Genomic DNA, 286,318 nt, shown 5'->3' with positions numbered 1-286,318 from the left:
TGATAACAGTGCTAGATAGCCTGACAAAAGACAGACTGAAGTTCTGAAGGGATTTTTCTGTGGTTTTCTCCTCAAAGATATCTTCTGGCGTGTGTGTGTGTGTGTGTGTGTTTGTCAGATTGACTGCTTGACTGCTTTTTGTTAAGATCATTTAACAATAGTCTTTCCATCGTTTGCTCCTTTCTGTAGACAGTGGAGTAAAACATTGTTGGGAGAAAGACAAAAAAAAACTATCACATGGAATTGAAGCCGAAGCAAAGGACATTCCTTATCCTTCACCATCAACCTGGTCTCAGAGCATTTCGTATTATTTTGTATGTAAATCCCGGATTTACTTTTACAATGTTACGTGAGATCAGGCTGTCAACATAGGCGGTTTGGTGTCACTTTCTATGAGGACCTCTGTTCATAGCAGTGGAGGCTGGTGACTTGAATAATTGAGGAGGATGGGAGACCCATGGTACAGGCACGGAATGCACAGAGACGACAAAATGTGTTTAAAAATGAGTGAAAAGACTAATTATTGTAACTTAAAGCCTTTAATAAAGACATTTCTAGTACAATATTATGGGGAATGGGAATGAGAGGGCTACTTACACAGTGTTGGAAAGGGATCACGGCAGTGATTGAATGAGGGTATGAGGCATGAGTTGAAGCTTGACTTCAGTGCAGGACAGGATTTGACTGGGAAGACAAAAAACAATAACACAACACACTACACAGTTAGACAAAAGAGCTAAGAATGAGTTTGTCCAAGCAAGGAGTAAAATCAGTGATGTGTAATAATGTGATTGTGTTAGTGTATGGGATTGAGTCTACATACAGTAGTGGGAGAAAATTGATATGGGTACTCACAGTGCTTGGAGGGGAAGTATTCAATGTGCCATTGTATGAGCGGGCACATGAGAAGGGCCTTCAGTTAATGTCAGGAGAAAGTTGACAATGGTAGTGGAGTGGAGTAGTCACCACCTCTTAATCAGGGAACAGGAGGGGAATTAGCTGTAAATAGAAATAGCAGATACATTCCATTACAGCTGTGCCATCGTAGGCTTGGACAACGAGTTGCTCTATGAAGTCTCAAAATTCATACACGGGCTACGCATTTCGCCCACTTGACACATCAAAGCAGCACAAGAAATGTTCCTGAACAAAGCCCTGATCATCCACATACCAAATGATAACTGACAACTGCAAGCAGACTGGTGGCACCATCGGTCCCAGAGCGGTGGGGCAATTCTTACCCACTGGGGCCTGGAGTTTTCCCTTATATAATTAGGACAACTCTATGACAGTGTGTGACAGTGATTAATCAGTTGTAAAAAGGTTTTATATGGGCTATGATGTGACCAGTCACATGGTTTTAAAAAACTGCTGACACCGTGGGGGATGAAAACCCTGTCAAACTGTAGCTACCTTATATTTGTTCATATTCATTATCAGTAGACTAGATTAGGAGGGGGATTTCCTCTACCCAGACACATAGACAACAATTGATAGACAATAGAACTCACAGGGCTGAGCTGGCTTTATGCATGCTTGCATCATGCAGGCCTATGCAACTGTAGGCCTAATAAAACAAATTCTCACATCTGTCATCACTTTTATGTTGATTAATTAATTCCAGTTAATCATTTTTGATTAAAAACATATAGGCAGCCTAGCCAACCCAATTTTGAATATAAACTAAATTTGATCACATTCACATTTTCTCCTGACACACAAATGGACTATAAATACATAACGTTACCAATTAGTTTACCCTGACCAGATGGACAGGGAGCATAGGCTGTATGCGGCTGCTCTTATTAGGGGCCTACAGTTGATCAGACTGAAACATAGTCTCGTTTTCATCCCATATAGCTGGTAATCCCAAACTGAGGTACGCCAAATAAAAATACGATTCACATTATGCATTTTTTTTCCTTTTAATTAACAGTACATTTATATTTTCCAATGGGGCTGTACATTTGGGTGAGTTTTTTTCTCGCCTGAGTATAGTTAAACCATCTAGTGTTCAGCGAAATAACAACACAATGTCAAATACAGGTAGCCTAGTAAAATAATTAACATCCAATCACATTAACCGTTACTCTTTCGCGGGAAACCTTAACTCTTGCGCAGACATTTAGAAATGGAACATGACAGTTTGAAAAATAAGCCACAGGAGTTTTTTGAGCGAGAATAGAGACGACTTTCGAGTAGTAAGACATGTATTAAAGCAACAGATACCATTAATAAGAAGGGGCTAGGTGAGCTACCGAGTGGCTAGACAGGCAAGCCCCATACTATTGTGGAGGACTTAATATGGCTGGGACAATGCTGGGGGAAATGGCCCAAAAAACTATACAGACAATGTCTTCATCAAACAACACTGCTTCACAACGCATCAGTGACATGGCAGGAGATGTTTTGAAACAATTACTGCTTCGCATACAAGCCAGTGAATTATATGTGTTACAGCTGGATGAGTCAACAGATGTGGCAGGCCTGGCACAGCTCCTAGTATATGTCTGTTACGTTTATGGGGGGTCAATTAAGGAAGACATCCTCTTCTGCAAACCACTGGAAACCAAGACAAAATGAGAGGATATTTTTAAAGTACTGGACAGCTTTGTGACATCAAATGGATTTTGGTGGTCAAGATGTGTTGGTATTTGTACTGATGGTGCAAAAGTCATGACAAGGAGACATAGTGGAGTGGTAACGCGCGTGCAAGCAGTTGCTCACGACGCCACTTGGGTACACTGCAGTATCCACCGAGAGGCTCTTGCTGCCAAGGGAATGCCTGACAGCTTGAAAGACGTTTTGGACACTACAGTGAAAATGGTTAACTTTGTTAAAGCAAGGCACCTGAACTCTCGTGTATTTTCTGCATTATGCAATGATATGTGCAGCGACCATGTAACCCTTTTACAACCTACAGAAGTGCGCTGGTTATCAAGGGGCAAAGTATTGACACATTTTTTTAAATTGAGAGACAAGCTTAAAGTTCTCTTTACTGATTTACACTTGTCTGACCGCATGCATGATGATAAGTTTCTCACATTACTGGCCTATCTGGTTGATGTTTTTTCTTGCCTGAATGATCTGAATCTAGGATTACAGGGACTCTCCACAACTATATTCAATGTGCGGGACAAAATTTAGGCTATGATTAAGAAGTTGGAGCTCTTTTCTGTCTGCATTAACAAGGACAACACACAGGTCTTTCCATCATTGTATGATTTCTTGTGTGCAAATGAACTCAAGCTTACGGACAATGTCAAATGTGATATAGCGAAGCACCTGAGTGAGCTGGGTGCGCAAATACGCAGGTACTTTCCCAAAACGGACGACACAAACAAATGGATTCATTATCCCTTTCATGCCCTGCCTCCAGTCCACTTACCGATATCTGAACAAGAGAGCCTCATTGAAATTGCAACAAGCGGTTCTGTGAAAATTGAATTTAATCAGAAGCCACTGCCAGATTTCTGGATAGGGCTGCGCTCAGAGTTTCTTGCCTTGGCAAATCGCGCTGCTAAGACACTGATGCCCTTTGCAACCACGTACCTATGAGAGAGTGGATTCTCTGCCCTCACTAGCATGAAAACTAAATGCAGACACAGACTGAGTATGGAAAATGATTTAAGACTGAGACTTTCTCCAATACAGCCCAACATTGCAGAGCTATGTGCATCCTTTCAAGCATACCCTTCTCATTAACCTGTGGTGAGTTATTCACAATTTCTGATGAACAAATTTTATATTTAAGATGGTTAAATAAAGAGCAAGATTATTATTATATTATTATTTGTGCCCTGGTCCTATAAGAGCTCTTTGTCACTTCCCACAAGCCAGGTTGTGACAAAAAAATCACACTCATTCTTACAGTATGTTCAATAAATGTATTGTATAGTGTGTGTGTGGCAGGCTTACGACGACGTCAAAAAACAACATTTGAGAGTTTGCTGACCCTGGTGCTATAGGGGGTACCCAGCTGGAGGTTGAATGTTTGAACAAGTACGGGACTATAAAAGGTTTGGGAACTACTGCCATATAGCATGTCAGATTTCCAATGTTTAGGTGTAGCCAAGGCTGCTGCAACATTTATGTCATGAGTTTTTCCTTGTGTCTGTCTGGAGTGATTATGTGTTATCATCTTTGCTAAATAAATACCGGAAGAAAGTGGAAAGTCTACTTGAGCGCGCAAGAAGAAATGCGCTGCGTCAACCACTCTCTTTAATCTAACTGTTTCTTCTGACTTTCTCATTGTGTTCCGCAGTTTAAATACGCAGACCTTCGTCCTAATCGATGCAGCTTTTTCCCAGAAGCTTGAATCTGATGTGGGCATTTATATGCTCCTTGCTTTTGTTTTGCCATTTAGCTGAATGATCAATGTTCTCTGACTTTCCAAAAAGCAGGCAAGGCCAGCAATACAGGCAGCTTGATCAAAGGCTCCCTGTTAACCAGCTATACTTTTGATACCAGTTGCTTTTGAACACCCTCACCTTTTCATCCTTCTCCATGAAACTGATCTCAGGCAGAGGTCAACCCCTGCTTTTAATTCTTCAACAAAAAGTCCACAACATTTTTAACAGCGTTGGCCATTCTACCATTCTGGCAGAGAAAACTGCACACTCGCGCCGGTAGCTAGCTAGATACTGAAGTTAGTAAGGCAGATTTAAATAAATTGCACTATCTGGACACAAAAATAAAGTTCTAAAACCAAGAAAGCGATTTATAATATACCTCCTCCATCTCCTGTAGTTTGAAAAACAAATTTGAATTGAATGATATCCCCCAAATGCTAAACTATCCCTCTTCACTCTTAATCTCTATCCAACAATGTCACCAAGCTTCTCAATACATAGAATCCCCATAATGTTCTGTGGCACAATCCCAATACAATACACCAGGTTCCTTCTCTGATCCTAATTCTATGATTGGATGGACAACATTTCAGTTTATACTGCAAAATCTTTGATTGGTTGGAGGACGTAATTACAATGTACATGTATGTCTACGGAAGGGTGTGAGGCCTACGAGCCTCCTAGGTTTTGTATTGAAGTCAATGTAGCCAGAGGAGGACGGACGCTATCTGTCCTTCAGCTACACCATGGTGCTACCCTAGACAGTGCTGTTGAAGTTGCTGTAGACCATTGCAAAACAACGTATTTTAATCAATTATTTGGTGACATATGAATATATTTAGTACAGTGGCTTGCGAAAGTATTCACCCCCTTTGGCATTTTTCTTATTATGTTACCTTACAACCTGGAATTAAAATAGATTTTTGGGGGGTTTGTTTCATTTGATTTACACAACATGCCTATCACTTTGAAAATGCAAAATATTTTTGATTGCGAAACAAACAATAAATAAGACCAAAATACTGAAAACCTAAGCGTGCATAACTATTCACCCCCCAAAAGTCAATACTTTGTAGAGCCACCTTTTGCAGCAATTACAGCTGCAAGTCTCTTGAGGTATGTCTCTATAAGCTTGGCAAATCTAGCCACTGGGATTTTTGCCCATTCTTCAAGGCAAAACTGCTCCAGCTCCTTCAAGTTGGATGGGTTCTGCTGGTGTACAGCAATCTTTAAGTCATACCACAGATTCTCAATTGGATTGAGGTCTGGGATTTGATTAGGCCATTCCAAGACATTTAAATGTTTCCCCTTAAACCACTCGAGTGTTGCTTTAGCAGTATGCTTAGGGTCATTGTCCTGCTGGAAGGTGAACCTCCGTCCCAGTTTCAAATCTCTGGAAGACGGAAACAGGTTTCCCTCAAGAATATCCCTATATTTAGCACCATCCATCATTCCTTCAATTCTGACCAGTTTCCCAGTCCCTGCTGATGAAAAAACATTCCCACAGCATGATGCTGCCACCACCATGCTTCACTGTGGGGATGGTGTTCTCGGGGTGATGAGAGGAGTTGGGTTTGCGCAAGACATAGCGGTTTCCTTGATGGCCAAAAAGCAAAATTTTAGTCTCATCTCCCACATGCCTTTTGGCGAACACCAAACGAGTTTGCTTATTTTTTTCTTTAAGCAATGGCTTTTTTTGGGTCACTCTTCCATAAAGCCCAGCTCTGTGGAGTGTACGGCTTAAAGTGGTCCTATGGACAGATACTCCAATCTCCGCTGTGGAACTTTGCAGCTCCTTCAGGGTTATCTTTGGTCTCTTTGTTGTCTCTCTGTATAATGCCCTCCTTGCCTGGTCCGTGAGTTTTGGTGGGCGGCCCTCCCTTGGCAGGTTTGTTGGGGTGCCATGTTCTTCCCATTTTTTAATAATGTATTTAATGGTGCTGCTTGGGATGTTCATAGTTTCTGATATTTTTTTATAACCCAACCCTGATCTGTACTTCTCCACAACTTTGTCCCTGACCTGTTTGGAGAGCTCCTTGGTCTTCATGGTGCCACTTGCTTGGTGGTGCCCCTTGCTTAGTGGTGTTGCAGACTCTGGGGCCTTTCAGAACAGGTATATATACATACTGAGATCATGTGACAGATCATGTGACACTTAGATTGCACACAGATGGATTTATTTAACTAATTATATGACTTCTAAAAGTAATTGGTAGCACCAGATCTTATTTAGGGGCTTCATAGCAAAGGGATGCACACATCACTTTTCCGTTTTTTTTTTTTTATAATTGTTTGCAACAAGTTATTTTTTTCATTTCACTTCACTAATTTGGACTATTTTGTGTATGTCCATTACATGAAATCCAAAATAAAAATCTATTTAAATTAAAGGTTGTAATGCAACAAAGTAGAAAAACACCCAGGGGGATGAATACTTTTGCAAGGCACTGTATGTTTTAAACAAAAATGTTTTTAATGTTTCTCAATTTTTATTTTTATGAAATTTCACTGAGGAGGATGGTCCTCCCCTTCCTCCTCTGAGGAGCCTCCACTGGTTCATAAAGGTTAGACAGTGTGACTACTCTCTCGGCTACAAAATCACACCATGTATGACGACCAATGGTTACATCCAATTAGTAGCTGGTCTGGTTGTTTTATGTGAGTTAAGAAAACTTAGAGTCCACACCACCACCACCCACTTATCTTACATTTTCCACATGAGTTCACCCGTGTTAGTCCAGTGGGTAGTGGGGATGGGTGGATGGAGGACCGCAATGGACAAAGAAGGGAGAGAGGGAATGGCAATGTCACCCAATCAGGTGTGGACAGAATGACTTCATTACGACCAGTAGGATTCCAGAGCAGACCCTGGAATTGCGAGTGGCTGGGAATGGGGGGTCAGTAGGGAGTGAGGGAGGGATGGAGGGATAGGCAGAAGAGGAATGAGATGTGAATCCCTGTTTTATCCTCTGTGTGATGGAGAGTTCCAAATCGACGTCTGCCTGCCTGTCTGTCTGCCTCTGTAGTTTAATAGCCTTCCATTTCCATTTACCAAGACCCAGCCCAAAATGTACAAACCGGGTATAGAAGATGGAAACAGACTGAGTAGTGCTGTTTCAATAGGACAAAAGTAGAAATACAATAGTGGTCTGTGTTCAAAGACAACCTCACACAGGCGTCTTTGTCAACGCCCTCCGAGGACAGTGACGAACAGCAGAGGAGAGGCATACAGAGGCCGGCGAGCGTCAACAGACCAAGGTAATTTCAGATTGAGAATTTTGTCAAAATGTGATGACATCAGCGGCAGTCCGTAAAGCGTTATTGCACCTTGCTGCAGGTGCCGCTGTGAAACAGTCTGAAATTACAAAAATGCACAAGCTGCCAGAGCACTGCCAAGAATGATTGCCCCTGGAGTTTTTCCTCTCCTCTCTCTCATCCTCGCTCTCTCTCGTCCTCCTACCTTCTTCCTGTCTCACCACCCCACCCATCTCCTCTCTCTCTCTCTCTAACAAACGTGGATGACTGCCAGATGTGAAATGGAGGGAAGGAAGGAGAAATAGGAGGGGGGATACAGATCTAGATTTAATGATATTAAACATGTTTCTTGATGCTCAATAAGAAGCCTATTAGGATTGATACAAGGCCGCTGACACTTTATCTACGCAGTAACAGAATCGTCTGTCACCCAACTGTATTGAATCATCAATATCCGCTCTCTCGCTGTTTTTTCCCCCTACCGTTTACAGTGACTAATCATCTGTCTAGTTGCCAATGTCTCCGGGTGCTTGATCGGATAGTGTTTGTGAAAACCGACGCAGTCAATCCAACACCACTCCTGGGAAGATTGAGCGGGGCCCCATTATGTTCGCTAGCTGCCTGTAGCGATATCGCCGGCTCTTCTTCTCTCTACGTAATACAATGGCAGTAAATAAGTCACGGCGTCTCCAGCTCCGTTTATCGATCGACACCGCGCCGCTTCCACTCTTTTATTTTGAGGGCTTCTGGTGAGTTGTTCTCCACAGGATGAAATGCTGTTTTATATTTTGGGTGCTTGTCAAGACACTCCAGTGGCAGATCAAGAGATGCAGACTAAGAGAGGCTGGTGTACAGTAGACTCTTCTAGGCTGAGCTGCATGCTCTGTAAGGATACAGTGTGGGCTAGAGTAGCATAGTACTTTACATGATTTGTTTGAACATTGAATTGGCAAAAATATGTGTAGCGGCCCGAGAGAAAAACCTTCACATCGTCAGATTTGGAACTAGTTGCCAACATCTCCATGGCCAGGACGGACAATCTCATTTGCTGAGAGATGAGATTAAATTAGTTTGTCACACAGGCAAAGTAAAAAAAAAATACAATACTCACAACACTACAAGACAATCATCCACAATATAAATAAATATAACTGTCGAGAAGTAAGTAAAACACTACAGTACTAGTGTGCAAAAGCCAATAAAGTGACAGTGTAGTGTCGTGTGTTGACTGCGACCTGGTATTGTTGAAGGCCAGATGGCAGTGGGCAAGAAGTATTTAATTCATATTGATAATAATCATTCATATTGAGAGTCATGATTATTATCTCTATCTCTGACAAACATACACAAAGAGATCCCTAAGACACACAAACACAAACTACTACAGTGAGGGAAAAAAGTATTTGATCCCCTGCTGATTTTGTACGTTTGCCCACTGACAAAAAATGACCAGTCTATAATTTTAATGGTAGGTTTATTTGAACAGTGAGAGACAGAATAACAACAAACAATCCTGAAAAACGCATGTTAAAAATGTTATAAAATGATTTGCATTTTAATGAGGGAAATAAGTATTTGACCCCTCTGCAAAACATGACTTAGTACTTGGTGGCAAAACCCTTGTTGGCAATCACAGAGGTCAGACGTTTCTTGTAGTTGGCCACCAGGTTTGCACACATCTCAGGAGGGATTTTGTCCCACTCCTCTTTGCAGATCTTCTCCAAGTCATTAAGGTTTCGAGGCTGACGTTTGGCAACTCAAACCTTAAGTTCCCTCCACAGATTTTCTATGGGATTAAGGTCTGGAGACTGGCTAGGCCACTCCAGGACCTTAATGTGCTTCTTCTTGAGCCACTCCTTTGTTGCCTTGGCCGTGTGTTTTGGGTCATTGTCATGCTGGAATACCCATCCACGACCCATTTTCAATGCCCTGGCTGAGGGAAGGAGGTTCTCACCCAAGATTTGACGGTACATGGCCCCGTCCATCGTCCCTTTGATGCGGTGAAGTTGTCCTGTCCCCTTAGCAGAAAAACACCCCCAAAGCATAATGTTTCCACCTCCATGTTTGACGGTGGGGATGGTGTTCTTGGGGTCATAGGCAGCATTCCTCCTCCTCCAAACACGGTGAGTTGAGTTGATGCCAAAGTGCTCCATTTTGGTCTCATCTGACCACAACACTTTCACCCAGTTGTACTCTGAATCATTCAGATGTTCATTGGCAAACTCAGACCGGCATGTATATGTGCTTTCTTGAGCAGGGGGACCTTGCCGGCGCTGCAGGATTTCAGTCCTTCACGGCGTAGTGTGTTACCAATTGTTTTCTTGGTGACTATGGTCCCAGCTGCCTTGAGATCATTGACAAGATCCTCCCGTGTAGTTCTGGGCTGATTCCTCACCGTTCTCATGATCATTGCAACTCCACGAGGAGAGATTTTGCATGGAGCCCCAGCCCGAGGGAGACTGACAGTTCTTTTGTGTTTCTTCCATTTGTGAATAATCGCATCAACTGTTGTCACCTTCTGACCAAGCTGCTTGGCGATGGTCTTGTAGCCCATTCCAGCCTTGTGTAGGTCTACAATTTTGTCCCTGACATCCTTGGAGAGCTCTTTGGTCTTGGCCATTGTGGAGAGTTTGGAATCTGATTGATTGATTGCTTCTGTGGACAGGTGTCTTTTATACAGGTAACAAACTGAGATTAGGAGCACTGCCTTTAAGAGTGTGCTCCTAATCTCAGCTCGTTACCTGTATAAAAGACACCTGGGATTAATTAACACGAACGTATTAGCTACCTAACTTGTTATGTGGGATACAGGGATGAGGAATATCATGGCTGGTGAAATAGTCTGTGAACATTTAGGCTAACGTTAGCTATAGCAGCTTGTCTTCAAACCTGTCTTCGATAGTACTGTCACTCCAACAACACTGGCTATAGCCTACCTTGAACAATACAAAGAAGATGCGGGTAGTGAAATCCTAGTATGTTAACTGTGTCATGACGTTGCCCTCTCTCTGGGAACAGGGAGCACAGTTGACCCCCTCCCCCTTGCACCATCCCCCTACCTACCTCTCCCTACCCAGGCCCTGTGAAGGCGGTCGTAAAATTCTAAAGGATAATGTCCTGCCGCATGGCCCAGTTGAGACAGAGAGGGGTTTCATAGAGAGACAAAGGAAATTCTTCCAACTCACAGAATTGGGGAACCGAACGACATTTATGTTCTGGGGAAGGTATAAAAGATCGGTGAAGAATCCAGCTACGAACTGGTCCGCTTGGTACAATTTTGTGATACCCATTGGAGACAATAGTACCATATTACCATACTAAGGTTTATATAATAGCATCAGCTATGGGACTTGCATCTAAATGGTTGTATACAATGATTTAATAAGATTAAAGCTATTTGGAATATGTTGAGAGGCTATGTTCTGATGTTAATGTGATAGAATTGTATTTCTATTCAAAGCTTAACTCAGTCATCGGCACGCCCCCAGGGACACAGACAAGACCTGGCGTCATAAGACAGCCTTTTTCTGTCATTCCGAATAAAACCCCCACCCAGGGTTACTTTCTTGAGACCAGGCCTCCACTCCATTACGAGTTGGCCAATAGGTTTGACCATGTATTCCTCTACTGAACTTTAACCATACCATGTGGTTAAACTATCGATACAGAATAAGAACAAGTCTTTGATATTAAGTACTAGTCTGCAGCTAGAATTCGGTATCATTGAATGCGAAGACCGACGAAACATCCATTCTATTGTTCCCGAATGAGTGAGCGTTATTGTGCAAAGGATTAGCATATCAATTGTTAATATTAATGAACTATGTGTGCCTCCTCAGCTGCCCTTTATGACCCTTTGTTTAAAAAGCTGCCATGCCGGTTTAGCCCACTAGGGCACATTCCTCTACCATTTCTCTGTAACGATAACTGCTGTTTGTATACTTTCTGTGAATTACTTTGTTTAGTAAATAAATGATTTTAAGACAGTTGATGTATGGATGACTTAGTAAAGGCTGGGTTCGTGCAGATACAACAATTTACGACGTTTGGAATGAGACTGGACGCGAGGTAAAATAAACCATTTAAACCAGAAGATAATCAGCCGCTACTATAATATAATATATAATGTTATAATATAGGAAAGTTATATTAGGAAAATTATAACTTTGTAATCTGAATATTTTCCTTGGTGCCCCAATCTCCTAGTTAATTACAGTTAAACGATTAATCAGTTTAATCGCGTGATAATAATTACAGGGAGTTATTTTGATAAACATGTCTTCAGTTAATGGTGCCCAAAGACACGACAACTGGTAAAAGTTGACTGTGACATTATTAAGAGAAGGGGTTGGAACCGGTTCAGAGAACAGTTTCCGAAAAACAGAAAATTATGTTATTTTTTAAGGAACAGAAACAGAACATGGATCAAAAGTGATCCATACTATTCCGGAACAGATTCGTTGTTTTAAAAGCATGGGAACCGGTTAATAACATTATTTTATTTTATTCCAGGCACAACAAGATGCAACACAGCGCATATGCAAAGCCCTCATTCTGCCACTCAGAAACATATTCCAGTGTCTGCCTGTAAGCTGAAAATCTTTGCATATCGCCTGTCTGTGTTTAGGCTACCTGCCCCTCCCCAGTAGTGTAAAGTACATAAGTATAAATACTTTAAAGTACTACTTTGGTATCTGTACTTTACTTTACTATTTATATTTTTGACTACTTTATCTGTTACTTCACTACATTCCTTAAGAAAATATTGTACTTTTTACTCCACACATTTTCCTTGACACCCAAAAGTACTCATTGCATTTTGAATGCTTAGCAGGACAGGAAAATAGTCACATTCACACACTTATCAACCGAACATCCCTGGTCATCCCTACAGCCTCTGATCTGGCGGACTCACTAAACACACATGCGTCATTTATAAATTATGTCTGAATGTTGGAGTGTGCCCGTGGTGAAAATGGTGCCATCGGATTTGCTTAATATTAGGAATTTGAAATTATTTATACTTTTACTTTTGATACTTAAGCATATTTTAAACCAGACACTTTTATACTTTTACTCAAGTAGAATTTTACTGGGTGACTTTTACTTTTACTTGAGTCATTTTCTATTATTAAGGTATCTTTACTTTTACTCAAGTATGAAGGTTGGGCACTTTTTCCACCACTGCCCCTCCCCCCTCCAAAGCATAGGTTACTCTACTGACGTTACAATCGTGATTCTGAAGATAGGGAGAGAGATTTTTAATTAGCTAGAGAAAAAAATGTATCAACTTTGTCAATGCTAGTTAAGGATACTATAGGACTAGTTATCATGTCTCATGTTGGATTTATTAACTACAAAAGCGTAAGACGTGTTTTTAATTCTGGTGCCGCTCTGCACACACAAGCTTGCTAGCTAGCTAGCTCAAGATTGTTGGCTAGCTAGCTCAAAGGACATTAAAAGTTCCCCCATAGAAGCTTCTCCTCCTAGGTATAATTCTGAGGACCTAATTCATATAATGCATGTCATAACAAGATCCCCAGCGCTTCAAGTTTCCACCGCATCTTGCGCCATAGGTTACACTTTTCTGTCCATCACGCATGTAAACAACTAGCTTGCCTGCTCTATCCACACTGATTGGTGAAGTAATTAAATGAATAAATGTAAAAAACTGTTGAATTCACAGGTTAAAAAAGGGACAGAAAGGAACGATATAAACCTATACTTTTTGTTGGGTTCTAACCAGTTCAGAACTTTATTTTGCTGGTCGGAACAGTGGAACAAAATAAAAAACAGAACAAAAGGATTGGAATATAATTTAGATTCCAACCCCTGCTATTAGAGTGTGGTGCTTGGCCTTAAATACTTTGCTTGCTCCCATTGAAGATGCTCTCTCATCTCTCCATCCATGATCTGAGGTGACAGACAGACAGTCACTTATTTTACGAGGCAAGTTGTACCTTGGCAGCTCTGGGATTCGATCTTGCAACCTTACGGTTACTAGTCCAACACTCTAACCACTAGGCTACGCTGCCCGCAAATAATCCTTGATTACCGGTAATTCAGAGCACAGTGGCAGCTTTGCTCAAAGTAAAGACGACTAACTAGCTAAATCATACAACAAGCAACATGGCTATTTATCTGAGAAGTCAGCTGTCAGCTTCAACAATGATTGATGACTAACTAGAAAACGGGAAGACAGCATAAGTGTGCATGCACCCTTTCTCGCCTGTGCACTCATTCACTGCCTCTCGAAGATTAAAAGCAGTGGACTGGTGTAACTGTATTGGTAGACAAGTCATCTACACTTAGCCAATGCTTGTACATCTTTGAGGGGAGTGAAGGCGAGTGGCCAGGGCTAGGCGGCTTACAAGAAATGGGATGAGGCTCAAAATGACATAGCTAACCAATGACAGCAAGATGTCTCTCGCTTCCAACAAGTTTGGGATAGGATATCAATTGCTTTACTTTCTAAAATCAAAATTCTGAACTGCTGAAATGACTGCGATACTTTTCATGTATTTTGATCACTTTTCATGTCATTTTGGCCGGATAATAGGCCTACCCACTGATCAAGCAACAAGTGAACCTCTTTTATGAACATTACTCGTTAGCTCTAGCGTACGGCTACTTGTAGACAAAATCTAAATCTGACCCACTTGTATTCATAACTACATTGTTGATTGCAAATGCTAACTTTCTACTACTGCATTACTAACTAGCTAGCTAATTATTCTGTGTCTAAACCAGCATGATTTCATTTATCTGTAGCATGTTATCTTAAATGGGCCAAGTCAGATGCGACTCTCTCAGGTCAAGGAGGTTTGAGCTAACGTTTTCAAATTGGGCATGATAGCTAAATAAAACAACAACATGGACATTAACAATTTTCCTTGAGTAATCATGGAATATTTTTATTTTATAGTATCGAAAACAACCACAAGAACAGATTTCAGTTGCATTTTGGCTTTTTCCCAACGATGAGTCGGCGTGACATCCGGTGGATTCTAGTATCCTGTCTTACATGCTGTATGATTAAGGGATTATTATATGGAAACACCTGATGAGATTGTATGTTATGATATTCCACAGGATATGTTGTTCTTCTCTTCTTTCGAGCGTTATTACTAAGGTCCGAGTCGATATTCGCGTAATAATAAGGAATTCCCCTCGTCCACGCCCACAAATTGGGGAAAACAAGCATTCATTCCCAGTGTAGAGGCAACATCGTAGTCAATTTTTTATTATACATAAAATAACAACACATGCCAAAAAGCTGCTGTATTGTTCAATGTACATGTAACTAGGTCAGAAATCCCGACCTACGATTCGCAATGGACCCCGCATACGGAAATAGAGCTTGCGAGAAGAGCCCTGTGGCTTCAGGCCTACGCTAGGCTACACATAGCAATGTGTGTGTAAAACATTTAATCACCGGTAAGATATTTAACTTGTTTAGCATAGTTTGTTTGTACTGGAACTCCACTCACTACTTGAAGCTGTATAGTCCAAATGTTTGTGTTGGTTTTGGATAGCATAATATTCTGTTCGATAGCTAGCTAACGCTCACTCACGTGGCTGCTAGCACCGCCATGAAAAGGAGCATGAGGGAAGCCCTACAATATAACATTTTTCTAAGTAGGGAGAATGCCCGGGAGCAGGCAATGTTGAAAAGTAATTTTTAGACATGTTGTACCTTCCTTAAATGTAGTTTTGTAATTGACTAAAACACAGACAAGCAAATTGTGTTTGAAAAATGTAACGTTTTTGTTGTGAGCCAATGGGGTAACCTTGGTAACCACAGGTTGTTTTCCCCACAGACGTTTTCCCCTATTCTATCTAATAGTGACTGGGACTATTGATGTAGAATTGATTCCCTATACATTCAATGACATACAGTAACGTTCTATCTTACCTATTAGAACTAACACTTATGCACCACACAAACATATCTAGGTACAAATTCTATCACTATGTAAGCATTTCTATCACTTAATCAAACCATGGCTAAACCCTTCATTCTCAACGTGTCAGTGAAAGGGTGAACCCAGGTAAACCCTCGGCGGAGGATACGGCATGACTAGCAATCAGCACTAATAAGATACGTCTTCCCTTGAAAGACTCCCAGAAAAGCCCTCAATCCATTCCGAGCACATTCAAAGGCATGGGGACCCTACGCCTCTCTCTCTCTCTCTCTCTCTTTCTCTCTGTCTTCTATCTTTCACCTCTCCCCCTCTCTGAGGCCTCTTCATTATCATTCTCAGGTTATTCCCAGCTCAGTGAATCTGGAACGCTCGTGAATTAAGGGAGAATTAAGAAGCCTTTGCGGTGCGAAGCCTCTCCAAATCTCAACCCAGATGAAAGGTGTACAGAGACAAGGCTGTATGTGTGTGTCAAGTGTGTGTGTCTCTGTGTGTGTGTGTGTCTGTGTTGAGTCCATGTGCATGTGTCCATGTCTTCTCCGGGCCCCAAGTCAAGCCGGGCTCCCTGCAGGCCGCGACTGCTGCAACCGTGGAAACGGGGCCACTCGATGTAGCCCGTTGCTTTCCGACCGCAGGTGTGGCCACGTGGGAAACAGTTTTCCATGGGACCATGAGGCACGAAACCCTCCTCCCAAATCCTGCCTCTCCTCCGCCCTCTCCCCCTCCCCCTCCCCCTTCCCCTCCCCTTCCCCTTCCCTACATCCCTCACTGACGATTAATTACAGTGTTGCCACAGTAACACCAAGCCACCAGTGATCCGGGGCTAAGCAGCTCTCTCAACTCTCCCCCACTACTCTCTCATCTCTCCCCCACTCCTCTGTCATATCTCCCCCAATCAAAGAGCATAGAGAGAGAAAGAGAGAGAGAGAGAGAGAGAGAGAGAGAGAGAGAGAGAGAAAGAGAGAGCGAGAGAGAGAAAGAGAGAGAGAGAGAGAGAGAGGGAGAATGATAGAATGGGAACAGAGTAGAAGAGCCTCTGCTGTGGCATTTAAGCTGTGGTATTTGATTTGGAATCCTCAGGTAGGGTGAATCTTCTCTCTCTCTCTCAACCTCCCTCTCACTCCCATCACTGTCTTTGTCAGTGACTTTCACCACCACTCGAATCAGAATGAGTTTCAGAGTGACTTGTTTGGGAGAAGTGGATGCCAAAAGTATGGGGTGGAGTCAGGATTGAGGGACGTTCTCATTGGAAGTGAACAGGTACTGGTCTTGCACTGTGGCCAGTTGGACTTTACAGCAGGTTGAAAAATACATGCTGTGAAATCTCTCTCTCTCTTTCTCTCTCTATCTCTCTCTCACTCTCCACCCACCCACCCCAGTGGCCAGTGTCAACATACAGAGTGAGAGGTAGGTGAGGGAGGTCATTGTCAGTTCTGCATCTGTCCATCAGTGGGGGAGAAGAGGAGGCAGGGGAGAGGGGGGAATGGGGGGGGGGGGGTTGACGTCCAGAGCTGTACCCGTCTGTCCCCTGCCCACGCTGGGCTGTCACATCCCGCTCACTCCCCTCTCCCCCACCTTCACTCCACTCACACCAGACCAGCCTTCACTCTGTTTCTTTTGTTTTTAACCCTACTGTCTTTCTTCCATCCTTCCATCCAGATAACCCCTGTGATCCGTTTCCCATTTCTCCTAGAATTATTCTCTGGTCGTGTAATTATAAAATCACACCGCCAATGTCAAACAAAGCTGTTGTATCGATTGACCGAGCGGAGGGATTGATTGAGGTGCATTTGCATGGAGATCAGCTTAGAAATCCTAATCGATCAGCCGGGATAAAGTAAAGTCGTCTCTGGACTCCTTGGCTTTCAGAGGTTGAGGTGAAGATGTATTTGTTTGTTTGATACACTTTACACAAGAATTGCTCTAATGAATGAGGCCTGTGTGGCTCAGTTGGTAGAGCATGGTGTTTGCAACGCCAGGGTTGTGGGTTCGATTCCCACGGGGGACCAGTACGGGGGAAAAAATTTATGAAATGTATTCACTACTGTAAGTCGCTCTGGATAAGAGCGTCTGCTAAATGACTAAAATGTAAAATGAATGATACAAATTCACAAGGTACAAAGCAATGTGATATGACTTGTTAGTTTGTTTCGACTTCATTATCTGATAGAAGAACATTGCAGAATTAATGCTAATGTGAATCAATGGGGATACACAGCATTACCATAACTCAGTAGAGCAGGCCTACCATAGTCCATCTACCATAGTCCATCTACTTTTTCCCCTCACTGGCTTACGGTATCAGCAATGGTATCTGTCGTTTCTAGTATTGAAATGGCTACACTCAAAGACTTGCCAGAACATGATGTTTGTGTTGTTGAGTGTTTGCTGGGAGCTTCTTACTTTCTCTTGGGTTCCACCCTAAACATTAAAGTACATCTCTTGGAAACAATGCATTTCCATACGCCGACTGAATTTCACTACTGATAGGACCGTGATCGAATTCACTCATAAATCAATGTTGTTTAAAACCCAAGCAGTTTCTGTTTATTCCAAGAAAGCTCAGGCATAACATTTAAGAAGTCATATTGCCCCATACTCATAAATTTATATAACACATTTTCTCCTTGGCCAACGTAGCAAATAAAATCTGTAGCCGGGCCAGGAATGTTCAGAGTCCCCCTTCTTTCAGATGCAAGGGTGAGAGAGAGAGCAAACGAGAGAGAGATAGAGAGAGAGAGAGAGAGAGAGAGAGAGAGAAAGAGAGAGAACGGGAAATAGAGAGGGAGGAGAGGGTGAGGTTTTTGGTGTACACTGTAGTATTGACTGCTGGACCACAGCCACACGTACACAAGCGCGGCATCCAGATATGGAAGCCTGAACGCTGCCTGTGTCTCGCTGCCTTCTGGCCAGGGCCGAGGGTGAAGGAGACGCTACCACACTCTCCTTGTCAGAGACAAGGGTAATTACTGCTGGCTGGAATTACTCAACATTTGTTTAGAAGCTCCCCTGAGCACCCCTTAAATAGATTGTCTCTTAGAACGCCGACGCCGTTGAACCCCCCCCCCCCCCCCCCCCCCTCCCATCTCTTGGTCTCTCCATCACACCGCAGCCCCAACAAACACACACACAATGCATCCCCCCAGCCTTGTCCCTTGTTAAAATAAACACAGTAGAAGACAGACCCTATAGTAGCTGTGGTCCCCTTTGCTCTATGTATTGAATGGCAGGGCGGTGTTAGATAGGCTTTCATTAGCTTCATTAGCTCATTGGTTCATTTAGGAGGTGTATTGATTGGACTTTGCAGTGTTACATGCTCTGGTTGGTGTTTAAAAACGTGTTGTTTTTGTGTATGTTCTTTAGTCGTAATTACAGTGAACCATTGCAGAAACACCAATCCCTCCCTCCCTCCCTCCCTCCCTCCCTCCCTCCCTCCCTCCCTCCCTCCCTCCCTCCCTCCCTCCCTCCTCCCTCCCTCCCTCCCTCCCTCCCTCCCTCCCTCCCTCCCTCCCTCCACACATAGCTTTACATGTGGTTTGGTTGTTTTAATTCAATATTGATTTCTCTACACCTCTCGCTCTTTCCCCCTCTCTCTCTTCTCCTTCTTTTTCTCCCACTCTTTCTCTGAAGGCTGGTTGTATTCTAACAATGGCAGCGGATCCCCTCAGTATGCATATAAAAGGGAAAAACAGTCAAGGTCTGTCCCTGTATTTATTGTATGAGATGGTTCCTGTCAAAGATGACATTCTGAAACACTTGACCCACAAAAATAAATTCTTGGCCTGGGCCTAGTGACAGCAGATAGTATTTCATTCTTTTGAAATGTGCTGAGAGAGAAGTGAGCATGTGTGTGTGTGTGTGTGTGTGTGTGTGTGTGTGTGTGTGTGTGTGTGTGTGTGTGTGTGTGTGTGTGTGTGTGTGTGTGTGTGTGTGTGTGTGAGAGAGCGGGAGGAAGAGAGAGAGGGGGGAGTGGGAGAGAGAGAGAGATATGGCAGAGAGAGAGAGACTGGAGGGAGGGAGGGAGGGAGGGAGGGAGGGAGGGAGGGAGGGAGGGAGGGAGGGAGGGAGGGAGGGAGGGAGGGAGGGAGGGAGGGAGGGAGGGAGGGGGAAGGAAGTGGGAGGGTGATAGATTGTGAGAACTGGAGAAATAGAAAATACTAAAGTGACACATTTTCTAATCACATTTTTTAAAATGACTTTGATACATCATAAGCTACTGTATGATGGTAATGTCTCTATCCTACAGTAGAAATATTTGCAGACATATATGTTGCTGTAAACATAATACCGCATTCGAGGCCAATTTGTCTTAATTACTGCAGTATACATAATCACACCACAGAGAGAGACGTTAGACAGAGGAGGGAATGAGAGCACAGTCTCTGTCTGTTAGAAAGAGTAGCTACACACACACACACGCTGCCCCCCCACTCACCCTACCATCCCTCCGCACACATTCTCCCCTACACAAACTGCTGTCAGTTTGTCTAATAAAATCCCATCTCTGTGGTGCTGTCCAGAGCCGCCCCATCCCTTACCTCCTATGTCGGGGCCTAATGGTTGTCCACCACAGAGGTGACTGTGTGCAAATAAGGCCCGAGCGCCGGTGAACATCCATCACAGACCCCTGGAGGCACATTACACCCCTCTAATGGCCACTCTCGCCTTCATTATGATATTAATACGCCACGTTTCCACTGTGATTTCATTTGTTAAGTGGCAGAGGCTCGCCGTTGGGGGAGACAAACTGTTTTTTCAGCAGCCTACACTAACCCCCCCCCTTACCCCCCTACCTCCACCCCCACCTCTCTCCCTCCCCTAGGCTCCTACCCTCCAACCCCATCTGATGTCTTTTAGTTTCTGTCCATTACACCATCCACCATCATGTTGGTCTTTCTGTTGTTCTCTCTGTTTTGTTTCAAAACGAAACAGAACAAATTCATTTTCAAGTTTTATCTTACCCCTGTTAAATTAAACAGTATGCTTCCAGATACTTCACCATATTGCCTGAAATGCAGGACAGAGAAAGGAACTTGTTTTGCATATATTCTGGCACTGCAATAAACGAATGGATTTCTGGTGTTCTATTCATACAGCCACTCAGATCAGTTGAGATGTAGAATTGGTACAATCCCCAAGCCTTTACCCTCCCTAAACACATGCCAAATACTGCGCTTGACTCAGGCAAGACAAGGTTGCTGATCATTATTTCATACTTTGCAAAGAAATGTATTCGTGTGTGTTGGAAAAATTAAAACCCATCCACTTTTCAATTGTTGTTAAAACAAGCAGATTTTTTTGGCCATTAGAAAAGTGAACAATGGACCCACATTCCTGAAAGTATGGTCCACCTTACTGTCCTTTATTGAAAAAAGCTCTTCAAAAGTGTAATATTTCATGTACATTGTCGGTACTACTTGAAAAGCTCTGAAAACATATCCGCTTTATGAAATGAAATCTGCTGCTATGTATTAATACGCTATAATGCTAACTGTACTTTAAAATTATACCTGCTGCTATGTATTAATACGTTATAATGCTAAATGTACTTTAAAATTATACCTGCTGCTATGTATTAATACGTTATAATGCTAAATGTACTTTAAAATTATACCTGCTGCTATGTATTAATACGTTATAATGCTAACTGTACTTTAAAATTATACCTGCTGCTATGTATTAATACATTATAATACTAACTGTACTTTAAAATTATACCTGCTGCTATGTGTTAATACATTATAATGCTAACTGTACTTTAAAATTATACCTGCTGCTATGTGTTAATACATTATAATGCTAACTGTACTTTAAAATTATACCTGCTGCTATGTATTAATATGTTATAATGCTAAATGTACTTTCAAATTATACACAATGTTTCTGAAAGTTTCTAGAATGACGCAGTCTTCAATTTCATGTAATTCTGCGCCCAATCTGAATATGCCAAATATCTCCACAGACTTTAGAGCTGAGCTCATCTGCTAGTATGAGCGGAGCATGTGACCTGCTGGACCAGATGGCTAACTGTGTACAGGGTCCGTTGGGCGAGCACAGTCACGTTGTCACTTTGCATTCCTAAATACACATGCAGCGCCTTCACCTATATAGAGAATGTCAAAAGCAGAGGCTGGCAACCTGTAGATACATAGAGGGACACAACTCCAAGCACTTTCCTCTCAAAAATGCCATTGTGCAACGATAGCATTTAAAGGACAAATCTGCTTTTGAAACAATAACGAAGCGGTGACCCTGCCACTGTTTTGATAAAACACTGAGGGATGGGGCAGGAGAAATGTAACCACTCTCAAATTCATAAACAGAGCTCTGGATGCAATGACTGACCATCCATGATACCAGGTTTTGATACTATACAGTGTGTTTACATTAACTGCTATTTAATTTACAAACATTGGCGTAAAACCATCTTATATTTTTGGTTCTCATGAGGTATGACAGTTGAACTAAGCGCATGAAGCGCTTAAGTTATATTTTTCAAGAATCAATGGGTATATACTATTAATTTAGAAGTCCAACAAAAATGGATGTAGCAATTGCAGATTGCCCAATTAAAGATTCAACCTTGACTGAATATATTGTCAACATGCATGGGTTTAAAGTGCTGTTGAATAATGGTGGTCGGAAAAGCAATCCTTCTCTACACTCTAATAAACCAGGTCCCTAATGAACAAGTAACTTACACACCCAGGAACGTAGGTAATGCACACACACTGCCCTGGCTGTCCACTCTCACTGCGAACTACAGAGATTTCAATCCTAAAGAAACACGTACACGGGATACCAGAAGGCCCTTTTTAATGAACCCTAAATACAAATGTATAATGACACAAGGTGCTGCTGCTGCCATAATCATACTCCTGTTTCTCCCTAAGGATAGCTTCCTCTCCTTGAAAAATAAAGGAGAAGACTGTCATTTGTAAAATAAAATACAAATTGCTGGCTGCAGGTGAGCAGAGTGGTCGCAGACACGTGGGCAGAGGAGTGGAAATGAGAGAAGGAGAGCAGAGGGGAGAAGCGGCACTGTCCATTGTTAGATGTGGCGGGCATGAGGTCTCCACGAACCAGACACAATAACTTAGCCTGTGCAGCTTGTATATTGTTCCCCCCTCTAAAAAACAATGGAACCAAAACAAACCTGGCTGGCCAGGGTAAGAAAAACAAACGGAGAAAATATTTAAAGGAACGTTCCACTGAAAATACAACCAAAATTATTTTTCTACCTACCCTGACCGTCTTAAGAAATCAACAACAGCCAGGGAAGTGGAAAAAATTATGTTTTATTTTGAGTGGACCACCCCTTTAAGCATTTGCTAGCCCTGATGGGTATATAAATGAAGACCTGTGAAACTACATGTACTGGGTTCATGGCTATGGATATTGTGCAAATTTGTCCAGAATTGTTGTTTTTTTTATCCCATTTTTGTGGTTAAAGTAAAGGCTTATGCTGTTCCGTGTAAATGGCGATGGTACTTTGAAACCAGAAGAGCACATCAGATATGATTATCTTAAAAGCTTGTCTTTAAGTGTTAGTCTGTATATCCTTTTTTTCCCAGTCCTTGAACTTAAAATGACTGCAACTGATGAGGTAAAAAGACGGGAAAAGGGATGTGGGAAGACCAAAGCAAAACGAAATGAAAGTGAAACAATTAAAATAGAAAATTCACTCTCTGTTTCCAGAGAAGAAATAAACGGTGAGTGTGGCCCTCTACCCTGGTGAAGGACTGAATTCATCCCCTGAGAAAAAGAGAGAGAGAAAGAAAGACACACCGAGAGAAAGAGAGGAGTAGATGAAAGACAAAGGGAGCAGTAACTAAAGAGCCATTAGGATGTAGACAGAGGAGAGAGAGAGAGAGAGAGAGAGAGAGAGAGAGAGAGAGAGAAGGATGAGAGAGAGAGAGAGAGCGAGAATGAGAATGAGAATGAGAATAGAGAGGGGAAGAGAACCTGAATGAAAAAGTTTGGGGGTTTCTATTGAAGTGAAAGAAGAAATAGTCGCAGAAGAGGCCAAGTAGGCCAGAATAAATAATCCTTGATTTAACGTCTAATTCTGAATCCCATATTAGCTGGCGAGGTTTTAATGTAAATATGCCATTATGCTGTCATTAGACTGATCAGACTAGCATGCCTGCAGGTCATTCCAGTCACTGTTAATTTTGCAGGCAAAAGCTTTTTTCCCCTCTTGAAATGTTAATAACGTTATATTAGTTAATGTAGCGTGACTAAAATTCCGATTTGATATAATTCATTTTAATATCTGTGACTGGCTGGCCTGATCATTTTTGCAACGCCGCTTCCCAGCCCAAACACAAGATTCTAAATTGGACTCATTTGCATGGGCTGGTTAGACCATGTCTTCTCTCGCAATGTAACCATCATCAAATCAATTTGATAATTTTCTTTGCTCTTTGAGGTACAACTGTTTCTGAATTTGAATAATGCAAACCGTCACATTTAATTAGGTGTTATAGCGTTTGTCAGTGCAGGAGCGTGTGCTGCGATGCTTCAAATTCAATGAGACAACGTTGACAGCCACATCTTCATCAAGGCAGATTATTACATGTTAGACAATTACTATTCTCTTTATTCTTAATTATCTTGTATCTACGTTAAGCTCTCTAGTTATATCTATATCATCCTACAATGTCACCAGCGATTTCTTATTTCCAATTAATAAGAATTGATTCAATACCAATATATCTGTCATCGGAATCCATAGCATCATGATATGAATGCAACTAACAGCAAATAATTCCACCTACCAAGGTCTAAATGCCTTGAGGTTGTCACACCTTCAGCCCAAAAGCATCATGGTTAATGTAGTGTTTGTGTTCACCATGCACCCACATTGCACTAGGGCTGCTAGTTCAGTGCACTCCACAGCTCACAGTAAATGACTACAGCCACAGGGGGGGATTTCTCTGGGGCACAGGGAGGCAGAGGGACAGAGCGACTCTTGATCACTGTCCAGACCCCCTGGCTGCCTGGGAGTCCTATTGGCACAGCAGAGGAGCTCCCTGGGGCTATACTCCTCCATGGTGGCTGAATCATAGAGCCAGACTGGACTGGGACAGAGGGACCAGAGGCTGGGCGCAGAGGGCCCCATACTGGGGGGATGAGGGACTGGGATAGGGGGAGGAGTAGAGGAAGGGAGGCTCCTCTGGGAGGTTTGCTGTCTTGGGGGAGACAGGGAGTCAGTGGTGATTATGGGACAGAGAGACTCAGGAGGGAGGTTGGGGGAGGAGAGGGAGGAGAAGGAGGAGCGGGAGGAGAAGGAGGAGAGGGAGGAGAAGGAGGGCATTCCACCATGGGGAATAGAAGAAAGCCAGTAGAATTCTCCAGTGATGTCAGAACAACGGCGACACTTAAAGCTTAATTCAACCGTTTACATTTTATGCAAATAGCGTATTTTAAGGCAAAAAAAGAGAATAGCATTACACTCAACAACATTTTCCTCATGGAAGCTGATACATACATTTTTCAGCAAAACAGTCTGCGATTATTACTATTGATCCAGCATCGATCATTTACTCAGTTCTCCATCAGAACATCAAAAACCCTTGAAGCTGGTTAACCCGACACGTAATAGAATAACATCGCTGTAGCCTCTAATGCCTTAGCTCCTACCTCCTCCCCCCCTTCCCCGGTAGGCAGAGCATATTCAGTGCGGTTGATGTTTTAATCATGACTGCTGGGCTCATTGTGATGTGCAGCCACCTCTGGGCTCTCTAATTGTCTCAGGCCAGGCTGGCTCTGCTGATCGCCCCGCTACGTCTGGAATGGCTAATGACTCACAGTCAGGCAGAGCCAGGCACAGAGACCTCCACAGACCCCACCATGCCCATGTTGGGAAGCGACAAGATGTTGGGGAGGGATGGATGAGGTGTGTGTGTGCATGCGTGTTTGTGTGTGTGTGTGTGTGTGTGTGTGTGTGTGTGTGTGTGTGTGTGAACGTCATAGATCAGAATATCATCAACTGCAGACAGACGCCATAGAGCCTGAATGCGTTTGAATCATCCTTGCTCTGAAAACAACGGTCATCCCATAGATAAACCCCGAGTGATTCCCATTCCTTTTGACCTCCTTCTAAGGAGACACGTTACATAGGCTTCCAGACCATTCCATGTCTCTATACAAACACCTAACAAACATCCCATTCAATCAGAAAGCATCAGACACCCCCGATGAACTCATGAAATGCGCCCTATGAAGAATAGCTCTCTTCCATCGCAGAGAGAAAACTCAGCAGATACACTGCCAGTAATCTCTCCTTAACCCCGGAGTGGAGCTCCATGTCTCCATGCCAATCTGTAGGATGACGTTGACTTAGGGATAAAGGGCCTATTGCTTATGTTGCTGATTGTACACCCGTGGATACGGCTTCCAGGTGTAGCAGCAGAAACCTAAGCCGCCGACGGCCTGCGCTCACAGAATACACACACACACGATCTACACCTTCGACGTGAGATGTGAGGGCGTGACTACACAGAGATCGACTCAGGCGTTCTTTAGGTATCGTCAGACAACGCGACTACAGCAAATCACAGACGGTGTTGGATGTGTAGCGCTGAGGGCTCGTATCTTCGTACTGACGTCTCATGAAAAAAAAAAGCGATTTACTGACCCACGACGCACCGATAATGCGCTTGGTTTATGCCGATGAAGCGGAAACGTCAAGCTTCATGAAAAAGAGGTTAACGTCATTCCCAAGATACCTTCCACAGTATTTGACCTTGGTTGGAGAGGGCGATTCGCGTCTCGGCGAAACCAATTGTGTTGTTATTGTAATGTTTTGAAATGTGGGGCCTCGTGAAAAGACTAATAAGGCAGCCTTAGTAACACAAGTGCTACATATGCTTAAAATCCTAGACTATTCTCCTGCTGCATATTAGTATCCCATTTGAGTTCCGAGAGGCTTCACAATACAGGGGGTCAATAGCATGGATGGGGTCAATGCTGAAGATGGGGCCTCTCCATGAACTGTACGTCTTTGCATACAGTAGGAAATCTATTGCATTGGAAGTCAAGTGGCCCTGAATGCCAATGGTAGACCTTTCAGGTTGCCTGCTTTAAAATACAAAGCAGGTGGGCCAATAGTGTTCTGCTTCATTTTTTTTTACCTTTTCAAGAGGCAATTCCAGAGTTTAACCTCCGAATATTATCTCTTTCCCCTTCTCTTATGCGATGGATGTGAGCAGTCGTCACGGGGAGAAAAATACAATTTGGCCCCGTCCATCTAGTCAGGGGAGTGATAATCCAAATCCACATTTGGAGCTCTGATAAGACAACCTATTAAATGTAATTATAAAATGGGTGGTACAAATTGTTAGTGTTGTAGCTATCTTCAAATGCCTAATGTCTTGAAATAGCCCCGGTGATTTGAATCACTTGAGCATTTCCTTGCAATTAGCTTGCCCATAATAACGCTGTAGCTAATTTCTGTTCAACGTTTGACATTATAAATGTAATTGGCTTTCATTCAAAGCTCCGATGTGACACATCTATCAAAACTCACAGGCCTGCGTGTGCGTGCGCGCGCGCCTGTGCGTGTGTGGGAACGTGTATGGTGCATGTGTCTAAACCCCGTGTATGAGCCTATGTACACGGGCCTGCATGAACGTGCATTACAAATCTCACCGAAACACCCCCACCTTTTTTCTCAAATACACATTGTTGACCAACATCCTCACCTTCACCCTCTCGGACGGTTATATTTACAGTTGCTTTATTTAATTGCCTCAATAAAAAATAAGAATCTATAGCGCGTTTTTAATTATAGTTCTCAGGTGACCTGTGTAAAGACAATTTCACAATGGAGACCCATTAATTAGCCTATCAGTTGGAGGCTATTGTCTCCTGGTCCTTTCCATAGCCGCCCCACCATGGCCAAGTGGTCCCCTTTTATTCCCTATATAACCCCATGGGCCCTGGTCAAACGTAGTGCACTAGATAGGGAATAGGGTTCCATTTGGGACACAGCCCCCCATTCCCCACAGCTCGCATATGTGAGCTCTCATAACAGTTAAAGTGCCAGTAGAGCACATTGGGCCTGGCTAATTTGAGACGGCTATTTGGGAGGGTCACGTGGAGTCGTCTTAGGGGGAAATGGTTCGTACTGCCACACACACCCACACTACAGTAACTCTACTGGTCCCTGGGGTATAGAGGATCATGGACAGTGGTGATCTCTCCCAACCCCCAGTTAACATGGTATAACCTATACCAATTCATTTCATCAAGGGTTCAACTATTTAATACGGGAGAGAACTTGGGAATGAAAGACAGATATTTAAATGACAGGGTTCTATACTTAATGGTAAAGACAGAAAGTCTGTGTACAGTCATTGAGGTACTTTGTGATCAACATTAGATGTTTCAAGGACAAATATTTTCTTTGGACACGTAGAATTTCTATGTATATTTGTTTTCTTGAGGAAACATGAATATATTAGTATAAACTAGTTATTTCTGTGCCTTTGCACTCGTAAAGAAATACAAGGTCCATAAAGTTGACAATGTAAACTTGAACAAATGGTAGTGAAGGTAAATGTATAGTTTGAATACTAAGGTGAGAATAAGGTCATTGCAGGAAACAGCCTTGGGCCAAACACAAAAGACCACGGCGAATGCAAGACTATAACATCAGAATTTGAATTACTGTTAAATGTGAATATAAAAAGCTATTTCCCTTTATATCACAGCTACTTCAACTTGAATCACTTACCAATTATTACACTTATAAAGATTCTTATAACTCCCAGTTTATTTTGTATATTTGAATAGCTCTCCTGATGCGTGGACCTTGACCAAGCGTAACCATAGAAAGATGTGAATACATGAGTGTGTGTACAAGTAATGACAATTTTAGATTTGGAATAAAAAGTTACTGAAGTGATGATTAATGATATTGAACATAAAAATTCACCTTGAGACTCTCTGGCGAGGCTTTTGCTAAGACAAATACATGAATCTATTACTAATGACCGTTAATGTGTATATGCTCTGTGTAATTTCCCAGTTTCATATTTTAATAACAGGGATTTAATGAATTGGTATTTAGAAAGAGAACTATCTCCATATACTTATTTAATACCATTACTGACCAAATTAACCTTGTACTGGGCTTAATTACGTTTAGTTCCATTTGGTTGATCATGCAATTTAGATAGAGGAGGATGGTACAAATGGACAAGCTTAAAACGCAATGCTTTTATGGAGTTTGTGTAGCTCTTGCAGCTTGCTAGGGAAGTGCTCCATTATTTCACACTTAAAGGGATACGTTACGTTTTTACTAAAGCGCAATGGACATGAATGTGGGTTATTAATAATAAATGAATGATAAGCTGAGAACATATTTTACAAGTACGACATTAGCCAAAAGGAAACGTGCACATCCATAACAAGATGGCTGTTAACCAAATGTTGTAGAATAACCACGACAAAACAGACGCAGTGAGGGAGCTAAAGACCATAACATCAATATCCCTGTGACATTTTCCTCTCGTTTGATTCAAAATCATACTCCGACAAGCTGTCAACTGTCCGTCTTTCATCCGTCTACGTTGAGCTGTACGACATTATTCAAACGAGAGTCTGAATTCTAATGAGAATTCAATTGACAACTTATTGTTGGGTCTCAATTTAAACTAGTCCTTGTACTGCAGACCTAGGTTCAAATAGTATTTGAAATCTTTCAAATACTTTTAGTGTTGGCCTGCCCCGAGTGGCAGACGGGTGGGGTTTGCAGTTTTGTGACTATTCTATTGGTTCAATTGCGCCAGGCATGCTCAATCAATCCCAGCTACGCTATTTCAAATGATTCTAAATAGTATTTGAACTCAGATCTGCTGTACTGTATGCGTGTGGAGCTTTGGATCTCTACATCTAAGTCTAAGCTATGGGAGGAGAGAAGAGAGGGAGAGAGAGAGAGCAGTGGGTCCGAGGAGAATGGCCATCAATACACTGATACACCTCGTCATAAATCCTTACGGTGCAGGAACAATGAGTTGATAAGATCAATGGGCCTTTCACCCGTAACATTTACAGATTTGATCTAGATCATACCACTTGCTATCATTATTCTTCCCCTTTACCTCCCCCTCCCCTTCACTATCCAATCTTTATTACATTTGTTTTTCAGACGGTGATGTGTTCACTTTGAAAAATAGGGGATTCAAATGTCAAGAGGAAGGGGTTTTTCTCCAAGGACAGGACTGTCTCATGAAATCTGATCAACCATCAACCCCCTAGTTCTTCCTTTTGATAAATAAAGTGTAGTCAAAATAAAACATGTTCCTGTGTTTTATATCATATTGTACAACAGCTGATGAACACAATTATTATTATTTTTTTTTAAATGTGATCAGTGTTATTTCCTGATAGTTGCTGGGAGAAAATACAATCTACACAGGATCTTCTTATCAGAACGGGTGCTTAGGGTGCTTTTCAGTCTTTCAGTTTTTGCCATTCTTTAGTCATTTTTCTTATGTTTGTTTAGTAGTAAATATTTTACCGTATGTTCATTGTTTTTTCATTGTTTTTTTCCTGTGAAAAACATTGCGTTGTCTTCCATGTCTGAAATGTGTTGTAGAAATAAAGTTAGATTTTATTTTATTTGTGCATTCAGATCACTTGAACGTTTGCTACGTTGCGGAACGGTTTGTACTGAAAGACAACATTTTCCCAAAATGTTCTTTTATGTTCTTGAACTGACTTTGAGGTATGTTTGCTGCGTTCTGTGGGTGTCTTGGGAAGTGGTTTGAAGCAGTATTTATTTAAGTGACGTATTTAAAAGGCAGCTGTACATTCTGAACCCAGTACTCAACCCCTCCCTGTTTTTTCAACTGGTCATTCAGTACAGTACCGTTTCTGTTCAATTGAACATTCGATTATGTTTTTATGTACTGACCGTACTTATTACCCATAAATTATTTGATATAAAAACGGCTGCATTGGACCTTTTAACATGCTTTCTTAAAAAATATTTATAGTGTGTGTTTGTACGCGTGTGTGTGTGTGCCTGTGTGTGCATAGGCTACATGTGGTTGTATGTGTTCTTGTACACGTGTGAGTCCGTGTACGTACCAAGGCTTGCTGGTAATAAGGAAGACAGCACTTTCAATAACCTTGATGGACAGATTAAAAAGAGGATTCAACAGCACTTCTTCCCATGAGCACTCCATCACTACGGCCTCCCCTTTATCGACAGCTCCTGTCACAAACACACGCACGCATGCACGCACGCACGCACACACACACACACACACACACACACACACACACACACACACACACACACACACACACACACACACACACACACACACACACACACACACACACACGGCTCTGCCATGTGGTGTCTCTGCAGAGGAGTCTCCCTGAACTGTCACTTAATTTCAGGATCCAGGTTAGTAAAGACAGGGTACAGCATAGAAATATAATTACTAAAATGGACACTCCTAGTCAAGTGTAACAATGAAATTGTCGTGTCTGTTCTTGGGCTTCTATTTCTAAGGGGTACAGAACCATTTATCCCCTGATGGGAATGGGAGAGACACACTATCCAGTCTATGCTATTTGTATCTTGTACATGGTTACCATAGACCATAGTGATAGTGTTGGCTAATAAATGGTGTGTGTCCCAGCTCCTGCTCCTCACTGTCATCTTCATCAACCCGTTCACCCCCCTCCCACCTGTTTGGGGTCTCTCTTGCCCTCCTCTCCCTCTCTCCCTCCTCATCTGGGTAGCGTCTCTCTTCCCCTCCTCTCCCTCTCTCCCTCCTCGTCCAAGTGGCCTTGTCAATCCCCATCAGCTTCCTGAATCCTCCAGTTCCTCGGAACGCTCCGGAGCACTCGACGGCCGGGGGCTTAGATCCCGATCCCGCTCTGAGTCTCACAGAGGCTTTACGAAGTGAGCCAGCCCTTTGAAGGTTCACAATGTAGCTCCGAGGCACACAGTAGAAAAATCTAACTGCTCAACGCAGCCGGGTTCACAGGTGAAACTTGGAAAGAAAAGTTCCTGATGTGAATCCAACAGACAGAGAGAGACCACAGAGGAGGAGAGAAGGAGTGGTGGTGGATGAGTGGTTGAGTGGAGGAGAGGAGGAGTGGTGGAGTGGAGGAGAGGAGGAGTGGTGGAGAGGAGGAGTGGTGGAGTGGAGCAGTGGAGGAGAGGAGGAGTGGTGGTGGATGAGTGGTTGAGTGGAGGAGTGGTCGAGTGGATGAGAGGAGGAGTGGTGGAGTGGTGGAGTGGAGGAGAGGAGGAGTGGTGGAGTGGAGGAGTGGTGGAGTGGTGGAGAGGAGGAGTGGTGGAGGGGAGGAGTGGAGGAGAGGAGGAGTGGTGGAGTGGTGGAGAGGAGGAGAGGTGGAGTGGAGGAGTAGTGGAGTGGATGAGTGGAGGAGTGGAGGAGAGGAGGAGTGGTGGAGTGGAGGAGAGGAGGAGAGGAGGAGTGGTGGAGTGGAGTGGTGGAGAGGAGGAGTGGTGGAGGGGAGGAGTGGAGGAGAGGAGGAGTGGTGGAGTGGTGGAGAGGAGGAGTGGTGGAGTGGAGGAGTGGTGGAGTGGATGAGTGGTCGAGTGGATGAGTGGATGAGAGGAGGAGTGGTGGAGTGGTGGAGTGGAGGAGAGGAGGAGTGGTGGAGTGGTGGAGAGGAGGAGTGGTGGAGTGGTGGAGGGGAGGAGTGGAGGAGAGGAGGAGGAGTGGTGGACTGGTGGAGAGGAGGAGTGGTGGAGTGGAGGAGTGGAGGAGTGGTGGAGTGGATGAGTGGTCGAGTAGATGAGAGGAGGAGTGGTGGAGTGGAGGAGTGGAGGAGTGGTGGAGTGGAGGAGAGGAGGAGTGGTGGAGTGGAGGAGTGGAGGAGAGGAGGAGTGGTAGAGAGGAGAGGAGGAGTGGAGGAGTGGTGGAGAGGAGAGGAGGAGTGGTGGAGTGGTGGAGTGGAGGAGAGGAGGAGTGGTGGAGTGGAGGAGAGGAGGAGTGGTGGAGTGGAGGAGTAGAGGAGAGGAGGAGTGGTGGAGAGGAGAGGAGGAGTGGAGGAGTGGTGGAGAGGAGAGGAGGAGAGGAGGAGTGGAGGAGTGGTGGAGTGGAGGAGTGGTAGAGTGGTGGAGTGGTGGAGAGGAGGAGTGGTGGAGTGGTGGAGAGGAGGAGTGGTGGAGGGGAGGAGTGGTGGAGTGGAGGAGTGGAGGAGTGGTGGAGTGGAGCAGTGGAGGAGAGGAGGAGTGGTGGTGGATGAGTGGTTGAGTGGAGGAGTGGTCGAGTGGATGAGAGGAGGAGTGGTGGAGTGGTGGAGTGGAGGAGAGGAGGAGTGGTGGAGTGGAGGAGTGGTGGAGTGGTGGAGAGGAGGAGTGGTGGAGGGGAGGAGTGGAGGAGAGGAGGAGTGGTGGAGTGGTGGAGAGGAGGAGTGGTGGAGTGGTGGAGAGGAGGAGTGGTGGAGTGGAGGAGTAGTGGAGTGGATGAGTGGAGGAGTGGAGGAGAGGAGGAGTGGTGGAGTGGAGGAGAGGAGGAGAGGAGGAGTGGTGGAGTGGAGTGGTGGAGAGGAGGAGTGGTGGAGGGGAGGAGTGGAGGAGAGGAGGAGTGGTGGAGTGGTGGAGAGGAGGAGTGGTGGAGTGGAGGAGTGGTGGAGTGGATGAGTGGTCGAGTGGATGAGTGGATGAGAGGAGGAGTGGTGGAGTGGTGGAGTGGAGGAGAGGAGGAGTGGTGGAGTGGTTGAGTGGTGGAGAGGAGGAGTAGTGGAGTGGTGGAGGGGAGGAGTGGAGGAGAGGAGGAGTGGTGGACTGGTGGAGAGGAGGAGTGGTGGACTGGTGGAGAGGAGGAGTGGTGGACTGGTGGAGAGGAGGAGTGGATGAGTGGTCGAGTAGATGAGAGGAGGAGTGGTGGAGTGGAGGAGTGGAGGAGTGGTGGAGTGGAGGAGAGGAGGAGTGGTGGAGTGGAGGAGTGGAGGAGAGGAGGAGTGGTAGAGAGGAGAGGAGGAGTGGAGGAGTGGTGGAGAGGAGAGGAGGAGTGGTGGAGTGGTGGAGTGGAGGAGAGGAGGAGTGGTGGAGTGGAGGAGAGGAGGAGTGGTGGAGTGGAGGAGAGGAGGAGTGGTGGAGAGGAGAGGAGGAGTGGAGGAGTGGTGGAGAGGAGAGGAGGAGAGGAGGAGTGGAGGAGTGGTGGAGTGGAGGAGTGGTAGAGTGGTGGAGTGGTGGAGAGGAGGAGTGGTGGAGTGGTGGAGAGGAGGAGTGGTGGAGGGGAGGAGTGGTGGAGTGGAGGAGTGGTGGAGTGGAGGAGTGGAGGAGTGGTGGAGTGGATGAGTGGTCGAGTAGATGAGAGGAGGGGTGGTGGGGTGGAGGAGTGGAGGAGTGGAGGAGAGGAGGAGTGGTGGAGTGGAGGAGTGGTGGAGTGGAGGAGTGGTGGAGTGGAGGAGAGGAGGAGTGGTGGAGTGGAGGAGTGGAGGAGAGGAGGAGTGGTAGAGAGGAGTGGAGGAGAGAAGGAGTGGTGGAGTGGAGGAGTGGTAGAGTGGTGGAGTGGTGGAGAGGAGGAGTGGTGGAGTGGAGGAGTAGAGGAGAGGAGGAGTGGTGGAGAGGAGAGGAGGAGTGGAGGAGTGGTGGAGAGGAGAGGAGGAGTGGTGGAGTGGAGGAGTGGTAGAGTGGTGGAGTGGTGGAGAGGAGGAGTGGTGGAGTGGTGGAGAGGAGGAGTGGTGGAGGGGAGGAGTGGAGGAGAGGAGGAGTGGTGGAGAGGTGGAGTGGTGGAGAGGTGGAGTGATGGAGTGGAGGAGTGGTGGAGTGGAGGAGTGGAGGAGTGGTGGAGTAGATGAGTGGTCGAGTGGATGAGAGGAGGAGTGGTGGAGTGGAGGAGTGGTGGAGTGCTGGAGTGGAGGAGAGGAGGAGTGGTGGAGTGGTGGAGTGGAGGAGAGGAGGAGTGGTGGAGTGGAGGAGTAGAGGAGAGGAGGAGTGGTAGAGAGGAGAGGAGGAGTGGAGGAGTGGTGGAGAGGAGAGGAGGAGTGGAGGAGAGGAGGAGTGGTGGAGTGGAGGAGAGGAGGAGTGGTGGAGTGGAGGAGTAGAGGAGAGGAGGAGTGGTGGAGAGGAGAGGAGGAGTGGAGGAGTGGTGGAGAGGAGAGGAGGAGTAGTGGAGGAGAGGAGGAGTGGTAGAGTGGTTGTAAGTGTTGTTACGTAGATGCTGTGTTCACTATGCATGATTAATACATAATTCAAGGTTTATTTGATGTAGTAAATAAATAAATGATTTATTGATGTATAGATAAGAATTTAAATGTGATGTAACAGGTAAATTAACGTTAGGCCATTGATTGTGTTTTTATGTTCCATCCCGGAACTAACGTTCTCTGTGTTACTGCTACGGAATTTGTTAATTGACTGTGTGCAATCTAACTTAAGCAGATCTTAGTCTGAGTCATAATTGTTGATGGCAGAGGCTAAGAAAGACAGTAAAGGGACTTTCAAGGGACTTTAAGAATTCAAGAACCTCTTTTCAGGACAAGCAGCCAACGAGGTATTTTGTTCAACCTATAGAACTTTGTTTATAGTCGCGCCAAGTTCCATTTGTATTGTCGCGCCAAGCGCCATTTGTATTGTTGCGCCGAGCGCCATTTGTATTTCTTTGTTTCAGTACTGTATAATTTATCAACGTTACTGTGTTCATTCAAACATATAGTTCTCACGGCGTGACGTGGATGCATCGGAGAAAAATACGTGCAATGCAATAAACGCCCGTTTCAAAGAACCAACCTGTGTCTGTTGTCGTGAAGAGAGCTACAGTGGTGGAGTGGTGGAGAGGAGAGGAGGAATGGTGGAGTGGAGGAGAGGAGGAGTGGTAGAGTGGTGGAGTGGAGGAGTGGTGGAGTGCCAAATGTCTCGCATAGCACCGTTTGTCTCTGATGATTAGTGTTTCTGAGGTTGTTTCAGTCGTTCTTCAAGATAAAGAAGGTATCATTTCAAAACAAAGGGGCAAGAGACTAATCATTATTTTTGTGTTGGCCCTTGATAGGCAAATGTTGCAGACTTGTACCTTTAGAGAAAAAACACATGATTTCACATGTGAAATCACATGAAAACATGTTTAGGAACACTTTACATGTGATCACATGTTTTCACATGTGTAGTTTGATGTTATCACATATTGCTTTACGGTCTACAATATTTTAATTGGAAATATTGTAATGGCTAATTAGTTGATTTAACTGCATTTAGCTGCCTGGTAATCGCTATACGCATTGCCCTCATACTACCCAATAGCGGTGGATATTTACCCCTAAAACCATGAAACAAAGCACACATACTCCCTGCAATCTCCCTGAATTTGTCTGAATGTCAGACAAGGGCATTAGTGCAAATAGGCGGGCCAGGACTCCATTCAACCTGGTGTAACTGCGCAACGGGCTAGCAACGGGCATCCCATAATAAGGGTGAAAGGTCAAAGCGGATTCCAGACACAACATCAAAAAACGATGCCGGAAATCTGTAAACCCTTTTTAGAGAGAGAGAAGCATTCATTTACAGTTCATTTGTTTATAAACACTAAAGCTGTGTCTGATTATGCTCAGAAATAGAATCAAAACAAAGGTCAAATCCGCAATGAAGGATAACTTTGAAATTGTGGTATTGTGGTATTGTGGTTTTGTGGTAAGGATTTCAATTAAGCCCAAATGGTGTTACTTCATGCTTTTTCCTACGCCAAATTTGTTCAGGGATATGATTTACAAATGAAATTATACTGATAATGAGTTGATAGACAGATACTGTTCAATATTTGATTCACAACAGCTGTCTCTCGCAATTCATCCGGAGTCCTTATAGGGTTGTTAAAGGGACCTTTTAAAGAGGGAAGGGGGGTATACAGAACCTGTGGTCTTTAGCACAAATGCACTATTAAAAAAACTTCTTAAGGATCGTTGTAAATCATGCAGCGTGTTATGTCAAGATTGCAGATTTTAGAGAAACAACAAATGTCGGTACATAAAAGTGTCTTATATCGGCTGAAAGATTAAATTCTTGTTAATATAACTGCACTGTCCAATTTACAGTAGCTATTACTGCGAAAAAAGGGCCATGCTATTGTTTGAGGAGAGCTCCTAACAACAAAACACTTTTTTCATCGCGATAGGTTTGAAAAATTCACCTCTGAATTCTAAAATGTTGCTCTGATTTATCATCCAAAGGGTCCTAGAGATAACATGAAGTGTAGTTTTGTTAGATAAAATCCTTTTTCATATTCTAAAAAGGTCCATATAGCACGCACGATCGATTTTTGTTATTTCCACTCGTTCAATTTGCAAAGAAAGGAATCTGTAAAAATCTCATCGTAAACGTTGTTTCAACGAGTCAAATCAAAATTGTATGTCTTCCTCAGAGATCCTAGAAGGTAACAAGACTATATCATTAGGGCTGTAGTATATCCTATAGGACACCGTATTTGGTCAGAGAGCGACACCTTTACGGCACGCCGATGATGCGGGCGGCCATCACTTGAACGACTATCTCTTTGTCAAATAAGCACCAATCGGGGTCAAACAAAGCTAGCTAGATAGCCAGTGACCTGGGCTTTTCGGGAGTATCTGGAAACCATGTCGTAAAATGTAGCTAATAACCTTGTACGACAGCATGCCTTTTCATTTTGGACAAAAATTATAAGGATATTCCTCATTATGATGTTATGAAAACTGGTTGTTTTGCAAATGTTGAACTTATAATATGGCTACTAATACTTGAAAAGCTAAATCAAAGTCGAAGTATACAGATTTGACGATATCCTTGCAGAAAAACGTAATATGAATGCAAATGGCTCCTTCACGATTTGCCAAATGTACCTGGGGACGTCACACTAAAAGTCTTGTAGTTGACTCATACTTACAGTTATTCATCTGAAACTTTGCACACGCACTGCTGCTATCCCGTGGACACTATCAGAATTACAACCAGGGTTATGGCTAGAACGGTGACCTTTCTCTTGCATTTCAAAGATGGTGGTAGAAAAAGACCGGTTGGTTTTTTTATTTGTATTTTCTTCTACCAGATCTATTGTGTTATATTCTCCTACATTCAATTCACATTTCCACAAACTTCAAAGTGTTTCCTTTCAAATGGTACCAAGAATATGCATATCCTTGCTTCAGGGCCTGAGCTACAGGCAGTTAGATTTGGGTATGTCATTTAGGTTGAAAATTGAAAAAAGGGGGCTATCCTTAAGTAAAAGGAAACAGTAAAGAGTTAATGTTCACTTGAATAAAGCTGCATCAGGAAGTGGAAGTTTGCCTTGGGATTTTTGCTAACCCTGCTAACCCTGTTTACCCTGCTAACCCTGCTAACTCTGCTAACTCTGCCAACCCTGCTAACTTTCCTAACTCTGCTAACCCTGCTAACGCTGCTAACTCTGCTAACCCCGCTAACCCTGCTAACTCTGCTAACCCTGTTAACTCTGCTAACCCTGCTAACCCTGCTAACTCTGCTAACCCTGCTAACGCTGCTAACTCTGCTAACCCCGCTAACACTGCTAACTCTATGAAAACAAAGAGAGTAGCACACTCTATGTATAAACTCCCAGTAATTAATTGGGTAAACCACCAATGTTTCGGCATCATTGTGCCTCCTTCAGGGTAATGTCATGAATGCTTGAACCAGGTTATGTAGACATAACAGTGCAATTAGTGCAACCATTTAAAATAGTGAGGTGTGTGTCATAATTATTAGGTTGAATAGAATTAGTTGAGTGAAACTGTTAAAAGACAATAGTTTACAGCAAATTATTATATTAGGCTTTTGTTATCATTAGCATTAGCATAAGATTAGCATCAACATACATTATTGTTTAATTTAATTTCACATATACTGTACAGTACCAGTCAAAAGTTTGGACACGCCTACTCATTCCAGGGGTTTTCTTAATTTTTACTATTTTCAACATTGTAGAATAATAGTGAAGATATGGAATTATGTAGTAACTACAAAAGTGTTAAACAAATCAAAATATATTTTATATTTGAGATTCTTCAAAGTAGCCACCCTTTGCCTTGATGGCAGCTTTGCACACTCTTGGCATTCTCTCAACCAGCTTCATGAGGTAGTCACCTGGAATGCATTTCAATTAACAGGTGTGCCTTGTTAAAAGTTAATTTATGGAACTTCTTAATGTGTTTGAGCCAATCAGTTTTGTTGTGACAAGGCAAGGGTGGTCTACAGAAGCCCTATTTGGTGAAAGACCAAGTCCATATTATGGCAAGACCAGCTCAAATAAGCAAAGAGAAACGAAAGTTCATCATTACTTTTAAGACATGAAGGTCAGTCAATACAGAAAATGTAAAGCGCATGCGCAAAAACCATCAAGCCCTATGATGAAACTGGCTCTCATGAGGACCGCTACAGGAAAGTACGACCCAGAGTTACCTCTGCTGCAGAGGATAAGTTCATTAGAGTAACCATCCTCAGAAATGCAGCCCAAATAAATGCTTCACAGAGTTCAAGTAACAGACACATCTCAACATCAACTGTTCAGAGGAGACTGCATGAATCAGGCCTTCATGGTCAAAAAGAAACCACTACTAAAGAACACCAACAAGAAGAAGAGACTTGCTTGTGCCAAGAAACACGAGCAAGGGACATTAGACCTGTGGAAATGGAGTTGAAGTCGGAAGTTTACATGCACTTAGGTTGGAGTCATTAAAACTCGTTTTTCAACCACTCCACAAATTTCTTGTTAACAAACTATACTTTTGGCAAGTCGGTTAGGGCACAAGTAATTTTTCCAACAATTGTTTACAGACAGATTATTTCACTTATAATTTGCTGTATCACAATTCCAGTGGGTCAGAAGTTTACATACACTAAGTTGACTGTGCCTTTAAACAGCTTGGAAAATTCCATCGAACTTGAGATTTTTGGTTCCATCTTCTATGTCTTTGTGAGACTCAGAGTAGGTGAACGGATGATCTCCGCATGTGTGGTTCCCACTGTGAAGCATGGAGGAGGAGGTGTGATAGTGCGTCGGTGCTTTGCTGCTGACACTGTCTGTGATTGATTTAAAATTCAAGGCACACTTAACCAGCATGGCTACCAAAGCATGCTGCAGCGATACGCCTTCCCATCTGGTTTGCGCTTAGTGGGATTTTAATTTGTTTTTCAACAGGACAATGACCTAACACAGCTCCAGGCTGTGTAAGGGCTATATGACCAAGAAGGAGAGTGAGATGCATCAGATGAACTGGCTTCCACAATCACCCAACCTCAACCCAATTGAGATGGTTTGGGATGAGTTGGATTGCAGAGTGAAGGAAAAACAGCCAACAAGTGCTCAGCCTATGTTGAAACTCCTTCAAGACTGTTGGAAAAGCATTCCAGGTGAAGCTGGTTGAGAGAATGCCAAGAGTGTGCAAAGCTGTCATCAAGGCAAAGGGTGGCTACTTTGAAAAATCTAATATATATATTGATTTGTTAACACTTTGTTTGGTTACTACATGATTCCATATGTATTATTTCATAGTTTTGATGTCTCCACTATTATTCTTCAATGTAGAAAATGGTAAAAAATTAAGAAAAACCCTTGAATGAGCAGGTGTGTCCAAACTTTTGCCTGGCTCAGTATATTTAATTGCTTACAATTTCATTAAATATTTGTTACACATAATCTTTTGGTTCAACCATAATGCATAATAAGCATCATCAACAGGGGGAACATATTGTGTGTACGCTGATAAGCTGTAGAGATAAATATTCATTTATAAGACTTGTTCAAATATAATTGTTCATAAAAGAAAACTCTGCTAACGCTAACATACAAGGATCATAACGTGAATAGTGTGAGGAAGAGCACAAATGAGTCAGACAACTTCCCAACTGCCTCAACATCGTTATCAACTTGATGATGTGCCAAAGACTGATGGCAATATAAGCTAGTCTAGACCGTTTAAAGTTATTTCCAAACCGATTCGACGTGCAAGTACTGAGCCTATTCTAGTGTTTATCCGACCACTCAAGGGATTTCATCACATCGAACGCCCCCTTTAAAACATCATCTATTGCTTAATTAAACTTGACAAATGTGAAATGTGAATGCGTGTATCCAGCGAGGAGTTAGCACTTCATTGTCCCTTCATTTAGGACCAACGACACTGTCCTAATGAAGATGCCGTTGAGATTTATTGCCATTATGCGCCGCAATTAAAGCATTTTGCTTGAGCACTTTGGGCTTTGACTCGGCTGTCGCACATCACATGTCGACATTTTCTGCTTCTGCGAGTCTCTGAGGAATTACAAAATCCCCAAGTCATTGGTCGACGGCGGGCTGTGGTGACGTCTCGGAGCCGCTCCGTATAGCAACACAGTGAGCGCTCCATTGAAACGTGTGAAATTGTAATCAGAGATGATGTGAGGAGAGAGCTGTAATTAATGTCGTCTGTCACCGAGATTATGGCGGTAAATTTGGAGGATGTGCAAAGCGGCAAGAGAGACATTAGCTAAATGATGTGCTGTGTGGGTGATGTTCGACTCAGTAATGCAGGCATGGGCATATTTAAATGTTATCATCAGAACATCAATAAATTAGCTCAAGTGAAACGAAATGTGAGTAAAAAAGTCAGGCGACAATCAGGAGATCTGCAGCATTAATTGAAACAAGGGAGACACACACCGGCTCAGACGTACAAGTTGACACAAAATCTTTCATGAAAACTCTCACACCAGCCTTACAGACACATTGGCCAACACACCTACTGTACTCCACATACTTTCTCTCAAACCGATGTGGACTGATACTTCCCTTTCTCTCAAACCGATGTGGACTGATCCTTCCCTTTCTCTCAAACCGATGTGGACTGATCCTTCCCTTTCTCTCAAACCGATGCGGACTGATACTTCCCTTTCTCTCAAACCGATGTGGACTGTTACTTCCCTTTCTCTCAAACCGATGTGGACTGATACTTCCCTTTCTCTCAAACCGATGTGGACTGTTACTTCCCTTTCTCTTAAACCGATGTGGACTGATACTTCCCTTTCTCTCAAACCGATGTGGACTGATACTTCCCTTTCTCTCAAACCGATGTGGACTGATACTTCCCTTTCTCTCAAACCGATGTGGACTGATACTTCCCTTTCTCTCAAACCGATGTGGACTGATACTTCCCTTTCTCTCAAACCGATGTGGACTGATACTTCCCTTTCTCTCAAACCGATGTGGACTGATACTTCCCTTTCTCTCAAACCGATGTGGACTGATACTTCCCTTTCTCTCAAACCGATGTGGACTGATACTTCCCTTTCTCTCAAACCGACGTGGACTGATACTTCCCTTTCTCTCAAACCGATGTGGACTGATACTTCCCTTTCTCTCAAACCGATGTGGACTGATACTTCCCTTTCTCTCAAACCGATGTGGACTGATACTTCCCTTTCTCTCAAACCGATGTGGACTGATACTTCCCTTTCTCTCAAACCGATGTGGACTGATACTTCCCTTTCTCTCAAACCGATGTGGACTGATACTTTCCTTTCTCTCAAACCGATGTGGACTGATACTTCCCTTTCTCTCAAACCGATGTGGACTGATACTTCCCTTTCTCTCAAACCGACGTGGACTGATACTTCCCTTTCTCTCAAACCGATGTGGACTGATACTTCCTTTTCTCTCAAACCATGCAGATTGATAGCGCAACAACACACACTTTCATTAGGCGTCTCTCTACCCCGGCTCAGGGATGTGCATTACTGATTGCTTCGCCAACGGCGGACGCCTCGACAAGCTAGAATAGATGAGAGACAACACAACAAGGCGGGTAGCCGGAAGACTGATAGGTCGAGGCGGAGTACGACAGGCTATCCCATCAGTCTCAGTGTGTCAGCCTCTTCTCCCAGCAGACAAATGAAGGCCTGAGGAGGAGTCTGGACGAGTAAACGGATCTCTCTCCCCCAGCTGAAGGATTCATCAATGGGCTGGGTTAAACAGGACTAACATGTATCAGTGTCACGTTATTCCTGTTACGAGAGAGGGGAGAAGCTGGTGGTAGTGGGTAGGAAGTGGTACAAGTCAACCCTGTTGGATTGATTTGTGAGACAGAGATGCTATTTTCTGTCTGAATGGGAGGAGGTGCGTGGGGGAGGGGACTCCCTGGGGTTGTGTGTTGAGCGGAATGGCGCTCAGCCGCACATATTATGTCAACACCAACCGGCATCCTCTGTTACGGGTGCATTGTGGGAATTGTAGTGAAAAACTCATCCCAAATCAGTTGATAAGATAAGCAATACGAGGTCTTAAGAAACCTTACAGAGAAGTGAGACCTCCACTGTCATGTAGACCTTTATGATGCCTCTGGACAGCAGGATGAGAAGCTAGAGAAAGAGTTGGAGAAAGGGGGATATGTGGTAAAGATGGATGAGAACAGAGGACAGAAACCCCTCAGCTAATGACAGGCTACTCTGCATCACTGCACTGACTAATGAGCTCTCTGACAATGGTGAGCTGTAGGACCGGTCAGTGTGTGTGTGCGTGCGTGCGTGCGTGTGTGTGTGTGTGCTTGCACGTGTGTGCGTGTGTTAGAGAGAAAGAGTAAGAGAGTGCATGAGGTGTGTGTTCACTCAAAAATGTGGTGTGCTGAGATGAAGTGTGATTTACTGAGAGAGAGAGAGAGAGAGAGGTAGAGAGAGAGAGGTAGAGAGAGAGAGACAGAGAGAGAGAGCCAGAAGGAGAGAGAGAGAGAGAAACAGAGACAGAGAGAGAGAGAGCCAGAAGGAGAGAGAGAGAGAGAGAGAGAGAAACAGAGACAGAGACAGAGAGAGAGGAGAGGCCAGAAGGAGAGAGAGAGAGAGAGAGAGAGAGAGAGAGAAACAGAGACAGAGAGAGAGAGAGCCAGAAGGAGAGAGAGAGAGAGAGAGAGAGAGAGAGAGCCAGAAGGAGAGAGAGAGAGAGAGAGAGAGAGAGAGAGAAACAGAGACAGAGACAGAGAGAGAGAGAGCCAGAAGGAGAGAGAGAGAGAGAGAGAGAGAGAGAGAGGCAGCTGAGTACAGTATCTACAGTACCTTGCTATAGCCTCCAGACTCTGAGAACCAATCCTTGGTGCATGACAGTAGTTCACTCTCTTAATAATTCACATCATATTGATTTAGCTACCTTAGAGCGCACTCCTCCAACGCCCTGAGAGAGAGCCAGAAGGAGAGAGAGAGAGAGAGAGAGAGAGAATATCCACCTGTATGGCTTCACATGAACACTGATGGAGGACAGCAGCATGTCAGAGAGATGAGCTGGTTCTCACATCACCTGTACACTGCAATCGGGTAATATGTAATCATTGCCTCGGCCTGATAACATGTTTGAACACTGGTATTAGTAATGAGTAAAAACTGACAAAAATCTAAAAAGGACCGTATAGGTACTGACTAGTTTCAAAACTTGATGATGATAATGACAATGACGATTTGTCAAAATGTACATTTTTGCTTCCATTTAATCACGTCACTTTGGAGGTAAAGCCAAACGGCTCACAGAGTGAGGAAGATTAAATGGTAATGAGTGTCTGGCCTAACGTTGCTGTTCTTCTGCTCAACCTCTTATCAGAGAGCCAAGAGGAGAATTAGTATTCCTCTATTGTCAAAACGCTGGTCCGTAAACTCTGCTCTTTAAATATTCATTAGCTTCTTCTAAAAAAAATTGTCTGGTACTCTCCTCAGATGTATAATTCAAATGATGGGACGGTTGGATTTGGTGACATTTCCCTCCTAAAGACGCCTCTATCACTCACGCCAGTGAGGGTGGTTTAAGGACATTTTAAAAAGGTATAATTTACTGGAAGCATTAAGAGAGCTTTAATTCATCCTCCGGTTAATTGCAATAGAGGGAGAAAGATGTTCCTCAGGAGAGGAACTGGGCCTCACAGAGGTTGAGTGTGTTGGTTTTTCCCTCTAAGTGTATCGCCATCTAGTGGAAACTATTGGAGATTTGTGACGTTTCAGAACCTGTGATAAGCGAGTGAGTGAGTTTAAAAACGACTGGTCCAGGATCAGACCTTTCTTCATCCTCCTAATGGTTAAGGTTAGGGTTGAGGGTGGTTCTAGATCTGCTACTTCTACCTCAAGTCTGTGAAGAAAGACTTCTCAGCTGGATCATACAGTGAGGACTATTTTAGAGTTCTGTGACATACTGTATACATAGTGCTACATGCATTCCAAAATCCATGTCTATGGCCTGGTAGATATCATAACCCAATCTTAACTGCAGTAAACCTGTGAAATATTTATAATATATTATATTAGTCCAAATAAAAAAATATTTAAAGTTGCTCATGCATTGTTCTTCCATAATTATGTACAACTCCATACACGAATAACAAATTCATACCAGCTGAATGAGAGTATGATGACATAATATATAATAATTATAATGATGATAATAATATATATATATATATATATATATATATATATATATATATATATATATATATATATATATATATATATATATATATATATATATATATATGCCATTTAGCAGACACTTATATCCAAAGTGACTTACAGTCATGCGTGCATACATTTTACTTATGAAATGTGACATATTTTACATATATGACATGACATCAAAACATCAGTATTATCATGGGTAGTGTTCTGGTGTGGGTGGTCAGGTTGGTGGACTACACTCTTAGAAAAAAAGGTGCTATCTAGAACGCAAAAGGGTTCTTTGGCTGTCCCCATAGGAGAATCATTTCAAAATACCTTTCTGGTTCCAGGCAGAACCCTTTTCGGTTCCATGTAGACCCCTTTCCACGGAGGGTTCTACATGGAACCCAAAAGGGTTCTACAGGGAACCAAAATGGGTTGTCCTTTTGGGACAGTCAAAGAACCCTTTTACAACCATTTTTTTCTAACAGTGTACTATACTAGACTGTCCTGGTGGTATTATGCTAAACGACTGCCCTCTGCTGGATCTATAGTGGACTGTCCTATCACTGGTAGGATAAGTAATACAGTATGATTAGCATTATGTATGATTAGTCAAATCATACGTAATCATAGAGTTAACGGGGATCCTAAATCCTAATAATTAGGACCACTGTAACGCCAAACCTGAAGTTCATAATCACATCCACAGAATATCATAGTGTACAGTGCACAAAGAGCAACATGAATGATGACTGTATGCCTGCCCCCATTGTCACTCCTGTTACATAATGCCTTGAGGTTTTTCCTCAGTATGCAATCTGACCAGGAAATACTATGAGCTTAGTGTGAGTTGTGATGATGCATGAATGAAAAAAATGATTTCAAATCAAATCAAATGCTATATTTGTCACATGTGGCAAATACTTGATCCACCTTTCCAAGGTAGACAGCGGTGACATGCAATATAGGCTAAATGAATTGATGTTACCGAGACACTCCAACCTTGGTTTGATTAAACGTATAATTGCTTACATTGTACACTCTGTTTAAGTAATGTTGTCATTTGATCAATAGAGTGTTTAATTGATAATGGGTGACTGATAGAAAGTTACTATTGCATTTTCTCCCTGTATAATGTCTCTAAAGATCTGTGGACTGCATCAATATTTAAAAAGCAATGGAATGGAACCAAGTAAGAGGAAAAACATTCAAATATGCTTTCTAGGTATAGCCCACAGTAAAACATGGGGTTGTATATTAATGTTTACTTTACCTAATAAAAACAATGGCCGGGAGGATTTGTCATTAAAGTATTGGTAATGTACATTGGGCTTTTCTCTAATTCTATTATTTATTTCTCACACTGTACGGTGTCCACATCTTCAGTCTCAGCGGAAACGGAAAGCGGAAAGTCCTAATATGGACGACATGTCTTTTACTCAATCTGGAAGCTGAGATGACACCAACAGTCTGTGTCTGTTTGAGAGGCCAAACAACCAAGGCACAAATAGGCATCTTGAGTTGCCTTTCATCTCTGTCTTATCCCAATTATTCCAGCACCCAGCTCCATTCCACCAGCATCACTGTGTTTAATTGACAGGGGAACATGGCTATTCTCGCACTGAACACTGTCCAGTCTACAGACTACAGAGTCCTTTTCCATGCATATTGCACCTCAACCCTGTGAGATCTTTTACCCTTGGCCACATTGGGGCGACCTTGTGGTATCAGTGTCCCTACTATATAGGCCTAGAGCCCTGTCTAAAGCTGAGCTCTCCTCACACATGATACGGGGATCTAAAGCACCTTCCAACTGGAGCAAGAGGGACGCCACTTTTCCAAGTGAAAGCTGTTCATTGACCTGCTAAAAAGATTTGACCTTTGAATTGCAGGACTGCATTTAATGACTTACAGTGAGTTACAAGTGTACAACAGTATGTTAGGATAATGGGTTCACTCAGTCTATGGTGAACTTATTTCCATGATGGTTTGGAGAAATGACAGACAGGTATTCTTGCTTAAAAGCTGTGGTACAGCTTCTTACTCTAGCTCCTTCCATGGACCTTTTACTGTACATAGTGGTGGATGGACTATATGTCGTTGTAACAGCGTTGATACGGTATTATACGTAAAGCTTAGCCGCATGACAAATGTGTTTCTCTTAGCTCAGCTGCTTTTGAGGAAGGGATCCTCTGTAAGAGGCTCATAGGAACCATGCTTGAAGGGGTTTGAGATAGGATGAACTAACAGGCCACTTACCTGCTATCTCCACCCAAACAGAGGAATCTGGGCTCTTATATGCTCAGCAAAATGCTGTGGCTGGGTGTCTGAGGAGTTCAGCCTCGTGTTCATCCTCTAAGCGGTTTAGTTGCCAATCCAACGGTCGAGAATCTGACACGACCTAGGGCTTCTAACAGAGAGTGGAGTTTTTTAGTATATTATCTATAGAATTGATTCTCAACAGTGATTCGCATGAGCAATCCATAAGGTGCATGTTTTTGTTATAGCCCAGCACTTGCATAGCTGATTTATGTTGCATGTCATTTTGTGGTTTTGTGGTGGACATCTATGCTTACCAAGAGTCTGCTCAGGTACAACGGAATGTCAACAAAACAGTATCCCAAGTTTAATTTGATATGATACATGATTGATAGATGGTTGTAATGTCCATTTGAATATCAACTCTCAAGTGGCTACAGCGAGGGAAAGGCCATGGTCAACTTCAGCTTTCCTTATCTCTGTCTTTTAGCAATTAGCATACCATATCTTTATTCAACCAGTCAACAAGGACATTTAAAGGACAAGCTGGAGCTTTACTTTTAAATGACTTGTAGAATTGCTTATTGTGTTTCCTCTTGAACACAAAACCAGGTAAATGATCGCAATTAACTTTAAATGAGAGCCTTTAGCTTAATTAACGTCCAAGCCATGGCTTTATTTCACTGTTTTAAACCCCCCTTTCTGGTGATATCAGGTGTCTTTTTGGAATGGCTCTCTGGGTAATAATACAGACTGACGACTAACACATTATTGGCCCGTCTTTCTTTAGGATTACTTCCGGGTCAAATCATTCTGTGAGATGTCCGAATTAATTAAAAATGAATGGCCGCTCCAGATGCCATGATTATGACATGAATGAGTTGTGGTGTCACAAAGCTTTTGACAAAGTAACCATGCCAACATTGATCAAGTGACACCCAGATTAAAGATTTAGGAAGGGAAGGGGGGACAAAGAGACAGTGGCATTGGTCCCAAATGACACCCTATTCCATATATATTTTGACCAGAGTCTATAGGGCTACTATATAACGAACTTGTTTGGGATGCAACAAGTGACATGCAAATTGGGTATTGGGCCAACGCCATTTGTTTATTGTGGATCCAGAGGGAGAGTCGATGTGATTGGTAGAGGAAGAGAGTTGACTGCTATAAGATGACAACATGTTCCTCTAATGATCCTCGTATGTCCTTATGCCAGTCTGTTTACTGGATCACGCTGAGAGCAATATGAGTCCAAAGGGAGAAAGGAGAAAGTTCTCTCTATATATACAGTAGCATGGTTGAAGTGTGTTTATACACAATCCCCACTAGAGGGTGATACTAACTTTCATATGTTTATGTCAGATAGCATTAGGACATCACTCAATCTATTGGAACTGAATTATTCCAAAATAGTAATTGAAACCAAGTCAAGGCCACAACGAGAATTCATCGATGATCATTCACAAATTTCTGCAGCTCATATATGAAGACTGCTGAGTTGTCCAGATACTTATCGTGCCATATGTTCCCACAGCGCTTCTCCCTCCCTTTCCTTGTACAGCAACGAGTGAATAAATAATTTAGTTATGGTGAGGACAATGTACGCCATACAATAAGTTGCTCCACAAGTCAAACAAGTTAAAAATCTCAGTATAGTACAGGTCTTTTCAATGCTTTTCATGTTGCCACCTGGGCAAGATATCACATTACCCTACGGTCTTAGAATGGGGCCATGCTTTGGCTGAGTGCCCTATAAGGGAAACTGAATCCCTCTCACCAGTACCAGTCATTGTGTAAGATTATCGGGCACTTCTATTTCCTCTGCCCTCAATACCCAACAGGCCTGGGCTCCGGTTTCACTAGCATGGCTCTCTCGTCTTGACTAACTAAGGAGTACCCTGTTCGAATGTTCCAATTGATTCTGTTTAATGACATCCCCATAGAGAGTTTGCCTGTAGCATTGCTGTACCATAGAAGCACAGAAGAACCCCCTACAAAGGGTAAAGGAGCAGTTTGCAATATATTTGTCCCTTGAGGGTAGGGGACAAAATGTATAACCAAATGAGTCTCAATTAAAAGACACATAGAAAGGCATAGATAGATCTATTTGAGTCAATAAATGTGCACTCACAATGTCCCTACCAATCAGTCCTGCTCAGTCAATACGATGCAGAGGAAGCTAGTGGGAAAAGCTACAGGAAAACAGGCTCATCGTAATGGCTGGAAGGGAATAAATCGGACAGAGTCAAACATGTGGTCTCCATATGTTTAATGTATTTGATACCGTTCTATTTATTTAATTCCTTCCATTACTATGCGCCAGTTCCCCTATAGCTACTCCCACCAGCAACACTTTAGTTTTTCTTCTGTATTCCTTGTTTTGTAGGCTAAGAATGAGCCTCAAATGTGCATCGTCAAGAGAAGGTATGGTGCGATATACCTCAGGGCAGTTGCCTTGGGCTGTTAATCATCTCTATTTAAAAAAAGATTTCCAACGTTTCTTACAAGAAGCTAAAATGACTAAGTATAGTATGCTGATGATTGCACACTACACATCAGCACCTACAGCGAGTGAGCTCACTGAGACTCTTAGCAAGGAGTAACAGTCAGAATCAGAATGGGTAATTAACAATAAACTGGTCTTGAATATAGTTGAAGACGGAAGTTTACATACACTTAGGTTGGAGTCATTACAATTTTTTCCAACTGCTTACACACGTTTTCAAAACTGTCACTCCTTTTTTCAAAACTCTACACACAATTTCCTAAACTGCACAAACAAAATGCAAAATGCCTCACATCTCCTTCAAAATGTAACACTGCATTCAAAATGCCATAAACACATGTCAGAATGAAGCATTTGCATCAAATGGCAAACACTGCTTTCATAATAGTACATTTTTGGATATACCATGTAAACACTGTTGTTCTAAATCTAAAGCTCTTTGGTCTTTCATAGGCTTATATCTACATTTCAATACAATGTTCTACAGTGAAAGTAATCTGCTGAGAGGGGTAACAAGTACACTGTGAACACCAATGCAATTTAGAAACAGAAAATATTTATTAGGCCAAACATTACTGTTGTATACAGTAGCATACAACAAAACCATAAACATATGTAAACCAAAAGTATATTCTTTAGAATACAGTAAAGAACACAATTGTGTGTGTGTGGGGTCCCGGGGGGGCAGTCCAGGAATTGGTGGGGGGGGGGGCAGTCACTAGTGCTAAGCTACGCTTCATCTCTTCTCCGGGCTGGGTCTGGCCACAATACTTCGTCCACATCACGAGATACGTTTTCTCTTGCCAAACATCGAGGGAAGTATCTCCTAGCATGGCGTATCCAACCTTGGACAGAGGCAACCTCTATGTCCCCACATGCGTCCTCCATTGAATGGAGAAGCGGCATGCGGGCATAGGGTTGGCGATCATACACTTTCCAGTGCCAGGCTGAGAAGAATTCCTCTATGGGATTTAGAAAAGGTGAATATGGGGGTAGGTACAAAACTACAAATTGTGGATGGGTGGCAAACCAGTTTTGGACCAGAACAGCCCGGTGAAAACTAACACTGTCCCATAAAACCACAAATCTAGCAGGCTCCTGATCTGGATCAGGGACAAGCATTGTGTAAATTGCATCCAGAAAAGTGAGCATATGGCCGGTGTTGTACGGACCCAGTGTGGCATTGTGATGGAGGACCCCGTTTTGAGTGATGGCAGCACACATAGTTATATTACCCCCACGCTGTCCAGGGACATTGGTAATTGCCCTCTGTCCTAGTGTGTGTGTGACCTGGTGAATAAGTGTAGCATTTTGATTGGTTGTGTTTGGAAAAGGAAAGCAAGTCACTTCCTGTTAGATTTTTGTGTTTTAGGTAGAGAATTGGGTGTAGTGTTTTGAAAAAAGTGTTTTATGCAATTGACAACTGAGTCAAAGGCTAAGAAATAGCTTATGGTTTTGGATATTTGGTGTGTAGTTTTGCACTTTGAGTGAGAGGTTTCAAAAATCGTGTGACATGAAAAGATTTTGTGTGTAAGCAGTTGGAAAAAACTGTAAAACTCGTTTTTCAACCACTCCACAAATTTCTTGTTAACAAACTATAGTTTTGGCAAGTTGGTTAGGACATCTACTTTGTGCATGACACAAGTCATTTTTCCAACAATTGTTTACAGACAGATTATTTCACTTATAATTCACTGTATCACAATTCCAGTGGGTCAGAAGTTTACATACACTAAGTTGACTGTGCCATTAAACAACTTGGAAAATTCCAGAAAGTGATTTCATGGCTTTAGAAGCTTCTGATAGGCTAATTGACATAATTTGAGTCAATTGGAGGTGTACCTGTGGATGTATTTTAAGGCCAACCTTCAAACTCAGTGCCTCTTTGCTTGACATCATGGGAAAGTCAATAGAAATCAGCTAAGACCTCCACAAGTCTGGTTCATCCTTGGGAGCAATTTATAAACGCCTGAAGGTACCAAGTTCATCTGTACAAACAATAGTACTCAAGTATAAACACCATGGGACCATGCAGCCGTCATACCGCTCAGGAAGGAGACGCGTTCTGTCTCCTAGGGATGAACGTACTTTGGTGCGAAAAGTGCAAATCAATCCCAGAACAACAGCAAACGACCTTGTGAACCGCCATAAAAAAAAGCCAGACTACGGTTTGCAACTGCACATGGGGACAAATATCATACTTTTTGGAGAAATGTTCACTGGTCTGATGAAACAGAAATAGAACTGTTTGGCCATAATGACCATCGTTATGTTTGGAGGAAAAAGTTGGAGGCTTGCAAGCCGAAGAACACCATCCCAAACTTGAAGCACGGGGGTGGCATCATCATGTTGTGGGGGTGCTTGGCTGCAGGAGGGACTGGTGCACTTCACAAAATAGATGGCATCATGAGGGAGGAAAATTATGTGGATATATTGAAGCAACATCTCAAGACATTAGTCAGGAAGTTAAAGCTTGGTCGCAAAATGGTCTTTCAAATGGACAATGACCCCAAGCATACTTCCAAAGTTGTGGCAAAATGGCTTGAGAACAACAAAGTCAAGGTATTGGAGTGGCCATCACAAAGCCCTGACCTCATTCCTATAGAAAATTTGTGGGCAGAACTGAAAAAGTGTGTGCAAGCAAGGAGGCCTACAATCCTGACTCAGTTACACCAGCTCTGTCGGGAGGAATGGGCCAAAATTCACCCAACTTATTGTGGAAATCTTGTGGAAGGCTACCCAAAATGTTTGACCTAGTTAAACAATTTAAAGGCAATGCTACCAAATACTAATTGACTGTATGTAAACTTCTGTCCCACTGGGAATGTGATGAAAGAAATAAAAGCTGAAATAAATCATTCTCGCTACTATTATTCTGACATTTCACAATCTTAAAATAAAGTGGTGATCCTAATTGCCCTAAAACAGGGATTTTTTACAAAGAGTAAATGTCAGGAATTGTGAAAAACTGAGTTTAAATGTATTTGGCTAAGGTGTATGTAATCTTCCAACTTCAACTGTACATCTAAAGCCAAAAGCATTGCATCTGGTTCAATGCATTCTCTTAGACCTTAACCTCAACTGGAGTGTGACCATTGAAGAAGTTGAAGAAGTTGAGCTCCTAGAAGTAACATTGGATGATCAGTTATCATGGTCAAGTCATATTGACAAAGTTGTTGTTGTGAAGATGGGGAGATGTATGTCTGTTATAAAAAGATATTCCGCGTTTTTGACACAAAATGACAGTACTAGATGCTCAGGCTCTGATCTTGTCCCATCTTGATTACTGTCTGGTAATATGTTCAAGTGCAGCAAAGAACACCAATCAAAGTTGAAGCTGGCTTAAAACAAAGCAGCAAAACTTGACCTTAACTGCACATACAGAACTAACATCAACAACATGCATGATAGTATTTCTTGGTTGTGGGTTGAGGAGAAATGTACTATTGCTCTTCTAGTCTTTTTAAGAAACACTTATGTGTTGAAAATGCCTTACCACTTGTATAACCTATTTGCATACACTTCAAACAGACATACATACCCCACTAGGCACGCCACTGTGGGTTTCTTCAAGGTACCCAAAACAAAAACAGATTTAATGAGTCACTCAGTTATGTATAGAGCCATGTCATCGTGGAATGCTCTGTCACCAGAGGTTACTCAGGCAAAAAGCATGTTTAGCTTCATAACTTGTATCACAGCGCCTCTGCTCTTTCAAAATGCCTAATTTAACCATAATGTACAGTACCAGTAAAAAGTTTGGACACGCCTACTAATTTCAGGGTTTTTCTTTATCTTGACTATTTTCTAGATTGTAGAATAACAGTGAAGACATCAAAACTATGAAATAACACATATGGAATCATGTAGTAACCAAAAAAGTGTTAAACAAATCAAAATATATTTTATATTTCAGATTCTTCAAAGTAGTGACCCTTTGCCTTGATGACAGCTTGGCACACTCTTGGCATTCTCTCAACCAGCTTCATGAGGTAGTCATCTGGAATGCATTTCAATTAACAGGTGTGCCTTGTTAAAAGTTAATTTGTGGAATTTCTTTCTTTTTTGAGCCAATCAGTTGTGTTGTGACAAGGTAGGGGTGGTATACAGAAGATAGTCCTATTTGGTGAAAGACCAAGTCCATATTATGGCAAGACCAGCTCAAATAAGCAAAGAGAAATGACAGTCCATCAATACTTTAAGACATGAAGGTCAGTCAATGCTGAAAACGTCAAGAACTTTTAAAGTTTCTTCAAGTGCAATCACAAAAACTATGAAGCGCTATGATGAAACTGGCTCTCATGAAGACCGCCACAGGAAAGGAAGACCCAGAGTAACCTCCGCTGCAGAGGACAAGTTCATTAGAGTTAACAGCCTCAGAAATTGCAGCCCAAATAAATGCTTCACAGAGTTCAAGTAAGAGACACATCTCAACATCAACTGTTCAGAGGAGACTGCGTGAATCAGGCCTTCATGGCCTTCATGGTCTGCAAAAAAACACTACTAAAGGACACCAATAATAAGAAGAGACTTGCTTGGGCCAAGAAACACGAGCAATGGACAATAGACCGGTGAAAATCTGTCCTTTAGTCTGATGAGTCCAAATCTGAGATGTTTGGTTCCACGGAGTAGAGACGCAGAGTAGGTGAACAGATGATCTCTGCATGTGTGGTTCCCACTGTGAAGCTGTCACACCCTGATCTGTTTCTACTGTCTTGTGATTGTCTCCACCCCCTCCAGGTGTCGCTTATTATCCCAGGTGGATATATCCCTGTGTTTCCTGTCTCTCTGTGCCAGTTCGTCTGGTAAGTTTTTCAAGTCAACCAGCATTTTTTCCCGTACTCCTGCTTCTATTCTCTTTTGCTAGTCCTTACGGTTTTTGACCCTTGTCTGTTTTCTGGACTCCGTACCTGCCTGCCTGACCATTTTGCCTGACCTGACCTCGAGCCTGCCTTCCACTCTGTACCTCCTGGACTCTGAACTGGTTTTGACCTTTTGCCTGTCCATGACCATTCTCTTGCCTACCCCTTTTGGATTGTTTAATAAATATCAAGACTCAAACCATCTGCCTCCCATGTCTGCATCTGGGTCTCGCCTTGTGCCCTTATAGAAGCATGGAGGAGGATGTGTGATAGTGTGGGGGGGCTTTGTTGGTGACACTGTCAGGGATTTACTTAGAATTCAAGGCACACTTAACCAGCATGACTACCACAGCATCCCATCTGGTTTGCACTTAGTGGGACTATAATTTGTTTTTCAACAGGACAATGACCCAAAACACCTCCGGGCTGTGTAAGGGCTATTTGACCAAGAAGGAGAGTGATGGAGTGCTGCATCAGGTGACCTTGCCTCCACAATCACCCGACCTCAACCCAATTGAGATGGTCTGGGATGAGTTGGACCACAGAGTGAAGGAAAAGCATCCAAAAAATACTCAGCATATGTGGGAACCCCCTCAAGACTGTTGGAAAAGCATTCCAGGTGAAGCTGGTTGAGAGAATGCCAAGAGTGTGCAAAGCTGTCATCGAGACAAAGGGTGTCAACTTTAATGAATCACAAATATATGTATCTGTTTAACACTTTTTATATTTGTTTAACACTTTTTTGGTTACTACATGATTCCATATGTGTTATTACAATGTAGAAAATAGAAAAAATAAACAAAAACCCTTGAATGAGTAGGTGTGTCCAAACTTTTGACTGGTGCTGTATATAGGAATATGAATGTGTAAATAGTATTTTTGTTGTCTATTGGTGTCTTTCCAATATATAACTGTTATTTAATTTAAATTTTAATTTAATGTCTCATGTTGTTATTGTGTGTCACTGTTCTCTACATTGTCATGTATTTGTACATTTCATGTGGACTCCAGGAAGAGTAGCTGCTGCATTTTCAATAGCTAATGGGGATCCTAACAAACTAAACTATACAGCCAGCAGGCAAGCTTACTCTCTCCAGTACAGTGATTGTGTAATCATGATTCACCCTCAGACAGAATATCGGGTAACATTTTACATCCAGATTCCATCTATATAGTTAATATAAATAATCAATTAAAAAATGAATATAATCCTCAATTTTACTTCCGTATCAATTCTAATATGTTAATAAAAGAGATGAGTGAGAGAGATGTCCAATTTCCCCCTCCATTTATCATTTGATAGCGCTAACTATATAGTAGCCATTTGTGTTCATCCCTCTGTGTCCACAGATATAAATCAAGTTGGGCCTAGGTCAATAGCCTCCTCTGTCTCCAAATGAATGAAACCTTGTCAAGCTCTGAATTGATCGTTTTTAGAAATCATTCCAACCGCACTGTCATTCTGAAGTCCTTTGTTTAACGATGGTTGATGACGGTTGTCTTTTGTGTGCGTGGGCTTGTGTGTGCGTGTGCGTGTGTGCATGAAAGCTTGAAATACTGAAGAGAGAGCTATGACTACCAGGCAAACCAGGAGAGAGGAGATTTTCTATCAGTCTTCATCGTTTAGAACCGGCAATCCCTCTTCAACCATCCATCCGACCTAGTGCCAGGGAATGGATTCAAACTAATGTCTGTACAAAGGACATATGATGGGAAATCCCATGCTGCATTATGGCTGATTCTAAAGCTCCAGTCTTAACTGCCATTGATAAAGGCTTGGGTTCCCTCCCTGTCTGCTACAGACAGACCAAACAAACCACCTAGAGGCCAGCAGCAGCTGTCTTAACACTGATCCCAGATCTGGCCTGGCTCCTACTCTGACTGACGGGGTGAAAGAGAGAGTGGAGGGGCGAGACAGAGAGCGTGAGAGAGAGTGAGAGAGAGAAAGGGAGAGAAAGGGAAAGAAAGAGAGAGAAAACATACAAGATAGGAGGAGGGAGAGGGAGAGAGATCAGAAAGCATTAGTCTCTTAGAGGAACATTCTTATTATAATAGAGGGAGGGAGGGAGGGAGGGAGGTAGGGCGGGATGAGAGTAAGGAGGAGGGGATCTAGGGATGATCCAGACAGGGACAGGAAGAGTTGCCACGGCAACCTCTGATCACCCAGACTGGCTGGAGCAGGCAGAGGGAGACAAGATAGTGGGTTGACTCGGTGGGTTGGAGCGCTGCCAGAGGTTTGACAAGAAAACAGGGTCTAATGAACACTAGTGGGGTTGAGGGGGAGAGTAAGGGGAGTTTTGGGGTATGGGTGGGGGTGATGAGTCTGTCTCCATAGAGACCCTCCAAAAGACAAGGCAACCGAAACTGTATGTGATGACAAGGATGATTGTACACACACACACACACACACACACACACACATACATACACATACACACACCACACACACACACACACACACACACACACACACACACACACACACACTATACACCCCTGTGTATTGGGACTACCCATGTCCTTGAACGCAGCTCTCAAGCTGCTCCCAGCTCCCCTGTCATCAGCAATCATTGTCAACAGAAAAACTAATTCCACACAGATTTAGGCTTATTTGCATATCACTGAAATGAGCAAAAATCTTCTGGAATGACCACTAGACAATTGTTTTTACCTTTGGCACTCTTAAGGATGCAGAAGAGATAGAAGTAACAGTGTATTTTTAGATAAATGTGAAGGAGCCGCAAATGTTTCAGATGTTTAGCTTTTGCACAGCAGCAGTAATATATTCTGTGTCCCAAATGGCACCCTATTCCCTTTCTGGTGCACTACTTTTATGGGCCCTGGTCAAAAGAAGTGCACTATGAAGGGAATAGGGTTCCATTTGGGACAGGTGCATCGTCTCCATACTTGATGACTAACATAGCCACAGTCGACTCACTGGACCGTAGTTAGCATGTATGATGACGTAAATACATATGAGCATTCTAAACACCGTATCTACTGTAGCATTGAACAAAACAATCAATTATTAAATGATTAAGAAGGATCTTATAAATCTTCTACAAAGTCAGTATAAACGGTACCTTTGTCTAATTGTCTGGGTACTCTCTCTAGCTACCGACAAAAGACAGGGGATTACAAGGAATGGAATCATTTGCCATGTAAACAACATCTAAAAAATACCTTGCCCATGTGAGTGTGCTTTATGACTACACTAATCCGGTAGTATTGTCAAATCTAGCCTGTGGTTCATCCATTTATTGATGTGGTCGGAATGGGACATATCTGTATCCTCTTTCATTATTTGAGTGTCCGAGACATCCATTATAGATACAGCATAAAGGCCCATAGGCTAGGGATGATGTTGTCCACAGTATGTAATACATTTGGTATTACTGTTTCATTTCTTTGAATTCCTTCATCCACTCTGTTATGAGTTTTCTGTGTGATCTGAAAAGAAGTTCCAAAGATGCACTTTTGCAGTATGCTATACCTGCAGAATAGCAGCAAATGTACGAGGTCAGAGTGAGATGATAGAATGTCTTTGAGAGACAATCGTGAATATTGTTCACGTTTGTATTAAACATAGACCTAAACGATTTAGGCGAAGGCCATGGAATTAAGCAGCAAGCTCAAAAGAACTGAGATCAGGATTATGTTTCAGTGGATTACAAGACAATCTTCAAATCATTATTATGTCGTTTTAGAACATTCTCCAGCTATTTCATTTGACAGATTAAGTCATCACCAGCTGTGTGTGTCGCATAATAAACCCATTCATTAGATAGTTCTTTGTGAGTCCACATCTAGTAGATAAGGTAAGGCGTATCAGTCGTTTAGTATTCTACCAGCAGCAGGCTTCCCAAGTGCTTACATATGTTTTCACCTCTAGAGGACATGTTCATGATTAGGGTTCTAAGCCATGCCTCCTCTCAACACTTTGTACAGCTTTTTACTGAGAAATTAGGCAGGCCCAAACTGCCTGATACTTATAATAGGAAACTAATAAACCCACTTAACACATTGTCCTAAACGTGTCCTGTTCATTCAATTCTACAGTGTACTTTTCATGTACCTTTCAACATCTTATGAGGCGACACATTTTTACACAAGGAGAACATCCTATGTCTCCACATTCCCCTCACTCTCACCCTGCCAGACACCCACAGCGTTTGGCCCAGAGTGTTGGGTGTGTGGTGATTGAAACAAGGTACAAGGTGCAGTGTTCCGGGTGATACATCTGAGGAATGGGGGGGGTGACACTTCTTGCTCTGGTGATGACCCGTGGAAGGCCTGTTAGCCTGGATGGTGATAGTGACAGAAGACAAGGATTCAGATACACACACACACACACACACACACACACACACACACACACACACACACACACACACACACACACACCACACACACACACACACACACACACACACACACACACACACACACACACACACACACACACACATTGGTATCTCTGGAGGTGACAGGACAGGCTATCACTGCCATTCCAACACCTTGGCCCCTGGGCTGCAGCAATCCTTTCCCATCAACCCTGTACCCAAAGTGGAGAAAGCGGTAGAAAATGTGTGGGGCACAAAGAGGTTACAACAGCTTGTTCCAGACACTTGTAGAATCCATGCCAATGCTCATTAAAGCTGTTCTGGCTTGTGTTGGGCCAACGACCTATTAAGACACTTTATGTTGGTTCTTCCTTTATTTTAGCAGTTACCTGTAGATTTGACCTTTAAAAGATCTTTACTAGGCTAAATATGAGCATTAATATTTATGTTATTTATTTGACCTTTAATTAACTAGGCAAGTCAGTTAAGAACAAATTCTTATTTGCAATGACGGCCTACCCCGGCCAAACCCGGACGATGCTGGGCCAATTGTGCGCCGCCCTATGTGACTCCTAATCACGGCCGGTTGTGATACAGCCTGGAATCTAACCAGGGTCTGTAGTGACGCCTCTAGCACTGAGATGCAGTGCCTTAGACCCCTTTGCCACTCGGGAGCCCAATATAAAGATGTGCCAAAACCTAAACATGTGCACATGTGTTTAATATCCACAGAGAGATAGAGAGAGGGAAGGAGAGAGAGAGATAGAGCAATAGATTGAGTGAGAAAAAGAGGAGGAATGGGTAATTCCTGGGAGCAGCGAGGCATTTGCCCTGGTGTGATCTGTGGATTAAAGGCCTTGGCTGCTGTTTCTAAATTGCTCCACATACTGACAACAGATTCACTAAAAATGAATGGACTGACAGAGAGACAGATGCAAGCTTATGATTGGATATTCTCCTTTCAGAAAACAAACCGTCCGACACCTGGAAGTTAAATGCATGGGCCTTTAGAGTGCAGTATGTCTAAATGCATATTATAAATCAAGAAAAAAAGTTTACATTTCCATGATGCTCTACAGATTTAGGATCTTAATTTGATCACACTTCTGTTGCTGAGAATTTTCCTACGACTGCAGGAAATGCAGATGAGCTTTCATGATTTAAATAAATTCACTGAAAAACCACACTTACACACAGTTAAATTAACAGTATTGCACTTTTAATATAGCCTATATCCAACTAACAGTGGTGGGAAAAGTACCCAATTGTCATACTTGAGAAAAAGTAAAGATACAGTACTGGAAAATGACTCAAGTGAAAGTCACACAGTAAAAGATTTATTGAGTTAAAGTCTGAAAGTGTTTGGTTTTAAATATACTTAAGTATCAAAGTAAATGTAATTGGTAAATATACTTAAGTATAAGTAGTAAAAGTATAAATCATTTAAAATTTCTTATATTAAGCAAACCAGGTGGAACAATTTTCTTGTTTTTTTATTTATTTACGGATAGCCAGGGGCACACTCCAACACTCAGACATAATTTACAAATTAAGCATTTGTGTTTAGTGAGTCTGCCAGATCAGATGCAGTAGGGATGAATAGGGATTTTCTCGTTAAACCTTGTGTGGCGTTCATGTTTTTGTTATCCACCCAATGTCTGCTGGTCTGATGGACCAACAACATTATAGGGTTTTTAAAGCAATACAGCCATATCAATTTACATAAAAAAACGTAATACTTACAGTTTTTTCCAACTGCTTACACACAAAATCTTTTCATGTCACACGATTTTTGAAACCTCTCACTCAAAGTGCAAAACTACACACCAAATATCCAAAACCGTAAGCTATTTCTCAGCCTTTGACTCAGTTGTCAATTGCATAAAACACTTTTTTCAAAACACTACACCCAATTCTCTACCTAAAACACGAAAATCTAACAGGAAGTGACTTGCTTTCCTTTTCCAAACACAACCAATCAAAATGCTACACTTATTCACCAGGTCACACACACACTAGGACAGAGGGCAATTACCAATGTCCCTGGACAGCGTGGGGGTAATATAACTATGTGTGCTGCCATCACTCGAAACGGGGTCCTCCATCACAATGCCACACTGGGTCCGTACAACACCGGCCATATGCTCACTTTTCTGGATGCAATTTACACAATGCTTGTCCCTGATCCAGATCAGGAGCCTGCTAGATTTGTGGTTTTATGGGACAGTGTTAGTTTTCACCAGGCTGTTCTGGTCCAAAACTGGTTTGCCACCCATCCACAATTTGTAGTTTTGTACCTACCCCCATATTCACCTTTTCTAAATCCCATAGAGGAATTCTTCTCAGCCTAGCGCTGGAAAGTGTATGATCGCCAACCCTATGCCTGCATGCCGCTTCTCCAGGCAATGGAGGACGCATGTGGGGACATAGAGGTTGCCTCTGTCCAAGGTTGGGTACACCATGCTAGGAGATACTTCCCTCTATGTTTGGCAAGAGAAAACGTATCTCGTGATGTGGACGAAGTATTGTGGCCAGACCCAGCCCGGAGAAGAGATGAAGCGTAGCATAGCACTGGTGACTGCCCACCCCCCTACCAATTCCTGGACTGCCGTTTTGAAAACGTGTGTAAGCAGTTGGAAAAAACTGTAATACTTAGATGTTGACTTATATCAATTACAAGCAAAATAAACAGCATACATGGTTAATATTTGCCCTTTACCTCTGCTAGATCACATTTATCAATAAAACCGCTATTTGTTGTTTGGGATAAAATTATAATCAAGACATGGGTGGAATAAATCATGTTTATCTTGAACAAATATAAATGAAACAAGGTTTTCATCACTATTGATGTTAATTGCTTTTAACTGAACAAGCTGGAAGGACAAACTATACATACAGTATTTTAAGGAAATGATAAATAAGCCCCATTGAACACAAGTTAAGGCTGGTCTACACATCACATAAGGGACAGAGTTTTACTGTGTGTGTGTTGCAAATGTATTTATTGCACTTGATGCATGTGCACTGTGTCTTCCTGTCCTTCTTGGGTCAAACACATCGCAGCTCTTCTTCTTGTTGCTACTGGCTGCAATCTAGAATGATGAAAACACTTATTTCAGGAATTTTACTAACATCTCACTCACTCACTCACTCACTCACTCAATCACTCACTCACTCACTCACTCACTCACTCACTCACTCACTCACTCACTCACTCACTCACTCACTCACTCACTCACTCACTCACTCACTCACTCACTCACTCACTCATATAGTTACAGCAGGCCAAGGTAGGAGAGTCAGTCAAACACACATGCAACAGCATGCACTCACACTTACTCCCGGTATTGGAGTTGTTGGTTCTGTGGGTCGGACAGATGGGTGGATGGGGCACCGCACCAGCATCCTCCTCCTGAATCCTCCTCATGATGGCTGCAGAAGCTGGGGTCCTTGGGATATGTTGCCTACTCTGGATTTTAGGTTTTACCAATGCCTTGCCCAGCTCCTCGAGAAAGAGCAATCTCCTCTGGAGCTTCCCTCTGTTCCAATCTGGGTTCAACGCCATCCAGATGACAAACGCGTTGAATGCCAAGATGTCCAAGATGTTGAAGAATATCACAAGTGGTCAGCGTAGGGTTCTTCTTTTGCAGCTGTAGCCAGTCACCAGCTTGCCTAAATTGTCCACCCCTCCATTTGTGGCATTGTAATCCATTATGATTTCTGTTTTTTGATATTCCTGGCCACAGATTCTCCCATCCCTATGCAGTGTACTCATGTGTACCAAATGTTTGCCTTTCTTTAGCATGTAGGACACTAGGGACGTGTCGGCCTTGAACACAAACTTAGAGGAATTGATAGGCCTGTTCTGTGCATTCAACAGCTGAGGTGGGAGCTCTGGCTTATTTTTTCGTACTGTTCCTACCATCATCAGCTTCCTCTTGAAGAGCTCCTGTCACCGCTTGTGCAAAGTAAAAAAGTTATTGCATATGATGTTGTGGCCACGGAGTCCCTGTGTCACTTCCAGGACAACCCGCATCCCTTGGTTCTTCTCAAGGGCTTCTTCATCTGGCTTCCCTGTATACACTTGCAAGTTCCACGCATATTTATTTTTATTTTTTATTTCACCTTTATTTAACCAGGTAGGCTAGTTCAGAACAAGTTCTCATTTGCAACTGCGACATGGCCAAGATAAAGCGTAGTAATTCGACACATACAACAACACAGAGTTACACATGGAGTAAACAAAACATACAGTCAATTAAACACTGGAATGGTAGATGTGCAGAATATGAATGTGCAAGTAGAGATACTGGGGTGCAAAGGAGCAAGATAAATAAATAAATACAGTATGGGGATGAGGTAGGTAGATAGATGGGCTGTTTACAGATACGCTACGTACAGGAGCTCGTGCAGTGATCTGTGAGCTGCTCTGACAGCTGGTGCTTAAAGCTAGTGAGGGAGATATGAGTCTTCAGCTTCAGAGATTTTTGCAGTTCGTTCCAGTCATTGGCAGCAGAGAACTAGAAGGAAAGGCGGCCAAAGGAGGAATTGGCATTGGGGGTGACCAGTGAGATATACCTGCTGGAGCGCATGCTATGAGTGGGTGCTGCTATGGTGACCAGTGAGCTGAGATAAGGCAGGGCTTTACCTAGCAGAGACTTGTAGATAACCTGTAGCCAGTGGGTTTGGCGACGAGTATGAAGCGAGGGCCAACCAACGAGAGCGTACAGGTCGCAATGGTGGGTAGCGTATGGGGCTATAGGGACAAAACGGATGGCACTGTGATAGACTGCATCCAGTTTGTTGAGTAAAGTGTTGGAGGCTATTTTATAGATGACATCACCGAAGTCGAGGATCGGTAGGACGATCACTTTTACGAGGGTGTGTTTGGCAGCATGAGTGAAGGATGTTTTGTTGCGATATAGGAAGCCGATTCTACATTTAATTTTGGATTGGAGATGCTTAATGAGAGTCTGGAAGGAGAGTTTACAGTCTAACCAGACACCCAGGTATTTGTAGTTGTCCACGTATTCTAAGTCAGAGCCGTCCAGAGTAGTGATGCTGGACGGGCGAGCAGGTGCGGGCAGTGATCGATTGAATAGCATGCATTTAGTTTTACCTGCGTTTAAGAGCAGTTGGAGGCCACGGAAGGAGAGTTGTATGGCATTGAAGCTCGTCTGGAGGTTAGTTAACACAGTGTCCAAAGAGGGGCCAGAAGTATACAGAATGGTGTCATCTGCGTAGAGGTGGATTAGAGAATCACCAGCAGCAAGAGCAACATCATTGATGTATACAGAGAAGAGAGTTGGCCCGAGAATTGAACCCTGTGGCACACCCATAGAGACTGCCAGAGGTCCGGACAACAGGCCCTCCGATTTGACACACTGAACTCTATCAGAGAAGTAATCATTTGAGAAACCAAGGCTGTCGAGTCTACCAATAAGAATGTGGTGATTGACAAAGTCGAAAGCCTTGGCCAGGTTGATGAATACGGCTGCACAGTAATGTCTCTTATCGATGGTGGTTATGATGTTGTTTAGGACCTTGAGGGTGGCTGAGGTGCACCCATGACCAGCTCTGAAACCAGATTGCATAGCGGAGAAAGTACGGTGGGATTCAAAATGGTCGGTAATCTGTTTGTTAACTTGGCTTTCGAAGACCTTAGAAAGACAGGGTAGGATAGATATAGGTCTGTAGCAGTTTGGGTCTAGAGTGTTACCCCCTTTGAAGAGAGGGATGACCGCGGCAGCTTTCCAATCTTTGGGATCTCAGACGATACGAAAGAGAGGTTGAACAGGCTAGTAATAGGGGTTGCAACAATTTCGGCAGATAATTTTAGAAAGAGCGTGTCCAGATTGTCTAGCCCGGCTGATTTGTATGGGTCCAGATTTTGCAGCTCTTTCAGGACATCAGCTATCTGGATTTGGGTGAAGGAGAAATGGTGGGGGCTTTGGCGGGTTGCTGTGGAGGGTGCCGGGCAGTTGACCGGGGTAGGGGTAGCCAGGTGGAAAGCTTGGCCAGCCGTAGAGAAATGCTTATTGAAATTCTCAATTATAGTGGATTTATCGGTGGTAACAGTGTTTCCTAGCCTCAGAGCAGTGGGCAGCTCTGAGGAGGTGCTCTTATTCTCCATGGACTTTACAGTGTCAAATAACTTTTTTGAGTTAGTACTACAGGATGCAAATTTCTGTTTGAAAAAGCTAGCCTTAGCTTTTCTAACTGTCTGTGTATATTTGTTCCTAACTTCCCTGAAAAGTTGCATATCACGGGGGCTATTCGATGCTAATGCAGAACGCCACAGGATGCTTTTGTGCTGGTCAAGCGCAGACAGGTCTGGAGTGAACCAAGGACTATATCTATTCCTAGTTCTACATTTTTGGAATGGGGCATGCTTATTTAAGATGGTGACGAAGGCACTTTTAAAGAATAGCCAGGCATCATCTACTGACGGGATGAGGTCAATGTCATTCCAGGATACCCCGGCCAGGTCGATTAGAAAGGCCTGCTCGCATAAGTGTTTTAGGGAGCGTTTGACAGTGATGAGGGGTGGTCGTTTGGTCGCAGACCCATTACGGATGCAGGCAATGAGGCAGTGATCGCTGAGATCTTGATTGAGAACAGCAGAGGTGGAGTTTGGATGACATCAATGAGGGTGCCTGTGTTTACGGATTTGGGGTTGTACCTGATAGGTTCATTGATAATTTGTGTGAGATTGAGGGCATCAAGCTTAGATTGTAGGATGGCCGGAGTGTTAAGCATGTCCCAGTTTAGGTCACCTAGTAGCACGAGCTCAGAAGATAGATGGGGGCAATCAATTCACATATGGTATTGAGGGCACAGCTGGGGCAGAGGGAGGTCTATAGCAAGCGGCAACGGTGAGAGACTTGTTTCTGGAAAGTTGAATTTTTAGATGTAGAAGCTCGAATTGTTTGGGTACAGACTTGGATAGTAATAGCCTGCAGAGTTCTCTATCTTTGCAGTAGATTGCAACACCGCCCCCTTTGGCAGTTCTATCTTGCCGGAAAATGTTATATTTAGCGATGGAGATTTCAGGGTTTTTGGTGGTTTTCCTAAGCCAGGATTCAGACACGGCTAAGACATCCGGGTTGGCAGAGTGTGCTAAAGCAGTGAGTAAAACAAACTTAGGGAGTAGGCTTCTAATGTTAACATGCATGAAACCAAGGCTTTTACGGTTACAGAAGTCAACAAATGAGAGCACCTGGGGAGTGGGAGTGGAGCTAGGCACTGCAGGACCTGGATTAACCTCCTCATCACCAGAGGAACAGAGGAGAAGTAGGATAAGGGTACGGCTAAAGGCTATACGAACTGGCCGTCTAGCACTTTTGGAACAGAGAGTAAAAGGAGCAGGTTTCTGGGCACGATAGCATAGATTCAAGGCATAGTGTACAGACAAATGTAAGGTAGGATGTGAGTACATTGGAGGTAAACCTAGGCATTGAGTAATGATGAGAGAGATATAGTCTCTAGAGACGTTTAAACCAGGTGATGTCATTGTATATGTAGGATGTGGAACAACATGGTTGGTTAAGGCATATTGAGCAGGGCTAGAGGCTCTACAGTGAAATAAGACAGTAATCACTAACCAGGACAGTAATGGTCGAGGCATATTGATATTAGAGAGAGGCATGCGTAGCCAAGTGAACATATGGGTCCAGTGATTGGTTGGGCTGACTGGGGACATGGCGATTCAGACAGTTAGCAGGCCGATGCTAACAAGCTAACAGTTAGTAGGCCGGGGCTAAACAAGCTAGCAATTAGCAGACCGGGGCTGGCAAGCTAGCAGTCAGGGTTAGCAAGCAAGCAGTTGGCAGACCCGGGCTAGGGTTCCAAGTAGCTCTAGATAGCTAGGAGGCCGGTTAGCAGAATGGGCTTTCAGCGGACGTCGAGCCTGAGGGGCCTGTTGGAATCCTCGGGCAGATTATGTCGGTATTCCAGTCGTAGAGGATCGGTGGGGTTCCGTGCCCCGTACCGGCAGTAGAAGGGGTCCGGATATTGTAGCCCATGAGTGGGCTTCGGTGGTAACACAGGAGCCCTGGCCGAGCTAGCTTCAGGCTAATTGGTACTTGCTCCGTGATGGAAACGCTAGCCAGGAGTAGTCACCCGGGATTGCGGTTAGCTAGTTGCGAAGATCCAGATGAAAATGTTCAGAGTTTGCGATAGGAATCCGGGGATATAGGGGAAAAAAATATATAAAATAATAATAGGTCCGTTATGCTCTGGTTTGAGTCACGTTGTTCGAACTGGCGAGAGCTTTCTGAGCTAAAGGTTAGCTGATGACCGCTAGCAATGGTTTGCTGACTGATAGCTGGTAGGTAGTTAGCTGGCTAGCTTCAGTTGAGGGATTCCAGATCCGAAGTAAATAGAAATACTTTAGGAAAAAAAACTGATCCACGCAACATTGGGTGAGGCGGGTTGCAGGAGAGTATTTAGATGTTGAGGTTTAGGAAAATATTTTTTAAAGATATGCGAAGAAAAAGATGTAAAACGATATATACAAGGGACACGACAGGACAAAGACGTCTGACTGCTACGCCATCTTGGAAGAAAAAAATATATGATGAAGCAGACCAGATCTTGATTCTATATTTTGTGGGTTTAGATGGTATGTACTGCCTGAAGGGGCAGCGGCTCCTAAAAGGCATAAGCTGGTCATCAGCAATAACTTTGGGCCCAGGTTTGTAAAACAGGGGAAAGCGGTCCACCCACTTTTCCCACACTGACCTGATTACAGCTAGCTTGTCTCTGTCGCTGAGCTGGTCTGGTGTCTCTGTTATCAAAGCGGATAATCCTGGAAATAATGTGGAAGTTTATCAGAGACATTGTTGCACGGGAAAAGTTCTCTGCCAGTTTCTGCATCCCACAGTGATTCTGTGGATTCCCCATTGGATCTGAAAACACCAGTAAGGATAAGAACCCCAAAGTATGCATGTTTGGTCCATCTCCTTCCATCTCTTCTCCAAAAACACGCCTTCCCTCCAAATTAGAGCAGTCCATAATTATTTTCTGGATGGTGTCTGTGATGAACAGTTCAAAATAAGACTTTATGTCCTGCACATGAGTAACCGCCGTCTGCGTCGACCCTGGTTGCATCCTCATCACATTGGCAGTCATGCGGGGTGGCTCATTCCTTGGGCAAGAAGACCATTCAATTTAAGCATTTTTTGACATCCATATTTTTCCTACTGCAGGCTGCTGATGAGCTGGTTGCTGACGGGCTGGTCCTGGGGCTGGCTGAATGAACCAAGTCTCAGGTTGAAAAAATAATTCATTGTATAATTTTTATTTTAGTAAACATTGAAAATGGGTCCCACAGACACAAACACCACACAACGGTTAAGAGCGTGAATTGGACAATATTTCTGTCCTGCTAAGCATTCAAAATGTAGGAAGTACTTTTGGGTGTCAGGGAAAATGTATGGTGTAGAAAATTCATTATTTTCTTTAGGAATGTAGTGAAGTAAAAGTACAAGTTTTCTAAAATATAAAAAGTAAAGTACAGACACCCCAAAAAACGACTTAAGTAGTACTTTCAAGTATTTTTACTTAAGTACTTTACACCACTGCCAACTAATAACCTAACCACCGATCAAGCAACATTATGAACTAAACGTTCAAATCGTGTTGCTGCAGGATTATTTGCTGGTCATATTAAGATCCTACATCTGTATATGCAGCGTAAGCATTTTCTTCTCATGATTAGTATGTCGTAAATATTGAACAAATATTTTGTAACATTGTGTAAAACAAGCCAGACTGCATCATGAAAAACTTAGAATTACAAAAGATTATCTCTCCTCATCTCTTTTTAACCGCTCTCTCCCTTTTTTCCTTTCCATCGCCCTTTCTCTTTCTCCACCTAAATAATGCACTGTGGGTATTTGGGTGAATGGAACACAGCCTCTATCTCTCCTTTTAATCCCCCTCCCTCCCTCCCTCCCTCCCTCCCTACCTCCCTCCCTCCCTCCCTATCTCATTCGAACATTTTCAGCCACTGCCCTCTCTCTCTGCATTTCACTCATGAATGAGTCGAACGTGACTCCTGAGAGAAGGATTACACCAAGCTGTGTTTATTTTTAATAAATACTGTAACAGCTGTCATGGACAAGAGTCAGGGGGAAATGTCTCTCAGAACTGTAGCTAGCTACACGTCTTTAACTTTTGCCCAGAGAAATCATTTTGTGGGTAATTTCAGTAAGCACTATCTGCCGTCACAGCTTGCAGCCTACGGGTCTCTTGCATCCAGATAAGATGGAGAGAAACTGTTCCCAGGCTTATTGTCTTGCTGGTGATATAGGGTAGGTGACAGTACAACACATTCCTGTTGGTCCACTTCATGTATAGTCGTAGGGATCACTGCAGCTTTCAATACATGGAAATAACCTCTCGATGTGAACTATATTTGCCACATCCACGTGTCTGAACAGATAGCAAAAATACTCAACAACATACAGTATGCAAACTGCCATTTCATTGAAATAGAACGCTGGAATTCAGACACCTTTTGTCTGTTTTTGCTGTTTCTTACAATGTTTTTGGCATGCGTCTGATAGCAGGAAGCTCAGATGTTATGGGGTTTCATTCAGATTGTTGTTGGAAAGGACAATTTGTTCTTATCCACACTCAAATCTTGTTCTTTGTCTCCTGTTTCATCCAGTGAATGCTGTGACAGATTGCGCGGCGGTGCCAAAACAGTGCCAGTCTAATCAGTGAGTTGGGTGTGTGAAATAAGCACAGTTCATAAAAGGCTGTCACACCGGCCCTTAATGTGATGCAGACTGTAGGGCAGTCATGCCCTTTTCAGCAATTTGTGTGTGTGTGTGTGTGTGTGTGTGTGTGTGTGTGTGTGTGTGTGTGTGTGTGTGTGTGTGTGTGTGTGTGTGTGTGTGTGTGTGCGTGCGTGCGTGTCGTGCGTGCGTGCGTGCGTGCGTGCGTGCGTGCGTGCGTGCGTGTGTGTGTGATAGAGTAACCTATGACTAAGTAGTTTGGATGTAGTGAACTACTTTTTCATATTAACTTCAGTTAAGTAAACGTAGGTTTGCAAATCTACCCGTAATTTACCAACATTACAGGAATTGTACTTCTTTTTGGTAATTAACAGGTAATCTATTGTAACTTTAGTAATTTATACTTTTACAAATAAATATTAAATGTACAGCAGGGATGCTGTAATATGTTTTACAGTTGGGAAAATTGTTCTGACAAATATATTACAGCATCGTTTCTATAAAGCAAAATTACCGTATTTAAGCTGGCAACTCTGGTGCCAGTATAATGCTGTAGATTTACAGTGAAATTCTCTCTGAAATCTAAATGTAAAAAAACCAATACATTTGCACATAAAATATATTTATTCAAATTAGTAACAACATTAAAACCAATGAACAATATTATTGACAATAGAAGTAACAAATCAAATCAAATCAACGTTTATTTGTCACGTGCGCCGAATACAACAGTGAAATGCTTACTCACAGGCTCTAACCGACAGTGCCAAAGTTAACACATATGGTTAGCTAAGAAAACATGCAGTTTTCAAAGTTGGCTATCAATAAAGATACTTATAAACAAGTCAAGGTGCAGTACCAAACCAGGATGTGATACAAATATTCTTCCACTTCACTGCTAAGAAGATATTTACTAAAATAGTCTGAGCTTCACTTGTCTCACCCTACAGTATGAGGTTTGCATCTGAAACTGAAACTTTGAATCTACAGTAGCTATAAGCTTTTACTGTGAAGAAATACAGTATGTTAGGGTAATTTTTACAGGAGTCTTCAAATAACAGTAAATAACAGTATTTTTCTGCATTTTATCCGTAATCCAGTGCAATCTACAGCATTAACGCTGTAAAACACACGTGCAGCATTTCACTGTGCATTCTACAGTGTTTTACTGTTGAAATGACAGACAAGTCTTACAGTGTAGAGAGACACATCGGAATGACTGCTCTGTATGGTAATCATTGGGGGACGCAAAGGTTCTAAATCCTGACTTTGCCTGCTTGTGCGCCTTAGTATCTTCCCCTGCAGCCTGGCTATTGTATTGTTTTCTCAGTAGACCAGATGGATGGTGAGGTTGTGCAGAGATTCTGAGACAGATGTTTTAAGAGGGAGCTTGTGCGTGTGTCCTTCTAAAGGGAGTTTTGTTACAACTTCAGCACCATGGACAGGGAACCACATCTACAACGTTTTCCCCCTTAATGATAGAATCATTAGTGCAGTAGACTGTGTTTCAAAGAATGATTAGTGCTGTAGCCTGTTTCCATTGATTCATTTGTGGAACTGTATCTTTCTCTGTATCTGATAAACAACTATAGTATGTCTAAAATTCATTATGTACATTGGCAGATACAGGCATGCCGTAGTCAACGTGAGACATAAACCCACGTGTTTTCCATGGGTCAATGTAAAAATAGACGATACAGCTTTATTGCCCTGGCCTGGCGTCACCCATAGCTCCTTCTCAACGCATGGATATATGATTTCCTCCACAGCCTTGATCGAGCTGAGCGCGAGGTGCACGAGCTGAGCGCTGCCTGAGCGGGGTAACGTCACTGTCGGTGGCACCGCGGGCATCAGTCCATTCTCCACAACAGCAGCTGTAGCAGCGAGCGCAACGCTATTGAGCGGCGGCAGGGTCCCTCACATGATCAATTTGAAATGTTGGAGAAACTACGCTGTACAACAAGCTTTTACTCCATAGTCAATGCTGGCGAAGTGCTCTTTGAAGGCTTCAAAATGAGCCCTAGCCGGACCATATTTATGTTGAAATAAGGAAAAGGTTGGAAGAGCTAAGAGGCGGAGATTTCCTAAGGATGAGTGTAGACAACGGGGAGACATTCAGGCTTTAGCGGTTGGAACCACTACAACTTGAGTGTCAGGAGAAAGGTGCGTTCCTACTTGGACAGCGGAATCTTTCTTATTTTTTGGAATAATCATGCCTGTTCGGAGAGGTCATGTTGCGCCACAAAACACCTTTTTGGGGATAATTATAAAGAAATTTGAGGGACAAAGTGAGTATTATCTTTGTGTTTTCACAATAATGTATCTTTAAATTCATAATATTCATAATGGTGGGAAAATGTATTTGCCTTGCTTGCACACGTACAAAATAAATGAAGTTAATATTTTTTACCTGAATATTGGTATTTCGACAATACGTTTTTTAACAATCAGTAAGACTAGAGCTAATATTGTTGCGCTTGTGATACTTTAGAAGTGGGAGAGTTGAGGTTAACATAATTTAAATATGGTATATCATTGAGCATTATTTAAGGTACTTCGAAGAAGCAACAACTTGTGTTTCTCCACAAGATTGCATGGCAATAAATAGTATCCAAACAACATACATATAACCTTTTTCAAACGCTCCCACATTTGAAATGGTTATGGTCAGGTGGTTATGTGCCAGTTATTAAATGTGGATCTCTGTGTTTTATAGTATGGCTATGGCATGAACATGAATCAAGCAGAATGGAGCACACACCTTCATTAACAAATACTGAAGCAATGCACCCTTAGCCATGATAGGACTGAAAGACAAATGTTTAATTGATCATCTGTATATTTTTTAGTGATTTATAATACAGTGTATATTTTATTCTGTATATTAAGCATCATGCAGAGTGGTATTATATCACATACCTCTGATGCTACCATGAATGTGTTAACCTACCCATTCTTCCCCACTATGATCATACACTCTTCTATACCTTCACAGATAAGAAATTCATTATAGCCAATGCCCGGGTTCAGAACTGCGCCATCATCTACTGCAACGATGGCTTCTGTGAGATGACCGGCTTCTCGCGGCCGGACGTGATGCAGAGGCCGTGCACCTGTGACTTCCTCCATGGGGAGTTCACCAACAGGCATGCCATCGCCCAGGTAGCCCAGGCTCTGATGGGGTCTGAGGAGCGCAAGGTGGAGATCACCTACCACCGCAAGGATGGTGAGTACAGACTACGGAGTCCTCCCCACTGGGCTTGTTGCTCATGCTTTTGCATTTATATGAGAAAATTTAAGCAAAATAAGGGTCAGTGAATAGTGACAGAATAATGCAGGAGAGACAGGAAATGGAATGGGCTTGGCATGACAAGGAACTTTCCTCAAGTAAACACTTCAGTAGGTCATTTGTGTTGAACAAAAACACTGACAGAGGTGTATGTATGACATCTCATTTAGTCGCGCTCAGATCGGGGGGGTTCTGTCTAAAGCTTTTGAAGTCGAAAAACACAGTATCTATTTGTGAAGACAATTGCATCTCCATTTACTGAATAGGAAATTGAATATTGCACAAACCTAGAAACCAAAATAAATTGGTCAATTCCATTGCCTCTTGGCTAAATACATAAAAAGGTGACATATAATTGAATGAGTCATGTAGTTTAAGCCACTTCTGAATTTTCCATGGAGATTATGAGTTGGCATGACAGCTGCTATTGTTTTGATGGGTCACATGCTTAGCGAGTGGCAGAGTGAAAGTTTAAACCGCCTCTCCCATATCCAATAACCAGGGTCACCCAGGGTGCATGCTGTGCCCTCTAACGATGATGTTCCTTCCTATCCAGATGACTAAGCTTGTAGCGGTTGCGTAATGGTCAAGGTGTATGTAATCGCTGGCCTAGCTGACATTTCCACCTACAAGGGCTGAACAGTTTTATAAGAGCTGGTTGAAGCGGGGGTTAAAGTTGGTGACTGGTCATGAAACATGGGTTGCTGTGTGCTGACACGACATTTACACCTTGTTAAAGAAATCCCGGGGAGAACCCTGCATGTGGATAGGGGGATGTAGACAGGTAGGGTGGAGGACAGTACTGGAGAGATGGATGACGGAGGTATAAAGGTGAAGAAAGAGAGGACGACGTGGGAGAATGTTTGAGGGAACTAGGGGCTTGTACGGTTACTAAGCCAGGACGTAGTTGGCTTGTCGAAGTCTTGGGGTCTGATAAAGTGATTTAGCTAGGTATAGAGGTGTGGATGAATACATGGGTTGTGAAGTGGCCATGGCGATAAACACCTCATTACCACAAACTCATATCAGTGCTCCAAAGCCTCCGAATGGACCTTCTCTGCAGTGTGTTTTTCCAACAGAGGAGAGGCCTCACAGGCATCGATCGCTTAATGAGGACACAAATACCTTCATGTTGCATTGATCTTCAAACCTGCCGTGTTGGGAGAATGAATCAATAGTGTCTGTCCTGCTATCTTTCGCTGGCCAGGCCGGCCCCTAGAGATGGGATGAAGGGATGAAAAGAAAGATTGGAGGGGTAGAGAGAGAGGTCCTCATTATCGTTGCTGGAGCTGTAAGGCTTTAATTACCTCAGTGTCTAAACTTCCTGACTCCATAAGTTGCGTTACAAATGGCACCATTTTCCCTATATAGTGCACTCCTTTTGACCAGGTCAAAAGTAGTACACAAGTATATGGTGCTATTTGAGACTCAGACCATGTGCCGTCTAGGGAGGGTCACAAACCTCTCATAACACAGACAGGATTTTCACCTCCTTATAACAATTGATTTGATCATAGGCGTTACATTATAAAATACTCATCTTGTGGGTATAAGTATGGTAAAACGACATGACATTGGTATGCACATCAGGGGCATAGGCATGGTTGGGCCTGGGTGGAAATCCGATTTCTCTCTGATATTGTGTTGCAGAGGGAGATGTGATTGTGGCGTGGGTGATTGGTCATTTGGTTGGATTCTCCGATGGACCACTTGGAGCCTGCAGGCCAATCTCCTCCAATTTACAGTAATCCCCTGACCCGTGGTCCTGACAACCAGTCTCTGTCCTTTACAAACTGTGAAGGATTTTCTTGCCTCAGCAGAATTTTGTCAAGCAGATGAATCTATTATGAGTTGACATCTTGTCCTTTTGGTGAACCTTTGGTGTTCTTTTTCTAGCTTGGTTCTATTATAAAGTTACAGCACAAAGTCCTCCTCGAACCATTTCCTGTGCTTACAACAGACAGTAGGTATTGCATAGTCCTTTAATAAGTGAATTATGCCTCTCGCTCGGAACTGCTGTGCATTCAAGGAACAAAAATGGCTGCTTACCTCGCGTCATACAATATAGAGGTGCCGAGTGTGATGCAATGTTGTAATGATCTTAACACCATCTGTATTGTACTATCAACCTTGACTTCTTTGTGGCTATTTCAGTTGTATCTTTCTGTTCCCTGCTGTCTCTCTGCGTGTCCTGAATATTACAACAACAGGAACGCTGAAGGCCATGCAGGTGGCTTGTTCTTTTGGAGATGGAACAAGACAATCTTATTGTAATCACTATACATCATGTAGTGCGTTGCGTGCGTGTCTGTGGTGACGTCATTCGTTCCGATTCGGTCCCTTTCTTTTTTAATTGAATCAAGAGGAAACCAGAGCTTGATGCCTCTGTGCTGCGATGGGATCCATTTACAGTCTTCACATTCATCCGTGTTTCAGACTGGTCTGATGAACGCTCACTGCAGAGTTCCTTTCTGTTTTCCTTCTCTGTCTCGCACTCTGCTGAAGTAGTGCAATGACAGTCGTGAAATTCTGTCACACAACAACATCATGTTTTACAAATGCCTCGTCTAAACCTATCCTATTACACGCAGACTGTTCTATTGAATCAAATGCCAGTTCAATTGAATGTAGTCGGTATTCTGTGTGTGTGTGTGCGTGTGTGTGTGTGTGTGTGTGTGTGTGTGTGTGTGTGTGTGTGTGTGTGTGTGTGTGTGTGTGTGTGTGTGTGTGTGTGTGTGTGTGTGTGTGTGTGTGTGTGTGTGTGTGTGTGTGTGTGTGGTCTGTGTGAAGGCACCACTATAACACATAATTTCTAAATTTGAATTTCTCAACGTATTCATATATTCAAATGGAATAATCAAACAGCCTTAACCTCTATTACACAGAGCAGACTGTGGGGATTGGGTGAGTAGAGAAACCCATACATTCTGTGTGGCCAATCACCATCTCTCATGCATAAACATCATGGCATGGTCTGCATCCCAAATTACTCTTTATTCCTCATTTAGTGCACTGCTTTTGACGAGGGCCCATAGAGTTTATTGGGCCCATATTTTTATTGTGTGCTGGGCAGGTCACGAGGGTGACACACACGAGGGTAAGTCAAAATTCCATCTAGACCAGAGGGTCAGACATGCCCAAACACAAACACATTAGGTAACAGAGAGGGAGAGGACCAACGAGTTGGTGACTGTAGAATTTCAGGGTTTTGCATACCTGATTCAACACACACTCTCACTTTTACTCTCTCTCTCTCTCACACCATGCTCTCTCTCTCTCTGTCTCTCTCTCTCTCCATGCTCTCTCTTTCTGCTCTCTTTCTCTCTTTCTCTCTGCTTGCTCTCTCCCCCTCTATCTCGCTCACTTTCTCTCTCAATTCAATTCAATGGGCATGGGAAACATATTGTCACGGTCGTCGTAAGAAGTGGACCAAAATGCAGCGGGTATATTGATCATCTTCTTTACTTTATTAAAGAGAAGACACTTAAACAAAACAAACGACTAAAACAGTCCAGTAAGGTGCACAGACTATACTAGGAACAACCACCCACAAACACAAGTGAAAAACGAACACACTTAAATATGGCCTCCAATTAGATACAACGACAACCAGCTGCCTCTAATTGGAGGTCATTGAAAAAACACAACATAGAACTAGAAAACTAGAATAAACATAGAAATAGAAAATATAGAACATAAATCAAAAACCCCGAAACACACAAAACAAAACACCCCCTGCCACGCCCTGACCAAACTACAATAATAAATAACCCCTTTTACTGGTCAGGACGTGACACATATGTTAACATTGCCAAAGCAAGTGAAGCAGATAATATACAAAAGTGAAATAAACCATAAAAATGAACAGTAAACATTACACTCACAGAAGTTCCAAAATAATAAAGACATTACAAATGTTATATTATTTATATATACAGTGTTGTAACAATGTACGAATGGTTAAAGTACAAAAGGGAAAATAAATAAGCATAAATATGGGTTGTATTTACAATGGTGTTTGTTCTTCACTGGTTGACCTTTTCTTGTGGCAACAGGTCACAAATCTTGCTGCAGTGATGGCACACTGTGGTATTTCACCCAGTAGATATGGGAGTTAATCAAAATCGGGTTGGTTTTCGCTCTCTATCTCTCTCTGTTGCGTTGTCTGTCTAGACATGTCGGTGCCACAATAATGACTCGTTCCAATCAGTGGCATTTTAAAAACAAAACATTACATTGACTACCATATGAAACATAGTATTTTTGTATTTCTGAGTACATCTGCCATTAGTCTCATCCTTCACACTTGAGAAATATAGCTCTGTCCCTCTATCCCTGTGTGTGTGTGTGTGTGCGTGCGTGCGTGCTTGCTTGCGTGCGTGCATGCATGTGTGCGTGTGTGTGTGTGCGTTTTAACGTCCAATCTGTTTAGTTATTGTCTTTCTTCAGTTTTGTTTGGTACTTATAATATCAGTGAGACAATCATTTGCATTCATTGGCTACATTAAAGTCCCTATGATTCACTCTAGGTTTCCGCCATAGGCACTGAACACATTTAACTAGCATGATGCGACGCTCTCTGTCACCATTGGAATGACAAAGTACCAACCTGCAGTAGTATGCAAAGTGATGATATGTGCATAAAGCCATCTATTGAACTGAATGACTTTCGAGAGCAGAGAGTGGAATGTCATTTTTATGTGGATTTGCTGTGCAAACAAGATAATCTCTCTGCAGTATGGCCTGTAGTCAAATCTGCTATATCAGGTTCCACAGTCTCATGGAATCAGGAGAGAAGACTGAGGTAATGTCACCAACAGTGCATATGCTACTGAAGCAACAGAGATTGAAAGAGGAAGAAAGAGGGGGAAGAAAGAGGAGGCAGAAAGAGGGACAGAGAAGGAGAAAGGGAGGGAGAAGGAGATGGAGAGATGGAGAAAGGAAAGAGGGAGGGAGGGAGGGATCAAAATAGAGAGGGAGAGAGGGAGAGAGGGAGAGAGAGATACAGTCAGTGGGAGGGAGGAGAATTCAGGTGCTGGATATTTCCTTCACGGGGACACCCTCCTGAATTTAATTCAAGCTCATCTGAGCAGACTGTCTCAATTATAGATGAGCCTGGCACCAGCTCTCTCTCTCTCTCTCTCTCTTTCTCTCGCTCTCTTTTCCCCCATCTTTCTCTCCATCTCTTTTCCCCATCTCTCCCTCTCTCTCTAGCTTTCTCTCCCACTCTCTATCTCCCCCCCCCCTCCCACGAGTCCAGCCAAGTCCTGCAGGTATCCTCTTCTACTTCAGTGTGTTCACAGTGGGACTCAGTCTCACATTAGTACAGTATATGTGTATCGATGACGACAGGGCCCCGCTGCAACTCTAAAGGTAATAGATACAATACATGATCAATAGTATGTGGACACCTGCTTGTCGAACATCTCATTCCAAAATCATGGGCATTAATATGGAGTTGGTCACCCCTTTGCTGCTATAACAGCCTCCACTCTTCTGGGAAGGCTTTGCAGTAGATGTTGGAACATTGCTGTGGGGACTTGATTCCATTCAGCCACCAGAGCATTAGTGAGGTCGGGCACTGATGTTGGGCGATTAGGCCTTGCTTGCAGTCGGCATTCCAATTCATCCCAAAGGTGTTCGATGGGGTTGTGGTCAGGGCTCTGTACAGACCAGTCAAGTTCTTCTGCACCAATCTTGACAAATCATTTCTGTATGGAGCTCACTTTGTGAACAGGGGTATTGTCATGCTGAAACAGAAAAGGGCCTTCGCCAAACTGTTTCCACAAAGTTGGAAGCACAGAATCGTCTAGAATGTCATTGTATGCTGTAGCGTTAAGATTGCCCTTCACTGGAACTAAGGGGCCTAACCTGAACCATAAAAAAGAGCCCCATACCATTATTCATCCTCCACCAAACTTTACAGTTGACATATATGCATTTGGTCAGGGAGCGTTCTCCTGGCATCCACCAAACCAAGATTTGTCTGTCAGACTACCAGATGGTGAAGCGTGATTCATCACTCCAGAGAACGCGTTTCCACTGCTCCAGAGTCCAATGCTGATGAGCTTTACACCACTCCAGCCGACGCTTGGCATTGCACATGGTGAAGCTCCCCACGAACAGTTATTGTGCTGACGTTGCTTCCAGAGGCAGTTAGAACTCGGTAGTGAGTGTTGCAACCGAGGACAGATGATTTTTACGCGCTGTGCGCTTCAGCATTCGGCGGTCCTGTTCTGTGAGCTTGTGTGGCCTACCACTTTGCGGCTGAGCCGTTGTTGCTCCTCGACGTTTCCACTTCACAATAACAGCACTTACAGTTGACTGGGGCAGCTCTAGCAGGGCAGAAATTTGATGAACTGACTTTTTGGAAAGGTGACATCCCATGATGGTGCCACGTTGAAAGTCACTGAGCTCTTCAGTAAGGCCATTCTACTGCCAATGTTTGTCTATGGAGATTGCATGGCAGTGTGCTCAATTTTATACACCTGTGAGCAACGGGTGTGGCTATAATAGCCAACTCCACTAATTTGAAGGGGTGTCCACGTACTTTTGTATATATTGTGTACAATATGACAGGGAGGAATAGCTGTGTTGTTGTGGATAGGTTTTCATTGTGCACCCATTCGATTTGCACTACTGTCAAAGTTCATGACGTCCTAGCCTGTTGGTAGGTGTGTCAGAGAGACGGCAGCTTGCATGTTGAAGCAATAAGCAAACTCTTGCATTGGTTGGTTATGTATGACAATACATTGTGTGAAGCAGGGCAAATATAAGCACTCCCTACATTGAAACAGTAAAATAATTTATTTCAGGCTACTTCCTTTGGTACAGATTTTACGTGGCGTCTTAGCATGACCATTTGGAAATCAGTTTCAGTTCACAATTTATTCCTCTCTTGCCTATTGTGCCCCTCCCCCTACTCATGTACCCCTAAAACAGAGATTGTTTTAGTCACAGAGTTACCGCATAGTGTTGTCATAGCAACAGATGGAGGATGGAACCAGCCAACATGTATTATCTTGTTCTCTTCTCTAATCTATCATGGCATGTCTCCACCAGCACCTGAAGCACTGGAGCTCACTGTAGCCATGACGATTGTCAATTCCATTCTCATGAGATGGGCAGATTGCTGAGTCTTGCTGTTCGTGCAGTTCAAGGGATTATGGGATGTTCAATGAGATGTTTTGTCAAAAGAAGTTCATTCTGTTGATTGTCATTAGCGCCCTAGTTGTGATACTGGATATGCCTAAGACTTAGCCATAGGGTAGCCTACATACTGTAGGGCCATGCCCATATAAGACACTATATACAGATGTAGGATCTTAATTTGGGCCTGTTTGCTAGAGCAGGAAAATAATCCAGCTGCAACGTGAAATGTGAATTATTATGTGGATTCTAATTAATGGACATTTTTGTAGGGGTTGATAAAAAATGTTGTTTTCGAAGTGGAAATGACAAACTTTAGAAGCCTTTTTTAACCAAAAATACACCAGAAGAAAGTTATCCTGCAACAGGGTGATCAAATTAAGATCTTACATCTGTAGACACTCCTATATTTTATCTCCACAAATGTCACCCGTGGGGAACCATGGGTATCCGACCTGATGCCAGAAATCTACCCTAGGGGATGCCATGCCTGGTTGAGTATGGATGAATGTAGAGCAGGGTGTTCAGTCTTTGAAACACCTGAATCAACGAATGAGATCCTTGTTGATTTGTTGTATTTTTGAAACAGGTATGTACTTCTGAACAGGAACAAAATCTATGTATTGCTTTGACTGACTGACTGACTGACTGACTGACAGATTAACTGACTGATTGACTGACTTGATGGCATTACAGCGGCCTCCAAACAGCAAACAAAGTAGCCAGCCAGGCAGGCGGTATTCTTCATCCTTCCCTCTCCTCCTCTCTCATCCCACCCTCCCCAATCTTTTCTCTCCTCCTATTTTCCCTCCATCCTCTCCCCATATGGCTACAGTCCTAGAGGCTAGCATATCCAGTTCCTAGCAGTGCACCAGATCCCTGCAAAACAACATCCAGCCCAGCTAGCTACCGTCAAAGAAGATCAGCCAAACGACAAATTGGCAGGGATAAGAAACATATTTTATAGGTTATACACTCTCCATTTGGATATATATTCTACATATGGAAGTCAATATTTCCAAATGAGCTTAGAAATCTCCTCTTTGGGTTGTCAATGCAATGCATATAGGCGTATGTGTACACTTTATTGATACAATTGGGATTCTGTGGCCATTATTATCTGGCATAATGGAATTTCACCCCGGATCCCTTCACTTGTATCATTCATGGATTTACATGTGTGAACAGTCTATCTGTGAATGAACAGTCATTCACGATTTCTTTCGCTACTGCTGTTGACTGTTGACTGTGTTGGTCCAATCATGGTTGTTTGTGTATTGTGTATTCAATGAGGCTGATACTTCTACAGTTTCCTGATATATTGATGGGATCCTTTGATGGGTTTCAAGTTTTCGGGACATTTATTGAATTAAAGTGAGAAAAAAAAAACATTTCATCACAAAATGTTTCCTGAGATTGTTTGATATGAAAGTTATTTTCAATGCATTTAAAGATTGAAGATAGTGGATGAGTCAGAGCTAGTTTTGGTTACTCCCTCTCTCTACCGGTAATTTACCAAAGTTACTGGAATCTTCAGTAATTTTGGTAATTAACAGAAAATCTATGGCAATCTATTGTAACTTTGGTAATTTATACTTGAAAGTGTATTCATATAGCATTCATTTGTTATATCTGTGTCTATATTGTCCATGAGTTTCCAGTAGATAGACCATATGGTTCAAGAGATAATAGACTTATTAATGAAAAACACATTTTACTGTATTTTATGTAACCTTTATTAAACTAGGCAAGTCAGTTAAGAACAAATTCTTATTTACAATGACAGCCTACCAAAAGGAAAAAGGCCTCCTGCGGGGACGGGGGCTGGGATTACAAATAAAAATGGCCTTCGGGGCAGTCAGGCAGAGTTGCAAAGAAAAAGCCATATCTCAGACTGGCCAATAAAAAGAAAAGATTAAGATGGGCAAAAGAACACAGACACTGGACAGAGGAACTCTGCCTAGAAGGCCAGTATACCGGAGTTGCCTCTTCACTGTTGACGTTGAGACTGGTGTTTTTTGCGGGTACTATTTAATGAAGTTGCCAGTTGAGGACTTGTGAGGTGTCTGTTTCTCAAACTAGACACTCTAATGTACTTGTCCTCTTGCTCAGTTGCGAACGGGGGCCTCCCACTCCTCTTTCTATTCTGGTTAGAGCCAGTTTGCGCTGTTCTGTGAAGGGAGTATTGTTGTATAGGATCTTCAGTTTCTTGGCAATTTCTGACATGGAATAGTCTTCATTTCTCAGAACAAGAATAGACTGATGAGTCTCAGAAGAAAGTCTTTGTTTCTGGTCATTTTGAGCCTGTAATCAAACCCACAAATGCTGATTTATTTATTTATTTATTTATTTATTTCACCTTTATTTAACCAGGTAGGCAAGTTGAGAACAAGTTCTCATTTACAATTGCGACCTGGCCAAGATAAAGCAAAGCAGTTCGACAACATACAAAAACACAGAGTTACATATGGAGTAAAACAACATACAATCAATGATGCAGTAGAAAAAAATATATAAAAAAAAAATAATAAAAATACAAAATAAAAATAATAAAAAATAAATAAGATTATATACAATGTGAGCAAATTATGTGAGATAAGGGAGGTAAAGGCAAAAAAATGCCATGGTGGCAAAGTAAATAAAGTATAGCAAGAAAAACACTGGAATGGTAGATTTGTAGTTTGAAGAAAGTTCAGAGATAAAATATAAATAATATGGTGCAAAGGAGCAAAATAAATAAAATAAATAAATACAGTAGGGGAAGAGGTAGTAGTTTGGGCTAAATTATAGATGGGCTATGTACAGATGCAGTGATCTGTGAGCTGCTCTGACAGCTGGTGCTTAAAGCTAGTGAGGGAGATAAGTGTTTCCAGTTTCAGAGATTTTTGTAGTTCGTTCCAGTCATTGGCAGCAGAGAACTGGAAGGAGAGACGACCAAAGGAGGAGTTGGCTTTAGGGGTGACCCGAGAGATATACCTGCTGGAGCGCGTGCTACAGGTGGGTGCTGCTATGGTGACCAGTGAGCGGAGATAAGGGGGGACTTTACCTAGCAGGGTCTTGTAGATGACCTGGAGCCAATGTGTTTGGCGACGATTATGAAGCGAAGGCCAGCCAACGAGAGCGTACAGGTCGCAGTGGTGGGTAGTATATGGGGCTTTGGTGACAAAATGGATGGCACTGTGATAGACTGCATCCAGCTTGTTGAGTAGGGTATTGGAAGCTATTTTGTAAATGACATCGCCGAAGTCGAGGATTGGTAGGATGGTCAGTTTTACGAGGGTATGTTTGGCAGCATGAGTGAAGGATGCTTTGTTGCGAAATAGGAAGCCGATTCGAGATTTCACTTTGGATTGGAGATGATTGATGTGAGTCTGGAAGGAGAGTTTACAGTCTAACCAGACACCTAGGTATTTGTAGTTGTCCACAAATTCTAAGTTAGAACCGTCCAGAGAAGTGATGCTGGACAGGCGGGCAGGTGCAGGCAGCGATCGGTTGAAGAGCATGCATTTAGTTTTACTTGTATTTAGGAGCAGTTGGAGACCACGGAAGGAGAGTTGAATGGCATTGAAGCTCGTCTGGAGGGTTGTTAACACAGTGTCCAAAGAAGGGCCAGAAGTGTACAGAATGGTGTCGTCTGCGTAGAGGTGGATCAGAGATTCACCAGCAGCAAGAGCGACGTCATTTATGTATACAGAGAAAAGAGTTGGCCCAAGAATTGAACCCTGTGGTACCCCCATAGAGACTGCCAGAGGTCCAGACAGTAGGCCCTCCGATTTGACACACTGAACTCTGTCAGAGAAGTAGTTGGTGAACCAGGCGACGCAATCGTTTGAAAAACCAAGGCTACTGAGTCTGCCGATGAGGATGTGGTGATTAACAGAGTCAAAAGCTTTGGCCAGGTCAATGAATACGGCAGCACAGTATTGTTTCTTATCGATGGCGGTTACGATGTCGTTTAGGACCTTGAGCGTGGCTGAGGTGCACCCATGACCAGCTCTGAAACCAGATTGCATAGCGGAGAGGGTGCGGTGGGATTCGAAATGGTCGGTAATCTGTTTGTTAACTTGGCTTTCGAAGACCTTAGAAAGGCAGGGTAGGATGGATATAGGTCTGTAGCAATTTGGGTCAAGAGTGTCACCTCCTTTGAAGAGGGGGATGACAGCTGCTGCTTTCCAATCTATGGGAATCTCAGACGACACGAAAGAGAGGTTGAACAGGCTAGTAATAGGGGTTGCAATAATTTCGGCAGATAATTTTAGAAAGAAAGGGTCCAGATTGTCAAGCCCAGCTGATTTGTAGGGGTCCAGATTTTGCAGCTCTTTCAGAACATCAGCTGAATGGATTTGGGAGAAGGAGAAATGGGGGAGGCTTGGGCGAGTAGCTGTGGGGGGTGCAGTGCTGTTGAATGCAGTAGGGGTAGTTAGGTGGAAAGCATGGCCAGCCGTAGAAAAATGCTTGTTGAAATTCTCAATTATAGTGGGCTTATCGGTGGTGACAGAGTTTCCTATCCTCAGTGCAGTGGGCAGTTGGGAGGAGGTGTTCTTATTCTCCATGGACTTTACAATGTCCCAGAACTTTTTAGAGTTGGAGTTGCACGAAGCGAATTTCTGTTTGAAAAAGCTAGCCTTGGCGTTTCTAACTGCCTGTGTGTATTGCTTTCTAACTTCCCTAAAAAGTTGCATATCGCGGGGGCAGTTCGATGCTAATGCCTGAACACCACAGGATATTTTTGTGTTGGTTAAGGGCAGTCAGGTCTGGGGAGAACCAAGGGCTATATCTGTTCCTGGTTCTACATTTCTTGAAAGGGGCATGCTTATTTAAGATGGAGAGGAAGGCATTTAAAAAAAATAACCAGGCATCCTCTACTGACGGGATGAGGTCAATATCCTTCCAGGATACCAGGGCCAGGTCGATTAGAAAGGCTTGCTCGTTGAAATGTTTCAGGGAGCGTTTGACAGTGATGAGTGGAGGTCGTTTGACCGCTGACCCATTACGGGTGCAGGCAATGAGGCAGTGATCGCTGAGATCTTGGTTGAAAACAGCAGAGGTGTATTTAGAGGGCACGTTGGTTAGGATGATATCTATGAGGGTGCCAGTGTTTGCGGCTTTGGGGTTGTACCTGGTGGGTTCATTAATAATTTGTGTGAGATTGAGGGCATCAAGCTTGGATTGTAGGATGGCTGGGGTGTTAAGCATGTCCCAGTTTAGGTCACCTAGTAGCACGAGCTCTGAAGATAGATGGGGGGGCAATCAGTTCACATATGGTGTCCAGAGCACAACTAGGGGCCGAGGGGGGTCTATAGCAGGCGGCAACGGTGAGAGACTTGTTTTTGGAGAGGTGGATTTTTAAAAGTAGAAGTTCAAATTGTTTGGGTACAGACCTGGATAGCAGGACAGAACTCTGCAGGCTATCTCTGCAGTAGATTGCAACACCGCCCCCTTTGGTCGTTCTATCTTGTCTGAAAACGTTGTAGTTAGGGATGAAGATTTCAGAGTTTTTGGTGGACTTCCTAAGCCAAGATTCAGACACAGCTAGGACATCCGGGTTGGCAGAGTGTGCTAAAGCAGTGAATAAAACAAACTTAGGGAGGAGGCTTCTAATGTTAACATGCATGAAACCAAGGTTATTACGGTTACAGAAGTCATCAAAAGAGAGCGCCTGGGGAGTAGGAGTGGAGCCAGGCACTGCAGGGCCTGGATTCACCTCTACATCCCCAGAGGAGCAGAGAAGAATAAGTATGAGGGTACGGCTAAAAGCTATAAGAATTGGTCGTCTGTGACGTCCAGAATAGAGAGAAAAAGGAGCAGGTTTCTGGGGGCGATAAAATAGCTTCAAGGTATAATGTACAGACAAAGTTATGGTGGGATGTGAGTACAGAGGAGGTAAACCTAGGCATTTAGTGATTATGAGAGAGATATTGTCTCTAGAAACATCATTGAAACCAGAAGATGTCATAGCATGTGTGGGTGGAGGAACTGAGAGGTTGGATAAGGTATAATGAGCAGGGCTAGAGGCTCTACAGTGAAATAAGCCAATAAACACTAACCAGAACAGCAATGGAGAAGGCATATTGACATTAAGGAGAGGCATGCTTAGCCGAGTGATCAAAGGGTCCAGTGAGATTCAGACAGCTAGCCGGGCCATAGGTAGCAAGCCGGTGGAAGATGGGAGGGAGGTCTGTTTTTAGCCACCTCGTGCGTTTCCGTCTGTGGGTTAGTGGGGTTCCGTGTGGAAGGGGGGACCAGTCCAAGTTGGCAAAATAGTTAGTTATAGTGGCCCAAGAAAAGTGTCCGATAGACCTATTCAGATCGCAGCCGAAAAGACAGCTAACGATTAGCGGGCCGCAGATGGGCGATCAGGTTACGTCGCAACGGAGGGGCCAGTTGGATAACTCCCTCGGGCAGATAACGTCGGTGGTCCAGTCGTGAAGACCCGATGGGGCTCCGCATCGGCAGTAAAACGGGTCAGGATAGGTGAGTTGTAGCCCAGGAGACACTTCAGCTGGCTAGCTCAGGAATAGCCCAGGAGTGGCTGACGGAACTCTTCAGCTGGCTAGCTGGCTAGCTCCGTAATAATGTGTGTTAATTCCGTGACCGACGTTGCCAATAGTCACTCAGGTAGCAGCTAGTTAGCTGCAAGATCCAGGTGTAAATGTCCAGAGCCCGTTGGTTGAAATCGGGGAAAGGAGAGAGAATAGGTCCGGTATGCTCTGGTCTGAGTCGCGCTGTACAAAAACTGGCGATAGCTTTTCGAGCTAATGGATAGCTGAGGACAGCTAACCGTGGCTAGCTGAACTTCAACGTTAGCCAGTGAAAATGGCTAACCTCTTGCTAGCTTCTGTTGTGGAATTCAGATGAGGTAAATAATACTTTATTTTTTAAATTGGTGAGGCGGGTTGCAGGAGAGTGCTTTGAGGTTGAGTTTAGAATAAAAAAAAAAATATATATATTAAAAGATAAGTGAAGAAAAAAATATGTAAATATATATATACACGGGACACGACAAGAGGAGGGTAGAGGACGTCTGAACTGTTACGCCATCTTGGATGAAAGTGATGCTCCAGATACTCAACTAGTCTAATGAAGGCCAGTTTAATTGCTTCTTTAATCAGAACAACAGTTTTCAGCTGTGCTAACATAATTGCAAAAGGGTTTTATAATGATCAATTAGCCTTTTAAAATGATAAACTAAACTAAAAATGATTAGCTAACACAACGTGCCATTGGAACACAGGAGTGACGGTTACTGATAATGAGCCTCTGTACGCCTATGTAGATATTCCATAAAAAATCAGCCGTTTCCAGCTACAAGAGTCATTTACAGCATTAACAATGTATTTCTGGTCAATTTTATGTTATTTTAATTGACAAAAAATGTGCTTTTCTTTCAAAAACAAGGAAATGTCTAAGTGATTCAAAACTTTTGAATGTAGTGTATATATCTATATATATATATATATATATATATACATATATACAGCTGAAGTCGCAGGTTTACATACACCTTAGCCAAATACATTTAAACTCAGTTTTTCACAATTCCTGACATTTAATCCTAGTAACATTTCCCAGTCTTAGGTCAGTTAGGATCACCACTTAATTTTAAGAATGTGAAATGTCAGAATAATAGTAGAGAGAATTATTTATTTCAGCTTTTATTTCTTTCATCACATTCCCAGTGGGTCAGAAGTTTACATACACTCAATTAGTATTTGGTAGCATTGACTTTAAATTGTTTAACTTGAGTCAAACGTTTCAGGTAGACTTCCACAAGCTTCCCACAATAAGTTGGGTGAATTTTGGCCCATTCCTCCTGATAGAGCTGGTGTAACTGAGTCAAGTTTGTAGGCCTCCTTGCTCGCACACACTTTTTCAGTACTGCCCACAAATTTCCTATGGGATTGAGGTCAGGGCCTTGTGATGGCCACTCCAATACCTTGACTTCTGTTGTCCTTAAGCCATTTGCCACAACTTTGGAAGTATGCTTGAGGTCATTGTCCATTTGGAAGACCAATTCGTGACCAAGCTTTAACTTCCTGACTGATGTCTTGAGATGTTGCTTCAATATATCCACATAATTGTCCTGCCTCATGATGCCATCTACTTTGTGAAGTACACCAGTCCCTCCTGCAGCAAAGCACCCCCACATGCTGCCACCCCCGTGCTTCAAGTTTGGGATGGTGTTCTTCGGCTTGCAAGCCTCCCCCTTTTTCCTCCAAACATAACGATGGTCATTATGGCCAAACAGTTCTGTTTTTGTTTCATCAGACCAGAGGACATTTCTCCAAGAAGTACGATCTTTGTCCCCATGTGCAGTTGCAAACCGTAGTCTGGCTTTTTTATGTCGGTTTTGGAGCAGTGGCTTCTTCCTTGTTTCAGGTTATGTCGATATAGGACTCGTTTTACAGTGGATATAGACAGTTTTGTACCTGTTTCCTCCAGTATCTTCACAAGGTCCTTTGCTGGTGTTCTGGGATTGATTTGCACTTTTCGCACGAAAGTACGTTCATCTCTGGGAGACAGAACGAGTCTCCTTCCTGAGCGGTATGACGGCTGCGTGGTCCCATGGTGTTTATACTTGCGTACTATTGTTTGTACAGATGAACGTGGTACCTTCAGGCGTTTGGAAATTGCTCTCAAGGATGAACCAGACTTGTGGAGGTCTACAATTCTTTTTCTGAGGTCTTGGCTGATTTTTTTTGATTTTCCCATAATTTCGAGCAAAGAGGCGCTGAGTTTGAAGGTAGGCCTTGAAATACATTCACAGGTACACCTCCAATTGACTCACATGATGTCAATTATCCTATCAGAAGCTTCTAAAGCCATGACATCATTTTCTGGAATTTTCCAAGCTGTTTAAAGACACAGTCAACCTAGTGTATGTAAACTTCTGACCCACTGGAATTGTGATACAGTGAATTATAAGTGAAATAATCTGTCTGTAAACAATTGTGTCACGCACAAAGAAGATGTCCTAACCGAATTGCCAAAACTATAGTATTTTAGCAAGAAATTTGTGGAGTGGTTGAAAAACGAGTTTTAATGACTCCAACCTAAGTGTATGTAAACTTACAACTTCAACTGTATATATATATATATCCATGGATTCTTGAAGAATATAACTTAGAAATGCCTCATGAGCTTAGTTCAACTGTCACACTCCCATGAGAAACCAAAATATAAGCTTGTTTTTCTACGTTTGTAAACATTGTAAATGTTAACAAACACTGTATAGCCTCATAACATGGTTAAAACAATACTTTTGATATCATGGATGGTCAGTCCTTGCACCCATAGTTCGGTCTATTAACCTGAGAGTGGTTACATTTCTCCAGGCCCATCCCTGCGTTTTTTTTTACCAAAACAGAGGTGGGGAGCCATTTGGTTATTGTTTCATCTGTGGATTTGCCCTTTAAATAGCTGCATGTTATCAAGATATCAAGGTGTCACCAACAAAAAGGTAAGCAACAGGCCTAAAGCAAACGCAGCATATGGCATTCATTTTTCACATGTAAATAGCCCTTCTCAGTAGTGCTCAAAGCATTCCATTCCATGGGCGCAGCATTTATTCTTCAACTCGAATCAATGAGCACAATTAGTCCTCCATGAAAACAAAATCATAAACCAAGTAAGGCTTTGCTAATTAGTCCTTAGTTTTGGAGTTATGCTCAGGAAAAACATTTGGCTAATCTATACTGGCATATTTCCAAGTCCTATTCTTGAAGATCAAGGGGTATAGCATTTATTGGAATGACTGGAAAAGAAGCCTTCATAAACAACCCATAATGTAAAATGTAACATCCATATATGGCCAGCTGTGTAAACTTTAATATTAATTTATCCTGCAATAGATGTGGTTCAATTGGTAACATACATTTGTGTCTTCTTCTGATGCCTCTTAAGGGGAAAGTAATCTAAAAGTAACTGAATGTAATCAGACTACGTTACTGAGTTTGGGTAATCCAAAAGTTACATTGCTGATTAAAATTTTGGACAGGTAACTGGAACGGATTACATTTAGAAGGTAACCTACCCAACCCTGGGCTCGCCTCCCAGGAACTCACCAGCCTATTACTAATGCTAAATGCCAAGCTGGCATCCACACTTTAGCCCAGCCCAAGGACTGCCTTTGATGGAGACTGAATCAGCCAACCCTCCAATGCCATAAGAGAACGCTCCGGGCACACCGACCTATTTCATCACTTCATCATTTCTGCCATTCTTCTCAATTAGAGTTGACGCCCAGATTATCAAAGCACATTTGCATTGGCAAAACGCTGACATTTACTGCTTGCTATTTCTCCTAATTTCTGTCCATTTGAATCGGCATCAAGTGTTTATTCTCCAAAGGAAGACTATGGGCTGTATGATAACCGTGTTTCAGTGCTCTAGCTCGAGACTCAAAACGTGGACTAAAGACATGGACAAGTATGGATATTTGGACACTGCCATAGACTTTTCCTACTTGAAAGTTTGGACTTGGACAAACGGTGAAGAAGTGACATTGAATGAAAAAGATACTGTATGTGTTACGCACAAACAGCTAGCTGCCAACACATTTCAGCAGGTGTCCTCTGCATTTCAACATCGGTAAATACTGAAATGAGCATGTAGTATGTTGAAGCCTACTCAAGTGTAAATCAGTCTCTTTGGAAAGACGATGGTAGCTTATGCAACGCCTATGTAGCGCTAGCATATGTCTAGTCTGATTTTGTCTGGAGTGTCATGATATGTATACACTGAGCATACCCAGACATTGGGAACACCTTCCTAATATTGAGTTGCTGGCCCATTTTGACTCCAATGCTTCCCACAATTGTGTCAAGTTGGCTGGATGTCCTTTGGGTGGTGGACCATTCTTGATACACACAGGAAACTGTTGAGTGTGAAAAACACAGCAGCGTTGCAGTTCTTGACAAAAAACGGTGTGCCTAGCTACCTACTACCATACCCCATTCAAAGGAACTTCAATCTTTTGTCTTACCTATTCACCTACTGAATGGCACACACACACAGTCCACGTCTTAATTGTCTCAAGGCTTAAAACTCCTTCTTTAACCTGTCTTCTCTTCATCTACACTGATTGAAGTGGATTTAACAAGTGACATCAATGAGGGATCATAGCTTTCACCTGTGTTCACCTGGTCAGTCTATGTCATGTTCTTAATGTTTTGTACACTCTGTGTATTTCTAGCTCCACTCAGAGCTTGGCTCTTTCTAGAACCCACTGAGCCTTCAATCACTCTCCATTGTTTTCTTAACGAGTCGGCCATTTGCAATCGCAGGGACACTGTATGGTGCTGAATGCATCCAACAGACGAACAAAAACAAAAGTAGCATCACCTCATCAATCCATTCAGGACATGGACAGGGTCGTATTCACCAGGCACCAAACGAAAGAAAAATGGACTGAAACAGGGAGCAACTACTTGAACTGGTCCAATAACAAATGCTTGTTTTTCGTTGAGAAGCGTTTTGCTACGTTGTGCATTAACAAACCAGAGCAAGGACACAGAGCTGCATGGAAGGGGCCCGCCTAATGGAGTTAGGACATGGGAAACCATGGGGTAGAGTAGCTCTTTCCCTTCCCTCCAGGATCAGTTGCTCTCCTCTCTTTGTGTTTTTAAATGTCCCCTGGAGGGAGGATTACATTTCTGGAGCCTCCATGCTGCCTGTTAGAAAAAGACTGGGCTGCTTGAGTGTCTCTCTCTCTGAAGGTGGGCGGAAAGCGTCTAATGGACCATTAAGGAAGCTTTGACAATTTGAAAGAGAGAAAGGAAGAACATGCAGATCCAACACGCGGGTGCTGGAGTAGGAAATTATAACACAAATTAAAAAGGACCAAGAAGCATGTGGATTCTCCTTCCTCCTTTCCTTGTCAATTGAATTAAAAACGTCTAAACCCGACGACCACTTGGAATTGAAGTGCGGTACTGTAACTAGAAGTGGGACTGCAATTTTCACTCCGGAGGTGAAATAATCTCGTCCCGAGTAGCTCCTGAAACAGCTCTCTCCCTCTCCGCTGCACTGACAGCTGTCAGGAATTAGCTTCTACTGTGGTTTATGCCCTCAGGCCAATACGGTACCAACCATCAGCTAGCTCCCCCATCGCTGCATGCCTCAGCTCTCATCAGTGTCACTTCCCAACGTCCCTCTACTCTAACTTCCCACCACCGTCCACTGTCCTCTGAGAGCACAGTCTAAAATGACTCCCACTGCAGAGACGTTCACAGTATATACCAATCTATGGAACCATCTGTCAAGAACTATCCATACGCAATTATCTCCTAGGTGGGTTGTTGTACTGTAGTGTAGATGGTAGAAGCTGTGGAACTGGCAGAGATGGAGGGGGAGAGGGAGTGAGGAGGGGGGGGCAGAGAGAGAGACAAAGAGCCAGAGAGACTGAGAGAGAGCGAGAGAAACAGACAGACAGAGAGAGAGAGCGAGAGAGAGAGAGAGAGAGAGAGACAGAGAGAGAAGATGACTTGAAAGGGTTGATGATTCTCTCTTAAAGGGAACAGGGACTGACTGCCTGTGTGCTTCAGCTGCTGAGATGGAGCCTCTTGATGAACACCATTCTTTTAATTATTGATAGTGGAAATAGAATCTAATGACATTTTCCAGCATCTTGAAACGGAAATTTCCCCAAATGCTATATTTATTTATGAGCAGTAAGCACACATAGGACACTTTGTTGTGTTTTCACACACACACACACACACACACACACACACACACACACACACACACACACACACACACACACACACACCTTTCAACTCAGAATGATGGAACACACTCCCAAACCCCCTGTTGTTCATCAAATGGATTTCAAGGCATCAGTCACTACAGTAGCAGTTGAAAATGTTTCTGACTCATTTCAACTAGACGTGGAAAACTTGACTGGGACAGGAGAAATAACGTAAAGTATTAGGAGTCGTCCTTTTCCTTAACTTTTCTCGATGTGACGAATGCTGGTATCTACAGTTGGACAAACATCTAAATGTATCTTGAATTTGTGAGATCATTGTTGCTTTTCAATTAACTACCGTCAATTCAATTTGAATAAAAACACACACACATTGTCTTTTCTCTCTTCCTGTCATTTACACCTGCTGTGGCATGTATAGCCATAACATATGCCATGCCACCAGCCAGCAGGCAGCTGAATCCTTCCCTGCTTTCTGTGAGATTACATATTTTCAGGATTTCCAGGTAGTCTTGATAATCTAGGTAGCTAGTCTGGCAAGGAAATGAAGCCGAGTGGAACATGTTTAAATCGTTCAGACCCACCATATCCTCCTGGGGCTTAGGGTCAGACTTTCTCTCTCTCTCTCTCTCGCTCTCTCTCTCTCTCTCTCTCACTCACACACACACACACACAAACAGGTTGCAATGTGGGTGACGTATTGGCCTGTTTGTGTTCTGCTCTGACTAAAGTGTGAGAATGTATTTGCTGTTTACGTGTGGGTTTTATACAGTATGATTTGTGTGTGTGTATGTTTGGATGAGCCTGTATTGACCCAAATCAAATCAAATGTATTTATATAGCCCTTCTTACATCAGCTGATATCTATAAGTGCTGTACAGAAACACAGCCTAAAACCCCAAACAGCAAGTAATGCAGGTGTAGAAGCATGGTGGCTAGGAAAAACTCCCTAGAAAGGCCAAAACCTAGGAAGAAACCTAGAGAGGAACCAGGCTATGAGGGGTGGCCAGTCCTCTTCTGGCTGTGCCGGGTGGAGATTATAACAGAACATGGCCAAGATGTTCAAATGTTCATAAATGACCAGCATGGTCAAATAATAATAATCACAGTAGTTGTCGAGGGTGCAACAAGTCAGCACCTCAAGAGTAAATGTCAGTTCGCTTTTCATAGCCGATCATTGAGAGTATCTCTACCGCTTCTGCTGTCTCTAGAGAGTTGAAAACAGCAGGTCTGGGACAGGTAGCACGTCCGGTGAACAGGTCAGGGTTCCATAGCCGCAGGCAGAACAGTTGAAACTGGAGCAGCAGCACGGCCAGGTGGACTGGGGACAGCAAGGAGTCATCATGTGAGGCATGGTCCTAGGGCTCAGGTCCTCCGAGAGAGAGAAAGAAAGAAAGAGAGAAAGAGAGAATTAGAGAGAGCATACTTAAATTCACACAGGACACCGGATAAGACAGGAGAAATACTCCAGATATAACAGACTGACCCTAGCCCCCTGACACATAAACTACTGCAGCATAAATACTGGAGGCTGAGACAGGAGGGGTCAGGAAACACTGTGGCCCCATCCGATGATAGCCCCGGACAGGGCCAAACAGGCAGGATATAACCCCACCCACTTTGCCAAAGCACAGCCTCCACACCACTAGAGGGAAATCTTCAACCACCAACTTACCATCCTGAGACAAGGCCGAGTATAGCCCACAAAGATCTCCGCCATGGCACAACCCAAGGGGGGGCGCCAACCCAGACAGGAAGACCACGTCAGTGACTCAACCCACTCAAGTGACGCACCCCTCCTAGGGACGGCATGGAAGAACACCAGTAAGCCAGTGACTCAGCCCCTGTAATAGGGTTAGAGGCAGAGAATCCCAGTGGAGAGGGGGGAACCAGCCAGGCAGAGACAGCAAGGGCGGTTCGTTGCTCCAGAGCCTTTCCGTTCACCTTCACACTCCTGGGCCAGACTACACTCAATCATAGGACCTACTGAAGAGATGAGTCTTCAGCAAATCTTAAAGGTTGAGACCGAATCTACTTCTCTCACATGGGTAGGCAGACCATTCCATAAAAATGGAGCTCTATAGGAGAAAGTCCTGCCTCCAGCTGTTTGCTTAGAAATTCTAGGGACAATTAGGAGGCCTGCGTCTTGTGACCGTAGCGTACGTGTAGGTATGTATGGCAGGACCAAATCGGAAAGATAGGTAGGAGCAAGCCCATGTAATGCTTTGTAGGTTAGCAGTAAAACCTTGAAATCAGCCCTTGCCTTAACAGGAAGTCAGTGTAGGGAGGCTAGCACTGGAGTAATATGATCAAATGTTTTGGTTCTAGTCAGGATTCTAGCAGCCATATTTAGCAGTAACTGAAGTTTATTTAGTGCTTTTTCCGGGTAGCCGGAAAGTAGAGCATTGCAGTAGTTCAACCTAGAAGTAACAAAAGCATGGATTAATTTTTCTGCATCATTTTTGGACAGAAAGGTTCTGATCTTTGCAATGTTACGTAGATGGAAAAAAGCTGTCCTTGAAACAGTCTTGATATGTTCTTCAAAAGAGAGATCAGGGTCCAGAGTAACGCCAAGGTCCTTCACAGTTTTATTTGAAACGACTGTACAACCATCAAGATAGGGTCCAGTATGCAGGGTCCAGTATGCAGCTTGAGGGTTTAGAGGCCATGATTATTTTCATCATTGTGTCAAGAGATATAGTACTAAAACACTTTAGTATCTCCCTTGATCCTAAGTCCTGGCAGAGTTGTGCAGACTCAGGACAACGGAGCTTTGGAGGAATTCGCAGATTTAAAGAGGAGTCTGTAATTTGCTTTCTAATGATCATGATCTTTTCCTCAAAGAAGTTCATGAATTTATTACTGCTGAAGTGAAAGCCATCCTCTCTTGGGGAATGCTGCTTTTTAGTTAGCTTTGCGACAGTATCAAAAATACATTTCGGATTGTTCTTATTTTCCTCAATTAAGTTGGAAAAATAGGATGATCGAGCAGCAGTGAGGGCTCTTCGATACTGCACGGTACTGTCTTTCCAAGCTAGTCGGAAGACTTCCAGTTTGGTGTGGCGCCATTTCCGTTCCAATTTTCTGGAAGCTTGCTTCAGAGCTCGTGTATTTTCTCTATACCAGGGATCTAGTTTCTTATGACAAATGTTTTTAGTTTTTAGGGGTGCAACTGCATCTACAAATGAATAGTTTCTCTTTTTGTTTCTTATAAACTTGTATATTCTAATGCATTTTTCTTTAAACCGACTTAGTTGTTTCCAACATAGAGAGTTGTTGGCATGTGGCTGTTAAGGCTTCGTTCTGAAGGTAGGTAAGGAGTCAAGCGCAGGAGAGCAGAGATGTCAATGTAGCATTTCTTTTACAGTTTTTCTCCATTGGTTTGGCTCATTTCTTGAAACAGAAATTACATTCTCAAAACTACATGGACAAACCTCCAAACCACTTGGCAATTGTTCACAACAGAATTTAATTTCTCATTCATTTCATCAAATTGCAAATGTCTAAGTACATGTCTCAATGTCTCAGTACATCTTTGCAAATGATTAAGTACATGTAGCCTACATTTAGCACAATTTCCAAGTGAATAGATCTTATCGATCTAAACTGATGGTTGATTCTCAGTCTAATGGTTGTTCGCTCCAAAACGTGTCAGCGTCATTTCATTGTATAAGTCATCACATGCACAATAGTCTGTTCAATTGTCAAAATTAGTCAAGAACATAATACCATGAATACCATATATGAATCCCTTGGAACATTTGATACATTTATTACAGCAATTGACAGTCAGGTGAAACTAGACTAACGAAGGAGGAGTTTCACACATCTCAGATGACCAATCAAACAGTATGTTTAGTTACCTGACAGGTGCTGTCCATGACTGTGAATGCTGCCAAACATGTATGTAAAGAGCTTGACCATGCAGGACCAGTACAATTCCTGAACATGGAGGCACCTGGCCAAGTAAATGAACAAGGGCAACTGCCTGCTCGAGGAAGAGGAAGAGGAAGAAGAAGAGGAGGAGGAGGAGGAGTAAGGGTGCGTGGTGGTGGAATAGGGGGAAGAGGCCGAGGAGCACGAAGACACCATGCTGTCCCGGATGAAATTCGGGCCACAATTATAGACCATGTCATCAACCATGGCCTCACAATGGCGGAGGCAGGTCGCCGAGTGCAGCCTAATGTGCCTCGCTCAACAGTCTCCTCCATCATCCAAACCTTTCGCAGGGAAAACAGGTATGTAGTCAGTCAATGATGGAATTATATGTTGTATAGGACAGGACACTGTGCATAGAGCAAGAAATATATTTATTTACACATTTACCTATTCATTTAGTGTGTGTGTGTGTGTGTGTGTGTGTGTGTGTGTGTGTGTGTGTGTGTGTGTGTGTGTGTGTGTGTGTGTGTGTGTGTGTGTGTGTGTGTGTGTGTGTGTGTGTGTGTGTGTGTGTGTGTGTGTGTGTGTGTGATAGGCCTACAGTAATATCTTACCTCAATGGGATGTTATGATACTAAAAATGACAAGAAAAACATTGGAGAAAATAAACTATGGAATAGTTTATTTTCTACAGTATTGATGATACAGTTTACAGTAGTATTCCAGTCACTGTGCAGTGATGCATTAGAATTGTGGTAAAGTTACTGTAAGTAAAACAACAATACAATTACATAGGTAACTCATTCTGTAAGGAATACATAAGGTATACATTACGAATGGAGTGTTGTCCTTTGACTTCTATATCTAGGATTGGACGACAACCTTGCACGGGTGGCAGAGGAAAACTTCTCAATGAACAACAAGAACAAGAGATCTGTAACATGGTGATGGCAAATTATGCCATCACATTGAGACAGATCCGCGCTGCAATCCTACAAGACAATGCCATATTCCAAAATGTCAACTCTATAAGCAACTCCACAATAGACCGGATATTGAAGAAGCATCAGATGACAATGAAGCAAATTTACAGGGTACCATTTGAGAGGAACTCTGATAGAGTGAAAGAGCTGCGGTACCAGTATGTACATGTAAGTCAGTTACTGGTTGTCCATCATTATAACCTTTTTACAATTAAGCAGTGGTTCCCAAACTTTTTTGGCTTCAGTACCCACTTTACCTGATTTGTGTATCCAGGTAATCCAGGTATGGAAGTATTTGATTTATCTGACTTCAACATTTCGCCTAAAAACTGCAGCTTACTGTATGATGCAATTATCATTATAATCCTTATTTTGAAGAATATAACATACAATAAGAAAAGGGGTCAAAGAGCTGCAATTAGTGCCTCCCATGTAAATCTATCTAATACTGTGGGTTTTACTGTAACATTTCAGTAAGTCTAGTCATTGATGATTTCCCCCCTCCCCTTTCTGTCAAATACCCCCTGTAGTACCTCTGCATAGGGGTACATGTACCCCAGGTTTGGAACCACTGCAGTAGTGGCCAGTAGTATATTGAACTTATGGAGAACATTGAACATTCCTATGTAATTGTCTGTAACTGTAGTGTATGACTCTTCTTTATGACTGATTTGATGTTTTCTTTTTTTACGCTATTGTAGAGAATAATGGCATTGGAAGGAAACGAGACCCATCACATCCTCGTGTTTGTGGATGAAGCTGGCTTCAACCTGGCCAAGGGCCGAAGACGTGGCCGTAATATTATTGGCCACCAGGCCACGGCGGATGTCCCAGGCCAGCGAGGGGGCAATATAACTGTGTGCTGCCATATCTGAGAATGGTGTGGCCACTCACATCCCCAGTCTTGGCCCATACAATACACAGAAGCTCCTCATCTTCTTGGACCGCCTTCATTTTGATTTGATCCCTGAAAATGAGAGAGGTCTCGTAGGGCCTCACCTACCACAATATGTCATTGTATGGGACAATGTGAATTTCCACCGTGGCCCGCTCATCAGGGCCTGGTTCACTACTCATCCAAGGATGGTCATGGTGTTCCTACCACCTTTCTCTCCTTTCCTCAATCCTATTGAGGAGTATTTCTCCGCTTGGAGGTGGAGAGTGTATGAGCATCGGGCTCAAGATCAGAGGTCCCTGCTCCATGCAATGGATGCTGCGTGTGAGGATATTACAAGAGATCAGTGTAGGGGATGGTTGCGACATGCACGCCGTTTCTTCCCTCGTTGCATCGCAAGGGAGAATATACGCTGTTATGTGGACGAGAATCTGTGGCCAGACAGACAGCAGCGTGTGGATGGCCAGGAGGGTGAGGATGGTGGCCAGGAGAGGGAGGGTGAGGACAGCGACCAGTGAAGAACTGTTAGTTGTGAAACTCCAGCTTTATTTACAGCACTGTAGGCTGCATATCATTTTCATTGTTTTTTGTTTGTGTGTTTATATTACAGTATATTATGCTGTATACATTTTCTTTTTACTCTGATGTATGGAAGTTACTTTATGTGTGTGAATGATAATGGTTACAATTTCCTTGGCAGTATGAGTGCAATGTGTGATGTCAAACCTTGGAGGCTACTCTTACCCTAAAATCCAATTTCTTTTTTTCAGTTTTATACACAATTGTATTCTGTTAGCTGGACAAAAAACAGTACAGTAACCATTGTCAATGAAGGACTGGGCTAAGACTGAAAGGTGGACATGAGGGATATTTCAATGGTCCTCTGCCATAGTGACAAAACATCTAAACATTTTGACTTGCAGTGCTTACACAATGCCAAAGGGACGAAGCATTTTGGGGGCACTGACTGTTTAAATGAGAAGGAAATGTAGTTTTGGTTAAAGCACCAAGATTGTTGAGAACATCCGGTTTGTTTCAAGAAATGAGCCAAAGCAATTGAGAAGGATCTTTGCCATTTTCGTGGCACTGACTCTTTATATGGGAAAGGAATTTAGTTTTGATGCATGAGTGAACAGTTTTAGGAGAGATATGAGCTTTTGCAAGTGAGCTATAGTGTTGTGCTGAACTGTAAGACTGTTTTGCCAAATGATCTTAGAGTTTTGAGAATGTAATTTCTGTTTCAAGAAATGAGCCAAACCAATGGAGAAAAACTGTAATAGGCAAGTCCAAAAAAAACGGTACAGGCACAATCACCAAAAAAAAGGCCAAGACATTGAGAACTCACAGTTACTCACGGAAGGAGAATAAACCAACGCTCCTTACTATTATAAACACACGTGAATAAACTGAGGAAAGCCTCCACAAGCAACATGAAGATAATCCCGCACAAACCTAAGCGGGGAAACAGGGGTAAATACACACACAGGAATTAAAGCAAATGAAAACCAGGTGTGCATGAACCAAAGACAAAACAAATGGAAAAAGAAAAATGGATCGGTGATGGCTAGTAGGCCAGCGACGCCGACCGCCGAGCACCGCCCGAACAAGGAGAGGAACCACCTTCGGTGGAAGTCGTGACTGTGGCAACACATAAACAGTTCAGCTTAATGGGAATTCCCTCTCTAAATAAGCTATGGCTAGTCCTAATAAGCTATGGCCAGTAATAAGTCATATGGAACTATTCACAGGTCAGATTTAATAATGCAGTAGTAATTCGAGATGGTACTGTACATTTGATTAGATCAGTTATGCTCATTTGTTAGTATGCCAGAGTGCTATGCTTTTATCACCAGTGTCAGGTAGCCAATGTGGGTCTTGAATGTGCATCACTAACTGTAAGTCAGCGTGTTCCGGTGTGTTTGGCCATCACTAACTGTAAGTCAGCTTGTTCCGGTGTGTTTGGCCATCACTAACTGTAAGTCAGCTTGTTCCGGTGCGTTTGGCCATCACTAACTGTAAGTCAGCGTGTTCCGGTGCGTTTGTCCATCACTAACTGTAAGTCGGCGTGTTCCGGTGCGTTTGGCCATCACTAACTGTAAGTCAGCTTGTTCCGGTGCGTTTGGCCATCACTAACTGTAAGTCAGCTTGTTCCGGTGCGTTTGTCCATCACTAACTGTAAGTCGGCGTGTTCCGGTGCGTTTGGCCATCACTAACTGTAAGTCGGCGTGTTCCGGTGCGTTTGGCCATCACTAACTGTAAGTCAGCTTGTTCCGGTGCGTTTGGCCATCACTAACTGTAAGTCAGCGTGTTCCGGTGCGTTTGGCCATCACTAACTGTAAGTCAGCTTGTTCCGGTGCGTTTGTCCATCACTAACTGTAAGTCGGCGTGTTCCGGTGCGTTTGGCCATCACTAACTGTAAGTCAGCTTGTTCCGGTGCGTTTGGCCATCACTAACTGTAAGTCGGCGTGTTCCGGTGCGTTTGGCCATCACTAACTGTAAGTCAGCTTATTCCGGTGCGTTTGTCCATCACTAACTGTAAGTCGGCGTGTTCCGGTGCGTTTGGCCATCACTAACTGTAAGTCGGCGTGTTCCGGTGCGTTTGGCCATCACTAACTGTAAGTCAGCTTGTTCCGGTGCGTTTGGCCATCACTAACTGTAAGTCAGCGTGTTCCGGTGCGTTTGGCCATCACTAACTGTAAGTCAGCTTGTTCCGGTGCGTTTGTCCATCACTAACTGTAAGTCAGCTTATTCCGGTGCGTTTGTCCATCACTAACTGTAAGTCAGCGTGTTCCGGTGCGTTTGGCCATCACTAACTGTAAGTCAGCGTGTTCCGGTGCGTTTGGCCATCACTAACTGTAAGTCAGCTTGTTCCGGTGCGTTTGGCCATCACTAACTGTAAGTCGGCGTGTTCCGGTGCGTTTGGCCATCACTAACTGTAAGTCAGCTTGTTCCGGTGCGTTTGGCCATCACTAACTGTAAGTCAGCTTGTTCCGGTGCGTTTGGCCATCACTAACCTTGGAGAGGAAATAACAAAGGACGTCTATTAGGCTTTCAGCCCCCTTCTCTGACTCAGTAGAGGAGAGAGATTGTAGGGGGAGGAAGAACGTGAAGTCATTCAAATGCTAAATTATTGCTTGAATCCCCAAAAATATGTTGATGTTCTTTTTTAAGTAAACAAGATCGACTAAATTCTACTATAGTAAGTTTCCAATACCGCGGTTTTATGTTGCTGTACAGAGAAATACCCACTAGATACAACACTGTAAAGACCAGCACCCATTTTCACAACAAGATTGGACAGACAGAGAGGACCTGATCGTAGATCAGCACTCCTACTCTGAGACGCTTCATGAATACAGGCCCAGGTCTTCCTCAGTGATGTATTGTATTTACAGGTGTGTTCTCCCATTACATAGCACCATGTAAATCAGCTTCATCATGGCCTATTACGTTTAGCTGGACAGGGAACATCCGCCTAATTAATGCCACTGGTAGGCTGTGTGTGTGTGTGTGTGTGTGTGTGTGTGTGTGTGTGTGTGTGTGTGTGTGTGTGTGTGTGTGTGTGTGTGTGTGTGTGTGTGTGTGTGTGTGTCAGATCTGCTGTTGAGACTGAATATGCAGGCGGACAGGCAGAAATTAGCATCAGCACCTGCGGGGATCTTTTGATCAGTCTGTTTATAATACATCAGGTGTCCTGCTGAAGAGAGGCTGGGTAGGTAGTCATCTCATTTCTCACATCACAGAGAGAGTGAGAGGGAGAGAGGGAGGTAGATGAAGATAGGGCTGGGAAAGGAAGAGAGACAGAGAGAGAGAGAGAGAGAGAGAGAGAGAGAGAGAGAGAGAGAGCAGACAGACAGACAGACAGACAGACAGACAGACAGACAGACAGACAGACAGACAGACAGACAGACAGACAGACAGACAGACAGACAGACAGACAGACAGACAGACAGACAGACAGACAGACAGACAGACAGACAGACAGACAGACAGACAGACAGACAGACAGACAGACAGACAGACAGACAGACAGACAGACAGACAGACAGATAGATAGATAGATAGATAGATAGATAGATAGATAGATAGATAGATAGATAGATAGATAGATAGATAGATAGATAGATAGATAGATAGATAGATAGATAGATAGATAGATAGATTTGTACCCCGTGATTGATATGGGATTTCTGCAGTGCTACATGTGGGATTGCTCCATTCATGACTCCTTCGTGATAATAACTCTCATTTGAATAATTTGAATTTGAGAGAGATTGATTCAACCCACACATGCCACAACACAGAACCACACTCAGACACACACAGAAGCACTCCCACCTGCAAAGGCAGACATGCAAATCTAGTGTCACCAAGGTCAGTCCAGATTACACGATGTAATGTTTATAAAGCACCATCATTATCATCACACACAACTCCACCATCCCTCCACCCTCACAACACACACACCCCAGCCTCCACATACATCCCAGCCTCCACACACACCCCAGCCTCCACATACATCCCAGCCTCCATAACACCCCAGCCTCCACACACACCCCAGCCTCCACACACACCCCATCTTCCATATACACCCCAGCCTCCACACACACCCCAGCCTCCACACACACCCCATCCTCCATACACTCCCCAGCCTCCACACACACCCCATATTCCATACACACCCCAGCCTCCACACCCACCCCAGTCTCCACACACATCCCAGCCTCCACACACATCCCAGCCTCCACACACATCCCAGCCTCCACACACACCCCATACTCCATACACACCCCAGCCTCCACACCCACCCCAGGCTCCACACACATCCCAGCCTCCACACACATCCCAGCCTCCACACACACCCCAGCCTCCATAACACCCCATCCTCCATAACACCCCAGCCTCCACACCCACCCCAGTCTCCACACACATCCCAGCCTCCACACACACCCCAGCCTCCACACACACCCCATCCTCCATACACACCCCAGCCTCCACACACACCCCATACTCCATACACACCCCAGCCTCCACACCCACCCCAGTCTCCACACACATCCCAGCCTCCACACACATCCCAGCCTCCACACACACCCCAGGCTCCACACACACCCCAGCCTCCATAACACCCCATCCTCCATAACACCCAAGCCTCCACACCCACCCCAGTCTCCACACACATCCCAGCCTCCACACACCCCCCAGTCTCCACACATACCCCAGGCTCCACACACACCCCAGCCTCCATAACACCCCATCCTCCACACACACCCCAGCCTCCATAACACCCCGGCCTCCACACACACCCCAGCCTCCACACACACCCTAGTCTCTATCCCCTACCAGCCTCCATACACACCCCAGTCTCCATACACACCCCACACCCCAGGATTTGGCCATCTGGATTAATTTATACTGTACAAACGCTACCCGCCGATATAACACAAAGGCTGTATAGTAAATCCTTCCCTTAAGCTTAAATTGCAAAATGCTTCTCTTGCTTTCTGTCTCCCTGCTCCAGTGATTTATTCTAATGTGGATATAGTGCAGCCCTGCATGTGTTTCCCCTTTAATTTATGGCTCTGTCCAATATTGCTGGCACTGATATATTATTAGGGCCTGGAGAATTCTGGGGCCCCAAATAGAATCATGAAGCCCCAGTGAGGGGAGAACAAATGGATGGTTGGTTGGTCGCTGGTGTTGTTGGTGTTGTTTGGTGATACAGACAGGAGGGCACAGGGACTGGTGGCGATGTGTGTGTGTGTGTGGGTGTTTCATGGTAGTGTGTACGTGTATGTGTGCGCTTGCTTGTTTGTGTGTGTGTGTTGTAAGTGTGTGTTTGTTGGTGTTGTGTGTGTGTTTGTGTTTGTTTTGTAGCTCAGTTGGTAGAGCATGGCGCTTGCAGCACCAGGGTTGTGGGTTCGATTCCCATGGGGGACCAGTACTTAAAAAGTATTAAAACGTATGCACTCACTACTGTAAGTCGCTCTGAGTGTCTGCTGAAATGTAAATGTGTGTGTTTCCTGGTGGTAATGTGTGTTTTTCATGGTGTAAAACTGGCAGGGCTGGTTGTCTCGTGGGACCATGCTGAGCTATTAATAGGCTGGCGGTGACAGCAGGACTTTGATCTGCATGTGCTTGAGAGAGAAGCGCTTTAAGAGAAGAGATGCCATGTGATCTATATATAAAACATAAGCCTGTGACAGAGGCCATCACAGTAATGACAGCGATTCACCTCCATTGTAGGCAGAGGGTACGTTAAACATCATCTATTTGTCTTCGCTCTCATCTCTCAGTGTCCCTCATTCATTTTGACACAGTGACCAATGCAAGCGTACAAGTCCTACATGGCTTATCATTTGTAATGCACATTCAGGGTTTTCAGTGTGCTTGAAATACACCTGTGGGACTATTTTAGTGTTGTTGTCTGTTATTTCAATCTCGATATAACCCCGAGTGTTTGAAGTGCATCGTTTTCCTTTTTCATACGGGATGCGCCGGCCATATACTGCCCACCGGCCTTGTGATGAATGTGGAACATTAACACATGTTAATTACACTTTAAGGGGTGACGTCGTCTCGTTTATTTGAGTCCCGTCGATGACTTGAATGTCATTAATGAGACAGGGATTAGGCTGATTGCAGTGAACCATAATTGGTATTAACGCAATCCATTTTGGGGGTTTTAGTTATCGCTTAGCCACAGGAAGGGACTAAGAATTAGGGCGGAAGACTGAATGCATTTGACAATGAGAATCTCTTAGGATAGTACAATGTTAACAGTAAGAATGTTTTACCAGCCTCAGCATACTGCTGATAATAATGGATTGAATTCATATAGGGCCTCTTACTAAATACCTTTAGTTTGGAAAAACACAATGTTTCCCAAATGAGGACATTTTTTAAAAGATGTAAAGAAATATTTGAGAAGATCATACAGCAGAAGCATTTCTCTCTTGACTTTTCCCATCTGTTCTCTTTTTTCCCCCACCTTCCTTTATCCAAACCATCCTATTTGGACAAAGATACCTAAATGTCAATGAGCATCAACTCTAGTTTGAAACCTGTGTCTCTTTTTCCTGTTTCCTGTCCCACAGGCTCTGACTTCCTGTGTAACACCCACATCATCCCAGTGAAGAACGAGGAGGGCATGGTCATGATGTTCATCCTCAACTTTGACTACATCCTAGAGGAGGACAGCAGTGACTCTCTGGAGGGACTCAACCACACGTCTCCTGCCAAAGCTGAACCAAGTGAGTAACCTATCAACGCCTAGGCTTAAGCTCAGTCGGCTAAAACCCTACATTCAAATTAAACTTTACAGAAAAGGGACTGAATGTCTCTGTCACTCTACACACAGTAGTAGCACAATAGTATATCCTCAGGAAAACTAAACAATGGAATGGAACCTTAGTCTTTCAAGTCTTTCAAGTTCTCTTAATGAGTATAGCTTCATACAGTTTCCCCTTGGCCATTTTAAAGCCAAGGTGCTGAAGCCGGTACGCGAGCATGCTAAAAGTCATTATGAAAACTAACCCTGATTCAGATGACCATCCTACCCATGCTAGATTACGGAGACGTAAGGGTGCTCTCGAGCGGCTTGATGTTCTTCACCATTTGGCCATGAGATTACCACCAATGCTCCTTACAGGACACATCACTGCACTCTATTCTCCTCTGTAAACTGGTCATCTCTGTTAACCCGTCGCAAGACCCACTGGTTGATGCTTATTTATAAAACCCTCTTAGGCCTCACTCCCCCCTATCTGAGATATCTACTGCAGCCCTCATTCTCCACATACAACACCTGTTCTGCCAGTCACATTCTGTTAAAGGTCCCCAAAGCACACACATCCCTGGGTCGCTTGTTTTTTTCAGTTCGCTGCAGCTAGCAACTGGAACGAGCTGCAACAAACTCTCAAACTGGACAGTTGTATCTACATTTCTTCATTCAAACACTCAATCATGGATACTCTTACTGACAGTTGTGGCTGCTTTGCGTGATGTATTGTTATCTCTACCTTCTTGCCCTTTGAGTTGTTGTCTGTGCCCAATAATGTTTGTACCATGTTGTGTGCTGCTACCATGATGTTCTGCTGCCATGTTGTGTTTCTACCATGTTGTTGTCATGTTGTGTTGCTACCATGCTGTGTTGTTGTCTTAGGTCTCTATGTAGTGTTGTGTTGTCTCTCTTGTCGTGATGTGTGTTTTGTCCTATATATACAGTTGAAGTTGGGGTGATTTTTGGTGATTTTGGCCCATTCCTCCTGACAGAGCTGGTGTAACTGAGTCAGCTTTGTAGGCCTCCTTGCTCGCACATGCCTTTTCAGTTCTGCCCACAAATTTTCTATGGGATTGAAGTCAGGGCTTTGTGATGGCCACTCCAATACCTTGACTTTGTTGTCCTGAAGCCATTTTGCCACAACTTTGGAAGTATGCTTGGGGTCATTATCCATTTGGAAGACCCATTTGCGACCAAGCTTTAACTTCCTGACTGATGTCTTGAGATGTTGCTTCAATATATCCACATAATTGTCCTTCCTCATGATGCCATTTATTTTGTGAAGTGCACCAGTCCCTCCTGCAGCAAAGCACCCCCACAACATGATGCTGCCACCCCTGTGCTTCACGGTTGGGATGGTGTTCTTCGGCTTGCAAGCGTCCCCCTTTTTCTTCTAAAAATAACGATGGCCATTATGGCCAAACAGTTCAATTTTTGTTTAATCAGACCAGAGAACATTTCTCCAAAAAGTATGATCTTTGTCCCCATGTGCAGTTGCAAACCGTAGTCTGTCTTTTTTTATGGCGGTTTTGGAGCAGTGGCTTCTTCCTTGCTGAGCGGCATTTCAGGTTATGTCGATATAGGACTCGTTTTACTGTGGATATAGATACTTTTGTACCTGTTTCCTCCAGCATCTTCACAAGGTCCTTTGCTGTTGTTCTGGGATTGATTTGCACTTTTCGCACCAATGTGCGTTCATCTCTAGGAGACAGAACGCGTCTCCTTCCTGAGCGGTATGATGGCTGCGTGGTCCCGTGATGTTTATACTTGCGTACTATTGTTTGTACAGATGAACGTGGTACCTTCAGGCGTTTGGAAATTGCTCCCAAGGATGAACCAGACTTGTGGAGGTCTACCATTTTTTTTCTTAGGTCTTGGCTGATTTCTTTTGATTTCCCCATGATGTCAAGCAAAGAGGCACTGAGTTTGAAGGTAGGCCTTGAATCCACAGGTACACCTCCAATTGACTCACATGATGTCAATTAGCCTATCAGAAGCTTCTAAAGCCATAACATAATTTTCTGGAATTTTCCAAGCTGTTTAAAGGCACTTAGTGTATGTAAACTTCTGACCCACTGGAATTGTGATATAGTGAATTATAACTGAAATAATCTGTCTGTTAACAATTTTGGGAAAAATTACTTGTTTCATGCACAAAGTAGATGTCCTAACTGACTTGCCATAACTATAGTTTGTTAACAAGAAATTTGTGGAGTGGTTGAAAAACGAGTTTTAATGACTCCAACCTAAGTGTATGTAAACTTCCGACTTCAACAATATATATATATATATATATATATATATATATTTATATTTGAGATGCTCTGCGTGCTGCAAGTCCGTTCCTCATTGGATATTAGGTAGATACAAACCCACGTGGGTGCTTGAATAGATAACTAACTAACTAACTACCTTTCCCTTTTTATCTATGGATTAATCGTTGGAGTAGAGAAACACAAGATTCTTTATGTCTCCGGGTCAAAATTCTTCAAAGAACCAGCTAATTAGAAGACCATATACTTGTCAGGTAAAATAACAACCCAATGTTCATCTCCCATGACAAATTAGCTAGCAATAGCAATTAGCTAGCAATAGCTAAAGGTTTTGACATGGCCCCAATTGAATATAGTTGGTTCACAGTTGGTTTTGATATTTTACCTTGCATGTCGTGATCGCGTCTGGTGTATATTGACAAAATCAAATGTCCGATGAGGTTTGTTATCTATAATCGTATTTGTGTAGTGGCATTCAGTTGAGCAGACACTTTTTTAGGATTTCCACACATAAGGAATTTGTTTTATCAGCCTTTTATAAACACATTTTATGTAATTTACATGATAGACGATATTAGCAGAATACTTTTTTTCTCACACACCTCACTATGCAGGTAGGATGCAATTTTGGAACTTTACTTATTTTTTCATATTTATAGTTATTTGTTTATCATTATTATTATTCTACATCATTGTCATTATTGTAGGCCTATCTATTCATCTGTACCAGTTCTTTAAATATGCAAAACGTGTTTTGTTTTATTTTATTGAGACATTTTCATTGGCTAAATGAAGTTCGATCTGTCTTTTTAAATGTGTGCTCCATATTTAGTTTATGATAGGCTATAAATAAGCCTTTTTTTAAATACATTTCATTGGTCTATTGCTTTCATTTGTTGGTTACGGTAGGCACTAGGTTTTCTTTGTAAATGCTGCAATATAGCCTGTTCAACAACTTTTGTGGTTTAAACCAGTTCATAAGGTTTTTGGTTAATTCCGTTGAGCCATTTTCGTTGGCCAAATGAAGTTTGAACTGTATGATGTGCTTGCCGCGATATAATATCCTGCTCGTATTATCCCTATAAACGATGGCCCGACTTACTGTACTTTTGATATTACCCTAATAAAGTTAAAACTTTTGTGAAGGTTTGGTGTGGTGTGGCTATTAGCTTAATATACTGCAGGCCTAAGATATGAAGGCAGTGCCCTCCGGCTCTCCAACTGACTCCGACAGTTGAACATGAGGTTATGAAGAATATTTTAGGCCTACCAAAATTACTCTTATAATCAAACAATATAATGCTGATCTTTATAATAAAACAGAACGAATTAGCCTTCTTCTATATGCCTGTATCTGTATAGCAGATGCAGTAGCCTATCTGACAAATATAAAGAATTGCATCTCTCTCTCTCGCTCTCTCTCTCTCTCTCTCTCTCTCTCTCTCTCTCTTTCTCTCTCTCTCTCTCTCTCTCTCTCTCTCTCTCTCTCTCTCTCTTTCTCTCTCTCTCTCTCTCTCTCTCTCTCTCTCTCTTTCTCTCTGGCCAAAGATTCTCTTCCTTTATATTTGTTTGTGTAATATTAATATCAAACCTTGGACACCTAAGCCAATAGGCCTATGCATTCAATGCCCTGATGCATTAGTCCTCAAATCTGTGGACAATTATTGTATTTAGGAAAGTAAAAACCAATAAAACAATAGGCTATAAAGTTTTGCATATGCTACACATCGAAACACAAGGAATAGTGTTTTTGTAATATGTTATAGGCTGTTTTTAGGGACATGTAAATGTAGCTCATTTGACCAATATCCCTTGTTTATTGATGGTGCTGGCTGAGTGGGTGGACGCCTTAATCAGTTATGCACCCAATGCAAGTGATTGACCAATAAATATATCAAATGTCCAATAAGTTCAAATCTTCCCAGTCACTTGTCCAGCGCCAGATTTTCCTAATGGAGACCCTGATATACAGGGCCTTCGGAAAGTATTCAGACACCTTGACTTTTTCCACATTTTGTAAGGTTACAGCCTTATTCTAAAAACAAATTAATGCTAATTTATTAAAAATAAAAAACAGAAATATCACATTTACATAAGTATTCAGACCCTTTACTCAGTACTTTGTTGAAGCACCTTTGGCAGTGATAACAGCCTCAAGTCTTCTTGGGTATGATGCTACAAGCTTGGCACACCTGTATTTGGGGAGTTTCTCCCATTCTTCTCTGCAGATCCTCTCGAGCTCTGTCAGGTTGGATGGGGAGCGTTGCTACCCAGCTATTTCCAGGTCTCTCCAGAGATGTTAGATTGGGTTCAATTCTGGGCTCTGGCTGGGCCACTCAAGGACATTCAGAGACTTGTCCCGAAGCCACTCCTGCGTTGTCTTGGTTGTGGGCTTATGGTCATTGTCCTGTTGGAAGGTGAAACTTTGTCCCAGTCTGAGGTCCTGAGCACTCTGGAGCATTAAGGCTCTCTCTGTACTTTGCTCTGTTCATCTTTGCCTCGATCCTGACTAGTCTCCCAGTCCCTGCTGCTGAAAAACATCCCCACCACCATGCTTCAACGTAGGGATGTTGCCAGGTTTCCCCCATATGGAAAGCTTGTCATTCAGGCCAAAGAGTTCAATCTTGGTTTCATCAGACCAGAGAATCGTGTTTCTCATGGTATGAGAGTCTTTAGGTGCCTTTTGGCAAACTCCAAGCGAGCTGTCATGAGCCTTTTACTGAGGAGTGGCTTCCATCTGGCCACTCTACCGTAAAGGCCTAATTGGTGGAGTGCTGCAGAGATGGTTGTCCATATGGAAGGTTATATCATCTCCACAGAGGAACTCTAAAGCTCTGTCAGAGTGACCATCGGGTTCTTGGTCAACCTGACCAAGGCCCTTCTCCCCCGATTGCTCAGTTTGGAGGCCAGCTCTAGGAAGAGTCTTGGTGGTTCCAAACTTCTTCCATTTAAGAATGATGGAGGCCACTGTGTTCTTGGGGACCATCAATGCTGACATTTTTTTGGTACCCTTCCCCAGATCTGTTCCTGGACACAATGCTGTCTTGGAGCTCTACGAACAATTTCATAGACCTCATGGCTTGGTTTTTGCTCTGACATGCACTGTCAACTGTTGGACCTTATATAGACAGGTGTGTGCCTTTCCAAACAATGTCCAATCAATTGTTTTTACCACAGATGCACTCCAATCAAGTTGTAGCAACATCTCAAGGATGATCAATGGAAAGAGGATTCACCTGAGCTCAATTTTGAGTCTCATAGAAAAGGATTTGAATGCTTATGTAAAGGTATCTCTTTTTTATATTTAATACATTTGCTAAAATTTCTAAAACCCTTTTTTTGCTTTGTCATTATAGGGTATTGTGTGTAGATTTCTGAGGATTTTTTTTGTTTAATCCATTTTAGAATAAGGGGTCTGAATACTTTCCAAAGGTACTGTATAGTGTATATTTTACATTTTAGTCATTTAGCAGACGCTCTTATCCAGAGCGACTTACAGTAGTGAATGCATACATTTCATACATTTCTTTTTTTTGTACTGGCCCCCCGTGGGAATCAAACCCACAACCCTGGCGTTGCAAACACCATGCTCTACCAACTGGGCCACAGGGAAGGCACACACACACACACACACACACACACACACACACACACACACACACACACACACACACACACACACACACACACACACACACACACACACACACACACACACACACACACACACACACACACACACACACACACACACACACACACACACACACACACACACACACACACACACACACACACACACACACACACACACACACACACACACACACACACACACACACACACATATATATATACACTGCTCAAAAAAATACAGGGAACACTTAAACAACACAATGTAACTCCAAGTCAATCACACTTCTGTGAAATCAAACTGTCCACTTAGAAAGCAACACTGATTGACAATACATTTCACATGCTGTTGTGCAAATGGAATAGACAACAGGTGGAAATTATAGGCAATTAGCAAGACACCCCCAATAAAGGAGTGATTCTGCAGGTGGGGACCACAGACCACTTCTCAGTTCCTATGCTTCCTGGCTGATGTTTTGGTCACTTTTGAATGCTGGCGGTGCTTTCACTCTAGTGGTAGCATGAGACGGAGTCTACAACCCACACAAGTGGCTCAGGTAGTGCAGCTCATCCAGGATGGCACATCAATGCGAGTTGTGGCAAGAAGGTTTGCTGTGTCTGTCAGCGTAGTGTCCAGAGCATGGAGGCGCTACCAGGAGACAGGCCAGTACATCAGGAGATGTGGAGGAGGCCGTAGGAGGGCAACAACCCAGCAGCAGGACCGCTACCTCCGCCTTTGTGCAAGGAGGAGCAGGAGAAGCACTGCCAGAGCCCTGCAAAATGACCTCCAGCAGGCCACAAATGTGCATGTGTCTGCTCAAACGGTCAGAAACAGACTCCATGAGGGCCCGACGTCCACAGGTGGGGGTTGTGCTTACAGCCCAACACCGTGCAGGACGTTTGGCATTTGCCAGGGAACACCAAGATTGGCAAATTCGCCACAGGCACCCTGTGCTCTTCACGGATGAAAGCAGGTTCACACTGAGCACATGACAGACGTGACAGAGTCTGGAGACGCCGTGGAGAACGTTCTGCTGCCTGCAACATCCTCCAGCATGACCGGTTTGGCGGTGGGTCAGTCATGGTGTGGGGTGGCATTTCTTTGGGGGGCCGCACAGCCCTCCATGTGCTCGCCAGAGGTAGCCTGACTGCCATTAGGTACCGAGATGAGATCCTCAGACCCCTTGTGAGACCATATGCTGGTGCGGTTGGCCCTGGGTTCCTCCTAATGCAAGACAATGCTAGACATCATGTGGCTGGAGTGTGTCAGCAGTTCCTGCAAGAGGAAGGCATTGATGCTATGGACTGGCCCGCACGTTCCCCAGACCTGAATCCAATTGAGCACATCTGGGACATCATGTCTCGCTCCATCCACCAACGCCACGTTGCACCACAGACTGTCCAGGAGTTGGCGGATGCTTTATTCCAGGTCTGGGAGGAGATCCCTCAGGAGACCATCCGTCACCTCATCAGGAGCATGCCCAGGCGTTGTAGGGAGGTCATACAGGCACGTGGAGGCCACACACACACTACTGAGCCTCATTTTGACTTGTTTTAAGGACATTACATCAAAGTTGGATCAGCCTGTAGTGTGGTTTTCCACTTTCATTTTGAGTGTGACTCCAAATCCAGACCTCCATAGGTTGATAAATTGGATTTCCATTGATTATTTTTGTGTGATTTTGTTGTCAGCACATTCAATTTGTAAAGAAAAAAGAATTTAATAAGATTATTTTTTTCTTTCAGATCTAGGATGTGTTGTTTAAGTGTTCCCTTTATTTTTTTGAGCAGTATATATATATATATATATATAGTATAGGCTACAGTAGGCTACAAAATCAACTTTCCAGTGACACTGACTCGTCCAATGATGAAGATTAAGCATTGGCTACTCATCTGTGATGGCCAATGTGCTCGTACCAATATATCAGTTAAGCTACATACAGGGCTGTTTGCTCAGAATCGCTTAAAAGTTGTTGAAAATTTTGTTAGCTTTAGATTAGTCTTCTCTTTTCAGCAGTAGGCATTTGATTTGGAAATGGTAGGCTTGCATTTTTCTCGTGTTTGTATTTTGAAATTTGCAAAAGGCAAACTGACAGCCGCAACCAATCATAAAAATCAAATCCATAGATGGCAGTTCCCATTCAAGTCAGGTCTGGCAGCCATAGCTTGTGTACTCATGAGTTTAACAGTCAAGTGCCAGGATTAGAGGTTCCAAAATCCTTCAAAGGATTATATTTATGGCCACAACGCAACAAGCTGTTCTTTATTTGGCGTGCGTGCAGCCCAAATTTCAGCCTTCCCAGCTGTAAGTGCTTGTGATAAAATGTAATCCCCAGCTATTTTTTAGATGCTGTTGATCCTCTGTAGCTATGTTATGCTCTCTAGTATTTTGATTTATTTTATGTACAGTTGAAGTCGGAAGTTTACATTCACTTAGGTTGCAGTCATTTAAAACTCATTTTTCAATCACTCCACAAATTTCTTGATAACAAACTATAGTTTGGGCAAGTCGGTTAGGACATCTACTTTGTGCATGACACCAGTAATTTTTCCAACAATTGTTTACAGACAGATTATTTCACTTATAATTCACTGTATCATAATTCCAGTGGGTCAGAAGTTTACATACACTAAGTTGACTGTGCCATTAAACAGCTTGGAAATTTCCAGAAAATGATGTCATGGCTTTAGAAGCTTCTGATAGACTAATTGACATCATTTGAGTCAATTGTAGGTGTACCTGTTGATGTATTCCAAGGCCTACCTTCAAACTCAGTGCCTCTTTGCTTGACATCATGGGAAAATCAAAAGAAATCAGCCAAGACCTCAGAAAGAAAATTGTAGACCTCCAGAAGTCTGATTCATCCTTGGGAGCAATTTCCAAATGCCTGAAGGTACCACGTTCATCTGTACAAACAATAGTATGCAAGTATAAACACCATGGGACTACGCAGCCATCATACCACTCAGGAAGGAGACGTGTTCTGTCTCCTAGAGATGAATGTACTTTCGTGCGAAAAGTGCAAATCAATCCCAGAACAACAACAAAGGACCTTGTGAAGATGCTGGAGGAAACAGGTACAAAAGTATCAATATCCACAGTAAAACGAGTCCTATATCGACAGCAAGGAAGAAGCCACTGCTCCAAAACCGCCATAAAAAAGACAGACTATGGTTTGCAACTGCACATGGGGACAAAGATCGTACTTTTTGGAGAAATGTCCTCTAGTCTGATGAAACAAAAATTGAACTGTTTGGCCATAATGACCATCGTTGTGTTTGGAGGAAAAAGGCTGAAGCTTGCAAGCCGAAGAACACCATCCCAACCGTGAAGCACGCACGGGGGTGGCAGCATCATGTTGTGGGGGTGCTTTGCTGCAGGAGGGACTGGTGCACTTCACAAAATAGATGGCATTATGATGGAGGGAAATTATGTGGATTTATTGAAGCAACATCTCAAGACATCAGTCAGGAAGTTAAAGCTTGGTCGCAAATGGGTCTTCCAAATGGACAATGACCCCAAGCATACTTCCAAAGTTGTGGCAAAATGGCTTAAGGACAACAAAGTCAAGGTATTGGAGTGGCCATCCCAAAGCCCTGACCTCAATCCTATAGAAAATGTGTGGGCAGAACTGAAAAAAACGTGTGCGAGCAAGGAGGCCTACAAACCTGACTCAGTTACACCAGCTCTGTCAGGAGGAATGGGCCAACATTCACCCAACTTATTGTGGGAAGCTTGTGGAAGGCTACCCGAAACGTTTGACCCAAGTTAAACAATTTAAAGGCAATGCTACTAAATACTAATTGAGTGTATGTTAACTTCTGACCCACTGGGAATGTGATGAAAGAAATAAAAGCTGAAATAAATCATTCTCTCAATTATTATTCTGACATTTCAGATTCTTAAAATAAAGTGTTGATCCTAACTGACCTAAGGCAGGGAATTTTTACTTGGATTAAATGTCAAGAATTGTAAAAACTGTAAAACTGAGTTTAAATGTATTTGGCTGAGGTGTATGTTAACTTCCGACTTCAACTGTATGTCGGTTCAGACAGGAGAAATATAATTTTGTCTAAACAATATATTTATAGCGGCTATGCTTATAAGGGTCTCACTCCCAGTTCCTCAAAAGCACCTCTGCCGAAAGTGTGGGGCGGGCGGTCCCATAATTGAATGGCGCATGAATAAAAAACGATTCAGGCCTATCTGAATTTCTAAACAGCCTGGCAGTGTGAATTCTGCTGTCAGACTGATTAATTTACAAGGTGGAGTCTTGCTCTGCTCACCTACCTTGGCTCTCTCCTTCTCTCAAAGCCTCTTTTAAACTGGTACAGGGAAATTATCGTTTCGCACTTTGGCGATTTACGTTGGAACATTTAGCCCTTGTACATTTCAGGACATCATTTTTCCCTCATTCTTCCAGAGGAATTGTTCCTGTTCCTCTGTTAGCAGATAGATGATGGTCATGACTCATAGCGGTCTCTGCATAATTAAAGACCACAATTAGACCTGGTCCAATACAGAATTCTGAATTGCATCACCCTCTGTGGGGTCGTATAAAAACGACCCCAATGGAAAGGGAGCCTGTGACACGTCTTCCGCTTTTGGACGTTAAAAAGGCAACGCTCCACAATGACGGCCTACCCCAGCCAAACCCGGACGACGCTGGGCCAATTGTCCGCCGCCCTATGCCACTCCTAATCACAGCCGGATGTGATTCAGCCTGGATTCAAACCAGGGACTGTAGTGACACCTATTGGACTGAAATGCAGTGCCTTAGACCGCTGCGCCACTCGGGAGCAGTTCTACTAACAGTTCTACTAACAGTTCTAATAACCGTTTTCATCTGAAGAACTCTTCTTGGAAGATGAGGGTTCTTTGTAAGACAAAGGGTTCTACCAAGAACCTTTTTCATACTAAGAACCATTTTTGGAAGAAAGGGGTATTTGATGATTATTTGAAGTGCAAGAAGGATTCTTTGGAAGGCAAGACGGATTCTACATAAAAACCCTTCTGAATCTGAATCAGCTTTTTCATTGTAATATATGTTTCTTTATTTCTGCGCATGAGTGTTTACCTCAGTGTTTACACTTTAACATCAGGAGTTTGAGTAATCTTATAGGTTTAAAAAGATAGGTCTGAGAATGTTTTAAACTGTACCTATAATGGGAATATTTGTGCATGTATCTGGTATTCCCTTAATCATTTTACATATACAGTACTGACATAGTTGATATCTTTTCCATGACTTTTGTCTTTCAAATTAGTATTTTCTGTGATTTTACTGAGCAGAGAGTAGGAGAATAGAAGGGAGTATGAGTGAACCAGCAGTATATTGTATGGTACAGCAAATTGGCCAGTTTTACCAAGTGCAGATTTTTCAGTGTAACATTTATAGTGTTGATTGAGGAGTTAAATGAACTTAACACTCAGTGGTGTAAAATAATGAATGTTAATAACTAGAGTTGAGTGTGATTAGTTATGTGAATTTTACTCCGTGTAGAGCAAAGAACTCAAAACAACACCCATCATTAGCATATTTCCCAGCATGCTCTATTACAGGTTAATTTTCAGAATTGTTTGTTTAAATATCTGTGGTTTTGCATGTACAATGAATGGTTGATTAATCTTATGCTACACAAAGATCAATAACATACAGTATATTTTTCTAAACTAATCCAATCTGTTTGTAGTTGGATTTATTGCACCTGTTACTGAGATGGTTGTTCCGGTTTTGATGATTTCGAAGTCTCATCAATCAATCTAGCCTACCCTTGCAGTCATTCTGAATGCATGTTGTTGGTGATTTGTTGGATATCCTCACTCTGACTGGATTCAAATTAGAATTACATACCACCTTTCAAGCCAGCATAATGTGACTTGCAGGCCTGATGTGACCTGTAAACCAGGAGTTTCCTAACACCACTGTTTTTGATATATCCTCCTGAGACCAGCAAAACAAAGTTTTTGGGTTGTTTATTTATTTTGGGTGGGTGTTACAAAAAAAAAGATTTTTTTATTGTATGTGCTATGTATTGGCCATTAGGATTCGGCTAATAATAAACATGAAAACAGTTAACATTACAGTAAACAGGGACAGAAGGTAAGAAAACATAGTTAGCGTGTCCTGATGTCCACCACAGAGGACATTTCTTAACAAGCTCTTATTTAGTTTTTATTTCATGTGCAAAACATTTTCCCTAAGATATTTACCTATTAGAAATAATTTGAATATCAAACTCACAAAAATGATAATTACACAATTACATACACTTACCATCAATCTGATGGTAGCCATTTTGAAGAACCAGAAAGAAATATTATCACGGTGACACCCCCACACATGTGAAAACCCAGAATGTCCTCTCAATGGTACAACAGGACCTAACAAAGTGGCATGTATGGCCTTAGTAATACAGACCAAAAACAAATGCCCACTAGAGAAGACAAAAATGAATTGCTTGGTCTCAGGCGGATATGTATCATAAATAGTTTAATTTTAAAGGCTAATAAGTCTTCAAATATACAATTATTATTGGTAGAACTGTTCATAGAGGGTTCTAGGAAGAAACCTTCACAGATAAAAGAGTTCTCGGAAGAACATTCAGATGATGAAAGTGTTCTTGGTTGAGCAATTCATAGAGGGTTCTAGGTAGAACCATATACAGAGGGTTCTATGAAGACACCACACCAAAAGGGGTTCCCCTGTGGAAGCAAGCTGAAAAACCCTATACGGTTCTACGTACAACCTTTTTTCTAAGAGTGTACCAGCCATAATTGATAAATAACAGTAGACTGGTGTCGATAGTAACAACGTTATTATTGCACTGTGAACCTGCTGAACAGGTGTGATTGGTGATTAGTGGGAGAAAAGGGACCTGGCTATTAGCAAAAGTATTCAGACACCTTGGATTTCTTCAAATTGTATTGTGTTACAAAGTGGGATTAAAATTGATTTCATTTCAATTTTTCTTCAACAATACACACAAAATACTCTGTAATGTCAAAGCCGAAGAAATTGTATATATATTTCAAATGTTATTTGTCACATGCGCCGAATACAACACCTTACAGTGAAATTCTTACTTACAAGCTCTTAACCAACAATGCAGTTTTAAGAAAAATAAGTATTAAGAAAGTATTTACTAAATAAATGGAGGCAAAAAGACAAAAACAAATTATTAAAAAAAAATATATAAAAGAGCAACAATAAAATAACAGTAACGAGGCTATATACAGAGGTAATTGAGGTAATATGTACATGTAGGTAGAGGTAAAGTGACTATACATAAATAATAAACAGAGAGTAGCAGCAGCGTAAAAATAGGGGGGTGGGGGGGTCAATGCAAATAGTCTGTGTAGCCATTTGATTAGCTGTTCAGGAGTCTTATGGCTTGGTTGTAGAAGCTGTTAAGAAGCTTTGGTGACCTAGACTTGGCGATCTGGTACCACTTGCCATGCGGTAGCAGAGAGAACAGTCTATGACTAGGGTGGCTGGAGCCTTTGGCAATTTTTAGGGCCTTCCTCTGACACCGCCTGTTATAGAGGTCCTGGATGGCAGGAAGCTTGGCCCCAGTGATGTACTGGGCCGTACGCATTACCCTCTGTAGCGTCTTGCGGTCGGATGCTGAGCAGTTACCATACCAGGCAGTGATGCAACCAGTCAGGATGCTCTCGATGGTGCATCTGAGGACCCATGCCAAATCTTTACAGTCTCCTGAGGGGGAATAGGCGTTGTCTTGCCCTCTACACGACTGTCTTGGTGTGTTTGGACCGTGATAGTTTGTTGGTGATGTGGACACCAAGGAACTTGAAGCTCTCAACTTGCTCCACTACAGCCCCGTCGATGAGAATAGGAATGTGGGCGTGCTCGGCCCTCTTTTTCTTGTAGTCCACGATCATCTTCTTTGTCTTGGTCACGTTGAGGGAGAGGTTGTTGTCCTGGCACCACACTGCCAGGTCTCTCACCTCTCTATAGGCTGTCTCATCGTTGTCAGTGATCAGGCCTACCACTGTTATGTCGTTGGCAAACTTAATGATGGTGTTCAATCAAATGTATTTATAAAGTTCTTTATACATCAGCAGATGTCACAAAGTGCTATACAGAAATCCAGCCGGTTGGAATCGTGCTTGGCCATGTGGTCATGGGTGAACAGGGAGTACAGGAGGGGACTGAGCATGCACCCCTGGGAAGCACCTGTGTTGAGGATCAGCGTGGCAGATGTGTTGTTACCTACCCTCACCACCTGGGGGCGGCCCATCAGGAAGTCCAGGATCCAGTTGCAGAGGGAGGTGTTCAGTCCCAGGGTCCTTAGCTTAGTGATGAGCTTATAGGGCTCTATGGTGTTGAACACTGAGCTGTAGTCAATGAATAGCATTCTCACGTAGGTGTTCCTTTTTTCCAGGTGGGAAAGGACAGTGTGGAGTGCAATAGAGATTGCGTCATCCAATGATCTGTTGGGGAGGTATGCAAATTGGAATGGGTCTAGGGTTTCTGGGATAATGGTGTTGATGTGAGCCATTACCAGCCTTTCAAAGCACATGGCTACAGACGTGAGTGCTACGGGTCGGTAGTCATTTAGGCAGGTTACCTTGGTGTTCTTGGTCACAGGGACTATGGTGGTCTGCTTGAAACAGACTCGGTCATGGACAGGTTGAAAATGTCAGTGAAGACACTTGCCAGTTGGTCAGCACATGCTCAGAGTACACGTCCTGGTAATCCATCTGGCCCTGTGGCCTTGTGAATGTTGACCTGTTTAAAGGTTTTACTCACATCGGCTGCAGAGAACGTGATCACACAGTCGCCGGGAACAGCTGGTGCTCTCATGCATGCTTCTGTGTTTCTTGCCTCGAAGCGCACATAGAAGTCATTTAGCTCGTCTAGTAGGCTTGTGTCACTGGGCAGCTTGCGGCTGTGCTTCCCTTTGTAGTCTGACAAGCGTCGGAGCCGGTGTAGTAGGATTCAATCTTAGTCCTGTATGGACGCTTTACCTGTTTGATGATTTGTCTGGGGGCATCGTGGGATTCCTTATAAGAGTCCCGCTCCTTGAAAGCAGCAGCTCTACCCTGGAAACAAAATATAAAATATTATTGACACATAAGTATTCAGCCCCTTTGTTTAGGCAAGCCTAAATTAGTTCAGGAGTAAAATTTGGCCTTATAAATCACATAAAAAGTTACATGGACTCACTCTGTGTGAAATAATAATGGTTGACATGATTTTGAAATGACTAACCCTTCCTCTGTCCCACATACTGTACATACATTATCTGTAAGATCCCTCAGTCAAGTATTGCATTTCAATCACAGATTCAACTACAAAGACTGAGCTGCATGACAGGAATGAAACTGCTCAGGGATGTTACCATGAGGCCATTGGTGATTTTAAAACAGATACAGAGTTCAATGGCTGTGATGGGAGAAAACTGAAGATGGATCAACATTGTAGTGACTCCACAATAATGACTTAAATGACAGAGTGAAAAGAAGAACACAAATATCCAAAATTAAAATATTCCAAAACATGCATCTTGTATGCAACAGGCCACTAAAGTAATAAAACATGGCAAAGGAATACACTTTTAGGCTAAAATACAACGCTTATGTTTGTGGCAAATCCAACACAACACATCACTGCGTAACTCCCTCCTAATTTTCAAGCATGGTGGTGGAAGCATCATGGTATGGGTATGCTTGACATCGGCAAATACTGGGGAGTTTTTCAGGATAAAAATAAATGGATAGGGCTAAGCATCTTTCAGCAGGACAATAACCTACAACACAAGGCCAAATCTACACTGGAGTTGCTTACCAAGAAGACAATGAATGTTCCCAAGTGGCCAAGTTACAGTTTTGCCTTAAATCTGCTTGAAATAGTATGGCAAGACTTAAAGAGATAGCTGCCTAGCCATGATCCTCAACATGTTGACAGAGCTTGAAGAATTTTGAAAAGAATAATAGGCAAATATTGTACAATCCAGGTGTGTAAAGCTCTTAGAGACTTACCAAATAAGACTCACAGCTGTAATCGCTGCCAAAGGTCTTTCTAACATGTATGGACTCTGATTACTTATGCAATGACTATATTTTATTTATTTTATTTTTATTACTCTATAAAAAAAATATGAATTTGGATTCCACTTTGACATTACAGAGTATTTTGTGTAGATTGTTGGCCAGGTATATAATACATTTTAATCCCACTTTGTAACACAATATAATGTGAAGAAATCTAGGGGTCTGAAATCCAAGGGGCAGTGTACATCCTCCAAAAGGAGAGACTGTATGAAAATCAGAATGAGTGTTCTAAGCACCTAAACTGCACGACTGCATATTCACTTTAAACCATCCATCTTCAGCAGAATCACAGCTTGAGGGAGAAGATTTTTTTTAATGCTTTCTATTCTGCCTTAGTGAGGATTGGAACCATATCTCTAGAAATCCGTCTCTCTTTTTACTTCATCCAAATTATTATTTCATTATAAAGTCACCATTTCACTTCAGGACTGGAGGATCCGAGTTCCATTTAATATGCAATGCAAATATTACTACTGTCTGGTATCATAGCAACGGGGGATGGTGTTTGTGCATGCACTGGCTGCTGTGCAGTGTTATCTGTGTGTGTTTGCAGAGAGAGTGTCATGCTCCCTGCGTGTACTTTTACTGCAGTGGGCTAAATCAGGGTCACACAGAGTGTTTCTTGGTAGTCTTAAACAAATCTACTTTGAAACAAAAGTATACACCTCACACACATGGTTATGGGCTTCAAATCAAATCAAATTTTCTTGGTCACATACACGTGTTTAGCAGATGATATTGCGGGTGTAGCGAAATGCTTGTGTTTCCAGCTCCATCAGTGCAGTATTATCTAACAAGTAATATCTAACAATTTCACAACAATACACACAATTCACACAAATCTAAGTAAAGGAATGGAATTAAGAATATATAAATATTTGGACGACCAATGTCAGAGCGGCATAAACTAAGATACAGTAGAATAGAACAACATACAGTATATACATATGAGATGAGTAAAGCAAAATATGTAAATACTATAGAGTAGAAGTCTATGTATGTAGGGCAGCAACCTCTAATGTGCTAGTCAAATCAAATCAAATCAAATGTATTTATATAGCCCTTCGTACATCAGCTGATATCTCAAAGTGCTGTACAGAAACCCAGCCTAAAACCCCAAACAGCAAGCAATGCATGTGAAAGAAGCACGGTGGCTAGGAAAAACTCCCTAGGAAAAACTCCCTAGAAAGGCCAAAAACCTAGGAAGAAACCTAGAGAGGAACCAGGCTATGAGGGGTGGCCAGTCCTCTTCTGGCTGTGCAGGGTGGATATTATAACAGAACATGGTCAAGATGTTAAAATGTTCATAAATGACCAGCATGGTCAAATAATAATAATCATAGTAGTTGTCGAGGGTGCAACAAGCACGTCCGGTGAACAGGTCAGGGTTCCATAGCCGCAGGCAGAACAGTTGAAACTGGAGCAGCAGCACGGCCAGGTGGACTGGGGACAGCAAGGAGTCATCATACCAGGTAGTCCTGAGGCATGGTCCTAGGGCTCAGGTCCTCCGAGAGAAAGACAGAAAGAGAGAAAGAGAGAATTAGAGAGAGCATATTTAAATTCACACAGGACACCGGATAAGACAAGAGAAATACTCCAGATGTAACAGACTGACCCTAGCCCCCCGACACATAAACTACTGCAGCATAAATACTGGAGGCTGAGACAGGAGGGATCAGAAGACACTGTGGCCCCATCCGATGATACCCCCGGACAGGGCCAAACAGGCAGGATATAACCCCACCCACTTTGCCAAAGCACAGCCCCCACACCACTAGAGGGATGTCTCCAACCACCAACTTACCGTCCTAAGACAAGGCCGAGTATAGCCCACAACGATCTCCGCCATGGCACAACCCAAGGGGGGGCGCCAACCCAGACAGGAAGACCACGTCAGTGACTCAACCCACTCAAGTGACGCACCCCTCCCATGGACGGCATGGAAGAACACCAGTAAGCCAGTGACTCAGCCCCTGTAAAAGGGTTAGAGGCAGAGAATCCCAGTGGAAAGAGGGGAACCGGCAAGGCAGAGACAGCAAGGGTGGTTCGTTGCTCCAGCCTTTCCGTTCACCTTCACACTCCTGGGCCAAACTATACTTAATCATAGGACCTACTGAAGAGATAAGTCTTCAGTAAAGACTTAAAGGTTGAGACTGAGTCTGCGTCTCTCACATGGGTAGGCAGACCATTCCATAAAAATTGAGCTCTATAGGAGAAAGCCCTACCTCCAGCCGTTTGTTTAGAAATTCTAGGGACAATTAGGAGGCCTGCGTCTTGTGACCGTAGCGTACGTGTAGGTATGTACGGCAGGACCAAATCGGAAAGATAGGTAGGAGCAAGCCCATGTAATGCTTTGTAGGTTAGCAGTAAAACCTTGAAATCAGCCCTTGCCTTAACAGGAAGCCAGTGTAGGGAGGCTAGCACTGGAGTAATATGATCAAATGTTTTGGTTCTAGTCAGGATTCTAGCAGCCGTATTTAGCACTAACTGAAGTTTGTTTAGTGTTTGATCCGGGTAGCCGGAAAGTAGAGCATTGCAGTAGTCCAGCCTAGAAGTAACAAAAGCATGGATTAATTTTTCTGCGTCATTTTTGGACAGAAAGTTTCTGATTTTTGCAATGTTACGTAGATGGAAAAAAGCTGTCCTTGAAACAGTCTTGATATGTTCTTCAAAAGAGAGATCAGGGTCCAGAGTAACACCGAGGTCCTTCACAGTTTTATTTGAGACGACTGTACAACCATCCAGATTAATTGTCAGATTCAACAGAAGATCTCTTTGTTTCTTGGGACCTAGAACAAGCATCTCTGTTTTGTCCGAGTTTAAAAGTAGAAAGTTTGCAGCCATCCACTTCTTTATGTCTGAAACACAGGCTTCTAGCGAGGGCAATTTTGGGGCTTCACCATGTTTCATTGAAATGTACCGCTGTGTGTCGTCCGCATAGCAGTGAAATTTAACATTATGTTTTCGAATGACATCCCCAAGAGGTAAAATATATAGTGAAAACAATAGTGGTCCTAAAACGGAACCTTGAGGAACACCAAAATTTACAATTGATTTGTCAGAGGACAAACCATTCACAGAGACAAACTGATATCTCTCCGACAGATAAGATCTAAACCAGGCCAGAACTTGTCCATGTAGACCAATTTGGGTTTCCAATCTCTCCAAAAGAATGTGGTGATCGATGGTATCAAAAGCGGCACTAAGATCTAGGAGCACGAGGACAGATGCAGAGCCTCGGTCTGACGTCATTAAAAGGTCATTTACCACCTTCACAAGTGCAGTCTCAGTGCTATGATGGGGTCTAAAACCAGACTGAAGCGTTTCGTATACATTGTTTGTCTTCAGGAAGGCAGTGAGTTGCTGTGCAACAGCTTTTTCAAAATTTTTTGAGAGGAATGGAAGATTCGATATAGGCCGATAGTTTTTTATAATTTCTGGATCAAGATTCGGCTTTTTCAAGAGAGGCTTTATTACTGCCACTTTTAGTGAGCTTGGTACACATCCGGTAGATAGAGAGCCGTTTATTATGTTCAACATAGGAGGGCCAAGCACAGGAAGCAGCTCTTTCAGTAGTTTAGTTGGAATAGGGCCCAGTATGCAGCTTGAGGGTTTGGAGGCCATGATTATTTTCATCATTGTGTCAAGAGATATAGTACTAAAACACTTTAGTATCTCCCTTGATCCTAGGTCCTGGCAGAGTTGTGTAGACTCAGGACAATGGAGCTTTGGAGGAATACCCAGATTTAAAGAGGAGTCTGTAATTTGCTTTCTAATGATCATGATCTTTTCCTCAAAGAAGTTCATATATTTATTACTGCTGAAGTGAAAGCCATCCTCCATTTGCGAAGGCTGCTTTTTAGTTGGCTTTGCGACAGTATCAAAAAGAAATTTCGGATTGTTCTTATTTTCCTCAATTAAGTTGGAAAATAGGATGATCGAGCAGCAGTGAGGGCTCTTCGATACTGCACGGGACTGTCTTTCCAAGCTAGTCGGACGACTTCCAGTTTGGTGTGGCGCCATTTCCGTTCCAATTTTCTGGAAGCTTGCTTCAGAGCTCGTGTATTTTCTGTATACCAGGGAGCTAGTTTCTTATGACAGATGTTTTTAGTTTTTAGGGGTGCAACTGCATCTAGGGTATTGCGCAAGGTTAAATTGAGTTCCTCGGTTAGGTGGTTAACTGATTTTTCTCCTCTGACGTCCTTGGGTAGGCAGAGGGAGTCTGGAAGGGCATCAAGGAATCTTTGGGTTGTCTGAGAATTTATAGCACGACTTTTAATGCTCCTTGGTTGGGGTCTGAGCAGATTATTTGTTGCGATTGCAAACGTAATAAAATGGTGGTCCGATAGTCCAGGATTATGAGGAAAAACATTAAGATCCACAACATTTATTCCATGGGACAAAACTAGGTCCAGAGTATGACTGTGGCAGTGAGTAGGTCCAGAGACATGTTGGACAAAACCCACTGAGTCGATGATGGCTCCAAAAGCCTTTTGGAGTGGGTCTGTGGACTTTTCCATGTGAATGTTAAAGTCACCAAAAATTTGAATATTATCTGCTATGACTACAAGATCCGATAGGAATTCAGGAAACTCAGTGAGGAACACTGCATATGGCCCAGGAGGCCTGTAAACAGTAGCTATAAAAAGTGAGTGAGTAGGCTGCATAGATTTCATGACTAGAAGCTCAAAAGACGAAAACGTCATTGTTTTTTTGATGTAAATTGAAATTTCCTATCGTAAATGTTAGCAACACTTCCGCCTTTTCCGGATGCACGGGGGGTATGGTCACTAGTGTAACCAGGGGGTGAGGCCTCATTTAACACAGTAAATTCATCAGGCTTAAGCCATGTTTCAGTCAGGCCAATCACATCAAGATTATGATCAGTGATTAGTTCATTGACTATAACTGCCTTGGAAGTGAGGGATCTAGCATTAAGTAACCCAATTTTGAGATGTGAGGTATCACAATCTCTTTCAATAATAGCAGGAATGGAGGAGGTCTTTATACTAGTGAGATTGCTAAAGCGAACACCGCCATTTTTAATTTTGCCCAACCTAGATCGAGGCACAGACACGGTCTCAATGGGGAAAGCTGAGCTGACTACGCTGACTGTGCTAGTGGCAGACTCCACTAAGCTGGCAGGCTGGCTAACAGCCTGCTGCCTGGCCTGCACCCTATTTCATTTTTGGAGCTAGAGGAGTTAGAGCCCTGTCTATGTTCGTAGATAAGATGAGAGCATAGTGATGGCTATTTAACAGTCTGATGGCCTTAAGATAGAAGCTGTTTGTCAGTCTCTCGGTCCCAGCTTCGATGCACCTGTACTGACCTCGCCATCTGGATAATAGCGAGGTGAACAGGCAGTGGCTCGAGTGGTTGTTGTTCTTGATGATCTTTTTGGCCTTCCTGTGACATTGGGTGCTGTAGGTGTCTTGGAGGGCAGGTAGTTTGCCCCCGGTGATGCGTTGGGCAGACTGCACCACCCTCTGGAGAGCCCTGCGGTTGCGGGCGGTGCAGTTGCCATACCAGGCGGTGATACAGCCCGACAGGATGTTCTCAATTGTGCATCTGCAAAAGTTTGTGAGGGTTTTAGGTGCCAAGCTAAATTTCTTCAGCTGTTGTGCCTTCTTCACCACACTGTCTGTCAGTGATGTGTATGCCGAGGAACTTGAAGCTTACCACCTTCTCCACTGCAGTCCTGTCGATGTGGATAGGGGGGTGCTCCCTCAGCTGTTTCCTGAAGTCCACGATCAGCTCCTTTGTTTTGTTGATGTTGAGTGAGAGGTTATTTTCCTGGCACCACACTCCCAGGGCCCTCACCTCCTCCCTGTAGGCTGTCTCGTCATTATTGGTAATCAGGCCTACTACTGTTGTGTAATCTGCAAACTTGACGATTGGTTTGGAGGTGTGCATGGCCAAACAGTCATGGGTGAACAGGGAGTACAGAAGGGGGCTGAGCATGCACCCTTGTGGGGCCACAGTGTTGAGGATCAGCGAAGTGGAGGTGTTGTTTCCTACCTTCACCACCTGGGGGTGGCCCATCAGGAAGTCCATGACCCAGTTACACAGGGCGTGGTTCAGACCCAGGCCCTCAAGCTTAATGATGACCTTGGAGGGTATATGGTGTTGAATGCTGAGCTATAGTCAATTAACAGCATTCTTACATAGGTATTCCTCTTGTCCAAATGTGATAGTGCAGTGTGCAGTGCGATGGCGATTGCATCGTCTGTGGATCTATTGGGGCGGTAAGCAAATTGAAGTGGGTCTAGGGTGTCAGGTAAGGTAGAGGGGATATGATCCTTGACTAGTCTCTCAAAGCACTTCATGATGACAGAAATGAGTACTACGGGGCGATAGTCATTTAGTTCAGTTACCTTTGCTTTCTTGCACCTGTACCATGTCACATATAGAGTTGAAATGTATTACATTTTGAGCTTGCATCCCAATATTACACATCACAGAAGACTGAAATATAACAAAACTGTTTGACATAGAAACACCAGATTTTTGGCAAGTTTAAAAAAAATAAAGTTTACAATTTATGAAATTATGAAGAATATGAATAACATTTCACCCATGAAGCCACTAAAGGGCCATTTGGTCATTTGACTGCAGGAAAGGCCTACATTGGAACTCAGAGTTGCATGAGTTCCACTCAGCGCTAATGTCACCTTTAAAAATAGTAACAGGCCAATGTACATTTTTTTTTACCGCAAATACTATAGGATATTGTCAGACGGCATGCTTAATTTGCTATACAATTAAGAAATTGATTGCTTAAAAGCAATTTATGTTTTCTGTGTGTGGGGAGGGGGGCATAAGGGGATATGCTTATGGCGAGGTAGACGTGTTGCCTTTCCTATATTTCCATTAATATATTGATTATGCACTTCTTCATTCATTTATATGATAGGGATGGATACAATTAAATCATTGACTAATTAAAATACCAAGAACCAGATGCATTCCCACTGAAATATGTGTTATTTTTTTATTGGAATCTAGCTTGTGTGTAAAAGTAACACCTTCAAAGTAAGTGTACACGTGACAGCGTCTAAAATTGGTCTCCTATTCCTCGTCGTGAGTTTCAACGAAAGAAAAAAGAGCTATGAGCACAGCAAAAGAACATTGCTGAACATTGTCAATCATCTCTCTGCTATTCCCCACACTGCCTTTAACAATTCAACCTGGAACAAGACAAAGGCGTGTGTAATGTGATGTAGCAGGCACGTTAGCTCCCTAAAGCACAAACATCCAGAGGGATATGGAGTGGAGAGTGTTTTTTTTAAACAAGTTTATGCTTGTTTTTTTTATTAGCTTTTAGATTTATAGAATAAAGTAATACTGCATCAGGAAAATGACTTTTGGAAATTGTGTTATTTTATTGAATTCTTCACTTATGTTTTCCGTTTTTACTTCAAATGTACTGTTTTAATTACAGAAATAAAGACGTCAATGTCTCCAGCAGTATATAGGTTGTCCTTTTTCCCCTTTTCCGTTACTCAGTGTTAGGTAAGCTTCTGTAAGGGTGCCTGGATGAGGCTGAGAAGACGTAGCCCACTGGGAATAACACGTGATTTCTGTTCCAGGAAAGAATGCTTCAGTAGAGTCAATGGCCCTTAGCTGGCGCTATCTGGCATCATCAATGTATGTACTGTATGTTCTGTTGCCATGGTGCGGTGTTGTGTTCACATACGACACATGTACTGTAACATGTTGACTGTGTGCACAGACTAATGATGGCATGTTTCTACAGACTAGGAGGAGAAAACACGCATGCCTCATAGTTCTGACTGGGATTGCAGTTTCAAACACGTGTGTTATGCCACTGTATATCTGTGTGTTTGTTAGGTCACCCGGAACATGTTATACATTTGAAATGAGATCCTCTGACAAGGCACCCAAAGTCCTTGAATACAAGATGCCTCCACTTCAGACTTCCTAGAAACGGAACGGTAACCACAAGGTTTAAAGTCGCCCTCATAATGCATTGACAGATTCATTAGTAACATCATTTGGACAAAGATGATCTCTTTCTTCTCTCTCCAAGGGTATTAATCAATCATAGGAAACCTGTTGTAATTTGATATTTTATGGGACTCTAATATATTAATGGTGGTTGCTTTATTTCATCAAGCGTCTGAATAATTGAAGGAAGCTGAAGATGGAAGCTAGGCCGTTGGGATGAGAGGCATTTGTTTTGATCTTGCTGCTCTTTTTGAAATAACTGTTGGCTAGCTCCTTTTGAACAATATTGGCACCCACTGCTTGATATCTGGGGAGTGAGCTGGAAACTGAGGGTAAGGTTTTCACTCCAAGGATTAGCATGAGCTACAGAGCATCTATCCAGTGCGCCATCTTCTCCTACTGGTTTCTACCTAGTCATGATCAAATTAAGAATTCCTCCACAATGAATGAAGTCATGATGAACCACTCTGAAAAGGGCAGAGTTTTGCAAAAACTATTTCTCTTATTGTTGAAAATATTCCAAGCATTGCTGTTGAACAATTGTACTCTCTCTATCTCTCCCTCTCTTTTTACTCTCTCCAGGGAAAGGTAGATTCTTTTGTTTCCGGCTCCCAGCCTTACACCTCCTGGGCATCAGTAAGCAGTCCCTCCCTCAGGAGGACCCTGACGCCGTCATGATCGACTCGCCCCGCCGCAGTGAAGAGTCGGTGGCCACTCGCGACTTCCGGTCACTGCCCACCCGGGAGAGCTGCAGCCCCTCCTACACCAACGACACGCGGACCCTCATCGGCCCCAGCCACTGCTCCACCCCTGTGTCGGGACCCCTGGACCACTCGTCCCCCAAGGGGCCCGTCTGGGACAGGCTGGTTCCCCAAGCGGTTCCCCAGGCCCAGCCTCAGACTGTGGGCACTCTGGCCCCCTCCATCTCAGGCCTGACCCCCACCGCGTCCAGGGAGAGTGTGTGTAGTATCCGGAGGGCCTCCTCCGCACAGGACATGGAGGGTTTTGGCTCCAACTCCAAGATGGCCTTCAGGGACCGACACGCAAGTGAAGGTGTGTAAGTCAACACCATCTCCATGGTCGGAAATGCTTGTCTCCATCCGCCTCACCCTGAGATGTTATGCTATATTAAATCAATTTGGCCTTGCTGTTCTTACGCAGTGGATTTGGTCCCAATCCCAACCATTGTCATCATGTGGTACAAATCAAATCTGACCCTGGATCAGTGAATGGGGGTAACTCCCCCACCTCAACTGTACCTACTCTTAGTCATCAGGCAGCGCCACATCTATCCTGACTCCTGAATTACCACATCTATCCTGACTCCTGAATCACAGATCACCTTTCCACCCACAGTCAACATGGGGGGTACAGTACAGCCCCAGACTCTCCCTGTCTCTGTACCAAGCTAATATTTCTATCCTTCCCTACACCATTGAATATGCATTTCTCATTCAAAGGGCCCCTGCGGTTGACACTGTAATATGTCTACTTGATAATGATAATGATAATGAATGGTGCGACGGCGATAGGGCTTTTATGTGGGTCGTCTTCCATCACTAGCTAGCTACGTACAGATCTGGAATCTCCTCTCACTCCTCCACCTTCCTCCCATCCCCCTCTCTCTCGCTCCACACTATGCAATCGCAGACAATGGTCGTAATATCAAAGGTAACAACCACTCGTTCCTTGATCATAGCACGGATATAGAATATATGGCCTGAACTGCTTGCTGCATGGATTTTTCAACTCAACAACATAAGTCTGTGATGAATGCTAGTGCCTGATTGATACATTTGTGAATTCCTCTGAGAATTCGCGGCATAGTAGTAGCATTATTCATGCTGTAGTAAGAAGTGACCTGTGAGTGCCCTGCAAGCTTGCAGATCCCTTCTGATAGTTCGGAAAAATCAGGCTGACTTTTGACCTGCCACACGCCTGCATGAAAACAAATCTTGCCTCTCATTTCCATAGAACAGGAAATCTATAATAATCAATGAATCATAATAATAGTTGCCTTCGCCTGCTGCCAATAGTTCCTTTTACCAAAGACAACTGGTAGGCTATTTCCTTTGACCTGTGTCAGACAGTCGAAGGGAATAGAGTGATGGTTTGTCTGTTTGCTTGAATAACGTCCTCCATTTTGTCTCCGCTTTACCAAAAAAGTATTCCAATCCATGACTACTTCACTAGTTATGGAATACTACTATTATAGATCAAAAACGTAATGATACAGTAATTAATTCTACCACAGGAGATTGATGGCACCTTAATTGAGGAGGACGGGCTCGTTTTAATGGCTCGAGTGGAATTAGTGAAACCATGTGTTTGATACCATTCCATTTCCGCCGTTCCAGCCATTATTATGAGCCATCCTCCCTTCAGCAGCCTCCACTGAATTCTACGTCACTGGAATGTTATCAAAAGTCTGAGAGCCTTTTAACCTCCAGAAATGAATTAAATGACTGTACTTTCCTCTGAAATCAATCTCTTTACTAGCCTAAAAGTGCATTCTGGATCAATACCTACCAGAGGAGGCTGTTGGGAGGAGTTGTAGAAGGACGGGCTCATTGTAATGGCTGGAATGTTATTAATGAAATGGAGTCAGGCATGTGGTTTCCATATCTTTGATGTGTTTGATACTGTTCCAACATTCCATTTACAATGAGCCCGTCCTCCTATAGCTCCTCACACCAGCCTCCACTGATACTCCATTGAATATGGAAAGATTTGGAGGAGCATCTGTTAAATGTTATCAACTATTGTTTGTATTTTTAACTTTAGACCTTATGTCTCCAGTTTCCGGGATATTTTTAATTACCGTAACATAGTGGCCAGATTTTTTTTACCTCTACTAAAAAAAAAATCACTCTGATGTTGCTCAAATAAATGTCACATGACACTCAGGAAGTGCCTGCAGAATTATCCTGACCTTTGACCCCTCCCCTCTCTCTGAGGTCACTTCCTCTTTACGCTGCTCTCTACCTCCCTCCCTCTCTCTCTCCTGATTCGCTAGTGTCTCGGTCCTGGATGGCTGGGGGTATGGCTTGAGCTTTTCCTATATGTCTGTAATGCACACATACTGTACCGTACAATGCTGCTGTAGCATGTATTCAAGCTGCGCATGTCTTTTGTATGTGTAAGTATCACTATGTATTCAAGCCGCGCATGTCTTTTGTATGTGTAAGTATCACTATGTCTTCAAGCTGCGCATGTCTTTTGTGTGTGTTAGGTGTAAGTATCACTCACTGTATTCTCAACACTCGTTTGTGAAAAAGGCAGAATGAGTCATCCCTCCATCTTCTCCTTTTGGATCAACAGTTGACACGTTCCCTCTCTTTTCCATATTGCCCACAGTAGTTATACGTGTGACAGTGTGAGTGTTGTTCAACGTGGTGAGGTTTTATGGCAGTGTTGTACTGTATTTTCGCGTAGTACCATAGAGTATTTGTGGATGTATGAATCATGAAAGCCATATCCATATGGTATCATTGAGTCAAAACCTGATGACTGAGATGTAAGTATACATTTCCTTTGTTTGTGGACATCATTATTTCACTAAAAGTGTTCATTACACCAAGTCGGTCATTTCTACAGCTGTTGAATGGAAGGTAACAGGATCAAGCAGAGGGTTAGGGTGGATCTGTTTGACTCTTGTATTTCTACTGTTGTCCTGTGGTTGTTCACTTGTCTTGTGACAGCAATTGAGTTCACTCAAGAGCAAAAAACAGTTCCATACTCACGCTCCCACACGTAACAAATAGACACGGCAGCCTATTGACACACCTACCACATAAACCACACTTGAGGTCTCCTTTTATCCATTAGCATACCGTCAAACCGTCAAGCTGTATCAGGCCACACGTGCTAACATAGCCTAGTATAGCATCACCGCGCTAGCCTAGTATAGCATCGCCGCTCTAGCCTAGCTTAGCATCACAGCGCTAGCCATTTCCAAACCTCTCTCTCCATTAAATTCTCCTCCAGGATCCTTCAACCAGATCAAATCCAGTCTTCTGGGCTCCACGTCTGACTCCCACCTCAACAGATACAGCACCATCAACAAGATCCCTCTCATCACGCTCAACTTCTCAGAGGCCAACAACGACAAAAAGTGCCCCTCCCCTCCATCCTCCGAGAAAACCATCATAGCCCCAATGGTCAAGGACCGAACACACAACGTCACCGATAAGGTCACACAGGTAAGAGGTCATGAAAGGCCCTGTGCCTTGTGCTCAGTAGATTTGGGGCTCACTGACATAAGCCAAGATGTTGGAGCTTCACTCAATCAAGTATAATGTTGGAGTTAGAATCCATTCTATAGAATCTGTTCCATACAGAGGACATGTCTTTTCTGTGTGTTTGTTCTGTACAGACAGTTACAGATGTATAGTGTGCTGTAGCTGGATGTACTATTACCTCATTAAATAATCACATGAATAGTCATCTGCCCCAATGTTATACAGTAGAGAGCGGTAATTATCCCCGATGAGGACAGATTCTCTTACCAGGGCTCAGGGATACACTCTAGTTACACACAGGTTAGAGGTCATCCTCACCATCCTGTCTGTCTGCCTGTCTGTCTGTCCTCATCCTGTCTGCCGCAGTACAGCAACGCCTCCTTGTGTCGGTCCCTATAGGGGAGGAGGGAAACCAGGATGCCTGTGTGTACTCCTGCCTGCGTGCTTGCCTGTCTGTGTGCGCGTGCGTCTGTGTCGCTATGGCAGAGCTGGTTGACCTTTAAGATCTGTCAGGGCCACTTTGTCCAGAACAGACGAGGATGTTGCTGTTCTACTGATAATGTGTATACCAGTGACGGTTGGTACCGTTTAAGATGGGGGAGGATGATTATTTTTTTTAATGAGCATGGCCTTATTTCTATAACAGCATATTGGATGACTGTCATTCATAGTCCATTCACCCAGTTCAATGTAACATCGATAAGTTTAGGCTACTACATGATACTGTACCCATCATGAGGTTGCTACAACCTAGACGATGAATTCAAGTTCACAACGTAGGTGCATAGGCCGAGAGAATTTTGAGTAATCAAGGTGACAGACAGTGACACATTCAATACCGCCTTGTACACTCTTGCCTACAGCTAGCTAATCATTAGTCCAGCAAATGAAAATGAGAGTTTCTGTTGGACAAATTCAGGTATGTTTATCCCCATTTTGTTCTGTTTATAAGACGTTTTTTAACAGAATCGGTGGAATGAATACACACCTGATCACACGCAAACAGTTCACTTTCGTAGCAGCCACATAAAAACATCATGATCACTTTGCTCGTTGTATATAAACTCAGCAAAAAAAGAAATGTCCTCTCACTGTCAACTGTATTTATTTTGAGACAACTTAACATGTGTCAATATTTGTATGAAAATAACAAGATTCAACAACTTAGATATAAACTGAACAAGTTCCACAGACATGTGACTAACAGAAATGGAATAATGTGTCCCTGAACAAAGGGGGGTCAAAATCAAAAATAACAGTCAGTATCTGGTGTGGCCACCAGCTGCATTAAGTACTGCAGTGCATCTCCTCCTCATTGACTGCACCAGATTTGCCAGTTCTTGCTGTGAGATGTTACCCCACTCTTCCACCAAGGCTCCTGCAAGTTCGCAGACATTTCTTGGGGGAATGGCCCTAGCCCTCACCCTCCGATCCAACAGGTCCCAGACGTGCTCAATGGGATTGAGATCCGGGCTCTTCACTGGCCATGGCAGAACACTGACATTCCTGTCTTGCAGGAAATCACACACCGAACGAGTAGTATGGCTGGTGGCATTGTCATGCTGGAGGGTCATGTCAGGATGAGCCTGCAGGAAGGGTACCACATGAGGGAGGAGGATGTCTTCCCTGTGACGCACAGCGTTGAGATTGCCTGCAATGACAACAAGCTCAGTCTGATGATGCTGTGACACACCGCCCCAGACCATGACGGACCCTCCACCTCCAAATCAATCCCGCTCCAGAGTACAGGCCTCGGTGTAACGTTCATTCCTTCGACAATAAACGCGAATCCGACCTTCAGCCCTGGTGAGACAAAATTGCGACTCGTCAGTGAAGTGCACTTTTTGCCAGTCCTGTCTGATCCAGCGACGGTGGGTTTGTGCCCATAGGCGACGTTGTTGCCGGTGATGTCTGGTGAGGACCTGCCTTACAACAGGCCTACAAGCCCTCAGTCCAGCCTCTCTCAGCCTATTGCGGACAGTCTGAGCACTGATGGAGGGATTGTGCATTCCTGGTGAAACTCGGGCAGTTGTTGTTGCCATCCTGTACCTGTCCCGCAGGTGTGATGTTCGGATGTACCGATCCTGTGCAGGTGTTGTTACACGTGGTCTGCCACTGCGAGGACGATCCGCTGTCCGTCCTGTCTCCCTGTAGCGCTGTCTTAGGCATCTCACAGTACGGACATTGCAATTTATTGCCCTGGCCACATCTGCAGTCCTCATGCCTCCTTGCAGCATGTCTAAGGCACATTCACGCAGATGAGCAGGGACCCTGGTCATCTTTCTTTTGGTGTTTTTCAGAATCAGTAGAAAGGCCTCTTTAGTGTCCTAAGTTTTCATAACTGTGATCTTAATTGCCTACCGTCTGTAAGCTGTTAGTGTCTTAACGACCGTTCCACAGGTGCATGTTCATTAGTTGTTGATGGTTCATTGAACAAGCATGGGAAACAGTGTTTCAATCCTTTAAAATGAAGATCTGTTAAGTTATTTTGATTTTTACGAATTCTCTTTTAAAGATAGGGTCCTGAAAAAAGGATGTTTCTTTTTTTGCTGAGTTTATAATTCCTTCTCGCAACAATCTACGCTCTCTCCCTCTCTTACCTTTTCCCGTCACTTGTGGACTTTCGTGCACAACACATCAGCTGTCTGTGACCAGGCAAAAAACCTTTCCAAGCCAAACCTTCATATGATGACCGCTTACCTCTACACACAGCCTACATTGTTGTCACATCATAGTCAACTTGAACGAACGAGTTAGTAAACTCGCTACAATCATGCAGTGCAATGTACAGTCAGAAAGCAGTTTAGCAGTTACACTGGCGGGCCCCGGTGGCAATACATTAATAAAACCAAAGCTTACCTTGACTTGGAAGAGTTCCAGTGTTGGATAGCTATAGCCAGCTAGCTAACATAGCATCCCTCTCTGTTTGAGCCGGGTGTTTGAGTAGGCTAAACTAGCTAGCTGCATTTGCTAGCTAAGTGAAAGTGAACGTTTAAAAAAAATACAACCAAATATAGCTATCTCTCTCGCTCCTCTCTCTTGCTTCTCCTTAATTTTGGAATAAATTTGTTCAAAACTGTTCAACTATTGTCTTTCTTTTTAAGACAACTACTCGCCACATTTTATACATTGCAGTGCTAGCTAGCTGTAGCTTATGCTTTCAGTACTAGATTTATTCTCTGATCCTTTGATTGGGTGGACAGCATGTCAGTTCATGCTGCAAGAGCTCTGATAGGTTGGAGGACATCCTCGGGAAGTTGTCATAATTACTGTGCAAGTCTATGGAAGGGGGTGAGAACCAAGAGCCTCCTAGGTTTTGTATTGAAGTCAGTGTACCCAGAGGAGGACAGAAGCTAGCTGTCCTCTGGCTACACCATGGTGCTACCCTACAGAGTGCTGCTGAGGCTACTGTAGACCTTCATTGCAAAACAGTGTGTTTTAATCAATTATTTGGTGACGTGAATATATTTAGTATAGTTATATCTAAAAAGGATACATTTTTAAATTTCGCTATATAGATTTTTATGAAATTCACTGAGGAGGATGGTCCTCCCCTTCCTCCTCCGAGGAGCCTTCACTGGTGTATACAGTATATACTATACAGTATCTGGGACTGGGTTTTCCTTAAAAGCAGATCTTAGTTTGTCATTGGCAGTAAGGGCATCTTCTAGTTTAGAGGACATATGCTGGTGTGTGTGTGAGTCATACATCTCAATAGTGGGTTGCAGCTTGTATTTTCCAACCTGATCTTAGTATTTGTTGTGATTATTTATGTAGTTCAGGGGTGGGCAACTCCAGTCCTCGGGGGGTCGGAGTGGTGTCACACTTTTTCCCCATCCCTAGCAAACACAGCTGATTAAACTAATTGCGTTCTAAACTGAAGATCATGATTAGTTGATTATTGGAGTCAGGTGTGTTAGCTGAGGCTGGGGCAAAAGTGTTACACCAATTAGGCCCCCAAGGAATGGAGTTGCCTATCCCTGATATAGTTCATATTGGATATACCTACTGCAGTGGAACATTGTTGTTATACAGCAGGCCTATGTCAGATAGAGTTATAGTTGATTATCTAGACTCATAACAGCCTCTTGTTTTTCTTTCCTGGTTGTACGTTTGGTTAGCAACCATCTGCTGCTTACTACTGAACAGATTACATTGAACATGTTTTTTCCTTTCACCAGCTCATTCTCAGTCGTTTGATCAAACTAGACAGTTGGATTGTATTTGCTTGTTTCTTTGGTATTTGATATATTTCTCTGACTGTGGCGCCCTGAGCTCCTGTTCCCTGTTCGTCCCCTGTTGTCTGAATGTGACGCCCTGAGCTCCTGCTCCCTGTTCGTCCCCTGTTGTCTGAATGTGATACCCTGAGCTCCTGTTCCCTGTTCCTCCATTGTTATCTGGCTGTGAGGCTCACACTGTTCCAGCCGATGTCTGGAGACCAGGTCTCTCCAGAGTTTGTTTAGAGAGACGTGCTCTAGGCTGCAGAATAAACACGTACTGTAGTCTGCTGGTTCGACACAGAACTCAACCACTCTAAACAGATGGATGATTGACAGGAGATCTGAGTCTGTGCCGTAGATTGATAAGCGGCGTCAGTGCATGTTGATGCTCCATATAAAACAACTTGTTTGATGCTTAATGTTCGATCCATGAGGTATTATTTTTCCGGCTTTGGATGGGTTTGCTTCAGTTTTACCAGTCGTTATGTCATGGCTTTGCTTCAGTTTTGCCAATTTTTTCTTTATTGTCAACAATACATGTTGTGGGTCACGTGACAAAGCAGCACTGGCCAAGACAGGAAATTACACTCTGGTATTCTAAATCCTCCAACAATACCAACAAATAACGTGAGAGGGTGAAATGAACAGTCCACTCATTTGCATACAGTTATTCCAGATGAGAGAGTTAATTGGCACAATAGCAAATGAATCCACACTAGGTACATTAAATTATTATGTCTGAATAATTTATTTAGTAACAGATCAGGGGGAGCAACGTGCTCAACTGAGCTCTCATTCTGCAAATTGACTCCTCCCTGGGCTTGCCAGCAGGCTCAGAGACAGTTTACCAATGTAACCATATGGCTCAAATTAGATGTTGCCACTAACCACAGATATAGGGTCAGATTTACCGACCCAAAATTGATTAACCGGATCATATAAGCCTAGAAACATCTGACCCTGGATCATAGATTAGGTACTCCTTTTACCAACTCCTTACAAGTGCAGCAGCCCACTAGGCCACATCGACTAATCTATCCACATGGTATGTGATTCTGCCTGATTTAGGTGGTATGTCATCAAGAGACAAAACAACACGTTCATTCAAAAAGAGGTTTCTCACGACAATCACTGCCTTGTGCTTCTTTTCCACTTTGAGCAAAGGGCAGTTTGATGAAAGAAATAAAACTGCCTGTAGCCTAATTACCAAAACTTTCAATGAAGATAACTAATGTAGCTGGACATGAATAATGAAAAAGCTTTTTCTCTCTCTGTCCTTTATTTGGTGATTTGCTTTAAAGGGTGTGATATAGTGGAGGGTTGTTCTATTGACCTGTAATCACACAGGGGAGGGGACAGAAGATGTCTAATAACCAATTTCATTATAATCACTTAAGCCCGCCGCCCTTCATCCCACTCAATCACAGGGTCGCCGAGGCGATCCCTGCCAGGGTGCGACTAGGAGTAGGCCTAGATGGTGGAGGAAATAATTGGAAATAGTGGAAATAATGACTTGAATGGACCATCATGGAACATTGACTTGAATGGGGATCGCCATTCTAGTAATTCTATTTCTATGGCGAAGGCGACCGAAATGGAGCCCTAATTCCATTTCCAAGGCTCTATTTCAGCTTGCTCTTCTCTCCATCTACAATAATTACTTCTCTGCCCTTGGGTGAAGCACTTTACCTTTCTCTCTCTCCTCCTCTCCCTCCCTCTCGCCACAGTGATAATCAGCCATGAGAAACAGAGCAGAAATGTCTTCCCTGGCATTGAAGTGTCAAGCTGCAGAATGAATGACTATATCCCACCACCTCCTACCTCGATAATCACCTTAGTGTCATTGAGACTATTATCTGCTCTGTGATATTGATTTTAAAAGTTATCCAGGGACAGGCCATACTCTAACAGGAATAGTTGGGATATTGGTGCAATTAAACATTCCTTAAATAGGGGTTTTCCTATGTAGAAGCCCCTACAAGGACATTCCCGTCATATGACTTGTTTGCAATTTACTGGCAACTTTTTTCCTATGTAGAAGCATCTACAAGGACATTCCCGTCATATTACTTGTTTGCAATTTGCTGGCTAATACAGTAAGATACTAAACTAACATGTACTTCTTTAAGTATGTATATGTGGCTAATGGGTATTGTAGTTCTGGAAGGATGGTTAAGACACTGTTCTTCCATCAATATTTCCACGTGACTGATTTCCTCTTGGAGTTCAGCTGTGTTTAGTGTCCAGTGATCAACTCATAAAGAATGTATAGTATGCCTGCTTAGGTTAAGCGACCTGTATATGAATGTATAAATGTATATTTATCCTCCCTACAGCCAAGCACAAGGGGCAAGCTGATGATGTTAACCTTTGTGTATTTTCCTCCATAGAATTTACTTAAGGTTATATACAGTATACAGTGTGGACCATATACATGTACAGGATGCATCCATAATAGCCTACATATAGGCTGTTATATACGTTAGTTTTAAATAGTGTTATATAATATTTGTATGCAACATTAGCATCGTGGCTTTTGCAGTAGGCCCCTATACAATATTTACATCCCACTGACTTCAGCTTGAATTTCAAAGTATTTCCTTAGGATTCTATAGGATTCATTCGTTCTTATAATACATTGATCCAAGCCACCATTTTCTTCATGTCTTCACTTTACTTCCTCTTAACTCCTCCCTCCTTCCTCCTCAGGTGCTATCCCTGGGCGCAGATGTGCTTCCCGAGTACAAGCTCCAGGTGCCGCGCATGGACAAGTTAACCATCCTCCACTACAGCCCCTTCAAAGCGGTGTGGGACTGGCTCATCCTGCTGCTGGTCATCTACACGGCCATCTTCACGCCCTACTCCGCCGCCTTCCTCCTCAACGACCTAGAGGAGCAGAAGAGGAGGGAGTGCGGCTACTCGTGCTCGCCGCTCAACGTGGTCGACCTCATGGTGGACATCATGTTCATCGTGGACATATTGATCAACTTCAGGACAACCTATGTGAATCTCAACGAGGAGGTGGTCAGCCACCCGGCGAAGATAGCCATCCACTATTTCAAGGGCTGGTTCCTCATTGACATGGTGGCAGCCATCCCCTTTGATCTGCTCATCTTCGGCTCGGGATCGGATGAAGTAAGGGAAAAGGCTTAGACCCTTTTTACACTGCTAAGCCGAGCTGAATCTGAGTCAAACCGAGCTGTACTGTGCTGTGTTGGCCCATCAGGTGGAACAGTAGCTTTCCATGTTCTCAACTCTAGAAAAGGAGGGAGGGAAAGACAGAGCAAGAAAGATGCAGGTAAAAAAAAACGATTATTGGATTGCAGTGAGAGGGAGAGATGTGTTCCTGCGTATGAGAGGGACAGAGGAAGAGAGAGGGAAGATTTATCTACTCTGATTACACCCACAGGATGTCAATATCTCAGCCGAGCAGCGACTGCTAAGTGTGTCCCTTGCTGGCACATCACAGAGTGGGACAGGACAGGGTACATGATGTTCCAGAAAAAAAAAGATGTCTCCTGCAAAATTATGACAAGTGAGCATGTGTTGGGAGCAGTGGTGTGTCAGAGCAGTGATTTGTCGAGTCATTATTTACCATCAGGTGTCTTGTACTGGAGAGTTGCCCTCAGTCTGGGGTTGTCAGTGAATGGCAGGAAGAGGAAGCGGAACAGACAGACGAGTGGTGCCATGCCACAGCGTGTGTCCATGTAATATAGCGTCTCTCACTTTTCAGGAAATAAGCAGCAGAGGCTACATTTTATGATAACATGTACAGGTTTTTGTGTAAGTCCTGCAGCAACAACCAATTAAGCCAATTGAGGTCCGAATTGAAGGAACCTCCCGCACCTCAGGAGTCTGAGGTGCGGGAGGTTCCTCCGCCCCTTCTGGACATCGATGGGGCCCCGGTGTATGCAGTTCGATCGTCGGGCGAGGGACCTTCAGTACCTCGTGGAGTGGGAGGGGTACTGTCCGGAGGAGAGATGCTGGGTGCCGGTGGAGGACGTGTTAGACCCGTCGATGCTGCGGGAGTTCCACCGTCTCCATCCGGATCGCCCTGCGCCTCGTCGTCCCCGAAGCCGGTGTTGGCGTGCTGCTGGAGCCGCGTGTCAAGGGGGGTACTGTCACAACTTCCGCCGAAGTCGGTCCCTCTCCTTGTTCGGGCGGCATTCGGCAGTCAAATCAAATCAAATCAAATTGATTTATATAGCCCTTCGTACATCAGCTGATATCTCAAAGTGCTGTACAGAAACCCAGCCTAAAACCCCAAACAGCAAGCAATGCATGAAAGAAGCACGGTGGCTAGGAAAAACTCCCTAGGAAGGCCAAAACCTAGGAAGAAACCTAGAGAGGAACCAGGCTATGAGGGGTGGCCAGTCCTCTTCTGGCTGTGCCGGGTAGATATTATAACAGAACATGGTCAAGATGTTAAAATGTTCATAAATGACCAGCATGGTCAAATAATAATAATCATAGTAGTTGTCGAGGGTGCAACAAGCACGTCCGGTGAACAGGTCAGGGTTCCATAGCCGCAGGCAGAACAGTTGAAACTGGAGCAGCAGCACGGCCAGGTAGACTGGGGACAGCAAGGAGTCATCATGCCAGGTAGTCCTGAGGCATGGTCCTAGGGCTCAGGTCCTCCGAGAGAAAGACAGAAAGAGAGAAAGAGAGAATTAGAGAGAGCATATTTAAATTCACACAGGACACCGGATAAGACAAGAGAAATACTCCAGATGTAACAGACTGACCCTAGCCCCCCGACACATAAACTACTGCAGCATAAATACTGGAGGCTGAGACAGGAGGGATCAGAAGACACTGTGGCCCCATCCGATGATACCCCCGGACAGGGCCAAACAGGCAGGATATAACCCTGCCCACTTTGCCAAAGCACAGCCCCCACACCACTAGAGGGATGTCTCCAACCACCAACTTACCGTCCTAAGACAAGGCCGAGTATAGCCCACAAAGATCTCCGCCACGGCACAACCCAAGGGGGGGCGCCAACCCAGACAGGAAGACCACGTCAGTGACTCAACCCACTCAAGTGACGCACCCCTCCCATGGACGGCATGGAAGAACACCAGTAAGCCAGTGACTCAGCCCCTGTAATAGGGTTAGAGGCAGAGAATCCCAGTGGAGAGAGGGGAACCGGCAAGGCAGAGACAGCAAGGGCGGTTCGTTGCTCCAGCCTTTCCGTTCACCTTCACACTCCTGGGCCAGACTATACTTAATCATAGGACCTACTGAAGAGATAAGTCTTCAGTAAAGACTTAAAGGTTGAGACTGAGTCTGCGTCTCTCACATGGGTAGGCAGACCATTCCATAAAAATTGAGCTCTATAGGAGAAAGCCCTACCTCCAGTCGTTTGCTTAGAAATTCTAGGGACAATTGGGAGGCCTGCGTCTTGTGACCGTAGCGTACGTGTAGGTACGTACGGCAGGACCAAATCGGAAAGATAGGTAGGAGCAAGCCCATGTAATGCTTTGTTGGTTAGCAGTAAAACCTTGAAATCAGCCCTTGCCTTAACAGGAAGCCAGTGTAGGGAGGCCAGCACTGGAGTAATATGATCAAATTGTTTGGTTCTAGTCAGGATTCTAGCAGCCGTATTTAGCACTAACTGAAGTTTGTTTAGTGCTTTATCCGGGTAGCCGGAAAGTAGAGCATTGCAGTAGTCCAGCCTAGAAGTAACAAAAGCATGGATTAATTTTTCTGCATCATTTTTGGACAGAAAGTTTCTGATTTTTGCAATGTTACGTAGATGGAAAAAAGCTGTCCTTGAAACAGTCTTGATATGTTCTTCAAAAGAGAGATCAGGGTCCAGAGTAACGCCGAGGTCCTTCACAGTTTTATTTGAGACGACTGTACAACCATCCAGATTAATTGTCAGATTCAACAGAAGTTCTCTTTGTTTCTTGGGACCTAGAACAAGCATCTCTGTTTTGTCCGAGTTTAAAAGTAGAAAGTTTGCAGCCATCCACTTCTTTATATCTGAAACACAGGCTTCTATCGAGGGCAATTTTTGGGCTTCACCATGTTTCATTGAAATGTACAGCTGTGTGTCGTCCGCATAGCAGTGAAATTTAACATTATGTTTTCGAATGACATCCCCAAGAGGTAAAATATATAGTGAAAACAATAGTGGTCCTAAAACGGAACCTTGAGGAACACCGAAATTTACAATTGATTTGTCAGAGGACAAACCATTCACAGAGATAAACTGATATCTTTCCGACAGATAAGATCTAAACCAGGCCAGAACTTGTCCATGTAGACCAATTTGGGTTTCCAATCTCTCCAAAATAATGTGGTGATCGATGGTATCAAAAGCAGCACTAAGATCTAGGAGCACGAGGTCAGATGCAGAGCCTCGGTCTGACGTCATTAAAAGGTCATTTACCACCTTCACAAGTGCAGTCTCAGTGCTATGATGGGGTCTAAAACCAGACTGAAGCGTTTCGTATACATTGTGTGTCTTCAGGAAGGCAGTGAGTTGCTGCGCAACAGCTTTTTCTAAAATGTTTGAGAGGAATGGAAGATTGGATATAGGCCGATAGTTTTTTATAATTTCTGGGTCAAGATTCGGCTTTTTCAAGAGAGGCTTTATTACTGCCACTTTTAGTGAGCTTGGTACACATCCGGTGGATAGAGAGCCGTTTATTATGTTCAACATAGGAGGGCCAAGCACAGGAAGCAGCTCTTTCAGTAGTTTAGTTGGAATAGGGTCCAGTATGCAGCTTGAGGCTTTAGAGGCCATGATTATTTTCATCATTGTGTCAAGAGATATAGTACTAAAACACTTTAGTATCTCCCTTGATCCTAGGTCCTGGCAGAGTTGTGCAGACTCAGGACAATGGAGCTTTGGAGGAATACGCAGATTTAAAGAGGAGTCCGTAATTTGCTTTCTAATGATCATGATCTTTTCCTCAAAGAAGTTCATAGATGTATTACTGCTGAAGTGAAAGCCATCCTCCATTTGCGAATGCTGCTTTTTAGTTAGCTTTGCGACAGTATCAAAAATAAATTTTGGATTGTTCTTATTTTCCTCAATTAAGTTGGAAAAATAGGTGCTCGAGCAGCAGTGAGGGCTCTTCGATACTGCACGGTACTGTCTTTCCAAGCTAGTCGGAAGACTTCCAGTTTGGTGTGGCTCCATTTCCGTTCCAATTTTCTGGAAGCTTGCTTCAGAGCTCGTGTATTTTCTGTATACCAGGGAGCTAGTTTCTTATGACAGATGTTTTTAGTTTTTAGGGGTGCAACTGCATCTAGGGTATTGCGCAAGGTTAAATTGAGTTCCTCGGTTAGGTGGTTAACTGATTTTTGTCCTCTGACGTCCTTGGGTAGGCAGAGGGAGTCTGGAAGGGCATCAAGGAATCTTTGGGTTGTCTGAGAATTTATAGCACGACTTTTAATGCTCCTTGGTTGGGGTCTGAGCAGATTATTTGTTGCAATTGCAAACGCAATAAAATGGTGGTCCGATAATCCAGGATTATGAGGAAAAACATTAAGATCCACAACATTTATTCCATGGGACAAAACTAGGTCCAGAGTATGACTGTGGCAGTGAGTAGGTCCAGAGACATGTTGGACAAAACCCACTGAGTCGATGATGGCTCCGAAAGCCTTTTGGAGTGGGTCTGTGGACTTTTCCATGTGAATGTTAAAATCACCAAATATTTGAATATTATCTGCTATGACTACAAGATCCGATAGGAATTCAGGGAACTCAGTGAGGAACACTGCATATGGCCCAGGAGGCCTGTAAACAGTAGCTATAAAAAGTGAGTGAGTAGGCTGCATAGATTTCATGACTAGAAGCTCAAAAGACGAAAACGTCATTGTTTTTTGGGGGGGGAAATTGAAATTTGCTATGGTAAATGTTAGCAACACCTCCGCCTTTGTCGGATGCATGGTGGGTATGGCCACTAGTGTAACCAGGGGGTGAGGCCTCATTTAACACAGTAAATTCATCAGGCTTAAGCCATGTTTCAGTCAGGCCAATCACATCAAGATTATGATCAGTGATTAGTTCATTGACTATAACTGCCTTGGAAGTGAGGGATCTAACATTAAGTAACCCAATTTTGAGATGTGAGGTATCACAATCTCTTTCAATAATGGCAGGAATGGAGGAGGTCTTTATACTAGTGAGATTGCTAAAGCGAACACCGCCATCTTTAATTTTGCCCAACCTAAATCGAGGCACAGACACGGTCTCAATGGGGAAAGCTGAGCTGACTACGCTGACTGTGCTAGTGGCAGACTCCACTAAACTAGCAGACTGGCTAACAGCCTGCTGCCTGGCCTGCACCCTATTTCATTGTGAAGCTAGGGGAGTTAGAGCCCTGTCTATGTTCGTAGATAAGATGAGAGCACCCCTCCAGCTAGGATGGAGTCCGTCACTCCTCAACAGGCCAGGCTTGGTCCTGTTTGTGGGTGAGTCCCAGAAAGAGGGCCAATTTTCTACAAATTCTATCTTTTGGGAGTGGCAGAACACAGTTTTCAACCAGCGATTGAGTTGTGAGACTCTGCTGTAGAGCTCATCACTCCCCCTAACTGGGAGGGGGCCAGAGACAATTAATCGATGCCGACACATCTTTCTAGCTGATTTACACGCTGAAGCTATGTTGCGCTTGGTGACCTCTGACTGTTTCATCCAAACATCGTTGGTGCCGATGTGGATAACAATATCTCTATACTCTCTACACTCGCCAGTTTTAGCTTTAGCCAGCACCGTCTTTAGATTAGCCTTAACGTCGGTAGCCCTGCCCCCTGGTAAACAGTGTATGATCGCTGGATGATTCGTTTTTAGTCTAATACTGCGGGTAATGGAGTCGCCAATGACTAGGGTTTTCAATTTGTCAGAGCTAATGGTGGGTGACTTCGGCGTCTCAGACCCCACAACGGGAGGAGTAGAGACCAGAGAAGTTTCGGCCTCCGATTCCGACTCGCTTAACCTCTTGGGGCTAGGTGGGACGCTAGCGTGCCACCCGTGGTGCACTCCATCAACAGCAGGTGCATTTCAAGAGCGGCAAATTTGAATCCAAATAAATGTCAAAATTCAAATTTTTCAAAAATACAACTATGTTACACCATTTGAAAGATAAACATCTCCTTAATCTAACCACGTTTTACGATTTCAAAAAGGTTTTACGGCGAAAGCATAAATTTAGAGTATGTTAGGACAGTACATTTACAAGAGTTGTGTGTAATGTTTTGTCAAGTCAAAGACAGGGTCACCAAAACCATAAAACCAGCTAAAATGATGCACTAACCTTTTACAATCTCCATCAGATGACACTCCTAGGACATTATGTTAGACAATGCATGCATTTTTAGTTCTATCAAGTTGATATTTATATACAAAAACAGCGTTTTACTATGGCATTGATGTTGAGGAAATCGTTTCCCTCCAATAACCGGCAGTCAAGTCAGCGTCACAAATTAAATAATTAAAATTAGAAAACATTGGTAAAATATTATATTGTCATTTAAAGAATTATAGATTTACATCTTTTGAACGCAATCAACTTGCCAGATTTAAAAATAACCTTACTGGGAAATCACACTTTGCAATAATCTGAGCACTGTGCCCAGAAAAATACGCGTTGCGATACAGACTAGACGTCATGTTGGGGAGATCTAAAATCGAAAATACTATGTAAATAATCCATTACCTTTGATTCTCTTCATCAGATGTCACTTCCAGGTATCACAGGTCCATAACGAATGTAGTTTTGTTCAAAAAAGCTCATCATTTATGTCCAAAAATCTCCGTCTCGTTAGCACATGATGTAAGCCAGCCGGACTTCTCGTCATGAACGAGGGGAAAAAATATATTTCCGTTCGTTCAAACATGTCAAACGTTGTATAGCATAAATCATTAGGGCCTTTTTTAACCAGAACATGAATAATATTCAAGGTGGACGAATGCATAGTCTTTTATAACGTATTGGAACGAGGGTACCCAACATGAAGTAGCGCGCCAGGTGTCTAATGGGACATCACCGTTCCATGGCTCTTGTTCGGTCAGATCTCCCTCCAGAAGACTCAAAACACTTTGTAAAGGCTGGTGACATCTAGTGGAAGCAATAGGAAGTGCCAAAATATTCCTAAACCCCTGTGTTTTTCAATGGGATAGGTTTAAAGTCAATACAACACATCAGGTATCCACTTCCTGTCAGAAAATGTCTCAGGGTTTTGCCTGCCAAATGAGTTCTGTTATACTCACAGACACCATTCAAACAGTTTTGGAAACTTTAGAGTGTTTTCTATCCATATATAATAAGTATATGCATATTCTAGTTACTGGGTAGGATTAGTAACCAGATTAAATCGGGTACATTTTTTTTATCCAGACGTGCAAATGCTGCCCCCTAGACCCAACAGGTTAATGGGGAGAACCGGTTGAAAGCTTCTGTCGGCTGAATAAGCGACACCGGTTGAGCATTCCTACAGCATTTCCCTCCAAAAGCCATGAGAAAGTTGTCCGGCCGCGGGGACCGTGCGAGGGGGTTTATACTAGCGTTACTATCTGTACTTACTGGTGGCACAGATGCTGTTTCATCCTTTCCTACACTGAAATTACCCTTGCCTAACGATTGCGTCTGAAGCTGGGCTTGCAGCACAGCTATCCTTGCCGTAAGGCGATCGTTCTCCTGTATATTATAAGTACAACGACTGCAATTAGAAGGCATCATGTTAATGTTACATAGCTTCGGCTGTTTGAAGTCCTGACGAACCATGTCCAGATAAAACCTCCGGGGTGAAAAAGTTGAATGAAAAAAGTTGAGTGAGGGAAAAACAAAAAATATACGGTAATGAAAAAGTAAAAACCGTGAGGTAGTCAGGTAGCAAAGTAAGATCGGCAACAAAACGCACAGCAGCACGTAAACAAGTCTGCAAGTTGTGACCGGAAACAGTCGACGTCACCGGTCTTCTAGCCATCGCCGATCCACCTTTCATTTTCCATTTGTTTTGTCTTTGTTTTCTACACACCTGGTTTCATTCCCCAATTACATGTTCATGTATTTAACCCTCTGTTTCCCCCATGTTTTTGTGCATGATTGTTTCTATGTTCATTCGGTACGTTATGGCCTGTTTTCGACGGGTGCTGTTTTCACCCGTGCGTAATTGATTACCGTTTATTGTTGGTCAAGTGTATGTTTACCTTGTGCCATTATTTTGAGTAAAGTACATTGCTCAAGCATTCTGCTCTCCTGCGTCTGACTTCATGCACCAGCTACACCCACCTTGTGACATCTACTTTGTTTTTTCTGATAGAAATAATGCAATTTCCGTGCACTGTAATTTACAACTTCATAGGATCTATCGATAAGAGCTAGGTAGGTAAATGAGTAATCCATTTGGAGAAGGAGATTGTAAATACACAGCAATTGTTTTAGATGATTTTTCCTTATGGTCCCTGGAGGCGAATGTGAAACCAGCCATATGGAAGCAAACTGAATCATATCAACATGGAATGTATTTTATTGTTCACAGTGAAATAGGATATAAATAGCTGTGGCGTTATTCAGATTTTTTTATTGTGTGCCTTCATAATTTGCATGGATGAAGTGTGGAGACCCAAGCCATAGGCTTCTGTAGGGCTGGACCTGCCGAGTTGATGCATGCGCTTTATAATGTTTTGATTATATGCCCAGGCTTTTCTCTGATTTATTTTACAATTGGTATCATGTTAAATATTAGCCACTATCAGGAGCCACAGTCAGTAAATACCCACATGCATTTATTTTTGCATCATTCATTTTCTTGAGGGTTGCTAGCATTAGTGGATCATATCTGGCTAACGTTGTGCAATAATTTGGGACATGTTACCTATTTGAATCATTATGTAACTCAGAACACACGTAGCAGGTTAAACCTGGAGCCTGGCGCATGGTTCACGGCGACTGGACCGTTGTCATACACTTCCATGATTAGTGAGAATTAGGTTATATTTATACAGGTTATACTTCTAGGTGATATTTCTTCCAATATCTCATGGATTGAACTTGAGTATGACAGCTTTCAGGATGAATCAAACCACTGTATTTCCATTCATCAATATACAGTATTTAGAGCGTGAAGACTCTCCAAACATTTTTTTGTGATTCATACATACTTTCCTAACCCTAAAATTTGCCTAAATAATCTACAATAGTATTTTTAAATCTAGTTGGTACTGAAACGGAGAACCATATGCATAGATGGCTTTCTTTCATTGATCCCCATATTCTGAACTCGTTCTCTTAATGTTTTCTGTTGAGTCTGTCGACAAAATTGTAATTAAAAACTTATGTAAAGATAATATGTACTGAAAACCCCATAGAATGAAAACTCCATGAGAAAACCTGTTTGCCAGCAAGTGGGAGGGTTTTCAGCGGTTGAATTACATGTATAAGGAGTGTGCAAGGTAGCCACACCTGCAGGGTGTGTTAGGCAACTAAATAAGGTAAGTCTGTATACCAAATACTGATGTGTGCATAGGAAAGGCGTGCGTAGGAAAGGCATTAATTCCTAAATCGGGATCGGGGACCATGAGCGTAGTTAGAAAACCCTGTTGTAGCCAGTAGCCTATGGGACTATGTCTTCTATTTCAGACAGTGGTTGAACATAAACCATCATGTGCTGTCTGCCTATCAAGGGTTGTGTAGAGTGGACAGGCCAACACAGATGACTAGCCAACCCCATCCCGGACACATTTCATTTACCACCAGGGTTGTTAGGGAGAAGCTTTAGCTCTCGACTCTTCAACTGACAAGCACTGCAGACTTGAGCAAGTAGTTTAATCAACCATCAACTGATATACCCTACTAAAGCACCCCTTTTTGCACACAAACCCCTCAGTCACTCTGCACATCCGACATTCCAGTCAAGATCAACAGTTACGATAAATTCTAAAAACATAGAAAGAATTTCTGATTGATTTAGGATATGCCCTGTCTGTCTGAGACTGATTTCTCTTCCCGGTTGAGAAGTACACTCTTAGAAAAAAAGGGTTCTTTGGCTGTCCCCATAAGAGAAACCTTTTTGGTTCCAGGGTTCTACATGGAACCCAAAAGGGTTCTACCTGGAACCAAAAGGGTTCTTCAAAGCGTTCTCCTTAGGGGACAACCAAAAAACCCTTTTATGTTCTAGGTAACACCTTTTTTTCTAAGAGTATAGGAGACAAAAGCTGCTGTAAATGATTGCAGCGATTTAGGGGGAAGATTTGGGTGGATGGACCGGGCAGTTTGTAATGGAGCTTTCAGAGCCTCAACATCTGTGTCCCTCAGCAGAGGACCTTCACCTGTGACAGAGTCAAGTCAGTGTTGCGCCATAAATCAGACCCCTTTCTATGAAACAAGGAACCATAGTCACTGTCAAATTGAGTCTCGTGTGTAAACGGGAGAAGCCCCCTGTAAATAAATGTATACAGGCGCAGAGAGCTGGGTGACTGTGGAGGACGAGAAACAGTAGTAGTAATGACTTCCCTCAGGATATTACTATAATCGTCGGTCCTGATGAGACGGGGAACAAACTATTAGCGTTTCCCTAAGACTCACTTATGCTGTTTGCAGACTGTGCGACGCTAATAAATCAGCTCTTATCTCATGGCAGGCTGTGGTCGGTTATTTTTTGGGGGTCACCGTGTTAATTTAGCTGGGCAGGAACAGAGATGGAGAGATGCCAGGATTAAGGCTGTTTAAATGAAACTGAACAGGAGGGCAGGAGAGGCGTGGTGTTTGCTTCATGCTGCCTGGCTGGAAGACTTGGACGTTCTCTGTCATTTTCTTTATTGTTCTTTAAAAAAAAATGTTTTTTTTCTGCAGTCATCTTAGTGTCAGTATGTAGCCTTGATAAATCCTCCTCACTCCTTATAACAACATTTTAGAATGACGGAAATATGTTATATTATCATTTATATCATTGCCACTGCTCTCTGCTGGTGTAGACAGCAGTCTATTTTTTGCAGAGGTCACTTCCATTGACACTGTCATGTTCAGTGATTTAGAAACTGGAATAAGAAACTGGATTGTGGTTATTCAGCCAAGCTTGATTGTAACAGTACTATCTTAACCCTAACTCCTAACCTTTGATCTGGTACCCCTAATAACAACAAATTGCTTCCTGTTGTGGTGCATCCAATTAACAAATAACGTGTCTGCACTATACTGCAACACTCAAACCCCCAGACAATCACAGCTCTGTTTACTTCTATGTCCCCTCAGACCACCACTCTGATTGGCCTGCTGAAGACCGCCCGGTTGCTCCGACTAGTTCGCGTGGCCCGTAAGCTGGACCGATATTCAGAGTACGGCGCCGCCGTCCTTATGCTCCTCATGTGCATCTTCGCCCTCATTGCCCATTGGCTGGCCTGCATCTGGTACGCCATCGGCAATGTGGAGAAGCCCTATCTGGAGCACAAGATTGGCTGGCTGGATAACCTGGGCGTGTCCATTGGAAAGAGGTACTAGGCAAGATAAAATATACTGAATTACTGAATATCGTAACAATATATACCAGGGACTTGTGCCTCAATGTACCCCAATACTATTTACTGTATCACGTGACTCTTTAATAACGATGCAGTTGAACGATAGGAAAGAACGTCATGATTTGTTAATTCAACTAAGAAATATTGGTAAAACCAAATGGCGCAGCAGTCTAAGGCACTGCATCTCAGTGCTTGAGGAGTCACTACAGACACCTTGGTTCAATTCCAGGCTGTATCACAACCGGCCATGATAGGGAGTCCCATAGGGCGGCGCACAATTGGCCCAGTGTCGTCTGGGTTTGGCCGTTGTAGGCCATCCTTGTAAATAAGAATTTGTTCTTAATCTGACTTGCCTAGTTAAATAAAGGTTAAATGAAAAAATGATACTTTCCCCAAAATTATGTTGAGATAATACTGTAGGAAAAATACCATGAAATGTATGGAACCAGGAACTGAGTGTACCGTCTCACCACCTAGGTACAACTACAGTGACCCCAGCTCTGGCCCGTCCATCAAGGACAAATACGTCACGGCCCTCTATTTTACCTTCAGTAGTCTGACCAGCGTGGGCTTTGGCAACGTCTCCCCCAACACCAACTCCGAGAAGATCTTCTCCATCTGTGTCATGCTGATTGGCTGTGAGTGTGTAGACTGTGCTAGGACTGAAAACAGATGGAATGAATGAACGAACAAACAAATGAATACATTATTCATATTTCTACAATGAATCACTATTACTGTAAAGCCAAGTAGTACTACTCTATAAGTTATTGTACTACTATATTCCTAGCTACTGATTAATTAAGGGAAATTAGAATATTGCTAACAGTGATGACGACATGATGATCTCCTGTCTGGTGTGATTCTCCCTCTCGCAGCCCTGATGTACGCCAGTATCTTTGGTAATGTGTCGGCCATCATCCAACGGTTGTACTCCGGTACGGCGCGGTACCACCTGCAGATGCTCCGGGTCAAAGAATTCATCCGCTTCCACCAGATCCCCAACCCACTGAGGCAACGCCTGGAGGAGTACTTCCAACACGCCTGGAACTACACCAACGGCATCGACATGAATATGGTGCGAATAGGGGGAGTGTGTGGGGGTTGTGTGGGTAGGAGGGTGCGGGTGGGTGTGGGTGTAATTGGTTGGGAAGCTGTGAGTGTGCGCGTTTGTGTCTGTGAGTGTGTGTGTTTGGGGCTAATAACTCTTCCAAGTGAGACTTTAACAAACAAAAAATGCTTATATTGGGACATAGCGTTATTCTTATGGTGGGATAAGGGTATGCATAATGGTTAAGTCTCAGATTGATGATTCAGATTGCTGTTGTCCTTCAATAGGTTTTTAAATGTTCAGCCCCACAGTTTGACGACGTGGTTATGTTACGGCGTTGCTTAGTTTCTCCTACAGTACTTAGCTTCTCTGTGAAGCTGTTCAATGTTTTTTTCTGACCTTAAACAACTTTGTCTCCAAGACGGTTCTTACCATTAACATAAAGCCTAGTGTGTTCCCTTAGCGACATGGTTATATGACATTATTATGATCTTGATTAGGATTCTGAACTCTAGAATGAAAGCCATGGATACTGTATGTAAACCGGCGTTTCCCCTGGTGATGTTAACTGTACTTATAGAAATGTGTCTTTTCCATTTCTGCATCATGTCAAATGGAATGACTTCACCACTCTGGTAAGAGCAGGAGGTACTATGTTCATAGATAATAGTGTTCACTTATTTCCCTCTGAAACGTGTTGTTTTCAAAAATGGCAGAGTGTAGTAAATCGTAGACCAAGATGTAAATCAAAGAATACATTTATTAAAATCCATAACTTCGTCTTTATAGTCTAGGGAAAAAAGCATGTTCATTTGAAGGCATGCTCCCCAGTTACTTTTAAATACTGTAGCCCTCTCTAGATCATGTCATGTACACTGAGTATAGAAAACATTAAGAACACCTTCCTAATATTGAGTTGCAACCCCCCTTTGGCCCTCAGAACAGCCTCAATTCATTGGGACATGGACTATAAGGTGTCGAAAGCTTTCCACAGGGATGCTGGCCCATGTTGATTCCAATGCTTCCCATAGTTGTGTCAAGTTGGCTGGATGTCCTTTGCGTGGTGGACTTTTCTTGGTTCACATGAGAAACTGTTGAGCGTGAAAAACCCAGCAGTGTTGCAGTTCTTGTCACACTCAAACCGGTGTGCCTGGCACCTACTACCATACCCTGTTCAAAGGCACTTAAATGTTTTGTCTTGCCCATTCACCCTCTGAATGGCACACATACACAATCCATGTCTCAATTGTCTCAAGGCTTAAAAATCCTTCTTTAATCTGTCTCCTCCCCTTCATCTACACTGACTGAAGTGGATTTAACAAGTGACATCAATAAGGGATCATAGCTTTCACCTGGAAAGAGTAGGTGTCATGGAAAGAACCGATGTTCTTAATGTTTTGTACACTCAGTGTATATACTGACTTCCCCATTGCATGCCAGCCAGTAGTATAATCCTTAGTGCTTCTAGCAGCCCATATTGTCCATCACAGACTGACTTGCATGTGGCTTGCCACAAGGTCGCCGTTTGCATGAAATCTGTGTATTCGAACACAATCACACAATTTTATATGGTAGTTACCAAGCTGTGAATACTGCCAATGGGAGAGGCATAGACAGCTTGGCACTGCCAGGTTTCCCTCATTGTGGGAGGCTTGACACACATGTCCAACGATATTGCACCTGCACTTGCCAAATGTTGTTCAAACTCTCCTTTCCAAAATCTTCTGCTATGATTTTTTCCCCAACTAATGAAAAATAGCCTCTCTTTTTCAAGAAATGTAGATTTTGTATGTGATATAGAGTAAGAATGTTTCATTGTTTCATTTTCCCCTTTTGTGTGTTTGAAGCCTTCCCTTGCCCTTTTGGTCCCCTGTGATGTCACAGTTCAAGATTTTCTCCTCGATTTGCAGTCATCTCATGACCTTTGACCTGTAACCAAGTGTGGTGCTCAGTCCCAGGCAAATTACTTGTTTTCCAATTGTGGGCATTAATGTCATGATACTGAATAATTTAGGTGACATTTTTTTCCATTGAAACTATTTGCATTTAAGCATGTGGTAGTTTAAGTAGTTGAAATACTTCTGTTACTCTGATCCTTAAACTCTAAATGACATGACAGGTTAATTCAGTTGAGGTAAGTCTTTTATTTATTCATTTTTATAATAAATCTGAATCACAGACACTAATGATACCCCACTAAGATAGAAAGCTCCCTCATGAGCACACTTGTGCTAATTATTTTTTAATCAAAGGGAAGATGTGTTTCCATGTTTGTTTCCATGTTTTCCTAGTTTGTTGTGTCTTGTATAGTAGTGTTGGATATCCATCTGTTTACCCCCACCTGCTAGTACTCTGATTAAAGGCTATGGAAAGATGCCATAAAAATACCCCCCTCAAACAGTCACATATGACAATGCAGTATTTCGATTTTGAGAAGAAGACCAAAACACAATTGGCAATTGTATCAACCCACTCTGGATTCCAAACCATATCTGACTCGCAAACTCAAACCAGACCCACACCCAAAGACGTCTCGACTTAGTTTGACAGCACATCTCTGATAACACCACAGACAAATCCATCCCGGTCCTATCTGACCATTCTCCTATTGCTGTGGCCTGTCTTTTCACGCCCCCAGGTCCTAAAGGGTTTCCCAGAGTGTCTCCAGGCTGATATCTGCCTCCACCTCAACGCGAGTCTGCTCCAGGGCTGCAAGGCATTCCAAGGGGCTACTAAGGGCTGCCTGAGGGCCCTGGCCATGAGGTTCAAGACCACGCACTCCCCACCGGGCGACACACTGGTCCACTGTGGAGACGTGCTTACTGCCCTCTACTTCTTGTCACGAGGGTCCATCGAAATCCTCAAGGATGACATCGTGGTGGCCATTTTGGGTATGCGCTACTCAAATGTTGATGTGGTTTATTGTTTCACATTGTCTATTAATATTATCCTTATTTAACCTAGTAGGTTATTTAATACACTATTTTACAATAACAACCTGGTGAAAGGTTGCAATTAAAACCGAGTTTCATTGTAAACTTCATTTGACACTTCAGAGGTATTTTGTGCTTTGCGAAAAAAGTCCCGAACAAAAATATACGCTAGACAGTAGTCATTGCAACAATGACTCGTCTTTTTATTCATGTCGGGCTATGGAAGGTGTGCTGTTCTCCAGTAAATTGGCATCCTGAAGAATTGGTTACCTACGGCTGTGTGAATACTTCATTACAGGATGTTCACACTACTCAAACACCTTTAATGATTTCCCTCTGCCTGAAGGTCAGCTTAATCAGGCTGTTTGGAAGAGAAACATCATCTTAGAACAGCAGCACTGCAGGCACACGTTCAAAGACTGTTTTTGTCTCTAAACAGTTCAAGCGGTACTGGAAATGAATAGTAACACAGTACAGTTCAGGTGTCCCAGTGCTGCATTTCTCATCAAAGTGTGTGTGTGTGTGTGTGTGTGTGTGTGTGTGTGTGTGTGTGTCTCTTGCCTCTCTGTGTGTGTCTGTATATCCTCTGTGTACTGTTTATAAGAGGCTGGTCTTGCTATTCTGCAATGCCTGGGTGGGAAGCTGACATCTCTAATGAGCACAGATTTTCATGGCTCCCTCCAAGAACACACTGTGATAGACAGTAGCGCAGTGGAAGGTTTTATGGCTGGGAGAAGAGAGAGAGAGAGAGGTAGAGGATGAAGGAGAGAGTGATAGAGGGGAAGATAAAGAGTGGGGGGAGAGATGAGGAGAGAGAGAGAGTAGAGAGTGGGTGGAGGGAGAGATGGAGAGAGGGGAACGGAGGGTGGTTTATTGGATCATTTATTATGGTATCTAATTGCCAGCTGAGGGTGATGGAGTGTTTGTGGTGTTAGCAGTCGCTGCTCGCAGGAGATATTGACGTCCCTGGGATGTAATCAGAGTAAAACTCTCTCTCTCTCTCTCTCTCTCTCTCTCTCTCTCTCTCTCTCTCTCTCTCTCTCTCTCTCTCTCTCTCTCTCGGCGTCAGCCCAGCGCCAAGCAATTGTTACAGGCTAAGCATTGTATAAACTGCTCATTTTTCACTCAGCCAATGAGCTTCAGCAAAACGCAGCGACACAATAGGGTCATGGGAAGACGGCGGTCGTGTTCCCCTGCTCAGACATTGCTGATGCATGCCAGATCTTACAACGCCTGGATAAGTATTTTGCGCATCAGCTAGCCACATCATACAGTATGTTATAGCAATCTGATGCCGGACGTTACAGTTGATGACATGGCAGGCAACCATTGGTTGATGCATGCAACGCCTGAGCAAGGGAAAAGCACAGGTGTGTTGAAAGAGATGGGTTAATAAAGACTCAGCACGTTCACCAACGGTAAAGTTACACAAACACTTATTCCTCTACTTATCGCAGTGACGTATTTCTATGCAAATTCTATTGTGAATTAGTAATTGCAATTAGTGTGCAATCAACAGAGAGCAATGAACAAGGAATATCTGCATATCTGTAATATCTGTAAAATAAAATGTTGCATCAAGAAAAGGAAAGAGGAAAGACAAAGCGCTTGTCCTGCCCAGGTTTGGACAAAGCCGTATTTACATCATGTGACCATAGAGATCTAGGCCAAGAGACAGGGCATGCTGTGGGGCACGTGTGTACACACACACACACACACACACACACACACACACACACACACACACACACACACACACACACACACACACACACACACACACACACACACACACACGTTGGTATCTCTGGAAGTGACAGGACAGGCTATCACTGCCATACCAACATCGTAAACTGACAGGTCTGCGCATAGGGAAGTCAGGCGTAAAATAATGATATGACTGAGCCTCTTGGTCGTTCCAGGTCAGCCCTATAAACATTCACACTACCTCCCTGTTGTCCTATAGTCAGCCCTATAGACATTCACACTACCTCCTGTTGTCCTATAGTCAGCCCTATAGACATTCACACTACCTCCCTGTTGTCATATAGTTAGCCCTATAGACATTCACACTACCTCCCTGTTGTCATATAGTCAGCCCTATAGACATTCACACTACCTCCCTGTTGTCCTATAGTCAGCCCTATAAACATTCACACTGCCTCCCTTTTGTCCTATAGTCAGCCCTATAGACATTCACACTACCTCCCTGTTGTCATATAGTCAGCCCTATAGACATTCACACTACCTCCCTGTTGTCCTATAGTCAGCCCTGTAGACATTCACACTACCTCCCTGTTGTCCTAGTCAGCCATATAGACATTCACACTACCTCCTGTTGTCATATAGTCAGCCCTATAGACATTCACACTTCCTCCCTGTTGTCCTATAGTCAGCCCTATAAACATTCACACTACCTCCCTGTTGTCCTATAGTCAGCCATATAGACATTCACACTACCTCCCTGTTGTCCTAGTCAGCCCTATAAACATTCACACTACCTCCCTGTTGTCCTATAGTCAGCCCTATAAACATTCACACTACCTCCCTGTTGTCATATAGTCAGCCCTATAGACATTCACACTACCTACCTGTTGTCCTATAGTCAGCCCTATAGACATTCACACTACCTCCATGTTGTCCTATAGTCAGCCCTATAAACATTCACACTACCTCCCTGTTGTCATATAGTCAGCCCTATAGACATTCACACTACCTCCCTGTTGTCCTATAGTCAGCCCTATAGACATTCACACTACCTCCCTGTTGTCCTATAGTCAGCCCTATAGACATTCACACTACCTCCCTGTTGTCCTATAGTCAGCCCTATAGACATTCACACTACCTCCATGTTGTCATATAGTCAGCCCTATAAACATTCACACTACCTCCCTGTTGTCATATAGTCAGCCCTGTAGACATTCACACTACCTCCCTGTTGTCCTATAGTCAGCCCTATAAACATTCACACTACCTCCCTGTTGTCCTATAGTCAGCCCTATAAACATTCACACTACCTCCCTGTTGTCATATAGTCAGCCCTATAGACATTCACACTACCTCAATGTTGTCCTATAGTCAGCCATATAGACATTCACACTGCCTCCCTGTTGTCCTATAGTCAGCCCTATAGACATTCAGACTACCTCCATGTTGTCCTATAGTCAGCCCTATAAACATTCACACTACCTCCATGTTGTCCTATAGTCAGCCCTATAAACATTCACACTACCTCCCTGTTGTCCTAGTCAGCCCTATAAACATTCACACTACCTCCCTGTTGTCCTATAGTCAGCCCTATAGACATTCACACTACCTCCCTGTTGTCCTATAGTCAGCCCTATAAACATTCACACTACCTCCCTGTTGTCCTAGTCAGCCATATATACATTCACACTACCTCCCTGTTGTCATATAGTCAGCCCTATAAACATTCACACTACCTCCCTGTTGTCATATAGTCAGCCCTATAGACATTCACACTACCTCCTGTTGTCCTATAGTCAGCCCTATAGACATTCACACTACCTCCTGTTGTCCTATAGTCAGCCCTATAGACATTCACACTACCTCCCTGTTGTCCTATAGTCAGCCCTATAGACATTCACACTACCTCCCTGTTGTCATATAGTCAGCCCTATAGACATTCACACTACCTCCCTGTTGTCATATAGTCAGCCCTATAGACATTCACACTACCTCCCTGTTGTCCTATAGTCAGCCCTATAAACATTCACACTACCTCCCTGTTGTCCTATAGTCAGCCCTATAAACATTCACACTACCTCCCTGTTGTCCTATAGTCAGCCCTATAGACATTCACACTACCTCCCTGTTGTCCTATAGTCAGCCCTAGAGACATTCACACTACCTCCATGTTGTCCTATAGTCAGCCATATAGACATTCACACTGCCTCCCTGTCTTCCTATAGTCAGCCCTATAAACATTCACACTACCTCCCTGTTGTCCTAGTCAGCCCTATAAACATTCACACTACCTCCCTGTTGTCCTATAGTCAGCCCTATAGACATTCACACTACCTCCCTGTTGTCCTATAGTCAGCCCTATAGACATTCACACTACCTCCCTGTTGTCCTATAGTCAGCCCTATAGACATTCACACTACCTCCCTGTTGTCCTATAGTCAGCCCTATAAACATTCACACTACCTCCCTGTTGTCCTATAGTCAGCCATATAGACATTCACACTGCCTCCCTGTTGTCCTATAGTCAGCCCTATAAACATTCACACTACCTCCATGTTGTCCTATAGTCAGCCCTATAAACATTCACACTACCTCCCTGTTGTCCTAGTCAGCCCTATAAACATTCACACTACCTCCCTGTTGTCCTATAGTCAGCCCTATAGACATTCACACTACCTCCCTGTTGTCATATAGTCAGCCCTATAGACATTCACACTACCTCCATGTTGTCATATAGTCAGCCCTATAAACATTCACACTACCTCCCTGTTGTCCTATAGTCAGCCCTGTAGACATTCACACTACCTCCCTGTTGTCATATAGTCAGCCCTATAGACATTCACACTACCTCCCTGTTGTCATATAGTCAGCCCTATAGACATTCACACTACCTCCCTGTTGTCATATAGTCAGCCCTATAGACATTCACACTACCTCCTGTTGTCCTATAGTCAGCCCTATAAACATTCACACTACCTCCCTGTTGTCCTATAGTCAGCCCTATAAACATTCACACTACCTCCCTGTTGTCCTATAGTCAGCCCTATAAACATTCACACTACCTCCATGTTGTCCTATAGTCTGCCCTATAAACATTCACACTACCTCCCTGTTGTCCTAGTCAGCCCTATAAACATTCACACTACCTCCCTGTTGTCCTATAGTCAGCCCTATAGACATTCACACTACCTCACTGTTGTCATATAGTCAGCCCTATAGACATTCACACTACCTCCATGTTGTCATATAGTCAGCCCTATAAACATTCACACTACCTCCCTGTTGTCCTATAGTCAGCCCTGTAGACATTCACACTACCTCCCTGTTGTCATATAGTCAGCCATATAGACATTCACACTACCTCCCTGTTGTCATATAGTCAGCCCAACAGACATTCACACTACCTCCCTGTTGTCCTATAGTCAGCCCTGTAGACATTCACACTACCTCCCTGTTGTCCTATAGTCAGCCCTATAGACATTCACACTACCTCCTGTTGTCATATAGTCAGCCCTATAGACATTCACACTACCTCCCTGTTGTCCTATAGTCAGCCCTATAAACATTCACACTACCTCCCTGTTGTCCTATAGTCAGCCCTATAGACATTCACACTACCTCCCTGTTGTCCTATAGTCAGCCATATAGACATTCACACTACCTCCCTGTTGTCCTAGTCAGCCATATAGACATTCACACTACCTCCCTGTTGTCATATAGTCAGCCCTATAGACATTCACACTACCTCCTGTTGTCCTATAGTCAGCCCTATATACATTCACACTACCTCCCTGTTGTCATATAGTCAGCCCTATAAACATTCACACTACCTCCCTGTTGTCCTATAGTCAGCCCTGTAGACATTCACACTACCTCCCTGTTGTCATATAGTCAGCCCTATAGACATTCACACTACCTCCCTGTTGTCATATAGTCAGCCCTATAAACATTCACACTACCTCCCTGTTGTCATATAGTCATCCCTGTAGACATTCACACTACCTCCCTGTTGTCATATAGTCAGCCCTATAAACATTCACACTACGTCCCTGTTGTCCTAGTCAGCCATATACACATTCACACTACCTCCCTGTTGTCATATAGTCAGCCCTATAAACATTCACACTACCTCCCTGTTGTCATATAGTCAGCCCTATAGACATTCACACTACCTCCTGTTGTCCTATAGTCAGCCCTATAGACATTCACACTACCTCCTGTTGTCCTATAGTCAGCCCTATAAACATTCACACTACCTCCCTGTTGTCCTATAGTCAGCCCTATAGACATTCACACTACCTCCCTGTTGTCCTATAGTCAGCCCTAGAAACATTCACACTACCTCCCTGTTGTCCTATAGTCAGCCCTATAAACATTCACACTACCTCCCTGTTGTCATATCATCAGCCCTATAGACATTCACACTACCTCCCTGTTGTCATATAGTCAGCCCTATAGACATTCACACTACCTCCCTGTTGTCCTATAGTCAGCCCTATAAACATTCACACTACCTCCCTGTTGTCCTATAGTCAGCCCTATAGACATTCACACTACCTCCCTGTTGTCATATAGTCAGCCCTATAGACATTCACACTACCTCCCTGTTGTCCTATAGTCAGCCCTGTAGACATTCACACTACCTCCCTGTTGTCCTATAGTCAGCCCTATAGACATTCACACTACCTCCTGTTGTCATATAGTCAGCCCTATAGACATTCACACTACCTCCCTGTTGTCCTATAGTCAGCCCTTTAAACATTCACACTACCTCCCTGTTGTCCTATAGTCAGCCCTATAAACATTCACACTACCTCCCTGTTGTCCTATAGTCAGCCCTATAAACATTCACACTACCTCCCTGTTTTCCTATAGTCAGCCCTATAGACATTCACACTACCTCCCTGTTGTCCTAGTCAGCCCTATAGACATTCACACTACCTCCCTGTTGTCCTATAGTCAGCCCTATAAACATTCACACTACCTCCCTGTTGTCATATCATCAGCCCTATAGACATTCACACTACCTCCCTGTTGTCCTATAGTCAGCCCTATAAACATTCACACTACCTCCCTGTTGTCCTATAGTCAGCCCTATAGACATTCACACTACCTCCCTGTTGTCATATAGTCAGCCCTATAGACATTCACACTACCTCCCTGTTGTCCTATAGTCAGCCCTGTAGACATTCACACTACCTCCCTGTTGTCCTATAGTCAGCCCTATAGACATTCACACTACCTCCTGTTGTCATATAGTCAGCCCTATAGACATTCACACTACCTCCCTGTTGTCCTATAGTCAGCCCTTTAAACATTCACACTACCTCCCTGTTGTCCTATAGTCAGCCCTATAAACATTCACACTACCTCCCTGTTGTCCTATAGTCAGCCCTATAAACATTCACACTACCTCCCTGTTTTCCTATAGTCAGCCCTATAGACATTCACACTACCTCCCTGTTGTCCTAGTCAGCCCTATAGACATTCACACTACCTCCCTGTTGTCCTATAGTCAGCCCTATAAACATTCACACTACCTCCCTGTTGTCCTATAGTCAGCCCTATAAACATTCACACTACCTCCCTGTTGTCATATAGTCAGCCCTATAAACATTCACACTACCTCCCTGTTGTCCTATAGTCAGCCCTATAAAGATTCACACTACCTCCCTGTTGTCCTATAGTCAGCCCTATAGACATTCACACTACCTCCCTGTTGTCATATAGTCAGCCCTATAAACATTCACACTACCTCCCTGTTGTCATATAGTCAGCCCTATAAACATTCACACTACCTCCCTGTTGTCATATAGTCAGCCCTATAAACATTCACACTACCTCCCTGTTGTCCTAGTCAGCCCTATAAACATTCACACTACCTCCCTGTTGTCATATAGTCAGCCCTATAGACATTCACACTACCTCCTGTTGTCCTATAGTCAGCCCTATAGACATTCACACTCCCTCCCTGTTGTCATATAGTCAGCCCTATAAACATTCACACTACCTCCCTGTTGTCCTATAGTCAGCCCTGTAGACATTCACACTACCTCCCTGTTGTCATATAGTCAGCCCTATAGACATTCACACTACCTCCCTGTTGTCATATAGTCAGCCCTATAAACATTCACACTACCTCCCTGTTGTCATATAGTCATCCCTGTAGACATTCACACTACCTCCCTGTTGTCATATAGTCAGCCCTATAAACATTCACACTACGTCCCTGTTGTCCTAGTCAGCCATATACACATTCACACTACCTCCCTGTTGTCATATAGTCAGCCCTATAAACATTCACACTACCTCCCTGTTGTCATATAGTCAGCCCTATAGACATTCACACTACCTCCTGTTGTCCTATAGTCAGCCCTATAGACATTCACACTACCTCCTGTTGTCCTATAGTCAGCCCTATAAACATTCACACTACCTCCCTGTTGTCCTATAGTCAGCCCTATAGACATTCACACTACCTCCCTGTTGTCCTATAGTCAGCCCTAGAAACATTCACACTACCTCCCTGTTGTCCTATAGTCAGCCCTATAAACATTCACACTACCTCCCTGTTGTCATATCGTCAGCCCTATAGACATTCACACTACCTCCCTGTTGTCATATAGTCAGCCCTATAGACATTCACACTACCTCCCTGTTGTCCTATAGTCAGCCCTATAAACATTCACACTACCTCCCTGTTGTCCTATAGTCAGCCCTATAGACATTCACACTACCTCCCTGTTGTCATATAGTCAGCCCTATAGACATTCACACTACCTCCCTGTTGTCCTATAGTCAGCCCTGTAGACATTCACACTACCTCCCTGTTGTCCTATAGTCAGCCCTATAGACATTCACACTACCTCCTGTTGTCATATAGTCAGCCCTATAGACATTCACACTACCTCCCTGTTGTCCTATAGTCAGCCCTTTAAACATTCACACTACCTCCCTGTTGTCCTATAGTCAGCCCTATAAACATTCACACTACCTCCCTGTTTTCCTATAGTCAGCCCTATAGACATTCACACTACCTCCCTGTTGTCCTAGTCAGCCCTATAGACATTCACACTACCTCCCTGTTGTCCTATAGTCAGCCCTATAAACATTCACACTACCTCCCTGTTGTCCTATAGTCTGCCCTATAAACATTCACACTACCTCCCTGTTGTCATATAGTCAGCCCTATAGACATTCACACTACCTCCCTGTTGTCATATAGTCAGCCCTATAAACATTCACACTACCTCCATGTTGTCATATAGTCAGCCCTGTAGACATTCACACTACCTCCCTGTTGTCCTATAGTCAGCCCTATAAACATTCACACTACCACCCTGTTGTCCTATAGTCAGCCCTATAAACATTCACACTACCTCCCTGTTGTCCTATAGTCAGCCCTATAAACATTCACACTACCTCCCTGTTGTCCTATAGTCAGCCCTATAGACATTCACACTACCTCCCTGTTGTCCTAGTCAGCCCTATAGACATTCACACTACCTCCCTGTTGTCCTAGTCAGCCCTATAGACATTCACACTACCTCCCTGTTGTCCTATAGTCAGCCCTATAAACATTCACACTACCTCCCTGTTGTCCTATAGTCAGCCCTATAAACATTCACACCACCTCCCTGTTGTCATATAGTCAGCCCTATAGACATTCACACTACCTCCCTGTTGTCATATAGTCAGCCCTATAAACATTCACACTACCTCCCTGTTGTCATATAGTCAGCCCTGTAGACATTCACACTACCTCCCTGTTGTCATATAGTCAGCCCTATAAACATTCACACTACCTCCCTGTTGTCCTATAGTCAGCCATATAGACATTCACACTACCTCCCTGTTGTCCTATAGTCAGCCCTATAAACATTCACACTACCTCCCTGTTGTCCTATAGTCAGCCCTATAGACATTCACACTACCTCCATGTTGTCCTATAGTCAGCCATATAGACATTCACACTGCCTCCCTGTTGTCCTATAGTCAGCCCTATAAACATTCACACTACCTCCATGTTGTCCTATAGTCAGCCCTATAAACATTCACACTTACCTCCCTGTTGTCCTAGTCAGCCCTATAAACATTCACACTACCTCCCTGTTGTCCTATAGTCAGCCCTATAGACATTCACACTACCTCCCTGTTGTCCTATAGTCAGCCATATAGACATTCACACTACCTCCCTGTTGTCCTAGTCAGCCATATAGACATTCACACTACCTCCCTGTTGTCATATAGTCAGCCCTATAAACATTCACACTACCTCCCTGTTGTCCTATAGTCAGCCCTATAGACATTCACACTACCTCCCTGTTGTCATATAGTCAGCCCTATAAACATTCACACTACCTCCCTGTTGTCATATAGTCAGCCCTATAAACATTCACACTACCTCCCTGTTGTCATATAGTCAGCCCTATAAACATTCACACTACCTCCCTGTTGTCCTAGTCAGCCCTATAAACATTCACACTACCTCCCTGTTGTCATATAGTCAGCCCTATAAACATTCACACTACCTCCCTGTTGTCATATAGTCAGCCCTATAGACATTCACACTACCTCCATGTTGTCCTATAGTCAGCCATATAGACATTCACACTGCCTCCCTGTTGTCCTATAGTCAGCCCTATAAACATTCACACTACCTCCATGTTGTCCTATAGTCAGCCCTATAAACATTCACACTACCTCCCTGTTGTCCTAGTCAGCCCTATAAACATTCACACTACCTCCCTGTTGTCCTATAGTCAGCCCTATAGACATTCACACTACCTCCCTGTAGTCCTATAGTCAACCATATAGACATTCACACTACCTCCCTGTTGTCCTATAGTCAGCCCTATAAACATTCACACTACCTCCCTGTTGTCCTATAGTCAGCCCTATAGACATTCACACTACCTCCCTGTTGTCATATAGTCAGCCCTATAAACATTCACACTACCTCCCTGTTGTCCTATAGTCAGCCCTATAAACATTCACACTACCTCCCTGTTGTCATATAGTCAGCCCTATAAACATTCACACTACCTCCCTGTTGTCCTATAGTCAGCCCTATAGAAATTCACACTACCTCCCTGTTGTCCTAGTCAGCCCTATAGACATTCACACTACCTCCCTGTTGTCCTATAGTCAGCCCTATAAACATTCACACTACCTCCCTGTTGTCCTATAGTCAGCCCTATAAACATTCACACTACCTCCCTGTTGTCATATAGTCAGCCCTATAAACATTCACACTACCTCCCTGTTGTCCTATAGTCAGCCCTATAAACATTCACACTACCTCCCTGTTGTCATATAGTCAGCCCTATAAACATTCACACTACCTCCCTGTTGTCCTATAGTCAGCCCTATAGAAATTCACACTACCTCCCTGTTGTCCTAGTCAGCTCTATAGACATTCACACTACCTCCCTGTTGTCCTATAGTCAGCCCTATAAACATTCACACTACCTCCCTGTTGTCCTATAGTCAGCCCTATAGACATTCACACTACCTCACTTTTGTCCTATAGTCAGCCCTAGAAACATTCACACTACCTCCCTGTTGTCCTATAGTCAGCCCTATAAACATTCACACTACCTCCCTGTTGTCATATCGTCAGCCCTATAGACATTCACACTACCTCCCTGTTGTCCTATAGTCAGCCCTATAGACATTCAAACTACCTCCCTGTTGTCATATAGTCAGCCCTATAGACATTCACACTACCTCCCTGTTGTCCTATAGTCAGCCCTGTAGACATTCACACTACCTCCCTGTTGTCCTATAGTCAGCCCTATAGACATTCACAATACCTCCTGTTGTCATATAGTCAGCCCTATAGACATTCACACTACCTCCCTGTTGTCCTATAGTCAGCCCTATAAACATTCACACTACCTCCCTGTTGTCCTATAGTCAGCCCTATAAACATTCACACTACCTCCCTGTTGTCATATAGTCAGCCCTATAAACATTCACACTACCTCCCTGTTGTCCTATAGTCAGCCCTATAGACATTCACACTACCTCCCTGTTGTCCTAGTCAGCCCTATAGACATTCACACTACCTCCCTGTTGTCCTAAAGTCAGCCCTATAAACATTCACACTACCTCCCTGTTGTCCTATAGTCAGCCCTATAAACATTCACACTACCTCCCTGTTGTCATATAGTCAGCCCTATAGACATTCACACCACCTCCCTGTTGTCATATAGTCAGCCCTATAAACATTCACACTACCTCCCTGTTGTCATATAGTCAGCCCTATAAACATTCACACTACCTCCCTGTTGTCATATAGTCAGCCATGTAGACATTCACACTACCTCCCTGTTGTCATATAGTCAGCCCTATAAACATTCACACTACCTCCCTGTTGTCCTAGTCAGCCATATAGACATTCACACTACCTCCCTGTTGTCCTATAGTCAGCCCTATAGACATTCACACTACCTCCCTGTTGTCCTATAGTCAGCCATATAGACATTCACACTACCTCCCTGTTGTCCTAGTCAGCCATATAGACATTCACACTACCTCCCTGTTGTCATATAGTCAGCCCTATAAACATTCACACTACCTCCCTGTTGTCCTATAGTCAGCCCTATAAACATTCACACTACCTCCCTGTTGTCCTATAGTCAGCCCTATAGACATTCACACTACCTCCCTGTTGTCATATAGTCAGCCCTATAAACATTCACACTACCTCCCTGTTGTCATATAGTCAGCCCTATAAACATTCACACTACCTCCCTGTTGTCCTATAGTCAGCCCTATAAACATTCACACTACCTCCCTGTTGTCCTATAGTCAGCCCTATAGACATTCACACTACCTCCCTGTTGTCCTAGTCAGCCCTATAGACATTCACACTACCTACCTTTTGTCCTAAAGTCAGCCCTATAAACATTCACACTACCTCCCTGTTGTCCTATAGTCAGCCCTATAAACATTCACACTACCTCCCTGTTGTCATATAGTCAGCCCTATAGACATTCACACCACCTCCCTGTTGTCATATAGTCAGCCCTATAAACATTCACACTACCTCCCTGTTGTCATATAGTCAGCCCTATAAACATTCACACTACCTCCCTGTTGTCATATAGTCAGCCATGTAGACATTCACACTACCTCCCTGTTGTCATATAGTCAGCCCTATAAACATTCACACTACCTCCCTGTTGTCCTAGTCAGCCATATAGACATTCACACTACCTCCCTGTTGTCCTATAGTCAGCCCTATAGACATTCACACTACCTCCCTGTTGTCCTATAGTCAGCCATATAGACATTCACACTACCTCCCTGTTGTCATATAGTCAGCCATATAGACATTCACACTACCTCCCTGTTGTCCTAGTCAGCCATATAGACATTCACACTACCTCCCTGTTGTCATATAGTCAACCCTATAAACATTCACACTACCTCCCTGTTGTCCTATAGTCAGCCCTATAAACATTCACACTACCTCCCTGTTGTCCTATAGTCAGCCCTATAGACATTCACACTACCTCCCTGTTGTCATATAGTCAGCCCTATAAACATTCACACTACCTCCCTGTTGTCATATAGTCAGCCCTATAGACATTCACACTACCTCCCTGTTGTCCTATAGTCAGCCCTATAGACATTCACACTACCTCCCTGTTGTCGTATAGTCAGCCCTATAAACATTCACACTACCTCCCTGTTGTCATATAGTCAGCCCTATAGACATTCACACTACCTCCCTGTTGTCCTATAGTCAGCCCTATAGACATTCACACTACCTCCCTGTTGTCATATAGTCAGCCCTGTAGACATTCACACTACCTCCCTGTTGTCCTATAGTCAGCCCTATAGACATTCACAATACCTCCTGTTGTCATATAGTCAGCCCTATAGACATTCACACTACCTCCCTGTTGTCCTATAGTCAGCCCTATAAACATTCACACTACCTCCCTGTTGTCCTATAGTCAGCCCTATAAACATTCACACTACCTCCCTGTTGTCCTATAGTCAGCCCTATAAACATTCACACTACCTCCCTGTTGTCCTATAGTCAGCCCTATAGACATTCACACTACCTCCCTGTTGTCCTAGTCAGCCCTATAGACATTCACACTACCTCCCTGTTGTCCTATAGTCAGCCCTATAAACATTCACACTACCTCCCTGTTGTCCTATAGTCAGCCCTATAAACATTCACAATACCTCCCTGTTGTCATATAGTCAGCCCTATAGACATTCACACTACCTCCCTGTTGTCATATAGTCAGCCCTATAAACATTCACACTACCTCCCTGTTGTCCTATAGTCAGCCCTATAGACATTCACACTACCTCCCTGTTGTCATATAGTCAGCCCTATAAACATTCACACTACCTCCCTGTTGTCCTATAGTCAGCCATATAGACATTCACACTACCTCCCTGTTGTCCTAGTCAGCCATATAGACATTCACACTACCTCCCTGTTGTCATATAGTCAGCCCTATAAACATTCACACTACCTCCCTGTTGTCCTATAGTCAGCCCTATAAACATTCACACTACCTCCCTGTTGTCCTATAGTCAGCCCTATAGACATTCACACTACCTCCCTGTTGTCATATAGTCAGCCCTATAAACATTCACACTACCTCCCTGTTGTCATATAGTCAGCCCTATAGACATTCACACTACCTCCCTGTTGTCCTATAGTCAGCCCTATAAACATTCACAATACCTCCCTGTTGTCCTATAGTCAGCCCTATAGACATTCACACTACCTCCCTGTTGTCATATAGTCAGCCCTATAGACATTCACACTACCTCCCTGTTGTCCTATAGTCAGCCCTATAGACATTCACACTACCTCCCTGTTGTCATATAGTCAGCCCTATAAACATTCACACTCCCTCCCTGTTGTCATATAGTCAGCCCTATAGACATTCACACTACCTCCCTGTTGTCCTATAGTCAGCCCTATAGACATTCACACTACCTCCCTGTTGTCATATAGTCAGCCCTGTAGACATTTACACTACCTCCCTGTTGTCCTATAGTCAGCCCTATAGACATTCACAATACCTCCTGTTGTCATATAGTCAGCCCTATAGACATTCACACTACCTCCCTGTTGTCCTATAGTCAGCCCTATAAACATTCACACTACCTCCCTGTTGTCCTATAGTCAGCCCTATAAACATTCACACTACCTCCCTGTTGTCCTATAGTCAGCCCTATAAACATTCACACTACCTCCCTGTTGTCCTATAGTCAGCCCTATAGACATTCACACTACCTCCCTGTTGTCCTAGTCAGCCCTATAGACATTCACACTACCTCCCTGTTGTCCTATAGTCAGCCCTATAAACATTCACACTACCTCCCTGTTGTCCTATAGTCAGCCCTATAAACATTCACACTACCTCCCTGTTGTCATATAGTCAGCCCTATAGACATTCACACTACCTCCCTGTTGTCCTATAGTCAGCCCTATAGACATTCACACTACCTCCCTGTTGTCGTATAGTCAGCCCTATAAACATTCACACTACCTCCCTGTTGTCATATAGTCAGCCCTATAGACATTCACACTACCTCCCTGTTGTCCTATAGTCAGCCCTATAGACATTCACACTACCTCCCTGTTGTCATATAGTCAGCCCTGTAGACATTCACACTACCTCCCTGTTGTCCTATAGTCAGCCCTATAGACATTCACAATACCTCCTGTTGTCATATAGTCAGCCCTATAGACATTCACACTACCTCCCTGTTGTCCTATAGTCAGCCCTATAAACATTCACACTACCTCCCTGTTGTCCTATAGTCAGCCCTATAAACATTCACACTACCTCCCTGTTGTCCTATAGTCAGCCCTATAAACATTCACACTACCTCCCTGTTGTCCTATAGTCAGCCCTATAGACATTCACACTACCTCCCTGTTGTCCTAGTCAGCCCTATAGACATTCACACTACCTCCCTGTTGTCCTATAGTCAGCCCTATAAACATTCACACTACCTCCCTGTTGTCCTATAGTCAGCCCTATAAACATTCACAATACCTCCCTGTTGTCATATAGTCAGCCCTATAGACATTCACACTACCTCCCTGTTGTCATATAGTCAGCCCTATAAACATTCACACTACCTCCCTGTTGTCCTATAGTCAGCCCTATAAACATTCACACTACCTCCCTGTTGTCATATAGTCAGCCCTATAAACATTCACACTACCTCCCTGTTGTCCTATAGTCAGCCCTATAGAAATTCACACTACCTCCCTGTTGTCCTAGTCAGCCCTATAGACATTCACACTACCTCCCTGTTGTCATATAGTCAGCCCTATAAACATTCACACTACCTCCCTGTTGTCCTATAGTCAGCCATATAGACATTCACACTACCTCCCTGTTGTCCTAGTCAGCCATATAGACATTCACACTACCTCCCTGTTGTCATATAGTCAGCCCTATAAACATTCACACTACCTCCCTGTTGTCCTATAGTCAGCCCTATAAACATTCACACTACCTCCCTGTTGTCCTATAGTCAGCCCTATAGACATTCACACTACCTCCCTGTTGTCATATAGTCAGCCCTATAAACATTCACACTACCTCCCTGTTGTCATATAGTCAGCCCTATAGACATTCACACTACCTCCCTGTTGTCCTATAGTCAGCCCTATAAACATTCACAATACCTCCCTGTTGTCCTATAGTCAGCCCTATAGACATTCACACTACCTCCCTGTTGTCATATAGTCAGCCCTATAGACATTCACACTACCTCCCTGTTGTCCTATAGTCAGCCCTATAGACATTCACACTACCTCCCTGTTGTCATATAGTCAGCCCTATAAACATTCACACTCCCTCCCTGTTGTCATATAGTCAGCCCTATAGACATTCACACTACCTCCCTGTTGTCCTATAGTCAGCCCTATAGACATTCACACTACCTCCCTGTTGTCATATAGTCAGCCCTGTAGACATTTACACTACCTCCCTGTTGTCCTATAGTCAGCCCTATAGACATTCACAATACCTCCTGTTGTCATATAGTCAGCCCTATAGACATTCACACTACCTCCCTGTTGTCCTATAGTCAGCCCTATAAACATTCACACTACCTCCCTGTTGTCCTATAGTCAGCCCTATAAACATTCACACTACCTCCCTGTTGTCCTATAGTCAGCCCTATAAACATTCACACTACCTCCCTGTTGTCCTATAGTCAGCCCTATAGACATTCACACTACCTCCCTGTTGTCCTAGTCAGCCCTATAGACATTCACACTACCTCCCTGTTGTCCTATAGTCAGCCCTATAAACATTCACACTACCTCCCTGTTGTCCTATAGTCAGCCCTATAAACATTCACACTACCTCCCTGTTGTCATATAGTCAGCCCTATAGACATTCACACTACCTCCCTGTTGTCATATAGTCAGCCCTATAGACATTCACACTACCTCCCTGTTGTCCTAGTCAGCCCTATAGACATTCACACTACCTCCCTGTTGTCCTATAGTCAGCCCTATAAACATTCACACTACCTCCCTGTTGTCCTATAGTCAGCCCTATAAACATTCACACTACCTCCCTGTTGTCATATAGTCAGCCCTATAAACATTCACACTACCTCCCTGTTGTCATATAGTCAGCCCTATAAACATTCACACTACCTCCCTGTTGTCCTATAGTCAGCCCTATAGAAATTCACACTACCTCCCTGTTGTCCTAGTCAGCCCTATAGACATTCACACTACCTCCCTGTTGTCATATAGTCAGCCCTATAAACATTCACACTACCTCCCTGTTGTCATATAGTCAGCCCTATAAACATTCACACTACCTCCCTGTTGTCCTATAGTCAGCCCTATAAACATTCACACTACCTCCCTGTTGTCATATAGTCAGCCCTATAAACATTCACACTACCTCCCTGTTGTCCTATAGTCAGCCCTATAGAAATTCACACTACCTCCCTGTTGTCCTAGTCAGCCCTATAGACATTCACACTACCTCCCTGTTGTCCTATAGTCAGCCCTATAAACATTCACACTACCTCCCTGTTGTCCTATAGTCAGCCCTATAAACATTCACACTACCTCCCTGTTGTCCTATAGTCAGCCCTATAAACATTCACACTACCTCCCTGTTGTCCTATAGTCAGCCCTATAAACATTCACACTACCTCCCTGTTGTCATATAGTCAGCCCTATAGACATTCACACTACCTCCCTGTTGTCATATAGTCAGCCCTATAAACATTCACACTACCTCCCTGTTGTCATATAGTCAGCCCTATAAACATTCACACTACCTCCCTGTTGTCCTATAGTCAGCCCTATAGAAATTCACACTACCTCCCTGTTGTCATATAGTCAGCCCTATAAACATTCACACTACCTCCCTGTTGTCCTATAGTCAGCCCTATAAACATTCACACTACCTCCCTGTTGTCATATAGTCAGCCCTATAAACATTCACACTACCTCCCTGTTGTCCTATAGTCAGCCCTATAAACATTCACACTACCTCCCTGTTGTCCTAGTCAGCCCTATAGACATTCACACTACCTCCCTGTTGTCATATAGTCAGCCCTATAAACATTCACACTACCTCCCTGTTGTCATATAGTCAGCCCTATAAACATTCACACTACCTCCCTGTTGTCATATAGTCAGCCCTATAAACATTCACACTACCTCCCTGTTGTCCTATAGTCAGCCCTATAAACATTCACACTACCTCCCTGTTGTCCTAGTCAGCCCTATAGACATTCACACTACCTCCCTGTTGTCATATAGTCAGCCCTATAAACATTCACACTACCTCCCTGTTGTCATATAGTCAGCCCTATAAACATTCACACTACCTCCCTGTTGTCATATAGTCAGCCCTATAAACATTCACACTACCTCCCTGTTGTCCTATAGTCAGCCCTATAAACATTCACACTACCTCCCTGTTGTCCTATAGTCAGCCCTATAAACATTCACACTACCTCCCTGTTGTCATATAGTCAGCCCTATAAACATTCACACTACCTCCCTGTTGTCCTATAGTCAGCCCTATAAACATTCACACTACCTCCCCGTTGTCATATAGTCAGCCCTATAAACATTCACACTACCTCCCTGTTGTCCTATAGTCAGCCTTATAGAAATTCACACTACCTCCCTGTTGTCCTAGTCAGCCCTATAGACATTCACACTACCTCCCTGTTGTCATATAGTCAGCCCTATAAACATTCACACTACCTCCCTGTTGTCCTATAGTCAGCCCTATAAACATTCACACTACCTCCCTGTTGTCATATAGTCAGCCCTATAGACATTCACACTACCTCCCTGTTGTCATATAGTCAGCCCTATAAACATTCACACTACCTCCCTGTTGTCATATAGTCAGCCCTATAAACATTCACACTACCTCCCTGTTGTCCTATAGTCAGCCCTATAAACATTCACACTACCTCCCTGTTGTCATATAGTCAGCCCTATAAACATTCACACTACCTCCCTGTTGTCCTATAGTCAGCCCTATAAACATTCACACTACCTCCCTGTTGTCATATAGTCAGCCCTATAAACATTCACACTACCTCCCTGTTGTCCTATAGTCAGCCCTATAGAAATTCACACTACCTCCCTGTTGTCCTAGTCAGCCCTATAGACATTCACACTACCTCCCTGTTGTCATATAGTCAGCCCTATAAACATTCACACTACCTCCCTGTTGTCCTATAGTCAGCCCTATAGACATTCACACTACCTCCCTGTTGTCCTATAGTCAGCCCTATAGACATTCACACTACCTCCCTGTTGTCATATAGTCAGCCCTGTAGACATTCACACTACCTCCCTGTTGTCCTATAGTCAGCCCTATAGACATTCACAATACCTCCTGTTGTCATATAGTCAGCCCTATAGACATTCACACTACCTCCCTGTTGTCCTATAGTCAGCCCTATAAACATTCACACTACCTCCCTGTTGTCCTATAGTCAGCCCTATAAACATTCACACTACCTCCCTGTTGTCCTATAGTCAGCCCTATAAACATTCACACTACCTCCCTGTTGTCCTATAGTCAGCCCTATAGACATTCACACTACCTCCTTGTTGTCCTAGTCAGCCCTATAGACATTCACACTACCTCCCTGTTGTCCTATAGTCAGCCCTATAAACATTCACACTACCTCCCTGTTGTCCTATAGTCAGCCCTATAAACATTCACACTACCTCCCTGTTGTCATATAGTCAGCCCTATAGACATTCACACTACCTCCCTGTTGTCATATAGTCAGCCCTATAAACATTCACACTACCTCCCTGTTGTCATATAGTCAGCCCTATAAACATTCACACTACCTCCCTGTTGTCCTATAGTCAGCCCTATAGAAATTCACACTACCTCCCTGTTGTCCTAGTCAGCCCTATAGACATTCACACTACCTCCCTGTTGTCCTATAGTCAGCCCTATAAACATTCACACTACCTCCCTGTTGTCCTATAGTCAGCCCTATAAACATTCACACTACCTCCCTGTTGTCATATAGTCAGCCCTATAAACATTCACACTACCTCCCTGTTGTCTTATAGTCAGCCCTATAAACATTCACACTACCTCCCTGTTGTCATATAGTCAGCCCTATAAACATTCACACTACCTCCCTGTTGTCCTATAGTCAGCCCTATAGAAATTCACACTACCTCCCTGTTGTCCTAGTCAGCCCTATAGACATTCACACTACCTCCCTGTTGTCATATAGTCAGCCCTATAAACATTCACACTACCTCCCTGTTGTCATATAGTCAGCCCTATAAACATTCACACTACCTCCCTGTTGTCCTATAGTCAGCCCTATAAACATTCACACTACCTCCCTGTTGTCATATAGTCAGCCCTATAGACATTCACACGACCTCCCTGTTGTCATATAGTCAGCCCTATAAACATTCACACTACCTCCCTGTTGTCCTATAGTCAGCCCTATAGAAATTCACACTACCTCCCTGTTGTCCTAGTCAGCCCTATAGACATTCACACTACCTCCCTGTTGTCCTATAGTCAGCCCTATAAACATTCACACTACCTCCCTGTTGTCCTATAGTCAGCCCTATAAACATTCACACTACCTCCCTGTTGTCCTATAGTCAGCCCTATAAACATTCACACTACCTCCCTGTTGTCCTATAGTCAGCCCTATAGACATTCACACTACCTCCCTGTTGTCCTAGTCAGCCCTATAGACATTCACACTACCTCCCTGTTGTCCTATAGTCAGCCCTATAAACATTCACACTACCTCCCTGTTGTCCTATAGTCAGCCCTATAAACATTCACACTACCTCCCTGTTGTCATATAGTCAGCCCTATAGACATTCACACTACCTCCCTGTTGTCATATAGTCAGCCCTATAAACATTCACACTACCTCCCTGTTGTCATATAGTCATCCCTATAAACATTCACACTACCTCCCTGTTGTCCTATAGTCAGCCCTATAGAAATTCACACTACCTCCCTGTTGTCCTATTCAGCCCTATAGACATTCACACTACCTCCATGTTGTCCTATAGTCAGCCCTATAAACGTTCACACTACCTCCCTGTTGTCCTATAGTCAGCCCTATAAACATTCACACTACCTCCCTGTTGTCATATAGTCAGCCCTATAAACATTCACACTACCTCCCTGTTGTCCTATAGTCAGCCCTATAAACATTCACACTACCTCCCTGTTCTCCTATAGTCAGCCCTATAAACATTCACACTACCTCCCTGTTGTCCTATAGTCAGCCTTATAGAAATTCACACTACCTCCCTGTTGTCCTAGTCAGCCCTATAGACATTCACACTACCTCCCTGTTGTCATATAGTCAGCCCTATAAACATTCACACTACCTCCCTGTTGTCCTATAGTCAGCCCTATAAACATTCACACTACCTCCCTGTTGTCATATAGTCAGCCCTATAGACATTCACACTACCTCCCTGTTGTCATATAGTCAGCCCTATAAACATTCACACTACCTCCCTGTTGTCATATAGTCAGCCCTATAAACATTCACACTACCTCCCTGTTGTCCTATAGTCAGCCCTATAGAAATTCACACTACCTCCCTGTTGTCCTAGTCAGCCCTATAGACATTCACACTACCTCCCTGTTGTCCTATAGTCAGCCCTATAAACATTCACACTACCTCCCTGTTGTCCTATAGTCAGCCCTATAAACATTCACACTACCTCCCTGTTGTCATATAGTCAGCCCTATAAACATTCACACTACCTCCCTGTTGTCCTATAGTCAGCCCTATAAACATTCACACTACCTCCCTGTTGTCATATAGTCAGCCCTATAAACATTCACACTACCTCCCTGTTGTCCTATAGTCAGCCCTATAGAAATTCACACTACCTCCCTGTTGTCCTAGTCAGCCCTATAGACATTCACACTACCTCCCTGTTGTCATATAGTCAGCCCTATAAACATTCACACTACCTCCCTGTTGTCCTATAGTCAGCCATATAGACATTCACACTACCTCCCTGTTGTCCTAGTCAGCCATATAGACATTCACACTACCTCCCTGTTGTCATATAGTCAGCCCTATAAACATTCACACTACCTCCCTGTTGTCCTATAGTCAGCCCTATAAACATTCACACTACCTCCCTGTTGTCCTATAGTCAGCCCTATAGACATTCACACTACCTCCCTGTTGTCATATAGTCAGCCCTATAAACATTCACACAACCTCCCTGTTGTCATATTGTCAGCCCTATAGACATTCACACTACCTCCCTGTTGTCCTATAGTCAGCCCTATAAACATTCACACTACCTCCCTGTTGTCCTATAGTCAGCCCTATAGACATTCACACTACCTCCCTGTTGTCATATAGTCAGCCCTATAGACATTCACACTACATCCCTGTTGTCCTATAGTCAGCCCTATAGACATTCACACTACCTCCCTGTTGTCATATAGTCAGCCCTATAAACATTCACACTACCTCCCTGTTGTCATATAGTCAGCCCTATAGACATTCACACTACCTCCCTGTTGTCCTATAGTCAGCCCTATAGACATTCACACTACCTCCCTGTTGTCATATAGTCAGCCCTGTAGACATTCACACTACCTCCCTGTTGTCCTATAGTCAGCCCTATAGACATTCACAATACCTCCTGTTGTCATATAGTCAGCCCTATAGACATTCACACTACCTCCCTGTTGTCCTATAGTCAGCCCTATAAACATTCACACTACCTCCCTGTTGTCCTATAGTCAGCCCTATAAACATTCACACTACCTCCCTGTTGTCCTATAGTCAGCCCTATAGACATTCACACTACCTCCCTGTTGTCCTAGTCAGCCCTATAGACATTCACACTACCTCCCTGTTGTCCTATAGTCAGCCCTATAAACATTCACACTACCTCCCTGTTGTCCTATAGTCAGCCCTATAAACATTCACACTACCTCCCTGTTGTCATATAGTCAGCCCTATAGACATTCACACTACCTCCCTGTTGTCATATAGTCAGCCCTATAAACATTCACACTACCTCCCTGTTGTCATATAGTCAGCCCTATAAACATTCACACTACCTCCCTGTTGTCCTATAGTCAGCCCTATAGACATTCACAATACCTCCTGTTGTCATATAGTCAGCCCTATAGACATTCACACTACCTCCCTGTTGTCCTATAGTCAGCCCTATAAACATTCACACTACCTCCCTGTTGTCCTATAGTCAGCCCTATAAACATTCACACTACCTCCCTGTTGTCCTATAGTCAGCCCTATAGACATTCACACTACCTCCCTGTTGTCCTATAGTCAGCCCTAGAAACATTCACACTACCTCCCTGTTGTCCTATAGTCAGCCCTATAAACATTCACACTACCTCCCTGTTGTCCTATAGTCAGCCCTATAAACATTCACACTACCTCCCTGTTGTCATATAGTCAGCCCTATAGACATTCACACTACCTCCCTGTTGTCATATAGTCAGCCCTATAAACATTCACACTACCTCCCTGTTGTCATATAGTCAGCCCTATAAACATTCACACTACCTCCCTGTTGTCCTATAGTCAGCCCTATAGAAATTCACACTACCTCCCTGTTGTCCTAGTCAGCCCTATAGACATTCACACTACCTCCCTGTTGTCCTATAGTCAGCCCTATAAACATTCACACTACCTCCCTGTTGTCCTATAGTCAGCCCTATAAACATTCACACTACCTCCCTGTTGTCATATAGTCAGCCCTATAAACATTCACACTACCTCCCTGTTGTCCTATAGTCAGCGCTATAAACATTCACACTACCTCCCTGTTGTCATATAGTCAGCCCTATAAACATTCACACTACCTCCCTGTTGTCCTATAGTCAGCCCTATAGAAATTCACACTACCTCCCTGTTGTCCTAGTCAGCCCTATAGACATTCACACTACCTCCCTGTTGTCATATAGTCAGCCCTATAAACATTCACACTACCTCCCTGTTGTCATATAGTCAGCCCTATAAACATTCACACTACCTCCCTGTTGTCCTATAGTCAGCCCTATAAACATTCACACTACCTCCCTGTTGTCATATAGTCAGCCCTATAAACATTCACACTACCTCCCTGTTGTCCTATAGTCAGCCCTATAAACATTCACACTACCTCCCTGTTGTCATATAGTCAGCCCTATAGACATTCACACTACCTCCCTGTTGTCATATAGTCAGCCCTATAAACATTCACACTACCTCCCTGTTGTCATATAGTCAGCCCTATAAACATTCACACTACCTCCCTGTTGTCCTATAGTCAGCCCTATAGAAATTCACACTACCTCCCTGTTGTCCTAGTCAGCCCTATAGACATTCACACTACCTCCCTGTTGTCCTATAGTCAGCCCTATAAACATTCACACTACCTCCCTGTTGTCCTATAGTCAGCCCTATAAACATTCACACTACCTCCCTGTTGTCATATAGTCAGCCCTATAAACATTCACACTACCTCCCTGTTGTCCTATAGTCAGCCCTATAAACATTCACACTACCTCCCTGTTGTCATATAGTCAGCCCTATAAACATTCACACTACCTCCCTGTTGTCCTATAGTCAGCCCTATAGAAATTCACACTACCTCCCTGTTGTCCTAGTCAGCCCTATAGACATTCACACTACCTCCCTGTTGTCATATAGTCAGCCCTATAAACATTCACACTACCTCCCTGTTGTCCTATAGTCAGCCATATAGACATTCACACTACCTCCCTGTTGTCCTAGTCAGCCATATAGACATTCACACTACCTCCCTGTTGTCATATTGTCAGCCCTATAAACATTCACACTACCTCCCTGTTGTCCTATAGTCAGCCCTATAAACATTCACACTACCTCCCTGTTGTCCTATAGTCAGCCCTATAGACATTCACACTACCTCCCTGTTGTCATATAGTCAGCCCTATAAACATTCACACAACCTCCCTGTTGTCATATTGTCAGCCCTATAGACATTCACACTACCTCCCTGTTGTCCTATAGTCAGCCCTATAAACATTCACACTACCTCCCTGTTGTCCTATAGTCAGCCCTATAGACATTCACACTACCTCCCTGTTGTCATATAGTCAGCCCTATAGACATTCACACTACATCCCTGTTGTCCTATAGTCAGCCCTATAGACATTCACACTACCTCCCTGTTGTCATATAGTCAGCCCTATAAACATTCACACTACCTCCCTGTTGTCATATAGTCAGCCCTATAGACATTCACACTACCTCCCTGTTGTCCTATAGTCAGCCCTATAGACATTCACACTACCTCCCTGTTGTCATATAGTCAGCCCTGTAGACATTCACACTACCTCCCTGTTGTCCTATAGTCAGCCCTATAGACATTCACAATACCTCCTGTTGTCATATAGTCAGCCCTATAGACATTCACACTACCTCCCTGTTGTCCTATAGTCAGCCCTATAAACATTCACACTACCTCACTGTTGTCCTATAGTCAGCCCTATAAACATTCACACTACCTCCCTGTTGTCCTATAGTCAGCCCTATAAACATTCACACTACCTCCCTGTTGTCCTATAGTCAGCCCTATAAACATTCACACTACCTCCCTGTTGTCCTATAGTCAGCCCTATAGACATTCACACTACCTCCCTGTTGTCCTAGTCAGCCCTATAGACATTCACACTACCTCCCTGTTGTCCTATAGTCAGCCCTATAAACATTCACACTACCTCCCTGTTGTCCTATAGTCAGCCCTATAAACATTCACACTACCTCCCTGTTGTCATATAGTCAGCCCTATAGACATTCACACTACCTCCCTGTTGTCATATAGTCAGCCCTATAAACATTCACACTACCTCCCTGTTGTCATATAGTCAGCCCTATAAACATTCACACTACCTCCCTGTTGTCCTATAGTCAGCCCTATAGAAATTCACACTACCTCCCTGTTGTCCTAGTCAGCCCTATAGACATTCACACTACCTCCCTGTTGTCCTATAGTCAGCCCTATAAACATTCACACTACCTCCCTGTTGTCCTATAGTCAGCCCTATAAACATTCACACTACCTCCCTGTTGTCATATAGTCAGCCCTATAAACATTCACACTACCTCCCTGTTGTCCTATAGTCAGCCCTATAAACATTCACACTACCTCCCTGTTGTCATATAGTCAGCCCTATAAACATTCACACTACCTCCCTGTTGTCCTATAGTCAGCCCTATAGAAATTCACACTACCTCCCTGTTGTCCTAGTCAGCCCTATAGACATTCACACTACCTCCCTGTTGTCATATAGTCAGCCCTATAAACATTCACACTACCTCCCTGTTGTCATATAGTCAGCCCTATAAACATTCACACTACCTCCCTGTTGTCCTATAGTCAGCCCTATAAACATTCACACTACCTCCCTGTTGTCATATAGTCAGCCCTATAAACATTCACACTACCTCCCTGTTGTCCTATAGTCAGCCCTATAGAAATTCACACTACCTCCCTGTTGTCCTAGTCAGCCCTATAGACATTCACACTACCTCCCTGTTGTCCTATAGTCAGCCCTATAAACATTCACACTACCTCCCTGTTGTCCTATAGTCAGCCCTATAAACATTCACACTACCTCCCTGTTGTCCTATAGTCAGCCCTATAAACATTCACACTACCTCCCTGTTGTCCTATAGTCAGCCCTATAGACATTCACACTACCTCCCTGTTGTCCTAGTCAGCCCTATAAACATTCACACTACCTCCCTGTTGTCCTATAGTCAGCCCTATAAACATTCACACTACCTCCCTGTTGTCCTATAGTCAGCCCTATAAACATTCACACTACCTCCCTGTTGTCCTATAGTCAGCCCTATAGACATTCACACTACCTCCCTGTTGTCCTAGTCAGCCCTATAGACATTCACACTACCTCCCTGTTGTCCTATAGTCAGCCCTATAAACATTCACACTACCTCCCTGTTGTCCTATAGTCAGCCCTATAAACATTCACACTACCTCCCTGTTGTCATATAGTCAGCCCTATAGACATTCACACTACCTCCCTGTTGTCATATAGTCAGCCCTATAAACATTCACACTACCTCCCTGTTGTCATATAGTCAGCCCTATAAACATTCACACTACCTCCCTGTTGTCCTATAGTCAGCCCTATAGACATTCACACTACCTCCCTGTTGTCATATAGTCAGCCCTATAGACATTCACACTACCTCCCTGTTGTCCTATAGTCAGCCCTATAAACATTCACACTACCTCCCTGTTGTCATATAGTCAGCCCTATAGACATTCACACTACCTCCCTGTTGTCATATAGTCAGCCCTATAAACATTCACACTACCTCCCTGTTGTCATATAGTCAGCCCTATAAACATTCACACTACCTCCCTGTTGTCCTATAGTCAGCCCTATAGACATTCACACTACCTCCTGTTGTCATATAGTCAGCCCTATAGACATTCACACTACCTCCCTGTTGTCCTATAGTCAGCCCTATAAACATTCACACTACCTCCCTGTTGTCCTATAGTCAGCCCTATAAACATTCACACTACCTCCCTGTTGTCCTATAGTCAGCCCTATAGACATTCACACTACCTCCCTGTTGTCCTATAGTCAGCCCTAGAAACATTCACACTACCTCCCTGTTGTCCTATAGTCAGCCCTATAAACATTCACACTACCTCCCTGTTGTCCTATAGTCAGCCCTATAAACATTCACACTACCTCCCTGTTGTCATATAGTCAGCCCTATAGACATTCACACTACCTCCCTGTTGTCATATAGTCAGCCCTATAAACATTCACACTACCTCCCTGTTGTCATATAGTCAGCCCTATAAACATTCACACTACCTCCCTGTTGTCCTATAGTCAGCCCTATAGAAATTCACACTACCTCCCTGTTGTCCTAGTCAGCCCTATAGACATTCACACTACCTCCCTGTTGTCCTATAGTCAGCCCTATAAACATTCACACTACCTCCCTGTTGTCCTATAGTCAGCCCTATAAACATTCACACTACCTCCCTGTTGTCATATAGTCAGCCCTATAAACATTCACACTACCTCCCTGTTGTCCTATAGTCAGCCCTATAAACATTCACACTACCTCCCTGTTGTCATATAGTCAGCCCTATAAACATTCACACTACCTCCCTGTTGTCCTATAGTCAGCCCTATAGAAATTCACACTACCTCCCTGTTGTCCTAGTCAGCCCTATAGACATTCACACTACCTCCCTGTTGTCATATAGTCAGCCCTATAAACATTCACACTACCTCCCTGTTGTCCTATAGTCAGCCCTATAAACATTCACACTACCTCCCTGTTGTCCTATAGTCAGCCCTATAAACATTCACACTACCTCCCTGTTGTCATATAGTCAGCCCTATAAACATTCACACTACCTCCCTGTTGTCCTATAGTCAGCCCTATAGAAATTCACACTACCTCCCTGTTGTCCTAGTCAGCCCTATAGACATTCACACTACCTCCCTGTTGTCCTATAGTCAGCCCTATAAACATTCACACTACCTCCCTGTTGTCCTATAGTCAGCCCTATAAACATTCACACTACCTCCCTGTTGTCCTATAGTCAGCCCTATAAACATTCACACTACCTCCCTGTTGTCCTATAGTCAGCCCTATAGACATTCACACTACCTCCCTGTTGTCCTAGTCAGCCCTATAGACATTCACACTACCTCCCTGTTGTCCTATAGTCAGCCCTATAAACATTCACACTACCTCCCTGTTGTCCTATAGTCAGCCCTATAAACATTCACACTACCTCCCTGTTGTCATATAGTCAGCCCTATAGACATTCACACTACCTCCCTGTTGTCATATAGTCAGCCCTATAAACATTCACACTACCTCCCTGTTGTCATATAGTCAGCCCTATAAACATTCACACTACCTCCCTGTTGTCCTATAGTCAGCCCTATAGACATTCACACTACCTCCCTGTTGTCATATAGTCAGCCCTATAGACATTCACACTACCTCCCTGTTGTCCTATAGTCAGCCCTATAAACATTCACACTACCTCCCTGTTGTCCTATAGTCAGCCCTATAAACATTCACACTACCTCCCTGTTGTCCTATAGTCAGCCCTATAGACATTCACACTACCTCCCTGTTGTCCTATAGTCAGCCCTAGAAACATTCACACTACCTCCCTGTTGTCCTATAGTCAGCCCTATAAACATTCACACTACCTCCCTGTTGTCCTATAGTCAGCCCTATAAACATTCACACTACCTCCCTGTTGTCATATAGTCAGCCCTATAGACATTCACACTACCTCCCTGTTGTCATATAGTCAGCCCTATAAACATTCACACTACCTCCCTGTTGTCATATAGTCAGCCCTATAAACATTCACACTACCTCCCTGTTGTCCTATAGTCAGCCCTATAGAAATTCACACTACCTCCCTGTTGTCCTAGTCAGCCCTATAGACATTCACACTACCTCCCTGTTGTCCTATAGTCAGCCCTATAAACATTCACACTACCTCCCTGTTGTCCTATAGTCAGCCCTATAAACATTCACACTACCTCCCTGTTGTCATATAGTCAGCCCTATAAACATTCACACTACCTCCCTGTTGTCCTATAGTCAGCCCTATAAACATTCACACTACCTCCCTGTTGTCATATAGTCAGCCCTATAAACATTCACACTACCTCCCTGTTGTCCTATAGTCAGCCCTATAGAAATTCACACTACCTCCCTGTTGTCCTAGTCAGCCCTATAGACATTCACACTACCTCCCTGTTGTCATATAGTCAGCCCTATAAACATTCACACTACCTCCCTGTTGTCATATAGTCAGCCCTATAAACATTCACACTACCTCCCTGTTGTCCTATAGTCAGCCCTATAAACATTCACACTACCTCCCTGTTGTCATATAGTCAGCCCTATAAACATTCACACTACCTCCCTGTTGTCCTATAGTCAGCCCTATAGAACATTCACACTACCTCCCTGTTGTCCTAGTCAGCCCTATAGACATTCACACTACCTCCCTGTTGTCCTATAGTCAGCCCTATAAACATTCACACTACCTCCCTGTTGTCCTATAGTCAGCCCTATAAACATTCACACTACCTCCCTGTTGTCCTATAGTCAGCCCTATAAACATTCACACTACCTCCCTGTTGTCCTATAGTCAGCCCTATAGACATTCACAGTACCTCCCTGTTGTCCTAGTCAGCCCTATAGACATTCACACTACCTCCCTGTTGTCCTATAGTCAGCCCTATAAACATTCACACTACCTCCCTGTTGTCCTATAGTCAGCCCTATAAACATTCACACTACCTCCCTGTTGTCATATAGTCAGCCCTATAGACATTCACACTACCTCCCTGTTGTCATATAGTCAGCCCTATAAACATTCACACTACCTCCCTGTTGTCATATAGTCAGCCCTATAAACATTCACACTACCTCCCTGTTGTCCTATAGTCAGCCCTATAGAAATTCACACTACCTCCCTGTTGTCCTAGTCAGCCCTATAGACATTCACACTACCTCCCTGTTGTCCTATAGTCAGCCCTATAAACATTCACACTACCTCCCTGTTGTCCTATAGTCAGCCCTATAAACATTCACACTACCTCCCTGTTGTCATATAGTCAGCCCTATAAACATTCACACTACCTCCCTGTTGTCCTATAGTCAGCCCTATAAACATTCACACTACCTCCCTGTTGTCATATAGTCAGCCCTATAAACATTCACACTACCTCCCTGTTGTCCTATAGTCAGCCCTATAGAAATTCACACTACCTCCCTGTTGTCCTAGTCAGCCCTATAGACATTCACACTACCTCCCTGTTGTCATATAGTCAGCCCTATAAACATTCACACTACCTCCCTGTTGTCATATAGTCAGCCCTATAAACATTCACACTACCTCCCTGTTGTCCTATAGTCAGCCCTATAAACATTCACACTACCTCCCTGTTGTCATATAGTCAGCCCTATAAACATTCACACTACCTCCGTGTTGTCCTATAGTCAGCCCTATAGAAATTCACACTACCTCCCTGTTGTCCTAGTCAGCCCTATAGACATTCACACTACCTCCCTGTTGTCCTATAGTCAGCCCTATAAACATTCACACTACCTCCCTGTTGTCCTATAGTCAGCCCTATAAACATTCACACTACCTCCCTGTTGTCCTATAGTCAGCCCTATAAACATTCACACTACCTCCCTGTTGTCCTATAGTCAGCCCTATAGACATTCACACTACCTCCCTGTTGTCCTAGTCAGCCCTATAGACATTCACACTACCTCCCTGTTGTCCTATAGTCAGCCCTATAAACATTCACACTACCTCCCTGTTGTCCTATAGTCAGCCCTATAAACATTCACACTACCTCCCTGTTGTCATATAGTCAGCCCTATAGACATTCACACTACCTCCCTGTTGTCCTATAGTCAGCCCTATAAACATTCACACTACCTCCCTGTTGTCATATAGTCAGCCCTATAAACATTCACACTACCTCCCTGTTGTCCTATAGTCAGCCCTATAGAAATTCACACTACCTCCCTGTTGTCCTAGTCAGCCCTATAGACATTCACACTACCTCCCTGTTGTCCTATAGTCAGCCCTATAAACATTCACACTACCTCCCTGTTGTCCTATAGTCAGCCCTATAAACATTCACACTACCTCCCTGTTGTCATATAGTCAGCCCTATAAACATTCACACTACCTCCCTGTTGTCCTATAGTCAGCCCTATAAACATTCACACTACCTCCCTGTTGTCATATAGTCAGCCCTATAAACATTCACACTACCTCCCTGTTGTCCTATAGTCAGCCCTATAAACATTCACACTACCTCCCTGTTGTCCTATAGTCAGCCCTATAAACATTCACACTACCTCCCTGTTGTCATATAGTCAGCCCTATAGACATTCACACTACCTCCCTGTTGTCCTATAGTCAGCCCTATAAACATTCACACTACCTCCCTGTTGTCATATAGTCAGCCCTATAAACATTCACACTACCTCCCTGTTGTCCTATAGTCAGCCCTATAGAAATTCACACTACCTCCCTGTTGTCCTAGTCAGCCCTATAGACATTCACACTACCTCCCTGTTGTCCTATAGTCAGCCCTATAAACATTCACACTACCTCCCTGTTGTCCTATAGTCAGCCCTATAAACATTCACACTACCTCCCTGTTGTCATATAGTCAGCCCTATAAACATTCACACTACCTCCCTGTTGTCCTATAGTCAGCCCTATAAACATTCACACTACCTCCCTGTTGTCATATAGTCAGCCCTATAAACATTCACACTACCTCCCTGTTGTCCTATAGTCAGCCCTATAGAAATTCACACTACCTCCCTGTTGTCCTAGTCAGCCCTATAGACATTCACACTACCTCCCTGTTGTCATATAGTCAGCCCTATAAACATTCACACTACCTCCCTGTTGTCATATAGTCAGCCCTATAAACATTCACACTACCTCCCTGTTGTCCTATAGTCAGCCCTATAAACATTCACACTACCTCCCTGTTGTCATATAGTCAGCCCTATAAACATTCACACTACCTCCCTGTTGTCCTATAGTCAGCCCTATAGAAATTCACACTACCTCCCTGTTGTCCTAGTCAGCCCTATAGACATTCACACTACCTCCCTGTTGTCCTATAGTCAGCCCTATAAACATTCACACTACCTCCCTGTTGTCCTATAGTCAGCCCTATAAACATTCACACTACCTCCCTGTTGTCCTATAGTCAGCCCTATAAACATTCACACTACCTCCCTGTTGTCCTATAGTCAGCCCTATAGACATTCACACTACCTCCCTGTTGTCCTATAGTCAGCCCTATAGACATTCACACTACCTCCCTGTTGTCCTATAGTCAGCCCTATAAACATTCACACTACCTCCCTGTTGTCCTATAGTCAGCCCTATAAACATTCACACTACCTCCCTGTTGTCATATAGTCAGCCCTATAGACATTCACACTACCTCCCTGTTGTCCTATAGTCAGCCCTATAAACATTCACACTACCTCCCTGTTGTCATATAGTCAGCCCTATAAACATTCACACTACCTCCCTGTTGTCCTATAGTCAGCCCTATAGAAATTCACACTACCTCCCTGTTGTCCTAGTCAGCCCTATAGACATTCACACTACCTCCCTGTTGTCCTATAGTCAGCCCTATAAACATTCACACTACCTCCCTGTTGTCCTATAGTCAGCCCTATAAACATTCACACTACCTCCCTGTTGTCATATAGTCAGCCCTATAAACATTCACACTACCTCCCTGTTGTCCTATAGTCAGCCCTATAAACATTCACACTACCTCCCTGTTGTCATATAGTCAGCCCTATAAACATTCACACTACCTCCCTGTTGTCCTATAGTCAGCCCTATAGAAATTCACACTACCTCCCTGTTGTCCTAGTCAGCCCTATAGACATTCACACTACCTCCCTGTTGTCCTATAGTCAGCCCTATAAACATTCACACTACCTCCCTGTTGTCCTATAGTCAGCCCTATAAACATTCACACTACCTCCCTGTTGTCCTATAGTCAGCCCTATAAACATTCACACTACCTCCCTGTTGTCATATAGTCAGCCCTATAAACATTCACACTACCTCCCTGTTGTCCTATAGTCAGCCCTATAGAAATTCACACTACCTCCCTGTTGTCCTAGTCAGCCCTATAGACATTCACACTACCTCCCTGTTGTCCTATAGTCAGCCCTATAAACATTCACACTACCTCCCTGTTGTCCTATAGTCAGCCCTATAAACATTCACACTACCTCCCTGTTGTCCTATAGTCAGCCCTATAAACATTCACACTACCTCCCTGTTGTCCTATAGTCAGCCCTATAGACATTCACACTACCTCCCTGTTGTCCTAGTCAGCCCTATAGACATTCACACTACCTCCCTGTTGTCCTATAGTCAGCCCTATAAACATTCACACTACCTCCCTGTTGTCCTATAGTCAGCCCTATAAACATTCACACTACCTCCCTGTTGTCATATAGTCAGCCCTATAGACATTCACACTACCTCCCTGTTGTCATATAGTCAGCCCTATAAACATTCACACTACCTCCCTGTTGTCATATAGTCAGCCCTATAAACATTCACACTACCTCCCTGTTGTCCTATAGTCAGCCCTATAGAAATTCACACTACCTCCCTGTTGTCCTATGTCAGCCCTATAGACATTCACACTACCTCCCTGTTGTCCTATAGTCAGCCCTATAAACATTCACACTACCTCCCTGTTGTCCTATAGTCAGCCCTATAAACATTCACACTACCTCCCTGTTGTCATATAGTCAGCCCTATAAACATTCACACTACCTCCCTGTTGTCCTATAGTCAGCCCTATAAACATTCACACTACCTCCCTGTTGTCATATAGTCAGCCCTATAAACATTCACACTACCTCCCTGTTGTCCTATAGTCAGCCCTATAAACATTCACACTACCTCCCTGTTGTCCTATAGTCAGCCCTATAAACATTCACACTACCTCCCTGTTGTCATATAGTCAGCCCTATAGAAATTCACACTACCTCCCTGTTGTCCTAGTCAGCCCTATAGACATTCACACTACCTCCCTGTTGTCATATAGTCAGCCCTATAAACATTCACACTACCTCCCTGTTGTCCTATAGTCAGCCCTATAGAAATTCACACTACCTCCCTGTTGTCCTAGTCAGCCCTATAGACATTCACACTACCTCCCTGTTGTCCTATAGTCAGCCCTATAAACATTCACACTACCTCCCTGTTGTCCTATAGTCAGCCCTATAAACATTCACACTACCTCCCTGTTGTCATATAGTCAGCCCTATAAACATTCACACTACCTCCCTGTTGTCCTATAGTCAGCCCTATAAACATTCACACTACCTCCCTGTTGTCCTATAGTCAGCCCTATAAACATTCACACTACCTCCCTGTTGTCCTATAGTCAGCCCTATAAACATTCACACTACCTCCCTGTTGTCATATAGTCAGCCCTATAAACATTCACACTACCTCCCTGTTGTCCTATAGTCAGCCCTATAAACATTCACACTACCTCCCTGTTGTCATATAGTCAGCCCTATAAACATTCACACTACCTCCCTGTTGTCCTATAGTCAGCCCTATAGAAATTCACACTACCTCCCTGTTGTCCTAGTCAGCCCTATAGACATTCACACTACCTCCCTGTTGTCATATAGTCAGCCCTATAAACATTCACACTACCTCCCTGTTGTCATATAGTCAGCCCTATAAACATTCACACTACCTCCCTGTTGTCCTATAGTCAGCCCTATAAACATTCACACTACCTCCCTGTTGTCATATAGTCAGCCCTATAAACATTCACACTACCTCCCTGTTGTCCTATAGTCAGCCCTATAGAAATTCACACTACCTCCCTGTTGTCCTAGTCAGCCCTATAGACATTCACACTACCTCCCTGTTGTCCTATAGTCAGCCCTATAAACATTCACACTACCTCCCTGTTGTCCTATAGTCAGCCCTATAAACATTCACACTACCTCCCTGTTGTCCTATAGTCAGCCCTATAAACATTCACACTACCTCCCTGTTGTTCTATAGTCAGCCCTATAGACATTCACAGTACCTCCCTGTTGTCCTAGTCAGCCCTATAGACATTCACACTACCTCCCTGTTGTCCTATAGTCAGCCCTATAAACATTCACACTACCTCCCTGTTGTCCTATAGTCAGCCCTATAAACATTCACACTACCTCCCTGTTGTCATATAGTCAGCCCTATAGACATTCACACTACCTCCCTGTTGTCATATAGTCAGCCCTATAAACATTCACACTACCTCCCTGTTGTCATATAGTCAGCCCTATAAACATTCACACTACCTCCCTGTTGTCCTATAGTCAGCCCTATAGAAATTCACACTACCTCCCTGTTGTCCTACTCAGCCCTATAGACATTCACACTACCTCCCTGTTGTCCTATAGTCAGCCCTATAAACATTCACACTACCTCCCTGTTGTCCTATAGTCAGCCCTATAAACATTCACACTACCTCCCTGTTGTCATATAGTCAGCCCTATAAACATTCACACTACCTCCCTGTTGTCCTATAGTCAGCCCTATAAACATTCACACTACCTCCCTGTTGTCATATAGTCAGCCCTATAAACATTCACACTACCTCCCTGTTGTCCTATAGTCAGCCCTATAGAAATTCACACTACCTCCCTGTTGTCCTAGTCAGCCCTATAGACATTCACACTACCTCCCTGTTGTCATATAGTCAGCCCTATAAACATTCACACTACCTCCCTGTTGTCATATAGTCAGCCCTATAAACATTCACACTACCTCCCTGTTGTCCTATAGTCAGCCCTATAAACATTCACACTACCTCCCTGTTGTCATATAGTCAGCCCTATAAACATTCACACTACCTCCGTGTTGTCCTATAGTCAGCCCTATAGAAATTCACACTACCTCCCTGTTGTCCTAGTCAGCCCTATAGACATTCACACTACCTCCCTGTTGTCCTATAGTCAGCCCTATAAAGATTCACACTACCTCCCTGTTGTCCTATAGTCAGCCCTATAAACATTCACACTACCTCCCTGTTGTCCTATAGTCAGCCCTATAAACATTCACACTACCTCCCTGTTGTCCTATAGTCAGCCCTATAGACATTCACACTACCTCCCTGTTGTCCTAGTCAGCCCTATAGACATTCACACTACCTCCCTGTTGTCCTATAGTCAGCCCTATAAACATTCACACTACCTCCCTGTTGTCCTATAGTCAGCCCTATAAACATTCACACTACCTCCCTGTTGTCATATAGTCAGCCCTATAGACATTCACACTACCTCCCTGTTGTCATATAGTCAGCCCTATAAACATTCACACTACCTCCCTGTTGTCATATAGTCAGCCCTATAAACATTCACACTACCTCCCTGTTGTCCTATAGTCAGCCCTATAGAAATTCACACTACCTCCCTGTTGTCCTATTCAGCCCTATAGACATTCACACTACCTCCCTGTTGTCCTATAGTCAGCCCTATAAACATTCACACTACCTCCCTGTTGTCCTATAGTCAGCCCTATAAACATTCACACTACCTCCCTGTTGTCATATAGTCAGCCCTATAAACATTCACACTACCTCCCTGTTGTCCTATAGTCAGCCCTATAAACATTCACACTACCTCCCTGTTGTCATATAGTCAGCCCTATAAACATTCACACTACCTCCCTGTTGTCCTATAGTCAGCCCTATAAACATTCACACTACCTCCCTGTTGTCCTATAGTCAGCCCTATAAACATTCACACTACCTCCCTGTTGTCATATAGTCAGCCTTATAGAAATTCACACTACCTCCCTGTTGTCCTAGTCAGCCCTATAGACATTCACACTACCTCCCTGTTGTCATATAGTCAGCCCTATAAACATTCACACTACCTCCCTGTTGTCCTATAGTCAGCCCTATAGAAATTCACACTACCTCCCTGTTGTCCTAGTCAGCCCTATAGACATTCACACTACCTCCCTGTTGTCCTATAGTCAGCCCTATAAACATTCACACTACCTCCCTGTTGTCCTATAGTCAGCCCTATAAACATTCACACTACCTCCCTGTTGTCATATAGTCAGCCCTATAAACATTCACACTACCTCCCTGTTGTCCTATAGTCAGCCCTATAAACATTCACACTACCTCCCTGTTGTCATATAGTCAGCCCTATAAACATTCACACTACCTCCCTGTTGTCCTATAGTCAGCCCTATAGAAATTCACACTACCTCCCTGTTGTCCTAGTCAGCCCTATAGACTTTCACACTACCTCCCTGTTGTCATATAGTCAGCCCTATAAACATTCACACTACCTCCCTGTTGTCATATAGTCAGCCCTATAAACATTCACACTACCTCCCTGTTGTCCTATAGTCAGCCCTATAAACATTCACACTACCTCCCTGTTGTCATATAGTCAGCCCTATAAACATTCACACTACCTCCCTGTTGTCCTATAGTCAGCCCTATAGAAATTCACACTACCTCCCTGTTGTCCTAGTCAGCCCTATAGACATTCACACTACCTCCCTGTTGTCCTATAGTCAGCCCTATAAACATTCACACTACCTCCCTGTTGTCCTATAGTCAGCCCTATAAACATTCACACTACCTCCCTGTTGTCCTATAGTCAGCCCTATAAACATTCACACTACCTCCCTGTTGTTCTATAGTCAGCCCTATAGACATTCACACTACCTCCCTGTTGTCCTAGTCAGCCCTATAGACATTCACACTACCTCCCTGTTGTCCTATAGTCAGCCCTATAAACATTCACACTACCTCCCTGTTGTCCTATAGTCAGCCCTATAAACATTCACACTACCTCCCTGTTGTCATATAGTCAGCCCTATAGACATTCACACTACCTCCCTGTTGTCTTATAGTCAGCCCTATAAACATTCACACTACCTCCCTGTTGTCATATAGTCAGCCCTATAAACATTCACACTACCTCCCTGTTGTCCTATAGTCAGCCCTATAGAAATTCACACTACCTCCCTGTTGTCCTAGTCAGCCCTATAGACATTCACACTACCTCCCTGTTGTCCTATAGTCAGCCCTATAAACATTCACACTACCTCCCTGTTGTCCTATAGTCAGCCCTATAAACATTCACACTACCTCCCTGTTGTCATATAGTCAGCCCTATAAACATTCACACTACCTCCCTGTTGTCCTATAGTCAGCCCTATAAACATTCACACTACCTCCCTGTTGTCATATAGTCAGCCCTATAAACATTCACACTACCTCCCTGTTGTCCTATAGTCAGCCCTATAGAAATTCACACTACCTCCCTGTTGTCCTAGTCAGCCCTATAGACATTCACACTACCTCCCTGTTGTCCTATAGTCAGCCCTATAAAGATTCACACTACCTCCCTGTTGTCCTATAGTCAGCCCTATAAACATTCACACTACCTCCCTGTTGTCCTATAGTCAGCCCTATAAACATTCACACTACCTCCCTGTTGTCATATAGTCAGCCCTATAAACATTCACACTACCTCCGTCTTGTCCTATAGTCAGCCCTATAGAAATTCACACTACCTCCCTGTTGTCCTAGTCAGCCCTATAGACATTCACACTACCTCCCTGTTGTCCTATAGTCAGCCCTATAAAGATTCACACTACCTCCCTGTTGTCCTATAGTCAGCCCTATAAACATTCACACTACCTCCCTGTTGTCCTATAGTCAGCCCTATAAACATTCACACTACCTCCCTGTTGTCCTATAGTCAGCCCTATAGACATTCACACTACCTCCCTGTTGTCCTAGTCAGCCCTATAGACATTCACACTACCTCCCTGTTGTCCTATAGTCAGCCCTATAAACATTCACACTACCTCCCTGTTGTCCTATAGTCAGCCCTATAAACATTCACACTACCTCCCTGTTGTCATATAGTCAGCCCTATAGACATTCACACTACCTCCCTGTTGTCATATAGTCAGCCCTATAAACATTCACACTACCTCCCTGTTGTCATATAGTCAGCCCTATAAACATTCACACTACCTCCCTGTTGTCCTATAGTCAGCCCTATAGAAATTCACACTACCTCCCTGTTGTCCTATTCAGCCCTATAGACATTCACACTACCTCCCTGTTGTCCTATAGTCAGCCCTATAAACATTCACACTACCTCCCTGTTGTCCTATAGTCAGCCCTATAAACATTCACACTACCTCCCTGTTGTCATATAGTCAGCCCTATAAACATTCACACTACCTCCCTGTTGTCCTATAGTCAGCCCTATAAACATTCACACTACCTCCCTGTTGTCATATAGTCAGCCCTATAAACATTCACACTACCTCCCTGTTGTCCTATAGTCAGCCCTATAAACATTCACACTACCTCCCTGTTGTCCTATAGTCAGCCCTATAAACATTCACACTACCTCCCTGTTGTCATATAGTCAGCCTTATAGAAATTCACACTACCTCCCTGTTGTCCTAGTCAGCCCTATAGACATTCACACTACCTCCCTGTTGTCATATAGTCAGCCCTATAAACATTCACACTACCTCCCTGTTGTCCTATAGTCAGCCCTATAGAAATTCACACTACCTCCCTGTTGTCCTAGTCAGCCCTATAGACATTCACACTACCTCCCTGTTGTCCTATAGTCAGCCCTATAAACATTCACACTACCTCCCTGTTGTCCTATAGTCAGCCCTATAAACATTCACACTACCTCCCTGTTGTCATATAGTCAGCCCTATAAACATTCACACTACCTCCCTGTTGTCCTATAGTCAGCCCTATAAACATTCACACTACCTCCCTGTTGTCATATAGTCAGCCCTATAAACATTCACACTACCTCCCTGTTGTCCTATAGTCAGCCCTATAGAAATTCACACTACCTCCCTGTTGTCCTAGTCAGCCCTATAGACTTTCACACTACCTCCCTGTTGTCATATAGTCAGCCCTATAAACATTCACACTACCTCCCTGTTGTCATATAGTCAGCCCTATAAACATTCACACTACCTCCCTGTTGTCCTATAGTCAGCCCTATAAACATTCACACTACCTCCCTGTTGTCATATAGTCAGCCCTATAAACATTCACACTACCTCCCTGTTGTCCTATAGTCAGCCCTATAGAAATTCACACTACCTCCCTGTTGTCCTAGTCAGCCCTATAGACATTCACACTACCTCCCTGTTGTCCTATAGTCAGCCCTATAAACATTCACACTACCTCCCTGTTGTCCTATAGTCAGCCCTATAAACATTCACACTACCTCCCTGTTGTCCTATAGTCAGCCCTATAAACATTCACACTACCTCCCTGTTGTTCTATAGTCAGCCCTATAGACATTCACACTACCTCCCTGTTGTCCTAGTCAGCCCTATAGACATTCACACTACCTCCCTGTTGTCCTATAGTCAGCCCTATAAACATTCACACTACCTCCCTGTTGTCCTATAGTCAGCCCTATAAACATTCACACTACCTCCCTGTTGTCGTATAGTCAGCCCTATAAACATTCACACTACCTCCCTGTTGTCCTATAGTCAGCCCTATAGAAATTCACACTACCTCCCTGTTGTCCTAGTCAGCCCTATAGACATTCACACTACCTCCCTGTTGTCCTATAGTCAGCCCTATAAACATTCACACTACCTCCCTGTTGTCCTATAGTCAGCCCTATAAACATTCACACTACCTCCCTGTTGTCATATAGTCAGCCCTATAAACATTCACACTACCTCCCTGTTGTCCTATAGTCAGCCCTATAAACATTCACACTACCTCCCTGTTGTCATATAGTCAGCCCTATAAACATTCACACTACCTCCCTGTTGTCCTATAGTCAGCCCTATAGAAATTCACACTACCTCCCTGTTGTCCTAGTCAGCCCTATAGACATTCACACTACCTCCCTGTTGTCATATAGTCAGCCCTATAGACATTCACACTACCTCCCTGTTGTCCTATAGTCAGCCCTATAAAGATTCACACTACCTCCCTGTTGTCCTATAGTCAGCCCTATAAACATTCACACTACCTCCCTGTTGTCCTATAGTCAGCCCTATAAACATTCACACTACCTCCCTGTTGTCCTATAGTCAGCCCTATAGACATTCACACTACCTCCCTGTTGTCCTAGTCAGCCCTATAGACATTCACACTACCTCCCTGTTGTCCTATAGTCAGCCCTATAAACATTCACACTACCTCCCTGTTGTCCTATAGTCAGCCCTATAGACATTCACACTACCTCCCTGTTGTCCTAGTCAGCCCTATAGACATTCACACTACCTCCCTGTTGTCATATAGTCAGCCCTATAGACATTCACACTACCTCCCTGTTGTCATATAGTCAGCCCTATAAACATTCACACTACCTCCCTGTTGTCATATAGTCAGCCCTATAAACATTCACACTACCTCCCTGTTGTCCTATAGTCAGCCCTATAGAAATTCACACTACCTCCCTGTTGTCCTAGTCAGCCCTATAGACATTCACACTACCTCCCTGTTGTCCTATAGTCAGCCCTATAAACATTCACACTACCTCCCTGTTGTCCTATAGTCAGCCCTATAAACATTCACACTACCTCCCTGTTGTCATATAGTCAGCCCTATAAACATTCACACTACCTCCCTGTTGTCCTATAGTCAGCCCTATAAACATTCACACTACCTCCCTGTTGTCATATAGTCAGCCCTATAAACATTCACACTACCTCCCTGTTGTCCTATAGTCAGCCTTATAGAAATTCACACTACCTCCCTGTTGTCCTAGTCAGCCCTATAGACATTCACACTACCTCCCTGTTGTCATATAGTCAGCCCTATAAACATTCACACTACCTCCCTGTTGTCATATAGTCAGCCCTATAAACATTCACACTACCTCCCTGTTGTCCTATAGTCAGCCCTATAAACATTCACACTACCTCCCTGTTGTCATATAGTCAGCCCTATAAACATTCACACTACCTCCCTGTTGTCCTAGTCAGCCCTATAGACTTTCACACTACCTCCCTGTTGTCATATAGTCAGCCCTATAAACATTCACACTACCTCCCTGTTGTCATATAGTCAGCCCTATAAACATTCACACTACCTCCCTGTTGTCCTATAGTCAGCCCTATAAACATTCACACTACCTCCCTGTTGTCATATAGTCAGCCCTATAAACATTCACACTACCTCCCTGTTGTCCTATAGTCAGCCCTATAGAAATTCACACTACCTCCCTGTTGTCCTAGTCAGCCCTATAGACATTCACACTACCTCCCTGTTGTCCTATAGTCAGCCCTATAAACATTCACACTACCTCCCTGTTGTCCTATAGTCAGCCCTATAAACATTCACACTACCTCCCTGTTGTCCTATAGTCAGCCCTATAAACATTCACACTACCTCCCTGTTGTTCTATAGTCAGCCCTATAGACATTCACACTACCTCCCTGTTGTCCTAGTCAGCCCTATAGACATTCACACTACCTCCCTGTTGTCCTATAGTCAGCCCTATAAACATTCACACTACCTCCCTGTTGTCCTATAGTCAGCCCTATAAACATTCACACTACCTCCCTGTTGTCGTATAGTCAGCCCTATAAACATTCACACTACCTCCCTGTTGTCCTATAGTCAGCCCTATAGAAATTCACACTACCTCCCTGTTGTCCTAGTCAGCCCTATAGACATTCACACTACCTCCCTGTTGTCCTATAGTCAGCCCTATAAACATTCACACTACCTCCCTGTTGTCCTATAGTCAGCCCTATAAACATTCACACTACCTCCCTGTTGTCATATAGTCAGCCCTATAAACATTCACACTACCTCCCTGTTGTCCTATAGTCAGCCCTATAAACATTCACACTACCTCCCTGTTGTCATATAGTCAGCCCTATAAACATTCACACTACCTCCCTGTTGTCCTATAGTCAGCCCTATAGAAATTCACACTACCTCCCTGTTGTCCTAGTCAGCCCTATAGACATTCACACTACCTCCCTGTTGTCATATAGTCAGCCCTATAGACATTCACACTACCTCCCTGTTGTCCTATAGTCAGCCCTATAAAGATTCACACTACCTCCCTGTTGTCCTATAGTCAGCCCTATAAACATTCACACTACCTCCCTGTTGTCCTATAGTCAGCCCTATAAACATTCACACTACCTCCCTGTTGTCCTATAGTCAGCCCTATAGACATTCACACTACCTCCCTGTTGTCCTAGTCAGCCCTATAGACATTCACACTACCTCCCTGTTGTCCTATAGTCAGCCCTATAAACATTCACACTACCTCCCTGTTGTCCTATAGTCAGCCCTATAGACATTCACACTACCTCCCTGTTGTCCTAGTCAGCCCTATAGACATTCACACTACCTCCCTGTTGTCATATAGTCAGCCCTATAGACATTCACACTACCTCCCTGTTGTCATATAGTCAGCCCTATAAACATTCACACTACCTCCCTGTTGTCATATAGTCAGCCCTATAAACATTCACACTACCTCCCTGTTGTCCTATAGTCAGCCCTATAGAAATTCACACTACCTCCCTGTTGTCCTATTCAGCCCTATAGACATTCACACTACCTCCCTGTTGTCCTATAGTCAGCCCTATAAACATTCACACTACCTCCCTGTTGTCCTATAGTCAGCCCTATAAACATTCACACTACCTCCCTGTTGTCATATAGTCAGCCCTATAAACATTCACACTACCTCCCTGTTGTCCTATAGTCAGCCCTATAAACATTCACACTACCTCCCTGTTGTCATATAGTCAGCCCTATAAACATTCACACTACCTCCCTGTTGTCCTATAGTCAGCCTTATAGAAATTCACACTACCTCCCTGTTGTCCTAGTCAGCCCTATAGACATTCACACTACCTCCCTGTTGTCATATAGTCAGCCCTATAAACATTCACACTACCTCCCTGTTGTCATATAGTCAGCCCTATAAACATTCACACTACCTCCCTGTTGTCCTATAGTCAGCCCTATAAACATTCACACTACCTCCCTGTTGTCATATAGTCAGCCCTATAAACATTCACACTACCTCCCTGTTGTCCTATAGTCAGCCCTATAGAAATTCACACTACCTCCCTGTTGTCCTAGTCAGCCCTATAGACATTCACACTACCTCCCTGTTGTCCTATAGTCAGCCCTATAAACATTCACACTACCTCCCTGTTGTCCTATAGTCAGCCCTATAAACATTCACACTACCTCCCTGTTGTCCTATAGTCAGCCCTATAAACATTCACACTACCTCCCTGTTGTCATATAGTCAGCCCTATAGACATTCACACTACCTCCCTGTTGTCATATAGTCAGCCCTATAAACATTCACACTACCTCCCTGTTGTCATATAGTCAGCCCTATAAACATTCACACTACCTCCCTGTTGTCATATAGTCAGCCATGTAGACATTCACACTACCTCCCTGTTGTCATATAGTCAGCCCTATAAACATTCACACTACCTCCCTGTTGTCCTAGTCAGCCATATAGACATTCACACTACCTCCCTGTTGTCCTATAGTCAGCCCTATAGACATTCACACTACCTCCCTGTTGTCCTATAGTCAGCCATATAGACATTCACACTACCTCCCTGTTGTCCTAGTCAGCCATATAGACATTCACACTACCTCCCTGTTGTCATATAGTCAGCCCTATGAACATTCACACTACCTCCCTGTTGTCCTATAGTCAGCCCTATAAACATTCACACTACCTCCCTGTTGTCCTATAGTCAGCCCTATAGACATTCACACTACCTCCCTGTTGTCATATAGTCAGCCCTATAAACATTCACACTACCTCCCTGTTGTCATATAGTCAGCCCTATAGACATTCACACTACCTCCCTGTTGTCATATAGTCAGCCCTATAAACATTCACACTACCTCCCTGTTGTCATATAGTCAGCCCTATAAACATTCACACTACCTCCCTGTTGTCCTATAGTCAGCCCTATAGAAATTCACACTACCTCCCTGTTGTCCTAGTCAGCCCTATAGACATTCACACTACCTCCCTGTTGTCATATAGTCAGCCCTATAAACATTCACACTACCTCCCTGTTGTCATATAGTCAGCCCTATAAACATTCACACTACCTCCCTGTTGTCCTATAGTCAGCCCTATAAACATTCACACTACCTCCCTGTTGTCATATAGTCAGCCCTATAAACATTCACACTACCTCCCTGTTGTCCTATAGTCAGCCCTATAGAAATTCACACTACCTCCCTGTTGTCCTAGTCAGCCCTATAGACATTCACACTACCTCCCTGTTGTCCTATAGTCAGCCCTATAAACATTCACACTACCTCCCTGTTGTCCTATAGTCAGCCCTATAAACATTCACACTACCTCCCTGTTGTCCTATAGTCAGCCCTATAAACATTCACACTACCTCCCTGTTGTCCTATAGTCAGCCCTATAGACATTCACACTACCTCCCTGTTGTCCTAGTCAGCCCTATAGACATTCACACTACCTCCCTGTTGTCCTATAGTCAGCCCTATAAACATTCACACTACCTCCCTGTTGTCCTATAGTCAGCCCTATAAACATTCACACTACCTCCCTGTTGTCATATAGTCAGCCCTATAGACATTCACACTACCTCCCTGTTGTCATATAGTCAGCCCTATAAACATTCACACTACCTCCCTGTTGTCATATAGTCAGCCCTATAAACATTCACACTACCTCCCTGTTGTCCTATAGTCAGCCCTATAGAAATTCACACTACCTCCCTGTTGTCCTATTCAGCCCTATAGACATTCACACTACCTCCCTGTTGTCCTATAGTCAGCCCTATAAACATTCACACTACCTCCCTGTTGTCCTATAGTCAGCCCTATAAACATTCACACTACCTCCCTGTTGTCATATAGTCAGCCCTATAAACATTCACACTACCTCCCTGTTGTCCTATAGTCAGCCCTATAAACATTCACACTACCTCCCTGTTGTCATATAGTCAGCCCTATAAACATTCACACTACCTCCCTGTTGTCCTATAGTCAGCCTTATAGAAATTCACACTACCTCCCTGTTGTCCTAGTCAGCCCTATAGACATTCACACTACCTCCCTGTTGTCATATAGTCAGCCCTATAAACATTCACACTACCTCCCTGTTGTCATATAGTCAGCCCTATAAACATTCACACTACCTCCCTGTTGTCCTATAGTCAGCCCTATAAACATTCACACTACCTCCCTGTTTTCATATAGTCAGCCCTATAAACATTCACACTACCTCCCTGTTGTCCTATAGTCAGCCCTATAGAAATTCACACTACCTCCCTGTTGTCCTAGTCAGCCCTATAGACATTCACACTACCTCCCTGTTGTCCTATAGTCAGCCCTATAAACATTCACACTACCTCCCTGTTGTCCTATAGTCAGCCCTATAAACATTCACACTACCTCCCTGTTGTCCTATAGTCAGCCCTATAAACATTCACACTACCTCCCTGTTGTCATATAGTCAGCCCTATAGACATTCACACTACCTCCCTGTTGTCATATAGTCAGCCCTATAAACATTCACACTACCTCCCTGTTGTCATATAGTCAGCCCTATAAACATTCACACTACCTCCCTGTTGTCATATAGTCAGCCATGTAGACATTCACACTACCTCCCTGTTGTCATATAGTCAGCCCTATAAACATTCACACTACCTCCCTGTTGTCCTAGTCAGCCATATAGACATTCACACTACCTCCCTGTTGTCCTATAGTCAGCCCTATAGACATTCACACTACCTCCCTGTTGTCCTATAGTCAGCCATATAGACATTCACACTACCTCCCTGTTGTCCTAGTCAGCCATATAGACATTCACACTACCTCCCTGTTGTCATATAGTCAGCCCTATGAACATTCACACTACCTCCCTGTTGTCCTATAGTCAGCCCTATAAACATTCACACTACCTCCCTGTTGTCCTATAGTCAGCCCTATAGACATTCACACTACCTCCCTGTTGTCATATAGTCAGCCCTATAAACATTCACACTACCTCCCTGTTGTCATATAGTCAGCCCTATAAACATTCACACTACCTCCCTGTTGTCCTAGTCAGCCATATAGACATTCACACTACCTCCCTGTTGTCCTATAGTCAGCCCTATAGACATTCACACTACCTCCCTGTTGTCCTATAGTCAGCCATATAGACATTCACACTACCTCCCTGTTGTCATATAGTCAGCCCTATAAACATTCACACTACCTCCCTGTTGTCATATAGTCAGCCCTATAAACATTCACACTACCTCCCTGTTGTCCTAGTCAGCCATATAGACATTCACACTACCTCCCTGTTGTCCTATAGTCAGCCCTATAGACATTCACACTACCTCCCTGTTGTCCTATAGTCAGCCATATAGACATTCACACTACCTCCCTGTTGTCCTAGTCAGCCATATAGACATTCACACTACCTCCCTGTTGTCATATAGTCAGCCCTATGAACATTCACACTACCTCCCTGTTGTCCTATAGTCAGCCCTATAAACATTCACACTACCTCCCTGTTGTCCTATAGTCAGCCCTATAGACATTCACACTACCTCCCTGTTGTCATATAGTCAGCCCTATAAACATTCACACTACCTCCCTGTTGTCATATAGTCAGCCCTATAGACATTCACACTACCTCCCTGTTGTCATATAGTCAGCCCTATAAACATTCACACTACCTCCCTGTTGTCATATAGTCAGCCCTATAAACATTCACACTACCTCCCTGTTGTCCTATAGTCAGCCCTATAGAAATTCACACTACCTCCCTGTTGTCCTAGTCAGCCCTATAGACATTCACACTACCTCCCTGTTGTCATATAGTCAGCCCTATAAACATTCACACTACCTCCCTGTTGTCATATAGTCAGCCCTATAAACATTCACACTACCTCCCTGTTGTCCTATAGTCAGCCCTATAAACATTCACACTACCTCCCTGTTGTCATATAGTCAGCCCTATAAACATTCACACTACCTCCCTGTTGTCCTATAGTCAGCCCTATAGAAATTCACACTACCTCCCTGTTGTCCTAGTCAGCCCTATAGACATTCACACTACCTCCCTGTTGTCCTATAGTCAGCCCTATAAACATTCACACTACCTCCCTGTTGTCCTATAGTCAGCCCTATAAACATTCACACTACCTCCCTGTTGTCCTATAGTCAGCCCTATAAACATTCACACTACCTCCCTGTTGTCCTATAGTCAGCCCTATAGACATTCACACTACCTCCCTGTTGTCCTAGTCAGCCCTATAGACATTCACACTACCTCCCTGTTGTCCTATAGTCAGCCCTATAAACATTCACACTACCTCCCTGTTGTCCTATAGTCAGCCCTATAAACATTCACACTACCTCCCTGTTGTCATATAGTCAGCCCTATAGACATTCACACTACCTCCCTGTTGTCATATAGTCAGCCCTATAAACATTCACACTACCTCCCTGTTGTCATATAGTCAGCCCTATAAACATTCACACTACCTCCCTGTTGTCCTATAGTCAGCCCTATAGAAATTCACACTACCTCCCTGTTGTCCTATTCAGCCCTATAGACATTCACACTACCTCCCTGTTGTCCTATAGTCAGCCCTATAAACATTCACACTACCTCCCTGTTGTCCTATAGTCAGCCCTATAAACATTCACACTACCTCCCTGTTGTCATATAGTCAGCCCTATAAACATTCACACTACCTCCCTGTTGTCCTATAGTCAGCCCTATAAACATTCACACTACCTCCCTGTTGTCATATAGTCAGCCCTATAAACATTCACACTACCTCCCTGTTGTCCTATAGTCAGCCTTATAGAAATTCACACTACCTCCCTGTTGTCCTAGTCAGCCCTATAGACATTCACACTACCTCCCTGTTGTCATATAGTCAGCCCTATAAACATTCACACTACCTCCCTGTTGTCATATAGTCAGCCCTATAAACATTCACACTACCTCCCTGTTGTCCTATAGTCAGCCCTATAAACATTCACACTACCTCCCTGTTTTCATATAGTCAGCCCTATAAACATTCACACTACCTCCCTGTTGTCCTATAGTCAGCCCTATAGAAATTCACACTACCTCCCTGTTGTCCTAGTCAGCCCTATAGACATTCACACTACCTCCCTGTTGTCCTATAGTCAGCCCTATAAACATTCACACTACCTCCCTGTTGTCCTATAGTCAGCCCTATAAACATTCACACTACCTCCCTGTTGTCCTATAGTCAGCCCTATAAACATTCACACTACCTCCCTGTTGTCATATAGTCAGCCCTATAGACATTCACACTACCTCCCTGTTGTCATATAGTCAGCCCTATAAACATTCACACTACCTCCCTGTTGTCATATAGTCAGCCCTATAAACATTCACACTACCTCCCTGTTGTCATATAGTCAGCCATGTAGACATTCACACTACCTCCCTGTTGTCATATAGTCAGCCCTATAAACATTCACACTACCTCCCTGTTGTCCTAGTCAGCCATATAGACATTCACACTACCTCCCTGTTGTCCTATAGTCAGCCCTATAGACATTCACACTACCTCCCTGTTGTCCTATAGTCAGCCATATAGACATTCACACTACCTCCCTGTTGTCCTAGTCAGCCATATAGACATTCACACTACCTCCCTGTTGTCATATAGTCAGCCCTATGAACATTCACACTACCTCCCTGTTGTCCTATAGTCAGCCCTATAAACATTCACACTACCTCCCTGTTGTCCTATAGTCAGCCCTATAGACATTCACACTACCTCCCTGTTGTCATATAGTCAGCCCTATAAACATTCACACTACCTCCCTGTTGTCATATAGTCAGCCCTATAGACATTCACACTACCTCCCTGTTGTCCTATAGTCAGCCCTATAAACATTCACACTACCTCCCTGTTGTCCTATAGTCAGCCCTATAGACATTCACACTACCTCCCTGTTGTCATATAGTCAGCCCTATAGACATTCACACTACCTCCCTGTTGTCCTATAGTCAGCCCTATAGACATTCACACTACCTCCCTGTTGTCATATAGTCAGCCCTATAAACATTCACACTACCTCCCTGTTGTCATATAGTCAGCCCTATAGACATTCACACTACCTCCCTGTTGTCCTATAGTCAGCCCTATAGACATTCACACTACCTCCCTGTTGTCATATAGTCAGCCCTGTAGACATTCACACTACCTCCCTGTTGTCCTATAGTCAGCCCTATAGACATTCACAATACCTCCTGTTGTCATATAGTCAGCCCTATAGACATTCACACTACCTCCCTGTTGTCCTATAGTCAGCCCTATAAACATTCACACTACCTCCCTGTTGTCCTATAGTCAGCCCTATAAACATTCACACTACCTCCCTGTTGTCCTATAGTCAGCCCTATAAACATTCACACTACCTCCCTGTTGTCCTATAGTCAGCCCTATAAACATTCACACTACCTCCCTGTTGTCCTATAGTCAGCCCTATAAACATTCACACTACCTCCCTGTTGTCATATAGTCAGCCCTATAGACATTCACACTACCTCCCTGTTGTCATATAGTCAGCCCTATAAACATTCACACTACCTCCCTGTTGTCATATAGTCAGCCCTATAAACATTCACACTACCTCCCTGTTGTCCTATAGTCAGCCCTATAGAAATTCACACTACCTCCCTGTTGTCCTAGTCAGCCCTATAGACATTCACACTACCTCCCTGTTGTCCTATAGTCAGCCCTATAAACATTCACACTACCTCCCTGTTGTCCTATAGTCAGCCCTATAAACATTCACACTACCTCCCTGTTGTCATATAGTCAGCCCTATAAACATTCACACTACCTCCCTGTTGTCCTATAGTCAGCCCTATAAACATTCACACTACCTCCCTGTTGTCATATAGTCAGCCCTATAAACATTCACACTACCTCCCTGTTGTCCTATAGTCAGCCCTATAGAAATTCACACTACCTCCCTTTTGTCCTAGTCAGCCCTATAGACATTCACACTACCTCCCTGTTGTCATATAGTCAGCCCTATAAACATTCACACTACCTCCCTGTTGTCATATAGTCAGCCCTATAAACATTCACACTACCTCCCTGTTGTCCTATAGTCAGCCCTATAAACATTCACACTACCTCCCTGTTGTCATATAGTCAGCCCTATAAACATTCACACTACCTCCCTGTTGTCCTATATTCAGCCCTATAGAAATTCACACTACCTCCCTGTTGTCCTAGTCAGCCCTATAGACATTCACACTACCTCCCTGTTGTCCTATAGTCAGCCCTATAAACATTCACACTACCTCCCTGTTGTCCTATAGTCAGCCCTATAAACATTCACACTACCTCCCTGTTGTCATATAGTCAGCCCTATAAACATTCATACTACCTCCCTGTTGTCCTATAGTCAGCCCTATAAACATTCACACTACCTCCCTGTTGTCATATAGTCAGCCCTATAAACATTCACACTACCTCCCTGTCGTCCTATAGTCAGCCCTATAGAAATTCACACTACCTCCCTGTTGTCCTAGTCAGCCCTATAGACATTCACACTACCTCCCTGTTGTCCTATAGTCAGCCCTATAAACATTCACACTACCTCCCTGTTGTCCTATAGTCAGCCCTATAAACATTCACACTACCTCCCTGTTGTCATATAGTCAGCCCTATAGACATTCACACTACCTCCCTGTTGTCATATAGTCAGCCCTATAGACATTCACACTACCTCCCTGTTGTCCTATAGTCAGCCCTATAAACATTCACACTACCTCCCTGTTGTCCTATAGTCAGCCCTATAAACATTCACACTACCTCCCTGTTGTCCTATAGTCAGCCCTATAGACATTCACACTACCTCCCTGTTGTCCTATAGTCAGCCCTAGAAACATTCACACTACCTCCCTGTTGTCCTATAGTCAGCCCTATAAACATTCACACTACCTCCCTGTTGTCATATAGTCAGCCCTATAAACATTCACACTACCTCCCTGTTGTCCTATAGTCAGCCCTATAGAAATTCACACTACCTCCCTGTTGTCCTAGTCAGCCCTATAGACATTCACACTACCTCCCTGTTGTCATATAGTCAGCCCTATAAACATTCACACTACCTCCCTGTTGTCATATAGTCAGCCCTATAAACATTTACACTACCTCCCTGTTGTCCTATAGTCAGCCCTATAAACATTCACACTACCTCCCTGTTGTCATATAGTCAGCCCTATAAACATTCACACTACCTCCCTGTTGTCCTATATTCAGCCCTATAGAAATTCACACTACCTCCCTGTTGTCCTAGTCAGCCCTATAGACATTCACACTACCTCCCTGTTGTCCTATAGTCAGCCCTATAAACATTCACACTACCTCCCTGTTGTCCTATAGTCAGCCCTATAAACATTCACACTACCTCCCTGTTGTCATATAGTCAGCCCTATAAACATTCACACTACCTCCCTGTTGTCCTATAGTCAGCCCTATAAACATTCACACTACCTCCCTGTTGTCATATAGTCAGCCCTATAAACATTCACACTACCTCCCTGTCGTCCTATAGTCAGCCCTATAGAAATTCACACTACCTCCCTGTTGTCCTAGTCAGCCCTATAGACATTCACACTACCTCCCTGTTGTCCTATAGTCAGCCCTATAAACATTCACACTACCTCCCTGTTGTCCTATAGTCAGCCCTATAAACATTCACACTACCTCCCTGTTGTCATATAGTCAGCCCTATAGACATTCACACTACCTCCCTGTTGTCATATAGTCAGCCCTATAGACATTCACACTACCTCCCTGTTGTCCTATAGTCAGCCCTATAAACATTCACACTACCTCCCTGTTGTCCTATAGTCAGCCCTATAAACATTCACACTACCTCCCTGTTGTCCTATAGTCAGCCATATAGACATTCACACTACCTCCCTGTTGTCCTATAGTCAGCCCTAGAAACATTCACACTACCTCCCTGTTGTCCTATAGTCAGCCCTATAAACATTCACACTACCTCCCTGTTGTCATATCGTCAGCCCTATAGACATTCACACTACCTCCCTGTTGTCATATAGTCAGCCCTATAGACATTCACACTACCTCCCTGTTGTCCTATAGTCAGCCCTATAAACATTCACACTACCTCCCTGTTGTCCTATAGTCAGCCCTATAGACATTCACACTACCTCCCTGTTGTCATATAGTCAGCCCTATAGACATTCACACTACCTCCCTGTTGTCCTATAGTCAGCCCTGTAGACATTCACACTACCTCCCTGTTGTCCTATAGTCTGCCCTATAGACATTCACAATACCTCCTGTTGTCATATAGTCAGCCCTATAGACATTCACACTACCTCCCTGTTGTCCTTTAGTCAGCCCTATAGACATTCACACTACCTCCCTGTTGTCATATAGTCAGCCCTATAAACATTCACACTACCTCCCTGTTGTCATATAGTCAGCCCTATAAACATTCACACTACCTCCCTGTTGTCCTATAGTCAGCCCTATAAACATTCACACTACCTCCCTGTTGTCATATAGTCAGCCCTATAAACATTCACACTACCTCCCTGTTGTCCTATATTCAGCCCTATAGAAATTCACACTACCTCCCTGTTGTCCTAGTCAGCCCTATAGACATTCACACTACCTCCCTGTTGTCCTATAGTCAGCCCTATAAACATTCACACTACCTCCCTGTTGTCCTATAGTCAGCCCTATAAACATTCACACTACCTCCCTGTTGTCATATAGTCAGCCCTATAAACATTCACACTACCTCCCTGTTGTCCTATAGTCAGCCCTATAAACATTCACACTACCTCCCTGTTGTCATATAGTCAGCCCTATAAACATTCACACTACCTCCCTGTCGTCCTATAGTCAGCCCTATAGAAATTCACACTACCTCCCTGTTGTCCTAGTCAGCCCTATAGACATTCACACTACCTCCCTGTTGTCCTATAGTCAGCCCTATAAACATTCACACTACCTCCCTGTTGTCCTATAGTCAGCCCTATAAACATTCACACTACCTCCCTGTTGTCATATAGTCAGCCCTATAGACATTCACACTACCTCCCTGTTGTCATATAGTCAGCCCTATAGACATTCACACTACCTCCCTGTTGTCCTATAGTCAGCCCTATAAACATTCACACTACCTCCCTGTTGTCCTATAGTCAGCCCTATAAACATTCACACTACCTCCCTGTTGTCCTATAGTCAGCCCTATAGACATTCACACTACCTCCCTGTTGTCCTATAGTCAGCCCTAGAAACATTCACACTACCTCCCTGTTGTCCTATAGTCAGCCCTATAAACATTCACACTACCTCCCTGTTGTCATATAGTCAGCCCTATAAACATTCACACTACCTCCCTGTTGTCCTATAGTCAGCCCTATAGAAATTCACACTACCTCCCTGTTGTCCTAGTCAGCCCTATAGACATTCACACTACCTCCCTGTTGTCATATAGTCAGCCCTATAAACATTCACACTACCTCCCTGTTGTCATATAGTCAGCCCTATAAACATTTACACTACCTCCCTGTTGTCCTATAGTCAGCCCTATAAACATTCACACTACCTCCCTGTTGTCATATAGTCAGCCCTATAAACATTCACACTACCTCCCTGTTGTCCTATATTCAGCCCTATAGAAATTCACACTACCTCCCTGTTGTCCTAGTCAGCCCTATAGACATTCACACTACCTCCCTGTTGTCCTATAGTCAGCCCTATAAACATTCACACTACCTCCCTGTTGTCCTATAGTCAGCCCTATAAACATTCACACTACCTCCCTGTTGTCATATAGTCAGCCCTATAAACATTCACACTACCTCCCTGTTGTCCTATAGTCAGCCCTATAAACATTCACACTACCTCCCTGTTGTCATATAGTCAGCCCTATAAACATTCACACTACCTCCCTGTCGTCCTATAGTCAGCCCTATAGAAATTCACACTACCTCCCTGTTGTCCTAGTCAGCCCTATAGACATTCACACTACCTCCCTGTTGTCCTATAGTCAGCCCTATAAACATTCACACTACCTCCCTGTTGTCCTATAGTCAGCCCTATAAACATTCACACTACCTCCCTGTTGTCATATAGTCAGCCCTATAGACATTCACACTACCTCCCTGTTGTCATATAGTCAGCCCTATAGACATTCACACTACCTCCCTGTTGTCCTATAGTCAGCCCTATAAACATTCACACTACCTCCCTGTTGTCCTATAGTCAGCCCTATAAACATTCACACTACCTCCCTGTTGTCCTATAGTCAGCCATATAGACATTCACACTACCTCCCTGTTGTCCTATAGTCAGCCCTATAAACATTCACACTACCTCCCTGTTGTCCTATAGTCAGCCCTATAAACATTCACACTACCTCCCTGTTGTCATATCGTCAGCCCTATAGACATTCACACTACCTCCCTGTTGTCATATAGTCAGCCCTATAGACATTCACACTACCTCCCTGTTGTCCTATAGTCAGCCCTATAAACATTCACACTACCTCCCTGTTGTCCTATAGTCAGCCCTATAGACATTCACACTACCTCCCTGTTGTCATATAGTCAGCCCTATAGACATTCACACTACCTCCCTGTTGTCCTATAGTCAGCCCTGTAGACATTCACACTACCTCCCTGTTGTCCTATAGTCTGCCCTATAGACATTCACAATACCTCCTGTTGTCATATAGTCAGCCCTATAGACATTCACACTACCTCCCTGTTGTCCTTTAGTCAGCCCTATAAACATTCACACTACCTCCCTGTTGTCCTATAGTCAGCCCTATAAACATTCACACTACCTCCCTGTTGTCCTATAGTCAGCCCTATAAACATTCACACTACCTCCCTGTTGTCCTATAGTCAGCCCTATAGACATTCACACTACCTCCCTGTTGTCCTAGTCAGCCCTATAGACATTCACACTACCTCCCTGTTGTCCTAAAGTCAGCCCTATAAACATTCACACTACCTCCCTGTTGTCATATAGTCAGCCCTATAGACATTCACACTACCTCCCTGTTGTCATATAGTCAGCCCTATAAACATTCACACTACCTCCCTGTTGTCATATAGTCAGCCCTATAGACATTCACACTACCTCCCTGTTGTCATATAGTCAGCCCTATAAACATTCACACTACCTCCCTGTTGTCATATAGTCAGCCCTATAAACATTCACACTACCTCCCTGTTGTCATATAGTCAGCCATGTAGACATTCACACTACCTCCCTGTTGTCATATAGTCAGCCCTATAAACATTCACACTACCTCCCTGTTGTCCTAGTCAGCCATATAGACATTCACACTACCTCCCTGTTGTCCTAGTCAGCCATATAGACATTCACACTACCTCCCTGTTGTCATATAGTCAGCCCTATAAACATTCACACTACCTCCCTGTTGTCCTATAGTCAGCCCTATAAACATTCACACTACCTCCCTGTTGTCCTATAGTCAGCCCTATAGACATTCACACTACCTCCCTGTTGTCATATAGTCAGCCCTATAAACATTCACACTACCTCCCTGTTGTCATATAGTCAGCCCTATAGACATTCACACTACCTCCCTGTTGTCCTATAGTCAGCCCTATAAACATTCACACTACCTCCCTGTTGTCCTATAGTCAGCCCTATAGACATTCACACTACCTCCCTGTTGTCATATAGTCAGCCCTATAGACATTCACACTACCTCCCTGTTGTCCTATAGTCAGCCCTATAGACATTCACACTACCTCCCTGTTGTCCTTGTCAGCCCTATAGACATTCACACTACCTCCCTGTTGTCCTATAGTCAGCCCTATAAACATTCACACTACCTCCCTGTTGTCCTATAGTCAGCCCTATAAACATTCACACTACCTCCCTGTTGTCATATAGTCAGCCCTATAGACATTCACACTACCTCCCTGTTGTCATATAGTCATCCCTATAAACATTCACACTACCTCCCTGTTGTCATATAGTCAGCCCTATAAACATTCACACTACCTCCCTGTTGTCATATAGTCAGCCATGTAGACATTCACACTACCTCCCTGTTGTCATATAGTCAGCCCTATAAACATTCACACTACCTCCCAATTGTCCTAGTCAGCCATATAGACATTCACACTACCTCCCTGTTGTCCTATAGTCAGCCCTATAAACATTCACACTACCTCCCTGTTGTCCTAGTCAGCCCTATAAACATTCACACTACCTCACTGTTGTCCTATAGTCAGCCATATAGACATTCACACTACCTCCCTGTTGTCCTATAGTCAGCCCTATAGACATTCACACTACCTCCCTGTTGTCCTATAGTCAGCCATATAGACATTCACACTACCTCCCTGTTGTCATATAGTCAGCCCTATAAACATTCACACTACCTCACTGTTGTCCTATAGTCAGCCATATAGACATTCACACTACCTCCCTGTTGTCCTATAGTCAGCCCTATAGACATTCACACTACCTCCCTGTTGTCGTATAGTCAGCCCTATAGACATTCACACTACCTCCCTGTTGTCCTAGTCAGCCATATAGACATTCACACTCCCTCCCTGTTGTCATATAGTCAGCCCTATAAACATTCACACTACCTCCCTGTTGTCCTATAGTCAGCCCTATAAACATTCACACTACCTCCCTGTTGTCCTATAGTCAGCCCTATAGACATTCACACTACCTCCCTGTTGTCATATAGTCAGCCCTATAAACATTCACACTACCTCCCTGTTGTCCTATAGTCAGCCCTATATACATTCACACTACCTCCCTGTTGTCCTATAGTCAGCCCTATAAACATTCACACTACCTCCCTGTTGTCATATAGTCAGCCCTATAAACATTCACACTACCTCCCTGTTGTCCTATAGTCAGCCCTATAGACATTCACACTACCTCCCTGTTGTCCTAGTCAGCCCTATAGACATTCACACTACCTCCCTGTTGTCCTATAGTCAGCCCTATAAACATTCACACTACCTCCCTGTTGTCCTATAGTCAGCCCTATAAACATTCACACTACCTCCCTGTTGTCATATTGTCAGCCCTATAGACATTCACACTACCTCCCTGTTGTCATATAGTCAGCCCTATAGACATTCACACTACCTCCCTGTTGCCCTATAAACATTCACACTACCTCCCTGTTGTCCTATAGTCAGCCCTATAAACATTCACACTACCTCCCTGTTGTCCTATAGTCAGCCCTATAGACATTCACACTACCTCCATGTTGTCCTATAGTCAGCCATATAGACATTCACACTGCCTCCCTGTTGTCCTATAGTCAGCCCTATAAACATTCACACTACCTCCATGTTGTCCTATAGTCATCCCTATAAACATTCACACTACCTCCCTGTTGTCCTAGTCAGCCCTATAAACATTCACACTACCTCCCTGTTGTCCTATAGTCAGCCCTATAGACATTCACACTACCTCCCTGTTGTCATATAGTCAGCCCTATAAACATTCACACTACCTCCCTGTTGTCCTAGTCAGCCATATACACATTCACACTACCTCCCTGTTGTCATATAGTCAGCCCTATAGACATTCACACTACCTCCCTGTTGTCCTATAGTCAGCCCTATAGACATTCACACTACCTCCTGTTGTCCTATAGTCAGCCCTATAAACATTCACACTACCTCCCTGTTGTCCTATAGTCAGCCCTATAAACATTCACACTACCTCCCTGTTGTCATATAGTCAGCCCTATAAACATTCACACTACCTCCCTGTCGTCCTATAGTCAGCCCTATAGAAATTCACACTACCTCCCTGTTGTCCTAGTCAGCCCTATAGACATTCACACTACCTCCCTGTTGTCCTATAGTCAGCCCTATAAACATTCACACTACCTCCCTGTTGTCCTATAGTCAGCCCTATAAACATTCACACTACCTCCCTGTTGTCCTATAGTCAGCCATATAGACATTCACACTACCTCCCTGTTGTCCTATAGTCAGCCCTAGAAACATTCACACTACCTCCCTGTTGTCCTATAGTCAGCCCTATAAACATTCACACTACCTCCCTGTTGTCATATCGTCAGCCCTATAGACATTCACACTACCTCCCTGTTGTCATATAGTCAGCCCTATAGACATTCACACTACCTCCCTGTTGTCCTATAGTCAGCCCTATAAACATTCACACTACCTCCCTGTTGTCCTATAGTCAGCCCTATAGACATTCACACTACCTCCCTGTTGTCATATAGTCAGCCCTATAGACATTCACACTACCTCCCTGTTGTCCTATAGTCAGCCCTGTAGACATTCACACTACCTCCCTGTTGTCCTATAGTCTGCCCTATAGACATTCACAATACCTCCTGTTGTCATATAGTCAGCCCTATAGACATTCACACTACCTCCCTGTTGTCCTTTAGTCAGCCCTATAAACATTCACACTACCTCCCTGTTGTCCTATAGTCAGCCCTATAAACATTCACACTACCTCCCTGTTGTCCTATAGTCAGCCCTATAAACATTCACACTACCTCCCTGTTGTCCTATAGTCAGCCCTATAGACATTCACACTACCTCCCTGTTGTCCTAGTCAGCCCTATAGACATTCACACTACCTCCCTGTTGTCCTAAAGTCAGCCCTATAAACATTCACACTACCTCCCTGTTGTCATATAGTCAGCCCTATAGACATTCACACTACCTCCCTGTTGTCATATAGTCAGCCCTATAAACATTCACACTACCTCCCTGTTGTCATATAGTCAGCCCTATAGACATTCACACTACCTCCCTGTTGTCATATAGTCAGCCCTATAAACATTCACACTACCTCCCTGTTGTCATATAGTCAGCCCTATAAACATTCACACTACCTCCCTGTTGTCATATAGTCAGCCATGTAGACATTCACACTACCTCCCTGTTGTCATATAGTCAGCCCTATAAACATTCACACTACCTCCCTGTTGTCCTAGTCAGCCATATAGACATTCACACTACCTCCCTGTTGTCCTAGTCAGCCATATAGACATTCACACTACCTCCCTGTTGTCATATAGTCAGCCCTATAAACATTCACACTACCTCCCTGTTGTCCTATAGTCAGCCCTATAAACATTCACACTACCTCCCTGTTGTCCTATAGTCAGCCCTATAGACATTCACACTACCTCCCTGTTGTCATATAGTCAGCCCTATAAACATTCACACTACCTCCCTGTTGTCATATAGTCAGCCCTATAGACATTCACACTACCTCCCTGTTGTCCTATAGTCAGCCCTATAAACATTCACACTACCTCCCTGTTGTCCTATAGTCAGCCCTATAGACATTCACACTACCTCCCTGTTGTCATATAGTCAGCCCTATAGACATTCACACTACCTCCCTGTTGTCCTATAGTCAGCCCTATAGACATTCACACTACCTCCCTGTTGTCCTTGTCAGCCCTATAGACATTCACACTACCTCCCTGTTGTCCTATAGTCAGCCCTATAAACATTCACACTACCTCCCTGTTGTCCTATAGTCAGCCCTATAAACATTCACACTACCTCCCTGTTGTCATATAGTCAGCCCTATAGACATTCACACTACCTCCCTGTTGTCATATAGTCATCCCTATAAACATTCACACTACCTCCCTGTTGTCATATAGTCAGCCCTATAAACATTCACACTACCTCCCTGTTGTCATATAGTCAGCCATGTAGACATTCACACTACCTCCCTGTTGTCATATAGTCAGCCCTATAAACATTCACACTACCTCCCAATTGTCCTAGTCAGCCATATAGACATTCACACTACCTCCCTGTTGTCCTATAGTCAGCCCTATAAACATTCACACTACCTCCCTGTTGTCCTAGTCAGCCCTATAAACATTCACACTACCTCACTGTTGTCCTATAGTCAGCCATATAGACATTCACACTACCTCCCTGTTGTCCTATAGTCAGCCCTATAGACATTCACACTACCTCCCTGTTGTCCTATAGTCAGCCATATAGACATTCACACTACCTCCCTGTTGTCATATAGTCAGCCCTATAAACATTCACACTACCTCACTGTTGTCCTATAGTCAGCCATATAGACATTCACACTACCTCCCTGTTGTCCTATAGTCAGCCCTATAGACATTCACACTACCTCCCTGTTGTCGTATAGTCAGCCCTATAGACATTCACACTACCTCCCTGTTGTCCTAGTCAGCCATATAGACATTCACACTCCCTCCCTGTTGTCATATAGTCAGCCCTATAAACATTCACACTACCTCCCTGTTGTCCTATAGTCAGCCCTATAAACATTCACACTACCTCCCTGTTGTCCTATAGTCAGCCCTATAGACATTCACACTACCTCCCTGTTGTCATATAGTCAGCCCTATAAACATTCACACTACCTCCCTGTTGTCCTATAGTCAGCCCTATATACATTCACACTACCTCCCTGTTGTCCTATAGTCAGCCCTATAAACATTCACACTACCTCCCTGTTGTCATATAGTCAGCCCTATAAACATTCACACTACCTCCCTGTTGTCCTATAGTCAGCCCTATAGACATTCACACTACCTCCCTGTTGTCCTAGTCAGCCCTATAGACATTCACACTACCTCCCTGTTGTCCTATAGTCAGCCCTATAAACATTCACACTACCTCCCTGTTGTCCTATAGTCAGCCCTATAAACATTCACACTACCTCCCTGTTGTCATATTGTCAGCCCTATAGACATTCACACTACCTCCCTGTTGTCATATAGTCAGCCCTATAGACATTCACACTACCTCCCTGTTGCCCTATAAACATTCACACTACCTCCCTGTTGTCCTATAGTCAGCCCTATAAACATTCACACTACCTCCCTGTTGTCCTATAGTCAGCCCTATAGACATTCACACTACCTCCATGTTGTCCTATAGTCAGCCATATAGACATTCACACTGCCTCCCTGTTGTCCTATAGTCAGCCCTATAAACATTCACACTACCTCCATGTTGTCCTATAGTCATCCCTATAAACATTCACACTACCTCCCTGTTGTCCTAGTCAGCCCTATAAACATTCACACTACCTCCCTGTTGTCCTATAGTCAGCCCTATAGACATTCACACTACCTCCCTGTTGTCATATAGTCAGCCCTATAAACATTCACACTACCTCCCTGTTGTCCTAGTCAGCCATATACACATTCACACTACCTCCCTGTTGTCATATAGTCAGCCCTATAGACATTCACACTACCTCCCTGTTGTCCTATAGTCAGCCCTATAGACATTCACACTACCTCCTGTTGTCCTATAGTCAGCCCTATAAACATTCACACTACCTCCCTGTTGTCCTATAGTCAGCCCTATAGACATTCACACTACCTCCCTGTTGTCCTATAGTCAGCCCTAGAAACATTCACACTACCTCCCTGTTGTCCTATTGTCAGCCCTATAAACATTCACACTACCTCCCTGTTGTCATATCGTCAGCCCTATAGACATTCACACTACCTCCCTGTTGTCATATAGTCAGCCCTATAGACATTCACACTACCTCCCTGTTGTCCTATAGTCAGCCCTGTAGACATTCACACTACCTCCCTGTTGTCCTATAGTCAGCCCTATAGACATTCACACTAACTCCTGTTGTCATATAGTCAGCCCTATAGACATTCACACTACCTCCCTGTTGTCCTATAGTCAGCCCTATAGACATTCACACTACCTCCATGTTGTCCTATAGTCAGCCCTATAAACATTCACACTACCTCCCTGTTGTCATATAGTCAGCCCTATAAACATTCACACTACCTCCCTGTTGTCCTATAGTCAGCCCTATAGACATTCACACTACCTCCCTGTTGTCCTATAGTCAGCCCTATAGACATTCACACTACCTCCATGTTGTCATATAGTCAGCCCTATAAACATTCACACTACCTCCCTGTTGTCATGTAGTCAGCCCTGTAGACATTCACACTACCTCCCTTTTGTCATATAGTCAGCCCTATAGACATTCACACTACCTCCCTGTTGTCCTATAGTCAGCCCTATAAACATTCACACTTCTCCCTGTTGTCGTATAGTCAGCCCTATAAACATTCACACTACCTCCCTGTTGTCCTATAGTCAGCCATATAGACATTCACACTACCTCCCTGTTGTCCTATAGTCAGCCCTATAGACATTCACACTACCTCCATGTTGTCCTATAGTCAGCCATATAGACATTCACACTGCCTCCCTGTTGTCCTATAGTCAGCCCTATAAACATTCACACTACCTCCATGTTGTCCTATAGTCATCCCTATAAACATTCACACTACCTCCCTGTTGTCCTAGTCAGCCCTATAAACATTCACACTACCTCCCTGTTGTCCTATAGTCAGCCCTATAGACATTCACACTACCTCCCTGTTGTCATATAGTCAGCCCTATAAACATTCACACTACCTCCCTGTTGTCCTAGTCAGCCATATACACATTCACACTACCTCCCTGTTGTCATATAGTCAGCCCTATAAACATTCACACTACCTCCCTGTTGTCATATAGTCAGCCCTATAGACATTCACACTACCTCCTGTTGTCCTATAGTCAGCCCTATAGACATTCACACTACCTCCTGTTGTCCTATAGTCAGCCCTATAAACATTCACACTACCTCCCTGTTGTCCTATAGTCAGCCCTATAGACATTCACACTACCTCCCTGTTGTCCTATAGTCAGCCCTAGAAACATTCACACTACCTCCCTGTTGTCCTATTGTCAGCCCTATAAACATTCACACTACCTCCCTGTTGTCATATCGTCAGCCCTATAGACATTCACACTACCTCCCTGTTGTCATATAGTCAGCCCTATGGACATTCACACTACCTCCCTGTTGTCCTATAGTCAGCCCTGTAGACATTCACACTACCTCCCTGTTGTCCTATAGTCAGCCCTATAGACATTCACACTACCTCCTGTTGTCATATAGTCAGCCCTATAGACATTCACACTACCTCCCTGTTGTCCTATAGTCAGCCCTATAGACATTCACACTACCTCCATGTTGTCCTATAGTCAGCCCTATAAACATTCACACTACCTCCCTGTTGTCATATAGTCAGCCCTATAAACATTCACACTACCTCCCTGTTGTCCTATAGTCAGCCCTATAGACATTCACACTACCTCCCTGTTGTCCTATAGTCAGCCCTATAGACATTCACACTACCTCCATGTTGTCATATTGTCAGCCCTATAAACATTCACACTACCTCCCTGTTGTCATGTAGTCAGCCCTGTAGACATTCACACTACCTCCCTTTTGTCATATAGTCAGCCCTATAGACATTCACACTACCTCCCTGTTGTCCTATAGTCAGCCCTATAAACATTCACACTACCTCCCTGTTGTCGTATAGTCAGCCCTATAAACATTCACACTACCTCCCTGTTGTCCTATAGTCAGCCCTATAGACATTCACACTACCTCCTGTTGTCATATAGTCAGCCCTATAGACATTCACACTACCTCCCTGTTGTCCTATAGTCAGCCCTATAGACATTCACACTACCTCCATGTTGTCCTATAGTCAGCCCTATAAACATTCACACTACCTCCCTGTTGTCATATAGTCAGCCCTATAAACATTCACACTACCTCCCTGTTGTCCTATAGTCAGCCCTATAGACATTCACACTACCTCCCTGTTGTCCTATAGTCAGCCCTATAGACATTCACACTACCTCCATGTTGTCATATAGTCAGCCCTATAAACATTCACACTACCTCCCTGTTGTCATGTAGTCAGCCCTGTAGACATTCACACTACCTCCCTTTTGTCATATAGTCAGCCCTATAGACATTCACACTACCTCCCTGTTGTCCTATAGTCAGCCCTATAAACATTCACACTACCTCCCTGTTGTCGTATAGTCAGCCCTATAAACATTCACACTACCTCCCTGTTGTCCTATAGTCAGCCATATAGACATTCACACTGCCTCCCTGTTGTCCTATAGTCAGCCCTATAGACATTCACACTACCTCCATGTTGTCCTATAGTCAGCCCTATAGACATTCACACTACCTCCCTGTTGTCCTAGTCAGCCATATAGACATTCACACTGCCTCCCTGTTGTCCTATAGTCAGCCCTATAAACATTCACACTACCTCCATGTTGTCCTATAGTCATCCCTATAAACATTCACACTACCTCCCTGTTGTCCTAGTCAGCCCTATAAACATTCACACTACCTCCCTGTTGTCCTATAGTCAGCCCTATAGACATTCACACTACCTCCCTGTTGTCATATAGTCAGCCCTATAAACATTCACACTACCTCCCTGTTGTCCTAGTCAGCCATATACACATTCACACTACCTCCCTGTTGTCATATAGTCAGCCCTATAGACATTCACACTACCTCCTGTTGTCCTATAGTCAGCCCTATAGACATTCACACTACCTCCTGTTGTCCTATAGTCAGCCCTATAAACATTCACACTACCTCCCTGTTGTCCTATAGTCAGCCCTATAGACATTCACACTACCTCCCTGTTGTCCTATAGTCAGCCCTAGAAACATTCACACTACCTCCCTGTTGTCCTATAGTCAGCCCTATAAACATTCACACTACCTCCCTGTTGTCATATCGTCAGCCCTATAGACATTCACACTACCTCCCTGTTGTCATATAGTCAGCCCTATAGACATTCACACTACCTCCCTGTTGTCCTATAGTCAGCCCTATAAACATTCACACTACCTCCCTGTTGTCCTATAGTCAGCCCTATAGACATTCACACTACCTCCCTGTTGTCATATAGTCAGCCCTATAGACATTCACACTACCTCCCTGTTGTCCTATAGTCAGCCTTGTAGACATTCACACTACCTCCCTGTTGTCCTATAGTCAGCCCTATAGACATTCACACTACCTCCTGTTGTCATATAGTCAGCCCTAGAGACATTCACACTACCTCCCTGTTGTCCTATAGTCAGCCCTATAAACATTCACACTACCTCCCTGTTGTCCTATAGTCAGCCCTATAAACATTCACACTACCTCCCTGTTGTCCTATAGTCAGCCCTATAAACATTCACACTACCTCCCTATTGTCATATAGTCAGCCCTATAAACATTCACACTACCTCCCTGTTGTCATATAGTCAGCCCTATAAACATTCACACTACCTCCCTGTTGTCCTATAGTCAGCCCTATAGACATTCACACTACCTCCCTGTTGTCCTATAGTCAGCCCTAGAAACATTCACACTACCTCCCTGTTGTCCTATAGTCAGCCCTATAAACATTCACACTACCTCCCTGTTGTCATATCGTCAGCCCTATAGACATTCACACTACCTCCCTGTTGTCATATAGTCAGCCCTATAGACATTCACACTACCTCCCTGTTGTCCTATAGTCAGCCCTATAAACATTCACACTACCTCCCTGTTGTCCTATAGTCAGCCCTATAGACATAAACACTACCTCCCTGTTGTCATATAGTCAGCCCTATAGACATTCACACTACCTCCCTGTTGTCCTATAGTCAGCCTTGTAGACATTCACACTACCTCCCTGTTGTCCTATAGTCAGCCCTATAGACATTCACACTACCTCCTGTTGTCATATAGTCAGCCCTATAGACATTCACACTACCTCCCTGTTGTCCTATAGTCAGCCCTATAAACATTCACACTACCTCCCTGTTGTCCTATAGTCAGCCCTATAAACATTCACACTACCTCCCTGTTGTCCTATAGTCAGCCCTATAAACATTCACACTACCTCCCTATTGTCATATAGTCAGCCCTATAAACATTCACACTACCTCCCTGTTGTCATATAGTCAGCCCTATAAACATTCACACTACCTCCCTGTTGTCATATAGTCAGCCCTGTAGACATTCACACTACCTCCCTGTTGTCATATAGTCAGCCCTATAAACATTCACACTACCTCCATGTTGTCCTATAGTCAGCCATATAGACATTCACACTGCCTCCCTGTTGTCCTATAGTCAGCCCTATAAACATTCACACTACCTCCATGTTGTCCTATAGTCAGCCCTATAAACATTCACACTACCTCCCTGTTGTCCTAGTCAGCCCTATAAACATTAACACTACCTCCCTGTTGTCCTATAGTCAGCCCTATAGACATTCACACTACCTCCCTGTTGTCCTATAGTCAGCCCTATAGACATTCACACTACCTCCCTGTTGTCCTAGTCATCCCTATAGACATTCACACTACCTCCCTGTTGTCCTATAGTCAGCCCTATAGACATTCACACTACCTCCCTGTTGTCCTAGTCATCCCTATAGACATTCACACTACCTCCCTGTTGTCCTATAGTCAGCCCTATAAACATTCACACTACCTCCCTGTTGTCCTATAGTCAGCCCTATAAACATTCACACTACCTCCCTGTTGTCATATAGTCAGCCCTATAGACATTCACACTACCTCCCTGTTGTCATATAGTCAGCCCTATAGACATTCACACTACCTCCCTGTTGTCCTATAGTCAGCCCTATAAACATTCACACTACCTCCCTGTTGTCCTAGTCAGCCCTATAAACATTCACACTACCTCCCTGTTGTCCTATAGTCAGCCCTATAGACATTCACACTACCTCCCTGTTGTCCTATAGTCAGCCATATAGACATTCACACTACCTCCCTGTTGTCCTAGTCAGCCATATAGACATTCACACTACCTCCCTGTTGTCATATAGTCAGCCCTATAAACATTCACACTACCTCCCTGTTGTCCTATAGTCAGCCCTATAAACATTCACACTTCCTCCCTGTTGTCCTATAGTCAGCCCTATAGACATTCACACTACCTCCCTGTTGTCATATAGTCAGCCCTATAAACATTCACACTACCTCCCTGTTGTCATATAGTCTGCCCTATAAACATTCACACTACCTCCCTGTTGTCCTATAGTCAGCCCTATAAACATTCACACTACCTCCCTGTTGTCATATAGTCAGCCCTATAGACATTCACACTACCTCCCTGTTGTCATATAGTCATCCCTATAAACATTCACACTACCTCCCTGTTGTCATATAGTCAGCCCTATAAACATTCACACTACCTCCCTGTTGTCATATAGTCAGCCATGTAGACATTCACACTACCTCCCTGTTGTCATATAGTCAGCCCTATAAACATTCACACTACCTCCCAATTGTCCTAGTCAGCCATATAGACATTCACACTACCTCCCTGTTGTCCTATAGTCAGCCCTATAAACATTCACACTACCTCACTGTTGTCCTATAGTCAGCCATATAGACATTCACACTACCTCCCTGTTGTCCTAGTCAGCCCTATAAACATTCACACTACCTCACTGTTGTCCTATAGTCAGCCATATAGACATTCACACTACCTCCCTGTTGTCCTATAGTCAGCCCTATAGACATTCACACTACCTCCCTGTTGTCCTATAGTCAGCCATATAGACATTCACACTACCTCCCTGTTGTCCTAGTCAGCCATATAGACATTCACACTCCCTCCCTGTTGTCATATAGTCAGCCCTATAAACATTCACACTACCTCCCTGTTGTCCTATAGTCAGCCCTATAAACATTCACACTACCTCCCTGTTGTCCTATAGTCAGCCCTATAGACATTCACACTACCTCCCTGTTGTCATATAGTCAGCCCTATAAACATTCACACTACCTCCCTGTTGTCCTATAGTCAGCCCTATATACATTCACACTACCTCCCTGTTGTCCTATAGTCAGCCCTATAAACATTCACACTACCTCCCTGTTGTCATATAGTCAGCCCTATAAACATTCACACTACCTCCCTGTTGTCCTATAGTCAGCCCTATAGACATTCACACTACCTCCCTGTTGTCCTAGTCAGCCCTATAGACATTCACACTACCTCCCTGTTGTCCTATATTCAGCCCTATAAACATTCACACTACCTCCCTGTTGTCCTATAGTCAGCCCTATAAACATTCACACTACCTCCCTGTTGTCATATTGTCAGCCCTATAGACATTCACACTACCTCCCTGTTGTCATATAGTCAGCCCTATAGACATTCACACTACCTCCCTGTTGCCCTATAAACATTCACACTACCTCCCTGTTGTCCTATAGTCAGCCCTATAAACATTCACACTACCTCCCTGTTGTCCTATAGTCAGCCCTATAGACATTCACACTACCTCCATGTTGTCCTATAGTCAGCCATATAGACATTCACACTGCCTCCCTGTTGTCCTATAGTCAGCCCTATAAACATTCACACTACCTCCATGTTGTCCTATAGTCATCCCTATAAACATTCACACTACCTCCCTGTTGTCCTAGTCAGCCCTATAAACATTCACACTACCTCCCTGTTGTCCTATAGTCAGCCCTATAGACATTCACACTACCTCCCTGTTGTCATATAGTCAGCCCTATAAACATTCACACTACCTCCCTGTTGTCCTAGTCAGCCATATACACATTCACACTACCTCCCTGTTGTTCTATAGTCAGCCCTAGAAACATTCACACTACCTCCCTGTTGTCCTATAGTCAGCCCTAGAAACATTCACACTACCTCCCTGTTGTCATATCGTCAGCCCTATAGACATTCACACTACCTCCCTGTTGTCATATAGTCAGCCCTATAGACATTCACACTACCTCCCTGTTGTCCTATAGTCAGCCCTGTAGACATTCACACTACCTCCCTGTTGTCCTATAGTCAGCCCTATAGACATTCACACTACCTCCTGTTGTCATATAGTCAGCCCTATAGACATTCACACTACCTCCCTGTTGTCCTATAGTCAGCCCTATAGACATTCACACTACCTCCATGTTGTCCTATAGTCAGCCCTATAAACATTCACACTACCTCCCTGTTGTCATATAGTCAGCCCTATAAACATTCACACTACCTCCCTGTTGTCCTATAGTCAGCCCTATAGACATTCACACTACCTCCCTGTTGTCCTATAGTCAGCCCTATAGACATTCACACTACCTCCATGTTGTCATATAGTCAGCCCTATAAACATTCACACTACCTCCCTGTTGTCATGTAGTCAGCCCTGTAGACATTCACACTACCTCCCTTTTGTCATATAGTCAGCCCTATAGACATTCACACTACCTCCCTGTTGTCCTATAGTCAGCCCTATAAACATTCACACTTCTCCCTGTTGTCGTATAGTCAGCCCTATAAACATTCACACTACCTCCCTGTTGTCCTATAGTCAGCCCTATAAACATTCACACTACCTCACTGTTGTCCTATAGTCAGCCATATAGACATTCACACTACCTCCCTGTTGTCCTAGTCAGCCCTATAAACATTCACACTACCTCACTGTTGTCCTATAGTCAGCCATATAGACATTCACACTACCTCCCTGTTGTCCTATAGTCAGCCCTATAGACATTCACACTACCTCCCTGTTGTCCTATAGTCAGCCATATAGACATTCACACTACCTCCCTGTTGTCCTAGTCAGCCATATAGACATTCACACTCCCTCCCTGTTGTCATATAGTCAGCCCTATAAACATTCACACTACCTCCCTGTTGTCCTATAGTCAGCCCTATAAACATTCACACTACCTCCCTGTTGTCCTATAGTCAGCCCTATAGACATTCACACTACCTCCCTGTTGTCATATAGTCAGCCCTATAAACATTCACACTACCTCCCTGTTGTCCTATAGTCAGCCCTATATACATTCACACTACCTCCCTGTTGTCCTATAGTCAGCCCTATAAACATTCACACTACCTCCCTGTTGTCATATAGTCAGCCCTATAAACATTCACACTACCTCCCTGTTGTCCTATAGTCAGCCCTATAGACATTCACACTACCTCCCTGTTGTCCTAGTCAGCCCTATAGACATTCACACTACCTCCCTGTTGTCCTATAGTCAGCCCTATAAACATTCACACTACCTCCCTGTTGTCCTATAGTCAGCCCTATAAACATTCACACTACCTCCCTGTTGTCATATTGTCAGCCCTATAGACATTCACACTACCTCCCTGTTGTCATATAGTCAGCCCTATAGACATTCACACTACCTCCCTGTTGCCCTATAAACATTCACACTACCTCCCTGTTGTCCTATAGTCAGCCCTATAAACATTCACACTACCTCCCTGTTGTCCTATAGTCAGCCCTATAGACATTCACACTACCTCCATGTTGTCCTATAGTCAGCCATATAGACATTCACACTGCCTCCCTGTTGTCCTATAGTCAGCCCTATAAACATTCACACTACCTCCATGTTGTCCTATAGTCATCCCTATAAACATTCACACTACCTCCCTGTTGTCCTAGTCAGCCCTATAAACATTCACACTACCTCCCTGTTGTCCTATAGTCAGCCCTATAGACATTCACACTACCTCCCTGTTGTCATATAGTCAGCCCTATAAACATTCACACTACCTCCCTGTTGTCCTAGTCAGCCATATACACATTCACACTACCTCCCTGTTGTCATATAGTCAGCCCTATAAACATTCACACTACCTCCTGTTGTCCTATAGTCAGCCCTATAGACATTCACACTACCTCCTGTTGTCCTATAGTCAGCCCTATAAACATTCACACTACCTCCCTGTTGTCCTATAGTCAGCCCTATAGACATTCACACTACCTCCCTGTTGTCCTATAGTCAGCCCTAGAAACATTCACACTACCTCCCTGTTGTCCTATAGTCAGCCCTAGAAACATTCACACTACCTCCCTGTTGTCATATCGTCAGCCCTATAGACATTCACACTACCTCCCTGTTGTCATATAGTCAGCCCTATAGACATTCACACTACCTCCCTGTTGTCCTATAGTCAGCCCTGTAGACATTCACACTACCTCCCTGTTGTCCTATAGTCAGCCCTATAGACATTCACACTACCTCCTGTTGTCATATAGTCAGCCCTATAGACATTCACACTACCTCCCTGTTGTCCTATAGTCAGCCCTATAGACATTCACACTACCTCCATGTTGTCCTATAGTGAGCCCTATAAACATTCACACTACCTCCCTGTTGTCATATAGTCAGCCCTATAAACATTCACACTACCTCCCTGTTGTCCTATAGTCAGCCCTATAGACATTCACACTACCTCCCTGTTGTCCTATAGTCAGCCCTATAGACATTCACACTACCTCCATGTTGTCATATAGTCAGCCCTATAAACATTCACACTACCTCCCTGTTGTCATGTAGTCAGCCCTGTAGACATTCACACTACCTCCCTTTTGTCATATAGTCAGCCCTATAGACATTCACACTACCTCCCTGTTGTCCTATAGTCAGCCCTATAAACATTCACACTTCTCCCTGTTGTCGTATAGTCAGCCCTATAAACATTCACACTACCTCCCTGTTGTCCTATAGTCAGCCATATAGACATTAACACTACCTCCCTGTTGTCCTATAGTCAGCCCTATAGACATTCACACTACCTCCATGTTGTCCTATAGTCAGCCATATAGACATTCACACTGCCTCCATGTTGTCCTATAGTCAGCCATATAGACATTCACACTGCCTCCCTGTTGTCCTATAGTCAGCCCTATAAACATTCACACTACCTCCATGTTGTCCTATAGTCATCCCTATAAACATTCACACTACCTCCCTGTTGTCCTAGTCAGCCCTATAAACATTCACACTACCTCCCTGTTGTCCTATAGTCAGCCCTATAGACATTCACACTACCTCCCTGTTGTCATATAGTCAGCCCTATAAACATTCACACTACCTCCCTGTTGTCCTAGTCAGCCATATACACATTCACACTACCTCCCTGTTGTCATATAGTCAGCCCTATAAACATTCACACTACCTCCCTGTTGTCATATAGTCAGCCCTATAGACATTCACACTACCTCCTGTTGTCCTATAGTCAGCCCTATAGACATTCACACTACCTCCTGTTGTCCTATAGTCAGCCCTATAAACATTCACACTACCTCCCTGTTGTCCTATAGTCAGCCCTATAGACATTCACACTACCTCCCTGTTGTCCTATAGTCAGCCCTAGAAACATTCACACTACCTCCCTGTTGTCCTATTGTCAGCCCTATAAACATTCACACTACCTCCCTGTTGTCATATCGTCAGCCCTATAGACATTCACACTACCTCCCTGTTGTCATATAGTCAGCCCTATAGACATTCACACTACCTCCCTGTTGTCCTATAGTCAGCCCTGTAGACATTCACACTACCTCCCTGTTGTCCTATAGTCAGCCCTATAGACATTCACACTACCTCCTGTTGTCATATAGTCAGCCCTATAGACATTCACACTACCTCCCTGTTGTCCTATAGTCAGCCCTATAGACATTCACACTACCTCCATGTTGTCCTATAGTCAGCCCTATAAACATTCACACTACCTCCCTGTTGTCATATAGTCAGCCCTATAAACATTCACACTACCTCCCTGTTGTCCTATAGTCAGCCCTATAGACATTCACACTACCTCCCTGTTGTCCTATAGTCAGCCCTATAGACATTCACACTACCTCCATGTTGTCATATAGTCAGCCCTATAAACATTCACACTACCTCCCTGTTGTCATGTAGTCAGCCCTGTAGACATTCACACTACCTCCCTTTTGTCATATAGTCAGCCCTATAGACATTCACACTACCTCCCTGTTGTCCTATAGTCAGCCCTATAAACATTCACACTTCTCCCTGTTGTCGTATAGTCAGCCCTATAAACATTCACACTACCTCCCTGTTGTCCTATAGTCAGCCATATAGACATTCACACTACCTCCCTGTTGTCCTATAGTCAGCCCTATAGACATTCACACTACCTCCATGTTGTCCTATAGTCAGCCATATAGACATTCACACTGCCTCCCTGTTGTCCTATAGTCAGCCCTATAAACATTCACACTACCTCCATGTTGTCCTATAGTCATCCCTATAAACATTCACACTACCTCCCTGTTGTCCTAGTCAGCCCTATAAACATTCACACTACCTCCCTGTTGTCCTATAGTCAGCCCTATAGACATTCACACTACCTCCCTGTTGTCATATAGTCAGCCCTATAAACATTCACACTACCTCCCTGTTGTCCTAGTCAGCCATATACACATTCACACTACCTCCCTGTTGTCATATAGTCAGCCCTATAAACATTCACACTACCTCCCTGTTGTCATATAGTCAGCCCTATAGACATTCACACTACCTCCTGTTGTCCTATAGTCAGCCCTATAGACATTCACACTACCTCCTGTTGTCCTATAGTCAGCCCTATAAACATTCACACTACCTCCCTGTTGTCCTATAGTCAGCCCTATAGACATTCACACTACCTCCCTGTTGTCCTATAGTCAGCCCTAGAAACATTCACACTACCTCCCTGTTGTCCTATTGTCAGCCCTATAAACATTCACACTACCTCCCTGTTGTCATATCGTCAGCCCTATAGACATTCACACTACCTCCCTGTTGTCATATAGTCAGCCCTATGGACATTCACACTACCTCCCTGTTGTCCTATAGTCAGCCCTGTAGACATTCACACTACCTCCCTGTTGTCCTATAGTCAGCCCTATAGACATTCACACTACCTCCTGTTGTCATATAGTCAGCCCTATAGACATTCACACTACCTCCCTGTTGTCCTATAGTCAGCCCTATAGACATTCACACTACCTCCATGTTGTCCTATAGTCAGCCCTATAAACATTCACACTACCTCCCTGTTGTCATATAGTCAGCCCTATAAACATTCACACTACCTCCCTGTTGTCCTATAGTCAGCCCTATAGACATTCACACTACCTCCCTGTTGTCCTATAGTCAGCCCTATAGACATTCACACTACCTCCATGTTGTCATATTGTCAGCCCTATAAACATTCACACTACCTCCCTGTTGTCATGTAGTCAGCCCTGTAGACATTCACACTACCTCCCTTTTGTCATATAGTCAGCCCTATAGACATTCACACTACCTCCCTGTTGTCCTATAGTCAGCCCTATAGACATTCACACTACCTCCATGTTGTCCTATAGTCAGCCCTATAAACATTCACACTACCTCCCTGTTGTCATATAGTCAGCCCTATAAACATTCACACTACCTCCCTGTTGTCCTATAGTCAGCCCTATAGACATTCACACTACCTCCCTGTTGTCCTATAGTCAGCCCTATAGACATTCACACTACCTCCATGTTGTCATATAGTCAGCCCTATAAACATTCACACTACCTCCCTGTTGTCATGTAGTCAGCCCTGTAGACATTCACACTACCTCCCTTTTGTCATATAGTCAGCCCTATAGACATTCACACTACCTCCCTGTTGTCCTATAGTCAGCCCTATAAACATTCACACTACCTCCCTGTTGTCCTATAGTCAGCCCTATAAACATTCACACTACCTCCCTGTTGTCGTATAGTCAGCCCTATAAACATTCACACTACCTCCCTGTTGTCCTATAGTCAGCCATATAGACATTCACACTGCCTCCCTGTTGTCCTATAGTCAGCCCTATAGACATTCACACTACCTCCATGTTGTCCTATAGTCAGCCCTATAGACATTCACACTACCTCCCTGTTGTCCTATAGTCAGCCCTATAGACATTCACACTACCTCCCTGTTGTCATATAGTCAGCCCTGTAGACATTCACACTACCTCCCTGTTGTCCTATAGTCAGCCCTATAGACATTCACACTACCTCCATGTTGTCCTATAGTCAGCCCTATAGACATTCACACTACCTCCATGTTGTCCTATAGTCATCCCTATAAACATTCACACTACCTCCCTGTTGTCCTAGTCAGCCCTATAAACATTCACACTACCTCCCTGTTGTCCTATAGTCAGCCCTATAGACATTCACACTACCTCCCTGTTGTCATATAGTCAGCCCTATAAACATTCACACTACCTCCCTGTTGTCCTAGTCAGCCATATACACATTCACACTACCTCCCTGTTGTCATATAGTCAGCCCTATAAACATTCACACTACCTCCCTGTTGTCATATAGTCAGCCCTATAGACATTCACACTACCTCCTGTTGTCCTATAGTCAGCCCTATAGACATTCACACTACCTCCTGTTGTCCTATAGTCAGCCCTATAAACATTCACACTACCTCCCTGTTGTCCTATAGTCAGCCCTATAGACATTCACACTACCTCCCTGTTGTCCTATAGTCAGCCCTAGAAACATTCACACTACCTCCCTGTTGTCCTATAGTCAGCCCTATAAACATTCACACTACCTCCCTGTTGTCATATCGTCAGCCCTATAGACATTCACACTACCTCCCTGTTGTCATATAGTCAGCCCTATAGACATTCACACTACCTCCCTGTTGTCCTATAGTCAGCCCTATAAACATTCACACTACCTCCCTGTTGTCCTATAGTCAGCCCTATAGACATTCACACTACCTCCCTGTTGTCATATAGTCAGCCCTATAGACATTCACACTACCTCCCTGTTGTCCTATAGTCAGCCTTGTAGACATTCACACTACCTCCCTGTTGTCCTATAGTCAGCCCTATAGACATTCACACTACCTCCTGTTGTCATATAGTCAGCCCTAGAGACATTCACACTACCTCCCTGTTGTCCTATAGTCAGCCCTATAAACATTCACACTACCTCCCTGTTGTCCTATAGTCAGCCCTATAAACATTCACACTACCTCCCTGTTGTCCTATAGTCAGCCCTATAAACATTCACACTACCTCCCTATTGTCATATAGTCAGCCCTATAAACATTCACACTACCTCCCTGTTGTCATATAGTCAGCCCTATAAACATTCACACTACCTCCCTGTTGTCCTATAGTCAGCCCTATAGACATTCACACTACCTCCCTGTTGTCCTATAGTCAGCCCTAGAAACATTCACACTACCTCCCTGTTGTCCTATAGTCAGCCCTATAAACATTCACACTACCTCCCTGTTGTCATATCGTCAGCCCTATAGACATTCACACTACCTCCCTGTTGTCATATAGTCAGCCCTATAGACATTCACACTACCTCCCTGTTGTCCTATAGTCAGCCCTATAAACATTCACACTACCTCCCTGTTGTCCTATAGTCAGCCCTATAGACATAAACACTACCTCCCTGTTGTCATATAGTCAGCCCTATAGACATTCACACTACCTCCCTGTTGTCCTATAGTCAGCCTTGTAGACATTCACACTACCTCCCTGTTGTCCTATAGTCAGCCCTATAGACATTCACACTACCTCCTGTTGTCATATAGTCAGCCCTATAGACATTCACACTACCTCCCTGTTGTCCTATAGTCAGCCCTATAAACATTCACACTACCTCCCTGTTGTCCTATAGTCAGCCCTATAAACATTCACACTACCTCCCTGTTGTCCTATAGTCAGCCCTATAAACATTCACACTACCTCCCTGTTGTCATATAGTCAGCCCTATAAACATTCACACTACCTCCCTGTTGTCATATAGTCAGCCCTGTAGACATTCACACTACCTCCCTGTTGTCATATAGTCAGCCCTATAAACATTCACACTACCTCCCTGTTGTCCTAGTCAGCCATATAGACATTCACACTACCTCCCTGTTGTCCTATAGTCAGCCCTATAAACATTCACACTACCTCCCTGTTGTCATATAGTCAGCCCTATAGACATTCACACTACCTCCATGTTGTCCTATAGTCAGCCATATAGACATTCACACTGCCTCCCTGTTGTCCTATAGTCAGCCCTATAGACATTCACACTACCTCCATGTTGTCCTATAGTCAGCCATATAGACATTCACACTGCCTCCCTGTTGTCCTATAGTCAGCCCTATAGACATTCACACTACCTCCCTGTTGTCCTATAGTCAGCCCTATAGACATTCACACTACCTCCCTGTTGTCCTAGTCATCCCTATAGACATTCACACTACCTCCCTGTTGTCCTATAGTCAGCCCTATAGACATTCACACTACCTCCCTGTTGTCCTAGTCATCCCTATAGACATTCACACTACCTCCCTGTTGTCCTATAGTCAGCCCTATAAACATTCACACTACCTCCCTGTTGTCCTATAGTCAGCCCTATAAACATTCACACTACCTCCCTGTTGTCATATAGTCAGCCCTATAGACATTCACACTACCTCCCTGTTGTCATATAGTCAGCCCTATAGACATTCACACTACCTCCCTGTTGTCCTATAGTCAGCCCTATAAACATTCACACTACCTCCCTGTTGTCCTAGTCAGCCCTATAAACATTCACACTACCTCCCTGTTGTCCTATAGTCAGCCCTATAGACATTCACACTACCTCCCTGTTGTCCTATAGTCAGCCATATAGACATTCACACTACCTCCCTGTTGTCCTAGTCAGCCATATAGACATTCACACTACCTCCCTGTTGTCATATAGTCAGCCCTATAAACATTCACACTACCTCCCTGTTGTCCTATAGTCAGCCCTATAAACATTCACACTTCCTCCCTGTTGTCCTATAGTCAGCCCTATAGACATTCACACTACCTCCCTGTTGTCATATAGTCAGCCCTATAAACATTCACACTACCTCCCTGTTGTCATATAGTCTGCCCTATAAACATTCACACTACCTCCCTGTTGTCCTATAGTCAGCCCTATAAACATTCACACTACCTCCCTGTTGTCATATAGTCAGCCCTATAAACATTCACACTACCTCCCTGTTGTCCTATAGTCAGCCCTATAAACATTCACACTACCTCCCTGTTGTCCTATAGTCAGCCCTATAAACATTCACACTACCTCCCTGTTGTCCTATAGTCAGCCCTATAAACATTCACACTACCTCCCTGTTGTCATATAGTCAGCCCTATAGACATTCACACTACCTCCCTGTTGTCATATAGTCAGCCCTATAGACATTCACACTACCTCCCTGTTGTCCTATAGTCAGCCCTATAAACATTCACACTACCTCCCTGTTGTCATATAGTCAGCCCTGTAGACATTCACACTACCTCCCTGTTGTCATATAGTCACCCCTATAAACATTCACACACCCTCCCTGTTGTCATATAGTCAGCCCTGTAGACATTCACACTACCTCCCTTTTGTCATATAGTCAGCCCTATAGACATTCACACTACCTCCCTGTTGTCCTATAGTCAGCCCTATAAACATTCACACTACCTCCCTGTTGTCCTATAGTCAGCCCTATAAACATTCACACTACCTCCCTGTTGTCCTATAGTCAGCCATATAGACATTCACACTGCCTCCCTGTTGTCCTATAGTCAGCCCTATAGACATTCACACTACCTCCATGTTGTCCTATAGTCAGCCATATAGACATTCACACTGCCTCCCTGTTGTCCTATAGTCAGCCCTATAAACATTCACACTACCTCCATGTTGTCCTATAGTCATCCCTATAAACATTCACACTACCTCCCTGTTGTCCTAGTCAGCCCTATAAACATTCACACTACCTCCCTGTTGTCCTATAGTCAGCCCTATAGACATTCACACTACCTCCCTGTTGTCATATAGTCAGCCCTATAGACATTCACACTACCTCCCTGTTGTCATATAGTCAGCCCTATAAACATTCACACTACCTCCCTGTTGTCCTATAGTCAGCCCTATAAACATTCACACTACCTCCATGTTGTCATATAGTCAGCCCTATAAACATTCACACTACCTCCCTGTTGTCCTATAGTCAGCCCTATAAACATTCACACTACCTCCCTGTTGTCCTATAGTCAGCCATATAGACATTCACACTGCCTCCCTGTTGTCCTATAGTCAGCCCTATAGACATTCACACTACCTCCATGTTGTCCTATAGTCAGCCATATAGACATTCACACTGCCTCCCTGTTGTCCTATAGTCAGCCCTATAAACATTCACACTACCTCCATGTTGTCCTATAGTCATCCCTATAAACATTCACACTACCTCCCTGTTGTCCTAGTCAGCCCTATAAACATTCACACTACCTCCCTGTTGTCCTATAGTCAGCCCTATAGACATTCACACTACCTCCCTGTTGTCATATAGTCAGCCCTATAGACATTCACACTACCTCCATGTTGTCATATAGTCAGCCCTATAAACATTCACACTACCTCCCTGTTGTCCTATAGTCAGCCTTATAGACATTCACACTACCTCCCTGTTGTCATATTGTCAGCCCTGTAGACATTCACACTACCTCCCTGTTGTCCTATAGTCAGCCCTATAGACATTCACACTACCTCCCTGTTGTCTTATAGTCAGCCCTATAGACATTCACACTACCTCCCTGTTGTCCTATAGTCAGCCCTATAGACATTCACACTACCTCCCTGTTGTCATATAGTCAGCCCTATAGACATTCACACTGCCTCCCTGTTGTCCTATAGTCAGCCCTATAGACATTCACACTACCTCCCTGTTGTCCTATAGTCAGCCCTATAGACATTCACACTACCTCCCTGTTGTCCTATAGTCAGCCCTATAGACATTCACACTACCTCCCTGTTGTCCTATAGTCAGCCATATAGACATTCACACTGCCTCCCTGTTGTCCTATAGTCAGCCCTGTAGACATTCACACTACCTCCCTGTTGTCATATAGTCAGCCCTATAGACATTCACACTACCTCCCTGTTGTCCTATAGTCAGCCATATAGACATTCACACTGCCTCCCTGTTGTCCTATAAGGAAGTGGTAAAAAGACAGGTATAACCTTAACAGTGCATTTGGAAAATATTCAGACGCCTTCACTTTTTCTGCATTTTGTTACATTACAACCTTAGTCTAAAATGGATTAAATAGTTTTTTACGTCATCAATCTACAAAATACCCCATAATGACATGTTTGCTAATGTATTTAAAATAAAAAACTGAAACAGGTCCGTATTCTCCCTCTCTGGCCTCTAGGTCACCCGGCTGCTTACTATTGCGTACACCTGTCACGCGCATCAGCTCCTAATGACAATCACCTGAGCTTCATCACCTCCTTGATTACCTGCCCTATTTATGTCACTTCCTTTGGTTCCTTCCCCAGGTGTTGTTGTTCCTTGTTTCTGTGCGTTGTTTGTGTTTCTTGTTTTGTATTATGTTTCATTTATTGATTAAATGATTAACTCCCTCAACTTGCTTCCCGACTCCCAGCGCACAAGTTACAAAACATCACATTTACATAAGTGTTCAGACCCTTTACTCAGTACTTTGTTGAAGCACCTTTGGCAGCGATTACAGCCTCGAGTCGTCTTGTGTATGACGCTACACGCTTGGCACACCTGTATTTGGGGAGTTTCTCCCATTCTTCTCTGCAGATCCTCTCAAGCTCTGTCAGGTTGGATGGGGAGCATTACTGCACAGCTATTTTCGTGTCTTTACAGAAATGTTTGATCGGGTGCAAGTCCGGGTAACTCAAGGACATTCAAAGCCTTGTCCCGAAGCCACTCCTGCATTGTCTTGGCTGTGTGCTTAGATTTGTTGTCCTGTTGGAAGGTGAACCTACGCCCCAGTCTGAGGTCCTGAATGCTCTGGAGCAGGTTTTGTCAAGGATCTCTCTGTACTTTGCTCCATTAATATTTCCCTCGATCCTGACTAGTCTCCCAGTCCCTGCTGCTGAAAAACATCCCCAAAATATGATATTGCCACCACCATGCCTCACCATAGGGATGGTATTGGCCAGGTGATGAGCGGTGCCTGGTTTCCTCCAGACGCGACGCATGGCATTCAGGCCAAAGAGTTCAATCTTGATTTCATCAGGCCCGAGAATCTTGTTTCTCATTGTCAGAGTCCTTTAGATGCCTTTTGGCAAAGTGGGCTGTCATGTGCTTTTTACTGAGTGGCTTCCATCTGGCCACTCTACCATAAAGCCCTTATTGGTGGAGTTCTGCAGAGATGGTTGTCCTTCTGGAAGGTTCTCCCATCTCCACAGAGGAACTCTGGAGCTGTGTCAGAGTGACCATCGGGTTCTTGATCACCTCCCTGACCAAGGCCCTTCTCCCCCGATTGCTCAGTTCAGCCGGGCAGCCAGCTCTAGGAAGAGTCTTGGTGGTTCCAAACTTCTTCCATTTAAGAATGATGGAGGCCACTGTGTTCTTGGGCACCTTCAATGCTGCAGAAATGTTTTGGTACCCTTCCCCAGATCTGTGCCTGGACACAATCCTGTCTCGGAGCTCTACAGACAATTCCTTCAACCTCATGGCTTGGTTTTTGCTCTGACATGCACTGTCAACTGTGGGACCTTGTATAGACAGGTGTGTGCCTTTCCAAATCATGTCCAATCAAATTAATTTACCACCAATCAAGATGTAGAAATATCTCAAGGATGATCAATGGAAACAGGATGCAACTGAGCTCAATTTCAACTCTAATAGCAAAGGGTCTGAATATTTATGTAAATAAGGTATCTGTTTTTTATTTTTAATACATTTGCTAAAATTTTTAAAAACTGTTTTTGCTTTGTCATTATGGACTATTGTGTGTAGATTAATGTGATTTAAAAAATATATATTTTAGAATAAGGCTGTAACATAAGAAAATGTGAAAAAAAGTGGTGTCTAAATGCTTTCTAAATGCGCTGTTAGTTGACCTCAAAAGACAGCTGAGCTGCATTATGGGGAAATACACCAGGTGATTTAGCTGTTTGTGGGTCAAGGCATATGTGTGTCATTGCATAGAGTGTCATTATGTGCATGCTATATTTCTGCATGTTTATCAAACCTTTATCTTTCTTTCTCTCCCTTCCATCTCCCTCTCCCCCTTTATCTATCTACCCACTCCCCCTATCTCTTCCCTACCTCCCTCTCCCTTTCATCTCTCTACCTCCCTCCTTTCTCCCTCTATCTTCCTCCCACATTCTCCCCTCTCTCTCTCTCCTCCTTCTCTCTCTCTTCCAGGGAAGAATGACATCTTTGGGGAGATGATCCACCTGTACGCCAAGCCGGGGAAGGCCAACGCGGACGTGCGGGCGCTCAGCTACTGTGACCTGCACACCATCCACAGGGAGGAGATCCTGGAGGTGCTTGACATGTACCCTGAGTTCGCCGACTACTTCCTCAGCAATTTGGAGCTGACCTTTAACCTCCGAGATGAGAGCAGCAAGGTAAATACAGACAGACGGACAGACAGACACATATGGAAAGATGGATGGATGAATGGATGGATGGATGGACGGACGGACGGATGGACGGACGGACGGACGGATGGACGGATGGACGGATGGATGGACGGATGGATGGATGGACCATGCGATCGGTAGGGAGTACAGATACAATTGTAAGGGGTGTATTTTCTTCTATGCAGCCTCAGAATGCAGAGTCAGTCTACCCCTACCCCAGTGATTCTGATGGGGATGACATCAAATGCAGAAGAAGGCTCACTAACAAGAGGAAATCTTCCGCAGGTGAGTTGAGGTGGTTTTTACGGCTACTCTTTTTCAAAACAGTTCATTTCAACGGAGCCAGCATGTTTTATACAATGTCATGCATTTTAGTTATTTAGGAGACACTCTTATCCAGAGTGACTTTCAGGAGCAATTAGGGTTGAATAGGGTTAAGGGTAAGTGCCTTGCTCAAGGGCACATCAATAAAAAAATAAACCTTGTTGGCTCTGCAACCTTTCAGTTACTGGCCCAATACTTTTAACCGCTAGGATACCTGCCTTCATGGAAGTGTCTCCAAGGTTGAGAAGACTGTATTCCTACACAGGGAATAGTTTTCATTTGGCTTCTAAGAGCTCTGTAAGTTGGGAGGGATTGTTGTAATACACCACTCAACAGTTTGGTATCCATTCAAACTAATTAAATTGGTCACCATGGTTACGGTTTTCCAGAATACAGTTCCATCTCCTAAAATAAACCTCTCTCCCACCATGTCATGTTGACCTGTACTGTAGATTGTCCAAATGTGTTTTTGTCTAATTCAGACAGATTGTACCACATTAAAAGTATGGCAATTGATGTTATACATTTTAAGCCATATCATATCCTTCAAAGTTTGCCATTGGATGTTATCTCACCTGTACTTACTATTTTCCTTCACATTTACTGACAGTTTCCCTCTCTGCTCACCTTCCCTCTGCTTCTATAAAGGCAAAGTTGCAAGCACACAATGAAATGTATGAAGTATTTTTATGGCAGCAAGGCTCTGAGGCAGCAGCAGATCTGGTGGGGACCATTTAGAGCGCGACACCTTCCTATTGTTTGATCTGCCGAGCTGCTGCCTCCCAGAGGAGCTGTCTGTAACAAAGAACCCAGTGTTCCTCCAACACACGCTCATGCACGCACACACACACAGACACGCATGGATGCCCCCACGCACGCACACACACACATAAGATCCTACACACACATGCATGCATACCCACACGCACGCACAGACACATCCACCCTGATTGCCCTCCTCCTTCCCCACAGGGACCCAGATCAAAGAGACGTCGGTGTTCTGCGATGGTGGTGAGCGGGAGAGGCAGCTATACCCCTCCTCCCAGGCTGTAGCCACCGTGGTGGAGGAGAGGAGAGACTCTGCGGAGGAGAGGGAAGAGGAAGAAGAGGAGGAAGGAGGGGAGGGGGAGGAGCAGAGGCCTCTGTGCTCGGGGGGGCAGGGTTACCCCTTGGTGAGGGACCACACCTTGGGATTTGGGCTGGGGGATGTTGTTCCAGACGCGTCGGGAGGAGGAGACAATGTGGAGAGGAACCAGTCTTATAAAGGTACAGTTAGAAGCCTCTAAAGATCCCTACAACAATGCTTTTAATGACTAGGCCATTTTGGCTAGACCCAAAGCTGACACACCAATTCAAATGAGCTCCATACGCATTCAAATATCAAAATAGCAATGTATGGGTAGCACAGCACGGAAGCTAGAGGGCACAAAACAACCAATGGTCACACGACAAGACATGTCCTTTCAAGCCATTTTCTACAGAATATTGAGTAACTGTACTGTAATTAATTTGGAAAAAGGAAATTACCCTGGGCCACTGGAGCAGGATGTCACACATATTAAAAATCCAAACAAGGATTAGGGCTCATCGCCACGGCAACTACCATTATAAGAGGATTATTTATATCCGACAACCAACCAGGGTCATTGGTCTGGAAATGCAGGGTTTCGAACAAACTCTGTTAGATGTTTTCATTTACTGTGTATATGCTGTTATTCAATGGTAGAAAATGCATCAATGCTAATATTAAGGCAGAGTGCCTCGACTGACACAGTAGCTATTGTTGTACTGTTCTAGCACAGTGTTAAGGCATCATCTAAAACCAAGCAAAACAGGAGGTAAACGAGCTATGAAAATAGAATAAAGTGCCTGGGGCCAGGAGTTTTACCTGGTTAGGAAACATGGTCAGGAAAACCTCAGGCCCTACATGGTAAATCCTAGCACTGATCCCAGACCATTTTTTTCCAGTGAGTAAGAAGAAGACAGAAGGACTGGTGAGGCTGGCTTCTTACAGGCCATAGGTTAATTTAAGACCTGGCGCTCTTACAGGTTTGTTGGAAAATCCTGTTTTATCCCTTGCCAATATGCCAGCAGATGCCAGCTCATTATCTTGTTGATGCCTGGTTGGCATTAGAGATGGCATGGCCTATGGTGACCAGCTTGTGAAAGAGATCATGAGCTTAGCATGTTTGTTTATGCTTTGTTGATCAGCCCTACACACCTACGATACACACACAGATACACACACACACACACAGATACACACACACAGATACACACACACACACAGAGATACACACGCACCTACGACACACACACACACACACACACACACACACACACACACACACACACACACACACACACACACACACACACACACACACACACACACACACACACACAGATACACACGCACCTACGACACACACACACACACACACACACACACACACACACACACACACACACACACACACACACACACACACACACACACACACACACACACACACACGAGCTTCTTTCTCTACTTGCCCAAACACGACTTTCACAAATAATTATCCCTAACATAACTACTTTCATTGTAAAATCCTCAAATACTTTTTTAACATGTTAACATCAATGATGTGGTAAAAATTATTAAAACTGCCTCGATATGCACTTAGCCACTGTAACAATAGGCTAAATTAAATTACACGTTTCTATTCGCGTCTCCAGAGTATTGCCCTCCGCGATGAACATTCCTGTCGGCATGTGGTGATTTGAGAGTAATATGCTGTAATTCAGTTCTTAAGTGGATGACGATGATTCCTGGTTTGAGTAGGAGGCAGGCAGTGTTGCCCTCTGGATATTGATTCCTGTAATCACCCCAGCATGGAGGCAATATAAATGGTGGCTTCTGTTCTTGACGTCTTTCATTACTGCAAAAGCTATCTTCCAAGCATGATCAACTCAATCACTGAGTCTAGTGCAGTGTTTCGGTCGTCACTAGTTACCACAGCCACAAATTCATAAACCCCCACCTATTTCTACAATTTCTCTACTTAAAATCTGATTTTAAATCTAACCTTAACCACACTGCTAAACCGAATGCCTAACCCTAACCTTAAATTAAGACCAAAAAGCATATTTTGGTTTTCATTAATTGTTACGACATAGCCAATGTTGACATTGTGGCTGAGGTTTCTAGTGGCAACCCAGTGTTTCTCTAGCCTTGCACTGGGTTAAGGTTAAAGTACATATTTGTTCTAGGCCAGCAGTAACACATCTACATATCTAGCCGTTGGTTAGTTGAATTGGTTGTTTTACTGCTGGGCTACAACAAACATGTGCAACCTTTTGGGGTACTGAGGACTGGAATTTGAACCAACAAAGGTGCAGGTTTTACTTCTAGCCCTGCACTAACACACCTGATTTAAGAATCAAGGGCTGGATGATTGCGGTATTTAATTTCTATATCAGGCTGGCTAGTGCTGGGCTAGAACAAAACGGTACACCCCTGTGGGTCCACAGTACTAGGACTGAAGAACATTGTTGGCATTATAGCGATATAACACTGTGGCAGGCATCTGTCAGGTGTGTTCTATTCCTATCGACACCCACTCAGTAGCAGTAAAAGACTAGACCAACTTTTTTGTGCCTGAGGGAGAAATGATTCTGGACACAGTGCTGCTATTACAGTTTCTAACAGCCAGGGAACAATATGAGTGAGAGACTGACTGATGCTATAACTGCTGGTTATATAGTGGGGTCAAATGTGGCCATTGATCAATAAAATGGTAGCCTCTGACAGGACCGGTGTGGATGAGGGACCGCTATCTAGTCAGTGTTAGTGGATGGATAGTGCTCTGTACCTTCTCAAAACACTACGGTTAGCAGACAATATTGTTGGCAAAAGCCTGTGAATCATACTTAACTAAAAAGGATTCAATGTTCTGTGGGAAATGATTGGTGCTGTGATTTAGTTGTTTCATAGGTTGATAATGGTACATGAATGTGTTTTTGCATGTGTGTGTCTAGACCTGCGTGGGGAGGAGTGGGGGTGCGTGCGGCCCAGAGAGGTCCTGGAGGAGTCGGCCCAGGCCCAGGACTCCCGAAGTGGGGTCGTAGAGGAGGACAGTGAGCCGGACATCACCTACGGAGAGGTGGAGCAACGTCTGGACCTGCTGCAAGAGCACCTAAACAGGTGAGTAGAAGGGGCGAGGGGAAATTCTGATCGTAATTCGCCATAAAAAAAAGCACAACTTTAACCAAGCCGTTCTGGTGGTAAACTGGCTACACCAGTGGTCACCAACCTTTTCTGAGTCAAGATCACTTTCTGAGTCAAAATGCATGCTGAGATCTACCACTCTGATTTTTTTATTAACATGACTTAAAAAACGTAAGCCTATGCAACAATAACCAATTAAAAACAGTACTGTAGCAATGAGGCTGTGCAGTAAGCTATAGGACCAATACATTATTACCGCATATTGGCTTTGCTTGAATTTACCTGCCAATGCATTGTTGTTCGGGACATTTAAAAAACTAATATTTCCAAATTTGAGGTAGGCTATATGATCACACCGGTAACAGATCCATTGTTGTATTACTTGTGAGGCACAGCTGAGTGAGCATACATGTAAATAATTCGCTTTTTATTTTACTGGGCTGATGGTGCCTGATGGTCAGTCTCTCCCTTTCCTCCACTGACACTGACCAAAAAGGGACACCGTCTTCCAGCTGATGGCGAAACTCGAGTCACACCACATTATTTCTGCCTCATGCACAAATTCATGTTGTTACTCCTATGAACAGAGAAAGTGAAATATTCCTCGATATTAAAAAAGACCCAAGCCGCTAATAATAACAACTTCGCAAGCCTATAGATCCACTTTCCTACTCATTCATTGCTGCTGCACTGCTTGTTGTAGCGCTGAGTGGAAATAGGAAGAACGCGCATTTTATGGCTTATAAAAGTCTTCAGTACAAAGTGTTGACAGTGAGGAGTAAGAACTTAAACATGAACTCACTCATAAAAGCAGCAGCCCTTTGCTATATTCGTTGACAGTCTCTCTCTAGTCATGGTTTTAAACGTTTTGAAATCTCACTGTATCAATTTTTCCGTATCTTTCTTTCATGCCTGCTAAATTACTGCAGACTCGGTCATCAGAGCAATCTGATTGGCCAGCGGTATGCCTATAGTGCACTTGATTTCCTCTCCAGGCCCACCGGGAAGGCAGAGTTTATATCTTCAGACACATGAAATGGCAACAGTTTGCCTTCCCAACGCGCAGGGCAGCTGAATTGGCTGCACCTACCACCAACAGCCAGAGACTAATAAAAGAAAATTGGAACACAAAGCTTTATCGTTGTTTTCTTTTACAGAAATGTGGCGATCGACCGGTTGGTGACCACTGGACTACACCATCTTCAAATAACCCCAGCCCAACTATCACTACATCCCACTGCACTATAGACTAGATACACAGCAAGGTTTTTCCAGTACAACATCCATCAGAATTTTGTAAAGTAAGGCTCACTATATAACACAGAGAGTTGACTTCTGCATACGTTCTGCATGGAAGGGAACCAGCTGCTACAGACAGCAGACAGCATCGCCTATTTTTAGCTGACGCCCGTGAGACGCTATCGCAACACAAAGACAGCAGAAGCCACGGCAAAGTTTGGAGGGGAGGGTTGGGAGGTGGTGCAGAGAAACAGCAGACTGAGGGAGGGGTCACTTCAGACAAAAAGTGGGAGGAGGCCTCTCTTTTTATTTCTCTCTCTCTCTCTCTCTCTCTCTCTCTCTCTCTCTCTCGCTCTCTCTCTCTATATATATATATATGTGTGTGTGTGTGTGTGTGTGTGTGTGTGTGTGTGTGTGTGTGTGTGTGTGTGTGTGTGTGTGTGTGTGTGTGTGTGTGTGTGTGTGTGTGTGTTCCGTCTATATATAGACTATGCTCTCTTTCGCTTTTTCTCTCTCTCTACTGTATCTTCCCTCCATATCCCTTCTTCCACTGGAAGTGGCGGTTACAGACTGGCCACCTCAGGCCCTTTGCAGGCGTACGTCGCTCTCATTTCTCCTGCTTTAGGGAGGTAATGGGCAGACGCCTGGCCACACTACCCTGCCTCGTCTAGCTGGAGCACACCTGCCAGGGGTGTTGATTGGCTCAGATTGTCTTACAGCTCAACAGCAACTGTGACAAACACTGGCTTGTTCTCTGTCCGCAGTACTCTGAAGGCAGTACGGGTGTGTCGTGTCTAGATACAGTACACAGGTCTGTGTGTTTGTCATTGGAAATACATCAATTAAAGTGATATTTTTCAATATTTGCTTTTCGATACCTTGAAGGTGTTGTATGCAAAACTGGAGAAAAATCAAGAAATTATCATTCACAAAATAGAGAAGCACACATAAAAATAAATTGTGATTACATTTTGTTTGGGGTGGAAAGGTCTGAAACAGATAAAAAGATGTGCTACAGGACAGGTATGTCGCCTTAGTGTCTTCTCTGAATTGTATGGGTTGGGGCTTCCTCTAGTGTTTGCATTGAGTATTACTGACTGCGCTCTTCCAGTACAACCTAAGACACATGCATAAAACAAAACCTACAGTAGCTAAAGCTAATACATAGCTAATACACTGAGGACCTATTTTAAGGTGCTCAGACTTTTACATAAATCCTGCATTGACGACAGTGGCGGATTTATTTCAAAAATGTGAGTGACGCATGTGGATCGCAAGCTAGGACCCACCACTGACGCTGTCTCCCTGGCTCTCCCCACCCACCAACCAGGCTGGAGTCCCAGATGACGTCAGACATCAAGGCCATCCTCCAGCTGCTGCAGAGGCAGACCACCGTGGTTCCCCCGGCCTACAGCATCGTCACCTCCAGCCCAAAGTACCAGAGGCCTGCCATCAGGGTGCAGCCTGTTTCTGCCATCAGGATCACAGAGCCTCAACACAGCCTCAAACCTGCTTCACCACTGGCCCAGGTATACTGAACCAGCCCAGGTGAACGAATACGGTCTACACTAGCCCTCAGAGCTATATACTGTGTTATACATAATGGCTCTGTATATACTGGCTAGGCACATTACACTCCCCTGTCTATATACTGGTCTATAGGTGCATCATCACTGTCTGTTCTGTATACTGACGGATGGTTACATCCTCCCTGTGTGAGTGATGGATACTACAGAAGTCAATATCCCTGCCTGAAGTTGTTTGTTCCCCAGTTTGCTGACCAGCCTGGTCTCAGAGCAAAACGTATTATATTTGACTAAAATCTGTGCAACTCCATTTAGTGTGGTATGTTACTTTATGTCAAGGTACATTACATTGACTAGACATAACATAGTAAACGTAAATCCGGGACACTAAAATGAGTATGATATGTTACGTTTGGTACGGACAGTAACTGACAAAAACGAAAGGAGGGTGGTTGGTCGGGGTGGATGGCTGGGCACATAGGAACGTCTAACAACCTAAATATTGTGTATTCAAATCTCATCACAGACAACTTTAGTATTTTAGCAACTTTGCAACTACTTACTACTTTTTAGCGACTTTGTCACTAATTAGCATGTTCACTAACCCTAAAGCAGTTAAACATAATATATCATACTAAACGGGTTAAATGCGATCAAGACGTCATACAATTCTTATTATATTGTACGACCAATATTACATTGGTCGGTCAATGTAATGTAACGTAAAGTAACATATCATACTAAATGGAGTGGCACAGTTTAAATATATATATATATATATATATATATATATATATATATATATATATATATATATATATATATATATATATATATAATACATTTTGCTCTGAGACCAGGTTGTGCTTACTGCTTCACAGAATCCTGACATGGAGAAGCCCCTGAACAAATCCAAAGAATCCATGTCAGGCCTGGTTCCCACGGAAATGGCCCTAGAAGAAGACCTCGGGGCAGGACTGCTAGAGAAGGACACAGAGCCCAGACACATACAAAACAAAATTGACTCTCCGGAGAAACAACAACCTAGAGCCCTCTATCCCTCTGCCAGACAAGCCTCGCTCCCCGACGCATCACCTGAAAATTCAGAAATGTCAGGACTCCACAGGCCGGTATCCGACCCTGGGCTTCTGGGAAAGTAGGCCCTTTCGCCTGCCTGCGCCCCTCTTTCTCACTACGGAAAACTAGGGCTTCTCTAAAAGTTTGACTCAGGGTCTTAGAAGGAGACTGTATATGCAAGGAATACTGTCGACTTCCTTCCATTCCTTTTCCAATATTTTCTGCCGATCTCTGATTTAGATGTATTATAAAGTACATTTATACATAGGTATTTATACTGTATATTACTAATATCTGTAATTATCTACCATGTACATATTTCAGATGTCATACTGCCAGCAACACAAAGGCACCTAACATGTTTGTTCTTCCAAGAGAGAAAAATGCATGTTTTGGAAGTGTTTTCTGTTGCATGTTCAAAACACAACACATTTCATGCACTGCACAGTCATGGTGTGAGGTCAGCATGCTTTCAGAGTAATGAATATCTGTTATATAATTATTCCCAATCGATGGGGACAAAGCCACTTGAAACTCTCTTTCAAAGGCATTTTCAATCTGAAAATAAGTGTGCAGTTTTAAACTCATCGCATTAATGACAGACACCATGTAAGGTATTTGGCTAATTAACAATCTCCACGTCTGACATTATATATACAAATATTTCATCATATATTGTGCCTAAGTACCAACCGTCAACTTGTCTTTCAAAAAGTCATTTGATCATATGAGACAAAGAACCACTATGTAAAATGCATCTTCTATCAGATTATAAATACACAGATATGCAAATGAATATGATTTAAATGGTTGGGAAAGCTCTTCTACAAAGTATCCCTTACACTGCTGAAGTATTCCTGAGAGAGATTATTTGTAATCACTTTGCACCACAAGTCTCTTTCATGGGGCCATGAAAGCAATAACGATAACATTAAAACGTTCATTTACACACATGAATAATATACATATTTGATTAATGACTAGAAATTAGCACGGGTACATGCCCAAAAGTCAAAATGGTCTTTAAAACTTGTACGGCATGAACTAAAACAGAAACTAAAAGTTCTGTATTCTTGTACAAAAATAAATAGATGCAAATGGACTCTACTGTATATTTGAATTTACATAAGGGATGCTTATCCACTTAATATAGCTACTTTCCTCCCTGAATCACTGAATATGTTTTACTATTGAAAATATTGTCCAAAAATAATTTAATGGGAAGTGTATGCATTTTGATGAGCTATACAAAAGTATGTTTTTTGGTATTGTATTAAAAACTATTTATTACTGTAACTACACACACACAGCGGCATGAACAGGGTGGACTAACGATTATTTTTCATATATGTAATCGATGTGCAGGATCACTTCTCTCTTGAAAGGGCCTGCACTTAACGAAATGCATATCACTGTATCAAAGGAGTTGTAACGCAACATTATATGTTCAGATGTAGAAAACTACAATGAATAGCAACTCTCTAAAGCTGAATTGCTCAGATGTATCTTTTTGGAATTGTAATAAGAGGAATCAGGCCAAATTCTATTTCATTTTCCTTACTAGTTATTGAGTAGTTACATGTAACCAATTATTTAAAGGTACAGTAGACATAGCAGTATATCATCATACAAACATCCTAGTTTCAGAAATCAACTACAACATTGTAATCTGCCACTATTGTCTATTAGTAGCAGTTTGATTCGGTTGTTGTTGTCTATAAGCAGGAAGTCAACCCGCTGAGTCTACCTTTAATTAATACCTTTCATAAGTACTGTACCCCAGAATCTTTATAAGCTTCAACTCTTCTTTCCATGCATGTTTAGGGGCTTCCATTTATATTCCAAGAATACAGATTTTATTACTGTTTCTAACCAAGTGACAAAATCAATGCTGAGACGGTGTCAGAAACCGACAACGTAGAGATTCAGGCCGAGCTAGCAGCTTAGCCCTCGTTAGCCTTAGCTTTTTCTAACCTACATTAGCCTTCACAAATGTCCTAAACACATTTATTCAGCTGAATAATATGCATTCAACAGTCAGCAATGTAAATGTATGAATATGGACGGATTCTGCATGTCGCAAATGAAGTCATTTTAGTTTTATGACTTATTTCACACAAACACATAGTCAGATGTGTGCTATTGCATGGATCAACATCAGCTGGCAATTTGTTTTAACAGATTTCAAAACGTGTTTGTGATTTATCATGAAGGGGAAAGTTGGTGTTATAAAATGATAAACGGTAATAAATACACCCATTTGTTTTCTATAAGAGAACACTTCATTTTCCATAATTGTTGTATGTGTTTTGGTTCAATTGTGTATCAGCCCAAGAAGTGAGTGAGATACATTATGAAGAACACATATCATGCTCCCATATGTAGCAATTAACAGATATACTAATCACTTTGTAGTCAGGGCAAATGGAATCTAGGGAAGTCATATTCATTAGGAATACTATAGCTATGCATGTTTTGTAGCAGTACTTAGTTGGGTTTGAATTAAAGGCAGACTCAGCAATATGACATATTGCTGAGTCTACCTTTAATTTCAGATCGTACCGGCCCTATCCCATGAGTTGTGCCCATACACAGCTATAAGCCTTTTCGGAGGGCACAGGTCCTTCACTCCATGTCATTGTAATGCCAGTTGAGTGGCCACGACTACTCGATCTCAGTTTTAAAACCCACCACAGATGGGCTGAAACAAGCTAAGGTGTTTCTAGTATAATCTTTCCAGAGCACAGATGCTATACAACGTAGCTGAAACATGACATGTCCAATACCTGAAGAGTGCCCCACTGAACTTTTCATAGAGGTCACACTTTCGCACAGAAATTAAACAAAAAAAAGTGTGCTTTACTAGAGAAATTTCACTTTTTAAATCTAGTGCTGTTCACATTTGTTTTTATGCATTTTTTTAAATGTTTGCCACTGTATTTTATACAATGCAACACTTAACAGCTGATATGAATGTTTGTCCTTGAATATACTGTATTTAAAGAAATGTAATATATTGTGTACATATATTGATGAAAACCATTTGTGTAATTGTATAAATGAATAAAACAGAATGCATACTGAGTACAAACTGAGTTTATTGTGTTGTGAATAACACCAATATCACTGATGAATGCCCCAATGGTCACGAAGCACTTAACTACATGTCATCTGATAAATATTTCCCCCTGAACTATGAAAATGCAAGTTATCACAACAACAACAAAAAGTTGTAGACGTAATTGTTAGTGGTAGTTAATGCATGCTTTTCTTTGCAAAGGAACAACAGTGCATGTTTACAACACAGTGCAGGTTATTCATATATTTGTGGATGCCCTAATGTTTAATTTGTGTATCATTCAAATCAAGAGATGCATATAGTTACCTTAAAAAAGGCAAAGCCAGCATAACTGTATATTTGTAATAAAAATATTATTATATATCTATACTTCGAAATGTATGGAGTGTTTAATGTAAAAGTAATTCCTTCCTATATAGTGGTTATAAAACAATATAGTGGTTATAAAAACAGAACATATACAGTGATGGGGAAGAATATGGAAACCGTATGATCCGAGATTGTAATGGCACAAAAGTAACCTTCCTAAAGATCAGTTAACATCTTTGCTATCCCTTTCTTTGTTCAAATCTACCACTGTCAGTTAGCAACAGAATTTACAACAAGCAGATACATTTAGAAACACGCTATATGATATCTGCACATTCCTGCATAGTGTACAAGGCAGGCAGACATTATGGCAAACAAGCAGTTTGTTGTAACCTCCTTCCCCATTTTAAGTTGGTCATGGGAATCAACCTAAGAATTATTGGCTAATATTGATTGGTGCCTTCCCATTATTTAGGGAAAGTGGTCAGCGAGCCCCAGACTGCCAGTTGAAGTGCCCCTCTCTGACTCCAGCACGGGATGGTCCGGGCCAGGCCACACCACTCAGATAGCCATTGTACACAGGATAAACTGCAGGAGCAAAATCAAGAGAAAATTAACTCATTTTGATGTAATTACTATAACTTGCATGTCAGGACAGGGTATTGGGAATCCCATTACAGGCTGGGGAATGAGAGAGGAAAACTGGGTTGTGTTCATCAGGACACACTGTTTAAAAATGAAACCGAAAAAAAAAAATGCATGTTCAGATAGTACCTCCACCTTTTCAGTGTTTTATTCCGTTGTGTGCCTACTAAACACAGCCCTGAATTGCACACTTACATCATCGTATTGGAAGTTGACAGCCCCCTGCTGCATCTGGTCTCTCCTCCTGAAGCTCTCTGTGGAGACACATAGTAAAGATGGCGGTGTACGGAGGTGAAATTTGAATGCCATTCATTGGACTACAATACCCAGCGAGACACTGTTAATGTACATACACAAAAGAGACCAGGACAAAACAAGACAGATTACACCACAACAGATAATGGATTGGAATGAGTAAAATGTTAGTGAATGACAGAATTTATGTTATTTTATAATAACGAAACCCATAGCTCTGGATTGTGAGGAAATGTGAAATGCTGTTGAATAAAAAATAAAAAAAACTGAAGTTAAACATCGTCACGTGCAGCCTCCAAGTCAGCATCTTACCTGTGAGGGCGCGAAGCTTCACTGCACATGCCACATAGTCGTCAAAGTATATCCGGCCAGCCTTGCTGTAGCGTTTGATGACAGCGTTCAGAGCTTGCGGGCTGATCCTGTAGCCTGTAGTAAGACATCACAACATGTATTAAATTATTCATAAGCCAACATAGTATTAGGATTCACACCACTGCATTTAGTTGACGATGATCATAAACACCAGCCTTTGCCTAATTGTCCATCTACTTTGTATCAAGAAGGGTCTCTCGGACCAATACCTTGAAGTTATCTTCAGCTACACCAAAATTATGATTATTTTAGGAGTCTATCATCAATGGTTTAAATCATTTAAAGAAGTCAAGCATCCCAACCCCTTTCGGATGCTGCATCTGAAACAGGCTCTGGAACGCTGCCCCTCTTTGGATGGCAGAATGGACTATCCCATGTCATCATCCTATCAAAATGGACTATCCCATATCATTAGCCTGGCAGAGCACTGACTCACCCATAGCAGAGATGGACTGGGTCATCTCATGGGGTTCCACCGTGCCACTCCGGTCCTGGTCAAACATCATGAAGTTCTGCTTCCAGCCACTCAAGGCAGCAAACAGCTCCTTGAACTCATTGAAGCCCAGCTTTCCGGTCATGTCTCTCTGGTGGGCGGTTAGTTAAGGGTTAACTCTGTTCGTTAGATAAAGAGAAACTAAAAACGGCCATGTGAACTGGTCTCACACAGGATATGATGAGTTGTGGTAAATGTTGTGGGAGAACCAGACCTTTCTGCGACTGAATCAATTCCATAAGTAATCATCTATCTCAATATGGCCCACTAATCTGAAGAAAATACATTTTATAGAACATCCCAAACTGCAAATGCTGACTGTTGAACATCCTTGTCGTAAAGTCTATTACTGTACATAAGAAGGTTGAACATGTTCAGAGAGAAACAGGACTAGAATGCGCCTCTACCTCTGAAAATGGAGCTACAGGCATGATGCAAATGGAGCATGAGCGAAGTTCCATCTTGCAAATTCATTGGCAAATACATACTGAATGAGACCCAGTAGGCCTTGTATAAGAGTGAAATATACTGCAGCCGGCCACCTACTGCTCAACGCTTTCCCACCTCTACAACTGTTAAAAGAGAAGGATGAACTCAGCACTGACACAGTAGGTTTATTAATTAATTAACATGTATGACTTCTATTCATTTTCACCAGCAAGTCAAAGTAGCAAAGTGCAATACCAAACAAACTTCAATGACACTGGACAGAGGCCCAGTCCAAGAGATTCATTGGTATAGAAAGGATACATCCAGCATTGCAATCATGATTCTACATGTCTCCAAACTGAAGGCTGTTGGAGAAGAGAAACCACGATCACACAATGAAAAACAATACCAATCAGAAAACCTGTGACAAATCTTTGCAGACTATATTAATGCGGGATACTCAAATCATAAAACACACATAATATAATTGGATCATTTATGACCACAAAGTGAACCTTGGATCATGGGAGTGAACTTACGAGTATAGGTGCCACTGATACCAGTCTGTGTAAGACACCTCTGAAGCTCCTCTGCATCAATCTCCCCATCCTGCAGAGGAATATCCCTGTAAGATTACTCTCCAACAACAACTTATTACTGTGCAGTGAATGTAATATTTTTAGTTAAAAAAAATTAAAAAAGGGACTTGAATGTCTTGAGATCACTTTGTGGGGTAACCATGACACATCACATCATGCATGTACCAGTACTGTAGCATTATTTTTTGTTGTTGTATTTTAACCCCCTTTTTCTTCCCAATTTCATGATATCCAATTGGGATCTTGTCTCGTCGCTGCCTCTCCTAAGCCCGTAGAGGAGTTGCAAAGGTTGAGTCATGCGTCTTCCAAAACATGACCCGCCAAACCGCGCTTCTTAACACTCGTCCACTTAACCTGGACGCCAGCTGCACCAATGTGTTGGAGGAAACACCGTTCAACTGACGATCGAAGTCAGCCTGCAGGCGCCCAGCCCGCCAAAAGGAGTCGCTAGAGCGTGATGAGCCCCCCCGGCCTAACCCGGACGATGCAGGGCCAAATTGTGCACCGCCCTATGAGACTCCCGGTCACAGCCGGTTGTGACACCGCCTGGGAACGAACCCGGGTCTGTAGTGAGACCTCAAGCACTGGGATGCAGTGCCTTAGACCACTGCACCACTCGGGAAGCCAGTAATGTTGCATTCTATCCAAAGAGGAACATTTACTGTACCCATGATCATGAATTTAAATGAAAAGCATTGATCACTCACCTGTCCTGCTATGGTAGTAAAGTACCCCCACATGGGGTCATTAACAGGCTGCTGAGGAGGAGCAGCAAAGGTCCCAGGGTAGCCTCCACCATTCTGGGGGTAGCCTGCCTGGGGTGGGCCTCCCATGGGTCCACCCTGCATGGGCATACCCTGGAGTTGCATGCCTTGCATTGGTCCTCCATACTGACAAGAAAAGGAGAGTACAGTCATCAAGTAACTGGGCTTAAGGAAAACTTCCCAAAATGACTAATTCAATATAAAACAGATTGGAGCACTCAAAAAAACAAGCAGCTATATACAGTGCTTTCAGAAAGTATTCACACCCCTTGACTTTTTCCAACAAATGTGTTACAGTCTGAATTTAACATCGATTAAATAGAGATTTTGTGTCACTGATACAACACACAATACCCCATAATGACAGTGGAATTTTGTTTGCTGAAAATGTTTGAAATTAAAAATGTAAAGCTGAAATGTCTTGAGTCAATAGGTATTCAACACCTTTGTTATGGCAAGCCTAAATAAGTTCAAATGTAAAAACGTGCTTAAAAATCACATAAGTTGCATGGACTCATTCCGTGTTCAATAATAGTGGTTAACTTGATTTCTGAATAACTACCCCATATCTGTATCCCACACATACAAGTATCTGTAAGGTCCCTCAAAATCAAGTAATGAATTTCAAGCACATATTCAACAACAAAGACCAGGGAGGCTTTTCAATGACTCACAAAGGGCACCGATCGGTAGATGTGTAAAAATAAACAAAGCAGACGCTGAATATACCTTTGAGCATGGTGACGTAATTAATTAGGCTTTTGATGGTGTATCAATACACCCAGTCGCTACAAATATACAGGTGTCTGTCCTAGAGGTCGACCGATTAATCAGAATGGCCGATTAATTAGGGCCGATTTCAAGTTTTCATAACAATCGGTAATCGGTATTTTTGGCCACCGATTTGCCGATTTGGAAGAAAATTATTTTAACAAGGCAAGTCAGTTAAGAACACATTCTTATTTTCAATGACGGCCTAGGAACGGTGGGTTAACTGCCTTGTTCAGGGGCAGAACAACAGATTTTTACCTTGTCAGCTTAGGGATTCAATCTTGCAACCTTACGGTTAACTAGTCCAACGCTCTAACCACCTGCTTTACATTGCACTCCACCAGGAGCCTGCCTGTTACGCGAATGCAGTAAAAAGCCAAGGTAAGTTGCTAGCTAGCATTAAACTTATGTTATAAAAAAACAATCAACCAATCATAACTACACATGGTTGATGATATTACTAGTTTATCTGGCCTGTCCTGCGTTGCATATACTCGATGCGGTGCGCATTTGCGAAAAAGGACTGTCGTTGCTCCAACGTGTACCTAACCATAAACATCAATTTCTTTCTTAAAAATCAATACACAAGTATATATTTTTAAACCTGCATATTTAGTTAATATTGCCTGCTAACATGAATTTCTTTTAACTACGAAAAATGTGTCACCTCTGCAACAGAGTCAGGGTATATGCAGCAGTTTGGGCCGCCTGGCTCGTTGCGAACTGTGTGAAGACTATTTCTTCCTAACAAAGACAGCCAACTTCGCCAAACGGGGGATGATTTAACAAAAGTGCATTTGCGAAAAAAGCACAATCGTTGCACGACTGTACCTAACCATAAACATTAATGCCTTTCTTAAAATCAATACACAGGAGTATATTTTTAAACCTGCATATATAGCTAAAAGAAATCCAGGTTAGCAGGCAATATTAACCAGGTGAAATTGTGTCAGTTCTCTTGCGTTCATTGCACGCCGAGTCAGGGTATATGCAACAGTTTGGGCCGCCTGACTTGTTGCGAACTAATTTGCCAGAATTTTACGTAATTATGACATAACATTGAAGGTTGTGCAATGTAACAGGAATATTTAGACTTAGGGATGCCACCCGTTAGATAAAATACAGAACGGTTCCGTATTTCACTTAAACAAAACGTTTATTTTTTTTTAGATGATAGTTTCCGGATTCGACCATATTAATGACCTAAGGCTCGTATTTCTGTTTGTATATTATATTTCTGTGTGTATATTATATTATAATTAAGTCTATGATGTGATATTTGATAGAGCAGTCTGACAGAGGTGGTAGGCACCAGCAGGCTCGTAAGCGTTCATTCAAACAGCACTTTCGTGCGTTGTGCCAACAGCCCTTCGCAATTCTTCAAGCATTGCACTGTTTATGACTTCAACCCCCGAGATTAGGCTGGTGTAACCGATGTAAAATGGCTATCTAGTTAGCGGGGTGCGTGCTAATAGCGTTTCAAACGTCACTCACTCTGAGACTTGGGAGTGGTTGTTCCCCTTGCTCTACATGGGTAACGCTGCTTCGAGGGTGGCTGTTGTCGATGTGTTTCTGGTTCGAGCCCAGGTAGGAGCGAGGAGAGGGATGGAAGCTATACTGTTACACTGGCAATATTAAAGTGCCTATAAGAACATCCAATAGTCAAAGGTATATGAAATACAAATCGTATAGAGAGAAATAGTCCTATAATAACTACAACCTAAAACTTCTTACCTGGGAATATTGAAGACTTATGTTAAAAGGAACCACCAGCTTTCATATGTTCTCATGTTCTGAGCAAGGAACTTAAACGTTAGCTTTTTTACATGGCACATATTGCACTTTTACTTTCTTCTCCAACACTTTGTTTTTGCATTATTTAAACCAAATTGAACATGTTTCATTATTTATTTGAGGCTAAATTGATAGTATTTATGTATTATATTAAGTTAAAATAAGTGTTCATTCAGTATTGTTGTAATTGTCATTATTACAAAAAAAAAACATTTATGAAAAAATAAATAAATACGATTTTTTTCCTTCAAATAATAAAAATCGGCCGATTAATCGGTAGCGGCTTTTTTTGGCCCACCAATAATCGGTATCGGTGTTGAAAAATCATAATCGGTCGACCTCTAGTCCATCCTAACTCAATTGCCAGAGATGAAGGAAACTGATCACAGATTTCACCATGAGGACAATGGTGATTTTAAAACAGTTACAGAGTTTAATGGTTGTGATATGAGAACACTTGAGGATGGATCAACATTGTAGTTACTCCACAATATTAACCTAAATGACAGAGTGAAAGGAAGGAAGACTGTACATAATACAAATATTCTAAAACATGCATCCTGTCTGCAAAAAGACACTAAAGTAATACTGTAAAAAATTTAAAATAAATAAAAAAATTGGCAAAGCAATTAACTTTTGTCCTGAATACAAAGTGTTATAGGGCAAATTAACCACAACACATCACCGGGTACCACTCTTCATATTTTCAAGCATGGTGGTGGCTGCATCAGGTTATGGGTATGCTTGTCATCGACAAGGGTGTTTTTTAGGATAAAAATAAACATCTATAAGCACAGGTAAATCTTAGAGGAAAACCTAGATCAATCTGCTTTCCAACAGGCAAATTCACCTTTCAGCAGGACAATAACCTAAAACACAAGGCCAAATCTACACTGAAGTTTCTTACCAAGATGACATTGAATATTCCTGAGTGGCCTACTTACAGTTTAGACATAAAATTGCTTTGAAAATCTATGGCAAGACTTGAAAATGGCTGTCTAGCAATGATCAACAATCAACTTGACAGAGCTTGAATAATTATTTTCAAGAATAATGGGCAAATATTGTACAATCCAGATGTGCAAAGCTCTTAGAGACTTGCCCAAAAAGACTCACAGCTGTAGTCGTTGCCAAATGTGCTTCTACAAAGTATTGACTCGGGTGGGAATACTTACGCAAATGAGATATTTCTGTATTTCATTTTGAATAAATGTGCTAATAAGTCTTTAGTTAGTCGTTATTGTGTGTAGATGGATTAAATTATACTTTTTTTCACCCATTTTGAATTCAGGCTGTAACACCAACATAAGGAATACGTCAAGGGGCATGAATACTTTCTAAAGGCACTGTAGATGTTCTTACACTAAGGCTTGATGCCTTGATGGGAAGCAAACAGGTATACTATTACTGACGTTTGGACATCACGTCTTCCTCAGAGTACTCATACGTATATGATGTAGTCAGGTGATTGCACATGACTCAATTATAAACATTCTTTCCAGTTTACTATTTCTAAATATTTTCACTGCCAATATAAGCAAAATTAGCAGGTTTTGGACCTATTTCTAGATGTAGTGAGGATATTTTCACTGACAATATAAACAGGGTGTGGACTAGCCTATGACTCCAATTCCATTGCATTACATTGAGCCACTGGACATCCTTTAACCTTGTGGGAAAATGACAGACGCTCCCCAAATGTTCTATCTAAATGCAAATATGCCTCACACGTGAGAGTTCTGTAAACATTTGGAACTTCACTTTCATATACGTGAGAAATAATTTCAAACACTAAATATACAGTTACGGTAGTCCGTTTAGGAACGTTTCACCCAGCTGTATTTTCAAGAACACCGCCTCCAACCAAGACTACACTTCCTCACCTCCAATTTCCACTTCAAACATCTGCAATGGCGCATAACTGGGGAGGAAGTTTTGTACCTCAGCTGAGGGCTGTGTTTTTGAAAATTCTGCCAGGTAAAGCTTTGCTAAACTGCATACATTAAGTGTATATTTTGGATTTTAAAGATTATTTCTCCCGATGTGAAAGTTAAGTTCCAAAGGTTTCCAAAACCATATTGCAAGCAAGGTTTATTCATGTTTCTAACTGTTAAAACAGAGCATTGGGATTGTAGTTAATTGATAAAGCTCAGGTCCATATGTTCAATTGAGAATTCAAGGTCTGGGTGTAAGCCTACCCCCACTTGGGCTCTCGAGAGCTAGGTGTGGACATATCCTAGGGTAATGCAGTGACCATGGCAGAAGAATAACAAGCATTCCATTTCCCCAAATGGGAGAGGTTGTGCTGTGGGCCATACTAGAGGGGTTGAAACAGTGTATGTAGCCAAGACTAGGCTATTAACTACATTTAGGTTACCATCTTAGCCAGCCTAAATAGACACCTACATAGTGTATTTACATAGGGTGATTTTAAACTACAGCATTAAGTGCTTTTGAAGACTGACAAAATACCAGCTGGCCAAATTCAATTGTTAACATTACTCCAAAATAAACAAGACAACAGTAAACATGTCGTCCACCAGGAATGATGCAGTGCAACCCTTGGGCCAACTGAGATATCGCGAGTGACTAACACATTTCAGTGAATTACTTTAGCTCCCACCTTGGGCCAATCAGTGTAATTTTGTACATTCCGGATCACAATGACAAGACGATTCATTCAACCAAGTATCATCGAAATCGGCCAAATGCTGTCTGACATATCGTGTGTGTGACTAATGTACGAACGTACGGGGAGACAGATCCACAGTCCCCTCCGAATTCATCGAAGGGGACAATAACTATTTATATTTAAACTTAAACTAGTGACTAAACTAAGTAGCTAGAACTGAGGGCAATATCAACTTTTTTCATAACCAAGATATAGCCTAACAGTTTCTTGCCTAGACAGATGCGAAACCTTTCAATGTCGATACTTTGAAACGATTGTGCTTACAACTGACCGTGTTACAATGTTTCATCATAACAAAGATACATTTTAGGAGTCTTATCTGAGCACTCCCCTTATCTGAAATGAAATAGGCCAAACTCCTGACTTATGTAGACTACTGTAAAATCACAGTCAAAAATACACACCAAGCGTTTACTCACCCCGCCATATCCTGGATAAGCCATAGGTACACTATAAAGAATTTCCACAAAACGATTCGATGTACATAAATGTTTCGATGTCAAAAGTCAGTAAACGCAAAGCAAAATTGAAATACACTGCGACAACGGTATGTGTAGATAATTTCGTGTCGTCACTAGTTACTACAGCCCCAATGTCATAAACCCCGCCCATTTCTACAATTGATCTTCTTGAAATGTGATTTTAAACCTAAACTTTATCTTAAACCTAATCGTAAAAACATTGATAACCTTATGCATAACCCTAACCTTAAATTAAGACCAAAAATGTAATTTGTATTTTTATACATTGTTACGATATAGTCAATTTAGACTTTGTGGCTGTGCTATCTAGTGGAAACCATCATTTCCGAGAAAGTGTTGCGAGAAGGCGGAAGTTCGAATTGGCTAATCGAGTGATAGTGAAGATAGCCAATGAGGAAGCTCACAGCATTCAATTAGCTTCAACAGCATTCTTGGCACTCGGCTGACCAGAAGATAGGCCTGCTGGCCATTCAAATATAATCTGATAGAATAGAATAGAATAGAATAGAATAGAATAGAATAAAAGTCATCCAAAGAGGAATGTTCTTGTTCACCTGCTCCAACCAACCATCACTCAGAAATAGACCTTGATAGAGTTAAACATATTCTTATTGAAGCCAATAATGCTGTATTATTTCAACATCCAATGAGTGAAATTAAGATTGTGTGGATTGTGAGGTTCTTGAATACAGCAAGCAAAAATAGGAGAAGCTATCAGATGCTTGTTTTTTTCCTGCACAATAATCTGATCTACAATTTACAAGGGCTGACTGAATAAGCATTTACATTCCCCTATAAGAACTACAGACTCAAAAATACCACTATCTTCTTCACACAATAGTCAGTAGTCACCACAAGAGGGTACCCAAGATGCATCTTTTATGGCCATTTCATGGAGGCTTACCTGGTGTGACTTTTTTATAACTGTGTAAATCTCTCTACGACAAGGGGACTTTCATCAATATATTCAGCTCTATTTACCCTCAGATAAATCTCTAGCCAAATATGTCTTTATCCTAGTGATCCAACATCCCAATGTCTCAGATGAGCAAGAACACAATACATACGATGAGTGTACAATTAGACTAAGATAAGCATTCCTTCAAAACCAAAAGTTGACCAAATGATGAGAAGAATGTTTATTTTTTTTTCCACCTTTATTTAACCATGTAGGCAAGTTGAGAACAAGTTCTCATTTACAATTGCGACCTGGCCAAGATAAAGCAAAGCAGTTCGACACATACAACAATACAGAATTACACATGGAGTAAAACAAACATACAGTCAATAATACAGTAGAAAATAAGTCTATATACAATGTGAGCAAATGAGGTGAGATAAGGGAGGTAAAGGCAAAAAAGGCCATGGTGGCGAAGTAAAAACAATATAGCAAGTTAATCACTGTAACAGCTGTCTACGGAAGAAGTGGACCAAAATGCGGCGGAGTTAGGGTTCGTCATTTTTAATGTTACGAACACTATGCAATACACAAAACAACAAAACTGACAGCCAACACAGTCCTGACAGGTGCAACAACAGTGACAAGAACAATTACCCACACCACACAACGGAAACGTAGGCAACTTATGTGTGACTCCCAATCAACCACAACCCTCTACAGCTGTGCTTGATTGGAAGTCACACGGCCAAAATTAAATGAAACAATAAAACACTAACTCCCTTCTGCCACGTCCTGACCCAACTACACCCTCTACTGGTCAGGACGTGACAATCACTGGTATGGTAGATTTGTAGTGGAAGAAACTGCAAAGTAGATATAGAAATAATGGGGTGCAAAGGAGCAAAATAAATAAATAAATAAATACAGTAGGGGAAGAGGGCTAAATTATAGATGGGCTATGTACAGGTGCAGTGATCTGTGAGCTGCTCTGACAGCTGTGCTTAAAGCTAGTGAGGGAGATAAGTGTTTCCAGTTTCAGAGATTTTTGTAGTTCGTTCCAGTCATTGGCAGCAGAGAACTGGAAGGAGAGACGGCCAATGGAGGAATTGGCTTTGGGGGTGACCAGAGAGATATACCTGCTGGAGCGCGTGCTACAGTCCATTCGGAATATATACAGTCCATACAGTCCATTCAGAAAGTATTCAGACCCATTGACCTTTTCCACCTTTTGTTACATTTCAGCCTTTTTAAAAAATAAAATAAAAACCTTTTGCTATGAGACTAGAAATTGAGCTCAGGTGCATCATGTTTCCATTGATCATCCTTGAGATGTTTCTACAACTTGATTTACAATTTACCTGTGCTAAATTCAATTGATTGCACATGATTGGAAAGGCACACACCTGTCTATAAGGTCCCACAGTTGACAGTGCATGTCAGAGTAAAAACCAAGCCATGAGGTTGAAGGAATTGTCCGTAGAGCTCCGAGACAGGATTGTGTCGAGGCAGAGATCTGGGGAAGGGTACCAAAACATTTCTATAGCATTGAAGTTCCCCAAGAACACAGTGGCCTCCATCATTCTTAAATGGAAGAAGTTTGGAACCACCAAGACTCTTCCTAGAGCTGGCCGCCCGGCCAAACTGAGCAATCGGGGGTGAAGGGCCTTAGTCAGGGAGGTGACCAAGAACCCAACAGTCACTGACAGAGCTCCGGAGTTCCTTGGTGGAGATGGGAGAACCTTCCAGAAGGACAACCATCTCTGCAGCACTCCACCAATCAGGCCTTTATGGTAGAGTGGCCAGACGGAAGCCACTCCTCAGTAAAAGGCACACGAATGCCTGCTTGGAGTATGCCAAAAGGCACCTAAAGGACTCTCAGACCATGAGAAACAAGATTCTCTGGGCTGATGAAACCAAGATTCAACTCTTTGGCCTGAATGCCAAGCGTCACGTCTGGAGGAAACCTGGCCCCATCCCTACGGTGAAGCATGGTGGTGGCAGCATCATGCTGTGGAGATATTTTTCAGTGGCAGGGAATGGGAGACTAGTCAGGATTGAGGCAAAGATGAATGGAGCAAAGTACAGAGAGATCCTTGATGAAAACCTGCTCCAGAGCGTTCAAGACCTCAGACTGGGACAAAGGTTTACCTTCCAACAGGACAACAACCCTTAACACACAGCCAAGACAACGCAGAAGTGGCTAAGGGACAAGTCTCTGAATGTCCTTGAGTGGCCGAGCCAGAGCCCGGACTTGAACATCTCTGGAGTGACCTGAAAATAGCTGTGTAGCGACGCTTCCCATCCAGCCTGACAGAACTTGAGAGGATCTGCAGAGAAGAATGGGAGAAACTCCTCAAATACAGGTGTGCCAAGTCATACCCAAGAAGACTACTAGTCTGTAATCGCTGCCAAAGGGGCTTTAACAAAGTACTGAGTAAAGGGTCTGAATACTTATGTAAATGTGATAGAAACCTGTTTTTGCTCTGTCATTGAGGGGGATTGTGTGTAGATTGATGAGGGGAAAAAACATTTAATCAATTTTAAAATAAAGCTGTAATATAACAAGATGTGAAAAAAGTCAAGGGGTCTGAATACTTTCCGAATGCACTAGACAGCAGACACCACCAGAAGACATTGATTAGACAGTAGACACCACCAGGTGACATTTATTAGACAGTAGACACCACCAGTAGACATTGATTAGACAATAGACACCACCAGGTGACATTGATTAGACAGTAGACACCACCAGGTGACATTGATTAGACAGTAGACACCACCAGTAGACATTGATTAGACAGTAGACACTACCAGTATACATTTATTAGGCAGTAGACACCACCAGTAGACATTGATTAGACAGTAGACACTACCAGTATACATTTATTAGGCAGTAGACACCACCATTAGACATTGATTAGACAGTAGACACCACCAGTAGACATTGATTAGACAGTAGGCACCACCAGTAGACATTGATTAGACAGTAGACACCACCAGTAGACATTGATTAGACAGTAGACACCACCAGTAAACATTTATTAGACAGTAGACACCACCATTAGACATTGATTAGACAGTAGACACCACCAGTAAACATTTATTAGACAGTAGACACCACCAGTAAACATTTATTAGACAGTAGACACCACCAGTAAACATTTATTAGACAGTAGACACCACCATTAGACATTGATTAGACAGTAGACACCACCAGTAAACATTGATTAGACAGTAGACACCACCATTAGACATTGATTAGACAGTAGACACCACCATTAGACATTGATTAGACAGTAGACACCACCAGTAGACATTGATTAGACAGTAGACACCACCAGTAGACATTGATTAGACAGTAGACACCACCATTAGACATTGATTAGACAGTAGACACCACCAGTAAACATTGATTAGACAGTAGACACCACCATTAGACATTGATTAGACAGTAGACACCACCATTAGACATTGATTAGACAGTAGACACCACCAGTAGACATTGATTAGACAGTAGACACCACCATTAGACATTGATTAGACAGTAGACACCACCATTAGACATTGATTAGACAGTAGACACCACCATTAGACATTGATTAGACAGTAGACACCACCAGTAGACATTGATTAGACAGTAGACACCACCAGGTGACATTGATTAGACAGTAGACACCACCAGGTGACATTGATTAGACAGTAGACACCACCATTAGACATTTATTAGACAGTAGACACCACCAGTAGACATTGATTAGACAGTAGACACCACCAGTAAACATTTATTAAACAGTAGACACCACCATTAGACATTGATTAGACAGTAGACACCACCAGTAAACATTTATTAGACAGTAGACACCACCAGTAAACATTTATTAGACAGTAGACACCACCAGTAAACATTTATTAGACAGTAGACACCACCATTAGACATTGATTAGACAGTAGACACCACCAGTAAACATTGATTAGACAGTAGACACCACCATTAGACATTGATTAGACAGTAGACACCACCATTAGACATTGATTAGACAGTAGACACCACCATTAGACATTGATTAGACAGTAGACACCACCAGTAGACATTGATTAGACAGTAGACACCACCATTAGACATTGATTAGACAGTAGACACCACCAGTAAACATTGATTAGACAGTAGACACCACCATTAGACATTGATTAGACAGTAGACACCACCATTAGACATTGATTAGACAGTAGACACCATCAGTAGACATTGATTAGACAGTAGACACCACCATTAGACATTGATTAGACAGTAGACACCACCATTAGACATTGATTAGACAGTAGACACCACCAGTAAACATTTATTAGACAGTAGACACCACCATTAGACATTGATTAGACAGTAGACACTACCAGTAGACATTTTCCAACTGTCTGTCAGTACGTACTATACTTTTTCATTCTTTCAATCCTAGCTTACTGATAAACTATCACAGTCAGTGAAGGCTGCTGAGGGGAGGACGACTCATAATAATGGCTGAAACGGCACAAATGGAATGGCATCAAACACATGGAAACCATATGTTTGATGTATTTCATACCTTTCCACTTATACTGCTCCAGCCATTACCATGAGCCCGTCCTCCCCAATTAAGGTGCCACCAACCTCCTGTGATCAAGGTGTACCTTCGAATGCTATAGGAAACAGGGACTATGTGTTGTAAAAACCAAGGACAGAACAGCCAGAGAGGGGAAAAAGCACCAGTATCAACCATGGCTTTATGGTATGATGTTGCGCCATAGTGCTGCTCACTGTACTCCACTATATAACCCCTCCTCCCCCTCTCTCATTCCAGGAACGCCAATAAAACCTAAAACGTGTTCAAAGTGACACCTGGAAACAATTTCATTAGCCTTAACCGTGAATCTGAGAGTAGATAAACAGAAAGATCCACGGTGTAATGCTCCTCAAACTATACTGCGTCAGGCGAAAAGAGAGTGATCTATTTGTTTGCATAGGAAGTCCGGTCTGAGAGAACGAGAGCAGCATAGGCTGCTAGTGCTCAGGTCAATAAAAAAAAAAGAAACTGATATTTGTTAAGCTTTTAACTGGCTTTTAGTCTTTATCTTCCGATGCGCATCACTTATGGATTCATCAGTGACCCTCTTCCACTAGTTATGAAACTTTTTCAGCCCATGTTACTGTATCCTTACTCATCAAGACAGCTATATAAGTACACCTCTCTCTCTCTCTCTCTCTCTCTCTCTCTCTCTCTCTCTCTCTCTGTCTCTCTCTCTCTCTCTCTCTCTCTCAATAAAGAGCTTTTGCAGTGTGAAAAACAAAAGCTTTTTTTGCTTTATTTTTCTTGTCAAATTGATCGTTTGTCTGTTGACATGTTGTAAAAGTTCATGTATTCCCTATCTATTTTTGTAGCCTTTTATACAAAGTCCATGAGATGGAGTAAGTCCTATGCAGAGAATCCACCGTTAACCAGAAGCATAAGTTCACAAGCTTGGGCCTCTGACATCATGATGATAATTGTGAGTCATGTAAAAAAGCAGATGTGATGACAATGTCATAAAACCCTTGAGAATAAAATAGAGGGGGCTTTGTTGTTGACCTTGAAGTAAAGGCATTATATCACCACAGAAATTGGAATTGAGCTTTGAGAATCATTCCGCCACCTTTAGTTGAGTTACCGCTTACTGTGACAATTCACTTCATCTAAAGAAAAATGCTAATAGGAAAGCAACCAATAGAAAAGTCACTACATTACACTTAATATGTACACTCATATGGTTCTTACATATACTGTATCTGAATATAGGCCGGTATTTGTTTTCACACGTCTGTTGAGATCTCACACGGCTTAAAGAGAGGAACCTGACCTGAAACCCAAGTAGGAAGTTCATTAATGAAGTCTGTAAATATAATTTATGGCCATGAGTAGTGTAGAGTAGTGATAACCTTTGACCCAATGTGCAGGGAGATGCTGGTGCATTAGATGGAGCCCAACTGTGACGTCAGTGTCATCTAATGCAGCTGTGAATTAGGCTACATTGTTTTTATACCATTAGCAGTGAGACATGAAACAGCTTATTGTTGATATTCACTCAAGAGTCATATGTGACTACCCTGCCCTCACAAGGACATATATATGCCTTACAAAATGCCCAAACAATTCCCTTCAAAAAGGGAGAGAAAACATTTAGGCCTAATTCAGATTGAATGGAATTATAAAATAAATTAAATACTGTAAATGCAGTGTCTGGATTTCCAAGTAAAGAATTGGATGCCTATTGAATTTGCGTGGTGTAGGCTATTCTTGTTCTGACAACGGTTCAACTACAAAGTGGATGGTTTCATTGTGTATGAAAGTTGTGTATGGATGCAATCCGTCAATAGATTAGACAGTAAGTAAGCATAAACTTCGGGGAAAATAAGACTCGTTCAAACTTTACGAGCTTTACTTTGGACTTCGGAATTGTATTGCCCCACCTTTATAACCGACGTTGATCTAGTTATATTTAACGGAAATTATCTTGCGCGGAACCTTATTTTGCACCATTTACACTTCAACAGTTTAGAAGGTAACGTGTTTACGCTCAACGTGATTTTTTTTTATGTAAACGGATTCACCACCTTCAAGTCGGCAGGATGGTAAACTTCAAAACTCAACGATAGGAATTTGTTTATAATACAACGTAGCAAATCTTTGATGAATAAGTGTCGCAAATCTAGATACCTCAAACAACTACTTATTTCATAACTTTTTTTCCCCGTCATTCTATTCACCTTTGACAGAATTCCATAGGTAAGGTGGTGTTGGGACTTTTGGGGCTTGCTGTCGTCATCATCTTGATAGCAGTGCCCACAGCAATATATCTGAACGGTGAGTGGTACCACTTTCAGTTGCTTTCAATGACCCATTAAATTGTAGCCTAACATAACTGTAAAAAAAATAACTCTGTTCAGAATAAGTATTTTATTACTACAATAGAACACTGCATACACTGGATAATAATATTGTTTTATTGTAAAAGAACACTGCATAAAATAAACACTTTTACATAATCCATGAGACATACAAATATGTAGGCCTAGTGCTTTAATGCTTTAGAAATGCAGCACATTGTTGCAATATCACATCTTCTATGCAGGTACCATATTTGTGTAGCCTACTAGCACATTTACCTCAGTTATCGCAGCTCTACAAACCCAGTCAAATGTATATTGATCTTACATTGTTATCTGTTACAATCTTCTAGTCCTCCTGTGAGCCATATCTATTTTTATCAAGACCTGTTTAATCATGTGTAAATGCATTGTAGTCTTATGAGTCATTACAGTAGCCTATGACTTGTCATTTTCACTGGTACATTCCTCCTAGTATAGACAGCAAAAGAAATCAGTGAACGCTAACTTTGAGCTGCATGTTTCAGCGGAAAAAGTGACGGCTCAGAGGACGTTCACGCTCAGTGACGTCTTCAATAGTTCCATCAGGGACAGATCCTACAACATGCGCTGGATCTCAGGTAAAACACACTAGAAGCCTAAATGAGTGGATGGCTGTTATGTTTAATCCAGTCAGGAATTGTGTGCCTGGAATGTATTACACAACGCTCTAACCCTGGAAGGATGCACGTTTAGATGTAAGCCAACAACACAATGTTCCCTTTACAAAATGATAAGAAACAATCCAAAAACAATACTAGGCCTATATACTGTCTCTATTTAAATGGCACACTTTGGCTTTTTGTTAAATCATCAGTGCTAGGCAGAGACCTGAGTAGCAACAGTGCTGATATTTCAACTTAAACGTCAGTTAGTTCGTTATTATTAAACTCCTCTCTTCTTTCCCCTCCCCGATAGACCATGAGTATCTGCATAATAAAGACGGCTCCATCTTCCTTCACAACCTGATTACAGGAAACAACTCAGAATTCCTGAGCAGCATCACATTTGTAAGATACCCTTCATGGGTCTGTCTGTCTGTCTGTCTGTCTGTCTGTCTGTCTGTCTGTCTGTCTGTCTGTCTGTCTGTCTGTCTGTCTGTCTGTCTGTCTGTCTGTCTGTCTGTCTGTCTGTCTGTCTGTCTGTCTGTCTGTCTGTCTGTCTGTCTGTCTGTCTTTCAGCATTACCAAATGAGGAGAGTTACAAACTTTACACACCAGTCAGAGTTATACTTAAACTACATCTTTAATAATTAAGAGCTTTTGCAAAAGCACTTTGATTTTCAATGATGCGCTATCTCTAATGAACCATTGAAAAGGGATTACACAAAAGTACAAAGATCTTTTATAGCCAAGATACACCCCTCTCAAAGTACATGACGAACCACAGATACATAGAATGGGTCACAAGGTTAAGTTTTGTATGAAAGATATCTATAAAACATAGCAGACAGCAACTGCTATGTCAACAGTTTTCATTGTATAGACCAGTGTCTGGTCCTCCTACTCCAAACTGGAACCGTCTCTCCCTGGTACGGTATAGAACAGAAACACCATCTCATCCAATTGCATAAATCAATTGACAACTCTAGACACTCCCATCTCAAGTAAACCCCCTCTTGACTCCACTCCTGGACAAGCTCACTGAGGGGAGTGAGCCTCTAGGTCATACACTATCCCAAGATAAGTGCAAGATCAGAGGGGACATACAATGGTCCAGACACTGCCATACACCTTCCCCCAATGCAAAATGAGGAAGTGACTTGCGCACAGACATTGTGGAGACAAGTAATTGGTTCCCCATTAATCACGTCATCCCTTCACATGGTTTAACAGATACATTCACATATGACAAGTATCTCACATAAGCATATTATGCAAATAAAACATCTTAATTATCTATGTTACCCAACTAATTCTGATTCATCCGCCTCACTATCTGTCTGTCTGTCTGTCTGTCTGTCTGTCTGTCTGTCTGTCTGTCTGTCTGTCTGTCTGTCTGTCTGTCTGTCTGTCTGTCTGTCTGTCTGTCTGTCTGTCTGTCTGTGTCTGTCTGTCTGTCTGTCTGTCTGTCTGTCTGTCTGTCTGTCTGTCTGTCTGTCTGTCTGTCTGTCTGTCTGTCTGTCTGTCTGTCTGTCTACACATATTTGGAAGCAAGTATGGTGAAGGAAGGAGTGTTTGCGTCATGTATAACACAGCTCCTTTTTTTGTTGAAAACCAGGATAAAGTGGCTGCCTATGACTATGTAGTGTCTGCTGATCAAAAATATGTTGCTTTCAAGAGCAATTGGACTAAGGTAATGTCTTGTGATATTTATGATTTGTTGCTGTTGTACTATCCTGCTGTGAAGTAGCTATGTGTGGTATGTCATTGTGGTTTGGTGGTTGTTGTTGTTGCAGAATCAGAATTATGTGCCCAAAATAATTGCCCTGCAGGGATAATTAAAGTTAAAAAAAAAGTATACATTTAATTGAATTAATGTATTCATTAATGAATTAATATAAGTAATTGATCTGTGCTACTAATCAAATTCCTAATTATAATTTGCTTAATTTGTTTCAACAGATATGGAGACACTCCTTCACAGCTTCCTATTCTCTCTATGATTTGGCAGGCTCGTAAGTCTGTTTCAATTTTTCTTATCTGCAAATGTGTACTATACACACATCTTCAATGTCCCTTTGACTTTGAGAATTACATATGCAGTGTAGAGAATATAGGACATTTTATTTTATTAATGGGACTAGTGCAGGAAATGGTCAACAATACTCAACAAATAGAAGAACTGAAGAGGGCCATATACTGTCATGTTTACTGCAAGTTATTTATAGGGACGCATTTACAGTGCATTCGGAAAGTATTCAGACCCCTTCCCTTTTTCCACATTATGTTACAATACAGCCTTATTTCAAAATGGATTAAATAAAAAAAAATCCTCATCAAACTACACACAATATCCCATAATGACAAAATGAAAACTGGTTTAGAAATCTTAGCAAATTTATTACAAATAAAAAACAGAAATATCTTATTTACATAAGTATTCAGAGCCTTAACTGAGACTCGGAATTGAGCTCAGGCACATACATTTTAGAATAAGGCTGTAACGTAACAAAATGTGGAAAAAGTCAAGGGGTCTGAATAATTTCTGAATTAACTGTATATGGTGTTTTGTCAAACTCAAAGACATGAATACTGTTCGTTTTTATTTATTCTCATTTTAGGACATTTCTCAGTACACCAGACATTCCTCACCAAGTCCATTTGTTTGCATGGGCGCCAACAGGGAACAAAATGGTAGGTTAAAAGGACACTTGAGAGAAACCATTGGATTCGTTTATATACTGTACTATGCTTTTCTGGTGGCTGACCCATTACATGTCTTCCAAACACTCATCATCAATAGGACTGACCCAACAACACAACATGCACTTTTGTTTGTCTTCAGTTCAAAGCTGGAATGCTCAAAGATCGCATTTTCATCACGCTCCAAATAAATAACTTATTGACAATATGTAATAGGTTACACTTACTCTAACCATAATATTTCAGGTTACTAGGACAACCAAAAGACATTGCACACTATTGTGCATATTGCAGTGTTATACCATGCTTAAAGAGGAACTCGAGTCATTAACTTTTTAGTGACGGGGCACTATTCGGAAATTCGGATGAATGACGTGCCCAAATTAAACTGCCTACTACTCGGGCTCAGAACGTAGGATATGCATATTATTAGTATATTTGGATAGAAAACACTCTGAAGTTTCTAAAACTGTTTGAATGATGTCTGTGAGTATAACAGAACTCATATGGCAGGCAAAAACCTGAGAAAAATCCAACCAGGAAGTGGGAAATTGTAGTTCTTCTTTTGAATCCCTATCAAAACTACAGTGTCTGTGGGGTCACGTTGCACTTCCTAAGGCTTCCATTGGTTGTCAACAGCCTTTAGAAACTTGTTTCATCCTTCTCCTATTACTGGGCAGAGAATAGGAGCTCAGTCAATCAGTGGACTGCCTGGAAACAGTCAGTTGTTTACTGCGCGTGCACGCGAGCTTGCCGCGCCTTCTTTTTCTTCTGGAATGAATACGCTATTGTCCAGTTGGAATATTATCGACGTTTTATGTTAAAAAGACCCTAAGGATTGATTGGTAACAACGTTTGACATGTTTCTACGAACGGTAATGGAACATTTTGACTTTTCGTGTCTGGATTTACGCTTGCGCATTTTGCCTTTGAATAGTGATCTGAACGCGCGAACAAAAGGAGGTATTTGGACATAAATATGGAGTATTTCGAACAAAACAAACATTTTCTTGTGGAAGGAGGAGTCCTGGGAGTGCATTCTGACGAAGATCAGCAAAGGTAAGCGAATATTTATAATACTAATTCTGAGTTTAGTTGACTCCAGAACTTGGCTGGTATCTGTATAGCTTGCTTTGATGGTTGAGCTCTGTACTCAGAATATTGAAAAATGTGCTTTCGCTGTAAAGCTACTTTGAAATCTAACACAGCGGTTGCATTAAGGAGAAGTGTATCTATAATTCTTTCAATAACTGTTGTAAAGTTTATCAATGTTTATGATGAGTATTTTTGTAAATTGATGTGCTCATTCACCGGAAGTTTTTGGAGGCAAACATTTTCTGAACATCACGTGCCAATGTAAAATGGGGGTTTTGGATATAAATATGAACTTTATCGATTAAAACATACATGTATTGTGTAACATGAAGTCCTATGAGTGCCATCTGATGAAGATATTTTAGCTGTATTTCTGGTTTTTGTGATGCATCTCCTTGCTTGGAAAATGGCTGTGTGGTTTTTCTTGTGAAGTTTATGTCCTAACATAATCTAATTTTATGCTTTCGCTGTAAAGCCTTTTTGAAATCGGACAATGTGGTTCGATTAACAAGAAGTTTATCTTTAAAATGGTGTAAAATAGTTGATTGTTTGAGAAAATGAAATTATGAGATTTTTGCTGTTTTGTATTTCGCGCCCTGCTATTTCACTGGCTTTTGAATAGTGTGTCCCGCAGGTCCCAGAGAGGTTTTAAGATTTATCTCAATATCTCTGTTCCTCTCACATACAGGCCTTTGTGTGGGAAAATGATGTCTATGTGAAGACCAGCCCTACTGCTAAGGCCGTATAGGTGACCTCCAACGGAAAACACAACAAAATCTTAAATGGCATCCCAGATTGGGTGTATGAGGGTAAGCAATACATACAAGAAGGCAGCTGTGAATCTTACATACCTCTTACTATAACTAGTACATATTAGTCAGCACTGTGATGTGAATTGTGTCACATGTGATTATACATGAACAAGTTTCTCTTTCGATAACACAGAAGTCTGTGAACAGCTTAAGCCACAACACACAAAATAGATGTGCCATCCTGATGTAGGCCTAACGGTGTTTTTTGATTGTTTGTTGTTTTGTTAGAGGAAATGTTCTCTTCTTACGAGGCAATGTGGTGGTCACCTGGAGGGAAGTATCTGGCCTATGCGGAGTTTAACGACACTTTGGTCCAAAACATAGAGTATTCATGGTATGGGAAGGAACAGTATCCCGACACTGTCATTTTCCCCTATCCTAAGGTAAGATAACACTTTACGTATGTTTGATGTGTATCTAAAAAGTGTGCTGGAGTAGGTCTTTACTGGCATGAGGTTCTGAGGCAGTTGATAAGGGAACTGGACTCTGGACGATAAGGCCTCTGGGTTAAAAGCATGTTGTTTTATCACAACTCAGGGTACATTCAGGTCTAAGCTGTCCCAATAAAATTATATTGGTCCATGATTTCCCAATTCGGAAACCTCTCTTGACGACTATGTATTTGAATACAGTCATATACTCTGTATTGTCACATATTAATGCATTGATAATGTGTCTATAGTCATTATAAAACAAGACGTAAAAAAAAATACATTTTAAAGACGTGGTTGCTTGTAAGAAAGAAACCTATAAGACCCAAAGTCTGTTTTTATTTATTCGTAATTGTTTTGCATAAATGTATTTTTTTCTTCATCTTCTAGCCTGGTACTCCCAATCCAGTGGTGAAGCTGTTTGTGTATGATACTACAAACATATCAAACATCACAGAAGTTGTTGTGCCAGCTTCAGTTGGAGCAGGGTAATGAAACTCTGTAGCACACAATACATTATACAATGTATTCAGTAGGAGAGAAACGCATTGCATTGGAATTTTAAAATCAATTTTAGGCGTAAGCTGTGAGACAAGTGGTGTTGTTTCCGTGTTTTTTACAGTGATCACTATTTGGCCACAGTCACCTGGGTAACTGATGAACGCATCGCTGTCCAGTGGCAGAAGAGGAAACAGAATGAGCTCCGCTTTCAGGTCTACGACTTCAACACAGTCGAAAACACCTGGATCGAGAATGCGTTAGAGGTACGTCACAACGACCCCCCCACCACCCGCTTTCCCACCGCCCTCCCCTCCTCTCCACACCTCTCCCCTCCACACCTCTCCTCAGACAACTTGTTGGAGTCCTAATATAGTTGAAGTCAGAAGCTTACAAACACCTAAACTCAGTTTTTCACAATTCTTGACATTTAATCCTAGTAAAAATTCCATGTTTTAGATCAGTTAGGATCACCACTTTATTTTAAGAATGTGAAATGTCAGAATAATAGTAGAGAGAATTATTTATTTCAGCTTTTATTTCTTTCATCACATTCCCAGTGGGTCAGAAGTTTACATACACTCAATTAGTATTTGGTAGCATTGACTTTAAATTGTTTAACTTGGGTCAAACGTATCGGGTAGCCTTCCACAAGCTTCCCACAATGAGTTGGGTGAATTTTGTCCCATTCCTCCTGACAGAGCTGGTGTAACTGAATCAGGTTTGTAGGCCTCCTTGCTCGCACACAGTTCTGCCCACAAATTTTCTATGGGATTGTGGTCAGGGCTTTGTGATGGCCACTCTAATACCTTGAATTTGTTGTCCCTAAGCCATCTTGCGACCCATTTGCGACCAAGCTTTAACGTCCTGACTGATGTCTTGAGATGTTGCTTCAATATATCCACATAATTTTCCTGCCTCATGATGCCATCTATTTTGTGAAGTGCACCAGTCCCTCCCGCAGCAATGCACCCCCACAACATGATGCTGCCACCCCCGTGCTTCACGGTTGGGATGGTGTCTTCGGCTTGCAAGCCTCCCCCTTTTTCCTCCAAACATAGCGATGGTCATTATGGCCAAACAGTTCTATTTTTCTTTCATCAGACAAGAGGACATTTCCACAAAAAAGTACAATCTTTCTCCCCATGTGCTGTTGCAAACCGTAGTCTGGCTTTTATATGGCAGTTTTGAAGCAGTGGCTTCTTCCTTGCTGAGTTGCCTTACAGATTATGTCGATATAGGACTCGTTTTACTCTGGATAAAGATACTCTTGTACCTGTTTCCTCCAGCATATTCACAAGGTCCTTTGCTGTTGTTCTGGGATTGATTTGCACTTTTCGCACCAAAGTACGCTCATGTCTAGGAGACAGAACTCATCTCCTTCCTGAGCGGTATGACGGCTGCGTGGTCCCATTGTCACGGTTGTCGTAAGAACGGGAATGGCGCAGCGTGTGTAGAGTTCCACATCTTTATTCCAAAGTAAAACTTCAAGCAAAACAAATCAAATAAACGAACAACTAAACGTGACTAGATGGTGCACAGGCAAAAACACAAAACAATATCCCACAAACACAGGTGGGAAGAATAGCTACTTAAATATGATCCCCAATTAGAGACAACGATTACCAGCTGCCTCTAATTGGGAATCATACAAAACACCAACCTAGAAAATATAAACTAGAACACAACATAGAAATATTAAACTAGACTACCCCCTAGTCACGCCCTGACCTACTACACCATAGAGAAACAAGGGCTCTCTATGGTCAGGGCGTGACAACCATGGTGTTTATACTTGCGTAATATTGTTTGTACAGATGAACGTGGTACCTTCAGGCATTTGGAAATTACTCCCAAGAATGAACCAGACTTGTGGAGGTCTACAATTTTTTTTCTGAGGTCTTGGCTGATTTCTTTTGATTTTCCCATAATTTCAAGCGAAGAGGAGCTGAGTTTGAAGGTAGGCCATCCACAGGTACACCTCCAATTGACTCAAATGATGTCAATTAGCCTATCAGAAGCTTCTAAAGCAATGACATCATTTTCTGGAATTTTCCAAGCTTTTTAAAGGCACAGTGAACTTAGTGTATGAAAACTTCTGACCCACTGGAATTGTGATACAATGAATTATAAGTGAAATAATCTGTCTGTAACTACTGTTGGAAAAATTACTTGTGTCAAAGTAGATGCCCTTACCGACTTGCCAAAACTATAGTTTGTTAACAAGAAATTTGTGGAGTGATTGAAAAACGAGTTTTAATGACTCCAACCTAAGTGTATGTAAACTTCCGACTTCAGCTGTATGTCACAATAAACTATGAAATTCTATACTTTTTTGTTGTGTTTTCAGAAACTTGACTTGACAAGCAAGACAGGTTGGATTGGACGGGTATGTACTTTATACAAACATAACAATATGAACATGTTTACATTATCCCTGGGCCATAAAAACATATTTTACCAAGTAACAAGCATTGCTTATTCCTGTAAATAAACACATTATCTTTGTTTCTTCTAGTTTTCACCTTCTAATCCTACTTTATCGGCGGACAAAGCCAGTTTTTACATTGTGATGAGTGACAATAACGGCTATAAACATATTCATCACGTAACAGGTGTAAGTACTAAGTAGTACACTTCTCTTCATACACCTTCTCAGTAACCCAGACTTGGTTATGATACACACTTGATTTGTAATATTTGTATGTGGTCTTTGCAGGGCACAGCAACAGCTCTCACCTCGGGGACTTGGGAGGTCATTGACATTTTAAAAGTGACTAATAATGCCATATACTATTCAAGCAACCAATATGGTCACAAGCCAGGAGGGAGAAACATTTACAAGTAAGAAAACCACTCTTTCATTTTCATGCCTTCGTTCTGTCATGCTCATGCAGTACTCATTTCTAACATGCAGTACCTATGACTTACTATTGCTCTATAGTTGTAGCCAATAGAGTCATGTAAGTTGTTTGTGTGTGTCAGGATCACTCTCGGAGCCACCCCCTCCACCACCCAGTGCCTGACCTGTACCCTGAATGAGGTCAGGTGTCAATACAACTCAGCTTACTTCAGCCATGATGCCTCTTTCTTCCGCATGGACTGCTCAGGTCCGTCAGCCACACACACACACACACACACACACACACACACACACACACACACACACACACACACACACACACACACACACACACACACACACACACACACACACACACACACACACACACACACACACACACACACACACACAACCCACTACTCCAACAGTGTTTGTGCAGTCAACTATTCACAATACTGTAGCTGTGACATCCTTAAACAAAATCCCAGCCGGTAATTTACTTTGAAATAATAGTTTCTGTAGTAGTAGTGCTTCTAGATCATTTGGGAGGACACACACACACTAAATATGTGTTTGTCTCCACAGGTCCTGGACTACCTCTGTATACTCTCAGGGACAACAGGGATGCTGGTTCAGGTAGGCCAGTCACATTTACTAGTGTGTGACGGAAATAAATGATATAAGCCAAGCAAAGTTCTCATCGTTTAGAGATTCAGGTTCTTGAGGACAACACGGCTTTGGAAGGCCTTCTGTCTGAGATCCACATGCCCACCATGCGACGCGACTTTATCAAGCAAGGAGAATTTAGTAAGGCTTTCAACTATTAAAGACTTTAATTGAATCTTTCATCTGATATTAAAACCATGGGACATCTCTAACTTGATATCCATTGATGGATGCTTCTGTTTTTCCCGACAGATCTTTGGTACCAGATGACCTTGCCTCCTGGATTTGACAAATCCAAGAAATACCCCTTACTTATTGATGTGTACGAATTAATTAACCTCTGTGAATACATGATCTGCTTTGTCTTATGATGAATCGTTGTAGCAATAAGGAGGGCCTGGATTTAATCCTGACCACATGACTTGAAGCAGGAAATACTCTTGGCCCTAGTTAAATTCAGAAATCTGCAGTGTTTTCTGGTGAGCTCAAGTGGTCAGGGAAAACTCTGGGCCCTAGTTAAATTCAGAAGTCTGTAGTGTTTTCTGGTGAGCTCAAGTGGTCAGGGAAAACTCTGGGCCCTAGTTAAATTCAGAAGTCTTGTCACAAAAGTTGTCAGGTAGAGAAGAGGACCAAGGCACAGCGGGATTGTGGACACTCATGTTTATTAAAGAAAACATGTAAAGCATCCACTTGAACAAAAAAAACAATAAACAGTACTTACACCGGCAACAGTGTGGCAGGCTCAAACAAACGCAGTGCACACAAACAATCTCCCACAAAAGACACATACAAACACACCCTAATATATGGGACTCTCAATCAAAGGCAAATGGACAACACCTGCCTTCAATTGAGAGTCCCAACCCCAATTGACCACACATAGACATACAACAGCTAGATCAATCATAGACATACATAACAAGGAACAGTGCCCAAAAACCCCGGAATGCACAAATCAAATCCCCTACAACAAACACACCACCCCAAATCACATAAAACGAATACCCTCTGCCACGTCCTGACCAAACTACAATAACAACTAACCCTTATACAGGCCAGGACGTGACAAGTCTGCAGTGTTTTCTGGTGAGCTCAAGTGGTCAGGGAAAGCTCTGGGCCCTAGTTAAATTTATAAGTCTGCAGTGTTTTCTGGTAAACTCAAGTGGTCAGGGAAAACTCTGGGCACTAACAATAACGTTTGTCTTTCTCTTTTGTGTTCCAGGTATGCAGGGCCTTGCAGTCAGAAAGCTGACTTCCGCTATAGGTTAGGCTGGGCCGCATACCTGGCCAGCACGGAGAAGGTCATCGTTGCCAGCTTCGATGGTAGGGGAAGTGGTTACCAAGGCGACAAACTAATGCACTCCATCTACCGACGTCTGGGAACCTATGAGGTGGAAGATCAGATAATGGCCGCAAAGTAAGGTTGAACTGTGGTTGAACAGTAGCCAAGTCGATAGCTATGCCCAACTGACTCAAACAGGTTGCTTTGTATTATACTGTGTCACACTGCAAAAGTGACATTAAGATAACATGATATATAGAGATACTGGGTTCGAGTCTAGGCTCTGTCGCAGCCGGCCGCGACCGGGAAACCCATGGGACGGTGCACAATTGGCCCAGCGTCGTTCAGGTTAGGGGAGGGTTTGGCCGGCAGGGATGTCCTTGTCCCATCGCGCACTAGCGACTCCTGTGGTGGGCCGGGTGTAGTGCATGCTGACACGGTTGCCAGGTGTACGGTGTTTCCTCCGACACATTGGTGCGGCTGGCTTCCGGGTTAAGTGGGCGTTGTGTCAAGAAGCAGTGCGGCTTGGTCGGGTTGTGTTTCGGAACGGGAGTTGCAGTGGAGACAAGACTTGGATACCACAAAATTGGGGAGAAAAAGGGGTAAAAAAATAAATAATAAATAAACATTATATAACACAATATATTTCTACATGGATATTTAGAGATTCCAAGGCTTTTTTGGTTTGAGTTTTATGATGCAATAGCCTGGTTGACAGATCTTTATCCAACTCCTCTTCATCTCCACTTTCATGCTAAATATATCCTGTCTGGTAGCACAACGGACGTGACAGAGGTGTTGGTTAAAATACATACAGATCTGACCACCAGGCTAATGATGTGACTGATCAGATGTCACATGGGGTCATCTGGAATGCAACATTACTTACCTCTCCCTTATTTCACGTCAGAGAGACTGAGGACAGTAGAGATTAGAGTTAGACCATCAGTGGGCATGGTCCACTAGAACCCCTTTCAATTGACCCTCACGTTTAAATGAATTTGTGTTTGTACTGGTGGTTCCCAATCACAGCAAGTCACTTTTCTCTTTCAGGGAATTCACCAATATGGGCTTTGTCGACAAAGGCAGAATAGCCATTTGGGGTTGGGTAAGTTAAAGCATAGGGTTTGAAAATATGATCCGTTGGAACCATCAAGTGCAGCATAATGAAATGCAGCACGTGTACAATCATCTTGTCTTTGTGCCTTGAGTAATCTAATCTTATCTGAATTCAAGGCCAAAATGATCAGCTGTCATTGTGTTTTATAGTCCTATGGAGGTTATGTCACGTCAATGGTTCTGGGAGCTGGGAGTGGAGTTTTCAAATGTGGAATGGCAGTTGCCCCAGTTTCCAAGTGGGAGTATTATGGTATGCCATTCTGTTATTGATATGTTATTAATATGTTTACAATAATACACACGTTAGTTAAATATATAATTGTAAATCATTGGAAATGATCCATACATTTTCCCTACGTTCAATATTTCAGATACAATCTACACAGAGCGTTACATGAATCAACCTTCAGAAAATCTTGAATTCTACAACGTAAGTTTACCAACGCCAACATTTTAAATGGCCATTTATACATACGATTTTATACTATGGCCTGTATTATCCAAACTGGTGTTACTCTCCACGGAAACAACAACATGTAAATGTGTTTTACAGAACTCCACAGTGACAGCCAGAGCTAAGAACTTCAAATCAGTGCAATACCTTCTGGTCCATGGGACAGCAGATGGTGAAGCCTCCTCTAGTATTTCTGGAATGTTCTTTAAAAACACACCACTTGTGCAATTAACAACCATACAATGTTTAGAGTCTCGACTATTCATTTGACTCTGTAAACCCATTAGTTGATGAAGCTAAAAGTGTTAACTAATCAGTGTGCATACTTTTCCTGAGGCTTTCCCATATCATATGAGAATAGGAAAACACTGCACATCGGATACTGTTAAATTGTTATTTATATCTCTCTATTTGTTTCAGACAACGTCCATTTTCAGCAAGCTGCTCAGATCTCTGCAGCTCTGGTTGAGGAACAAGTGGACTTTGAGGCTATGGTAAATATTTAGATTTTAGATAGATGAGTTATCTGCACAATCAGTGGTTGTAGAGCTTTATACCTCCATGAACCTGCTCCATGAAAACACTTCTCCAATAAACACATGGTCTGTGCTTATTCCTTCTTTCTATCACTTTACTACAGTGGTACACGGACAAGGACCATGGTCTTGATGGTTCAGCCAATCAGCATGTCTATACCCACATGAGTCACTTCCTCCAGAGTTGCTTCGCCTGATGCCATTTGAATGAATGATGCCCAACCTGAAGCTTGCCGAACGATAACCAAACTGCCCCAAATTCATTTGTAATTCACTCGGACAGCAGGTAGCCTAGCGGTTAAGACCGTTTGGCCAGTGACCAAAAGGTCACTGGTTTGAATCCCCGAGCCGACTAGGTGAAAAATCTGTCGATGTGCCCTTGAGCAAGGCACCCTAACTCATAATTGCTCATGTTAGTAGCGCTGCATAAGAAGTCTACTAAATGATGTAATTGAAAGTTGTCCTATTTTTTGATAAATGAAGTTGTTTGAGCCAGTACCCAAACATACACTCCAAAAGACTATCCTCTCTCTATGCAGTTATGAAACAATGACGTCAGCAGGATTGATCTATCATTGTTTGTTCTGAGCCTCACCGCGAGTTATGAGGTTACATTTGAAATGAAGGATGTGATTATTTTGAAACACCAAAGAGCTTTGTGAGAACTGATCAGCCAGTGACTAAGCATGTCTGACTTGTATCCATTAAGGGGCCTTGATTGCACTGTTTTATCCTCGAGGTATCAACATTAATGTCGATACGTTATATTGCTTTGCATTTTATTGTACAAACATACTGTATGTTTTTATAGAGGGAATCTTGGAAGACCTTTGTACCTACAGTGTGTGTATCTGTTTCAATAAAATTGTTTAAATCTAGATTGTGGATTCTTACTGTAGGGGATCGACAGTACATACAGTACCAGTCAAAAGTTCAGACACACCTACTCATTCAAGGGTTTCTCTTAATGTTGTACTATTTTCTACATAATAGTGAAGACATCAAAAACGATGAAATAACACATATGGAATCATGTAGTAACCAAAAAAGTGTTAAACAAATCAAAATATATTTTAGATTCTTCAAAGTAGCCACCCTTTGCCTTGATGAAAGCTTTGCACACTCTTGGCATTCTCTCAACCAGCTTCATGAGGAATGCTTTTCCAACAGTCTTAACCTCTTATGGCTAGGGGGCAGTATTTTCACGGCTGGATAAAAAACGTACCGATTTAATCTGGTTACTAATCCTACCCAGTACCTAGAATATGCATATACTTATTATATATGGATAGAAAACACCCTAAAGTTTCTAAAACTGTTTGAATGGTGTCTGTGAGTATAACAGAACTCAAATGGCAGGTCAAAACCTGAGAGATTCCTTTACAGGAAGTGGCCTGTCTGACCATTTCTGGAACTTCTTTGCCATCTCTATCTTTTACTAAGGATCTCTGCTCTAACGTGACACTTCCTACGTCGTCCATAGGCGCTCAGAGCCCGGGAAAAACCTGAATGTCGTCATCCCAGCCCCAGGCTGAAACACATTATCGCCTTTCTCAAGTGGCCGATCAAGGGACTCTGGGCTTAGGCGCGTGACCTGCCCGCCCCCGTCTTTGTGATTTTTTTTCCTCTGTTTGCCGAAAAGGAGATTCCCGGTCGGAATATTATCGCTTTTCTACGAGAAAAATGGCATAAAAATTGATTTTAAACAGCGGTTGACATGCTTCGAAGTACGGTAATGGAATATTTAGAATTTTTTTGTCACGAATTGCGCCATGCGCACGACCCTTCTTTACGATTTCGGATAGTGTCTGGAACGCACGAACAAAACGCCGCTATTCGGATATAACGATGGATTATTTTGGACCAAACCAACATTTGTTATTGAAGTAGCAGTCCTGGGAGTGCATTCTGACGAAGACAACAAAGGTAATGAAACTTTTGTAATAGTAAATCGGAGTTTGATCAGGGCTAAACTTGGTCGGTGTCTAAATGGCTAGCCGTGATGGCTGGGCTATCTACTGAGAATATTGCAAAATGTGCTTTCACCGAAAAGCTATTTTAAAATCGGACATATCGAGTGCATAGAGGAGTTCTGTATCTATAATTCCTAAAATAATTGTTATGTTTTTTGTGAACGTTTATCGTGAGTAATTTAGTAAATTCACCGGATGTTTGCGGGGGGTATGCTAGTTCTGAACGTCACATGCTAATGTAAAAAGCTGTTTTTTGATATAAATATGAACTTGATTGAACAAAACATGCATGCATTGTATAACATAATGTCCTAGGGTTGTCATCTGATGAAGATCATCAAAGGTTAGTGCTGCATTTAGCTGTGGTTTTGTTTTTTGTGACATTATATGCTAGCTTGAAAAATGGGTGTCTGATTATTTCTGGCTTGGTACTCTGCTGACATAATCTAATGTTTTGCTTTCGCTGTAAAGCCTTTTTGAAATCGGACAGTGTGGTTAGATAAAGGAGAGTCTTGTCTTTAAAATGCTGTGAAATAGTCATATGTTTGAAAAATTGAAGTTTTTGTATTTTTGAGGAATTTGTAATTCGCGCCACGCCTATCATTGGATATTGGAGCAGGTGTTCCGCTAGCGGAACGTTTAGATGTAAGAGGTTAAAGGAGTTCCCACATATGCTGAGCACTTGTTGGCTGCTTTTCCTTTACTCTGCGGTCCAACTCATCCCAAACCATCCCAATTGGTTTGAAGTCGGGTGATTTCGAGGTCAGGTCATCTGCTGCAGCACTCCATCACTCTCCTTCTTAGCCCTTACACAGTCTGGAGATGTGTTTTGGGTCATTGTCCTGTTGAAAAACAAATGATAGCCCCACTAAGCGCAGACCAGATGAGATGGCGTATTGCTGCAGAATGCTGTGGTAGCCATGCTGGTTAAGAGTGCCTTGAATTCAAAATAAATCACTGACAGCGTCACCAGCAAAGCACCCCCACACCATCACACCTCCTCCTCCATGCTTCACGGTGGGAACCACACATGCGGAGATCATCCGTTCACCTACTCTGCTTATCACAAAGACACGGTGGGTGGAACCAACAATCTCAAATTTGGACTCAATAGACCAAAGGACAGATTTCCACCGGTCTAATGTCCATTGCTCGTGGTTCTTGGCCCAAGAAAGTCTCTTCTTCTTATTGGTGTCCTTTAGTAGTGGTTTCTTTGCAGCAATTCGACCATGAAGGCCTGATTCACGCAGTCTCCTCTGAACAGTTGATGTTGAGATGTGTCTGTTATTTGAATTATGTGAAGCATTTATTTCTGAGGATGGTAACTCTAATGAACGTATCCTCTGCAGCAGAGGTAACTCTGGGTCTTCCTTTCCTGTGGCGGTCCTCATGAGAGCCAGTTTCATCATAGCGCTTGATGGTTTTTGTGACTGCACTTGAAGAAACTTTAAAAGTTCTTGACATTTTCTGGATTCACTGACCTTCATGTCTTAAAGTAATGATTAACTGTTGTTTCTTTTTGCTTATTTGAGCTAATTCTTGCCATAATATGGACTCGGTCTTTTACCAAATAGAGCTATCTTCTGCATACCACCCCTACCTTGTCACGACACAACTGATTGGCTCAAACA

The 286,318-nt window shown here is 43.1% G+C and overlaps 2 protein-coding genes and 1 pseudogene across 3 annotated transcripts; 2 read left to right on the top strand and 1 right to left on the bottom strand.

Annotated features, from left to right (window-relative positions):
* Positions 1-71,412: 71,412 nt before the first annotated feature.
* Positions 71,413-248,820, top strand: LOC106590765 (voltage-gated inwardly rectifying potassium channel KCNH7). The gene is made up of 17 exons (XM_082962866.1): positions 71,413-71,909; positions 72,617-72,847; positions 105,623-105,778; positions 130,345-130,815; positions 131,413-131,433; positions 132,779-132,802; positions 133,750-133,964; positions 140,933-141,358; positions 152,434-152,672; positions 153,177-153,337; positions 153,578-153,777; positions 156,389-156,641; positions 240,553-240,758; positions 240,959-241,058; positions 242,070-242,363; positions 245,121-245,286; positions 247,880-248,820. The coding sequence occupies exons 1-17, from the start codon at positions 71,834-71,836 to the stop codon at positions 248,085-248,087; spliced, it is 3,447 nt and encodes a 1,148-aa protein (XP_082818992.1). The 5' UTR covers positions 71,413-71,833; the 3' UTR covers positions 248,088-248,820.
* A 3,412-nt stretch (positions 248,821-252,232) lies between these two features.
* gran (Grancalcin) lies at positions 252,233-261,907 on the bottom strand. Its single transcript, NM_001140575.1, is given in 8 exon segments — positions 252,233-253,128; positions 253,381-253,439; positions 253,753-253,866; positions 254,249-254,396; positions 255,056-255,099; positions 255,274-255,343; positions 256,041-256,223; positions 261,774-261,907. Coding segments are annotated over 8 exon segments (669 nt in total). The 5' UTR covers positions 261,798-261,907; the 3' UTR covers positions 252,233-253,101.
* Positions 261,908-269,145: 7,238 nt separating this feature from the next.
* LOC106574398 (dipeptidyl peptidase 4-like) lies at positions 269,146-283,592 on the top strand (annotated as a pseudogene). Its single transcript, XR_014380960.1, has 25 exons — positions 269,146-269,377; positions 269,522-269,609; positions 270,160-270,252; positions 270,590-270,681; positions 271,892-271,966; positions 272,236-272,288; positions 272,895-272,967; positions 274,760-274,880; positions 275,112-275,266; positions 275,705-275,802; positions 275,937-276,078; positions 278,163-278,201; positions 278,331-278,429; positions 278,532-278,656; positions 278,798-278,922; positions 279,243-279,293; positions 279,366-279,464; positions 279,576-279,645; positions 280,546-280,740; positions 281,659-281,713; positions 281,875-281,974; positions 282,096-282,154; positions 282,278-282,350; positions 282,599-282,672; positions 282,819-283,592. The product of XR_014380960.1 is annotated as a dipeptidyl peptidase 4-like (transcript).
* Positions 283,593-286,318: the final 2,726 nt, after the last annotated feature.

Source organism: Salmo salar, chromosome 16, assembly GCF_965601325.2.
Source record: "Salmo salar chromosome 16, fSalSal1, whole genome shotgun sequence".
Lineage (NCBI taxonomy): Eukaryota > Metazoa > Chordata > Actinopteri > Salmoniformes > Salmonidae > Salmo > Salmo salar.
The sequence above is the reverse complement of the archived record's forward strand: the minus strand, read 5'-3'. Positions and strand labels throughout refer to the sequence as shown.

Coding starts and splice junctions, on each gene's coding strand:
- LOC106590765 (XM_082962866.1), top strand. CDS start 71,834: ATGCCTGTTCGGAGAGGTCATGTTGCGCCACAAAACACCTTTTTGGGG. Junction 153,778..156,388: donor ACGGCATCGACATGAATATG/GTGCGAATAGGG, acceptor TCACGCCCCCAG/GTCCTAAAGGGTTTCCCAGA. Junction 241,059..242,069: donor CAAGAGGAAATCTTCCGCAG/GTGAGTTGAGGT, acceptor CCTTCCCCACAG/GGACCCAGATCAAAGAGACG.